Source organism: Nipponia nippon, unplaced genomic scaffold (genome assembly GCF_047370975.1).
Source record: "Nipponia nippon isolate SJK-2023a ecotype South Korea unplaced genomic scaffold, ASM4737097v1 scaffold_4, whole genome shotgun sequence".
Lineage (NCBI taxonomy): Eukaryota > Metazoa > Chordata > Aves > Pelecaniformes > Threskiornithidae > Nipponia > Nipponia nippon.
In genome coordinates, this window is record NW_028262358.1 from 30,310,218 (window position 1) to 30,598,575 (window position 288,358).

The 288,358-nt window shown below is 42.2% G+C and overlaps 5 protein-coding genes and 1 long non-coding RNA gene across 20 annotated transcripts in view; 3 read left to right on the forward strand and 3 right to left on the reverse strand.

The window, feature by feature from the left end:
• Window positions 1–12,596: 12,596 nt before the first annotated feature.
• Window positions 12,597–94,615, forward strand: EPAS1 (endothelial PAS domain protein 1). 4 transcript variants are annotated; one of them, XM_087777248.1, is made up of 16 exons: window positions 12,597–12,943; window positions 57,133–57,323; window positions 68,289–68,440; window positions 69,439–69,523; window positions 70,028–70,146; window positions 70,253–70,455; window positions 79,323–79,429; window positions 84,532–84,679; window positions 85,443–85,651; window positions 85,976–86,163; window positions 87,119–87,229; window positions 88,935–89,419; window positions 90,531–90,654; window positions 90,744–90,861; window positions 91,395–91,568; window positions 92,316–94,615. In XM_087777248.1, exons 1-16 carry the CDS (start codon window positions 12,918–12,920, stop codon window positions 92,465–92,467), a joined length of 2,592 nt encoding a protein of 863 aa, XP_087633374.1. In that variant the 5' UTR covers window positions 12,597–12,917; the 3' UTR covers window positions 92,468–94,615. The 4 variants fall into 4 exon arrangements, with proteins under 4 accessions (XP_087633374.1, XP_087633372.1, XP_087633370.1 ...); XM_087777246.1 differs by lacking the exon at window positions 12,597–12,943 and adding an exon at window positions 30,741–30,915; XM_087777244.1 differs by lacking the exon at window positions 12,597–12,943 and adding an exon at window positions 30,946–31,344.
• LOC148053240 (uncharacterized) lies at window positions 37,742–132,849 on the reverse strand. Its single transcript, XR_015708930.1, has 3 exons — window positions 132,752–132,849; window positions 94,797–94,948; window positions 37,742–47,717 (listed from the first exon to the last, which is right to left on the reverse strand). It is a non-coding gene; the product is annotated as an uncharacterized LOC148053240 (long non-coding RNA).
• Window positions 132,850–136,439: 3,590 nt separating this feature from the next.
• On the reverse strand, window positions 136,440–140,095 carry TMEM247 (transmembrane protein 247). Its single transcript, XM_087773554.1, has 4 exons — window positions 139,977–140,095; window positions 139,015–139,248; window positions 138,186–138,500; window positions 136,440–136,637 (listed from the first exon to the last, which is right to left on the reverse strand). Exons 1-4 carry the CDS (start codon window positions 140,064–140,066, stop codon window positions 136,440–136,442), a joined length of 837 nt encoding a protein of 278 aa, XP_087629680.1. The 5' UTR covers window positions 140,067–140,095.
• A 56,555-nt stretch (window positions 140,096–196,650) lies between these two features.
• RHOQ (ras homolog family member Q) lies at window positions 196,651–224,180 on the forward strand. Its single transcript, XM_087776074.1, has 5 exons — window positions 196,651–196,905; window positions 197,058–197,116; window positions 213,919–214,083; window positions 216,754–216,849; window positions 217,587–224,180. Exons 1-5 carry the CDS (start codon window positions 196,764–196,766, stop codon window positions 217,740–217,742), a joined length of 618 nt encoding a protein of 205 aa, XP_087632200.1. The 5' UTR covers window positions 196,651–196,763; the 3' UTR covers window positions 217,743–224,180.
• Window positions 217,924–237,801, reverse strand: PIGF (phosphatidylinositol glycan anchor biosynthesis class F). 2 transcript variants are annotated; one of them, XM_087776072.1, is made up of 6 exons: window positions 237,743–237,801; window positions 237,014–237,264; window positions 235,259–235,350; window positions 234,291–234,407; window positions 228,830–228,938; window positions 217,924–218,304 (listed from the first exon to the last, which is right to left on the reverse strand). In XM_087776072.1, the coding sequence occupies exons 2-6, from the start codon at window positions 237,239–237,241 to the stop codon at window positions 218,191–218,193; spliced, it is 660 nt and encodes a 219-aa protein (XP_087632198.1). In that variant the 5' UTR covers window positions 237,242–237,264; window positions 237,743–237,801; the 3' UTR covers window positions 217,924–218,190. The 2 variants fall into 2 exon arrangements, with proteins under 2 accessions (XP_087632198.1, XP_087632199.1); XM_087776073.1 differs by lacking the exon at window positions 237,743–237,801 and adding an exon at window positions 237,618–237,687.
• Window positions 237,802–237,814: 13 nt separating this feature from the next.
• Window positions 237,815–288,358, forward strand: part of CRIPT (CXXC repeat containing interactor of PDZ3 domain) — a 57,739-nt gene continuing 7,195 nt past the window's right edge. Inside the window, exons 1-8 of one of the 11 annotated variants that reach the window (XR_015708534.1) lie at window positions 237,815–237,905; window positions 238,153–238,218; window positions 238,618–238,672; window positions 239,311–239,414; window positions 260,040–260,167; window positions 261,015–261,111; window positions 274,331–276,583; window positions 278,465–288,358. The exon at window positions 278,465–288,358 is cut by the window's right edge and continues 7,195 nt beyond it. Coding sequence is in view for 6 of the 11 variants with exons in the window: in XM_087776075.1 (XP_087632201.1) it covers window positions 237,890–237,905; window positions 238,153–238,218; window positions 238,618–238,672; window positions 239,311–239,414; window positions 260,040–260,167; window positions 261,015–261,111; window positions 274,331–274,398 (534 nt within the window). In the remaining 5 variants the exon portion in view is untranslated. Of the gene's footprint in view, window positions 237,906–238,152; window positions 238,219–238,617; window positions 238,673–239,310; window positions 239,415–242,246; window positions 243,005–257,559; window positions 257,689–259,026; window positions 259,558–260,039; window positions 261,112–261,908; window positions 262,426–274,330 lie in introns of those variants that run through there. The other 10 variants (XR_015708535.1, XM_087776075.1, XM_087776076.1 and 7 more) reach the window with 10 other exon arrangements.

Genomic DNA, 288,358 nt, shown 5'->3' on the forward strand with positions numbered 1-288,358 from the left:
GCAGTCAAGTATCCTAGTAATGTGCATTTTTCTTGCTGAATTTGTTTTTTTCCCACTTCTCCAGGTTTACTGAAACTATCTTTCCTTTCTAGTGCTATCATCCAACATACACCCACAAACCCCTCTATCTCCAGTGGATGACTGCCAAAAATAAAAGGATGCATCAATGTATTCTATGGCTTGCCAGACAGCACTGATGAATTTGAGAGCTATGACAATCATTGCTTCCTATCTAGAAGGCCTGCAATTGTGTTCCAGACTAAAGCTAATTTGGTTGGGCAAGATTTGTTCTTGATAGATCCAAAGTAACTGCTGTTACTCTCTTTGTTTCCTTCCACAGAAAATTAGTTTAATTTATTTACCATATAATTTTTCTGGGATTTAAGTTAAGTCTGGAAATCTTGACATCTCCTCTTTTTTCTCACATACATACACCCCCCCACACACCCCGCCACCCCTTTTTTTTAGAGGTAACCACCAAGTTTGCCTCTTCCAGTTCTCTGGCACAGCAACCATTGCCTGTTAGCTCTCAAAGATTACCATTTAAGGTTCTGAGTTTACTTTCGGACAATCTTTAAGTATTCTATGACAAACATAAGGTGAGAGTGTTTAACTTAAGTATTTCTCTTACTGATTCTGTCTCCAATCTACAGGATACGTAATCCCTGTCACTGTTGTCACCGTACCAGCAGCCTACTCACTGCTGGCTTTTGGCAAATGCTGATGCAAAGATGGTGTTAAATGCTTTGGCCTCCTTGGCATCTGATCCATTGACTGATTCATAATTTGAGTCATCACTCATGTTTTTCTTAATTCTAGTGAGACTTTTTTTAAGAAAGTGTTGCTAGGTGCTCAGAAAGCTACGGCAGGTAGCTGCAGTAAGGAAGCTGCCTGCGTGAGCAAAACTAAGAACTGATGAAGATCAGGCTATTGATGACAGAGAACTTGCAAGAAAGGGAAATGAAAATGGTAGGGGCATTGGTACAGCTATGAATGGTAGAGCCTATGCTGAAAGGGATTTAAAAACATGAATTAATAAAATGTTATTAGTTCACTTAAATGTAAAAACAGAATAATAATAATGCTAAAAGGCTGAGCGTTTATATTTGTGTACTGTATTTGAGAGAAGTCCAGTGACATAGAAATCACAGGATGAGATCAGAAGTGTTTCAGTATCGCTCATAACAAAGGAAGATACTAATTAGGAGTTTCTTGACTTGCATATTGACAGGCTGAAATGACTTGCATCTGAGAGTTTTAAAAGAGCTGGCTGAACGGGTCTCTGGGATACTGATTTCTTCCCCAAATAGCTATTTGAAACCACAGAAAAGATCAAGACATTTGACCCAAAACTTAACATTGTAGCAGCGTTTTTAGAAAGCTGAATTATAGTCATATTCTGGGGAAGATAATGGAACAACTAATATGAAACCTGGTAAAGAATGAACAGAGGAACTTAGGGCCACACAACAGTGCTGTAGTGTAAAATACACCCCACTAAACAAAACCTTTCTAGAAGGTTTGCTTCCAGAAATCAGGAGTGTTTAAGTAATGTGTTTTGCTTCCTGTAAAACATTTCAATTGACGTCATACACAGTTTAAATTAGAAACTAGAATGACTCAGTTTAGTGGAAGATACCGAGTGTTAAAACTATGTGACCGACAGGTCTTAAAATGTAACTGCGATAGGGACAGTGTTTCTAGAAAGGTTTGTGGAAAAGCTTAGTTCTTCGCCCAACTCTGATTACTTCTACCGGCGCCCTTGGAGTAAGCGAAGACTAGCCAACAAACGTTTGCAGCCTGTGCAAAGACTGAGGAAGCACGAGGCAATGCAGACTCACAGCACCTGAGGGAAAGTGATGGAGATGCTGAGTAAGCCTGACGCTGCCAAGCTGAGGCTCGCTATGCAGTTACGCAGCCTGTGTGTGCTCCGAAAACGGAGGCTATGTTTGCAAGGTGCAAACCTGGAGCGCAGTGACTCTGACAGCAGTTTAATGATCTTTGGCTGGACATCAGTATCTAGTATGTTGGTAACTCTAAAGACTAACGTGATGCTTGAATTTATGAACTGAAGAATTTCAGGGAGTATCAACATAACTTAGGCTTGCTCTGTATTTTACACAGGAGATGCTTTTATGGTGCTTTCCAGTTAGTCCAATATAGAAATTGCAGGCGATCCATCTGGGAATAATTAGAAGAGCAGAAAACTGCTTGTAGAGGGACACAGGGAGAGAAAACCTGCCTCGAGTCAAGCAGAAGGGTGGGAGCTGACTAGACTGCAGATCACGAATAACTCCCAGGCAAAAGGGAATGAAGTTCAAAAAACTTCTTATTGATTTTGAAAGACATATAACATTTATAGATAGTAGAAGCCAGGCCATTTCACACTTAGTGGAGGTTTTCAACTGCAAAAATAAAACATGAGAGCACTTACCAAGAGTTGTGATGGATTCTTGCCAAGAATTATCTAAAAGATACTAGAAAACTTCTCTGTGATATGCTGTTTTATTGGCTTATATCTATGAATTTATGACAACTGTATGTAGTAAGTCTTTTTAAATGGAGCATTTTGAGTGAAAGTGAACTGCTGGTTTGAGAAAAGGATGACAAGTGACATGGGGGGAGAGGCTGTGAAGGGGGAGTCTGGTATAGGTCTGTGGGAGAAGATGGAAGGAGGGAGGAGAGAGGGTAAGGATTTAAAGGACAGTAAGGAGCTGGCATTTCATCAGCAGACTCCTGGAGGACAAAAGCTAGTTAGAAAACAACACTGATAGTGTCAGATGGCAGACAAAAACATGGGAGCCTTTCTGTTTCACTGAGGGGAGGGAGTCCTGTGGCAATGCCTAGAGAGCTCTTTGCTTCCTCCCAGCTTGGGTACAACCTCAAACTGCTGAAAATCCCACTTGCTTCTCTGTTACTCCAGAAGGGGCATGTCAGAGACTCCCCAAAATGGCAGAACTAACTCTTTTGAAAGATACTTTTATGGATGTCTTCTAAAACATGAAGATTAAAACTAACTCAGCTTTCATAGGGCAAAAAAAGAGAAATTCCAAGAGAAAAATAAACCAAAACCCATTTACAAGGCATGGAATATTTTGGTCGGTTGAAACAGAACTTCGTGGTTCTCTTTTCTTTTTCCCCATCTTCTTCCTCTTTGTGGCTGAAGCTTCCGTATCGCAAAAGGGGTATTTCACATACCATTTTCTGTTTGAAGCCTAGTAGGAACTAACAGCCTGTGCTGTTTATGGACCAAAAATCTCAGCTAGAAAGTGAAAGTTATCCCACAGAAGCACGGGACGACAACACATGCTAGCCTCTGAGCTCGGTACTTTGATTCTGGTACTCGCCCGTAACGCTACGTGCTTCATGCCAGGAGTTGAGCAGCAAAACTTCCACCCTCAGTACTTTCATCTCAATACTTCATAATCTGTGTCTGTTATTTATTAAAGAAATTTATGAGTTTTGACATAAATTGCTTATTAATCTCTCAGGAGATTAATTCTCTCATTTGTTTGCCAGGTTTCCTGGAAAAGAATTGAAAATTGCTTTGCAGAATAGGTAGTTCAGGGTTGTCTTTTTGTTTTCAGTATTTTAGATTGCGTGGCAGGGATGTTGGGTATTTTCTGGTAAAAATCAGTTTAAGGAAATATTTACTGTGAACTAGCTTTTAATTTGAATATAAACTTCTGTTTAAGTTGCATGCATTCAGACTGCAAAAATTACTGTTTCTATCAAAAAGCATCTATTCACAAGCATCTTCTCTTCTGGAACATTTTTAGGAGACAAAACTACAGAGCATAAACAGAGAAATGAAAACTAAATAAAATACGTAAACAAAAATATTTAGGTACAAAGTAAAAGCCATGTTAATAATGTGAACACTGAGTTAATTCAGCTTGTTGGAGAACTCTGCTGAAGTCATTTATGTGCCTGTAACTATGGAAATACGCCAGCAGCCTGTGTTAAGCCAAATCATGAGTATCCAGTCAATGAAGGACTCAAAACCTTAAGTTCTTTACTGTGTTCAGGACAAGTCGTGGTTTATTTAAGTAGAACACTGACTCCCAGTTGTTATCTTGCCTTTGGACATTGCTACAAATTATGAATGTCCTTTTATTTTTCTGACAACGTGACACGCACAGATTTTCCAATGTTTTTCTGAGGCTCAGATGCGTTATGGGACACAGCTCGAAAGACTTTTAATAAAGCATACATCTGGATAACCAGATGAAGCTCCATGCAATCAATGTTTGGAAATGTGTAGGTTTCGGGAAAAGCTTTGATATCCAAGGTGGTTTTGAGCTGAATTGTTGTGATAACAACAATGGGTGCTCTGGTTTCAAAATCCTACTGCTTTTATTGAAAACTGGTGTCAGTGGGGACTTAGGAAAATCCCACCAGTGATCACTTAGCATAATGAAAACAACCTATGCTGATGGTGGGAAATGTCTCAAACTGACTCATGTAGGTGCCTTTAATATTAATTGGGAGGGGGCAGGAGGCAGGTTTCAGTTTCATAATTTGCATGGATGTTCTGTAGGACTCTGGCAGCAAAACTTCCACCTGCATCTGAAAACTTGAGCGCGGTGTTCATGCTTGCTCGTTTGCTTCTGACGCAAGGCATGTCTGAGACTCTGCTATACTTGTCTCCGAGTTGGTGACACAATTCAGTGAGAAAACCTGCTGAGCCTGTCAGGCTGGCCGAGATTTTGGGCCGTACTGGCCTAACATGCTCCGCTATTTGAAAAATGTAATTGGAGGTTTTAGCTGCGTTCCTGAAGCCTCTCTGTCTGAAAACAGTTTTTAACATTGCACTTACTTGTCTATAGGACATATCATATAAGTCAACAACTCCCATAGCCTGAGCAAACGTTTTTGTTGCAACTGCTCTGAAGCAGAGGAAAGGCGTAGAGCTATAATAAACTTGCTGGAGATGGAGTTTCAGGGGTTTTAGCACTTTTTGAACTTAAGGCTGTTGAAAGATAATGTGAGTCTTTGGAGCAGTTCCTTTGTCACTGGTAAAGAAAGAAGAAAAAACATATATAATAGTGTTTCAGATTCCATATTACTGAATGGGATTTTCAGATATTGAATTTTGATTGTAGTTGTCTGTAGCAATGTAAATGAAGAGTAGCTTGGAATCGGGGACTATGTAAGGGTATTTATGTAGTCCCCAGCTTTGGCTTTGTGGAAATATAAGTACCTACCCTTGTTAGTAGTGCTGCTGCTTAATATTGAGTATGCAAAAACTTGATGATGATCTCTTATTTGAATGTATGTGTTGTGACCAAACTTAATGCTAGATTAAATTATCTTGGGTTCATCATTAATGCTAATTTGCAGCAAGTTGTAATGGTCCTTCTTGTTTTAATTCTTATGAGTACTGAAACCCAAGGGTTAAGGGTTTGGAGAATGTTAAAGCATTCCCTTACCAAAGGAACTTGCAATGAAATTAAATCTGTTTCTCCACAGAAATAAATGACTTGGGATATAATAGTTGCAGTTTTCTCCTATTGTTACTTTTTTCTTTCTCGGTGAAATGGCACATGTTGTCATAAATTATATATTACAGTGTAATGAAGAGAAATGTCCCTTAGTATGCACAGCCAGGTTCATTATTGATAACAGGTGCCTCAGGCAAAGTGTGCAGCACATAGACGTGGAAGAAAAACACATAGCACAGAGATGGCTTTGGGGAAAAGAGGGGGTGACTATCCAACTCCTTGTCTGGATGTGAATCACTTGTACTGTTACCAATATCTCGTGTTATCTCTACTTAAGAGCCTATAAATATTTCCAGGAGCAGATCTATTCAAGAAACAAATGTCAGGCCCCGTGCCAAATGGATCGTGGAGTGGTTCCCCAAAATAGAATAAGTTTCAGGGCGAAGCGGGAAAAGGTGAATTTTACCAGCGCTCTAAATAGCCAGGTTGCTGTAATCATGAGGTTGTTGAGGAGGGAACTTGTGAGCAGCTGGGTTGTCTGGCCAGTGGGGGTGTGCTGGGTAGGTGGAGGCTGCCCCAGATGTCTGAGACCTGAGTTAGGCTCTTGCTCCAGGTAATGCTGTCATGGAAGTTATGTTTTCATTGTTGTCTTAGAGGGAGTTAAGGGAGACTGGGTTACGGTTATCCACTGTGAGTATCTATGACTGCCTCAGATCAGTCTAAGGTTTCAGAGCACCCAGGATACACTTGGGAGTTGTACAGCAGTACCTTTGGGCTGGGATTTCAGTTACCAAGAACCTCACCCACTGAAAACTAGCCTTCCTTTAGGACAAAAGAAAAAGACCTAGAAGTCCAAGAGCTGCTGCAATACTGTGTGATTCTTCCAAAGTGCATGTGATGTGATGCAGTGATAAGGAATTTATCTTTTTATGACAGTTTTCTGCTCCCAGAAAAGGTCATTTTTGGTAGGGATTTGGCATTTAGTATTGCAGTGCCTGAAGAATTTAGGATTTTTTTGCAGTTTTACAATAATTTGTCGCCTTCTTTAGGTGACAAGTGTCCACAGGGTTAATAGGTTCAGTGGCTTTGTTACACATCAATAATTTAAGAATGACTGTTTTAAAACAAACACTTTTCCAGATCTTCATTAAAGTAAATTAGTCTTTGGTGAATAAAAACAAAGCCCAAATCTATTTGCCTGGATTAGGGTTAAATCAGCATTTAGTGCTGGGATTAAGAAGAGAGCTCATTGCTTCAGTTTCATTCTAACCTGAGTTTTCATTGGGATTACGTTAGAGGGAAATTCACTGCTATACAGAAAGTCAGTATAGGCTTGAGCATCACCCGTGTGCCATGCAAACCCTCTAGAAGTAACCGCCAGAGATTAAAACATTTAAGAGCTGCGTTGCCTTTGGTATTAAGGTTCCTAAAATTAAAAAAAAAAAAAAAAAAAAATCTCTTGGCTCTTTTTAAAACTCAAAGTTCTGCAGTGTGTATGTTACACTGTCTCTAAATAAATATTTGTTGAGTGACTGAATGTTAACTACCAGGCATTGGTATCAGCTTCAGTATTGCAAAAATCTTCAATCGCAGCTTCCCATCTCTCTGGACATTCATCTGGCACATGGTGCTTTTGCTCTCATTTATATTGCTCCTCTTCCTTCTCTTTGATGATAACTGTTTCTTGGGGACAGGAGGTAATGAGTATTAAAAACATCGCTACAAAATTTGGGTTTTAAAATCCACCCAGCAGAACGATTTCCCTTCCTATCTCCTAAATGTTACTGTTGTTTTTGCTGGCTTTGAGTAAAACACGCCTCTGGTGATCTCACGCCCATGTTTCCTTCTCAGAGCTACTGTCAGGGAGCAGGAAAAGGCTGCAGACCTCTTCTGCCCGACGCTAGCGCTGACAGCTAGTGTGGGTAATAGGGAGGGAGGGGGAAGTAAATAGGTTAAAATAGAATAGGAGGTAATAATTAATATTATATCTGTATGGTGCCTACCTTCCAGAAACATTGCAAAAGAATTTCTGGAGATTAAGTGAAGGCCATATCTGCTTCATACTTCATTTTCATTAAATTGAACTATGATTGCATTATATACCAAAAAGCATACAGTAACAGACTATATTCCTAGATTAAGCTCGCTCCTCTTCGCTATTTTTTTTTTTTTTTAAATATACTGGAGTCTCACGTGTGCCCCAAGTCTTTAAGCTTCCGAGTGGTTGCCCTGGCTGCCTGGCCGTTGTTTGCATTCTAGATGATGAATCAGGGTCCTGCTTAGCAAATGTGTTCAGCCTTTACTCTCCACAGGCCAATAAAAAAAAAAAGGGAAACATAGTATTTCTAAATAATAAGCTATTGAAGGTCAAGGGAAAAACCCAAAACAAAAGCCTTCTTCATTTAACAAGCTGGATTCCATATGTTTTCTCCTTGGTTTCTTGGTTGAGATTTCCCAAAATTTCAAAATTATTAGTCACAGTGACGGGAGTGTTTCTGTGTACTTATTCATCATGGGTTTTCTTTCTAAACTGATTCTATTGCAACACATTGCTATGTTAATTAGACCTTCTTTGTTTTACCACCTTTCCTTGGGATAGGCCTTAAGACATCCTCAATATGTCATTTTGAAAAAGGCTAAAAGATAAGCTCAGTAATTTTAAGCCTTTTAATATTTACAGGTACATTCCCAACATTTTGGCCATCATGTCTTTTTTTTCATGGGAGCGTGATGGCTGAAACGTCTGGAATGTGTCTGTAAGTAATCAATGCCTCAAAACGCCAGAGCTTATCTGTGTGCCTTGCTTGAAGGTGTGCACTCGGAATTTGGAAGCTCTCAAAGACATCTCGATATTATTCCCTCAAAATTACATTTTAAACTGGCTGGTCCAGTATTGCCTATCGAGTGTGTATTGCTTTGTGCCTAGCGTAACAGGGGGAGTTCTGTTATAAGTTGTTCTTAATATCTGTTCTTGTACAAGAGCAACATTCGTGTCTTCATATATGTTCTTGTATAAGAATTCTCTCTCTAGCATGAAACTGTAGCAAAAGGCAAGGAAATCCTAAAGACTCCACAGGTGTGCTAGCTGAGGGGCTGTTGCCTACCCTGGCAAGTGGTTGGTGCCACTGCAGAGAAAGGGCACAGCTACTGATTTTGCAGAAGGTACATCTATACTAAGACCCAGGTGCACACCTGTAATTATGAAAGAAGGTGTGAGTGAGTGTAAGTGACTGGTTGCACAAGGAACAGTATTTTTTTTTTTTTTTTTTCCCCCACCATGGTTCGGGCTTTTTTTTTTTTTTTTTTTTATATATATATCTCCATCTGAGTAGTCCCCACTTTCTCCCATGGACCTTTTGTGTTTTATCCTTTTGTGTTTATAAATATAACTTTTTCCCTGCTAACAAATTAACCTGAAGTTTGATATTTTTCTGTCTCATTTGCTCTCGCATGTAATAGATGTTCTGTGACTGTAACTCATTCTGGTATGAGTAAGTGAAGAATCCTGTCCCTTTCCTTCAAAGGATCAGCTGTGTTGCAATAACAGGGCTCTCCTTTCTCCCCTTTCCCATAATGTCATTATTTGTTATTACAAGCATCAGCTTTTTGCTGTCATACTTTCTCGCGGTATTGAGGAGCCAGAAAAAGAAAGAAAACTAACAGGGATTATTAACGAATCCGAAACGCTTCATCCTCTCAACAATCTGTTTTTAATAGCTGTTTTTAATTTTAATAATAATGCCTCTGCTGCAAGGGATGGAGTATCCATGTATTCTTCTGACTGCTTTGGAGCAGTAATTGCTGAACAATGTTGAACTTCTGTATATTTTACCAATACTCTTCAGTCAGTACAGGCGCCAGTAGCACGCATACATAAAACAGGGTACTAGAACTGCTTTCACTTCACTCATGATAGCTATGCGCATTCAGACTGGTGCAAGGGCTGCTTTGGATGGTTGATTACATACATATGCATATCCTGAGAAAACACAATGTGGCATAACTGGTCCTAAATCAGTGGTGTGTTTCAGAATAAATGGCAGTAATCAGGAGCTTGCCTGCATCTTGTTTGGGTGATGGGGTGTTCCTGCCCCAGAACACCAGAAGGGCGAACTGAGCACCAGAGGCCCAATCACTGCCATATGCAGATTTTCTAATTTCTCAGTTTAGTTTAAACTTGAGAGTGGGTCATGAAAATTGCTCACACAGCACCATTTTATTTTTGTAAGCGTTCTTTTTGTTTTTTCCCTAGAGGCTAGTCCAAACGCAGTTGACATAGACTGGTCCCCTGTAGACTTGAAGGGCCCTTCAAGAACAAGCAACTGCTATCCCAGCGGATGTTAATGAGTCATTTCAAATACCTCATCTGAAGGTTGCTTTTAGGAAACTAAAAACTTTCTGTTCCTACAATATCTCTAGAATAATTCACATAGGATCAATGTGGATGACGTCATACAGTTTCCAGAATAGAGCGGACAACATAACCACTTATGTTTTCTCTGACCACCAAGAGTAATGAAGCCCCAACTCTTATGTTGATTCTGCTGGAAACTTTCATGTTGGGGGGGAGGGAGGGACAGAAGCTAACCCCTGCTACGGTCAGCTTATGAAGTTTTCTGAGTACTTTTTCCCCTTCCATGAGCTTTTCTCTGAGTTACACCTACTAAGCTAAGTGCAAAATATAGCAAAATCGAGATAAAATGTAAGGAGTAATATAGGAATATGAAACAGAAAGAGCTCTTACAATGGTGGTAGTAATGGGACAAACTGTTGCTTTCTTCAGGTTTTTCTTGGCTTTCCTGGCAGATGTCGTCATCTGCAGATTAAATATTCCACCTCTGTAGAGTAAATGCATTCACGGTGTGGCTCTTATTGAAGCTTCTGAGTAGTCTAAGACCAGAGAAAGTCTACCTTAGGGTGGATACTCCTCTTAAATAAATATTGACTGATCATAAAGGAGATGAAAGCAGTAATGAGGTGCATTTGAGAATAAAATGGTGTGATTCTCTCTACTGTTCTCCAGTAAGGAGAAAACTTTTTGCGTCCCTGTAGGTGCCGGGGGGGTCCCTTATGGTTGCAGGATGGGTCGAGTAAAATGACAGTGCTATTAAATAGATACTTGATCTTTCCCTCCCTGAAGAGTCATGGGGAAGAGAGGGAATTAACATCTAAAGTAAGCTCCAGAAGACAGACCACTTGTTTTCCTCGTGGTCAAGATGGGGAGCTCAGTTGCCAGAAATAATAGTACAGACAGCTTCAGGAACTGAAGTTGTGAGGGAGCTGTAAGAATCACTTGGTCTTGCTTCACCTTCCTGACGCAGCAGCAAGATTCTGGTCTTGCTGGGCTGGGCATTGATCAGCGTTGAAGCCCACCAGTCTGTCTCCAGTCTCCACAGAGGAGGACAGGCTGTGGTTCTTCAGTGGCGCTTAGATGGGAATTCTCCTGTTGTCAAAGCACCTTCAGGCCTCGCTGGTCAAGAGAGCAAGAGATTTAGACTGTTAATCAACTACACTATATCCATGTAGGCAGAGCCAACAAGAGTTAGGCCAATGGGCTCGACCTGAAATATTTGAAACTTACTGAGTGGCTTAGATTTAGCTGGTTCGAATGCTTTTCTTGTCTGATTTTTGAAGGCAAGTTGTTTATCCAAGTGAAGTGCTTGAAGATACAGCAAGGAGCATTGACATCAGCAGAGATCAATGAAGGATGAAGAGGTCTATTTAATCTAGGAAATGAGTGACTTGGCTCTTTGATCCTATTGCATTCTCTTATTCCCAGAAGGTTAAATTTAGTCCTGCATACACAAATTCTATTTGACTAAGTTTACTTAGGTTTTAAATATTTGTGGGTTTCTTTTGTTTAGGTTCTCTTGTACAACAAGAAAAAACCCCCAACTGTTACCACATAATTAGGCTGTTGCTGTGTAAGCATGTGTAGCTCTTTTCAGACTTTAGAGCAGAATATGCAAATTCAAACCCAAATGCATTTCTTTAAACATTCAAATTGTATAAAAGAAAAAAAACCAAACCCTCTGACCCAGCGTACACAAACCAGCCTACAACATGGCATAGGGAAATTCCTTAAATTTGAATAACCAAGAAATAAATCTAGTTTGGCTCATTTTGCCTGCAGTACTTCCATTTTCCAGAAGTCCGGGAAACCTGGTGCAGTTTTAATGCAAAGGTTTGAGATGTAAAAATGTAAGGTAAGCCTTAGAAAACATAAGACTGCGGTTTCTACTGTGAGGAAAGACTATCTCGGAAAAATTCTCGTAATGCCTTGTCTAGCAAGGTTCGTTGCTTTGGTGTTGCATCGATCTTGACTGCAGCAAACCATAGCAGGTGCTAGCATGAGACGAGCTTTGGCTGCGGCAAGAAGCGCCATACTTCATGGTGTGTCAACAGCCAGGACTTTTAAAAAGTGCATAGGTTGAAATGCGCAGTATGACATAGAAAATAAAACTGAAAAACCAGGGCGAGGAAGGAGGTCCCCTGGGGGAGTCAGAAGTGCGGTCCCCCCGCTCCTCTGCGCATCCCCGCACCCCGATGGATGGCGGCCGCCCTCCCTCCCCTCTGTGCGTGATCGGTACCGAGAGAAGAGGGGGATAGCTCCAATGCGCGGTCCCAAAGCTAGCACGGTCCTTGCTATGAGTGCCAGGCGCGGGACGCGTGCTTACTGTCGTTTTTTAATTTTTAATTTAGTTTTTTAAACACCCCCCCCACCCCCCCGCCGCCTCGGGCTGCGCGGGGCGCCCAAGGGGCGAAGGCAGGGCTCTCCCCCCGGTTTCCAAGCGGGGACCGACGGCGGCGTCGCTCCGGGGCCGCCAGGGCCGGCGCTGCTCCGCGGCCGCGGGGCAGGTGCCGCGCCGCCCCCCGCCCCGGAGACCGCACCGGCGAGGCGCGCTCGGAGATACCGGGGAAAAAACGCCTTACGGGGGGGGGGGGGGGGGGGGGAAAGAAAAAAGAAAGAAGTTAAACAACTGGAAAAAAAAAATAGTAAAGCGGTGCCGGTGGGGGGGCCGCCCCCGCTGACCCCCCGGCGGGCAGGCCGGGGCCGGGGGCGGGGAGGCCGGGGCGCGGCGGCGGCGCCCCGCCGGCCCCCATTGGCGGGCGCGGCGGCGGCGGCGGGGCCGGGCCGGGCCGGGCCGGGTCCGGGGCGGAGGGGCCGGCCCTGCCCCCGCGGCCGGCGGCGGCCCAAGGTTTAAAGTGAGAACTTTCTGCGGGCGGCGCCGAGCCGCACAGCCCGCCGCCGCGCCGCTCCTGCCCCGCGCCGCCGCCTCCCCCGGGCGGGCCGTACAATCCTCGGCAGTGTCCTGAGACTGTACGCCCGCCTCGGGGGCGACCCGGCCCAACCGGACTCCCGACCGCCGCCCGCCCGCCAGTCCGCCGCCGCCCGCGGAGCCCCCGCGTCCCGCGGGCAGGTGCTGAGCCCGTCCGGCCCGAGAGGCGGCGCAGGAGCCGGCAGCCGCCGCGATGACAGCTGACAAGGAGAAGAAAAGGTGAGGGGGCCGCGGGCGAGGCTCCGGGCTGCTTGGGCCGCTTCGTCCTCCTCCGGCTCTCCCCTTCGCCCGCGGCGGGACTCGCTTCCCAGCGCCGCGCCTCCTGTGCGAGGGCTCCGGAGCCTTTGCGGGGACCAGCGGCGGCTGCGGCGGGAGTTATTTCGCCCAGCCCAGGCTGGGGCTGGCGGGGGAGCAGCGCCGGGCTCCCCCGGGGCAGCCCGCGCCCCTCCGCCCGGGGAAGAGCGGCGCCCGTCCCGTCCCGGCCGCCGCCGCGCCGAGCCGGGGAGCGCCTGCCCGGGGGAGCTGCCCCCGCCGGGCGGCACCGCGGCCAGCAGCGCCCTGGGAGCCGCCGCCGTCGCCGCTGCGGGAGCGGCCTCTGCCCCGGCCGACACGGAGCGAAGGCGGGCCCCGGCCCCGGCCGTGCCCGGCGGGCTGCGGGCGGGCGGGCAGGTGCACCTGGCGGGCACGGCCGCTGCGCCCCCGGCCAGCCTGGCGGGGCCGGTCCGCCGCTCTTGCGGGGTGGCTGCGGTGGACGTTGTGGCGGGGCTTGTTCGCTTCGTATCAGTTAGGACCTCGTTATTAGGACATTATTTTTCAGTGGGGGGACGGGGATTTTAAAGGTAGCACCCTTAGCAAAACACGTTTCATAGTTAAAATCGCGTGGATGTAATTGACAGGCTATGCAAACCCTTACTACTTGTATGAAACTAATACGTTTCGACACATCCTCGCTGCAGCCCGAGAAGCTGGCTGGGTTACGCGGGGGACTTGCATCTCGTCGTGCGGTTCGCAGAGTTCCTCAAGTGTCAGCAAGTTTTCCTAGAGGGCTGGGAGCTCGAGGAGCGCTTGGCCAGCTGCTGCTGCTTGAAGAGGATGTAAAGCTGGGCATTTCCATACGGCCATCACGAACCTTCCCAAGGGAATAAAAGTAACTTGGTAGTTTTTTGTAGTTGCGTCAAAGAGTATATTTTTCTGTTGGTTCTTGAGGTTGAACATCAAAACAAAACTCACGATCCCTAACGCAGAAGCTACAGGTGGAGATTGAGAAAAAAAGTGTCTAGTCGTGGCACCAAGCCTATAAGCAATTCCTGTGGATGAGTGAGGGCGCCGACATGGTGAAGGCTAAGCAAGTGAATAAAGGTCCACGAAGTCTCCGAGCAGGGTGTTTATTCAGTCCGTTTTACACAGTAGGCAGTCGCAAGGCTGTCTGTTACTGGCTCAGGTTGCTCTTCTGGCTGTGGATTGTGTTCGTAAACGATGTGATTTACAGACTAAGAATTTTATCGTGTTATTTGTCATGTGTGCTTCCCAGTTGATGATGCACTGAACTTTAAACTCTGTTTTTTTGGTTTGAATAATAGCTCCTTTTTTATTGAGTCACCCTAAGATAGCGTAATAGGGGAAGTATTGTAGTATAAACCATACATTTTCTATGTAGCTAGCCTCAGTTTATCAAACACTAATGTACTAAGGTTAAACAATTGCCTCAAGTGTATTTGTTCTGTTTGTTCAATCTTCCGTGCAGGGTATAAAACATGGTTACATTTTGTGTCCTCTTGTGTTGAACAAGAGAGTAAAAAATTATAAAAATGTGTTATAGTCATTTCTAGGAATGAGAAGAATGAAATAGTATGCGTATTGAAAATACACCGCATTCATTCTATCACCTCTTTTTAATGAGGCGCTCTTAATCTCTTCGGTTTTAACCTCTCATTTTCAAACACAGTGAGGGATTGAGCGCTGTCTAATCTTGCAGGACAGCACGCTGAAGTGCTTTGTGGAAATACTCTTCAGATACAACATAGAAGCTTCACAGGACTAGAGTCTGAACGCTAATGCCGACTCTGTCGCTGATTTTATGTAAACCTTGTGACACTCCATGACAATTTTCTGTCTCTCTCAGAAGTAGGCTAATTGTTATCTGGCTCGTGGGATTGTTTACCCTGTAAATCAATGTTTGTGGAAGAACTGGGAGAGTGTCAGACAAGGGATTCAAGATCGCTTGCTTCTGCCTCCTTGTCTGTGTGCATATGCACATCCCTACTAGGGACATATCCTATGTAGCCTATTGAAGCAAGATTTTTTTTTTATTATTTAAAATTTTTCTAATACTATTATAGAATGGATTTATTGCCTTGAGCTCAATGGTTGTTGTATTATTTGCTTGATCTCTATTCAGATATGCAACTAAGAACTCTAACCTGACTTGCTAATAGCATTTATAAATCAATTTCAGGGAGAAAAGGTGGTGGGGGTAATCTGGTTTCCCAGATTTGCAGGCAGCTCTGGAACATATGTTTAGAGGAGCAGTTCTCTTACTGTTAAACAGATGCTCTGTGGACGATAATCTTTGATTCTTTTAATGGTCCATTTAAGTTGAAGAGTATCCTCAGGTTCTCATTTGAAGCTCTGTCTGTCAATAGAAAAGAGCAGTTGCTTCCTTTGGAACAAATGTTCTAACACTTTGAATAGGCTGATGTCCCACATTTAAAGTGAGTCCAAAATAGTGAGTTGAGATTAATATGATTATTATTTTAACTTAATTAAAAAAATAATAATTATCTATACAGTCTTAAATACAATGTTTCCTAGAATGCTAGTAATTAGAAACTGGGAAAAGGAGGAGTAAAAGGGTAAAAGACATTTTAGCAAAATAATAAAAGCTAAGGAAAAAATACCTGTGATCATTGTGCAGTACAATGACAATTAGTAGATAGGACCCAGTTTAATTAGGGTAGTCTTGTAGAATATCTTGGTGTGGTTTTTAATTATGCAGTCATCATGGGTTTTTGAATTATTTGAGGGACATAGTTACTCTGTTAGGGCTGGATGGATGGTGTGTTAAGTGGACAGTTCTGGATGGACAACAGCGCATGTTTGAGAAAAGTTTGAAACCAGGCTCAGGACAAATCAGGTACCACTGAGCAGGATGCACCATTTGGCTGCACCTTTTCAGTTGTGTTGTTTGGAGATTTTTGTCTTTGTTTTCTGGTAGTATGAAAAAAACCCCAATTTTGCAGCTCAGGGAGATTCTGCACTAGTGGTCCCCGTGTAATTATACAGTACTGTTTTGTCACCCTGAGGACGTAATGCTACATAAATCTGTTTAACTTCTTCTGGTCCAGATAGTAAACAGATGGGATTCTTCCCAGTTATTGACTAGGTAACTGACTGCTTTCAATTACCCTTTCACTTTGGCTTTATTAGATGTTGAGCCCCTCTAATGGGACACTTTGTGCCTCCGTTTTCAGTGACCTTTACTTCAGGAGAGTGATTGTGCCAAGCTGAGGTCACTCTTGGCCGCTCCTCTCCTCCTCAGGATGAGGAAACGGTCCTGATGGCACCGGGCTCCAGAGCTCAGGTAGTCTCTCGCCCTTAATGGAAGTAATTTGGATGCCAGGAAATGTGAGCGTTTGGATGTGCCAAGGTGTTAAACTGCAGATTGCAGGAAACCTATGGTCTCAGTTTTGTTCTGCCCGGTGTGCTTTCTGTTTTATGGTATGTCACTGTTGTCAGGTATACTACCTCTTGCCTCTTATTCTGTGACAGTGGTGAATTAGATGATCTTGTCCATCCGCTTGCCAGCGTAGGTTGTTCCTTACATTCTTGTAAACCTCACTTTATGTACTTCAGCTGATGGAGCTTTGAATGCTTTCCTTCACAGACTATTGCACAGGTTACTTGACTTCATAAAAAAAATTGTTCGAGTTTTGTTATTGCTCAACATCTCCCCACATATTTAATTTACTTCTGCTTGCTTCTATGTTAACATCTGCCCTTAGAATTTTTCTTATTGGGAGTTATCAAAAGGAAATGTAATCTCCTGAATTCACGACGAACAATCTGTTGAACTTGCCTGTTCAGCACATGTTTATGGTATGTTAACATTAAGAAATGTGGACTTGCGTTTCAGCACCAGAAATGCAAGTGCTTCATAGCTTGCAAGTCTTACTGCATGACTCGGGCCAGTTCTACTCATCATACTTTGATTTCGCCCTCTCTGGTTTCTGCATTCACTACCCTTGCTGTATTTCCACAGATGTGGAAAAGGCTTTTCTACCGGAGGGTGGCCCAAGGGCACATGGATGAGGAACGACAGGCTGCGCACGTGCCTCCATGTCTCTCTGCCTGCAATGGCATGTAGCAGAGCTTGGGCTGAGCTCTGGCTTGGCGTCCTGGCCTACTTGGAAAAGCTTGACTTCTGCTCCCCGACTGCTGTGGCTTCACCTCTATAGAGCCGACGCGTTTGAGCTTAATGAGGGCTGAATGGCTTTCACTGTGGGAGCGGAGTGCAATGCCAGTGCTTCCCGGTGTGCGCCACCCTCCCAAGGCTATCTGGGCTTCTGAGGATTTGTGTTTTGCAGGAATGCCACAAGGGCTGGCTCTGCTCCTGTTTAGCAGTTGGCCCAAGAACAAGTTAAAAATCTAACATCCCTTAGTATAACGTACCTTTTTTGTCATGTCCTTTTCACTTCATCTTCTGATGTCGGCCGTCTTCTGTCCTGTTTGGATCATTGGGAATATCTTGCATATTGGAGGTACTCTGCTAATAGAAGTTTTGGGATTATGCTTCTAATTTAGGAGACCCATCATGAGTATCAAAAATGGATCTCTCTGCTATTCTATAATGTTTTTTTTTATTATGGGGGATTCATAAACATTAAGTATTTTTGTTTTCAGGTTCCAAGTGGGAGCTGCTGTTAGGTGTAGTGGGGGCAGAACTCTGCAAGTGTTGAACTTTTTGCTATTATTTTCAAATGGGTAACCTTTTTAAAACTGAGAGTTAGAATAAACGTTAGAGTAGGGAAATGAACAATACATAGGCAGGTCATATTTAGAAATAATTTGGATAGATGGAATGATTTTATTCCCCTAAAGCTATTTGTGAAGTGCTATTCTGTTAATTACTCCAATATTCATAGTGCCATGTATGTCTTAGTAGTTATAAATAATTTTACTCCTAGTAGCTGGCACAAGGTTGACAGAACCCTTTTCTTAAATTAGGCAAAAGTGCAAGTATGATTATTTTGCAGCTGGCAATTTTTTTTCTCCTTTATCAGTCTTGTGCTCCATTTGCTTAAAAAGCAATATAATAAAGTAGTTATCTGCTGAGGATAAAATCTTGACTGCTTATCTAAGAAAAAAATAATAGCTTTCTTGAATTTACAAGGCTACTTTTCATGGATATTCTTTCTGAAGTATGTAAAATGGGAAACTATTTTACTGTGCATTTGGAAAGTAGATTAATGAAGTACAGTAGGCCAATTGGCTGATAAATAATTAATGTTCCAAAGTAACTCTCATTTAATTATGCTTTTTACTTCTTGAGCTCAAATCTAATTATGGTTTTGGTTCTTTTCTCTGTGACTTTATTTGGGTCTAGAAAATTTAGCTGAAACAAAATCTACCATAATAAATCCTGATTAAATGCGCGTATTTAGGTCTTAAAACAGTTGGACTTGTAATTTAATTTACTTGACTGTTATTACAAAGAGTTTGGAGTAGGATAACGTATCCGTTATGCTTCTCTGTCCATTGCATTACATGACACAGCAAATATTCAATATTCCATTCTATAGAAACTCATCAAATGTTTTGCCAGACAAGAAGCAAAGTTGCTTTAGTTGAATTTTTATGTGTGATCTTCAGTCAAAGAAGTGTCCTGGTCTTTACCCTTCCTCTGTGCGCAAATATGTGGAATCAGCAGTTTTCTTTGGTTAGGGGAATGCTTAGGGTGTTGCCTCCAAAAAGATTGTCTGAAAAATTCAGAAACCTTATAAACGCTTTGTGTTAGCCTGTGGGTGTGCGATTAATACTGGCTTATTGCAGCTTTATGAACAAGTTCTGTGCATCTGGGCAGGAGGAAAAAACGCTTTTCTTGTTTTGTTTCTGCTCTTAAGTGGGACAAAAACAGGATAATACAGCTCCTGACTGTTTTTAATTCCTAATGCAAATGTGTTGAAAACCATCCCCCTTCTTCATTCTGCTGCGTATGTATTTATATAGTGATCTGCTTTCAAGCAAAGAGACTTCCAGTAGCGCATGTTTTAATCTCAAATATTTGTGGAGTATCTGTAGCACCAAACAGACTGTTTTCCAAAAAGATCTCAACAACTTATTGGTGTTTCTAAGAAGATACGGGAGAAGTAAACGCGTCTCTCAAAATGTGTCTTGCCCATGCCTTACCCCCACTTCTTGAAGCCCATCCCTAAATCCCAGCTGTGACCTACATGAATGAAAACCCCAGGCCAGAACGTGGACAGGCTGTAAAGCAGGATTGTGATGGAGAGAACAACCGGGCTGTGGCCGTTTATGGGATTTGGCTGGGATTTGTTTGTTTGTTTTTTTACTATATCTTCAGTAAGCTTAAGAGTTATTGCCCCGCTGTGATCTTAAGATAACTCACAGCAATTAATGTGTCTCCTCAGCTAGTTCTCCCAGCTAGGTGTAGTGGTGATTAGGTCACCATTTGCTTTATAGACGCAGTGCTCATCATGCACCAAGATGAAGGTGAGGTTAACGGAATGATGATTCCCCCGTGAATATCTGCTTCAGTCCTTCAGATCCGTAAAATGAAGGATGTATTTATGAAATAGGTGGTGGGCAGATGGTGCTGTTTCTTACTGATCTGAGCTGATGCCAAACCTTCCTTAAGTTTCTTTGAACTGAAAGCAAGACTTTCTGCTGGGAGCTCTCGCGCTGGTGTGGCCGTTAGCTCTTTCCTGCTGCGGGGAGGGTTGCACCGATGACCAATATATCCTGTGAGATGCCGTTTCTCACCTTCCATGCTGCCATGCCCACGACCAGTGTAATGTTTTAGCTGTCTTGCTTTTGGCCTGGAGGCTATCCCTGGAAGCCAGAGCCATAGCAGTGGGGGGTGTGGGGTGATGGTGCACTGGCCTTGGGTCCTGTGCTCTAGTGGGTTGCCCTACTCTTTTTTTTCTACAGAAAAGCCACGGGTGCCAAGTCCTACAGTGCAGTCTGTTGTCTCCCTCAACTTTTTTCCAAAAATCACTCGTTCCCTGTTGCTTTCACCTCCTTCTCTGCAGCTCCGGCAGAACAGAAAGCTGGAGCACTGCAGCATGCCTTTGGATTTGGATATGAATTGCTGCCTACGTTCAACTACTTTCACAAATAACATTTTGGAGCTAGAAGAGTGTGAGCAGTCTGACCCTCTCTTTTTGTTTCAGGAAATTGTGATATCTAAGGAGAGGCTAAAATTAGAAGGCATATGGGGAGGGTTGTGTGTTTTGTTTTGTTTTGTTTTAAAACTGAGCAACTCTCCTAATGGATGAATCATGTGGGTGTAACTTATGGCACTTGATAGCAAGCAGTCTGTCTGAAGGTATATGTGTAATAAGATTACCAGGATCATTTAGAAACTATTTTGAACTACTGAAACGTGAACTTAATCTACTGTAAATATTTGTTACTCATTATCTAATATATCAAAATACATTTGGTTAGAGTTAGGCAAATGAAGGTAAGATACAAGGTGCAAGTTTTTAGCTGTGGGTTACTGAGCATTCGAAGAGCTGCGGATGCAGTTGGTGGAGCGAATATTTTCTGTAAAAATAAATATTTTCTTGCAAAATAATTTTCCAGTGCACAGGGGAAACAAGAGCTAGTGTTAGACTAAAATGAAGGGATGGGAATGAGAAATTGTCAAAACATTTGGAGAGTGCAGAAACGTTTTAGATTTGGCTTCATTTTAAGAAACTTTCTGAATTCCTATGTTACACTACTTTGTTAATCTAAAATTGGATGTTTTAAATCTCATTTGAATGAGACTTAAGTAATCTCTAGCTTCTTTTTAATGTAAAGATTTTTTTTTTTCTTTTCTGGTGTTTGACTCAATTGGGTTTTTTTCCCAGATCTTCTCTGTTGTACTGAAAGCCACAAGACGAATACATGAATCTGGTTTGGTGGCTTGACCTGAAGCAAGTTCCCATCTTCCTTTCAGGAAGATTCTCCTTAAGTTTATCTGCTAAACCAAAATATTAGGTATTCCTTTTACACTACTCATGAGGCCCTCATCACTTGAGGCCTTGAACTCAAACCAGTGCCAGTCTTTCAAAAACTGCAATTGCTTAAACAAGTTACCAGGTCTGATGAAAATATTTAGTTGTCTTTGGATTGGGTTAGGCAGGAAATGTGACTCGGCAATGACAAAGGTCTTCTCTAGCTTCGGTTACGTGAACAGCTTTTTAAAGACAGTAGTATAATTGAAAATGTAGCAATAAAGGTCCTCCCCGCCCCCTGGCCCACATTACTGGCTCCTGATATGACACACGAGAAAATAAAAATGTGCGCGAGATGAAAAACAGCATGTTGCAGAATTTCTAACTTGGTTGTTCTCAAAAGACTGATAATTTCAGAGTCACGTTCTTGAAAACCTGCCTGCGTACCGTGAGAGATAGAAATGTTTGCCTTTCCCAGGAAAGCTATTGCTTTAAGTAACAGATATAATAATATCTTGAAATATAGTGATCCCAGGTGATATCTACCTTTGGCCTAGTACATGGGTTTTCTTTAGGTAGTCAGCTTCTGAGTCGCTTAGTATATATTGTTTAATACACAGAAGGTGATTTGCTGAATGACTTCAGTTTAAGAAGCCAATACAATGGCCTGAATAAGTTGCATGAAATCTAGAAAATGTACCCTATTGCTCTTCTTTTCTTAAAAGGGAAAGCTGTTGCTAATTTATAGTGTCAGAGGCCTTATGAACTTTTAAAAATCTTAGCACCGGGAAAAATCCATTAAGAGCTGAAAATTTTGGTGCAAGTCGTCTAATAGTGTTCAAAAGTTACTGTATAGTATTCTTCCTTTAAGATATATTCGTGTGCTTGTAAGATGAATATTTGCTTAGGTAATAAGCTGAAGGAAGTATGAAGTGGGATGGTTATTAGGCATTTTTTACAAAGGTAGTGGAAATACTAAAGAACATTCCTTGTATTTTGTTTCAGTCATTAGCATATCTAAGGTCTTTACTGCCTTAAAAAGGTACTTAAACTCTTGGTATCACAGTTGTTGTTCGCACTTGCATTTGTATGATAAACTACAAAGCAACCCTATTCAGTCATTGTGTTTGGGACATTCTCCTGGCTGGTGTTGGTCTTGGAGCCCTGTCCATTCATTCACAATTGTATCACCCTCTCTGCCAGTAAATTCTTGGTGTTATTGGGTACTTGCTGTCACAATACTTCAAAGATCTTTGTGACATTCACAAACACTAAAAAAACCCCACACCTCTCTGTATTTCTACATTTGGAAATGGGGAATGTTGCTAGGAATGTGCCAAACTTCTAGCTGTCATGAAATTTGTGTCCAAAACTTGTTGCAAATACCAGAATATCTTCTGAGATTTTATGTGTTGTTGTGCCTGATTAGATTTTTGTATGCCACTATGATGAAATGTCAGCTGATGGCAATGACGGTATCTTCAGACTCTTATGGAGAGTATTGGCTTAAAGCTCATATGAAGCTTGCTCAGAACAAAAATGTTTTTTGAATGATCCATGGAATGGCAGCATCATACGTACATGTGTGAGAAGAAATTCAACATTAAGTGGCTTTATCATGCTGTGACTCCTTAGGCAGTATTTCTCTGGAATACAAACCCAGTGACCAATTATAGCTATACTCCACTCCAGGATTTTTACTGAGGACTCAGGTGCCTCCAGTGTGTTTTATAACCTGTAAGAGAAGATTGGAAATTGGTGGAAATGCTTCTGGTATTTTTCCTGTAGAGCTTTTGCCAGGTGATTCTTCTGGGAAGGCTGCATTTGCCCAGTTCTCTGAAGGGGAAAGCCTTTTGGAAGGGGTGAGCCTTTGGGAACGGCTTCTGCATGTTGCCCTCACCAGCAGGGAAGAACTGTCTTTGGAGGAGCAGCAGGCTTTGCTTACCGTTGGCTTTATCTGTCCTTGGGTTTTCCCATCCCTCCTTAAAGGGAACTTTCGTTGCAAAGGAAATCCATGACAGATGTAGCTCTTGGTTTACTTCTTCCATTGTATCCCCATATTGACCTGGGCAACGGTTTCCCGTTGTCCTTTAAGCTGACTTATGTACATCAGGCAATGCAGAGTTGGGATTTGCTAACTTTTGCACGAGGTAGGTGACCTTCACTTGCAGAGGAGGGAACCAGTACCGCATCTAGCCAAGATGATGATGCCCGGTCTTAACAAAATAGCATTACTTACATTTTTAAGAAAAGGTAGACATTTGGGGAGGTTGACCCCCTTTGTCGCTTAATGCAGCACTTTTACATGTGCGATTTGGAGGAAGAGTTCTCATTTGACTAATGGAATGTAGCTTGGTTCAGCTGCGGGTGGGCTGTTTATGTGTGACAGCTGTAAGATTTTCAGCTAGTGTTAATAACTCCAGTTCTTGGTTTTTCCCCTGAAAATGATTTGAAGGATGTGTTTATTGCCATTACTAATCAGAGGGACGTTTTTATGGGAACATCGTTTCCGTGCTCAAGTTGTCTTAATGCTGCTACTGGCTTTTACCTAACAGCAAAGCCATATTTATATTACCAGTGATTCACAAAAGGGGACTATCCTGTTCGCTTAGGCATGTGCTGGCTTGAAAATGAAATAGAAGCAAGTGCGGGTATCTTGAGGGAAACTTAATGCTGGTGTTTCGAAACACCCATTATTTCCCATTTAAGAAAAACAAACCCCCCAACCCTACTTTTGTTTGTTAACCGCATGGCTGGCCTGAACAAAGCCTCTTGGCATGGGGACCTGGGCCAAAGTGCAGCGAAGCTGAATAAAGCCATTTCTTGGATTCTGTCTCTTGAGCTTGTTTGCTGCTCTTGGTAGAGCTGGCTGTGAAAGCTGCGTCTGGTTGCTGACCTGGCTGCTGAACAGCAGCTTCAGCAAGCGGTTCTGGCCTCTGCAGCTGCGTCTCCCGTCGCTTTTCCCCTCCACACCCTCTCCGAAGGCCCTGTTCGCCCGGCCCCGGCTCTTTGTCCTGCTGGGGACTGGGGGCGTTGGGTTGGTAATGTAGCCTGGACAGGGTGGCTGATCTCCGTCATTATCCTCACTCCCCGGTCTGGAAAACTGGGATGGTAGTATATCCTTCCTTCCACCCTTTGTGTGTCTTATTTATTTAGACTGTAAACTTTTTAAAGTAGGGACTTTCTATTTCTGTGCCTAACACAATGCTGTAGCGATGTTGGCAAGAAGCTTGTGTGATAAACCCAGCTTGAAAATGCTTAAACAGGGGGGTATCAAATGGAAGGAGCTTGGTTATCTCTTGCTCTTCTTAGATTGCCTGGTTAATTGCTTTCTTTGCTGCACCACTCCATATTATCACTCGATATGGAGGTTACACCCACATGCTGACGGGTGACCTACGCCTTCCTTTGCTTCACCTTCGAATTTGGTCCTCCTGTCTTATAAGATCCATGTGCAATTTGGATGCCCCAAGCAATTGAGGAGATGGTGTCGTGGTGGCTGGGGATTGCAATGCCCTGAAAGTGTCTGGGAGATGATAAACCCCCGTATTCTTTCAGATTTCATCACAAAGCAGGCAAGTGAGCAACCTGTGGGGCAACAAGAACGAAAAGGAGGGTTTCACCATCACACCAAAACCATTCTTTTCTGGAGATGGGGAGTTCAGTAGGGATTCAGCCGGCAGTCATTTGCTCTCAGTTTCTTTGAACTGAGAGCTGTAAGAAAGGAAAGCAGTGCTGAATTACAGGGTTAATCTGACGTGGGTTTAGAGGTTAGTGTACGCAAGCTCCTTCACACAGACCGCATAGACTGAAGCCTGTGGATCTTCATTTACGTTAAGGCTTCTCTTGCGTACGGGCGGCAGGGCAGGCCTGAAGAGGGAGCAGGCACGTTCTTCAGTGTAAAGAAAAGACATTGAGAAAAGCCTAATATTTTATACTGGCTTTTAGTGGCAGCTTTGCATACTGTATACGCAGGCCCTGAAGAAGATAATGCAAGAAGCTGTGTTATCTGCACAGCACCGCTCTTTTCCCTTTGCCTGCCAAATCTTAGGACAAAATCCTCCACCCCCCAAACCTGAACGCCACCATAAAGATGGTGTAACTAAATTGCATCTGCTCTAAAGGCAAGCATGAAGCAATGAACCACAGTGACCAGCACTATTGCTTTCTGACTTTTTTTTTTTTTTTCATTTATTTTAAAGGAGGCAGATGACAGCAAATGGTGCTTATTCAAAGAGTAGTGACTTGTTAGTGCTCTTCTAGCCTGGGGAATAAAATGAGCAGGGAGCAAAGTCTGCATTGCGGGTCACAGGTGCAGTGATGGCTAATGTGGAGCAGAGGTCCACCTAAAGACAGAGCTGAAAGAGGAAGGGTTTCTGCAGCCTGACCTGGCTTTAAGAACAAATCATCCCAACATGAAGTCATTATAGAGAGTTCTTTCGAAGGGAGTTGATGTGATGAATACAGTGCAAGCATAAAATGATTTTATGTTGTATTGCATTTTGAGTAGGTTACAGCTGTGGAATGAGCCTACCGAGTCATTTGTACATTGAGCTGGGTGCTCCTGTTGGTCGGGTTTCTTAGTTTCTCTTTGTACCTTTCTTAACAGATTGAGTGCTCTGGCTTTTGTACCAAAATAACTCCAGCTCCAAAATCTTTGAAGTCTGACAATATGTCTAGAGCTTTTATCAAAATGGGGTTCATTTCCTGCCTGAGACCTCTGGGTGATGCTTTGCGAAAATACCTTTGAGGAAAATACGATATGAACTGTGTGTAGTGTGAACCTTTATCCCTCTTAAAAGGGAATTTCATTATCGTTCCACTTGGGTTCTACTTCTGTTAGCTGGTGGATTAAGCAAATGAAATGGTCAAACACTCAGTAAGGTATGAGGAAAGCAGAGCGAGCGTCAGTTCTTATACTGTTATTTGTGTAGGAAGTCAGTTCTGATTTACAAAGTTGTAAGAAGGAAATATTTGCAGGGCAAATCTATTTCAGTACACCATGTTTTTGAAAGTATTTAATTTGCTCACATACCAGGAGTTGTTGTAGGACATAGAGTGAAGCTGTGGAATATGAAATTACTGTACTGAAGGAAAATAAAGAGAAGGCCTCAACCTAGAGATATACTAGCTATTGAGAGTCAAAACATCTCCCCCTCCACCCTGGGGAAAGTAAATGCTTTATTGCTGGTGGTGGTATGTATATTATAGTTTGTTGTAGCTGACTGTGAATTGCATACGGGAAGTTCAGAGAAGGAGTTTGGCTGGGTGAGCTACTGGGAAATGCAGTCATCAAAAGAAATTTTAATAGATTTACTTTTAATAAATGAGACAGTGATTAGAACTATCCTCTTCTAGCTTGTTTTCTTAAAGAATCAAGTCTTACACTGTTACAGTGTGTCTCTGTCTCCATTCCTGACAGAGCTGTAAAGATCTCAAGGGTATTAAATTCCTGGGAATAGGTGTTCAGAAACAGCGTTGTAATCACTTCAGGGAAAGGCCGCAGCACAAGCGCATTCCCCAGTAGAGACCAGAGGTGTCCTATGGCTGAAGAAGTCGCAGGTCCCCCCTCAGGGGCAGTAACGCCAGCCAGCTTCATGCTTGCAGCTCCCTGTGCCACAGATACCAGGGTCCAACAGGAGTCTGCAGAGCCTGGAGAAACACGGTTTTGCTAGTGCCCTTGTTTGCACAACAGCTTGGTGCTTTTGTAGCATGGTTCACTAGTTAACCCTTGTGGTGTTTTAAAAAACTCACTGTGAGATATTTGCCTTGCTATCTGGTAGATATAGATACAGATAAAATGTTTTTCCTTCCTCTGGACATTTCCGAGTGTTTCAGCGTGCTTAGACCTTACTGGTTTTGGATGCAGAAACTGCTGCGCAACTATGATTAATACTAACACTTGATACTGTGAGATGTTTTAGACTGGCCGCATTAAAACCACCAGTGTATGCGTGACTCAGGCCCCGAGAAGTGCAGCTGGACTTCTTTCTGCTGGACAGAAGTTGCTGTCTTCAACTGGAGAAACTACTGCACTTCTGGAGAGCTATAACCCTGGATCCGGCTGTAGAAAAGTCTGTTTCGGTTGGAGCGGTCCAACTGTGTGTGCGTTTGGTGTTGATTGTCAGGTTGATGATTAATTTGGGGCATTGTTATACCATCAGTAACAACGAAGGTGGTGCCACCACTAACATTTTCACTTCCCTGTGTTGCTGCGGTGCTCGTTTAATTATTTTTGCAAAAGTGGTAGGTTATGGGAACTTTTTCATGTGCGAACCGTGGGGAAGATGGGAATCTCTTGTTAAGAGTTGCGTATGTTTGTCGTTCCCATAAGCGATGGTAATGATGACAACTTTTAAAATCGGTTCACTGGCATTGGCAATCGGTATCTACTGGAGATCTATTATACTTCTCAGAATCACTTCCCCCCGTGGAGGCAGTACTACTGTTTGGTTTTTGTTTGTATTATGTATTTGCTGGAAGGAGAGCGCTATTGTGTGTTTTTTGAGGGCGATTACAAACACGAAATAGATTCTCTTGAGAATGCTTTGTCTACACTCATCACAATTGGTAATTGTTTTGTGTTGTGTAAGACATTGCATGCTGCGCTTTTTATTTGGCAGTGTGTGTGTGTGAACCTGAAAATGGATTCCCACCTCCAACCTTTTGTCATGGATGTTTTAAAGGTGAATCCTAGAACAAAGCATAAAAATTGTCTGAACTTATGTGTTGCTAGATGATGAACGTTTGCCAGGTTAAGGACAATTTCGTCAGCCATTTTGGAAACAAAGTTTGCTGCATTTTAATGGATGTCTTCTCCAAGTAGGACCTGGATGAGGTAGTTCTCAAAAATGCAAAAAAACCCAATTACTTTTCTGCATGGAAGTGGATTAAAATAGTATAGTTGTGTGCGAGGTGAGTGTCATCTTTTTGTGCCAAGTCCACTTGCAGTGGTCATTCCAAAATGCCAAGGGAAAAGGAATCCATAACCCTCACATATCCTATTAGCAGAGTGCCTGGAGGTAGAGGTGGGCAAGATGTGTGGAAAAAATGAGGCTTCTGCCAAACATTTTCTTTGTAGGTCACTTATTGTAGTTGAAATTACAGGGAGCGTAAGAACAAGCGGTCTATTAGCAAAGCCATGAAAACAAACCATTTGCCACTTCTAACAAATGTTGGACAAAAATATGCTCCAAATTTAAAAATAAGTGAAGACTTGGCGAAAAATAAGACCCGGGTTTATCTGCATTTCATCAGGTACATGGCGTCCTGGAACGTAGCCCACTGGCAAAAACATGGGGAGTGTTATCCTTTGCAGCACTGGGAATGTTCTCTGCTGAATTTGGCGCCAATGACCGAGCTTTGCTTGTTAGCTGAAGTTCACACAGACTCCTTGCCAGGCCTGCCCAGAATGCTGTCTCCTCTGACTTCCTGTGGTCTTGCATAATATTTCCTTGCTTCTTGTATAACTGCGGCTTGATCTGGTCACTGCCCAGTTTATACGGTTGACTTTTTAAAAGGCCAGTCCTGCAAACGTGCGGCCAAGCCATGTCAGTGGCAGGAGGCGTCCCGGCAGTGACGCTGATGGAAGCGCCCTTCCACAGGGAAGCCGCCGGCGGCGGGGGCGTATGGCGACGCTGACACGTCTGAAGGCAATAGAGTTGACTGCCGCAGCCTCGTGACGAGATAAGCGCGAGGCACGACTTCGGATTGACTGCGCCTTTGAAATATGCACTGCTGTTACTCTAATTTCTGTAACAAATAATAGGCAGTAATTAAGGGGGGGGAGGCAGCACCACGAGCGGTATGTGAATGAATGAGCATGTTTTCAGAGCACTCTGAAATTGCCGTTATTGCTAGTAGTCACTCAGTTAACTAAGTCCTTACATTTGCCTTGAAAATGTGCTCCAGGTATCCTGAGCATTAATTTTAAGACAAGGATAGAAAGTCAAGCTATTTAAGAAAATATTCTTTTCGTTCTGCTGATTTTTAATGCTTCCACACAAGTTGATTCTGCAATTGTCTGCTGTTAAAATATGTATTAATTTAGCATTATTGTTGAAGCAAATGTATTTATTAATGTTTACTATTTATTCCTCTGGATTATTTGTATATATGTTTTGGAAGTTAATTTCGTAGCAGTTTGTGCCATGTAACTCTGCATTGATACTGATTATCTTTTAAATATTTGTGTTTGCGCAGGTATTTATACATATAACACTGCATGTAATTACAGAGCTTTGTCAGTAACTCATTTTCAGAAAGACGCTCATCTAACGTGACGCTTTCTAGGACCCCCTTTCTACATGCAGTTTTCGAATTGTTACTCATGTTCTTTGGCAACGCCGTTCATGGCATGGTTTTGAAAAGCTGAAGAGCAAAGATTGCAAAATAGTCGCTTCAGTGTGTTTGTAAACTTACTCAATAGACTTTACCGATTTGTGTGTTATAGTTCTCAGATCTTTTATGATCTTCCGGTTAAATGCTATCTGCTGTGAAGAAAGAGAAGAATCATTTCAAAGGAAAGCATTAGAATTGACTTAGTCATCACGATTATGCGAGATTTTGTTTAAATCATCGCATACTGTCATCTCTTCCGTGAATCCAGGTTATCCAGTTGTCATAGTAACTGTGACATCGAAAAGGTCATGCTGCCTACACATGACTTCTTGCAACACTGTCTATTAATCTGATCAAATTAATGGAAAACACACTTTTACTGGTTAATGTGTGTTATGAGGCAGCCTTTCTGGTCATTTAAAAGTGGTTTATTACCTTGTATTCCTAGGATCAACATTTAATGACTACAGTCTAGTTAATAGAACGCTTGGAGAATTGTCAAAGTAATATAGTGGCGATACTACTGACATCTAGCAGACCATTTTATAGTGTTATGAATACCAACGCTTCTGGGGGGGCGTGTATTAAATATACTGCATTTTTGGCAGATGGATGCAAAGCCAGAGTTCCCAGTATGGCTTGACCATACAGCTCTAGCAGCAAGGATGCCGAATAAACCAGGTTCACCTCAAAATGTTTTTGCCAGTGATGGAGAAGCCACTTTATGTGCCAGTACCAAGCTTGCTTCTCACTGTTGGCTTTGGAGTCCTGGATAAGCTATACAAGTATGAATTGCATGGTAGAAGTAGACTGATGCTGGGTTGGCCCTAGGATTAAGGAAGAAGAGCAAGAATTACAAAAAGTGTTCGGTTGAGCATGGCTTAGCCAGCTAGAGAACACAGTTCATGGTCAGTGAAGAGGGATTTCCCCTCTAAATGGAAACAGTTAGAGAGAAATTTTAGGACCTGACAGCCTGTTTCTTTTAAAAAATATTTGCCCCTCCTGTAAATCATCTGAGCAGTTTTAAAAGATTTCAGAAAAAAATATTTTGGCTTATAAAGTCAGAGAGTTGAAAATTTGTTCAGCATGTAGAATAAAGAGGTTTAGAACCCCTTGGTCAAAATAGATCAGCTCAACCACAGTAAAGAATTGCAAGCCTCAATTTCTAAGTGAGCCGTAGCGCGTGTATCAGCAACGCTAGAGAGGCACACGTGCTCTCTGAATCCAAACGTTAGGCGAGTGTCGGAGAGGTCCAGTCAGATGGTCATATTCTCCCTGCTTTTCTTCTTTTCTTTGATGATTTAGAAATGTGCAAATGGGCACTGCAAAAGATTTAAGGGTTTAATCCACAGCTGCACAGGCAGACACATACCCACTGCATTCAGTGGGAGTTTTGTCTGAATAAACAGCTCAGGATTGTGCACTTGTATACATGTCTAAATATGGATCTCGGTCAAGTAAACAAGCAGGTAGCTGTACGCAGTAATCTACTTTCGAAGCTGGGGAACACCCTGTGTTGCTTGTGTGGCTGAGTACACGGCCACGTCTCAAGCTTCATGCGAGCTTGTGCTAAGGACGCTGATCGCCAGTCCACATGTGTCTCACCACAGGAGGGGAGCAACAGATATCTCCGAGGGGTATAGCAGCCTCCGTCACTCGGCTTTTGGTGTGGTGAGATACCGCTCTCCTTTGAAGGACGTGTTAGGGCAGATACACGCTTTCAAAATGCCTGTGCTCACAGATAAAGGCAGAAGGGAGCAGCTTGCCTAACGCTGGGTGTTTTCAGCCCTACGTCCTTGCCCCTTTCTGAAGCTGAAGATCTTGCTCAGTGTTTCTCAGGCTGAACTTTTACAGGAGCAAGAATAAACTTCTTGTCTGCAGAAGAGACTGTGTAAAGACTAACTGGAAACACCAGAATGGGGTTATGCTTATGGTGCCAAAGAGCATTAGAGCGTTTTTCGCGAACTGCATTCTGCAGCTGGCAAAGTGGGCGACATCTGTAAACCTCTTCACAGGTGTTGTGCAGAGGGGAATGGGACGTACTTCTGACTTCATTTACATACTCCTCATGTGGGTATCACAGTTGAGAAAGAGTTGCTGGTATTTATTTTATTTTATTTTCTTCTTATCATTTTAATTTTTGTAATGAGCTTGCCCAGGGGCTGTAGTCTGTCAGCAGGGAAAGCCAAACTTGTGATGTTGCTGCAAAACACACCACGTCTCATGCAATATTGTGACTTGTATGCAGTAACTGGGGAGCTGTGCGCATGAGGGAATGCTGTAGGTGTGTAATGACAGTTTTATTGTGTACAATAAAATCCGGTCTTGCTAAGTACTGAGGACCTCAGGAGTTTTGGAACAGCTTCTCTTACTGTCTGAAGAAGTAGCACAGTATACTTAGCCTCTTAGAGGATAGATCTTAATAACAACAATTAGTGCATTTGTGTGTTTAAGTATGCTTAAAAAGCTTAAATGGATGTGGTTTGAAAAAGTGAAATGAAAGAACTGTAAAATTAACATTAAAACTCAGCCTATGCTATGGTGAGGAAGTGTAGCCTTAGCCATACTACGAAAAATAGAGATCTGAAAAGCTCTCTGGTTCCCAGATCTGCCAGATCAAGCAGAAGTGAATAGTAAATGTTACTGTCGCTTATGGCGCATTGGGTTTTGTTTGCATTTTTAAAAGCATTAGGGGATTATGCGGGGGGGGGGAATAAAGTTATGAAAACGCACCTTTTTGAAATGTCAACAAAAACGTCTCAAAGAACAATGACGTACACAGTTTTCACACTTCAGTTTCTCTAAACAGCAAAAAAAAAAAAAAAAAAAAAGATTTCTGTTTCCTTTAATAAGTAAGGACAGGAGCATTTTTGAAACAAAGGCAAAGAAAAAGCTTAATGCAATGGGAGCTTTAACAGAGGAGAAGAGGTACACTTTTCTTTTGCTGGTACTAGTGCTGCCGCAGGCTTGGTGAGGTTGGCTTTGGGATGGTGGTGGTGTATGCAGCACCAATGCTGCCTGGGGGCCGGGAAGGGATGAGGGGGCTCTGCCCTTCCTGCGAAGCCCTGCTCACCAGCACAGATTTCTCCTGATGAGGCTGCTGTGGGTTGCCTGCTACATGGGAGGGCTGGCAGGACAGGACCATGAGCTGTGAAGGAAGCTGATGAGCAGTTTCAGCTCTGAGTGTCATGCTGGCCTACCACAGCATGTAGTTTCCAAGAGTTTTGCTGAGGCTTGGGTATATGCTAGGCTTCAGTCATCAAAAGCAACTCAAGAGGTTTCACTGAGCTGACCTTCTTGGGGACAGTACTCAGGTGAAGGTCTGTGGACAAGCATGTGGAAGCTGGCAGAACATTTTGGGAAAGCATTGCTCTGCTTTCTATGTCCTTCTCTAGGTGTCTGCTGATCAAAATGGGCTCATGGGAAGATGCTTTTTAGAGCACAAGTCTTATGAGGAGCGGCTGAGGGAACTGGGGTTGTTTAGCCTGGAGAAGAGGAGGCTGAGGGGAGACCTTATTGCTCTCTACAACTACCTGAAAGGAGGCTGTAGCGAGGTGGGGGTCGGCCTCTTCTCCCTAGTAACAAGCGATAGGATGAGAGGAAATGGCCTCAAGCTGCGCCAGGGGAGGTTTAGGTTAGACATTAGGAAAAACGACTTCACCAAAAGGGTGGTCAAGCATTGGAACAGGCTGCCCAGGGAAGTGGTTGAGTCTCCATCCCTGGAGGTATTTAAAGGACGGATAGATGTGGTGCTCGAGGACATGGTATAGTGATAGACTTGGCAGTGATAGGTTCACAGTTGGACTCGATCTTAAGGGTCTTTTCCAACCTTAATGATTCTATGATTCTATGCTGGGCTCCATCAACCTCTCCCCCGACCTGCCAGGGCTGTTCCCGTGTATTCCTCTGTAGACAAGGATACCCCAAGAGGGTAGAAAGAGTTGAAGAAGTAAGGGCACAAATTACCTTAAGAGGCAAACCAGCTTTACTTTCACTCTATCCGAATTGTCAGCAAAACCCCCTCCTGCTGATTTTGGTGGCCATACGTGCTTTTTGAGCAGACAGTCTTATCATTGTATATCTAACATTAATATGTGTGTAAATCAACTTTCAGTCTGATGGTTAATAAAGGCTCTTATGAAATAAGTATTTTTGTTGCTTCTGCTTTGCTTGTTTTGCAGGAAAATAACCATTTCCTACTAGCAACCGTAATTATTCCAAGAGTTATTCTGCCTTTTCTCCAAATGACATTTATTTTTTTCCACAGCAAAGCACATTTTACATACCCTTAGCACAACTCTAGCCTTTGCCTAACACTGGGGGATTACAGAGATAAGATACTAGCCATGGCTAGCATCATCTCCTGATAAACTGGAGCATCATTAGGGTGCAGAGTTACAGCCTTGGGAGGCAAAGAAAACAGCATTTAGGGCTCTTTGAGATTCTTGTTTTAGGGATTGAATAAGAATCATGAACAAACAGATTTTTGCAAGGATTATGGGGACCCTGTTGTTAACTTTTGCAATAATTATTGAACTCCTTTCTTGATGCTTAAAAATTGGTGCTCTCATTTGTTTGTTACTGCTCAATCAACGGAGTGAAATACTCTGTAACAAATTGCAGCATGGGGAAATAGTAACATAGTCTATTTAAAGCCACATTTGAATACTGGAAACAGGTAAAATGAAAGGTGAAGGTTAATGATTTAATAACAAGGTCCCCAGGACCATGCCTTATGTATGGAAGGCAGTAGTTTGCATTTGCTTCCTGTAAGGTGACTTTACTGAGGAACTGAGGGCATTTAGCATATGCCAATGCCCAGACTCTTCTATGCATCTGTTATTATTTGGAAAGTGTAAAGTCTGTGATGGAGACTTGCAGGGTGTTGCAGGAGAAGGAGCGAGGCACTGACAGACGGGAGAGCGCTGGCGTAGGCAGGGAGTGTCGAGGAGAAGAGATGGTGATGTGCGCTCCAAAAAGCCGGGGGTGCACCAGGGTAGCTAATGCGGGGAAATAGGCTCTCTTAAAGAGAGGGATGTTTATGTGCTAGATAGAATTGCATATAGAGCAAATAGCCTTAAATATATTTTGTGGTTACCACTACTTATATACAAAGCAAAACCATAATTACAATGCTGTTCTTGTTTTTGAAACATCATCGTGTGCCAAACAAGTTCTGGATATTTGTAGGGCACGGTAATGTCAAAGATCGCCCGAGTGTGAAAAGGATAGGTTTACAGGTACCAACTATATTCACAAAACCAGCTGAAGCTAAATTCTCATTCACATCATATTGTGAAGACTTTAACCTTCAAGTGTTTGACGGTGGCTTCTGCAGCACCTGTGTGCCCACAGCAAATGTCACAGGGGGTGGAGACGGGGCAGCTGGTGGAGCCGAGAGACTTGCGTCCTTGGGTCCTTCGACTCTTCCCTGATCCTGGTCGGGCTGTGCAGTACGTGCAACAGCATCATTAATGTCCCTTTGTTCTTCCCTAATGCTGTATGAACAGCTTGAGGCAGAAAAATCTCCTTAAATTGCGTTTGCTGATGATGACAATGTGTCATGAAACTCAGTAGTTTTTCTTTGCCTTTTTGATTGTGCTGGTAGCTCCTTCTGGAACAATCTCCAGTATGTTGGATCTTTTAATTTTTTGAAGTGTTTCAAACAGTTCAAGGAAAAGCGTTTTTTATTTTATTGGTCGATTGGAGACAGTTTTAGAAGAACGAGTCCTAACTGCAGTTGGAATGACAATTTCCTAGACGGTTCAGCACACTCATTCAACAGCCCTCCCTCTCCTACCAATGTCCCTGCTGTTGTTTTAAGATAAATTGTAGACATGGCATAGCATACAGGTCAGATGCCTGGCGTAAGAGCCAAAGGCTTCAGCTTTGGCAGAGTGGCCAAGCTCCCACCGACTGTACGTCCCCAGGATTCCCCCAGGTTAGCCGTCGGGCATCGAACTTGCTCCTCCAGTCCAGCTTGCAGAGCTCACGATCTCAAATTACTCAAATTATTCATTGGGCCTCTGCTCAAAACAAACAAAAAAAAATATAAGCACCCCCAAGTCCCTTTGTAACGCTTAATAATAGATCAGTAATAATTTTAATACATTAGAAAAAAATACACTATTTATGACAAAATGTCTATATGTTCGCAGTAAAGGATTTGTTTTGTCATCCTTTCACAGCATGTTTTAAAGAGTGTAAAAAGCACTAACTTTTGCAGGCACGAGTAAAGAAACTCATTGAAAATGTGGAGATTTCGTGCTTTTGCCTGCCCTGCTTATGCCCTGTTCAATGCTAATGGGACTGTATGGGATGTAAATGGCCACAGCACTTTTGCTGTTATATGTAAACTAAATTTGGGGAACTTTTAGTGTTTGTTATGCACAGTGAACCTCTGGGAAAGCTTCAACCTTTAACCTCCGTAGTGGGTTATGACAGGGAAGAATCGTAAGAGCTTGATTTAGACCCATCTGTGGAAAGCTGGTTAAAAATATTCAACTACCATGTTCTTTCTCCTCCCCCCCCCCAGTAAAGGTCCTCTTAAAATACATTCTCTGTGACTTCATTTTTATCATTACTTTGGAAGCCCTGTAACCAAGAGTGCTTGTAAGGAAATGATTAAATTGTATTCATGTTTGTGCTTTGAAATTGCCTTGGTGGTGGTCCAAGAAGTATTTTCTTGCTCTTCCAAATTTCCATGTGCTTTAATATTAATCTATTTTCATCAGTGTGACCTGCCCCAGCCATAAAATTTCTTTGTAATTGGTCGTGTAATGATTGCTAAAGGGACATAAAAACTAAACTCAATTTATCTCAGGCTTTTAAAAAACTTACTCTAAGGAAAAAAAAAAGTTTTTATTAGAAAATGAAATGGTATTTGACAGTATCAGTGGGTAATTTGTCACGAAACTGAATAGTCATTACCAATATTATGGTAGCAGAACTCTTTAATTTTGCTTTTACAAAGTAGGATATTCTTTTTTTGAAATACTTTTGTCACTAGCTTTTAATTTTGCATTATGTGTTAATAAATGTTTATGTTTGGGTTGTGGTGGCAATGTCAGACTGAACAACCAGTAATGACATTATTTGTTGCCTTTGAGAAAGTATCCTTTTATGTGGTCTGTATATCACAAATTAAAACTATCCCAAATATCTAGAATCAAAGAATCTTTTTTTTTTTTTTTTTATGATAGCACAGGCAGTCTTCGAAGCAAGCCAGAACATCTGGCTGTCAGTTCAGACTTTGAAATTCTGTTTTGCTAACACGCCTTTTCTGTTAAGAAAAGGTGAAAGGATATTTCATGCAAGAACAGCAGAAGTGGCTTTATTACTTAGGAGAATGGCTATTACTAAGGACTATTAGTTGCATTTTTAGAGCGGTTGATGATATTTTCTTGTTTTCTTCCAAAATTGTTTGTAAACAAAGCCACTATACTGTCGCTTAAATGGAAAGGCAACCGTTTGCCTAAAACAGCTGTGTAGTTACATTAGCGTCTATAAATAAGTTTATTATTTTAGATGAAAGTTATAAAGCAATCTGTTTACCTCTGTCGAAGTAAGTAGAATAGCTGAAAACATGCCTAAAAAAGGATGAAGAGTAGCATTGGAACAACATAACATCCTTCAAGGGTTCTTTATGCATGTTTAATATTTTAATCAAACACAACTTCTCTGTGGTTTTGTGGTCTTAAGAAAACTGGAAGGAAGGAAAGTGCTATTTCACTCTTCAGCTGACTGAAATGTAGCAATTTCCTCATTTAAAATATTGATTCTTCCCAACTGCTTTGAGATGTTTTTGGAGGCAGGTAGTACTGAATGGGGAAAAAATATGAAAGTACGAAAATTTCCATTAACTGTGTGGAGAGAATAAAAGCATTAGCGTTCACTCTGTTCTCCTTTAGAAACACATATTGGTTAGATACAGAGGTTTCAGTACCACGTATGCTGAAAATGTGGTCTAAGAGCTTTAATTTACCTTCGTCTGTCAGTGTTAATGGACAGAGCAAGTGCTGGAGCTGCTGTAAAACAAATCTGTTTTCTTTTTGTCTGCTGTGCCAGATAATGAAATAAAAGCTAAATTATCACTGATAAAAGTAATTTGCAGAAAAGCAATGATAAAAATATAACAGCAGAGCTTGCCATTAGCTATTTAAATGGATAATGCTTGCTAGCGCTCGTAACCTACTTCTGCCCTCTGGTTTTTATTGTCTTCTCCCCCTTCCCATGCTAGCAAGGGCCTTCTCAGTAGAGGCTTAGAGCAGTAAAACTATGGGTATGCTAAATCCTGGCAGGGGTAACTTTCTGAGGGATAACTACTATTTTTTTCCGTTCTTTTTCTATACTACAGTATTGCCAAGATAAAGCATGTACACAGTTTGAAGAGCTGTTATCAGTATAATTTTATCCATCCCAACTTGAGGAATGTATTTGCTAATGATGGAAATGGAGAAGACGGTTTATCTCATTGCAGCACTGGTAACTCTTGCAAACTTATCATGAATTATACAATATTTACTGTGAAAGCCTCAGTTCTTGGAGTCGTGTTTAGGTGAAATTCATACTTTCCTTTCCTTTCTGTCTATCTTTCTGTATGTCTGCATCTTTTTATTTTCTTTTTTTTTTTTAATTTAATTTTTTACCTCTAAGATCCAGAAGTTTGAAGTCATGTCCGAGTTGTTCACAAAAACTCAGAAATGGGAAGGCAAATGTACAGACTTCTGAGCCCTGTGTGTTTGTGTGTGTGTGCATGATTCTAATGTGCATATGTATAAATGTACACACACATGCAAAAACACTTAAATTTTATAATTTCCTCGTGTTGTGGTTTAACCCCAGCCGGCAACTAAGCCCCACGCAGCCGCTCGCTCACTCCCCCCCGGTGGGATGGGGGAGAGAATCAGAAGAGTAAAAGTGAGAAAACTCGTGGGTTGAGATAAAGACAGTTTAATAGGTAAAGCAAAAGCCATGCGCACAAGGAAAGCAAAACAAGGAATTCATTCACTCCTTCCCATCGGCAGGCGGGTGTTCAGCCATCTCCAGGAAAGCAGGGCTCCATCACGCGTAACAGTTACTTGGGAAGACAAACGCCATCAATCTGAACGTACCCCCAGTTTATATGCTGAGCATGACGTCATATGGTGTGGAATATCCCTTTGGTCAGTTGGGGTCAGCTGTCCCAGCCGTGTCCCCTCCCGGCTTCCTGGGCACCTCCAGCCTTCTCAGTCGGCACAGCATGAGAAGCTGAAAAGTCCTTGAATTAATGTAAGCACTACTCACCAACAACTAAAACATCAGTGTGTTATCAACATTATTCTCATAGTAAATCCAAAACGCAACACTATACCAGCTACTAGGAAAAAAATTAACTCTATCCCAGCTGAAACCAGGACACCTTGTAAAACAGCCTTATCTCTCTTGAAATTGAGTCATCATTTTTTAAATGCTTGGAATTCAGATTACTTTTATGACGGGAAGCCAGTGTCCAGAGTAAAACATTAGCCGTAGGGTAGTTGAAGGATGATTGGTTTCTTGTAAGAGCTGAACATGCTCATTGGTACATTTGTAGTTCGTAAAAGCATTTCTTTAAAGACATTCAGTTGTGAATGACTAAATAGGGCACAACTGCTAAACTCTAGCTGCAGTACCTAGAAGTATTCTATGTTTGCAGCCTGGACGCTGCTGTGCAGCGCTTGCCAATTTGCAAATGTCAAGGACGGTTACCCTCTCACATTCCTAAATGGTTTGCCTCTGACCATCCCTCAGGAAACCTGCCCTTTCTCCAGCTCTCCTTCTCCAGCTATTGCTGCCAATTGCTGTTTTGCTGTGCGGCTGCAATGGCTGTAATCCTTGGGAAGGCCAGGCCACGTTGGTCCAGGCGATCTGGGAAGGCACATGAACTCCCTCTCCTTGCCCCCAAAAATAAGACAAGGGCACCTTGAAAGCTGGGGAAACTCTTTCCATGTGTGTGGCTCTGCAGAGTATCAGCTAGAGCACATAGTCTTGCTGCTGCTGGTCAGACAATTTCGTACAGGCACAGCCTTGTAAGAGGTGCAAAGCTGCTATTGTTTTAATATTTTCTTGTGCATGAATATCTTTATTTTTCCTGGGTAATGTAGGAGAAAATATCACACGTATGAACTTTCTAAAGTACTTTTATCTGACAAAAACCTTTGGGTTAATCTTGTAAGTGATATGGGTCTGTATTGTCCTGAAGTGCTTTACTATTTATTGTGGCTGAACACGGTTGTTCTAAAAATATAATGTTATAATACTTTGAGCTTTGCTTCTGTATTATGTCCCTTCTGTGTGTCATGCTTTATTCCCTCTGCAGCTTCAAAGTGTTTAGGAAAAAGAAGTGTGCTATTGAAAATGTGTTTATAGCAGAACAGATAATTAAGTTCTTCTTTTGCAGTACTGTTCAAATAGGTGAAAGTTGCCTTCAAAGATGCATTTAGTGGCATAACAATTAAATGTCAATATAATGGAATAATAACAATGCCATAATGGAAGAAAACCTAAATTTTCGTTTACTGGTATAAAACCAAATTTATGGCGATAACCTGAAGCCCCGGTGGCAGAGGTCTGCTGGCCAGTGTACAGTAGCAGCTGTGCTCTGGCTGTTAGCAGGCAGGCAGGATGTGATGCACAGGCCGATTCAGTTCATGGCGTGTTAAGCACAACTTCAATGAAGTTCAACTTTGATGAGTAACATCAAAGCTGTGTCACCATAGCTGGGTAGCAAAGCAGTCTGATGCGTTGGCCCTGTGTTTATGTACTGGTTAACAAAAACATCAGAAAACAAAATGGAGTGGCAAAACTGATGCTCATTTAGAGGTAAAGGCCAGAGTGTGAACTCTAATGTACAAGTAGAAATAGGGATAGCTCTGCTGTTTGTCGTATCTACATACATATTTGTGATCTCGTAGGTATGAATGGATGTTGGACAAAACAATTTCACTGCCAAAAATGGTCCCCTATTCCCTGATGACGCAATGAAATAGAGGGGTAGACCACAAAACTACTGAAAACAGCAGCATGAAACATTGAGAGCTTTAGGAAAATGGTGTCTCTGCTAAAAACTGGGTGTAAAATACAAATGGAGATGCAAACTACTGCAGAATTAAATCCTGCGGATGGCTGGTCTTAGACTAGGCTCTTGTACTTTCCATCTGTCTTCAGGGAGAAGGTTGCAAATGCTCAGCACCTCCTGGCCTGCAATGTGATAGTTGGAGGTAGAAGCACACTAGAAAATTAGCCATTTTAGGTAGTTTAGGTGAGCAGTCAGACCAGAGATAACGCACGTAAGATCTGAGCTGTTTCGACAGACAGACATGAAAAGAAGTTTATTCAGGCCAGAAGTGGAAGAGACAGTGCAAAAGGCTTTTCAGTAAATGAAATTGTTGCTGCTTGAAGGGAGAGATGTCCTCATCGGGAGAACGTGTACCTTTCTGAGAAGGGCTAGGGGTGGTCTTGAATGTGCAAGTGCTAGCATGGGGCTCACTGAGCAAATAGCCATGGGAGCTTGGCATGGGTGAGGACGGTGCAAGTTGGTGGGCAGCAGCATGGGGAAAAATATTTGAGCGAACAGAAAAGAGATCCTGATGTAAGATTTCTTCTAGATTTTTTTTCAGGACCGAGTTGTATCTGTACAGTTGTAGTCATATATGTTTATATGAAGATACTGCTTAATAGCAGTATAAAGTTTATTTCTATACTTTCTATAAAGTTTTTATGCAGTAACTTTACAGTATCCTTGTGGGGATGAGAAGTGACTCCTTTAAGACCACTTCTGATCTACTAAGTCTTGATACATCAGGCTAATGAGGCTACTGAGCAGGCCAGAGCCTTTTGTTCTTAGAAGTGTTATTCATGGAGTTAAACAGAAATAATCTTGGTCATTCTACTGTTCTCAAAGCTTGGTTAATTCAGATGATCAGTGCTTGCATAACTGGGACTTAACAGAGTCCAGATGTTCCTGTATTTCAGCCACACTTCCACCTTCTACCCTGTGTGAAGCAAGACACTTAGGGTGAAAAGTTCTCCACTTCTCTCTTTATCTAATTCTAGGTCTGCACTTGGAAACATTTTCCATGCTCTCGAAGTCTTTCTGCACCCATGGGATTTTTTTTTGGTTGTCTGCTTTCCCTTTCCTCTCCCTAAATCTGCTGACGGCACTCCCAAATCTTTCCCCCGTTTTCTGAATTGTGTTATCTACTTCCTCCAGAGATGGTTTGATAAAAATCTGGTTTCCAGTTCTCTCAATGCTTTGGGCCTCTGTGTGGTAGAGAATATCATTTAATGAAGCTCTGTTAGTGGCATTTCTTGCTTTCCTTAAAGTGGCATCCATTTCAAATGGTCCTCAAAATTTTTTTTTTTCTATAATGAAGTACATTTGATTGAGAGATTGGAAATTCTATATCATAAACTAGCTAGACATTCATTCATTCTTGGCCTATGAAATTATGTGAAATTTTCATTGCTTTTTGTAATAGACTTGTAGAAAGAGTTACTTTTTCCATGCAGACCCCTTGTTTTGTTTAAACTTCCCCCAAACCTGTTGTTTCTACCTACTTTCTTTTTTAAAATCTTTATCCTCCTCTCTTGGCAGCCAAGCAACAGAGCTCATATAGAGATTTGGATGTCCCTTCCCATGCCAAAAAGTGACTCCCTACTAGTAGCTGGTCTGGTGTAAGGGGTGTGACGTGTCCCAGCAGAATCTGAGAGCGAAGTATTTCCTGTTTATTGGCATTGACACAAGACAAGAAAACATAAAATAAAACTTATTTTGAGGAGCTGTGTTCTGATCTCCCCTCCATGCAAGTCAGGATAACTCCATTTAAGTTAATGTAGTGAGAATTGGTCCAGGGGCAGGCATGATGTGATCCCCCAGAGGGGTACTTGTGGAGATGAGACTTTGCCTTTAGTAGTTGCAGGCTAGTCCTTCATCCTGCGCTCCGTTGTGTCCCCACTGTGTCCTCTTCCTTTGTACCACAAGTACCACTGTTCCGATGGAGTTTCAGATGTGTTTTGCTGTCCTTCGTGTGCTTGGGTTCTCTGTCTGTGTGTGGAGGTGAGTGTTAATACTGGATCCCTGCTCTGAGTTGGAGTCTGATGGGGCAGGCATGGGACAAACCGCTCCCCACGTCAAAGATGTTTTTCCCAGTCATTTTGTTGCTGTTTTGATTTTAATGCTGAAATGAGGGATTGAGGAGTTTAACATTTCAAGATGATCCTTTAAGTAGCTGCAGCTCCCCAAAACATTGGAAAGACATGTTTTGAGACTGGCCGTGCAAAGCTGTTTTGAGTCAACCCTAAATCAGAGGGTATAGGCTCCATGGCATTCAGTCCTTCCCCTGTAAAGACTGGGGAGAGGTCCCACAGCAACAGGCTTTGCAGCCGCCGCCTGTAGCCACCCTTTGGTTTTTAGTTGTCCAGAGCAGCTCGTCTATAGAAATGTTCATGCCAGGCAAAGTTGTGTGATGGTGAGTACTAGTGAACAGTGTAATGCTGAAAAGCACCTAAGTAACGATTTGCTGTGGCTGGTACATACGTAATGCGGAAGGAGAAATAGCATTCACCAGAGTAGACACAAATGCTGTATTTTCTGGGAACTGGGCCAGGGGTGTGAGGGTGTTTGTGTGGGGTTTTTTTTTCTCCCCAAACCCCATAGCTTATCTTGCTTGTTTCTCTGTCTTTTCTCTCCCCTCTGGCCAGACTCCAGTTTGTAATTCTGCATTCTTTCCTACTCAGCCTGAAGTTTTCTCATGTTAAATGTTTGTTTTGAATTTGCACCTTGTTTCTGCACAGAACATATCAGTGATGCAAGACCTGCTGGTTAGGAGATTTTTCAGCATATAGAACAGAGGCTGAAAGTCAAGTGGTATTGGGTTGGCACACCTATGCACCCAAAATATCTTCAGACCTGTAAAAATAGGCAGTAGGAAATTAATTCGTACGGAGGGAAAATAAAATCTGTGCAAATATTTTGACGGTGAAGGTGACTGACCAGTAGAGCAATTTACTTAATGTTACAGTGGGTTGGTTCTCCATCCCTGAAAGTTGCTTAAATTGACCAGATTGTTCTTTTAAAGAAATGCTCAGATTCAAACTGTATTAATTCAAGCGAAGCCTGCAACCTCTGATCTACAGGTTAGACAAGTTGTTGGCATTCTTCTTCCTTTCTGGGCTGATGAGGTTTGACGCTGTCATTCATCCTTCTCCCAGAGCTGTTAGTAAGCCAGAGCTTCAAGGAAACATGTCTTCCTTCAGGATTTTAATAAAACATGCTATAATCATAGTGAATAAAATCCCTGCATCTGCAGAGGCGTAGGCCTACACCTACCTCCACTCGGATTTGCAGCTTAATTGAAAATATAGTAGATCAGCGGACTTTCCTATTTCTTGTCACACTGTGGGTCAGTTTTACTCGCTGCGCTTTCAGAAGGGTTTTTTCCAGCTTTTGTTGGTTAAAGCTAAACAATCTCTTCTCAGCTGTGGTAAACATTTATTGGTAGATAATAAAGTTTTATTTAGTATCATTGACGAAAATCGCCTATTTGATTCTTAGTCAATGATCTGAGATAGTGGACCTCTTTAAGTGGAGAAAATGCGGCTGAAATGTTGACCCGTGTGGGTTTGTTCTGCTAATGACTATTGTTCTTTTAGAGTCCTTGGAGATTTTTTCCCAATGTTTTCAAGTTTTCTTTGAAAGACTAGTGGGAGGGTCAACAGAAATTGGTGGAAGTCCATTACATGTATGAGGAAATGATAATAAGATTGAGGAGGAAAAGTTGATATTGGTGATTGTTGCATACAATCATGAATACGATTTTTTTTTTTAATTGGGAATAAAGTGACTAGGATGTACATAAAGTGTATTCCTCTAAGGCTTGTTATTTTATAAATGTGCCATTGACTAAAAACTATGTTAAATTAAGTTTAAATCACATTTGTACAATTTAGATTGACTCCATTAGGTGTGCTATGCCTTGCTCTTTAATTATTACTGTTGTTTTCCATATGCGTTGCATTATAAAGGTTTCTTAATCTTAAATGTATTTCACAGTAGCATATGGCTGTTTGAGTAAAAGAGTTAAATATTTATTCATGTTCTGTATTCTGTATGAAAGGACTCTCTTTTTTTTTTTTTCCTCCTGTCTATGAAGGGATAAAAGTCTGTTTAGAACTACTGTTGACCATAGCAGCATGTTTTGTACAAATGTAGCTAACTATACTGGCATACAAATACAATTCAAAAGAATACGTTAACACAAGAAGCAGTGTTACCTTTTGGACTCAGCTCCTATCAACACGGGTACATGGTGCGCTTTCTGCGCTGGCCTCGTCCCTCTTCTGCACTGGTGTTTGGGGTAGGGTTGTGGTACGACTGTTTCTCAGTGTACCTCATATTTAGCCTCTGTACCATCGCAGTTGTCTTCTAATTACAAAATTGTCAGTTTTGGCAGTGAGTGCAGCTTCTTTTTCTTTTTTTCCTTCTTTTTTTCCTTTTCTTTCTGCTTCTTCTGAGAAAGCAGTAATCTTTGGAACAATCGTTCAGTTCAGTTGATTAAGTTACTTAATTTAGCAAAGGACAAGAAGCATAAAAATTGCATTTTCCAAGAACCACTGTAAGGAGGTACAGGGTATGTTTACGAAACAGTGCTGGTCGTTATTGAGACTCTCAGCTCAAAATGGATGAGAGCACCCTCGCCCCTGCCTTGGGAAGTACCATCTGTTTTGTGTAACTCTTGTGACCCCTTATGCATGTACTGATAGAGTTGCATGCATTTCAGCATGCGTATCTTGGGCTTTCTTATTAGAAATTTGGCTGCTATACCGTTAGAATCAAAATAATGAAACATTGAGGTACCACACCCCAACAGATGCAAAGTTCTGATAGATGTCCAAGACCTGCCTGGTTGTAACGTGTCTCTTGTTAAGAGAATGCAAGGGAGCTTAATAGTAAGCTGACACTTGTGAATTGTATTGAATTAAACAACAACAAAAAAAATCTAGCTTCTTTTCTGGAAGAACTGAGTTTTACCTGCCTACTTTTGTCATAAATGGAATTTATTACTGTTCTTGGGCTCCTACCTCCTGCCCTCTCAGGGTGGTGGGACTATGATGGAGATGACGATCAGGCCCAATATAGGCATATGTGCCTTGTTTGCTTAACTTTAAGGAGAATAAAAGCTCCAGGAGGAATAATGGCAGAATACTGATGTGTTAATTCATAGTTCTGAAGTAAAAAAGAGAAAATACAGAGAAATGTGGCCATGTGAATTTGCCTTTGTATACATACTGAATGCTTTCCAGTTTTGCTGCTTCCCATTTATCATCATCTTTTATTCTTGTCTAGAGTAACCGTCCTTTGATTGTAGATACATAGAAGTTTAAGGAGTTAGTAGGCAGTAGTAGAAAAGGAAACAAAGCAAGAAATGCCAAAACAGAAAGACTGCATCCAGTTATTCACTTTGTATTACAACACAGACTGCCCTTATATCAGTTCCCTTTGAAAGTTTGTGTTTAGTGAGTAATTATTCAGGGCGATGCGTCAGAAGAGCTAGCGGCCATTTTCCGACAGAACCAAGCCTTAATTTTTAAAATACTTGAAATACTGCAGTTGAGTGTGGAGAGGCCACAGTTGTTTCCTCCTCCAGTACCGGAGTTTCGACGTCCCTCTGGCTTCTGCCGCAGCGGTGGGCGCCGAGAGGCAGGTCAGCAGTGAGAGGGCTCCTCAGGGCTTTGCCAGCAGCCGCAGGAGTCTTTGCCAGGAGCTGAAGGTGTGTGGGGCCGGGTGGACAGAGAAGGCACTGGTTGCCCCCGAGTTACATCACTCCAGCCTCTGATTTTAGCTGTAAATTTAGAGCAATTGCCTAACTTTGCTAAAGTGACTGCTGGTTTTCTGGCCAGGTAGCTGAAGTAGCCTGACCCTTTGGCTCAATCCTTTTCCCTCGTAGTAAGAGGAGAATACAATTTACCCCAGCTCAAGCTAATAATCTTCAATTTTTATCAACTTGAACTAGTGACAGCCTTGAATACTAATGAGAGATCAAAATCACAGCATGTAAAGGTATCACTATTCCAGTTTACCTGATGACTTAATTAAGAGGAGGCGGACAATTACAGAGCTACTGTATAAAATAACAGCCCCCCTGAAAAGAAAGCAGGAACTAAGAATGAGCTGTGTCCCAGGATGTTTGTGCAGGCAGAACTCACACCCCACAGGGCAAAAAATACGGCCTGGCTCTCAGGATCTGCGCTTGATCGTTGTTGCAGGAAGCGGAGGAAACTGTGTTACATGGAATGATCAAAATTCAGAGCGTCTGTATTGTTATTCTCAAGAATTATTATTCCCTGCTTGCCAAAGAAATGGCTGTTTAATCTGTCTTTCTGGACATCAATCTTCTTACTGTGAATGGCTACAAATCGCCAAGAGGCAGAGAGGGAGAAAACATTAACTTCCATCATAATTGAGCACACATTAAAATGATTAAGGTCCAAAGAGTAAAGAAGGGCTAGCATTATTTCATAAAGATTTTATTGCAAGAGCTGTTTTCTTAACTTTATTGTTAGAAGATTTGACACTTTGGAAGAACAAGGCACGGCTTATTAACAGGCAATGGCGCAAAGTAATTTTAATGGTCGTTTTGAGCGTTCTCTAAAGGAGAGAAAACCTTTTCCCTTCGAGCTGGTGTGTGCCGCCACTGCAGTCTTTAGGGCATCCCACGCAGGCCCTGTGCTTGAAACAAAGTGACCGAAGTTCCTTTGTAGATGCTCTGCTGTCTTCATATACTGAACTTGGGAGTAAGGGTGCTGTAGAGGGCATCATCACAGAGCAGCCCAAAGCCTTAGGAGAAGAAGGAGCTCTTCTTGTGTTCCCAGGGCTGGGGGGTTCACCTGCTCGATTTTTGCTCTGTTGGTAACCTTGCTGACTGGGATAGAAACAAGCATGTGTCAGAGCGTGGCCTCCATACCTTCAAAGATTGGCCTCCAGTCTTCGACTGTCTGCTGATTTCAGAGACCCATTTCATTATGGATTGGCTTTATTGCTCCTTTTCTGTCTTGCAGCTGGTTTATCTTAAATATTTTATTAGTTCTAGTTACTGTTTTAATTGGCAGAATTAGCAAAAAAAAAAAAAATCACAGCTGAAATGCATTGTGGAGGGCCGTTCACTTATATAGCAATTTTTTAAATTGTGGCAATATATTTACTTTATCATCCCTATAAATGTTCGCTATCGTTTATTTACTAGCCAATACAGTTTTAAATTTTGATTACTTTACTCTGGAAATAAAGATGTCTCATTGAGTCAGCTTACATAGAGAGCCTGGAGATGCATAAGAGAAGAAAGGTGGTGGTGGAGGAGGTTTCAGTGGATGCTTGCAGACCTCTTACGTGGCTCATTTGGTGAAGATTTCTGCATCTTTCTGGCTTGCTGATCTCTTTTCAGGGGTTGAAGAACCTACAACACATTGAAGGGTGGGCTGTTTATTTTCCCTGTGTTGTTTTTATGTACCGAAATATTGTAGTGAAAATAGTTGGGTGGGGTGTAATGAACGCTTTCAAAGACCTTCCTTTGAAAGAGGCTTTTTTCCAGCCCTTGGTGGTCACCACCCATTTTCCTGTGCTGTGCGTGCCTCTCTCATTGTTCCTACCCACAAAGGCTCCTTGTGTGAACCTGTCAGCAAATGTGCCAGTGAGACGAGATAAAATGTCATGGGATATCGGTCCGAGCCTGCCGAAGCACCGGGGTTTTCACCCACAACCGTCGGTGGGTATTGCCCCAAGGTGTAACACAGCGTTAGATCCTAAAACTCGGGATTTGTCAACAATTTTTGGTGTGACTCTCTCAACCGTTTACGGTTGAGCGGGTTTGAGGCTGAAGCGTAGGTTTGCATACCACTGATAGTAAAGTCGTGTGATGGCAATGTTTGTCCCTTAGGCTTGAAATAAAGCTTAATTGAAAAATTGTCCTTGTTTACCTGCAGTTGCACCATTTTGATAAATGATGCTGGTTGTGGTTTGGTATGGGCTGGGATGTGGTCAGTGCCCCATCTGAAAAATGAGGCTGGTTGTGAGTTTAACTTCTGGGGCCCCCCCCGGCCTGTGAATTGCACTTTGTTCACCTTTAGCTTTAACCCGCTGGTGAAGAGATAAAGCACATCCCTTGGTATGTGTTTTTAGAGTAGGTAAATAGTTGGGTTATCTGAAAACAGATCTTAGCAATACCTGCTGAGCTTCTGAGCAACACTATGTATGGACCTCTAGATTAGCTGTCAAAAATTGACTGATTACTACAAGTAATGCCACAAGATAAGGATCTGTAATCTCTCAAACACAAATCACTGATAGAGATCTTGGGTTGTGCATTGTCATAACCTTATCCCTGCTGCTGCGGTGCGATTCCAGCTCTAGCTGTGCTGTGGGGACTCTCGAATGTGTAAGTGGAAACTAGAAAAAAGCAGAGTGGTACATTTATCACCCCCCAAAAATTTGCTGATTTGAAAGAAAGTTCAGTTTTGGCCAACACTGAAACAGTCCTTTCTGTAGCATTGTTTAGTGGGTTTGGTGGTGGGCTTTTTTAGTCTGAAGGTTATCTCTGAAACTTGCCATATCTTGGCTGGTATCAAAGAACTGATTGCCACAAGGAAGGAATCCATGATCCCATATCTTGATGGAGCAGAGCAGTGCAAAACCAGTCTCGGGAAGGAAGACTGAGTTTAGATGACTTTGTGCTCCCCTGACTGCGATTTGACCATGTGTTGGGCTGCTTATTTCTCTCCAAATTTCCTTATTATTTTGGAAGATGGAGGAGGTGTTTCACTGATCTGTTTTAAGTTTGGGCTGCAGCAGCTTTACAAGGCTGATCCAGAGCTGTCCTGACCCTTTCTGTGACCGGCACTGGGGCTTGCTGAGCACGCAGAGACTTGGAGCAGGAAACTGCTCTGCCTGAAAACTTAAGCCACAAGAAAAGTCTCTCTGCCATCTACCCCTAATGTAGGGAGTGGGTTGAAAAGGCAGAAAGATAATGCCTCTATCTGATGATCAAACAGCAGCCTGCCGTCTTCTCTGCATGGCGTGGGCCTCGCGCGGTTCCCAGGAACAACGCGTTCGGCATGTCCTCTGAGGTACCAGGCTCATGCTGGCATGGCGACTGCAGAACGGGCTGCACTCGCAGCATCGTAAAATAATCCAGGACCAGATTACTGGCTGCTGAAATCCTAATACTTATCTTTCTAGTTTAAGGTACTCGTAAAACTAGAGGAAAAAATGGTAGAACATAAATCCTGTAGACGTTGTTTTGCTTACTGTGATTAAATTTATCAGACTCTGGTGACATATTGTGAACCCAAATGCTTTAAAAATATCTAAGTGCTCCTGCAGCCTCAGTAAGGTTTTCAACATTGAACTCCCAAAGTGCTATTTAGTTGTTGTGACAACTGCAGTCTTCACAATGATACTTTAAATTGCAGGTGCAAAGTGTTTTTCTTTCAGTAGCTGCATTTAATGCAGCTAGTGGTATAAAAAGATGCTAGTGGTGTAAGCATTTTAGAACTGTATAGGTGTAATCTTTTTTTGTCCCGGAACCACCTTTTTTTCAGAAATAAATGCCAGGAATGTTCATGAAAATAAATAAAATACAAATCCAGTACAGCTTAATTATTAAGCCTAAAGGTACGATCAGGACTTCAGACATTGGAGAAGTTACAGTCTTACATGTGGTTTTAAAGTTTATATGGAATTCATCCTGTCTAAAGAGTTGATGTGTTCCTCATTCAAGAAAACATTCCTGGCTGTGTTACTGTCAGCTGTGGTGGTCCTAGGGTGACATGGACTTAGTGAATCATAAATATGCTCAAAGACACCAAAAGTTTGGTATTCACTCGTCTCTTGATACTCTAATCGTACTAGCCAAGTCCCCTGTCGGTTTGCCAAGCATCCTTTGAAAAGGCCTAATGAGAATGGAAATGAGTTCCTCGCCCTTAACACAAACTCTTCCCTCGTCTGTCCCTGAGACACTCGTATTTCTCATTCTCCTGACCCTCATCTAGCCTTTGGTTTTAAACTTGGAGGAAGGAATTGCATCACATATTGATATGGCAGTAGGTGCCAAGCTTTACTGAACTAGCAGTGATTTGTTATTAGTGGGTATGTACAGAAACACAAGAAATCCCTCAGTCAAACCAAGGAGTCAGTGGTGAGTTACTGTAAGTTAGGGCAGCTTTAAAGGAAGGGTGGAAGGTATTTCGTTTCCTTGTTTTTGTAATAGCCCTTTCTGTTGTAGCTTTTCTTGTTACCTTCGAACTCTCATTTCCTCTATTAATGAATTCCCCATTTTGGCGTCATTTGTAATTGTTTTGTCTGTGTACGGGATGCTATATCCCAATGTGCAGCAACGCTGCTTTAGCACTTGCCCGCCATCAGCACTCCACATATCTTCAAGCCTTTTTTTTTTTTTTCTCCGTCCAAGAATAACTCTGCATCCTTCCCCTTCCTATGGCTCTTGCTGGTGTGCTGAACCTGGGCATCTGGTGTCTTCTCAGCCTGTAGAAATAATTATTTTCACTGGAAAGAGGTATAAGGAGGGATCTTACGGCACCGTGTATGGGTTTCATTCACAGCTTTCATAGTTTGGCCCGAGCTCCTGGTGAACGAGTAAATTGCTGTTTGTAGCACTTTTTATTTACTGATGGTCACTTTTATTACTTTAATGGAAGGGGCTTTCAAAAGCACAGCATGCCATCTAGAATAAATTGCTCGTCAGGTAGAATGGTTACAAATACTTTTTAAAGGAATTTTAAGGCTAAGTAAGCATGAGGGCTGGCTGCTTGGTGTCTGTGCAAGCCCACCTCTGGGGCCGTCAAGCAGTGTGGTTCGGAGCTAGCTATGGAGCGCCTCACAGTCAGCGAAACTCCTCTTTAGATATTACCCTGCTTCAAATCATCTAGGGATTTGCTGAGCAGAAGGTAAAGCAAAATATAAACACACAGAAAAAAACAGATTTGCTAGTTGAAATAAATCTTTTTTGTTATCAAAAACAGTACTGCCTGTAAAAATATTTTTACTGAGTTTTTACTGGTTTGAATTGGAAATTTTTTTTTATGCTAAGCATCTGATCTTTTTTTTTTATTTATCTGTGCTGTAAAATATTTTCTTATCTTTGCACCCTTAGAATGTATTTTTCTTGTTCTGCCAGCTAGCATTTGAAGCTTTAACTCCAAACCATTCGAAATTGAGCATTTACTACAGAAATTTCATGTGACAGCTTAATTAACTGTGGATTCTTGACCTTTAAAGTGCTGGAGGTAGAAACATTTAATAAGCAGCCATTGGATATAAAGTAATATGCCTGTTGTTTTACTAGCTTGCATACATGGCAGTTTGAAGCAAAGTCCAAGGGTCACCGAAATCATGAAGTAATCTCGAGCGAGTCAGTCTGAACTACGTATTTCAAAGCGTTGTACGAATGCGTCATGCAGTATGTATGTACGAGTGAAGGCTACCAGGTTACATATAAGATATTTTTATGCAAGGTGCGGATTACAATTTCTCTAAAAGCTTCTGTGATCTGGACCTGCAAGGTGGGAGTGTAATTCACTGCAATTATCGTGCTGCCTAGTCTTAAACAAGCAAGCGTGTGTGTACACAACCAAAGTATCAACCCACATGGACTTGTTGTAAGCAGCGAAACCCTGAGCAGAAGATTGCTATCTTGGCAAGTCCCCTCCATCAGCTTAAAGGAGGCCACCGATGTCCTTGACAGAAGGGAGGACCGCTGAAGCTGACCACCCGGCACCATCTTCAGCTGAGTGGGTACCAAAGGGCTTTGAGGGGGTAACTATGTGTGGGAAGGACCAGGGAGATGTATGGGTGGAGGTGGTGGGCAGGGATTACTGGTGGAGATGAACTACTAGCAGGATTGAGACTCCAGAGAAGGGAGTATGGTCACAGCCAATGGAAACAGTACCGAAACGTCAGGTCGGTCCCTCTCTGCTGAGCCGAGGAGGGTTGTGTGGGTGCCTAACCCTACTTCAGACCAGGGAGTGACGCCGTATGCCTGCACGTAAGCTCCCGTGCAGGGGGTGGTCTGTTTGCCCCCCAGTGTTTGTGGGGCTGATCCCTGCTGTGTCTGGGTCGCAGGTACTTTCTGCAGTTGTCCGGGCAGGGCAGTGGCAGCAGCGCGGACCCCAGCCCGGGCTGGCTGCCCCAGCATTTCTCGTGGCTGTCGGAGTCCGGAGCTATTGCAGCAGTGAGCGCTGGGAACACAGTCCCTAAGCCGACATGGTAGTTTTGCAAGGTTATTTAGGCCGGAGTGGTTGTGTGGGGCTTCAGGTTTTGCTAATAACTTGCCGTGCCTGGAGTTTCCAGTCCTGCAGCAACAGAGGAAACCCAGATTATGATCTTCACCCCAAGCGAGCAAGACCTTCGTCTGCAGACATTCCCGCCGATTTCAGTGAAGCGGTGTCGCAAGGAGACTGTTGGAGATGAGCAAGGGGATAGGAATCTGGCTCCTGGGATCCATGCAGGGCATTCCTACACCCCTTTGGATGCTTCCAGCGGGTGGGATTGCGTGCCCTGTTCCCGTGCGTGGGTGTACCCCTGGGACCGGTTTCTTGTTTGGGTTATTGTGAGAAGTGCGGAGAGCTTTTACTCCTGAAAATTTGTGAGCTTCACCTGAAAGGGCAAGTTGTTTGTCATCTTTGCTCACATGCGCTGGCCCAGAAGTTCTATTTTCAGAGCGCAAACTAAACATGGCTAGGAGGGAGTGGGAAATCAGGTAAACAGCCGTCCTGGGGGTACAGTGCCATACTTGTGTTCTGTGGCGGGGAGCTGCCTGCGCTGCATTAACTCTTCCATTCCCTACATCTTGCTGCGTGTAAGCGCTGTAGCCCCGGAGCATCATCCGGCAGCCCGGGGGGAGTCCTTGCTGGGAAGCGGCGCCTTTGTTTTCCTTCTCCTCGAGCCTCCCGGCCACCCTCGGCGTAGCCAAGTCCTGAGTGGAGTCCCCAGGCCCATTCCTGAGCTCGCTCACCCTGTTTCCAGCGGAGATTTGAGCTTTTCCATTCCTTTCTTGTCATTTTATCGGGAATGGTCAGGCTGCGATTGCAATGTGCGTGTGTGGCCAAGCAGGGCCTTATCCTCCCAGATGCCGGGACTCCTGAAGGAACGAGCATTGGGGAGCTCCCAGGAGGCTTCCCTGCAGCACCTCCAGGACTTGCACCAGCGTACGGGTGGACTGATCTGTGGTGGCTTTCTCCTCTCTCTCCCTCTGCATTTTTAAAAATCTGACACAGGTTTGGGTGAGTGAGGTTTCTGCTTCTGCTTGCGTCACTTTCCCCAAGCAGTGACGCACATGTGTGCTCTTTTTTTGCCACGTGAGTGAGTGGTTTATGTGCTGGGAGGGAATGATTCATAAATTAGCTGGAGTCTGGGCCTTTTCTCTATTGCCCTAATGATGTGTGAAGAGGATTCGGTGTCAGCCTTTCTTCCTGGCCTTCAAACAGGCAGGTTGTTGAGCAGTTACATTTTCACTCTCCAGCTGTGGGTAGACCAGCCTCGCCCCGGGTAAAATGCTAATCCCATGCATAAAATGGGGGTAACTGCAGAGAGAGTTAATGGCCTGCCGCCTGCAAGCGAAAACACTGAAAATACTGCTTTTTGCGGGATTCTGTCACTCGACTGCAATTTTTGGAGGCTTTTGCAACCAGGACGAGTAAGCACAGACCGACCGTCTTTGCCACGGGTGTCCCTGGGAGGGACAGCCAGCAAGCGCAGAGGTCTGCTGGGGGGGAAGGTGTGGGGGGCAAGCGGCGTGCGGGTGTTTTGGGCCTCTGTGGGCCTGTGCCGGGCTGGCTACAATCACAACGCGACGGGCGGGTGTGCTGAGCGAGGGAAGAAGGGGAGGAAAATGGAGGTGCAGGAAGCCATGGGGGGAAATGCTTAACAAGCAAATTGTTTATTTAAAATGATAATGGGTGAGCAAGAAGGTCTTTTGAAAGCAACCAGGCAGGCTGATTCCTCCCCATGTTTTCTGATGTGAGAAAGCTCTCATGCGGTGTGTAATGAACGATGATGTCTCTCTGCAGAGAAACCAAGCACGACAGTCAGCAGTGTTGAGGGAAAGCATCTGCTGCACAGAGAAAAAAAAAAACTCATTCTCTGCTCATAGCATTAGTTATTAGAAACCTTGAGCAACCTATGGTTAATGAAACCAGCTTGTCTCATTAGCCACACTTCAAAATTATATTTACAGAGGTTAGCAAAACTAAATATTTTTCTTTGTGGCCGGAGTGGTGTCATGAGAGACCCTGTCTTATACAAACCATTTTTACTGCACAAATTGCGACACAGCTTTGGCCTTGGTTCCCAAAGTTTCATATTTAAACGAGGAGGGATTGGATCTTGTTTTGCCCAAGTTGGTTCTAATGTGAAAATTGTGGGCTCTAGATTTAGAGCAGAGCTCGAACATTTATGGTTCAAGTTAAATTTTCTAAGCTGCAATTGGAAATGCTTGCAAATATTGCCATGTAGGTTTTGTTTCTGTTTTCTCTTTTATTTCATTGGTAGAATTAGAAACTGAGACTATTTATTCCCAGTCTGGCAACTTTATAGGCACAGTGTAGGCACATTTTTCTTTAGAGAGCAAGCCGTACCTCTGAAAGAAGCATCGGTGTAAGCAGTTCGTATGGCTCTCCTGTTCCCAGCACCTGCCCCAGGAGGACACAGGGCGTTTTCTGTTTTACCTTCTTGGACAGCTGTACGAAGGCACTTTTTTTTACATGGATGTAGTGTGACTCTTACTTGGCAAGGATAAAAGTAAGGAGTTAGTGTCACCTTGTGAATACCTGATCCTTTAGATTCAAACTTGGGCGGGTTGGTATTGGTTCCAGCGATGCCCCTGAAGTCATTATCAAAGGTGGATCCTGCCGTTATGTACTGAAACGTGTGTAGGTCTCATCCCGTTCATACCTCCTGTAACAGAGGCCATGTTACAAAATACTCACCTCAGGCAAAATAATTGTGAAAGAGGTTTGCCGAGGGCTGATCGTGGATCTTGAGAAGATACTGTAAGCATTTATGAGGCCCCTTGCCCTGTTAGCACACCCAACGGTGAGCACCTATCTGATCCCTAAGCGTATGCCCAGCTTCACATGTTTTGCAGCACGAGGGCCCTGCTGATGTGTTGTGAGCACACTTCTGCTTTGGATGATGATGCTGAATGCCCAGCCTTGCCTGGGCCGCAGCAAACCCCTTACTGTAACTATACTCCTAGTATTTAACACACACCCTGGCTATTTTTCCTTCTTTCTGATTTACAAAGCCACCTGTGGTTTTCATGCTAGAAGCTTTTGCAGGCCGTCTAACTCTTCTAGAAATGGTTGTCTTCTTTAGAATATGTTACTATGTATTAATACTCTTTCTATTTTATGCAGTTTTATATGAGACCAACCATGATTGGAACAGTTTCTAGGATTAAGTGATGCAATTAATATTGTTCCTCATCATCTTCACACAAGAGAATATATTGAAATACCCTGTTTGATAGGATTTTGTTGTTGTTGTTGTTGATCCATTTTTAGTTTATAGGCTCATTATTTTATACTGACATTGGAAAAAGCAGGTTATAAGATGCTTCATTTTTAGGCAGCCTTGCAAATGGAGAGCTGCTGCTGGTGATTCTAGAAATGAATGTGCAGCCACAACAGCAAAAACGGTGGGGCTGATCTCCACGCCCTGTTCTGTGCACATCCAAGCTGTGCTCTTTGCACTGGTAGAGTATTACAGGCGTCTGCCTGAAAAGAAATATATTCTGTGTTGGCGTGACTAAGGTGCAAAACCTCAACTCGTGCAAGTGAAGGAAACTTGTAGTATCAGCAGAGCTACATGGGGTTGAAAAAGCTGATGGTTTTGAATGGATTCAGGTTCTTCATGTTCTGAAATAAGAATCGTACTACTTTATAAAAGAACCTTGGAGTCAGTGAAGTTTCCTCTTAAACTATCCTATCCCAGCTCCATTATAAACATAGCCCTTGTGTTCTCGCATGTTAAATTTAGCTTTATGTCCCTCGGTGGCTTAATTTTGCATACTTGCTTCATAAAATGTCTTCCCCTTTGTTATTTCCTGCTTTTCTGTTCTCTGTGGAGTTCGAAGGAGGCTGGCTCTATCGGTCGTGTTATTTTACTCAAGAAGGAATCTGTTTTCATAGACAATGGAGAAGCGGTGATTTAACTAGAATAGCTTCTACGAAGGAGGGGTTTCTTCTATGCAACAGTATTTTCTTTCCTATTTTGTATCCTTCATGGTCAAACAAAGGTGGTTTTCCAGAGTAGTGTCAGGTTAAGAGCTGAGACAGTTGCATACACAAACACAATTTGATACCCTATTATTACTTTTATTTTAATGTAGGGAACAGCCATTGCAAGTCATTATATCTTACGACACAGCCACATGCACTGTAATTGTTCCAGCTTTAAAATGGATTGTCACCTCATCCCAGAGTAATTTTCAAGTAAATTAATTTAGATTGAAGAAACTAAATTTTTATTTTTAACGTTTCCTGAATCTCAGGAATAATAGTTTGCTATTTCATTTTGAATCTCTCACCTAAGGCAGATCTTGATCCTGTTACACTCAGTGGGGATTCAGGGGGTCCAAAGGCTGACTTCTGCAGAATCGGAGCCCTTTCCAGTTGTGACAGTCCTCTCCTAATTCCCATTTTAAAAGGAGCAAATAGGTATTAATGTCTGGTCAATTGATTTAAACCAGTTGACAGAATGGATTCGTTGCTGAGAAGATGTACTCTTGTAAATGCCTCTCTCAAGTGGTGAACTGCATTTCAAGAAATGCATTTTCCTTTCTCTCCTTTACCTACCAGGAGCAGTTCAGAACGGAGGAAGGAGAAGTCAAGAGATGCAGCGAGATGCAGGAGAAGCAAAGAAACCGAAGTTTTCTATGAACTGGCACATGAGCTGCCCCTGCCCCACAACATCAGTTCCCACCTGGACAAGGCATCCATAATGCGCCTGGCAATCAGTTTCCTACGCACTCACAAGCTTCTGTCTTCAGGTAAGATCTGGCTAAAAGAAGCTGTCAGTGCTAGTTGATGGCAGCTTGGTAAGATTGTGCATGGTCTTCTCTGAGTGCTGGGTCCTAAAGTGAGAACAGGACACAACTGCTTGTGTTGTGAGAATACAGCTAGCTTTAAAGATCGGTTGGTGGGTTTTTTTCATCAGAATGACGTATATTTTAATTGGGATAGAAAAATCTGAGTGATATGAGTCAAGTAAGGTCTTCATTACCAAAATAACAACTGGTGCAGTTTTGCCTCTCTAAAAAACTGCTCTCAAAACTCCTCAATGTGGTTTATTAAGCTCAGCTACAAGATTTTCAACTTTTAACAGTTTAAGATGTATGTTTGAATTCTGATTAAGCTTCCATACTGAAACAAGTACATTTTGATTTGGCATGGCAAGCATGTTTGTGCCAGTGCATTCAAAAGGCAGCTGGGAAGTTTTGAAGGTCCAATACTTTGTTTGAAAGGACTAATTGTGCTATACGCTGGTAATGAGTAGTAGGTGGATTGTTTATTGTTTATGACACAGTAGACTAGGGTAGCTAAAGCAAATAACTTTTAAATACGCAACATGAATGGATTCAATGTAACCAGAATCTTGCTCGTGTTGGACTAGTAGGAAATGTGAACCAGCATCATTTTCATAGCCTGTGAAAGCCGATAAAATTAACAATGTTTTTATTTTGCACCTATATTTGAATAATCACTTTGATGGAAATCTGTTGTGTGAGTAGCCTGGGTCATCAATGAAAACAACTGATGTTTCTGGGGGAACTTTCACATGGTGACCTATAAGTGTCCAGAATACGTTAACAAAACAATGCCTGCGTTGTTTGTGAAAGGTAAACCCATAATTTCATCTTTTCCTTCGTTAATGGCAACACTCCCAATAAGGTCATGATTGCACTTCCTTTCTTTAGAGGAGTTGATTCATACCATAACAATTCCTTTAATAAATGTTATTAGGAAGTATCTCATTTTGTGGAAGAGTATGCTGTTGGTTTGTTGTTGGTTAGTCTGAAAAATATGACAAATTCAATTCTGCTTCTGTGAGCTTTGTAATTTTTGTAGCTTTTTTGGGTTCTGCTAAGACTATTGTATAAAATATGGGTATTTTCATCTTAACTTATAGAATGTGGTTTTAACATTTACTTCTGTGAAAAGAAAAGTTTATTTGCTGAACGGTGTTTGCAAATCATCTCTGTTTTCGTCATGTAATTAATACTTGAAGAAGTTGCATAAATAAGTAACTGTTCTTAAACATGCCTTACACCAAGCCAATTTGTTAGTAACTTTCTCATAAAAACACAGCTTCAGCTTTTCAAATATTTATATGACATGAAGTAAAGATTGGCACAGTGTAGGAAAGCAAACTTCTGAAGGGCTGTAACAGATAATATAAATAATGCGTGTGTCTGCGAAACTTGACATGAAATAGTTTGATGCTGTCATCATCAGAAAAATACATTTGCTTACCTGGAAACTGCTATGGTTAAAGTGAAATTTTCAAATACATGTACATTTTGTGGTGAGGAAAAAAATCTACAGATAGAACATTTAGTGCTTCTGTAGTGTGAAGGCTTAGGCTCATATAATTTGATAGTGATGACAGCTCAATGTACGTATGTAACATTCATACATACACATACATATATGATTTTTCTGTGACAGTGTTTGAAAAACAATGTGATTCATGTAGCTGATCTACATGTTCTTGAAGTACCACCAGGACCCAGCAGTTAGAAAGGAATCTGGAAATGAAATGTTACAGTAGTGACAGGCTGTGATTTAATATTTCAGGATTTCTCTCTGTTAGTTATTTGCTTAGCCTTAAATCTGATGCACTTCCCCAGGCTAAATATTGACTTGGAGTAAGTCCTCTCATTAAAATTTGTGGTGTTAGTCAAAGGCAGATTTGTCCATCGCTGCATCAGACACTGGAGATGTAGATAAAGGTTTAAAATCTTTAGCGCTTCTATTCTGAGGGATTGAACTTAAGGTACTTTAAAGGGACTGATTTTCTGGAAGAGCTGGGTATTATTTTCTGACAGTAAGAATACACTGAAATGAAAGAACTCAAGCCAGAAAACCACTGTTTGCTTGTAAAAGCCTCATCTGCTACTTATATTCTTCTGAGTATAGCTAACACTTAAATTAGCCAAGCTAAACAGGAAGGCTGCAAATTTAAGCCCTGAATATTTGAAAGATAAAATTTACCAGGCATTGGAATAAAGTGGCATCAGAGAGAGAACTTTCATTATCCTTATCAGAATAATGACTTCAGAGTATTATTTCTTCCTTGTGCAATTGCCCAAGAGTTGACGCTTGCTGAGACTCCCGAGATTCACAAATGTAGAGTACTGCTCTGGCCAAAGTAAATCTCTGTCAGGTTGAGAACTGTTTCTTGCTCTCAGGAGACAAGGCTGTAAAATTGAATATAAGCGTTTCTGGCAGGTGAGCTTTGTTTGAAAAAATACTGCATTTCAGGACTGATTAACACTATTGCTATACAATAGCTGCTTAATACAGTTAATATTAGACAGGTGCTGTTTTTCTGATCTGTTCCTGTAAATCAGAATTTAAGTCTTTGATGGTGGGCTTCTAAATAATGTCAGTCTTTATAAGGAGACTGGCTTTCACTGGAAGGCCATCTGATTTATTTCAAAGCCATAGGTTTTCAGTAGAGCTTTTGGCTCTCGGATGAGGAAGTTTGCTGCTCATCGTGTTTTGACGAGAGTGTGGAGTAAATGGCCACTGGGCTCCTGCGATGCCTCTCCGCGCCCTGTTCTCACTTTTGCTCTAAACCATTTCTGAGCCCCAAGCAAAGCTGCCCCTGTTTCACACACATGTTTAGCAGACTGGAATTTGTCCATAAATTCTGAGTTGCATTCAAGGAGCCTGATTTGACTGACGGGGAGCATGGGGGTTACTGTGTTGTCTCTGACAGGTGAACTGGGAAATGGGGAGGTAGAGAACTGCAGTGTGCATGAGAAGCAAACTCCTGCTCCAGCCCGCTGACCCCCCCTTCGCTTTATGTTTGTCTTCATGGAAATAGTTTTGATTATTTGGGCTAGACACTTAGTGTAAACTGGAGTTAAGTGGGAGTATTTGTTCTGTCATTAATTAGGACATTAGAATAACATTTACTGCATTTTTATATATATACAATGACACTAAAATAAGCTTGCAGTGCAGCTTGGAAAATGCTTCAAAAGGTAGTAAAGAAAAAAGTACCGCTTGGTTCGCATTTTTGTTATTTATTATTTATTCTATCAAAAACTGCTCGAACACCGGATTTTATTTTATATTACTGTTTGTGGGCATGATTCTCAAACGCGAACACATCTCTTCGTTTTGTGGCAATTTTGCTGGGAGCGGAGAGAGCAAGGGCCTTCCCAGGACTGCATCCTCGTCTTTCTGCAAGCTGATGCTCCAGATGGGATTTCAGAGATGACTGTAGGCAACTTGCCAGCCTCAGTCCACTGGCATTGAGTGTCTCATGTCCCTTCCTATTATCCCTGACTTGGAATAGAGCTTTTCACTTGTGCAACTCGGGCTGTTTTACTAGCTGTGTCTGCATAATGATTATTTATCTGTCGGGAAGCCAAGACCTAGGGAAATCTATGCCCACATTCTTCCAGCAGGTGAATGGCAGAGCCCACGAATCTGAGCCCTCATTGAGAGCTCTCCTGCTACGTGCCTCCGAAAATCCCGGCTTGCGGATTGCAGGGTGCACGTCTCCTGCAGGCGTTGCGGGGCCCAAGCTTGGCCCTTGTATCCTATCATAATAGGAAATAGCTGGTTGTATATCTCAGAGTTCAAAAGGGTAAAAAATACCAGGTTTTGCTTTATAAAAGTTGCTGCTTTACTTAGTAACATGTTTCCCTTTGATTTTCACAGTAGGCAATTCTGTGTGGGAATGTTGGAGAGGAAGCCTTTAACATTTAGAAATGCAGGCTGTTCGTCTGACGGCCTGATTGAGATTAGTATCACAGGAAGCAAACTGAAACAATAGCTTTATGATACTGTTTCCATGTTGTGCGCAGAACAGTACACGGTATAATTGGAGTGCTAAGTAGAAATATCATTTAATCATGAGCGTCTTAAATATTTTTCAAGATGTCTCCTAATTCTATTGGCATAATACATTTTTGCCATCATCACATTCAAATGTTTGGGATAAATTTAGAAGCAATGTTTGTTCATTTCAAGTAAAGGTTTTGATCCCATAAAGCTGTAGCTGAAAATAGACTGTTTGATGGTTATCAGTAGTGGAGCTTTTGGATTTGGGATCTTAAGTCCTTTAGTATAGTCAGAAAAATTGATAGCAGTACTTGTCCCCTGTTATTCTCTAGAATAGCTAGTGAATTAGCTGAATGCTTTCTGGGGGGGTTAATAGATGGTAAAAGAGAAATTTTTGCTAAAGAACGGCTGTCTTGGTTAACAGCTGACATGATGATAATTGCTAAGGCTGCCTCAGACAGTCTCTTTTTGTCTGAATATGAGGAAGAAAATCCACTTTAGGAAGCCTGTACGGGCAGTATTGGCATGCGATGCCAATGATTTTGAGTGTTTATTTGGCCCATGCTGATGCTAAAGGCGTTAGAGGAACCAGAACTCTTTGATACCAGTGAGTTGCTGTGTGTCAGGGCTGGAGACTTTTTAGTCAGGCTAATCAGGCAAACACAATTTTATCAGCTTTCTTTAATCCCGTCCCAATTGTGTGGCCACCCGGGTGTCTTTTCTGTGCAGAGATCCAGCAAAGGAAACTGATGGGAGTTGCTCCTGTGCAGGCAGTAGAGCAGCAGAAATGGGGAGGGAACAGGGAAGCAGACGGGAAGTTGTTTGGGAGAAGGGAGGCCACGAGGAAGCCAGTGTGAAGTTGTTTCAAGGGAGGGAGACAACAGAGCCGGAAAGCCAGCAGGGAGCAGAAGGGAAAAAATAGCTTTTCTCCAGGCTTTTAAGGGAGAGGACAAACTGCAGGGAGAAATGATGTGGGCATTGTTTTTGAATGTCTGGACAAGCTGCATCTAATCTCAGACCATTGTGGCATAAAACAGTGCTTTAAAAATAGCTTATCTACTTGTTTGCTTTTATTAAATCGGAAAAATACTTTTGTGCCAACCGTGCTGCTAGGAAGGAGAGTGGAGCCGGGTGCCGAGTGCTTCAGCTGCTTGAAGTGGCATCCCTTTTCTGGGAAGGTGCATCAGAAGGTGCGCAGGAGGCCTGGTCTGATGGGGTGCTGCACCCCAACCATTCAACACCGATGGCTGCAGGACTCGGAGCAGCTTCCTGGGAGCAGCATCTGAATGATTTGGCTAGATAGAAACTCTGCAATCAAAACAACACTGACATAAGTGCTTTCTTTATCAGTTGCTTGTGCACTGGGAGATAAGAGCCCTTCAGGAAGCTTCAAGTTTGAGAGTAGCTTTTTCTTCATGTATCTAAATTGAAAGCTTTTATTGAACACATTGAAAATATTCCCTTGAACAGGATATACTGCTCTGTCAAGACAGAACAAAAAGAAAAAGGGGGGGGGGGGGGGGGAATCAGTTGCTTTCCTTTGATGCAAAACAAGAATCCAGGAAGAGGCAAGTCTGTCTCAAAGCTGCTCTCTCCTATGCAGGATGGAGCTGCTGTTAGATCTTCCCTAACTTCTGCCTACCGGCGTCAGGCCGTTTTTACAACCCTCCTCAGGAGTGGCAGCTATAGCCTGGTGTCTGTTATGCACAATAGCCAAGCAACTTTCTGGTACTTGTAGGATCCAGGATCAGAAACAAAGCCATGCAAATTCTGTGGAGGTGGTGATGTGACCTCCAGTAAAAATCCTTTTCATCACTTTCTACCTCTGAACTGACCAAAAAAGGTCCCTTTGAGTCAGATCAAAGGTGTTGAAAGGAGTATAGGCTGTTTGCTAGGAGGTTGTTTATACCTGAGCAGTTATTTCTTGTAAGGAGAGCCTGATTTTTGAGCCTTCAGACTCATTCCAAGAGGTTGGACTGAAGGAAATGAGCAAGCATCTACGGAAAAAGTGTTCTTAAACTTGGGAACAGTGCACATCCTGACAGTGGGAATTAATCAAAGCTTGTTTACAAGAGCTATTTTTAGCATAAAAGGTTATCATAAACACTGCAATAAGCATTTGCCATTACAGTTCAAAGTTTCTTGTTGATGAATAAATTCTACGTCGGTGGTTAGAAAAGTTTTCAAAATGGAGCTGATTAAAAAATATTTGTCAAAATTTGATGAAGATTGAGACATGGACTGAAAAATACTGTATCGAAATTTGATGCAGACCAAGAAATACTGCCTTGGGGCAATATGAACAGTGGATGACCCATCAAACTGGGACACGGGAGACAGTTGCTCTGTTCCTGGTTCTGCTGTAGCTCTGACAGTCGCCCCAGGGAGGCCACTGCACTTCTCTGTGTCTCTCTGATGTGTTTCAAGATCTCTCAGTCTCAGCCAGACAGGGATTCTCCCTCCTTTATAGGCTTCCCCGTGCTACATGAGCGCAATCTTGGCTGGGATCCATAAATGTAACCATAATATGAACAGTAATATTACAGTACTTCATTCTGCTGAATGTGCTATTAATTTATAGTTAAACTGGCATATTTGCAGTCCAGCCTCCCTGCTATACTGTCATGGTGCCTGAACTGAGTTACTCCCATTAGTAGAGATGGAAAAAGTTGCAGGAAAAAATAAGAAACGCATCCTTATTTCAAAATTTAGTTAGCAGCTATTTTGAAAAGCAATGCTGATGACAAAACCTCTACCTAAAAATCAAGGTAAACTGAGTCCATGGTTATCTTTCTTTAAGACCTGGAGAATTCTGGCAAGTAAAGTGACTTCAGACCTACTGGAAACCAAGTTCTGCCCCCACCTCCTCCTGCTAACCTCCTGCTTTCATTTGGTCCCAGCTTTCTCAAATGTTTTCCATCTGAAGCTGAAATTTCTTAGGCTAAAGTGAAAGACAATAGGGATTTCTGGGAGCAGCTTTCAGTAGCGATGGATTCATTTGTTTTTCTTCTGCAAAACAGATTCTTTCTAAAGCAAACCGGATTTTTGCTAGTGGCAATAACTGAATTGCTTCTGATATATCAGTCTCCTAATGTGTGTATGTCCTCTGTGTATTAGTAACTAGTGATTTTCGCAGGAGAAAGGGAACAAGCTATAATGCTGTAACTGCAGCGATATGAGGTACTGTTATTTATTATTTATATTACTAGAAGTATAGTAAGTTACCTGATGCAGGGCATACTAGGGCCACCAGTGATGCCCAGTATGTTTCTTTGCTGCAGACTAAGGATCTTCAGGGAGCTAATATGCTTCAGGGGTTTAGCCCAGATGACACTTTCTGGGACTGTGTGTTTGCAACCACCACGAAGTACCTGGACGCAGTAGAAGACGTGAGTGTCCTTGGTGCCTCCCCCAGTGCCTAAGCTTCCCTGGGCAGGCTGCCAGGGGATGCTCATGGGGGACAAGCAAGGAGTAGATGGGCAGCGGCAGCACAGTGGCTCCTGGTGCTACTTGTCACCTACCTTTAGGTGCCTGATAGTGCCTACGGTTTCCTTGATACAGCTGCTCCGTCTTTGAAACGAGAGCATGCCCTATTAAGTACTACAAGAAATAAGCGTATCTGCCAGCTCCCCTTGCCTGCTGCGGCTGGGGCTGCTACGGGGGAAGGAGGGGATGCAGTGGGGCTGACTGAGTTACCAGGGGAGCTGGAGGGTGTCTGCAAAACACCTTGGTCGTGCTTTTGGGTTATGTGAGAGGGGGTGCACAGCGGCGCAAACTCTCTTCCCTCCCTCCTCCCAGTCTACATCACAGATGCCTCCAGCTGGACGAAGGTAATTTTAATAAAAAAAAGCTGAACTCTGATAGCACAAAACCCTATAACCGTGTGCTTTCAAGCTGACTATATCTTTAAGTGCCGTGCTCAGCTAGGATGTTAAGGGTTTGAACCTGCAGCCCTGATGTGAGTGATCCTATGTCCTCTGTGTGTGTTTGTATAAGTAATATAATTTATATACATGGAAAAGCAAACTTAATCATCTGATAATACAAGTAAAGTGTTTGTCTTTCACTGTTGGAGGCATTTAAGAATACAAATGCTTTGAATAGCCTTCCTGCCTTTGAATGGTCATGTTTTGTTAATGCAAACTTAATGAGCTGGGAAAAAAAATGGAAAGGAGGGTCTGGGGTTAGAGCTGAAAAGTCATTTTTTTTCTCTGAACCCACACTTGGCTGATTGTCTTGGGCTATAGCCATGATCCCTGCTGAATAAACCATTTGTTTGCTTCCGGAAAAGTAAAAAAAGACCCTTGACATTCTTTACACAGCAGAAACAAGCTTGGGAGCAGATGGTCACTTACCTTTTTTTTTTTTTTTTTTCCCTTCCCTAAATGTCATTATGGTCAAAGTGCATACTATTCAAATATATTATTGTGTATTTTCTGTATTTTAAATGCTAGCCCTGATGTAATTTCCTGAAGTCAGTTGCTTTGTGCTGAGGAACTGGCCCCTGCGTGTGTAGTTAGAATTGCAGTGCAGGGATGCAAAATGATAAATCCCCAGCCTGTGCTGGCCATCCCCAAAGAGTGTCTTCTCTTTCCTGCTACCAAACGATCACGTTGAGAAGCAAAGGGTGATAAACTAAGTGCTCCCAATGGATTTGGGGCTGAGTCTGTTCATTCCTGTGTGTGCAGGATGGGTAATGGGCTGCTGCCAGGGAGGGATGTTGAGGAGCAGGAGGAGGATGCAGAAGCCGCAGCCAGCATCATTTTTGTCACCACTCATCTGTTCCAAACAGTGGCTCAGTGGGCTCTGCATTGCAAATGCTCATCCCTCTGCATTTGCTCGCTGTCCATCCTTAGGCACTAGCGGATGCAGTTGCAGGAGGTATATAGATTGGACTGGTCCTTTAATCATAACTCATTAACGCTTCAAAGTTAAAGCTGCATTAGTTTGACTCAGCCTCTTCCCTATCCAAAAAAATCCCAACCTCAAACCACTTCTAATAATGTTTTACAAAGCAATACCCCATTCCTGCTTCTAGACTTCTTCCAAAATGAGTGTTTCAACAAGAAACATGAGGGGAAATGATGAGTGTGCTGTTTCAGCGAGGAAAAGAATGAAAATTGAAATACTTTTCTCAAGTGCTAATAGAATGTGTACTAGAGAACAGAAACTGTATGCTGAAATTGCAACATTAAACTAACAAAGAAGAGCAGCTTCTCCAAGAAACTCATTTAAGAGTCTCACTGTTCTTGCAAATAAGGTTGATGCAATTATGGCTGGAGCCTCTGGCCTGCAGAATCGGTGGTGGGCCCAGCCTGGAGCACTCTTGTGCCACCAGGGAGGGGCACAGAGCGGCTCTCCCCAGCTCCTCTCAGATCATCCTTGCTGCCTTGGGCTGTGGAGAGCCTTTGATCTAGATGGGACTTACCCATGGCTTTGTGTCTTCGGCAGTGTATGGTTGGACTTGATTATTCTTTACTCTGAGACAATAAGGGGTTTTTTGTTTGTTTGTTTGCTTTTTTTCCCCCCAAATTCGGAGCCTTACCACTATGCATATTTGCAATGACTGATCGCAAATGTGCAGGCTAACTGACAAAACTATAAAGATAAGCTCACCACAGCACGTCTGAGGTACACAGACCAGATGCTATATCTGTAAATAGTTTTGTAAAAAAAAAAAGAAAAATCTCAGCAGTTTCATGTAAAACATGTCAAGAAATTAATGGACCAGCTCCTACACAGAAATTTTTCGATACTAGTCATCTACAAATCATCTCCTGCAGGCTTCTTATTCATGGAACTGAAGCATGCTTAAAAGTGTAGAAGGGAAGGCAAGAGTGCTGAGTGGACGCTTGGGTGACTGGCTTTAGGAGGAGCAGTGCCTCCCTTTCCCTGCCTCCCGGCCTGCGGCTTTGCCCACTTACTGCCTCCCATTGCAGGAGATGAGCAACGTGGATCACACACGATGAGGGCTTTGCAGTGCCATCAGTTGTCTCTACAGTACAGCCAAAAAGCAACAGGAAAACGAGTAACCAAAAAAAAATGCTTTAATAAATATTCTAGCATGGCCTTAGATTTCAGCACAACAGTGGCACGTCTCCAAAATTGGCTAAGATGCACTGGGTTCATGAATCTGCACAGGCGAACGTAAGGGATGTGAGTGGCGTCTGAGGCTCTCCCTCTTGTGTGGCTGGAGGAGCGTTAAGTGGGTGACGAAGCTTCTCAGAGTTTGGTGGAGTGGCACGTAGGGAGTTTTGACGTCTGCAGATGAAAAAGCCGGTATTGGTGGGATGGATCTGTGTTTTTCCCAGGAATACTGAGGTTTATGGGATGAAAGAGAGATTCCCCCAAAAGGGCTTCAAGGAAGTGTTTTTCCTACTTTTTCTCAAGGTCGTGTTACCAGACCTCTCCATACTGAGTGGAGAGGTCTATTTAGGCATGCTTCATAGGAAAAGTATTTGAACTTCTTAGAAAACTTGGCCTGATGGAAATATGTTTTTTCTCAGACGTTTGTTATGAATGCACAAATTTACTTACTTTCTGTAAAATTTGCCCTATGCTTTGTGCCTGTTAGGGGATACAAAGGTTGCACGTGGCCAAAAGAGTGTGCACAAAGAAGATGCGCTTCAGTGTCTGGGTATGTAGGTGTTACGTACTGAAAATGCATCTTGCAGAAACGTGCTAGAGGTGAATAGAGGGTCTGTTGCATTTGCCAAAAAGTTTAGAAAAATATCTTTCTAGTGATAAGGACATCCCTTTCATATGCTGTGCAGACAACTTTCTTCTCAAGGAAGGTCCCACCGAAAGGGGTTTGTGGAAAGGAAATTCTAACAGCAGAAGAATATTTTGTTGCCTTGTAACTGGATGTGCTTGTGTTGAAAAAGGCTGGCTAAGGTGCTGAAGACTTTAGATGCTTTTTTTTCTTTTTTTCTCAGTATGTGCTGACAACGAGAATGAACTAGAGGCAGACCAGCAGATGGACAACTTGTACCTGAAAGCTTTGGAGGGATTTATTGCCGTGGTGACACAGGATGGAGACATGATCTTTTTGTCAGAGAATGTCAACAAATACATGGGTCTCACCCAGGTAATTTGTTCCCTAACACTTTCCTGTCTTTGTAATACAATTCCTAGAAACGAGTCCTATGCCTAAATGCAGAAAAACAGCGGCATGTCACTCCAAAAGACTGGAAATAAAATTTCTTATTTCTCGGGCAGGTACCCTGAACACCTGACAACAGGGTGGTGTTTTTACCTTCTCCTTGTCAAAGTTGTAGTGTCTTTGGTGACTGCAAACTTGCCGCCTTAGATATTACCGTGGAGAGGAGAATGGGCATTTATTCAACTTGTGCCTTAGACTATAGGACAGAGGGCAGAGAGGGGAGAGCGCCGCTCTTTTGGGTCCCCCCTTCTCTGGTTTGTTGGTTGGGGTATTTTCTCCTTCTGTATTGAAAATAACTGGTGGTGCTGACTACAACTACACCGTGTAAATCCAAAGACAGGGAATTGTTCGGGGGAGAAAATGAGAAGTTACGCATAGGGTAAACAAAGGCAGGGTCACAGGATTTGTGTCTGTGAGTATCGCTGGATCTCCACAAACAGAGCAGATGGTTTAGGGAGGCTAGAAAAATGGGCGCATCTTTTGTGGTGGGAAGGCTGTTCTCCCGGTTCCCACTCTGTGTCCTTTCACACCTGGACTGGGATGTTGTTAAAGACACCCGAAATCTTCAGAGGATTGCGGTTGGATATATGTGCTCTTTAGTGCACCCTCGTGAGTCACCAGTTTGATGTGGTTGTGGAGTCAAGGTAAACAGGTTAAATACAGGACACAGCACAAATCATTGATAAAGGAGACTGAGTTAAACCTACTCTGACCCACTGCACACCACTGATTAGACCACAGTCAAAACTGGCGTCTTTGATTCCTCTTAATTCCTCTCTGAAAAATCCTGGAAATGAGCCCGAAGCTGCTGTTGGTGCACTTAGTTCTAGTGACCAGTTTCATCTGAATAGGTGGTATTTAAAAACAAATGAATACTATTAGTTGCTTTTATTTGGCTAAATATACTTATTACTTCTGCACAGGTGGAATTAACTGGACACAGCATTTTTGACTTCACTCATCCATGTGATCACGAAGAAATTCGAGAGAATCTGAGTCTGAAAAATGGTAATAATGAAAATAGAAAAGAGCCACTGTTTGCTTTTTAAATAACCGAATGAAGTAATTAGCTGGCAGTAGAGATCTGTTAGTCATGGTAAAGGGAATTTTCATTCCTAGAGTAATCATTAACTGTTATTCAATACTTTGCAGATTTATTTTGTTTTGCCAAATATTGCTTATATATGATAGCACTAGGAACTGTTTGTTTAGTGTTTTCCTTTCATCAAGTTAAGACAGGCATAATGTTTTCACTTGTAACGCTTTGCAAAGATTTATGTGCTGCAAGCTAAAACATAAGTTTAAACGCACAAAGTCCTATTTAAGTTCCACTTAAAGTTTTAGGTCTGAGCTCTACAAACTGCTCTTCAATGGTCCATGCGTCTTTGATGGTTTCTGCAGATAAATTATCTGAGAATTAGTCTGTTATTTCTGTTGAATCCTTCATGCTTGTAAGTAGAAGAAATCAAGAAGCAAAACTGAGAAAACTCATTTGCCATTTTCCTTATACAGGTCCAGGCTTTGGAAAGAAAAGCAAAGAGATGTCAACTGAGCGTGACTTCTTCATGAGGATGAAATGCACCGTTACCAACAGAGGCAGAACCGTTAACCTGAAGTCCGCCACCTGGAAGGTACCATATTTGAGCCATAATAAGTGTTTTTGATTTTAAAAGACATGCTGGTGTGTAGATAAAGTACATTCTAAGTTTGTTTCTCATTCAAAAATCATTATTTCAGGTTTTGCATTGCACTGGACAAGTTAAAGTGTATAACACTTGCCCTCCTCACACTCTGTGTGGGTATAAAGAACCTCTTCTCACCTGCCTTATAATAATGTGTGAGCCTATTCAGCATCCTTCAAACATCGATATCCCCCTGGACAGCAAGACCTTCCTGAGTCGTCATAGCATGGACATGAAATTTACCTACTGTGATGACAGGTAAACTCCACTGATTTTTCCTTTCCCTGGGTGTTTCTACCTTCTTGAGCAAAACAAGCAGTCCTTCTAAATGTCCTCCTGCGTGGACCTGGTAAGCAAGGACTAGAAGAAAGTACCGTCTGTTACCAAGACAGATTATTCAGTGGCTCACTTAATCCATTTCAAATCTCAGTTTAGGCAAAATGGTACTCTTGTATTTCCTCCTCCTGCTCAGTGAGGAATTCAAGTTCACTGGCAGAAGATGAGGCAACTTAGAGCCGTAAGCATTAGCTTCTTGGGTTTTAACACGCTGAAGAGTACGCAGGATTTCTGTTCTCGTTTTTTAGAGAAGGTCTCAAATGACATGCCTTACAGCCCTTAGTCAAGGACTGTCTTATGGTTGGTTTGGCCCAGGATGCTATTATCGGTTAGCTGGAAAGTACTTTATGCTCTAGATTAACTAAGAATTGCTAAGGCATCCAGAGCATCTGCAGCTCTGAAATGGGGTTACAGCCTCTTGCTCAATGAAAAGCAAACAACCTTTGCTGGTTATCTATATGCTCCTTTTAGTGGCGAAATGAAGGGGAGGGGAAGGTCTTGGGTCAAGCAAGGGGCCTGTGTCTTCTACTCCCCACATTTGCCTCTTGAGTAGAAAAATGGAGATCCCCCTCGTCTCTGCCTGTGTGATTTCCCCTGGGATCTGTATGGCATTTCATACCATCTACCTCTTCTCCCTATCTACATATTGTGGTAACCATCTTCCCTGTGTGTGAGTGAGCCAGAGATCCCTTCCCATGGAGTGTCCTCCTGTTCCCTGTTTCCCCAGAAAGTCCTGTCTTTACTGCTGTGGGTTTGGTGTTCGTTTTGGGGCTTCTTAAGTTTGCATCATCCCTGAATTTAATATGAAGTTTTCTGTCTAATGAAACTGGTCTCGTGACATTCAGAGATGCTAGCAACCGCTGAGGTCTGTAGGGTTATCAGTGGGATTATACGTATGCTCGCATTTTATGCAAAAACTCACAGGATTGAGATCTTGGTTATTTTTTTCATCCTTCAGAGGTTTTTTAGAACTTGTTCTAAGCAAGATTATTATTTTAAACAATGTGATGAAGCAACCATATAAACTAGCAGTGTTAGCAGCTGTGGATGAAAGCAAGATTACAAGTGTGAAACTTGTGACTGACCTTCTTCTGACCTCTCTGAGAATTTAGCAGCAAGTGTGCTGTAACTAGAAATGTCCACTGGTGTAACCGCAATAAAACAGACTTCTTTTTTTTTTTTTTTTTTTTTGCTTCCCCTCCTTGTTAATACTTTCAGGATGAGAATACTGAGATACCTTGCTCCTAGCGGGGCAAAAGCAACGATATGGTGGTGGCTTATTATTAAAAGCAATGTACCTCTGAATTGGCAGGCTAGAGGAGAGTGACAGAGGATCTTGCTGTATTGCAGCATTCACATGTCTCTGGCAGACTTGATGCATAAGCAATTATAAATGAGAATGAGAGGGACTGATACTATCCTATTAAAGATACACTTGCTTATTTTAAAAAGAATGAAATATTATGCCGTGTCTTAAATAGTGGGAGTTGATTTACAAGGAGGACTTTTCACATGGCAGTGAAATACAACAGCTTCCTCTGGAGGATTTAACTTGCAAGGAATTTCAGAGATTTCTCTTGGAAACCAGGCAACAAAACAGCATGTCTTTTACTAGATAGTGTTGGTTGGGTGTTTCATTCATGTTTTATTGAGATTATGATGAAGCTGTAAAAAGCCAGCCAGGCCAGAGAAGGAGGAGACCTCACACACCTTTCGGGTTCTTCCCAGCAGATCCTCCTGGCTTGCGCTTCCCTCCCAGCGGGATGTTGATTTCTCTCCAACAGGCGACACATCACTAGACACATAAAAATGCATAACACTCAGCTGTTCTTATCAAATTCGGTGGTGCTAGACAAATTGTATTGAAGGAGCAGCTTATGCCAGGAATGTAAATCCAGGCTGAGGAGCGGAGGAAGAAAAGCAGCATGGGCCAGTCAGATGCCTAAACCCTTTTCAACCTGCTCTGGCCGTTCTGCAGTGGAGCAGCAGGGCTGACACAGCTCATTTCTCTGTGAGAGATTGTGTCTTTCCAGTTCAGGGCTGATACCACCGAGGGCAGCGTGCCTCCTCTAGCAGGCTTCTGCAGCCATCTGAGTATCCCCTTTGCAGTTCATCTGGTGTGGACAGGTCTGCTTCCAGGGAGCATTAAGTTTTTATTTTGGAAGCATTCAGCTAGAGAAACTCCAGGATTTCTGAGGAAGTACCTTAATGAATGGCAGCCGTGCTGGACCTTTATAATGGAAGCACCCACCTTCAGCGTGAAGCTCAAGTGGGTACAAGAAAGAGCTGCCATTGTACATAACGCTGAAATTTACCCTTGCGGAAAATGAGGATCGCATCTGTCATCTCCTTAGGAAAGCTTGTAGCCTCTGTCTGTGACAAAGCAATACGCAAAATGTAGGCTGGCTACCTTTCAACGCTTTGTAACAAAAACTAGTTGGCTGACATGAAGTGCCTTGATTCTTTTGGCTTTTCCTTGGAGGGTACATGACAGATGCGATATGAAGCAGACAAGATTGGCCCTCCTTCATTTAGTGAGACACTAGCCCATATATTTTGCCTTCCAAAAATAATTTATATATGTGGGTCTATGGTTTGCCAATGGTTAGGTGGGATATATTTGTATTAAAACAGCTTTTGCAAGGTGATGAGCCTGTAAAGAAAGGTTTGTGAGATATAAATATTAAAAATCAGTTGTTCTGTTAAATGCCTGCTTCAGCCATTCCTGAAGAGCCAATTAAAAATGTTCCCTTGCTCCACTTGGCTAAGTGGTTTACAAGGAAGGATTATTTTAGCTGTAATAGGGAAATGCTGATCAGTGGTACAATTCAATAATCCAAGGGAGGATTTAGTTCAGCTGCACAATGCTTTTGTATCGGGGAAGATCTCCAGTGAGGGTGTTCTAGTCAGAAAAAAAGGCCAGTCTTTATACAAAGGTAATTTTGTTACCGTGGCGGCATAGCTGATGCTCAGCGTATCTTCCCAGGCAGGGCCACAGGGGCTATGTGTACATAGAAATAGCAGCAATATGCTTCTGTGGCAAAAAGAAGTCCACAAAACAAAAGTGAAAACTGTATCTGAATTTGACAGAAAACCCCGAAACTACTTCAGGTGCCCCAGCACGTGCAGTCTCAGCCTTTTTGTTTTATGCATAACAACAGAAAACCATACACTGTGTTTTGGAGGGGACCAGTGTTTTGAAAGCAGGGAGGGTAACGTGGCATTGTAGGTGGTACTGGCTTTTCACCTTCATCCCTGCGACCTCTCCGGGGTGCAGGGGAGGGGGAGGCGCTCTTGGCCCGTAACTGCTGTGGGCAGCACACGTCAGAGGAGAGAAGGGTAAGGAAACAAATCTCTTCTGCACGGGGCGAGATGTGCAGGCGGCAGCTCTGGAGGCTGCGTCGCAAACCAGTTCGCTGGCACCGGCACACTGAAAAGCATATGTTCTCCATTTCTTTGAAGGCATGGCTTGCTTTTGGGAATTATATGTTCCTGGTTACAAGAAACCCACTTAGTTATAGTCTTTTTTACTTTTTCTTGATTGGAACATTTTAATGGAAGAGTTCAAGAAGAAAAAGGAGCGATGGAGGATGTGTGACGATTCAGAATAGGACGGTGCAGGAAGATGCAATGCCAATAGTGTTTGGTCCCAGTTAGGGTTCTCCTAATACGAGTGTACATGTGGGATCCAGGCTGTGGCTGACTGAGAGGAAACTGAGGTGTATTGTGCTTCCAGTTATGTTCCTGTAAAACCAAAATGTGCAGGCACAGGACCTCGTATGAGGGTTTAAGTCAGTTTGCCATTTGACCTATATTTGGGGAGTATTTTTACATTAGGTGAGAATGCAAATAAGCACTTGAAAGGACCTCCAGTCCTTCCATCTGTGCTCAGGGGGAAAATGCATTATGGAGACCAGCGAAGTGATGATATCTGAAGCCGAAGGCCCGCATTTGGCAAAACTGACTTTTGGTATATGCCATATTTAAGAAAAAAACATGACCAACTTCTTTTGTTAATAACGAAACTTTGCTTTAGGTAGACCAAATGAGTAGGACAGACAGAGTCCTGGTGAAGTTTTTAATGTACCCATCTAGGGTTTTTTTGCCTAGCAGGGCAGATACACCTGACCAGGCCAGCCTTCCCTCTAAAGGAGTGGGCAGGGGTCCCAGGACTTTGTATTTTATTTTTTTCTTTGGCCTGGGTTAGAGTAGAAGAAGCCATGAATATTTTCAAGAGGAAATGTGGGTACTCGGCAGGACTGCCACGCTGCCCTGCCGCCTGCTCTAACAGGCTGGCAGAGTGCTTTACCCCAGGTACAGTGGCTGTGTTGGGCTTTATTTTTTTTTCTTTCTTTTTTTTTTTTTTTAACTCATTCTGCTTTAAGTATAACTTTGTTTATTTGTTTGTTCCCGTCAAGACCAATTTAACTTCAATAACTTGGTAACAGTTTGAATACAGAAAGACTTTGTTAAGAGATCCACACCCTCACACACATGGCCCAACAAATATACACCCAGCTCTTTTTTTATGAGCAGTAAACATTACAGCAGTCTTTCACAAAGAGCCTGACTTCTCAGTCTTGATGGTTCTTACGATACTATTTTAACTCAAGAAATAGTATACAATAAAAAGCTTTGTGCTCCTATAAAGAGACAGAAAAGCACAATTTTAAGGGAAAGAAAAAAAAAAACCAAACACTTGAAATAGCTCATCTCTTAGGAGATGCAGCCTGTGAAGCAGTGAGCTTTGTTTGCTTTGCCATGTCTCAAAAAGATAAAGTAGGGCAAAGTTGTACAAATCTAGAAATAGGATTCAGATCACTTGTTTCTCCATTGTGTGCCCTAAGCACAAAACTTTGCCTTTAAGAAATGGGTATATTAAGAGAAACTGAAGTAGTGCTCAAAAAGCACTACTTGAAGTAGTGGGAGTTGGGACAGATCTGCTACTGCGGAGGGCTACTGCCCACCTCTTTACTGTGTTTTCTGAGTTTTTGACCTCAATGCATCATGGTGACAAGTTTAGCTCAGAAAACCGAAGTGCCAGTCTGGCAAAATTAAGATTCCCCCAAAGGTATTAGTGTTTTCAGAAACAAGCGGTTAATGGGAGAATAAACAGCCTCTCAGCCCACCTGTCGTCTTCAACAAAAATTATTGTTAGCCTTCTAATAAGCACCAATTTAGCTTTTACAAATGCAAAGGAAACAAAGCCTACTATGGCAGGAATGCCATCCAAAACCACCATACGGTTTGTTTTCCAATTTTGTCATTCCACAGCTTGCACAAAGAGCAATTTTCTGTCTGGTGTCTAAGCAAAAGTAGAAGGCTTGTGTTCTAGGTTCAGGTTTTGTAAATGGCCCTTTGGTCCCCTGGGGCATACACATTTCTGTGACTCCTTTAGTTACGTGCTCCTCCTCCTCATAGCTCCGTAGGATGCTTTTTCCTTTGCGCTTAGTCCTCTGTGTACTCACTTGGCATTTCGTATTGCTAAGAGGCTCCTGTGGAAAGCACGTGGAGTTTGGAGGGTGCACCTCACCGGCGAACCTCAAAGCGATGCTCAAGTGAGGTCAGCGCAGAGACCTTTGCTGAAGCACTCGCTGCCTTCTGGCCCAGGTGCCGTTCGGGCTGTGAGCTGCGGCCAGCCTTCTTCCACGAACGGCTCGGGGAGTCACGGGACGGGTGCGATGGAGACGGGGGTAGCTCCCTGCCTCGGCCCTGGTGTGTAATGCGGCATGGAACTGGCTAATCTGATTTCCAGCCCTGCGCTGCCTGCAGCCCATGAGGTTTTTTTTTTAAGCTTTTCCAGAGTCAGCAGCACCAGAGGGGGAATAAAGGAGGGTGTGATCTGCCAGTTCATGCACCAAAAACAATACTGCTAACAATTCTTGGAGAGAGGCCGTTTGTTGTAAAATAGCGGTATTTAAAAATGTGTCTAGGAAATGTGTCAGGCAGTTTTAGGGTGTTTTGGAATGGGAGAAAGAAACATTCTATAATTTTTTAAAAAATCGTTTCACTCCCAGGGGGTGTTTAAAGAGAAATGTAATGCATATGAATAGTGGTAACAGATTAACAGATCAGTTAACAAGGGCATAGAGGCTGTTTAGCCATTTATTTTTTTAAAGTAACTATTTAAAAACAATTACTCTTGATTAGTGTTTCACTGTTACCAGGCATGGGTTTAGAATTTGGCCAATGTTGTGGAGTTTGTGGGTAATTCTTTGATACCTTATTTTTATCTTCCTGTATGCTTTTTAGTGGGTTGTAGTAAAAAGGTATCGACCCACCACTTGCTAACTTTCATCCAAGATTACATTAGATCTAATTAAATTTGATGCTGTCACAGCAGGATCACACCACAAGTCGTTCTCTGCCATGGAATGAGAAGAAGAGTAATTTTATAGTGAGGATGCTCGTTATGAACTGATCAGTGAGGAGCAATTTGAGAGGGGAACTACAGGATTGGAATAGACAATTTGGCGTAGAGATTGCAATTCCTATATGATAAGAGTTAAGAGTCCCTCAGCCTGCTGTAAGGCGTATGTTTTGCTTGCTATCTCAGTTCCACTGTTGACACCCGTGAAGGCTGTAACGTGGTTTTGGATTTGCATTGGTGCTGCTGGGTACGTGATGCTTCTTTTTTTCCCATTATCTTTATTTCCTTTTCCTTTTTCCCGCTCAACCCCCACTCGGCTCTCAGCTCCCAACGACTGGATTAAGAGTAAAACCTCAACTTCCTGAATTTTAAAAGGCTTCCCCTTGTGATGAGCTCCAAACTAACCGGGATGGTTTTATAATGCTATGCCATTATATAACCAAAGGCCATAGTTTCTGTTTTTAAAGACTGTATATTTACACTGGTCCTGGCAAAAGCCTCTGGCCACTTACACCAATGTGTCCCAGCTGACTGCGTGAAGGCGAGCAGCAGCTGTATTTTGGGAGCCTTACTTTTATGAGGGCTCCTTCTGTATTTGTTGTTTTTTCCTGATGGTTCAGCTCTGATGACCGGCTCATTATGAGAACTTCTGCTTTTGTTAGAAAAAGCAATTGTGGTTTCAGAGAAAAGTTACAGATTTGACTGGGGTGCAGTTTAGAAGCTCAGAAGCTTGTCAGTGAAGAGAGTCAAAAAAGCAACTCTTTTGGAAACCTGATTCAAGAATTTCCCCTTTGTCGGTCTAACTGTAAGTGTAAATAAAACTGTAAACATAAACAGAAGAGTAAGTCTTTGGGGGGAACCCAGTAAAAGCAGCTACAGTCTTTGCTCAACTAAATCATTATAAACCCAGGTTCATGCCGTGGAAATCAGGACAGAGAGTAGTTTTCAGAGTGACAAACCCAACATGTCTCAGGGGTATGAGCTATGCAGTTCTGTGGAGGCGAGGGAAAAGCTGACTCAATGCCTTGGCGTTCAAACCATACACAAAATAGCTCCATCTTATGTGTCTTCCTTGCTGGAGGGGGATCTGGGAGATGAATGCCATGCTCTTGCTCTGTTTGTTTTACAGTATTTACATGTCTGTCTTGTAAAGACATGCTTGTGTCTGGAGGGCTGGGCCAAGGCTGTCCTTCCAGGGAGTACACGAACCGGAGGATGTCTCTCTTAAAAGGAGCAATGCCACTAATCAAATGTGGTGGTGGCAGATAAAGCCTTTCCGAGGGAGTTGGCCACGAGGCATAGAACTTGGGCACTACCACTGACGGCAGCGACCTGCTGCAAGATGCGACCATTCCTTGCAAACCTCCTGGCTTTTCAAGGTTTACGACAGCTTAGCAGTCCGTTTGTAGTTGTTTCTGCTACTGCTCTGTGCTACGTTATAGGTTGTCATTGCAGTTTAAAAGCTAGGAAAAGGCATCCAAGAGTGTTGTTGACTTGGAAAACAGTAAGGTTTCCTTCTTTTCCCAGAAGATATATCATCTTTGCTTTTGAATTATTTTTTTTTTAGTAACTGTGTTGTTTCCTGTAAAGTTGTGTGTGATGGTATTTCAAATTGAATTTAGGAAAAAAGAACCCTTTTCCTCCACCTCCTCATTAGAGAAAATCATCTGCACAGTTTGATGACCTATTTTCATTTATTCAGAAACTTGTGAGAAATCCTGCCAGGCCTGAGTACTCAGAAAGGCTCTGAAAAAAAGTCTAGTTTTTGAGATCATAGCTTTCTTTGTGTAAAATCCTACTTAGTTTGTGGATTAGTCACCCAAGTAACTTAATCCACATGCCAAAGTTCTCATATAATTAAGAAGCACTAAGTAGAAGAGCTGATTTTTTTCTTTTAACTGCCCTTAATTCCTCACCTTGCATTTTTATTTTATTAAATGCAATACCCAAAGTAGTGATTTAACCCTTTTATGTATGTGTTTTAAATGTACACATACTTTTAAACCTGATGGTGCCAACCACTACCCCCCTCACATACATTTGATTTTGAATGATGGTAGTTGGGAGTTTGTGCATGGAGCGGACAGCTTGAGAACTTTGTCAGCAGTGGTTTTCCAGATGAGACCTTCTAGAAGAAATACTGTGCAATAGGCCTGGGAAAATTTGCAACACACATAAAGACATCCCTAGGAATTTTTATTCCAGTAGTAGTAAAAGGTCGTTTATTCTGCACATGGAAATATTTCAGAACATGATCAGAAGTCCTCTACAGTTCCTAAGGTGTTCGGAAGTTCAGAATTTCTCATATTGTGGTTTTAAGTCTGTTAGTCTAAGGACTAGAGCTGATAGCTGCCCTGCACATGTAAGCCTAAGGCTAAGGCCACCTGAATTTTAAATATTTGTTTTTTTCTTAACCAAGAATAACAGAGTTGATCGGATACCATCCAGAAGAGCTGCTGGGCCGTTCGGCGTATGAGTTCTACCATGCCTTGGACTCAGAGAGCATGACCAAGAGTCACCAGAACTGTAAGTCACATTCTCATTTTTCTTCATAGTGTGCACATAAAGTACAGCTTGGGGGTACCTCAATAAGTAGTTGAAAATACAAATGCACCTTGTGCGCAGATATTCTCCGAGAACGGTGTTTACGCTTTGCAAGAAAGCTTACGGGTTACCGTGCTGGTCTAGCTAAAACCTGCTGCTGATCTTTCCAGAGGGTCTTTTTGCCATAATTAAAACTAAACTTGGATGGTAGAGAGGAGAATTGCTGTCTCTCTAAGGGATAATACAAGGATCAGCTGAAAATTTGAAAAGCTGAGTTAGGCAGTGCTAGCCTGGTGAGAATTGCCTTTACTGGTGGTGTTATCCTTCTGGTGTGCCGTTGGGCTCAGCAGGAAGAGCAGCTGTAAAGGGTAATAGGGAGGGCTTATTGCAGTGTATCTGTTAATGTCTTTCTTCTGCTACCAAATAACAACTGTCTTCCCCACCCAAAACAGATGTGCGAGGAGACTTTCTAAAAGAGATATTCATTATACAAATAATATAGACTGCCAGGAACAGCTTCTTCTTGTTATTCTTATGCCTATGTGAACTGCCAGTTTTAGCTGTTTTTAATGTAAAGTACCCGAATCATTCTGGAAGCAGAGATCAGAGCCAAGACGTGCTCCCTCCCTCCAGCAGGCCACACAGTTATGCTTCCTCTCTCTCACACATAAGGTGTCTTAAAATTATTGGATTTAAATCTTCAGTCTCTGTCCTTAGAGTTGGCTCTATGGCTGGAGACAGCACTGATGTTTTGTACTCACGTGCAAACGACGTTTCCCACCTCTGGCTGTTAGAGCCACTGAGCTAGTGCCTGGGAGAGTTCTCAGCAACGAACCACGCAAACTGCTGCTGCTGCTCTTTTTATTAAAAACAAAGCAAAGCTGCTAGACTGGAGTCCACAAGCTAAAAAAAAACCCCACCTTTCAGTTACTATGATCAAGGTCTCTGTCCTCAGGAAAAAAGCCCGTGACTTAGGTCATGTCTGTAGGGAATTGCCCACCAAATAGACTTACAGAAAGTATTTCTGTGCTTCCCAGAGAAAAGTAGCAGCAAAGAAAAACTGTCTGACCTTAAGGGAAGAAGGGAATATGTGTTAGCTCCAATGGCAAGGATTCAGGACAGCTTTGAGTTGAAATGTTACTTGAAAGAATGTTTGGCAGTGATCAAAGTTGTGTGCTGTAAAACAGAGTTTGTATGAATCATCCTGTTTTCAGAGCTGCTTTAAAAAAAAAAAAAAAAATCACACCATACTTACAGAGAGTTGTCTGGGAATGTATTTGTTGCAATTGTTTCTTAGGTAATGTGTGTTCCTGCTTTTAGCAATGAAAAGGAATTAGTGATCTAGGATGTGTCCATACGCTATGCTGGGCTACCGAGAGTCATCCTGAGAAATCAGTGGGTATGCTGCCCTGTTGCTTTTGAATCGTCGAGTTGCATTTCTAAGAATGGGACAACGCCAGGGAGGGAATGAAATGAGAGCTGGCAACCTCTTTGGTAACAGGAGAGAGCAAGTGAGCCCTTGTTGGTTTTCCCTATCTAATTAATTAAATGGGACCAATGATTTGGGACTTGTTCACATAAAGATTTCTGGAGAGTTTCTAGTAACCCTCTTGACTAGGCATTGATTGAGGCTGCTCCTCACTCCAGCAATTTGGGTCAGCTTATGTAAAGCACAGTTTATGTCTAGGTGCCATTTGTGCCTACTGAGAAGGGCCATGTCCTACAAACTTTTGCTGTTGGGCACAGGGACTCATCGAGAAGCAGAATGAAGGCCAGGGAGAGTCTAGAGGGGTGAGTTATACCAGCAAGAGTGCTCGAGGCACTGTGTGCTGCACAGGTTATAAATATTTAGGACCAAACTGTTCCATAGTGTTTCTGATAGCACAGCATCACCATGGATGATCTTTACTGTTGGAAACACAAGACCAAACTCTGTGCTGTGATAAACGCTGTTGCCCACAACAGAACCATCACTTTACATTGCCAGCAAATTTGACCCTTTTAGTTTTTCTAAGATAAATACTTCCCATGTCTTCGGGGACAGTCGGGCTTCTTACCAACTCGGAGGACAACCACAAACGCAAAGTGACAGCAAGCTGTGACTTGAGAAAACACGCATAAGCCCTCCAAATAGGAAATCCCTAGATTTCATAATGTGTGCCATTGAGATGTTGTCCAATGCACAGGGTAACCAAGCAGGTGTATAGCTTATACAGAACTTACTAATTCTTCCTAGCACGTAGCTATACAGAACTTATTAGTTCTTTCTGGCCATTGTCATTTATACATAGAAATATCCACCTCAAAGTTCATGTTCAGCACACTCGTATTTATTAAACAATAATTTTTATTAGAAATATGCTATGTATAGAGTATATATTCATGCAATAATACAGTCATCAATTCTGACAGTGCCAACCATTTAGTGTTGAAAAAATGCATAGGAAATAGAGGAAGGAGACTAAAGTTTGAAGAGAGAGAGGGAGAGAAACCTCAAATGAGTCTCTTGGATAGAAGCAGAACTCCTTCCCTTTCCTTCCTTCTGATTTAGTGATAAATCACGCTTACTGCAGTTCTACTGTACTGCAGGGTTGTGTTTTTTTTTTTCTTGAGGTGAAATAACAACTTCACATTTAAGCAAGCCACAATAGTGTTTGTGTTCTTGGCTGGAAGTGTAGTGCATATAGAGTACGAAAGTCTTAATTAGTCACCATCAAATGGCAGATTAGAGTGCATTTGGCAGACTTTAGCATATCCAGTTTTTCACGTTATGCAAGCAAGATGAAAATCCCTGTCTTGTTACATAAATCTACACCAAAGATTGACTGTAGAGCTGTATTTTCCAATTTAGCAATTAATAATCTATAATCACTTCATTCAGAGTCTAGTCTTGTTGCCATTAAAGCCAATTGGAATTTTGCTGTTGACTTCAGCGGGGAGCTGAATGTCACCATCTGGGACCTGCCACTTGGTAGTACGTAGCAGAAGTTTGACAAGCCTTCCAAGTGCATTGCATGTCTCAAGTGTCTCTCAGCAATTAAAAAACAAATTTTGTATTCAATTAAATTCATCCCTGCCTTCCCCCTTTCTCCACCCAAAGATAAAGAATATAATTGGAGCCTATTTCACTGAGATGTTACTAGTTCTGTAAAGATACAGGTAATGTATACTTAAAAAAAAAAAAAAAAAAAAAGAGAGAGAAGTGAGAAGTTCACTCTGAATGAATGCAGAACCTTAAATGTAGCGTTGATAACAAAGTCAGTAGTTAACAAAGTCAGTAGTTACGAGTGTATTAGTAATTTATGAGATTACCCCACGGAGGGATTCTGCTGTACTTTATTATATCAGAACATGACATGCTTTGAATAATAATAATAAAAAAGATTAAAGCAGTAAAAAGCTTCTTTGTAATGTAACAGGCGCCTACACTGTGACTCTTATTGATGAGCTGATGATTAGGAAGCAGTGTAATTATGTTTCACAAGCAGAGCAGAACAGTCCGGTCACTAAAACACTTTGAAATGAAAGCCTTTTGATTTTGTTCCACCAGAAGTATTTAATCAATAAAAGTAATGTTCTACTTTGTCTAAATAAATTAAATGAAGGATGATTAAATACTCCTAGGAAGAAAACAAACAAACTTCAGAGATAGAAGGATAAACACAGCAACAATTATCTGCAAAACAGTCGTTGAGTTTCACAGGCCTGGATTTGTACATTTGCATGGTGGCGACGTAGGGGAGACTGACAATAAATAGCTTCTGTTAATGGCCACATTCACAGGGAATTTTTCTGTACAAAGACTGCAGAATCAAGTTTCCAGCCTTACTGAGTCAAATTGCATTATTTTTAGGGCATTAGTTTGATGGCATAATGTCTTCAGGCATAAAAGCTGTTTAAAAGGAAAGATTGCCAATGTGGTCAAAGGTTTAGTTGAGCCAATTCCCGCTCTTGCTACTCAGTGTGACTATGTCTGCTTACAAATACAAACTCTTATTAGTACGAGTACTGCTTGCATACTCCAGCCCTAATTTTATTGCCATTGATCGATAATATTTTTCCTCAACTGACAACTGTGAATTGCATGGTAATATTCATTGCTTTTAGGAAAGGATGTACAACAGACAGGACATCATAAAACTTTACATCTCAGAAGTCCAAAGCTCCACGTTGAAAACTCATTCTCTTCAAATACTACAAAATATTGGGGGGTGGGGACTTCACCCCAAACATCTAGATGAAGCTTTAAACCTAAGTTGTTCTGTTGTCAGTTTATTGCTTGAGAAACACAGGCCAGTTGAAAAAAAAAAAAAAAACCCAACATTTTGAGTTAAATAAACATTATTTGATTTGTCACATGGGTCTTGGTTCCTTCTAGGCTGCTAATTTCAAGCTATTGCAGAGGAACAACACAGTTCAAGCAGACAGAAATACAGTAGTTCAGCTTTACTTTTTCTCCTAGGCAAAACAGTCCCATTTACTGTTCTTAATTCTGATACTTTTTTAAGAGTGATAGTACTTCTTCAGCCTCTTAATGTGGTAGTGACGCCTTTGCTTTGTTTGTGATGTTGGTATCTCCAGCTCCTAACGCTAAGGTATAAAAAGAGATAGGTATAGATTTAAACCATGAGACTTTTTAAATTTTTTGTGAGTAGAGCTTTTAAATCATCTGACTCTGGGGCTTATCCATCACCTAAATAAATTCACTTTTTTACAGATCAACTTGGGATCCTAAACTGAGGCACTTGTAGAACAGGGACTTTCAAGAAACATGCAGTCAGTAGGCATTATTTTGGGGAGCAATTAGGATCTTACATTAAATGCAAAAAAAATACCACACTCTGATCTGAATATCAGACCATCTAAAGAGCTCAAATGCCAGGCGTCCTGAGATCTCAGATTAACAGCCCATTTTATATTTAAAATGGCCAAATTTCCCCAAAGTCAAGCATCCTTGCTAACAAATGTCGTAGTGTAGTTTTGCATAATGAAAACTCAGAAGCAGGTTTGTTTAAAACAAGTGTTACATCTTGTGCGTTCTTGTCCTGCTGCATTATTTATATCTCCCTGCCCCCTTTTCTCAGTGTGTACAAAAGGTCAAGTAGTGACGGGCCAGTACCGTATGCTTGCCAAGCACGGTGGATACGTATGGCTGGAGACTCAAGGAACGGTGATTTACAATACGCGCAACCTACAGCCTCAGTGTATCGTCTGTGTCAACTATGTGCTGAGGTAAGTTGTGCAGGACAGAAAAGCCATGTATGGATTCGTGTCCTGGAAGAAATGCAATAGTCGAAGGAACTTTTGAAGGATCTACTTATTCAGTGTTGTTATTCTGAAATCAGTTTAGTCATGTTTGTTCAGTCTTGTTTACTGGCGTTAGACATCGATGAAAAATGTGGCATGCCCGTTCCCATACACACTGTTGAAATACACCACAGCCTTTCTCTTCTGCAGAGTGGCTGCTCTGCTGATATAACAGAGCATAAAGCCTGCACTGAAGATTTTATTGTGTAACACAACTGCTGATATGTTTTGTTTTTCTAATGCTGTGACAGAGAGATAAAATTAAGTAGTAATTGTATCTTATGTTGCTAGGAGAAGCTGTTTTCTGCCTCAAAAAACAGGACCAATCAGGAGCTTTGCCTCTGTCTGGCAAAACTCAAGTATTTTTGGTCCTAGATGGGGCCAAAATAGGAAATACTTATTTGAGTGATAGTCTGGGTCATTATAGCCTCCACTACATCCCTTCAAAAAGCAGAGCAACAAAGCCCCGAGTATTCCCACAGAAGTCCTGACCACACTCTGCGTCATCTGAGATGGTGGTGCTCAGCAACGCTGGAACTCTGCCTCGCCTGTCGAGAGCCTGGCATGCGACTGAGAGAGGCCAAAACGCTTGTACGGGCCCCAGCTTTAGAAAGCTTGTACTGCCTACGTTACCCACATCTTTTTTTTATTTTAGAGTGCAAAATACCTAAAACTATTTTCTTGTTAGTGAAATTGAGAAGAACGATGTTGTGTTCTCCATGGACCAAACGGAATCACTCTTCAAGCCTCACCTGCTGACGATGAGCACCGCCTACGAGAGTGGCATCCCCAGCACGGAGAAGAGCGACTTCTTGTTTACTAAGTTAAAGGAGGAACCAGAGGAACTTGCTCAGCTGGCACCAACACCCGGCGATGCCATTATTTCCCTGGATTTTGGTTAGTGTTTGTATAAGTATTTTTTGTGCAACAAAGAACCACATATGAGCCTACATTTAGAAACTTAACAGACAAGGTCTATTTGCTGTGTGTACAAATCAGGAGTAACGGCTATAAGAGCCCACATGCTCACACCAGTGGAAAATTTCTGTGAATGAGAGCAGAATCAGGCTTTCTTGCTGACTAAACACCATGCATTAAGTCTATGCCAACTTACTGTCATGGCAACTAGGAGCAGTGTTTACTTTCAATGAATAGCTGCCGTTATATCATAACACAGCACAACCTAAAAGCGTCCATTAATATTGTTAAAACTCCATGCAGGGACACAGAAGTTTGAGGAAGCCCCTGCCTTCACCAGTGCTGTTTTGCCACCAAACAAAGCGTGGCCAGTGGAAGTGAAAAGCCACGCTGCTCAAGGCGAAACACTGACGATACCATCCTTTACAATGCCTCAGATTGCACCTGGCAGCAGTACTCCAAGTGCAAGCAGCAACAGTAGCTGTTCCACGGTAAGAAGAGCTTTAAAAAAATTGCATGTTATGTTTTGTATATAAGTCCCATCAATATATGTAGATGATGTTTTCATGTTGGCAGTCCTGTCTCATTGCCTATTGACAAGGCCCAGTGTATCTATAGCCTTCTTGTACTGTGTATATCTTAAGCATCAATAGCAAAAACATCAAATGGGAACTATATCCTGCCTTTACATTGCAATCCTCATTTTCTCCCAGCTGTCCCTCAGTAATTACTATAACCTGTAAAACAACTAGGAGAAGAACATGCTACCACCTTTCATGGAGTTAACCTTAAATAAAAAGCCAGTGTAAAATGGGGTGGTCACTAGCAACATTGCCCCAGACCCATATGGCCTCCTGCTTGTTAACTAGAAGCTATAGTCTCTAGTCCAGAAACTTTACCCAACTCTGGCTTTTGAGAGCAGCTCCACAGAGTTCCTTGCTGAAAGAATGAATGTGCCTCCAGAGCATTGCCCCCAAGAGCTGGAGCCACTTTTAGCCAGCCTTTACTAGAGTAAAAGTAAAGTAAAACTTTAAAAGTAAAGTAAAACTTTACTTTACATGCCCAATTTTAATAAAGACATTGAGCTGTAGTGCTAAGCGTCACTTAGCACAAGTGTGACAAGTCTTGACACAAGTGTTTAACAGTGTTGCTCTCATGTTGCTGGTCTGAGTTGCCAAAAAACATTTAAACTAAGATGACAACTAGGTTCCTGTCTTGGGTGCCTTCGTTAATCAATATAGCGCTCAAATTTTGTAGTGACAAATAATCTTGTGTTGGAGAAAAGTGTGTGATAGAAGCGGACAGTTTTGGGTTCTGAGGATGCTATGTATACAGCCTGGTATCATGGGAAAGATCTGTTACTGAATAGCACAGTATAAACTGCATGATGCTAAGCCAATACTGTGGTTGTCTTGCTGCTTATAGCAAATTGTTATTTCTGTGCAGCCAAGCAGCCCAGGAGATTATTACAGTTCTGTGGATGAAGATCTTAAGATCGAGGTGATTGAAAAACTCTTTGCCATGGACACAGAATCAAAAAGTCAGTGCAACTCCCAGGTAAGGAACTAGTATCTCTTCCAAAAGCTGTAAGAATCAGTCCCCTGCTAGCAGGTGGTACAGATGCATGCTGTATGTGCAGATATAGTAACATACATGCAGAGTGCATTTGCACATGTATACCAAAACTTTGATGCACAACACTGACCAAAATATACACTTTCAAAAGCTGGGGTGTAAATTTCTAACTCTCTGAAGCAAGTGCCTTAGGCTGTCACTGTGGTGGTGCTGCTAAGAAGAAAGCAGCAGCAGAGAGCTTGCAGAATTTGGAAGCTTCTGTAGATGGGATAAGGAATTTAAGCAGCAGCATTTTTTTTTTAAATCTGGCCTAATAACTAGTGAGTAAATATCCTTTCTAGAACAAAATATAAATAAACTAATTCTTGCAAAACCTCAAAATGGGAAAGAAATGCCCCTCATAGTACATCCCTCCTTTAACTACAAAATGAAAACTGTCATTTTGGATATATTCCTCTTGTCTTACCTCTTGGAGTCTTTCAGAGAGATGTGACAATTACTTGCACATAAAGTAACATAAAGTATCAGTTTCCTGCATTCTAATCAGGGTGTAAGTGTAGAAATTGCCTCTATAAAAAAAATCTCTTAATCCTCCACTATTATAACATTACATCAAGTGAATAAAAGGTGTAGGCCTGATTCAGCCCACCTAACATAATTGAAATGCCTTTGTTAAGAGCTTATGTTTCTTTATAGTTAAGAGAAAGGAACAGGCATTGCTGGCTGGCAGCTCAGACCTTACACTCATCTCCTCCTGTTATTCCTATGGAAAGTTTGGGGTGATTTGGGCCCAAGTGAGGTGCCTCAATTTGCCAGTGCAATTTGCAGACTTGCTAAGATACAGGTAGGCTGTAGTCCGTATCCTGAAGAAATTTCATCTAAGTTTGGACATAGAAATAGCAATGAAAGCAACAGGAAGAGTGGACAGATAGGAGGAAAATGTGGATCAGGATCAAACTCCATGCAAGACTTGACATGTGCAAACTTTGGTTTTGTCAGACTCAGCATCTGCTTTCACAGGCGTGTCCTACCACATCAGCAGGTTTGTCTGGTGGGAAAAATGAGTGTTAGAAAAGTGCCCCTGTCATGAGCTGACTGGTGGGCCAACATTCATTTCCCTCTCTGTTCAGCTCTGGTCAAATGCCAAGACAAGTGCATTTAAATATGACTAGTTTTCCAAGGAAAAAAAAAAATACAGATTTAAGTGCAATAGTGTCCGTCCAGCTACATTTTTTAGAACTTTTGCATTTTTAGACACTTTTTTTTTCATGTAGCTGGATTATGAGAAAGCTGTGTTTTCTGTTTTAGCACGAAAAGCCTGAGGTTGAACTACATGCCACATGCTGTAGAGTCTCGGCAGACAAGTTATTCAAAGCTTAATGAAACACAAGATCTAGTTCAGATCACAGTGACGTTTGCAGGCTGCTTGCAAGCTGCTTTAGCAAATACTGCTTATCTGGAAGGTTTTTTTCTTCAGTTTGTTGTCTTACTTTGCGGCTGCTGACATAACGAACGTGTATACTAGTCATAGAAATAAGACATCTTTAAATAGGAGCTGGCCAGTTTCATGTAGGTAAATTTGGCATCAGTGATTTTTCAGCTTCCCATCTACTAGTATTTCATATCACACTGCCACAACTATTATTAACTTTTAGTTTCTTTATCAACTTAATTTATTTTTGTGCAGACTGACTTCAATGAACTGGACCTTGAAACCTTGGCTCCTTACATTCCTATGGATGGAGAAGATTTCCAGCTCAGCCCAATCTGCCAAGAAGAACGTCCCCTCTCGGAAAGTGCACAAAATACCCAGCAGAGTCTAAGTAGCATGAGTGCCATCTTCCAACCCCTTGCTTCTGCTTCGCAGAGTCAGTTCCTCCCAGAGAAATATTGCCCACAACTATCAAATAAAAACATTAACCCTGGTCACGGGTCTCTGTCGTCGGTGTTCTTCAACAATATGAGCAGGTCATCACTGCCACCGTATCATGACCAAGCCAGCACTCCCCTGTCTTCGATGGGAGGAAGACCGAACACCCAGTGGCCACCTGATCCCCCATTAGAATATGTTCCTGCTAAATGGAGATGCATGGACAAATACTCAGGATCCCTATCGAGTTCCCCTTCAGGGCCACCAGTACATTCTCCCAGCATGCCCATATATAAAAAAAGGTAAGAGTTTCTGGGGTATAACTATGTATTTTACTCAGAAAAGATTTTGGGGAATAAGGGGGGTGTCATAATATTGAAAAATTCTTTTTTCTCGGTTCAGCTGGAAGAGTTGTTTTGCTGGGCATCAGACTGCACTTTTGGGGAAATCAGTGTGGTGCTCTCTGAGCAGCAGTCAGTCTAGGGGAATCAGAAGTGGGCTAATTTTTTGCTGCCCATAAGGATGCATGAATGCATTTCCTGCTGGTTGGGTAAAGATTACCCAAGTAATTCTGCAAAGCCTGCTTGACTTTATGCAGTTATACAAAAATTCTGGAAAGGCTTACTGGTCCAGTATACTTTCTTATTTTGCACATATTTTTTGCACAACAGAAAATAGGGGAGAGGGAGGAATGACATTTATTGTTGGCATACATAAATATTACAACTAAGATTTGAAATTACAGAGGTTTTTTTCTACAGCCCTTCTTTGCCTCGATCGCTTTCTTACACATGTGAACAGTATGGGATGAGATGTAGATCAGAGGCTACAGTCCTAGAAATTTCCTGTCATTGCTAGAAGTTTCTCTGCAGCTCTTGGGTAGCATGCAGAGTGTGGGTCTTCAGTGGTGGTCATGCTAAAACATTCAGGAAGTACATAAAATAGCAATGGTCATTTTAAACCATGAAGCTGTGCAGTTTACCTGCAGTTTGCTTTCTGGGATTTCTTGTTGTTGGCAGAAATACCAGTGTCTGAATATGCATCTGGAAAGAGAGGGTTTGTCCCCAGACAGCAACCTGTGTGTATTTAGTATGCAAAGCAAGGGGACAGGTGTGGCTCTCAAAATCCTATCCTTAAAAATCACATTACTTTCTTTTCCACAGCATTTTTATGTCTGCCTGGAGAGTCCTAGGGGCTGTTTATGCCAGTCTTGATCCCAAAAGTCTAAAGTTTCCAAAGCTTGTGGGATGACTAACAAAAGGAAATAATAACATTTGATGTTTGAGGTCTGTCCACTGTCACGTGTCAAAAAACACCTTAAATGTCTTTAAATGAAAGAAGAATCTGTATAAATCAAGAAGATGGTTTAGATTTGCCTCCCTGCCCACTCACCCAGAGATCTTTTCTCAACAGGCCCCTGGATGCTTTTGGGCAACGAGGCATAGATATAAACCCAGCAAGAATTGCTCTGTCTAACAGTTTGAAACTGAAGCGACAACTGGATTATGAAGCACAAGCGTTGCAACAACTGAGTGGGGTAAGCCTAAGAAATGCATCCCCTTCATAACTTTGGACTCATCACGGTCATTGGTGTAATTATTTGTTTTGCTTTTCTTCGTGTTCTAGGGGGATCCATCTGTCATTAACCCATCTCACCTAATGTGGAAGAGAATGAAGTTTCTCAAAGGGGAAAATTGTTCCTTGATTACAGAAAAGAAGTCTCTCAGCACAAGTGTTCTTACTGGTAAGAGAAAAAAAGTGGTTTTGCAATGTTAAGTATTGAAACACAATTTTAAGACAGGTTGAATAGAAACAAAAACTCCTTCAGAAGGAAATGTAAATAAGCTCTCTAAATATTACACTCAGCTAAAATTAAAGATCAGATTGTATCACTGAGAGCTGAAGAATTTAAGGTACATTTGATAACTACCAGGTAGATGGTTTCATGTATGTTCACACCCTTGCTTCGGAGGTAACAGAGATCAGCTTAATGGAGATGAGTTTACCTCATGCTGATCCAAGGTGTGGACATCTCAGAGCTAGAACTGATATTTTCTCCCTACAACATTGTGTTTCCTTACACAAGCATATCATGGGTGTGATACTACTACTGGAGCTAGTGCTGTTTCTTGACTTCTTCTGTGACAAGATGTAGGTATGCCTACGCCGTGTGACCCTCATGCCGAGTATGACTTCACTTTGAATTGGTATTATCTACTATAATTACTACACTGGCTTAATTTAACTTTTTTTTTTTTTTCCTACTGTGTGAATCAGATGAATTTGTCTGTAACGCGAGAGGTCTGAGCCAACCAATGCAGCAACAGCAGCAGCAGCAACAACCCACCTGTGGCAGTCCTGGTGAGAATTTGAAAGCAGGAGCGTTTCCCCCTCCGTTTTACAGTTCCCATTATCAGGACTATACTGTCCAGCCAACGCATAAAGCGTCAGGTAAGAGCTGTCAAATACAGAAATTGCAAAGTGTTGGTATTTAGTTCCAGTACTGATTCCATGAAAGGAAACACTTAAAAAAATACGGAGGAGGATGATAAGCCAAGAACCAAATATGTATTGCTTCACAGAATGAAAAATTAGTTCTGTTGTTTAGTGTGAAACTTTAATGTTTACATTTGTAATGTATGAGGAAAAATTATTTTTGCCCTTCATTTCAATTGAACTTAATACATTTTTACCTTGGAGGTCCAGTCGTCCTCCATCCATAGTCTGGTCTTGTGATGGAATTGATCAAATTGTACTAAACAACTTTACTGCAGCATTGATATGGGAGGTTTGAAGGTTAGAGTTTTAACACGTGCCTTCTTAAAGTTAAAATAAGTAAGTAAAGGGGACATATGTATGTCCCTTTTAATATATAAGGGGAGCAAGTGTCAATTTAGAAACTGTGTTATTTACTACAGCTTTCCTCATCTGCACCAGTATCATTTTTCTCAGAACAATCTAAATTGAGGGTGGAGGTGAAAAACTGCACCTGTCCATGTGACACTCTTGCAACAGTTTAAGGCAGAGCAATACATAGGTTTGCTCTGAAACCTGTAACTGCTGGTGGTTTGCAGCATATTGCCATAAACACAACATGAAATTGTAACTGGTGTAAACAGAAGAGGGAGGAGAGGAAAGAAGTCCTCCCTCTGTCTCTCCGGTCTCGGCACCATGACTTACTTCACTAATCTCTTCCAGGTATGACCAGTCGTCTGCTGGGGCCCTCCTTTGAACCCTACTTGTTGCCCGAGTTGACGAGATATGACTGTGAGGTGAACGTCCCTGTATTGGGCAGCTCGACGCTTCTGCAGGGCAGTGAACTGCTCAGAGCACTGGACCAGGCAACCTGAGCGATCTCGCAATATTCCGTGGCCTAAACTGTTCAAAACAGCTTCAGTTTTTAAATATATTTTTGCAAGTAGACAATTTCTAATACCAATACACTTTTACAGGATTTTACTTAGATATTGAACCTGTCCATGTTACCAAATAGTGGCCTTTTGAAGTTACTCACTTTATTATTCATATTAAAGAAATACATCTACTGTATTTTCTCTATTGCAATTAAAGTGTTGTTTAGAGAGTTTGATTACCCTCCCCCTTATCGCGTTACTTGTAATTTATACTCTGAAATTTTCTTCAAATTTCATGCTAATAAAAAGCTGTGGTATAAATGCCTCATCATGTGATACTTTGGCTGCAGTACTGCAAAGATTTATTTTTATTGCCAAAGATGAATGAAACAAATTTGATCTCCAACCGCAGTTTTTTGTTGATCTGCCAAATTGAAATCCTTTGAGTCTTTCTGTTTTCCAGCATTTATTGTATTGTAACTTTCATAACTTCTGGAAAAGCATACTAAGGAAAAACCCCAGCCTTCCGCCTCCCCTGCAATTTTTTTATACACTTTGTTGAAAAAAAATGTGAATGGTGAACTGCAATGTTTGTGGGTATCTGTGAAAGTTGCACGTTGTAAGCTTTTTTTCCTCAGAAGCAAGCCACATTCTCAGCTGCCTTAACCTGGCTTAGCTCTACAGCCAAGGTAGTCCTACAGATTTACCCCAGTGGAGGATTTAGACCTGCGTTTTCATTTGTGTTGAGGTTTCTTGTTTTGTTCTTCATTGTTCCCTTTATTTTTTACACACAAAACAGATTTTTTTTTTTTTTTTTTAAATTTCTCTCTGGGTCAGTTGTTAATCATCTCTTGGTACTTTTGCTATATCTAGGACGCAACAACTTTAAGAGCTGTTTCTGCTAGAACTAGTAGTATTTGTTATGGTGTTGCTGATATTTCAAGAATCTGACCAGCAGCCAGTACTAACACCTCTGATTAATATTACCCTTTTTCATTTTACATGCTAGCTAGCAGTATAATTGCAAGGTTGAATCTTAAAACTAAAAGTTACCGTAGTATTTCCCAGCCTATTAGGCTAACTCAGTTAGAAGCAGACAAAATGAATTAAGGATTGTGTAGTGAGATGAATAGCTGGCAGGCAGGTCTCTGTCATTTTTACTTGCCTTACATTAATCAGTAGCCAAAATGTCATTAAAAGGCAGCCAGACATTTTCAGAGCTCCTTTCCAACTATCGTTAGTTGTCATGCACATATTTTAAAAAAATAAGGCTTTGAATGCTTTCAAAGGCAAAGGGATTTGGAAGTTTAAATTACAACATAGTTAAACAGCAAAAATATTGAAGTAATAAAAGGCAGGTGAGAAGTTCTGGCTTTAAAATGCATACAGACCTAAGATATATGTTGGGATATATCATCTTGTTTCCTCCACTGGTATAAATCATCATAGCTTCATTGAAGAAAATGGAACAATGGCAATGTACAAAAGGTAAAAATCTGGCCCAAAACTTAAAACAAAGATATATTCTTTTGAGACTTCTGATTCCGCTGAGGCCTGGTTTATAAAATTGCTTTGTATCATGCACTGACACTTGCAGAGAGGGAGCCTTGGGTTCATTGAGCACTTCAGAGTTCGCTGCGTTGAGCGAGTCTTAACCACACATACTTAGAAAAGCTGAAGATCTTTTGTTATTGGTACATAATGTAAAAAAAATATGATAGTCCCTATTGTAGGCAATCTTCCAAGAGTTTATTACCAAAAATAATCTACTCCTAAAGTGAAGTTATTACTGTGTGGAAAAAATATATTGTAAGCATCAAAATCTCATGAAAATTGGCGAGCCAGATTTGACAAATTTGCAGTGGCAAGGACTTAAAGGCTTCAAGGATTAAAGACACTTGAATACTGCTCTTCTGTTTCTTATTTGTGTAGTTTCGGCATTAAAAATGTTATACCCTAACAGTTTACTAAAACACTCTGAAAAAATATTCCATGTCTTAATATTAATCATTCTTTTTATCATAATTATTTCATAATCTATATTGCTGAATTCTTATTGACAATATTATAACTGTATGGGAACTTTAACTTGATAAGGAAATGTATTTTGACACTGATACCTTATTAAAGTATACTGATCCTAAATTCTTTGTGACTCATTTGCTATGAATTTGTTATTTGTTGTATCATTGTAAAACAAAAGTATTTATTAAATTATTTATAGAAAATAAAGGTTTGCATTGATCTTTGAAGAATGAAAGAGCAAAGAAAAGTTACGCATATTTGAGAGCTGGGAACCCGCCTGCCAAAGGTCCGTACCACCAACCTTTTTGTAGAGTTTATCCAGCTTTTCTCAAATGGAGGACTAATGCCCTGCAGACCGCCCTTCTGAAACACGTCCTATGGTTCACACTGCTGCTTCCATTTCAAAAGTGTATTTCTGTCTGAGGAGCTGCGGGTGCCTCTTGTAATGCTACCCTTTAAAAAAAAAAAAAAAAAAAAGGGGAAGATAATTAAGTAAGTTAACAAAATGACATTTTAGAGGCTGACTTGCCACAGCTCCCCACTTCAAGTTTTAGTGGCGGTAACATAAGCCATCATATTCTGGCAGTCCCAACAAGCCCATGAATGATGGGCTTTCCCCCATCCTCGCCTCTGCTTCACCCACCCAGTCCTTTATGCCAATGCTGCTGTTAAACACGCCAATCCTTTTCCTTATAGAGATTGCCAGTTCGCCTGGGTAATAACACCAACTGCGCTGTAGGAGGACAGACGCATTAAGAAATTAATTTCCAGACATGCACTTAAATTCAGACTGGACTGTGTGGCAGCTGTTGGTGCTTGACCCTTCTGATGACTGCCTTTGAAACATGCAGTGCCCACACAGACAGCGCTGAGCTTCTCAAACAACGGCGAATCTTCTGAATAAGAGGGCTATCATCGCCTCCTTTTCTAGATAGGATGCTCAGCAGGCACAGAAAGTAACTCCTTGCTTCTAAATCTGTTGTAATTAACAATAATCACACAACAGCTAGCAGTGAGGAGCGAATGGTGGTGTGCCTGCTACCCTCCCTTTTAAAGCATCCCAGTGATCTTCAGGGCACTTAGACAAAGACTAACTCAGCATGTCAGACCCTTATCCAACTGAGGGTTACAATAAGCCAAACTCTTAAGTAGAGATTAACCTGTTTGTTAGATCAATTTCTATCTTTCAAAGGTTGTAATCACTAACTGCTACTGTAAAATAGTGCTGTCAGGCACTATTATTTTGGGTAGTATCCCACTCTCCTTAAGCTTAAGGAACATAGGAGTACTGCCTTCAGCTTCCCTCCCCCCCTTCTTTATACTGCAGCTAAACACTTCTCATGTTAGTGCCTTTTAGTGGTTTTTCCCTTATGCGTATGAATGTCCTGGATAGCTAAGCTCTGACATTGCAATTTATGTACCCAAAAGAAGCAAATCCTGGCCAGAAACATAATACCTAGATTGCACAACAGCTGAGCTTTGTGCTGCTAAACAGGGGTTTATTACGGCCTTTTAAATACGTAGATTTTTTCCCCCCAGTAGGCCAGCAGAAGTGCTTAAAATTAAGTATACGTCATCTTTCACTGCCTAAAAGTACCGGTTCTTGGCATCAGATCTTGCATCTCCAACAGCATAGACAGAACTGATCACAACTATGTTGTTCAACACTCACTATGTTCTCCCGAAAAATCAGACAGTTTTGCCAAATGCTCGTGGCTGGGGCTGGTCTCAGTCTCCAGATGATTTTCAGGTCTATCTATTTAAAATGATCAAGCCAATGTTTTTCCTAGACCATAGATTTCATGCAGGTAAGATTCATGCTGTTTATCGACTAAATGGCTACAACAAAATACCACAGGGAATTCTCAACATCCTGGTAGGTGTACATATATATATATATATGTATATATTATGATCACTAATAACACTGCAAAAAAATGTCCAAACCCCATTCCCACTCTAGCTGCTGGGCGTGACAGATCACAGTCCTTGCCCTGACATGAAAGCAGATTTAACGCTCCAAGTCACAGGAGGCTAGCGCATCCCCCTGAGAGCTGCGGCACCACCACCAATTCATTTCAAACATTTTCCTCAGCTATTAGATGGCTGTTTCCATTTGCTACTCAAGCAAGCGATGGTGGGGTATGGATGAAAAAGGTTCTGCTGGCTCACAGAGAGTATCTATCTATCTATCTATCTATCGCTTCCATCATCCCCTTGACACTGTACTTTTTGAGCAAAATCCTAACAAATTTCAGACGTACATATAGTTTCTCCTGCAGTTTTGGAAATGAGAGGAGAGTTGAGCAATTTCCCCAGATGGCTGAACTCTCTTCTGTAAAGCCAGAACAATTTCCCAGCGATGAGAGGAGCAGTATGGTTTTGCTCTTTTAGTGCTATTAGCACCATAGAGCTAACACTAGTGGGAAGAGAATCCGTATTTGTGGTTCCCCAAACCTTCTCCCCATACAAGTAATTTTGTGTTCACGACAAAAGTTAAGCCTGAGATAGAGAGAGGTGCATACACTTGTTAGAGTGCTTCCAGACACTGCTACGTGCTTGACAGACACCAACGAGCTCGCTTCGGGTGTGATCTCCGAGTCCAGCTGTATCCCCTGGTATTTTCAGCCCTGGGCAATCCTTATGCACTCACTCCAGAGTTTGGCCATTCAGAACTTGGAGAACTCTGGGGTGCCCCGGAGGAGAGTGATCCACAGAGATCTCTCTGTCAGGTTATAACCCCTAAGTCGGGAAAATCAAAGGTTAATGCTCCCACAGGCAAACTAAAACCCACTCGCATGTCTGCCAGAGAGAGCCACAGCACCACTTCAGCACAGTTTTCCAGAATAAAGCGCTTTCTAAAGACATCAACAGGGACACATTTTCCCAGTTACAACTGTTTATGCAACTGAGTTTTATTTTAGATTCTCTAGTGAAAAAACAGCAGCTTGAAAGTCTTACAATTGCTAAAAACCCAAACCAAAGCCCACAGCTCCCTGGCATTATTTTGTAGCGGAAGTTGCATGAACTTCTAAGTGGCAAACCACAAAAGTTGCATCATACGATTAGCCTTATGATCAATACAAATATATGTAATTTTAATTCAGCCCCCTCCTCCACACAGCAGCACCACAACAGTATTACATGGGATCAAACGAAGCATAAAATGGATGTCGTCACCGTCCATTTTTAGACACGTTGCATGGCATCTATTGGCTTTTTTCCTGGAAGAGCAGGCAATACTAATTGTGCCTATCGCCTTACTGCTAACACAGATAGTGCTGTCCTTAACCGTAACCCCCAAAACACACTGGAGTTAACAGAAAGCAAACCAATGGAAGTTTAAAACAGGTTACTCTCCATTATTTTAACTTCAGCTGCAAACCTCAAGATGAGCTTTCCTGTGCCTTGCTCAACTACAGAAATGCTTGTATTTCTTAGCGTATTTACACCTTTTAACACAGCTTGCCCTTCACAACTTCAATTTGTTTAAACTTTAGTCAGTTTTTGGAGTGCACAGTATCATCTCTTTTAGGGCCAGCCTGATCACGGCAGAAATCTCAAAGATAAAGGAGACAGCGACACTAAATACTTTAATTTTTGGTCAACCTTGCTCTCCCCTCTCAAAAATGCTCTTTGCAGAGGAGATTCTGTTTAACGATAGGCAATAACTTGAACAACCATGTACTGGTTTTGCTCTTATCTACCACCCCTTTCTGCCTTCCCCAGATCCACAGCAAGCAAAGTGTGCAAAGCAACCCGAGCACTCTGAAAAGTGGACAAAAACCTGGCTTCTGCAACCATCAATTATATCTTAATATACTGAGTAAACACTTCAACTTGTGCTTTCATTTTTAGAGTGACTTCTCCAACCTCCCCCCTTACATGTTCTCCCTCCCCCCATGCAAAACCAAGAAGAAAGCATCTTTAGAAAAAATGAAAGTCTAAAAAATAAAATACTCGTCTGGGTAAAAGCAGAGGAACCAGGAACCAATGAAATATCTGGAACTCATTTAAGTTCATTTGAAAGACAGGGAGCATTCAAGTCAACAGTGCTCTCATTCTTCTTTCTGCAACACAGTCCCTGCTGGGCAGGGTTTGTTTGCACTGAGGTTTTGTATTAGAAACACACACACACACACTTAGCTAAATATGATTTTGTTTATCCAGGATTTCTTCTGTCCTGTTCAGTGCATAAATTCCACAAACCTGTGCTGAAAATAACAAACAGGGGGGAAAGTGCCTGTGCCCAGTGTTCAAGAACCAACAGGTGAACAGCAGACTGTCATGCTGGGCATACACAAAAGACATGTCCTGAAACCTGCTCAAAGCAAGTCCTCTTCAAAACCTACCAGAGAACGCTTTCCCTGGTGGGTACGTTTAGAGTGGATCCCAAACGGGCCACCCCTGAGAGGAGGAAATGCTCCCGCTGTCTCCTGCCGAGCCATTCCCCAGGACGCTTCCAAGAAAACAGAAGCGATCCTCCTTCCTCCCCTTCCCTTTTCCCCACATGGCGCCTCCTTTCCATGGAAATCTCTCCAAGAGTATTTTGAGTCTTATGGCCAAAATCATGTCCTGACTCATGCCAAGGAAATAAGTCTCGCATATCTGCAAAGCCTACGCTACAAACTGGTTGCTGAGGGATGGCCATTTCCAAGCCCCTGAAAACTGGGTCTTTTGCAGCCTACAGCAGGAGCTCGTGCTGTCCATAGGGCACTCCTTACCGTGACACGGGAGTGCCCAGCGTGCTGCAGGACACGCTGCAGCCATGCCCAGCAGGTACCGAGTCACGGGCCAGAAGTGCAGCAGCTGAACAAACCGTTCATGTGTTGTCCCCAACATAGGTCACCTATACAAAACCCATTTACTTAGGTTTAACGTAGATAATGCACAATCCACTTACACATGGAGCAAGAGGGTAAATCAGCCTGGCAACGTGTTACTTCCATGGTTCATGGGAATACTTCGTGGCTGTGCATTACAGAGCAACATCACACATGACTAAAGCTGCTTAATAGGAAATTGCCCCAGGAAGCTTTCCAAAAACCATACTTCCCTCTTTCACACTAGACCCCCAAGCTTCACTGCCCAAAGGGCAACAGCACAGCGCACCCGCTATGCTACACAGCTAACGTCCTACCCTGCTCTTCCCAGCCAGCCAAACCGTGATGGCAGCAGCTTGCTAGGACCAAAAGCAGCATTGCAGGGTCCCCCCAGCACACCTGTGCTCAGCAGCCCTCGCTCACAACAGCTAATTTCACAGCAATCTGGTACTTCCCCAATTTGCTGCACCCCACAGCCGTACCCTCCTTTTTCTAATTACCCATATGCCAAATTCTTCTCTTGAGTGAATATCTCCATCTCACTTTTTCACAACATCCAACAGCATTTAGAAATCCTTTTTCCAGATGCTCTTATTGGAAATGCAGACCACACAATTGCAAAAGGAGTTCTGGGATCTTATCTGTACCACTGTGACTCATCTTTGAAAGCAGCATTGCAGCAGCACTGAAATGTACATTCAAATTATTTGTTCTTTGTTTTTTTAAAGTGAGCTCGAGAAGGAAAAGGACATGGACAGTCACACTGTCACGTGCAGCACACTGCCATTCGACAGGCCTAGTTTTGACAGTACGAGACGTACGTCGAACTAAAAAAAGACAGGGACTTGTGGGACTAAGCTCTGTTAAGAAAACCAGGCATTCAAACCCAAAATTTAAAGATAGTATTTGTAGCTGTACAGCTAACGCTAGATACAGGAGACTGGGTTGCACCTGTACCACACAGTGCCAGTAACTGAGCTAATGCTGAAAGAGTAAACTCGCTCTCCTTCAGGACCTCCAGTCAGGATCCAGCCAAAGAGGTATTTCTGCAATACCCAAGGAAACAGGACAGAGTGCGTTTGAAGGCAGAAGTCAGCAGGATACAAAGAGGCCCTTTTGAAAATAATGCCAACTATTCTTTCCATTTTTAAAATGGTGACAAGTAGACTGCCATCCATTTCTACCCAATCATAACGTGTTCCTGTCCAACATTTCTTTCTACTGATAATTTGTTACATCTTCAGATTTTTCTGCTCTATTTAAAAAATAAATAAATCACCTGACTGACTTATTTGGGTTTTTTAGCTTAGTGTCTCCCCTTAGCAGCTATAGAAATGTAATTTACAGGCTCTAAAAAATGAGCTACTTTGAAAACTTAACTTTTTAAACAGCTCAGAGAAGATGGCTGTCATCCTTTCATTTGCAAGCAGCAGTTTGTGTAGATTTTGGTACAATTGATTCGTGTCTATGTCATGTTTCATTTTCATGCTTCAATTTACAAGCCCACTAATCAGACTAATGAGGTTGAATGTGAAGAAATCTCTTTGTTTCAAGCTGAACAGCCTCTGATACCACAGTTATAATGGTCTGTCTTTGCTTATTCAATTCCTGTTCGCAAGTAATAGCAAAAAAATGGCATTAGAGAATTTTTCTGCTAAACCTTAAAAGCAGAAAGCCATCTTATTACAACATCCCCTGTAATTTACAGGAGCTTGGGCTGTATATTGATGTAAGGGAGTCACAGTGCCTTTCATTTTGTGAACATGCTTAAATGAAAATAAAATCTTGTTAACTGCTTTGGTAGGGTCACAAATGCGTTCCATAAGTTTCAAAACAATGGTTTAAGATGGTCCAGCGAGCAACTGGCTGCAGGGAGTTTGTGCTGTGCTGACCACGCTCCTGCACGAAGGAGCCGATTCCCTCCCGCGCCCGTGTACGACATGTCTAGGACCTGGGTAGGGACTGGCACCTTCCTGGTTCATCAGCCCATCTAAACCATGAGCTACATGTATATAGATAGTCCACGGCAGGAGACAAGCTAGAAGCGGAGATGGAAATTCCCACTCGGAGATTCATTACAGAGCCGTCCCAGGCTGCAATACAAACCCGCCAGTGCTCCTCGGAGCTTTTTGTCATGAGTCAATAGGAGTACAGAGGGGCGCACAAAGGGACTTACAAGGGAATACACGCAATTACAATTACGGGATGGTGACACAAAAGGCGACACTGTCAACCCCCACACAACTCCAATAATCTTGAAGTCGTAATCTCAAAACATTCCTGGCTTGAATTTGCTCATTCTTGAGTATTTTTTTTGTTTAATACCACATACAAATCTCCACCCCACCCTTGCTTTGGAAAGCAAAGTAGTAGCCAGTATATAAAAATAATCAGAGAAAGGCTTGTTTCTGATCCTGTAAACATCTAAGCAGCTGCCTAGACCACCTGCTGAACAAGTGACAAGTACACTGCAGGTTTAGGAGGCCACAGGGCACTCCACCTTTACCATCAAGGTTACTATGGGTGTCACTAGACCTGCTCAGTGTGAATACGTAAGGTTCAACTGTGGTTCAGAGTTGTCTGAAAGACGCTGGATATACCTGTAAAAGGACATGGAGATGGGGAGGGGGCAAGGTTATCTTTTTAGATTGTAGCAGGATAATACCACAAGGAGCACAGTGCCACGGCTTAAATCCAGGAGAAGGATGGCTCCCATTCAAAGCATAATGCATCTATAGACAAAGTCTAGGCAACCCATTTCCTCCTAAACCCATAAGCCAAACATGAAAAATACACTCCTGCTACAATACATCCCAGGCTACAACAGAAACTTCAAGTCCTTCACACGTTACCTATAACATCCTGATCTGAGAGTCAGTGGGACTTCAGAGGAATAGAGGTACCAAGTCACTAAACCTCCTGTCCCCAACCAGTTCATGGAAATAAAGAGTGAAGATTTATCATGCCACAGCAGAGGCCAACATGACCTCCATACGGGCTCTGCCTGGTTAACCTTCAGCATTTTCCTAGGGGAAAGGAGGAGCATCACCAGTGGGAAGAGAGAAGGTGGCTGTTTACCTCCTGCCCTTTCTCACTCCTTGAGCAAAGCCACCCACAGCCTAGCAGCACCCTCCGTATCAGGTGGAGCCTGGCCTGTCAGCAGAGACAGATGTGGGAGGACTAGGGCAGAGCACACAGAAGGTCACAGGACCAGCCTGATAGCTACCACCACAGCACGTGTGCATGACTATTAGCCAGTGTCTACATCCACCCACAGAATGTGGACATTTGAAAGGGCTTTTGTTTTTCTTCTTCATGGGAGACAAACCTGAGCCACTCATCAGCAGTACCATGGCAGGTAAATAACCGAGAGCTGATGGATCTGAAGAGTTCTGTGCAGAAAAAGCATTTTAGCTTTCAACTATCTCAAGTGATCCTCTGATGTTTAATTAGGAATAATTAAAGAACAAACAAAAAGCCTGAATCCTTTCATGAATACTTCATAGGTATATGCTAGTTATTTCAAACAGGAGCTTGGTTCCAGGGTGGCAGACTCCCTTCGCACAGGAGCTGAGGAAAAGCAAACCAATCCGTTAAGGAAATAGAGCAAAAAGGCGTCAGATTTCTTCCAAAACAGAGATATTTTTGACAACAAACTGGTTAGTAAGCTTAAACAAGATGACTGACTAATGACAGACAGCGATCCCCCACAATCAGCCTCAAGACACAGGTGTTACTAAAAATCAACATGTAGCTTTACCGAAGTCTTTAAACACTATACTGCCTCCCAGACATGGGAAAAGAATAAAACTGCCTGAGCAGCTTGGGTTTGGCATAGAAAAAGAGAGCTAATTAAGGAATTGGGTTATTCCCAAACCGTGCTGTTTAAGAAGCCCCATTATACCTGCTGCACAATAGATGGGATCCATTTTCTTTCAGCAACGCTTATGTCAGATGTTAATTCAAGACTGTATCACATTGAACAAATACTCCCCTAAGACAAACTACCTTCTGCCGAGAAGAGGTAAGTCATGTTGCTGGGAGCACTGCAAGGGGAAGCTCATGAACTAGAGCGTGTGGGTGAAAAGTAGGTGACGTGGCAACGCACGTTCAAGCAAGTTCAAAGGTGGAAGGTGGAATATCGTTTAGAGTCATCAGAGATAGGGAGGAGCAATGGAAAAGGATGATGGTGCTCCTCAAAGCAGGGAGCATGGCCTTTACCATCCTACTACAGCTCCCGACTTCTGTCTCGTTTTTGGCGCAATCTGTGTTTCGCCCCTCCGGAGGCGCGTGCCCCCACCTGAAGATTACCCCCTCTGTGCTGTCGGCTGCAGCTCCCGCGCTCGGCAGAGCCAGGGGTAGCCACCACCTCGCGAGCATCCCCTAGGCACGCTCCTCCTCCTGTGGTGGGCACAGGGGGAGGACGGGACGGAGTCCCACGGCTTTCGCGCAGCTGTAAGGGCAGCAAGCCACACGTGACTGGTAAATCGGCAGACACGTCGCCTCTCCAGCAGATGTGGAAAAAGCTTGTGGAGGCCTTCCTGTGTGAGGGTGCAGCTGGTACGGGGGCTGCCCTCGCCTCCTGCCCCCGCCACACCAGCTGCACGGCCCAGCTGGACACTCCTCCGGCGAGGGGGGACTGGCACACGCTGGCACGGAAGGGAGGGAGGGCACAGCAGAGAGGGCCAAAAAGCAGCACGGAGAGAGCAGAGCAATGAACAACAGCACCCCCGCCACAACACTACACCTCTTCTTTGAAAGCCTGTGCCCCAGGAAGCCATGGAGACTCGCCTTGCCCCTCTGCGGCCACAAGAGCCTTCCGGGTGCACCAAAGGGCACCAGGGCAAGAGGCAGGAGCATCAGTTTCAGCAGGAGAACTAAGAAATGGAGACCATGCCAGCCAACCCGCAACAGCAGTTTTTGCCTCATTTTAGCACCAGAAGTCTGCAGACCTTCTAAGGGAGCTCAGGAGGGTCCTGAAGGTTAGTCTGGAGGCTACATTTGGAAACTGAGAGGGCGTGGTGCATGGGGGGCAGCAGGTTCCCGACTGCTGACCACAGGAAGGAAGGAGGCTCTGCAACCACACAGGGAGGAACCGAAGGTGTGGAAGGAGGATGGGTAGGACCCCTTTCTCTTCCTTGCCTCACTAGTCCATTTAGATTTGAAGCCCTTTGGTGCAGGGATTTTCTCTCCCTGCTGGTTTTCAAAGTACCTCAGAGGATGGAACCTTGAAACCGTTTGTGGTTTTACAGAAATTTCCATAGATATAAATAACACGAAGCAAGAAAGAGGAATTTTAGTCACGGGATGACAATGTAGAGGAGGTATTTAAATCAGCCTCTACCTCTAAGCACTTACCACTCACCAGTAATGCTTTCACACTACTGCCATGCACTTCTTTTTGGCTTGGCAATGTATCACATATGAATCCTCTAGGCAATTTTTGGTCACCTCTTCATGCCCAGCCCATCTTCCCTTGCATCAACAAAAACAGCATTTCACACAAAATAACCAATAGGCCCGCTGACTGGAACACTTCCCAACTTGAGACAAAGCATCACAGCCTCATGACAACCCTTTTCCCCTGCATTCCCGAGGGCAGGGCGTAGCGCCCTCCCTGTTTGACAGGGCAACACTTTCCGTCTTCAGCATTTGTGTCACTGTAGCTAAGCAATCACTAACAGCTAAGCTCCCAAATTCTAATCATAAATAGCGGCAGGGGTGAGTCCATGAGCGTCAGTTAATACATATTAATTTAAACCACACAAACTACAGCCTGACACACTGACCACCCTGGACACAATGAGATCCAGGGCAGCAATCAGACCCCCCCTCATAGCAAGCTAACAGACCTGCCCCTGTGAAGTTAAAATGCTGAATTTCATCTAAAGCTCTAGTCTTGCAGATGTTCCTTCACCATCTCCCAGCCCAGCTGCTATTCTTGGAGTTCTTAAATACGCTGGAGGAACCCCCATATCTTTCTGAAGGAAGTTCAGCTGCACAAAGTGAGCAAAGACAAACAAAACTAAGTAACAGTGCCTCAATTCCATTTCAAAACTAACAACCATACGTTGCTTGGACAAGCAAAACCATTTGCAGAACAAATGATAGTTTACAGCCCACCAGCAGGAAAGATCACATTATTGTTAGGGTTATTTTTCATGCTTAACCCTTCCCATCTTATTTGCTCTTCTCTTCCATGTCCTCAGATAGTGCAGTCTGATCTCAGCACGGAGACTTTCTGAATTCAACAGAAACATGTGAAAGAGTGGGAACCTATTTCACTGATCTAAACGTAGGACGGGGACCTTAAAACTGTCCTGAATTGTAAGGGGCTCAGTTGTTAACAGCCTTAGGAAAGCAAGAAATAAGAGACACTGTACTACTCTAGAATTTTGAGCTACAGCTGTTTAATAAATTTTTCAAGTTTATTCCACAAATTTTTCAAAATTTTCTGCAGAGAAATTGTCAAGAAATGCTACAGAGTATCATGAACGGCATGCACTTAGAAATATAAGAAAAATAAACACTGAAACTCCCAAAGTACCATCTCTCCCGTCAATTGCTTTAGTTCTAAGAGGATGGGTTTAAAGGCAGAATACTTATGCAGCAGGAAATACATAGGGCCATACACTTTAATAGTTATAACTGGGGGGAGGCAGGTCCCCCTCCCCATATTTCAGGCAAGATTTTGGACCTGATGAAGGGTTTACACATCCCTTAGACGTGTAGCGCTTAACACAAATATGTTATGAAACGGAACAATATAGTTTAACAACAACAATAAAAAAAAGAACATCGCAATATTATCTCATTTATTCTTGGAGCTTTTTGTTACATGTTCTCACCCATCCACCCTTCATACTTATTTCAGGGAAATGCACAGCAATAATTTGTGTATATTTTACTCTACAATCTTTCCGCAATATAAAAACATTTTTTCTTGAGGTGTTCTTATTAGTTCCTAACGGAAACATTAACATCAGCAGATCTGATCACAAACAAAGTCTCCCCAATGGTTAGACAATGTTTATGCTTATTAAAAAAAAAACAACATAACAGACTAAGCCCTCTGGGATGAGTAAGCAGAAAAAAACCATCTAGACCAGTGCAAATATCATGCCATATGTTTCTTCATTAAAACAACGGTGCAACACTCAGTCGAAAAGCTGAACTTTCTTTATGCTTCTCCAGTAAGTAACGGGTAAAAGGACCTTATTTTTTTTTCTAACCGCTTGCCCTTTAGGAATATTCTTTTGAAGGACAGCAAACCATGGGCAAGAGAACCCTATTATCCCCCTAGAATCCCTGAAACAGTTTAGCCCTGATAAGAAGTTTTTCATGTCTCTTCCCAGATGCCTGCATATTTTCTCATGATCATTTACCTAAGAAAAGTGAAGCAATGAAGCACACAAACGTCTGTTTATGTAAGCTCATTCATGTGCAAACATGTGCATGAATACCAAAGACTGGGACTTGGGATCTCATTCGAAGGTACTTTGAGTCAAAATGTCACGACTTAGTGCCAACAAGATCTTAAAACCAGAGGTTCTGGGGTGCTGGAATTCAAAACTCCCATGGTGCAAAATTGGTCTTGGTCATGATGACACACAGTCAGGTCAACACTGGGCTTCTGAAGGCAGATGCCTGGTATCAAGTGTTTTGCATATATAAATGCTGACAATTCAGTTAAGTAAATCTCAGACATACATAAAGCTAAATTATACTGAATTTAATTACAGATACATCCTACAGTATGTAAAGCTTGTCCACTTTCAGTTTTATATTTGGAAAGAACATAAATACATATTTTCTTCTTCCCTGTGCTACTGAGTTTTCCTACAGATGTCACTGAAAAGATGCATTTCATGGACAGAGTAAATTGTTCACCCTTCTCAGGGATGACAAAACACAAATGGACTCTGGTCTAGAGAATGAATTATCTGTGCAAATGTACGATAAAGACAATACGGCCTGCTTGAGCATACTTACAGATGGAAAACCACCCCATTCACAACATTTTCGAGCATGGTATAAAATGCAAAGAAAACAAAAACTCATTACATTTTCCTACCCATGAAGACAAGTTTTTAAAATTGGCTTCTGAATCCGTTAGAGAACAGAGGACTAAAGCTCCTTCAAAACATTTCCCTGCATGGTCCACTTATCTACAGGAAACTCATAAAATCCTCATTGTGATAGCAAGCGATCATCATTGCAACTGCTCCACAATCGCTGAGATACCTTCGGGGCTGTTTATGAAGGGGAGTCAGGAAGGGGAGTCAGAGGAATTACACAAGTACATGAGGGTTCAAGAAATGTTAGACCCAAGATTATCATGCATTTTCCCTCCACTGTGGCACTGGTAAACTACCTGTGACCTTCCAGTGTAACCTTGCATTTCCTCACAAAACTTGCTGGCAAAGAAATCCCAAGTGCCTGAATTTTGAATACCTATGATGGAAGAAAAGCCTCTAGGTCATATTCCCACAATCCAGAGCTAGACTATTTGAAACAGATCCAGATGCCACTCCTAATGGCCCTTTTTGATGAGCAGAAATCACTGGCTAATAATGCCCAGGAGGTATTTTTCTACCCTCTGCAGAGTTGTCATCATTTTCAAGATTCTCCATTCTCAACTACTGATGTACATTTCTATCATCATGGCATATTGTTACATCTTATATTCAATGTAATTTCCCTCAATTTTAAGCCCTCTTTCCCTAGAAAGATGCCAAGAATCACTCTATCATACCATGAAACAACTAACTTTGCCAACAGGTCGATAGCAGCTGCTCCTGAACATCTGGCTTAACCTGCTGCCAGGAGCATAATTATCAGTTATAATGCTCAGCTGCCTGAGATGTTGGCAAAAGTCACAGTTTCTGGTATGCTCCTTTTTTTTATCCATATAAAGGACAGCAATTATCAGAGATAAACTAGAGACCAGAAAAATCCCTCCCTTCTAGACCCAAATGGTAAGAGCCGTCTTCTCAAGATATGACTTTATATGCATTTTGGGCACAGTAATCATAAAAAAAACCAAACTCAAACTTTAGTCATTGAATGCTAGTCTTTCTCCTGGTTCACTCTATTGGCAATGACAACAGGTAGATTATTATGCAGGGCTACTCAGAGCCACCACTGATCTGCCCTGAGGGAGGGCCTGCCTTCAATCTTGGTGGTACGTACAAAGGCCTGATAAGACACACACAGTCATAATGAAAGAAGATGAAAGATCTTTGGACTAGCTAATGTATTGATAATTTTGCCTGTCTAGTTTCATGTTCTCATCCATTGCATACCATATCAGGACTGATATTCCTCCTGAAATCAGAATCAGGGTTTCTTCTGTCTGGAGTATGAGAGTGTGAACTGTTGCCAGAGTAACATTTTATATGGTTTAGATCACCTCCTCAGCTGAAAGTAACTTTATAACAGAGAAAGAAGCTGAAAAGGGAAGGGGGTAAGTGAACTTCTAATATTGCTAAGAAACTCCTGGACAGGCAATAACCTGCATTACAGAGTTTAACATTTATTGGCAAATAAGCAAGCTGGAAATTATTTCCCTCTTTCACATGGCTTCCTGCCCATTAAGCAGGTTTCCATCCAAGTTCTTTACATCTTTTCTGAACATGAACTCTTCTTTGTTAAAAGTGATCCTATCACCCAGGCTCAAGTGGTCAATCACAGTTCATGGCCCAGCTAGAACTTAAACTGGCCACTGCCATTAAAGATAACAAAAAATGTTTTTACAAATATATCAGCGACAAAAGGAGGGCCAGGGAGAATCTCCATCCTTTGTTGGATACGGAGGGAAACATTGCCACGACGGATGAGGAGAAGGCTGAGGTACTTAACGCCTTCTTTGCCTCAGTCTTTAATAGTCAGACTGGTCATCCTCGGGGCTTTCAGGCCCCTGAGCTGGGAGATGGAGATAGGATGCAGAATGAAGCCCCAGTTGTCAAAGAGGTGGCAGGCACCGACCTGCTCCTCCACCTGAATGCTCACAAGTCCATGGGGCCAGACGGGATCCACCCGAGGATACCGAGGGAGCTGGCAGAGGAGCTTGCCAAGCCACTCTCCATCATTTATCAGCAGTCCTGGTCAACCGAGGAGGTCCCAGGTGACTAGAAGTTAGCAAATGTGACGCCCCTCTACAAGAAGGGTCGGAAGGAGGATCCGGGAAACTACAGGCCTGTCAGCCTGACCTCGGTGCCGGGAAGGGTCACGGAGCAGATCATCTTGAGTGCCATTACATGGCACATGTGGGACAAACAGGGGATCAGGCTCAGCCAGCATGGGTTTATGAAAGGGAGGTCCTGCTTCACTAACCTGGTCTCCTTCTATGACAAGGTGACCCACTTAGTGGATGAGGGGAAGGCTATGGATGTTGTCTACTTGGACTTTAGTAAGGCCTTTGACGCTGTCTCCCACAGCATTCTCCTGGAGAAGCTGGCTGCTCAAGGCTTGGATAAGTGCACTCTGCGCTGGCTTAAAAACTGGCTGGATGGCCGAGCCCAGAGAGTGGTGGTGAATGCCGTCAAATCCAGTTGGCAGCCAATCACAAGTGGCGTTCCCCAGGGCTCAGTGCTGGGGCCGGTCCCGTTCAATACTTTCATTGATGATCTGGATGAGGGGATTGAGTGCACCCTCAGTAAGTTTGAAGATGATACCAAGCTGGGTGGAAGTGTCATCTGCTGGAGGGTAGGAAGGCCCTATGGAGGGACCTGGACAGGATGGATCGATGGGCCAGGGCCAACTGTATGAGATTCAACAAGGCTAAGTGCTGGGTCCTGCACTTGGGTCACAACAACCCCATGCAATGCTACAGGCTTGGGGAGGAGTGGCTGGAGAGCTGCCTGGCAGAAAAGGACCTGGGGTGTTGGCTGACAGCTGCCTGAACATGAGCCAGCAGTGTGCTCAGGCGGCCAAGAAGGCCAATGGCATCCTGGCTTGTATCAGAAATAGCATGGCCAGCAGGACTAGGGAAATGATCATCCCCCTGTACTCATCACGGGTGAGGCTGTAGCTCGAGTACTGTGTTCAGTTTTGGGCCCCTCACTACAAGAAGGACATCGAGGTGCTGGAGCGTGTCCAGAGAAGGGCAACGAAGTTGGTGAAGGGTCTAGAGAACAAGTCTTATGAGGAGCAGCTGAGGGAGCTGGGGTTGTTTAGTCTGGAGAAGAGAAGGCCGAGGGGAGACCTTATTGCTCTCTACAACTACCTGAAAGGAGGTTGTAGCGAGGTGGGGGTGAGTCTCTTCTCCTTAGTAACAAGCAATAGGACGAGAGGAAATGGCCTCAGGCTGCACCAGGGCAAGTTTAGGTTGGATATTAGGAAAAACTTCTTCACCGAAAGGGTAGTCAGGCCCAGGGAAGTGGTTGAGCCTCCATCCCTGGAGGTATTTAAAAGATGGGTAGACATGGTGCTTGAGGACATGGTTTAGTGGTGGACTTCACAGTGATAGGTTAACAGTTGGACTCTATGATCTTAAGGGTCTTTTCCAACCTTAACAATTCTACGATTCTATGAAAGGCATACCTGTCTTGTATGGAATTCACGGGTACCTTGTCTCCATAAACTGTCTTTGTTTTTATTCATTAGGTCATCTACACAACCTTGTTATTGGGGAACAAAAGGATGTAAAAGCATCACCAGAGCTATTCCTTTACCTCCTTCCCACCTCCCCAAATCAACTCTCTCCTATGCATCCTGTGAAAAATAAGCTCTAATACAGTGGTGAGACCTACTAGCCCAATTTTAAAACTATATTCTTTCCTATCAAGTAGGAACATTAACCTTCCTCTTTAAAATTTAGGGGGTTTTGCAAGGTTGAAGTATTCACCTCCTGCATTTTTGGCTCTGTTCAAGATTTTTCAGGCTTGAATTCACAGAATGTAACCATGGCTTGCTAGGAATGGGGAGAGATCATGCCCAGGAGTGATCACGTTCATTCCTATGCCCACAGCGGATTCTCATATCTTACAAGGTATTTCAACACTATAAACCACTTGAATTAGTCTAACTATTCTTCTTCTGTTTACTGATCCTAGACTGTCTTCATATGAGATGTCTTTCTGCATGTATAAGTGTCGCCAAACCATTGTGGATACTTGGTTAGTAATCATATCTGCTTTGCCATAAGTATGGAACAATTGAGCAAAGAATTATTCAGTTCTGGTCAGAGAAGCATTCAAGCAATTTTTAATTATATTTAATTCACAGCTAAAATGTAAGTTTAAATATGAAATGTAGTAATGGAGACTTCTGCTTGTGAGACTGAACTTTATCCCTTACACCAGCATGAAGCACCAATGTAGCTCAGAGAGGAAATTACACAGGCTCTTGTTGCCTTAGTTTCTCTGGGAGGAAAGTGAAAATAAGCATTGGTCATTACTGAATACCACAAAGTATTTAGAGACTAAAATGCTCTATGTAATATTCCTCATTATAAAGTGTACAAATGTTCTTCCATCTTTGATATTCACAGTGAGTGTTTAAAGGCCACGAACTTGAACACATTGTTAAATTCTTCTCCTGAACACAGCTGTCAGGGTGGAATGAGAAACATACTTCTCAAGCTGTTTTTATTGTGCATATCTACAGGACATAGGTGAATACCTGTGTGACTTGCTATTGCTTGAAACACAAAAGAAGCGTGGATGCGAAAACACACCCAGATTCCAGTTTACAAGCAACTCCTGCAACTTCTTTCTGAGTCAGGTATTTCAGAGTGCTCTGTCTCTTTAACTATTCAGTGTTTTTTTTATTATTTCCAAACGTATAGCCCATCTCATGGAAGTTCAATATTTCAGACAAGAAATGAAAAAAAGATTTTTCCAGAAGGTAAATATTTTACTGGGTAATGCCAACAAAATAGCAGCTCAACAGGACCAAGGACATCAGATACTGATCTTGTAAATCTATGGCTTTCAATTCTGCCTCTAATTGTGGAATAGCATGGATTCAGCAGAGCACAAAGGTATTTTCTTGTGTCAACAGAACCATAGCAATGTTCAAATACTTTTTGTACTTTGGCTTTAGTATCTTATGATACATCTGTTGCTTTTAGTAGTCATGTCTCAATCCTGATTCACATTCAGTGAACCAGGTGAACTTGATTCATGCCTATGCATACAGTCACAGTCAGGCTCTTTGGCTACCTCATACACCTACGAGATCACCTGTCCCAGGCCTCTTGGCTCACATATGTTGCTTAACCAAGCTGTATTGTGCACCTTGTAACAAAATACATTATCAGCCCTGTCACCATTTATATTGACTTTTCTATATTAGCACCGTGCCTGTTAGGAAGAGTAACAGGGACCTCAGCTCAGGGCAATTCAGACTTCCTGCACTGCATTCAGGCAGGCAAGAGCAGGAAGGGTGTGCTGGTTTTTAGCCTCCAATCTACCTCCAGGGTGCTGCAGTCAACGCAGACAGAGAGCTGTGTACAAATCTCCAAATGCTGCCTTTTGTTTGCATTGCAGAGGACAGAACCACAGCTGCATCTGTCCCTTCTCCACCCTCCAAGGGCTTCCTTTTCTCAAGAACAAAGACTAATACCACTGGTGGGGATGACCCAAGCTGGGAGTAAAAGGAGAAGTACAGAAGCTGTATTTTCAGAAAATGCTGTTCAGTGCTCAGTTACTTGGTGAGAAGGGCAGGAATGACAGATTGAGTGATACTAGGGGATGAGAGTAGAAAAGAGAACGTGGCAAGTGAAAAGGAGTGCTGGGGTCTGCTACATCACTGAGGTGTGCTCCAATCCCACATGAAAAATACAATCTCTTTTCTTTTAGTCAGTTGAGTCCTGGATTTCTATTATGCTTGCTGGCAACCTGCATACAAACTCCTGAAGTTTGTACTAGGTACGGCATTTGACAGACCTCTGTACTGGAGAGATGGGAATAGACTATCAAAGGCATCGACAGGCTATACAAGTGCTTCCAGGAACACACAGCACAGACACTAGCTCAGCAATAACAGCTCTGCACAGACTTCCTGCAAATCCTCATAAGATGGACACATATTTAGAAACTAAAGACTCCAGTTCAGTCCTCTGCAATTGATGTACGCATGCTCTTCAATTTCTGTATTTTACATCAACAGGTCTTTTGGTAAAGCTGCGTTGAGACAGGTGCAGTGCAATTACCACAGATTAGTGTTTTCTGGTACGGCCAACCTCAAAGCCTCCCTCAAGCTGTTCAAAAGGACTTTGTATCTCTAGGATGTAAGTAAGGGCTCTGCTACCCATACACCCAAAAGAGTTCCAGAAGAGGTGCGCAACATTCAGACTCCATCCCATACATATTTCTGTAGTGGACAAAGCAGTATGCCTCTTTGGGCAAAGTTTAATAGTATGCCAGTCCTCCCCCTCCTCATGCTAATATTGCCCTAGAAGGGTCACTCAACCTGCTCCACATTTGAGTCAGGATGTGAGCAGTGGGGACAACCATGACATTTAGAATGGAGCACGAGGCTCAGGTAGCAAAATACCATTGATAAAACTGTTGAGAAGGCTGTTGCCTCACTTACGCAAGGAAGAGCATGAGGCTATGCAAGATGAGCAACAGTAATGTCTACCTCCTCTCCAAATTCTCTCCCGAAGGAAGCTGTTTTAAAGCTGATATAAGAACAAAAGACAATGTTGAAATGCAGACAAATTAAGTCTTTTCGCTCCCTCCAAGACTTGACACTAACCGGAGAAGGTGGCTTCCTCCTCTCCGGGGAACAGGTTTGATGTTGCTGCATCTGTTGTGGCTTTATTCAATACTGGGCTGAGCAGCAGAGAACTGTGCAGCTTTTTGCAATGCAAATACCTTTTTTCCACCTCTCATTTGCCTGGATTGGCCCTCTTTCCAGCCTATGATATAGTATTCTGATAACTCTGTTTCCACCCTTACTCTCCTCTAAGAAAAACAACATCTGCCATCACTGATGTAAATATGACACAAAATACCATTTCTTTTTGCCTTTACTAAAATGTAGAGCCCATACCCTCCAGAATACTTTCTCCAATCAAATATGGTAATGGACTTGTGACATGAGAGACCACAGCAGAACAAGTTGTCATTGTATTAAGTCACCCTTCTGCCCCCTTCTCTCGAGTTTCTCCTACAGTTATACAATTAAAATGTACGTAACCAGGAGCTGACAGATCTGGGTGGGTGCTTTGCAACTTCAAGCAAAGACCACACATAGGGTACGGAGAATCCAGAGAAGCAAACACGTTACTCTAGTCTCCAGGGAATATTCAGAAGATACCTACCTTAGACATGTTTTCCACCTTAGATAAATAACACAAGTATCATATTACAAAAGTGCTTAAATATACTGAAATCTTAAAAATAATCAGGTAAGCAAACTAAGTTTATACAAATCAGAATGTTTAAATAACACAAGGAAGGAACAGTTAAGAGAATAAAAATGATTACTTACTAACAGAGTAATACAAAACTTTACACTTGTGGCAGCAGTTGTATAATAAAGGGTTATCCTACACACAGAGGAGTTCCTAAGACGTCAGTGGGTGACAAGCCAGGTAGGAAGAACCACAGCCTACTTGACTACAAGGCAGGAGTTTCTCATATCACCCTTAGCTTTTAAGATAGCTTGCCAGCCAAGGAAGATGCGCTCTAAAGCCAGAGAGTCTAAGCAACGTGTCGAAGGCTCAGGAGAAAGTTGTGGCAGAGCAAACTGAATTCAATCCCTTAATCACTAGATCGTCACTCCTTACCAACATTGTTAGACACTTGCAATTTAAAAATCCTTATATGACAGTTTAAAGGAGAAAGCCAGTTAGCGTATGAACAGAGGTTAGGCGGCTACTGCAGCCTTACTGTGCTTGGGTTTTTACACCAAGCGAAATGGTTTATAATGAAAGATTGCAAGAGCTTTGTTGCATGTCTCTGCAACATTACAGAACTGCTGTTCACAGGTTCCTACCTTGCAAGTAAGAAGCATCAGATAGGAGCATCAAAATCTACAGATTTGGCACTTAAGTCTAGCTTTCATATTTTCTAACTAACTTTACCTCACCGCCAACTTTCCACTGTAATACGGAAAGGAGTAGGACAGTTACAATCCTAAGGGAAACACCCAGCAACTTCTGTCTGCTATACAGTTTCAAAGGCGTGGACAGTAGCACAAGCTGACTAACTAAGCGAGACGTTTGAACCGCAGATGGAGGTTTAGGCACCAAGATCCAAGGGTGCACTGCAGGCCAGTTTAGTCGTTAGCAGGCAGAGGCCAGACAGGGATGAAGTCACCTCACCATGCCAGAAGGCATCTTGGAAAATAAAAATCTTGCTTTTCATGTCACCTTGCCCTGCTGGGGACAAGGGAAGATGAGCACAGTAAGAAGCCTTCTAACCAGATGACTCACTTATCTTTTTCCATTGGCAGGACGGCATCGTGTATCTCTTGTTTGCTGCTGAAAAACTGGCCCTACTGCACAAGCACAGTGGACCTAACTTCTGAGAATCACTGGCTTTGCTGTAGATAAGCAGATGTGCTTCTTGCCCTGGAAAGGACAGACCTTAGAGAAGGCTGCTTGGGATTTTTCCCTAAACCTCTTTAAGAAGTAGATTTCAAACAGAAATATCACTATGCTTAGTCCCAGTTGTGGTGACATGCTCCATAAACATGTTTTGATGATTCAAAATTAGGTACTGTGGCAAGATGGCACTAATCAACTTTTGGGTAATTTGTGTCATCTAGAAGTCATGACTGGAGGGGAGAGGAAAAAAAAAAAAAAAAAAAAAAAGAAAAAGGTAAAAGTCAAATGGTACCCTGCACATTGAACCTTCAACCAGCAAGCACATCAATATCAGGGGTGTGAAATGCTTTGGATCACAGATAAGGATGAATCGCCAGGTTTCCCCTGCCTACAGAAATCTGTGATGCAGAAAGCCAACAGACTTCAGTCAGCTGCTAAAGAGCTTTGAGATGGGCCATATAGACACTTACATGCTCAGACTATAGACCTAATAGAATAGGTAGTATAGAAGAGGGCCCCTTCTTATTAAAGTTGAAATCTACTCCAAAGATATTTTTTTTTGTGTGCTCTCTCCTTACACTGAGGAAGAAAAGTCCTAGCCCTAAAAAAACAAACCCAAATGTTGCCTTGCATAAGACCTCTAGAGCCAAAGGCAATCTAAGCAATAACTTAGACAATAACTTAAGATTTTTCACCATTTGTTTTCAGGAGCTTTATTTTAGCACTTTGTAGAAAGTATTTGGAAGCTGTGACCTGAAACCTGAAAGAGCACAGAAGTTCATAATGAATGCTGACATCTGCTTAACCTCACACCTCTATTTCTGTTCCTACTACAGCTATGACTGTCACTGATTTTAATCAGTGTCACAACCTTTCATACTAACTCTAGACCATAGAAAACTTCAACTTCCAGCTGTAAGCACAGGCAGTAGCAGGAAAAACTGAGGGGAAAATGAAAAAGATATAGCAAAAAAAATTACTTTCTGTAAAGTTATTTAATTATCAGCATGACCTGTCTTTAACCCAAACACTATGGTTAATAGGTTTCCTGTAGCTGTCATGTGATTAGACAGCTCTTGCACCTGTTAGCATATTTAGGCATATATTTTTGTGTTAACGGCCAGTGTCTCTTTCTAAATAAGCCACGACTACATTTTAAATTGCTTAAGTCAACTTCCTCAAGCAACCACAAAGTGAGAGGTTCTCGTGGGAAAAAAAAAGAAAATCAAAAAGCACTAGGCATCGGTTTTCAGTTCAGAAAACCTCAATTAAACCTACAAATTATTTTATCAGAAGAAGGGAGAAGAAATTAGAAACTACCTGATCAAAATACAGAATAATAAACATAGACTAGAATAATAGGGTCACAAGTGGAAAAATATCTTTGTTTTATCTTCGCTTTGAAGTGCTGTTGCTTTACCCAGATTATCATAGATAAGAAGTTCTCCAAGGGTAACCATTGTAGTATTAGTCTACAACTGCTCAGAACGACTAATTCCCATTTGGGGAGAGGACAGAAGGCTTCTGGCACAGGGCACCTCACAGAGTAGCTCTAACTGCTCTCTTACACGTTTCCACCTGGAAAATAATCTCAGTAAAAAAATACAAGGGATTTTTTTTTTTAAGAAACAACAGAGCGGTTCACCTTAGTCTTTCTTTTGCTTGTGCCTCAAAGCATTATCATTAATGCAGTTTTCTCCTTCCAGATTACGTTTCAGGGCCAAATTTTGTGACCCTAACTTACGCTACTCCCCATGTAACCCATTTTGACCTGATCCTCATCTCCACTCATCCCTTTTTCAGAGCTCCTTGAAGAGGCAGACTCCCTGCCCACACAGCACACCCGACTCCTTTCCCACCGAAGGCATAGGGGGATGACTGTGTCTGAGGTGGGTTTCACTTAAAGACTCCTTCTGTTATCAGTCATGTAAAGGTCTATTGACTGCAGTTAGGCTTTGTACGTACTGATGCACACATGTGTGCGAAGTGCCATCACGCAAGGTCCTTCCCGGTTACCAGTCAGTCACTGTGACAGTGAGAAAGCGCGTTTGAGACCACTGGTACAGTGATATGGAAACAGCTTTATTTAAGTGTCTTTTACCAGCATCATTCATGGTCTCGTATACGGGAACGAATGGGAAAGACACTCCAATATAAAATACCACAACACTGGCAGTACCAGTTCAACTGTATTTGTGGATTGCATAAAACACGGTTCTCCAGAATAGTTAAGGCTGTGCAGTTTTTTTTAACATGGACAAGACCCAAGATACTGTCTGATTATCTGATTCTGGCTTGCAGTCAGCTAATCCCTTTGTATTTCCACACCGAGCTCCGACCAGCCACAGCCCTGCACTCAGCCTGCTCAAATTGGAGCAAGTGCTTCTTCATAAAAGGCCGCTCTGTGCTAAACATGCAACCACCGCCCAGCATCGCACGGAAAAGAAAGACTCACGAGTTGTGCCTTTCTTCCAGCTTGCTTTTGTAATTTGCAAAAGAAGTAATTTCTGCAAAAGCTGAGGGTGGAGAGCAGGCTTGTTTTCAGTTCTGACATTCACCCAGGCTGACAAGAAGGTTGGTAGCTTGTGGAAGAATTTAGTGACTAGAGAATACAGGAGTAGCAGAGAGAACAGGGAACCTGCTACCTTTCACCTTGCTACAGAGAACAGCCTGACAAATAACTAGCAGGATAAGCAACCTAGTCTGCCACAAGGAGAAAACCAGAAGTTTGTTACCAACATCATCATCATCAGATAAAGCCCTTCAATTTTTGTGCAGAAATTGTGTTAACCTTCATAAATGCCTCCTATCTCATCTTCTCATGAAGCCATTCACTTCCGTATATCATTATTGCCTCTATAACATGCTAGTGACAACCAAGATGTGGTTATGTTGCCTCAGGGTTTATTGCTTGATTTCTGTTTTTGAAGTTGCTGTATCTGCTCTGCGTACTAATTATGGTTTTGTACTTACGGTTTGAAAAAATATGTTTAAAAAAAATAGCAAGCAAGAGATGAATTGCTAATGTGGAAAAGTAGCTATGTTGTTTTGCCTTAGGTTTCACTATACGGTTTTGAACGAGGATGATGCATGCGTTTCTCAGGCGTCAAGCATATTGGGTGGCCACGAATTAGCCAGCTACAGGTTTGGGTTTTCCTGCTTACTCACATTTTCCCTGGCCATTTATGAAGTTAGAAAGAAAACCTCGGGAGTGTTACGCGATAAAAAAATTCATCTGCACACGCCAAGATGAGCACAGAGAGATAGTGGCAGGAGAGGAAGCCCAAATAATACCCTGCCCTAGCTCTCCCCAAGCCCATCACAGGAGCCATCAGCCCACCACAGCCCGATCTCCACAAGCCCAGAGAAGCACAGAGGTGCAAGGCCAGGCAGGACCCCAAATTAAGGACTCGGAAGAAGGGAACACCCTGCTTGGGCCCCTCCCAGGGCTGTCCCAGCAGGGCCTCAGCTCCAGTGTCCAGGCACAAAACCCACCAAGATGGGTCAATACTAGAGCACCTTTTGGATGGAGAGGGGTTGCTGCCTGAGGGTATAGGACACATTATAGGATGTGGGTGAAGAGCATTTTGGGATTGCACAAGACTTACTATGGGATGTTTAGGGAATGCACCAGAGGTGGGAAAAGGGAAGGATTTAGGTGATTTTGGGATGAACAAGTGTGGGGAAAATAGAGATGTAAGGGGATATAGAAGGTTGGTCACATGTAACCAGGTGGCTGTTTGGTACACTTGTCTGGCTGCACCCTGCCCTGTCTTCTTATTTAATTCATTTCTAACTCTTTTTCTCGGTGAGGGACTTTTTTTTTTTTTGTGTACACAGACAGAGGTAGGAGGGCACGTATGTCCCTGGAGTGAGTGCAGGGGTGTGCATGTAAGCGTGCAAGTCCTGGCAAAGAGCAAGCTGAACTATCCAGTGAGGATGTGAACGGGCCTGGAAGCCAGGGGTATCTTTAGGGGCAAGAACACAGGGGAGTTGGCTATTGGAGACCAGGGCCAAAATATATACATATTATATAATAAAAATATTTCCCTCCACCCCTCACTAGAGGACCTCTGTCCTGCTCAGCCAGAGAGAGGAGCAGGATGCTGCCTTTGCTACTGTGTGGGAATGCATCACCAGCCTCGCTGCTGGTGGGACCTTGGGATGCAGCAGCCTCACCTGTCTCAGGCCACTGGTAATGTATTTTTCCCAACAAAGTACTCTTTCTGAATTATTACTTGCATATAAATTGTTGTTACTACTCCATGCCACAAGTATGTTTCATAATGTAATCTAATCATCAAGAGAGACCTATATGCAACAAATTATTGTTTCGGCACCCTATCTTCTCAAGTCCATTCTGACCTTTTAAAAAAAATGTGGTGGCTACTATATTAGTAATTCTCTGGAACTTAGATCAAGGCAATTTAATTAGGGAAAAAGTAACTTATCAGTCATGACAGAAAGAACCATTTATTTTTCACAGGAATGAGCAGATGTGTGCGCTGTTCACAGGCAAATCCCTCACCAGGACCATGATGGACCTCCCCATCTCTTAATTCATCCACCATGAGATGTTAAGGGCCATAGCCCTTCAGAGATGAGGAGAAGTAGACATTCAACACTGAACAGTCAGAGAAAAAAAGCTCTGCCTGAAGGGTGTGCAGGCTATATAAACAGGAAAGGAAACACAGGCAGGGAGAGGCAGAGTGCCTTTCCCCAGGTCATACGGCAGGTCCTTGACAAAGCCAGAAATAGAGCTCTGGCTTCCTGAGCCCCTCCATCCCGCAGCACACCTGGTCTCACACGTGGCTAGGCTGCAGACGTTGCTCTCATGTAGAGACACCCCTTCAGACATCAGTGCATCTGGAGAACAGAGCAGCAGCAACCTCACAGGAGCGGCATCTTTACTCTTTTCAGGAACTGAAGTTTCAGCAGAAAGAATTCGGCCAGGAACTATTACACAGCAATGATGGTATTTTAATATTCTTCACTCCAAATCAGTTGTCTGTCCTTTTCTGGATAGCATTTAAGGGATTTGTTTTGCACTATAAACTCATAGTTTCTCCTCCCATGTAAGAGGCTATTTTTATCACCGGGCAACATCACCGCAGAGTCTAGTTATACAGCTGCTAAGAAAAACTCCCATTTTAAAGACTAATAAAACAAAAAACATAGCACAAGAAGAACTCACTCTACTAGACAAACATCAAACCAAATATATAGCACTACTTTATCCCCTTGCCTCTGAACAGTGGAGGCATTTCACCCTGGAAGTGATTCTTAGTTAAGCAACTGATTAGAAGTACAGAAATATTAATTCTCTACATATTCAGCATGATGACAACTGCAGTGTCTGAAATGAATGCTGGGGTCCCAAGCCTGTTGACTCACAAGCAAAATTCATCATCAGATCTGAATTTGCTCTCCTGTGCCCTTTTCTACCAGATGCAGGACAGCACTTGGGTTTGTTAAGTAACTCACAAAATCGGAGTCACAGGCGGTGGGGTCTCATTCAAAAGCAGCATCTGCGTCATTCCCACCCAGCAGCATACATACTCAGTGCTCTACTTTATACCCCCAGGCCTGCTCGGCTGTGTTAATGCAATAATAAGTAGGTGGTTTGGTTTCAGTTTTCTTATTTTTACTATAGCAGAAGGATTTGGAGGAGGGTTTGAATTGTAACCTAAGGAAATTATATATACAGTTTGTTCTTAAGCCTCTGGGCTTCTTCCTCTTCCAGAAGGAGCACACTTCAGCTAAACAAAATGCCCCCTCCCTCTCTCCCAGGTTTGAGCTAATTACACATTATTCAGCAGTCACATGTTGTTACCTCTCTTTGCAGTAATAACAATCATTCACGTACCAAAAAGCATAACATTTGTGAGCGCACGCTGCCTTGGTACATACAGTCATACAACACCACCACACCAGTGTCACTAGGAGTGTGTCCTGCCTCATGCAATCCTGTGCCACTCTGCTTCTGCCCCTGCCTCCACCCCTGCTCATTCCCACCCACAGCTGAAGTGAATCCACCTGTAAAGCCTCCAAGCCAGGGAGAAAGGAGGCCTGTGCTCCTGCCTGCTTCCCATAGCATTTCAGCCCCTTTGTCCTCAAGGTTTAGTTGCCAAAGTTGCAGCTTTCACAAGGCACGTAGCAGAAGTGGCACAGCCCCATCTACCATCTCCGAAGGAGAACAGGGCCAGGGGAGAGGACAGCAAAGCACAACTCGGTGCCCAGCCGCAGCCTTGCATCAGGCGAGGGAGCATGGCACCAGGCGTGTTCGGCAGGCTGCTGCCCAGGGAGGAGGGTGAAGGCTCCTCTCACCCCATCTCTGCTCCTGCCCCTCCTGCAGGAGGCGGCTCCCTGCACACCACAAGGTAATGCATTAGAAAAAGTCCCTATTTCAAGATTCATTACTATTATTTGGCAAAAATCTTGCCATTCTCCTCAAACACCAGGCTATGCTGGGGCTGAAGAATGAAGGGCCGAATATTTCGACAATGCACATACAGCCTGGAGTAAACTAGAGTGAATTAATAACGCTACACCTGGGCAGTTATTGCACACGCTGCCTATTACCAGGAGGCTGTGAGCCAAGTGCCATTAACCTCCAAGGCAGATCGTTATTAGACCATAACACCCAACCTGTCATGTCTCATTGTTTCATTAACACGGTTCTGGAAAGCCTCTAATAAAGTCAGGGAAACTGTTGCCTCAGAATTAGCAGAGATTACAAGATTTTCCACGTGGATACTGAAGAGAAGAAAAGGAAGTTTATTAGGATAATTTTAAGGGCATTAGAGATAACTGTGATAATTTTGCTTCTGATCTAAAGCCCACTGAAGGCAGTAAACAGGCTCCTACTCTTTTCTTCTGAAACAGTGATTTTATTATTATAAATATGATTCTCCCCCACTCATTTATTAAATTAAATTAGAAGTTGCCCAGCCCAGAAGAAACCTGTAATGCATGTACCAAAATATTTGCATGGCTGACAAGCTCTGTCTTTGAATCTTCATGAAAGGCATATAATTGTGTTTAATGCAATTTATTTGTCATTAAAGAAATAAGCTTTGATCCAAACATCTTTGCAACAGAGATCCAAAGAAACTAAAACTCCAGGTCTATTTTAAAGCAATGTGCATTTAACATTCATTCCTTTCCTTATCTGATTAGGAAATTTATTCCCTAGTAGATTATAGAAATATAACAAAGAAAAAGTTACATATATGTAACTTTATTAATGCCTCATAACTTGTGGCTGGGCTAGTTTGTTGTTGAATTTATTTTAATTTTTTAAGAAAGGACATTTTCATCTAATTTAGATCAAAAATCTTTGGGACAAAGATTATCAACTACACCACCACCCTGGAAAGCTTAGATAGCACCTAACCAAGTAGGCTTCCAGTGTGTCTCGAATGCCAGCTGACAAAAATAAAGAGAAATTTAACTGGGAAAGAAAGAAAAGGAGAGTTTTTAAAAACTTTAATAGAATCTGTCGTGAATGATTTTAATGACAGTGGCAGCTTGTCTGCATTTAAGTAACTCTCTGCAATGTATGCATGGCCAACAGGGACATTGTACTTCTGTCCACAAGGGAGGAACCAGCTAGCTGGGGTTTTGTTGGTTTTTTTTGTTGTTGTTTGTTTTTTTGTTATTGTTGTTTGTGTTGGGTTTTTTTTTCCTTTTTGGTTTAATCAAGACATAAGCAAAACAAATGCTCCAGAATGTGATCAGTTAAAAAAAAAAAGGGGGAAGAAAGCAAGAGAGAACAAAACCAAAGAATGAACCTCTCTAATAGAAAAAATTGTGTTTTTTCCTCTGCCAAATGCCTCCAGGAAACTTTCTGTGGGAGTTGGGACATTCATCTCCCAGAATCTGGCCTCTAGTGAGGAATTGCAGTGTGCCAAGCCAAGAAGAGGGGGGAGGGTAAAAAAAGGGAAGCAAATTCTACACCTATTGTGAAATAATCTGGATCATCTAATTTCCTATTACATATGTGAAATTTTTCTTTAAAAGGAGGAAAGTTTCCTAGAAGTCATGATTGCTTAAAAAGAAAATTTTTTACAGACTGTACTAATTTGACTTTCAAACTGGTTCTTATCCACATGAAAATTAGTTATTATGGCATTTAAAAAAAAATCACAACACCTATAGCAGATGGGACCATCTTTCGGCCACATCAGTCTCTGCAGCCTAGGTTAGCCTGTTTCCGACACTGGCAAATACCAGATGCTTGGGGAAAAATGTAAGACTAGCACAAGCATGTGGTAACACCTCACCAGATTACTCTGCTGGGGTCAACACTATTCACAGGTCCCCTGTGAGGCTCCTTAAACCCAGAACTCTCGAACCCATGTGAAGTTCTAGCACCTCTAGCCTCTGCTCAACAGCTTAGATGATGTTACAAAGCCCCTTGCTTTAAACCCCAAACCCACTAAAATTTTTCACATCCCTCAGATATCACATAATAAGCAGCAGCAAACAGCTAATTCCTTTTCACCTTCTCCTTCCCCGTGGCATCAAAAGACTTTTGTCCATCCTTTCTCAGTGGCTTCTTTCCAAGAAAGTAAGTCCCAAGCCTACCTGCTGCCGTACAGAAGCTGTTCTGTGCCTTTGACAATTACTGCTGCTCTAATCTGAAGCTTCTCTAGCTCTAATCTACCTTCTCTGATGTGAAGCTGCCCTTAGCCCTTTTCTGCGCTGTTGGCTTTTGACTACTTATCCCATTGTGTGAAGCCTCGACACAGGCAACAGTGGAACCAAAGGCCCTTCCAAAAATCAGTAGCGAGGCAAGCATCTGGATTTTGCAGTCATCAGTTCCTCAGGGACTGGCAGACAAATGCATTCTTTAAAAAAAAAAAAAAGAAACAAAACAAAAAACCCCAAATCCTACACACACACCAAACAAAATCCAGGTTTTCATTCTAAGTCAATTTTTGAGTGAAAGTAAGTCAGATTTGTTAACCAATGAATATTTTTTTGAAACAAGACGACAGTCCTAGAACAGACTCACTGATATAAACAGCTCAGTTAAATGAAATTTCTAATGGTACCATGCTAGTTTGAATTATTATTCATATGAAGATCCTTTTATTCCAACCAGGCTGACATGGAAATTGTCATGTTGTAAAGACAAAGCTACTTTAGAGTGCCTGCACAGTAGAAACAGCTCAGTCCCAGTGAATTTGTCTCTAGAATACCCTTGATAATTTAGCCCTACCTCAAAAACAGCCTAAAGTATAATTGTCAGTCTCCTAAGTGCAAAAGACCCATTCCAGAAAGTCTGTTTTTCCATTTGTTTTTAAGCAACAACTAGCACATGCCTTTGAGAGTGTCCCAAGAGGTAAACTTGGGTTTCTGTCCCCAAATGGAAGAACAAAATTAGCTGCTTCTTCAGACATTTTCCACTCCTTTCCTTAGATTCATTGAGCTCTCCAGGGAGAGGACTACAGAAGCAGATGAGGAAATCACGTGTATAAGGATGTGATGGGGGTGGAAACATCAGGGTATGAACTGCATTCCCTCTCATCCTGTGAGGACCGCTGGCCAGATCTTGCAGGAGGATCCGTGGCTTGTTGCTGCAGTCAGACCCAACAGTGGCCAAGGATAACTGTACCCGTGGAGCTGTAGAGTCCAGGCAGGGAAGTAAAATACAGCTCTGCCAGAACAACATCAGTAACCAGAGAGTGCCAGCGCCGCAGGATCTGAATTACGACACAGGGACAGCTTTGAGTCCTTCCGATCTGAACCCAAGCCCACTGAACACTGAAGAAGTCAGAAAGCTTTGCTTATCACTGCAGAATACAGGTCTGGGTCTTGGGCATGGTCTTTAGGGAGCGACGTTTTAAAAAACTGTGGAAGCCCAGCCACAGATGCAGACATGAAGCATTCATAGCATGCATTCTAATAATTTCTGTTTATACAGCTTAGGGAAAAAAAACCTAACTAAAACTAATTCCTTTTGGTGTGGGAATCTGCTCTGGTTTAACTCAAAGGTCATTTTTAAGTCTGTGTGCATTTACAGTGCTAGACAAATATTTGTTAAATATACAGGCTGCTGGTCTCGTTTGAAAGATAAAGGTTATGGGGGAGGAGGGGAAGGAAAAACACCCCAACCAATGCAGAACGCAAAACTGAACGAACCTTAAAGAGCAGCATCCATCTGCCAGAGCGTGACACGTTTCTGCTAGCAGAGACTGCCACCTTTTGGGGAACGGCTTCAGAGGCCGAGCAGAAAAGAGGATGCTCCACCTTTCCCATAAATTTCCAGTCTTGGAGCTATATTTGCCTGTATGCCAAGAGCATCAAATGGTTTTAATTTCTCAGCTAACTTCCAGTATAGGAAAAAAAAGAATATTTACAATAGGATCCCTGAACTCTGCTAGTTTTTTTCCCCTCCATTTCTTAAAAAGCAAGGTATATTTTTACAGTCTGTTCATCTCATCTTCTGCTATTTTTGAATCTGTTAGCCAATTTCTAACAAATTTTATACAGAGGAAATCTCTCCAGTACCATCATCTCAACTCAATTCCTGAGAATTAGCAGCTGAGAAGATGAGCTACGTTCAAATTCATGCCTCATTTGAGGAGAATGAAGGAAGAACTTAGCTATGAAATCCCTCTCCTGACCTGCCTTTTTCTGTTTTTATAAAAAATGGTCTTTGCACTGACACTGGATCTCTCTCAGTTCCTCTCTTAGACAGGGAACCCTGCAGTTTCAAGTCACAGCAGAAAACTTCTGTACTGCCCCTGGGGTCAGTGATGCCGGGGTTACATTTCACAGGAGCCTGCCTGTCACCGGCCAACTAAACTACCTGCCAACCCTGCAAGATGCTCTGTTCTATCACCATAAAGGAGACTGCGAGGACATTGCCCTTCAGAAGGTCAAAAGCACCTACATGTTGCCCTTGTACTGCAAAAGGGAATAAGGCAAAAGACTGTCATTCAGTGTGTCTCCCAGAGCAATCTTTCCCAGCAGTCTTCCACTCCACCCAGCTGCTGTCCCTACTAGGCTGGTACCTCCTTGTCCCCATCTGCATTTATGTGAAACTGGATCTTGATGTGGAGGAACAGTGGAGACCGAGATGTTAATAACCCCGAAGAGAGTTACTGGGGCTGTGAATGAAAAATGACACAAAGGGAGGAGCAATGAATGTCACGCAAGAGGTTCAGTGCTGGAAGGGCAAGAGTAAAAAAGTTATTTGGGCAGTATGAGAAATTTTGCTTGCAGGGGCCATGCCTCCTTCTTCCTTCGTCCTCAGCTTATTTGAAAAGCAGGAGCAGCAGCATGTCAAGCTGCAGAGGGCATTGGAGAAAGAAGGACTTTGACACAGCCATATCACAGTCAGCACCTCAGCAGGGCAAATGCTAAAAGACACCCTGGTCTTCCTGCGCTGCCGATTTTCCTCTCCAGAAAGAAAGGGGAGATGAGAATAAGTTTAGTCTCATACCTTACATGAAAAATGCTGAGACCTCACTGGTTAGAAGCCACAACTCTAGGATCTGAAAACATCAGAACACCACCAGATATCTCTATATAAATCACTTCAGGCTGTCCTAGTCTTTAAGATGCAGTGAGATGTGTTAAACGCTACAGATAAGCAACTAACTAGTTATTTCCATTTTCTGTGCTGAAATACCATGGCAGCTACAAGTAACTGAAGCTCACATATAAATTCAAAACCCAAGCCAAATCTTACAGCAGCTATTCTAGATTGGATCCAATCAGAACAGCACTTGTTACAATTCTGATGGCAGCCAGGGGTCAGGGCAACAGCTGATCTGAAGTGATTTATTCCACCTTAGCTTAAGGTCTAAGAGCATCCTTCCTTAAGATGCTTTAGAACTCCTGCTATTAGAGTGGCTACATATTCAGCACCTCTGAATTAAGGTTTCAGGCCAAAATAATTTTCCACCTCCTACAGGCTCCGGAAAGAACATGATCCCACCACCACAGGAGAACATTCTCAAACATCAGCTTGTGCAAAGAGAACAAAAGTTGAGCATTTTCTAGTCTTAATAGACAGAGGGATTGTTTACTGCACAGGAAGAACACAGAAGATAACTTATTTCACTCTTGAAAAGCTAGTCTTGTTAGAGACAGTAATTCAGAATACCCTTTTTTTTAGTTGGACATCTTTGAAGGATGCTACAACTTTGGTGAGCCAACAAGAGTTAAACAATTAATTTCCTTGTTCTCCTGGGAAAAGAAAAAGCATTTGCTCCATTGGAATTGCTGTAGCAGAACTGACAACAGATACCAATTCAGTGAGCCGAAGAACGCTGTTGGGAATACGTGGCAGCTAAAGGTTTGTCTGAATCCTTGTCCAGCCCAGACACTGACAGAAGATTGTGCTGGGGTGACCCTAAGTTTCCAGTATTCCTTTAAGAAGTGACAAATACACGACCCCAGTCAAGCCAAAAAGTAATTTAGCCCTTTGCAGTTCTCAACCCAATGGTAGGTATGCTCACTCCGAGAAGATGTCCCTGAAAAGTTAAGTAAAAACAATTTAAGCTGTCACGGTCTCACTAAGCTGCCTACAGCGCTGTTCTGGACTGCGCTCTTCTCCAAGCCTTAGTGTCTTCCATCTGTTGGCTTACTCTCAACGTCAAGGGCATATATGCCTTGGCCAGGAATATGGATCAGGGCAAGAATCTCTCCTCTGGCCTCAGGATATCCCATGAAATGAGGCAAAAAAAATCAGGCTCCATGGGAGCATTCTGATAAAATAAAACAGATAAGCTCCTACGCCAGCAGAAATTTTAAAATATGTTTTCTCCTTAAAACAAACAATAAGCTACTCACCAAAATCTATCAAGACAGAGTTTAACAGCAAGATTGGAGAGTGTTCCATGAACCAATGACACCAAGTCTGTGTCACCTTAAATCACATGGGAGAAATTTTTTTTCCCCAACTTTGACAGATGAATAAACTAAACATTTTCTGTTCTAGGCACCAGAATGAGGCTGGATAAATGGGTCTACCAGCCTAACTTACCAGTCTAGCTAAATCTAAACAAACTTTTCAGCATTACTTTAGCCAAAGACAACTTTTAGTCCATCTACCTTCTTGTTGCCCTGGTCAGATTACTAAAAAGATGTTACTTGAAACATTTAAGTAATATACAATTCAAAAATCATATATGATCAGCTAGGAGATTTAGGACACTGCATATTAACACAGGGCAAGATTTCTTATGGCATTGAGGTACTTATGTTGAGATCCTTCCAAAAATCCAGCGAGGTTTCATCATCTACCTCCCTTTGGTGCCTTGGAACTCTACCCTTGCTACATTTAACCAAATGTTTTGAAAGGTTGTTTTATCTCTAATCTTCCATCAACCTCCCTTGTTTCTAAAGGGGGGAGAAAAAAATTCACCTAGACAAAAGTTGTCTGCCCTGGAGTGAATATAGCAGCAAGTGTCTTGAATTATTTTGAAACTTGCTAGCATTTCCTCCAAAATGACAACCAACATTAAAAAAAAAAAGTAAAAGCAAGAGTCAATTACAAAGGAAGGATGCAAGAATGACTTTAGTTGGAAACCCCTCTGCGCCCAGTGCAGCAATTGATAATGTCCAAAAGAGGGCAGTCTTAGACTAGGGATGATTCACAGAGGCCTGAGTGTTACACCGGTTTTCTGCCCCATTTGACCATATGTATCTAAGACACATGTTTAAATAGCACCGTCCATCAAAAAAACCCTGAATACATGTCAAAACTTACAAGTTAGCTTCCTGCAAGCTTCAAAGGGGAAGGAAATATTATTTCCCTTTTACAAAAGGATATAACATAAGAAACAGCATTCTGCACATGGATCTAGTCCAACAAAAAAGTATAGTTAAGCACAAGCTAATCTTTAAATACACCATCAGTTCTACAGCAGTCAACACCACTTCTCCTTGCTTCCGAGTTCACCAGCAGTAAGATCAAGGTGAGGGGCAATCACACAGATTCTGCAAGACCAAATACTAGCAGAGCAAAAATAATAATTAAAAAATTTGCAATTCATATAGCATTTTCCCTCAAAGACAAAGGTTCTTCTGGGCTTTTTTTAAAAAAAACAAACAAACAAAAACCCCACAAACTATCAGCCAGCTAGACTATGCTAGTCCTACTGTCTGCTTTTCCTTCTGAGCAGAGGCTTTACTACCTAAAGAATTAGGGATAGAAAACTATACCGGACCAGAGTCTTCTCTACCTTTCTTCACATCCTTCATGAAGGCTGTTTGGAAAAGTCAGCCCCAAAACATAGTCCAGTACCTTCTTTCTTGCCAGTGAGCAGACTGGCTTCTAGAAAGACACAAAACTTTCCTCTAATTCCCACTGCTTCCAACCCCTCCATACTTTAGACCCATCATTTTGATACTGGTACTTCTAGCCTAAGCACCAGCTGATTGATGGTGGTTCCCGGCCCCTGGAGAGACACCGCATTTCAGGTGGTTACCCACAGCACTCAGAGGACAACCTGGTTGGAAATAACCCAAGCCATTTATCTCTACGTTCACCAATGCTGAAGGCAGAGCCACCAGCTGATGTGTAGGAAGCGGCACCCAGAGCTCTGGGGACCAGGGGCAGCAGTGCTTGTATCGGAGTCAGACAGAGCAGCAGTGCACTGGGGACAGATGCAGGCTGCCCTTGAGGAGCACTGGAGACATGCCTACCAAACTAGGGGTGGAGGAACAGCTGTGCGCATGGTACTACTTCAAATCATCTAAGTAACAAGATCCTGATTCATATACATGAATGTCCTGCCAAGGCCCTTAGTCCAGCTGCACACCATCACACTCAACACCTGTGAGATTCATCAGCTTTTGCCTTACAGGTAGCAAAGCCCACAGACATGTTCACCCCAGTCAGAGAAACCAGAGCCCGGTGAATTCCGTTCCTTCAACCAGAATCACCCTTGGCATCTTAGAGATGCACCTCATCCTTTTTCTCCATCTGTCTCTCCCAAGAATTCACACGAAGCCATCTTTGTTCATGCTAGGGACCAACTTCATTAAAGTCCAATTTCATTGATCTCACTAAGCTGGTGAAAAAGGACACACACTATTTTTTTTTCCTCCAATAAGAGTACCCCACATGGATATCAGGAGTTCCACAACAGCAATGAGACTTTTGGGAGCAGAACACAACAAAAAGAATGTGGGGGGAGAGATTTCTTAAAGGAAATTAGAGTTCTTTACTGTGACTTTAAGGCTGCAGAAGAAAGCAAACAAGGACTTTTTTTTTTTTTTTGCTTCCCTCACTGAAGTACTCAAAAATCCCCCAAACAAACAAACACTCCACCAGCTTTTGCTGTCAACAGAAGAACACCATGGGAAACACCAAACAACTCGGATTAAAGTTGCTGCCCAGTGTACCTACCTGGAAAATTTTGCGGCTGTAATGAGACTTTTACAGCTGTAGTATCCCAGCAGCATCTACAGTGGTAATACTCTTGAGTACTTTTGCAAGCCAGAACAGCTAACCCAGCTACCACTGAGGTTAACAGAATGATTTTCACTGGTTTCAGTGAAAGTTGGACCAGGCTGTAGCAGAGAGGCTATCTACAGGCTAAGGTCCTTGGATGAAAGCTTTTAAAAATTCTCTTCACAACAATAAAGCAACAACGTATCTCAAGAGAGCACTAAGAAGCCAAATGACCATCTCAGTAACACCCATCCAAGGCTAGGTATTTCAAGTAGTTTGAAAGATGAGCCCATGAAATGCTAAGCAACTACAGCTCCCAAGCTCCAAACAAGACGAAAGGCATCTCAAGAGCGCAGAGTTAATTAACCTAACCACAGCACTACAAACATTTATTTTTTTTTAAAAAGAAAAGCCGCGAACACAACAGTTTATGCAGACACAGTGCACCTCCGCAGAGAGGTAAAGCGTCTTGCTTTTAAGCATGCAAGATATGCTAAAGCTAGCCCTTATACAACCAAAGCACAGACAAAAGGGTAATTCAAGAACACTACTGTAATTTAGGCCAAATGGTTTGGGTCTTTGGAAATAAAATAGAAGATGATAGAGAGCACTGGGATTTAGGGTGTGAGGCTCCTCTAAGGAGACTGAGCCCACACCTGGCTGTGATCAGTGGCATCCCAGGTGCAAGCACTTACCCAGTCAGGCCTCACCTCCCACCACCCAGCGGAAGGACGAGCCACTTGCATACACAAACACACTCTTTTTATACCCTAGCTTTCTATATTAGGGAGTCATTCCCATAACTGTAATGCAACTGGGAGCCCATCTCATTCCACGAGACCTACAAAACAGTTTATAAAGCTGAAGGCAGCAGGCAGGACCTAAAACATTTTTCTCCAGCAGGGTTTATGTTAATCTAAAAAGGGGTATCAGAAGACCTGAAAGTCTCTTCCCCCCACTTCTCCCAAGCCCTGAGTACATACAGTATACATAGAGGTTGGCTGCTTGTGACTGCAAACAAGTGTAGTACCGGCCTCTAAGCCAGTCCCTAAAAGACTTGGAGCAAAAGCATCCAATCTAGAGCAACAGCAACCCCTTATACTACTAGCAGAGCTGCATCTAACTCTTTGCCACAGACAAATTTCTCTATAAAACTAGGGGGGCAGGAGCCCCACCACCTGCCTTTACTGGCACCCTCTTCCCTGACCCGTGCCTGCCAGGCTCAGGGTGGCAGGGAGCACATCTGAGCACGCAGGTACTGCTGAGCGCCCCAGGACACCACTGCAGTCCAGCAAAGGCACTTTCTTTTTCTCTTCCTATCCCACCTCACCCCTCATTATTTGCAAATTGCAGTTATGTTTCACAAATTATTACAGGTTTCTCATCTGAGCAACACTTCTTCTGGGATTGCATAGCTGAAAACGAAGTAAAATGAACTTCACCCTCTTCAGAGCATGAGAGGGCACGCACAGCACCCCCTCCCCTCATACAGAAGGGCTCGTATCACTCACCCCTGCCTCGTACCGAAGCTCTCCAAGGTCTCTTCGTCCCGCGCTCCCAGGGACGGCCAGGGATTTCCCTTCGGCTGTTGCTCCCGGTGCTCTCAACCTGCCCCTAAGAGCAGCCTGCCCTGCCCTGCCCTGCCCTGCCCCGCGGCGGCGGCCGGGGCGGGGCGGGGCGGGGCGGGGCGGGGCGGGGCGGGGCTGCCGCGGCGCGGGGCTCCGCCGGCGCGGGGCTGCCGGGGCAGCCGGGGCTCGCTGCCGCCGGGGCTCGCTGCCGCCGGGGCTCGCTGCCGCCGGGGCAGGGGGGCTCGCTGGCAAACCAGGGCGGCTGGCGAATCGGAGGCAGGTTGAAGCAGGGCGTGCTGTCCGGCTTCCCTGCCCGGCTTCCAGCAACGCCCAACAGGCGCACGGCGCCTCCAGCTTCTCGGTTGTGCCCGGTTTGAGTTTTGCTCAGCCGGCGCGGTGAAAGCGAGCCATCTCCCTGATGCTTTCCGCTGGGGCTCGGTTGGCCTGCTGAGCTTCGCAGGGTTGGGACTGAAAATAGCGGACGATCTTCTGGCAAGATCTTCCGGCAAGATCTTCCTTTCTGCTGCGCTGCCCTTTTCCTCGTCCCCTCTTCTTAGCCTTCCACTGCAGAAAAAAAAAAAAAAAAAAAAAAAAAAAAAAAAAGAGGAAGGTTTGGATCAGATTTGTTAAGCCTGTATATAGGTAGGAGCTCATTTGGGGCTCAAAATGTAAATCTGAGGTCTGAAGTTACCAATTAACTGAAAAGAGCCCGTGCAAACTTTTTGCAACAAAGCTGACCTTGCAGCCGTCTAAAAAAGCCCAGCTTCAAGTTTAGAAAAATTTCTGGCCAGAGGGCCCTAGAATGAAGTTGCTAAATACAAAACAAGTTTCGGTTGTCTCGTGGGTTGGTGCCTTCCTTTCGCTTCCAAGTTTGCCCTTTGGTGCAGCCAGCCTCCTCAGGGAAGAATAATGAATAAATGCTGTGAAATGTAGTCTTCGCTAGTAGGTGAAGTAACGTTTTGTCAAGATCAGTAATGCCCAACTCAGGTACTGATAAATCACAAGTTAGCTGCCAAAACCATGGGAATGATGACATTATTATTTTTAATTGTTAATTTGAGGCTCTTCGTAGTGGCTTCTGAAACTTTAGAACAGCTTTGTACTACAACCCTGAGCTCTTTTTACTCGCTGGGGTTCTCTTGAAATAACACTGCCTACTTTTAGGCTTAAAATAGCTGAAACCACCAAGTTTCCTGTGGTTTCACATGAAACCAAACACTTTGTGGTGAGTGTGCCTACTGTTGTAAAATAAGGGTGTAGGGCACAGCCAGGCAACTCAAAGGGTGCATTTGTCAGCCCAGTGCAGGGCAAGAGCTGATCAAAGCTCAGAAGGCCCTGAAGCAGTTCAGGAGGAGCTTGGATGTTTCTGTTCTTTTCTGTATTGCTACTTCTCAGGACTTTATCAATGGATTCATGGTATTTCAATGATTTTTCGAGCTGCAGCTCCCAGAAGCTAGGCAGCTATACAGAAATGGGCACTCAAAAAATCTAGCTCTCATCTCTGTGGGAATAAGTTTAAAAGTATAGCATGGGTACACGCAATGGCTTGGAGAGCACCTATCGGGAAAGGCTAACCTATTTTTCTCCTTGATTTTACAATCTGGGGATATGTGTGTGTTTGGAATATGTGTGTATGGTGAGGCAGCTGTCTTTAGACTATTTAGTATCACCTTCTGTGTGCAATAAATAACATGCAAGAGAGTACCAACTCCTTCTGCCCCTCCCCAACAGTTAGCATTAAACGAGTATTAAAAATCGTGCTTCTGTGCAGACTCTCTATTCTGGAACTTCCAGTGGTCTCACATCTCTGACTAATTCTAGCTGTCATTTGAATTAACAATATCAAATGCAGATTGAGATCATCTCTCCTGTTGATTGAAACGCACGAGTTACCAACAATGAAGAGAAGTATTCGAAGTCGCTTGTGCTATTGCAAACCGTATTTATACACAGGTTATCTACAGCAAGCGTTTTCAGATTCAGCAGAAAACAAAGGACAGGCCTCTCTCAGCTGTCTGTCTGGGTGACGTTCTTATGATTTCAGTGAGGGAAAAACACAGGTTTGAAAGCAGCTTATTTACAGGTCTTACTCTCAGGCAATTTACAAAAATAAAGTCAAACCACTGCCTTCCACAGAAATCCTTAAGTGGGTGAGGGGGCCTGGGATTTCAGTGAGAGCTAATGGTCACTTTTGCTGGAAAAAGAGAAATTGTAGCTGGGATAAAGCTTTTATTCACTTACTTGCTTATTTTTGATCGGTCTAGTTCTCTAAATCTGCATATGTAGGTCATACCTATAGCAAGCGACCTCACTTTGCCTGGTTAAATTTCCTTTCAGGAAGATTGCATCATTGTTCATTTCAATCTTCTGCAGATTTTTCTGTATATGTAAAGTGGGCCCTTCTTGTAACCTTCCACAGCTTCAGAAACGCAGAGGCTGTGGAAATGCGAGAAGAGCCTGCACTCTGCACTCGTTCTGCGCTGTCAGGAAACTACCCAGTCATCACACCCGCATCTGAGATACTCTTTTCTCTGCTGCCTTGATTCGGACAGCCTCGTATGTAGCATTGGTTTTGTAAACATGCTGCCCCTAGCGCGCCCAAAGAATACCGTCTTGACTGAGGTCAAACTTATCGTGGATACATGATAACCTGAGTTAGGCTACACCCATTTCACCCTGATCTGAATGGTTTTTTGCATATCCAGCCTGATTATCAAATACTATTTAGGTTGTTTTCCTGTTAAGAACACAGTGCAAAGAGAATGCAGACTGAGATAAGACATTTAAATAAAACAGAGTAAGGCATGTGCATGGGGATATGTGGGTGAATTATGCTCTGATTCTAACAACGCTAGAAGGTTGATAAGATTGTACTTACTCTAACCTGACATACCATACGGTAGATGACTCTCCACCTTTTCTCTGCTGGAAATATCCTCTACTGCATGACTGAAATAGTATTAAAAAGGTCTGGCGCATTCTCGCTAGACAAAATGCCTTTTTATTGGGGCTACATTTGATATCTTTCCTTAATAGTGTGGGTACTTCAGAAATCACGATACCTTAATTATAAAGAACGTATGTGCTCGCCAGTGCTTGCCGGTCTACTGCTGACAGAAACTGTGTGTGGCACAGCACAGAGGGGAATGCTTCTATCCCAGAGGTAGAGACAGCCTGAATCCGAAGTGAGGTGTCTGCCCAGTGCATGGTAGTGAACACAGAATATTAAATTATGCTGAGCACCTCCCTCCATGCTAATGAACCCACCTCCGAAACCTCTCTGTGATAATTTATTATAAGTAAGCCCAAGTCACCGTGTTAATCCAACGAGGTGAGATAAAACAGAAAGAACACATTCCAAAATAATTTCTTACTGCATATAACTTTATTTGTAGAGATGAATGCCTCTGAATGATGCAAAACACATTGGTGAGACAGCATGATGTCAAATGATGTCATTCAGTCACAATTTTCTTGAGGAAATCGGTTAGTTTTCCATAATTAGGCTACTGTGCATAAAACAATAGCTGAAATCCTGCGTGTACGTTTGGTGTAGTCAGGAGAAGACAATAAAAAGCAGTGAAAACAGGGACAAAAAGTGTACAATATGCTGCCTTTTTTAAGAACATTTTTACTTATTTTTGTAATCCTGGAAAATCTTTTTGAGAATGAAAAAGAGCACAATAGCAAAACAGAACAGGTAATGGGTTTGGAAGAAGTAGAAGGCCAGCTCCTTTACTGTATAAATAACATGAATAACGATGAAGCAGTATAGGAACAAGGCATACTGGTTTGCGGGCTGGAGTAGGTCTTGGAGTCCTTGGCTAAACTGTGGAAAAAGGAAAAGATGCACATTATGTCGCACGACTACACTCCACTCACACCCAGTCCATGTGCTTCTCTGAGCACACCTGGCCCTCTGGCACACTTAGTTCATAACAAGTTGCTGTGAGATAAGCCAGCATGTGAACTGAGAGCAAATCAGCTACGCTGTGTTAAGTGACAGGTGTCACATTCCCACCCATATCCATAACATGACCTAGGTTTCCTCTCTCTGAAATGAAGGTAAGCGACCTCATATTTACTGCAAGAATGAGCGTGCAGGTACACAAAGCAGTTCGCGTGAATTAAGGGCATACCCATGGTAAGGCTTTTGTGTACCCATCTCTGCCTCTGTGGTACAAACTGTTGCCTTTGTTTTTTCACCACATGGTCATTTTCATACGTTTACACATGCTCATGGGCAAGTTTTCGGGTCTTAATTTAATAAAAGAATTCAGTAATTAATTTCCTTAGACCAGATGCATGTCAGTCATTTAGCCAAATATATATTGGACCTGATACTTCATTTGTTTTTCTCTGATATAACTTCATTGATTTAGTTGGAACTGCATTTATTTCACATAATTGTGAGATCCTACCCAGGCCTATGGATTAGCTATATGGAAAAAACAATAGTACATGCATATGGAAAACTTCAGGGCTTCTGTGGTGCTTAGCTGAGTGCCATTATTGTGCATGATCTGAGCTCCTATGTACAACCACAACACAAATGCTACAAATACTGTGTAAAATACATCCTTCTATTCTGTCCTGATTTAGAGCACAGAATGTGCAAGAGAAGACAAACATGCAAGTACATCTAAACCATTGATGATTTAGATGCAGATACTCTGCTTACTCTCTAACTCAGTTCAATGACAAATTGCATTAAACTGGAGCAGAGTCAGGCCCACAGCCAGCCAATGTGATCAGGAAGAGCCCAAACAACCAAGATTTGCAGCTGTCCCATTTGCTAAACTCTGCCAAATGCAATGGTCTCTTCTGGGCTGTTAACAGCATATGCCTGAACATACAATAGCTTCAGCTACTTCTGTAAAAAACAGGCTTACGAAATCTGAATAATTGTCTAGAAAATTTGCATTTCTTTGGTAGATTCTGTCATCCACTCATTTATTCATGCATTTATTATCTGAATCGTTAACTGATCAATTTCCAAGCCAGGAAATCGATCCCACTGTAGAAGCAGGAAACTGATCAAAGTGGCATTCAGAGCAATTCCTCTGATGTTCGGGGGGAGAAATAAGGAAAAAAAAAGTTCTTGGATCCTTACATCATAAACTTAATTTCTGAGTTAACTGTTCTTTAATATATTTCATAGCAATGAATGTTACCATAGTTCATATTGTAGGGAGTAGAACAACTCCATTCTCCTTAAGTATGTGTACAAGCTGTAAAGATCACCTAGTCGAGTCTAACTTTAAAAGTCACAGTACTACTCAACACACAAAAGAATAAAACCTTACAAATTGCTTAACATAGAATATGAATCTTTCAGCCTCTATTGTGTTCAACTCTCTTTTGTTTCCCTACTTACCGATCTTTTTACTGCTTGTTGATGAATCTGCTCTATTCTCTCTTCATGAAGCCTTTGGTTTTCATTATCCTCATGTTCATATTTCAGTTTAGCCAGCACAAAATACCACCTCATCCTCTCAAGCTCAATATCAGCTGCTGTGACCTGCTTGCCACAGAGCTGTTCCAGATCCTCTGCATCGGTGGATGCTTCTGACTGCAAAGCCCTGGTTCCTCCCTTCATGTCCAAATGTGCCATATGACACTTAGTATCCATGCTCTCTGTTTTACCATCTGAGATGAAAGATGATGTTTTCATGTCTCTGATGGCTCCCTGCTATAAATTGGAGAGAGGGAGGATAAATTCGTATTTAAGCTGACAGATGAAAATTGAATGTGTTAATCTGAAACCTGAATATTTGTTCAAGCGATTATTCACACATTTGTATAATGACTCACTAGTTCTCTAATGTCCGTTGTTTCCCTTTAAAAAGTTCGTTCCTAGTGTTGGAAATCTTCCCTTGAATGTTGCCTTACAAAATATGAAATATCCACCATATGAAAATGTTCTGATTTGAAAATGTAAAGAAAATTCTAAAAATACTTAATTAGGGCCTGCTTGATCTAAACCAAACCCTATGGCTCTTTTGACCAAATGGAAGGATTTCACATCTTGTTAATTTGATGTTAACCCATGAAAATGGGGAGCCATCGAGGTTCTTTACCTCTGAGATGTAACTCAAATGTCTCATGATCCTCACTTTCCTTTGCACACTCAGTTTCCTGGCTGATCTACATGTCTCACGATGCATTGTAGTTTTACATCTGGAAGAATTGTGTCTTCCACATACCATCTTTTCATGCTGCTGCTTCTTGTTATCATTATTCTGGGGTTCCTGTACAGGAAGTTGAATATCTTTCTGGTTTTCCTCAAGCTCTTCCATAGTTGTTTGGAATGAATAGTCTGATCCCTCTAGATTGCTGAGTTCTTCCAAATCTCCTTTTATTTCCTGGTCTTTAGCAAACAGAGTTTCTGTCTCAACGTGGGAGACCTCCACTGGTGTTAAAGCATCTCCAGGGATGTTCTGGAACAGAATGGGGATATCTATGTGCTGACAATGAAGCAGGTGACCCATATGTAAGAAAAGGAGTGACTCTGAGAATAATGTAGGCACATACACATAGGGCATACTGGAGCCTATACGAAAGTGGCTAGGGGCTTAACTCTCATTTACATTCCATCATGTTCCTTGCCTAGATATGAATAAAAAAAACCCCACTGGATATAGGTCTGTAGGTAGATCTTCTGAAGACTTCATTTGTAGGCTTTTTAAGATGAGAATTCATCAGCAATTCCATTTACAGTAACCCGTGGAGCTGGCTAGAGGCCCCCAGGAAGTAAGAATAGTATATCACACTTCTTTAAAATACAACATAATCAATATCTTTCTGTAGCTCAAAGAAGGATGGCTTTTCTTTCATGGAAATAAAACTTGACTGAAAATCTGCCTTGGGCTGGGGAGTTTCTTACTGCCTCCAGCATAGTGAGATCACAACTTGTAGGGTACATCTAGTCATTAGCTAGTTGTCAATACTATCCTTTTAACTGACTGGAGCTATGTAGACATTTCAGCATGTGAACTAAGAGTTCAACCTCTTGTTTCTGGGCTCATAGTTCGCATTTTGTAGAAGTGATATAAGGCATAGATTTCACATCTGAGAAAAGGTTTAGGCAAGTAAGACAATTAATTTGTTTGTTATTGAGTTTGAGGAAGAGGAGCAGAAGAGGAAGAAAGTAAAGCAAGCTGATTACCATGGGTAACTGATGTCCAAAGACAGGCAGGTAGCAGGCTAAACATAAGGCAACAGTCTCCTCTTCACAGGATTTCCATACAGCAAACATGAAAGCAGCTGTCCCAGTTCAAAGGCCAGGACACAACGACTGCAGAGATTCTGCCCCTGGCTGACTTCCTAACTGCCCTGTTGCCACAACAAACTGATGCTTGTTGCTGGCAAGGTCACATTCTGTCACATTCCGTCACATTCCTTGCTCGACCGCTGGGGCGGTATCCAGGCTCTCCAAGGGGACAGAGCTTACCTCCTCCTCTGCGACAGACCATCCTACTTGGTCACTGTTTTCTCCCTTGTCAATACACCTATACGTTGCAGTGAAACTTTCTGCCAGAATTTGCGAACTCCCAGAATGTCCCTGTGCCCAAGCCAATTAGCTCCTTCTGGGAGGCAGGTTTATTGGATCAGATAAAGCACCATGATAATAGCTATCCCATTTCGGTGTTCCTGGATAGTTTCTCTTCAAGGTGTTGCACTGAACCTCATGGATGTCATCAGCCCAGGAATCTCTGCACTGTCCTCTATTCCCTACCGTAGATATGCCAGCATTTCAGTTTCCCATCTATAAACTGGAATCCCTTGCAGGGACTGGTCGCAAGCTCACAGTGACTTTGTGTGACAGTAAAGGATGTCTATGTAGAAAGGTAATGTGAGCCCTTTAAGAATCTTAAAGAAACCTTTCTTCTCCTCTGTTATTCAGGAGTAGGAAGACAAAGTTCTTCTACTGTTACTAGTCTGTATAAAGCACCTTTCAGAAAAGGATCTATCAATTACAGGTTATATCATGTAAATAAACGCAGGGACCTCAACTCCTTTTTGCCCTGTTCCATATATCAAATACAATAGTGCTAAGTCAGCATATTTGCTCGGTAGAGGATGTGTGGAGGGCTGGATGACAGATCCAGTGAACATAAGAAAGACTAATGAAGTTACCAAGACCACTTCCTGTTGCATCATTTATCAAGTGTTTTGTCAGTTTACAGCTGGATTTTCAAATCCCAAGGCACACTGAAGACAGAATGATACATAGGGCTCTGGAATTCCATCATTAGTTTTGAGTGAAAATATTAGAGAGTTTTTAATTGCTTATGGTGCCGATGACCCAATTACCTAGCTAAACATAAGTCCCAGTTATTGAATAATCAGAAAAAGAGCAAGAAGGGATGTAGGATATTTGTGCATGCATGTGTATTTGCATATTTACCTTATGCTTTCCAAAGGTAATGTGTATTTTCTAAGACTACACTGAAATGGACCTGTGGCAATTTTTGTGCTTTTATTGCAGCTAAATTTCCTGAATTGCTTGTGGACAATGCAGATATCATAATGCCTTAAATGCTTACTAACGATGTATTTGTTCAGACAGTCTCAAGACAACCTCATAAATGTATATCCCCATAAATCTTAAAGAATTATAAAAAGCATTTTCATCTATGCGCAGGGATCAAACATTGCAGTGCTGTTAGGAAATCAATTGGGTTTTGCTGAATGACTTACTTGCCAAGTGGTAGGCATGATACTGTTTGGTAGGCATGAAATACACAGTAAACCTCCTACAGTAAAGAGGTACTTGCAAAATCATTCATTCTCCATGTACCAAACACCTTTCAATCTTTTGCAGCCAGACTCACTATAAGGTACTTCAGAGAGTTGTGAAGTTCTCAGCATCTCACATGTTCTTGTCCTTGATTTATTGTATCAAAATATTTGCCTTCACATTCAAACCAGAGAGGAAGCTAATGTTATTTCTTGTCGCACCCAAAGAAGTGGAGGCTGCTCCTTCCATTTTCAAATGATGATCTCTTTTGCTCTGTTTTGCTTTCCTCTTATCTCTCCAAACTTGCTGTCACTTTGCCAGCAGAGGTGAAATTAACGCATAGCAGGAAGGTATGCTGTTGCCATCATTTGTGCTGCAGTTATTGCCATATATTGCAAAATTTTACTTTAATTTTCTTCTTGATATGATTTTTCCATAGTTGCAAGGACACAGTAGGGTATAAAACAGTTGTGGTAACTGTATGTATTTAGAGAGTGAGGAACGTTCATGCCTGAGAAGGAAGTCTTTCTTCACAATGTATTTCAGTATCTGAAGATAATTTCTCTATAAAGCCTAGTGCATCTCATATGGGCATCTATGTTGGGGGCCAAATTTAGAGCAGAATGTTAGTAATAAGGGATTGTGAACAGGTGCAAGGAATTCCAAAGGAATTCCGAAGGTGGGTTTTTTTGGTACTCAGGCACTGCAAGTTCCTACATAATATTTAATAAATGGGAAGGTCAGCAAATGGAGTTGTATATAGACACTTACCAGCTGTTTCAGTTCCCTAAGGTTAGATGACCTTCCAATACACTGGATCACAGTGCTGCTGTTTGGAAAAATGGGAGAGGGCTGGCAAAATAGTTCCTTAGACTGCAGCTTTTAGGCTGTCAAAGTAGTCAGGTAGTCTTCCTTAGATGCCTCTTAGGAAATAAATGAGTATTTGCTTTGTGGCACAGACACTATTGCTATAGATTTTTATGCACTTGGGTTAATTTGTGAATTAACAATATGGTAAGAGGAGTTATCTCCTCTTCACATATGGGGAATTGAATCACTGGCTAAAACAAGTGACATACCCACGCCTGATCTTTATTCTTATGCCTTATCTGTGCAACCATCCTTCTTTGCTCATATTTTCTCCTTCCAAATAGTGCAGAAGTAGACAAGATAAAATTCTTCTTAGAAAGGAAACAAGTACCACATTTCTCCTACATATATTGCCTTTTGAAAACAGACATAGTTATAAAGTTACTGATACACAGAGGCATTCGTACCAGAAAGAACAGCATGCATAGGAAAATCCTGAGTAGATACAACAACTAACACATGCACAATCATTCTCATGTTGTGATCATGCTGGAGGTCTTGTGCATGCACTGGACAGCCAATCTGTGTATAGTGGCAACATCACTAGGACTTCCAGGATGCCAAACATTTAGAAATTCCAGACAAATGGCCAAATTCCTCTTTTTCTGGTTGGACAAAACTTACATGCAAGAAAAAAGTACATGTTTCAGCGACATTAAAACACACATAACCCTCATCAAATATAATGGCCAAAAAAATGATCACCAACATTCCCAAGCTCTGTAAAGGCTAAGCTGCCTCCTCTACGTGTTTTTTGATCAATTCCAATGAACCACTTTAAATTATCCTAGCTAACTGTGCTTCGCTGTTCCTTTTAGTGAATTTAATTTTGATGACCACTCAGAATATACGTTTGAATTTCCTGAAGATAAGCACAAAACACATGGCCTGTACATACTGGATAACAAAGACAAAACTACTTAAGCTGTACTGAGATAAAGTGGTCTAATTTTACCGTAAAACTAATTCTTTTGCTTCTTCTACAGCTTGCCTAATAAACTCAGGATCTGTTCCTGTGTCAGCACTGAGATACTTCATTTTCATGGGCCGATTTATCATGGTTTCTTTTCTTTGTGCACCAAGAAAAGAGCTCTTCCATTTTGTTAAAACAGTGCAAAACTATTTGCCTGTAAGATTTAATTACCATATACAAACATACATGCATACATACATATTTACACACATGATTATTTTAAGATATTTGTTTGTCATGAAGGACAGAACAGGAAATACAAATATTTCTGTGACCCATTAGGGCAAACTGATTTTCTGAGTGATGGTTTATTTGAAGGATATGGGTGTTATAGTAATTTATGATGACATGAATACCCTCCAGGAATCAGATTATCATTTAGAATAGTTTAGCAAACCTCATTTTCTTCCATGGCATTTTGCTATTTTTCATCATCTGAGAATTTGGCCTAGAATATTTCACAACAATTCTGAGGCACTACAGATAAAGTTGTGTTCTTTTACCTGACAAATAATACTGAGACCCCTAAATCCAGGTAACTTCTTACATCAGTATTTCATGGAACACCGACAGATCTGCCTACATTTTGGAGCTTCCTTAATTTCAGACTTTAGTCTGCACTCATTAAAATTCTAACTATACTCCAACAAAGATGATTTCTTGAAGCCTGGGTCCAACCCCACTTGCTCTGGTGAAAAAGCGCAGCCTGGCTTCTCCCAAGGCAGGTATTAGAACAACGCTGTCAAGCTGTCCAAGCTTGAAAGATAGCTGAAAGATGAGAGTAGAAGGCTGTGCATGTTGTGTCTGACTTCTCTGAGTAAGCAGAGAAAGCCAACAAGTACCAACAATCAGCACAAAAGCACCACTAGTTTGATTTTCCTGAAATTGTATACTAATTTTGCACAGCTGTAATTGACATCACAAGATTCGAGACAGCACAGTATTGCTGTCATGGTATTTAAACGCAGCTTGTAGTCAGAAATAATTATATGGGACTTCAACAATACCCAGAGATTCAAAAGGAGGTGGTGGTTCAGTTTTGGTATAGGACCTTTAAGAACCCCGAATGCATTTAAAATGGGAAAAGGCTTTTTTGAACACCTGACAGGAACTTCTGCAGTTATTCCAGGTACTAGAAATAAGTTCTGAATAAACATAGAAACATTTGCAAAACCTGAGCTACTTTTGCTGCTGGTTTCACTGCAGTCAGCATATCAATCACTGAAGAATTAATGAAATTTTTGCTTCCAAATGAATTGCTCTACCTTCTAACCCCCTTGGTTAGGTTCTGGATCATTGATGGAGTCCAAGCCAAGGAAAGGCCAGTCCTGAAAGATGAATGCAGTCTTCCTATTGGCTTTGGGCCATCACCATAGAAGATGATTTCTTCCATTGCTTATGCCTACATGACTTTCACAACTGCCTGCAAATCTGTTGGAATATAGGATACCTTCAGAGAATGACAATCAACTGACAAAATGTCATTTCTTCCTATGTAGATGTTGGTTGGGTGGTGTCTTACGTTCAAGGTAGTTCTACTTTCCTCTTTATAACCACAGTTTACTGCATTCATTGCAGGGATAGGAGCACTTTCAATAGCTGGAAAATCTTATTCTTTTGAATATTCAGGATATCTGTGTTCAGATGAGACAATTCACTAAAATTAGAGCGTACCATATCTCTGCTTAGAAAACGTAGCATATACACTGACAAAGGAAGGAGATGGAACATAGGTATTTGAGAACCCATCTCCAGTCTTCTGAGAACAGAGAGGTACCACGCATGCTGTTAGCAATCGGACCTGTGCTCAAGCCTGAAACGCCATCACAGAGCTGACACCATGATTTATTTGGATACCTGCTCTTATTCTCCTCCTACCCTGGGAACCAGCTCACGATGACAGCTGTACTTAGAAGTACCCCCACACTAATACCACTCACATTAAATGTCAGCCTCGTTACTCAGCCTGCTCCATCTCATCCTATGTGGTCAGAACTGTCTCAGTATGACATTAGCATTTGAAATATGTTTCTCAGTTATCAGCAATCCTCCTCCAAAAAAAAGATAGTTATTACTTCAAAGAGAAAAAATCAGTTCTCAAGCATTAAGACTACATTTCTGTGTTTTTTTTTTTTTTTTAAATACACATCTGACATTTCTATAAACATTTTGGGATGGTGTTTTCCCCTTTATGACTAACTTTACTGAACATTAATAATATTTCTGTCTTGATATAAATATGTAGATGAGTCCCTTCTCCCAGAACATTACCATATAAACCAAGGTCAGATGATTCAGTTAAAAGCCAAAGTTGTTCCTGGCACAGCTCTACTTCTGTAAATGGAGCACATTACTTATTTACACTAGCTGACTTTTCTTTTTTTTTTTTTTCTCGAAAAGGAAGTACAATTACAGTAAGAGCAATGGAAGCACAACAGTGCTTCTTAGTCTGGTGGGTGGAAGTTGATAATTCAGAACACACATATAAAGAGCAATTTGGGAGATGACGCTTGGTGTTTTAGAGAAGCAAGGCAAAAAAGAAGGCATGAAAATCCTTACAGGACAAAGATGCAAAAGAAGAAACAAGTCAAATACATGGACTGAATAAAGAAAGGAACCTAACAAATAGCTTTAAATGGCAATTGCTCCCAAAAAACAAAGCAAATTAATATCACCAAGACTGAACTCCCTCATGGAGAAGCTCTAGGAACAAAGAACAATAGATGACTCAGAGAGGAGCAAAAGAGCAAAGAAATATTAACTGAACATAGACACTCTCGATGTGAAAGGCAGTCTCTGTCTTCAATCTGCATTTGTGTGTATTGCATGGGAGGAAGCCAACATTGCACCATCCCAGGGCACGCATCCCCTTGGCAGAGTGTAACCCTGCTAACACCATGTCTCTCAGCTCCCTTCACATTCTCCCAGCAAGTTAGACAAGTTCTAGAGAACATTTCCCTTTTTTGGCAATTTGCACTTACTGAAAAAGTAAACAAGCAACACAAGAATATCCATCCAGCCTTCCCAGCTGGCTCCAGGTCTTCATACTTAATATAACTCCTGCTGAGGTTTTCTACCAGCACCATCTTCATCATCCAGGCTATCTGCCTCCTGTTCCCTGAAGGCAAATACTTACAGATTCTCTGTCAGCTAAAATCTCTAGAGAAACTGCCTAAGCACACCCTTTTTCCTAGAAGCAGCTCCCAGAGTTTCCCCTTCGACACTCCTCTGAGGCACCTAACAGCTGTTCTCCTAATGTTAACTGGGAGGTCTCCAGCTGGTAAGGACTTGGCCCTGTTCTCCAGCGTCTCTGCTGCTGCTCCAAGCAGCCATCTCTTCAAATGGCAACATCATGCAATAGCAGGAAGGGGAAGAGGGGAAGGTCATATCATAGCCTATACAGCACAACTCAGGAACGATGCTGACCATCGTACCACAGTCAAGCCTCCTTTACCCCCCAGTTTTGAAGACAATGCTATAAGGAACAACAGGCTTATATAATGAAGAAGAAAAATGCTCTATCACCCTAAAGTGACCTGCTGTAGTTGTCATTCTTGCTGCCAGATAAACTACTGTGGCAACATAATAACGGCAAAGAAAACATATCATTCTGACATAAGGCTTGGCAAACCATTCTGGAGTGAATCCAGGAATGGCCAATGGGTTTGAACAGCCAGATGTAACAGCATGAAGAGATGGGGCTATACAGACAAAGACATAACAAACTTCAGGGAAGTGTCTATCACCGATACAGTTACAATATTCATAGTATTGGGCAACGGAGCACACACAACACTGAATAGTCTCATGCTCTGTGTCTCCAGCTAAATAGCAATTAGACTGCTCTGGAGTAGATATATAACTGGACAGGAACAGCCTATAGGAGACTTTTCTCCGTTACTGAGCTTTCTGCAAAAGCACTCTACATTCAAAAGGGTAGGTCTGGGGTTCTCTGTGTGCATGTGTGGATAGTATGCCTAATTATAGCCTATATTGTCTAGGTGGCAACATAATACATTATCAGTATCCAGAACCAGGCAACAGCATCACTAGATGTGGGAAGTTTATAAACTTACTCTTAGACACAATTTACCCTCCCACACCCCACCCCCAGTGGAGAAGCTAAAGGAGCAGTATCTCATCTAGAGCATGAAAAGGAAATGGAAACCCAGAAAAACCAGTCTTGGTGAGAGAGCAGAGAACATCTGCAGCAGCACTGGGCTGCATAGCCGCCAGCTCACTAGGTGAACAGGATATTTGGTGTTTGCAGACAGGTTGAACATGAGTCAGCAATGCGCCTTAATGGGGGATGAGCGTCAACGGCGTAGCATTGGCAAAAGTGTAGACAGCAGGTCAAGAGAAGTGCTTATTCTCTCTGTTCAACGCTTTTGAGATGACACCTGGAGACTGCACCCTATCTGAGCTCCCCAGTACACAAAAGACACTGTCAAACTGAAGGAAGTCCAGCAGAGGTATCCTAAGATGACTAGGGGACTGCAATACATGAATGAGAGACCTGGGTTTGTTCAGCCTACAGAAGAAAAGTCTATGGGGAGGATCTACCTGCTGTATTAACTACCTCATGGGCAGTAGTAAAAAAGACTGAGCCGGATCCTTCTCAGAGGCACACAGGGAAAGGCTGAGAGGCAATGAGCACCGGTCACAACCAGGGAAACTGATCAGATACTAGCAAAACTTCTTCATAGTGAGAATGGTCCGGCACTGGAGCTGTTGCCTAGAGAGGCCAAATGACCCTTGTGAACATGGGCTCAGAGTCACTTTCAGGTGGGAAGAGCAATTTCCAGCTCCTTGTGTGGGGAAGCATTTAACTGAGCTGAGATTTAACCATCACCCTATGAAGGGAGTTACCTTCAGCCCACCAACTGATAACAGCTTGTTTCTGTGTGTGCCAGTGGCTCCACGCTGACTGGTTGCTTCACTTGCAGTGCTTGCTGCAGGGATGCAGTCTGTGCTGGGAGCTGCACTTCTGGCTCAGGACGTGGGAGGATGTGGGTTGCTGATGTGTGAATGAGAGGGAGAGAGAGCTGTGAGATTTGAGGGTGCTGCAGGTTCGCATACCGAGCTGAGATGCCAATTTGTAGGAGTGAAGAAATACAGTAGGAGGCTATAAAAGAGGGCTGTCTTTTTCTGGGTATGTGCATTTTCTCTCATGGAAGGAGTCAAACATACCAGAAACTCAGTGTCTCATAAGTCAGATTTGCAAATCTCATGTTTTTCAATCACCTACCGTGAAGAAAGGGGAAGAAGAAAGTATATGTATGTTACTGTGAAAATCAGAGAACCCAAAGACTATTTTGTAAATATTAGAAAACTGTCTTTATCAGTAGTACTGTGGCCATCAATAATATGCACTTCCTTTTACATAAATCATGGTATTCTGCAGAAATCAACTAACTGGGAATGAGATTAAATCTATTCCATCCCTAATGGCTCTTGATTTCAGTGCCAGTTTGGTGATAAATACCAGTGCAAATCATAGACATATGATGTGTTAGCATTATACTTGAGTTTTCAGAAAGTAGAGATGAGGTTAAGGGTTTCAAATCAATACATACCAGAACAAGGAGATATAATAGCTATTAGTATATGACCAGCAGGTTCTATGCTGGCAGTTGTACCAGGAGATAAAAAAGAAAATAAAAGGGAAGAGATTTTGAAGCAGAGTCACGGCTGTTCCACACTCAATATCTGAAAGAAGTTGAAATAGAAAAGAAGTGATGCTCAGAAGGAAATACCTATCAAAGAGAAAGGAACCTGTGCCAGCTCTTAAGAATGGATGATGGGTTCTCTATTAGCTCAGATAAGCTTCTTGCTATGAACAGTGTCAGAGGCCTTTCAGTCTTTATCTGTATAGTCTGATATTTTCCAAAAAGGGGAAAAAGCAATGTGACTAGGTCATTGGATTTATCTGTAGGTAACCCATTAGGATAATGTATGGAAAAATATATTTTAAATGAACATTTCCCAAAGCTGACTAGAGAGCTTTCACTGCCAAACAATCTGGAAAACCTGGAACATCTTTGAAGCATGAAGATCGCAGAAGATTATATACAGCTGGCAAGGATGTGGTGGGATTCAGAAACAAAAAAAAAAGATAACCAAATGTACAAGGTGTTTGGGGAGGAAATGGAGGAGGTATGTCAATAATCAGCCCACAATCAGTAAGCAAGGATGGGAAAAGGAAGGTTGGGCAGGACACAGAAGGAAGTATCATACCCGGCTCACTTGTTAAATGCTTCTACATTTTGCTCGTGTCTCCTTCCTTCAGAAAGTACTCTTCAGAAATCCTCTTAGCCTGTTTTAAATTAGATCGGGGAATATGCCAACAGTGCAAATGTATTCACAGACACTGCCAAACCACCCCTTCTTGGGAAGCTCAAGTAGATGAGGTAGGTTATTAAAGTATGATGAGTTCTGCCCTGAAGAAGGAAGGTTAAAAGTTCAGAAGGAAAAGAAATTAAAACTGAAAAATTATACTCAGACTGCTGAGAGTAATTCACTGGATAGATGACTTCAGTGTTTTTACCTACCTCCTGAGGACAGTTAGCTCACCAATGTGATCACCTGACATGGACTGTTCAAGGCCTTATACCATCAGGTCCTCAGTTCCTCATTCCCCATTGCTTGACAGAGCATCCAAACTCTAACTCCTGTTGGCATGAGCCTATTACGTATTTTGTCTATTATGCGCAAAATAGAGCCATAAGAGCTGCCTCCCTTTTTGACAATCCTAGTATCTACTAGTCCAGCAATTAGACTGCTCACTTGGAGAGATGTGAAGATCTTAATTCATATCTCCATTCCAAATCAGATGAGGGATTCAAAGAAACTCAAATTCTACATTTCAGTTTTCTGAAAAATATCACAGCTTAAAGACCTCATCTCCAGCAAATGTGAACCCTACGGGGAGAGTGAAAAGCTACCTCTGAATCATAGAATCATAGAATCGTTAAGGTTGGAAAGGACCTCTGAGATCAAGAAACACAAGACAAAGTCTATTCCTCCCCTTAGCATTTCCAGATGGCTATCTTGAAGTGTCAGGATACTGATCAGCATCTTTTAAATTCCAGTGAGTTACTGTTGAATGCTATAGTTCCTAAGTCCCTCTCTGGGTTTTTTCCTTCATATATCCGCCTCAAAAATTTAGGGGACAGGTTTCTAAAAGTATCAGGGCACATCTCCATGATCACGTGAAGGTTTAGTCAGTGTAATTTTTGAAGAGCAAATAACCAGCTTAGGTGTTTGGCACTCATTAGCTAAAAAAATAGAGATGCCAGAGTCATTAACTGGATGTTTGCATCAGTACAGCTAAAGATGACAAAAAACATGGATCCTGTAGAGGTAATAGGCAAGAATAAGAAGAAATACTATTAACTCAGTGTTTAACAGATGAAGATCTGACACAAAGCTCTCAGAATTCAGTTGATTTTTGCGGGTTCTTAGGGTTGGCCTTAGGTTGTCCACGTGGAAGAGAAAGTCTGTGGAGGTCTGGACAATGAAACCAGAACTGAGTCTATTCTGGTTTTTAGCCACATGATCATCTAATGAGATCCATGACTGAGCTGACACTTAGTTCAATTTTAAAAAGTTAAAAAAGACCCAAACAATACCACTGCTGTATTTAGCAGTGGTAATTTACTGTCAGTCAAAAATGTAACACATGGTGGAGAGGCAAATAAGATATATTTTTAAATCTTTTGAGAATGATTCAGTTACAGTAGGTCATTCCCCCCACAAAAAGCTACATTATTCTTTCTCCATAGTGAATTCTGTAGAAACTTATTTGAAATGCTTTCATGCAATTTATCAGATTCTCTGCTGCCCTTTTTTTTCAGGTAGTGAAGGTTATTGGGCACTTTCTTGCTCTTCCAATACAGTATTGCATGACTTTCACATATATACACTTTGAGAAATTTCATCTAGGCTTTCTCTTATCATTGCTCATGACATTTTCATACGAATAGTTCTTAGCGCCATTGTTAAAAATGGGAGATGTCTGCAGTCCCTTGGGTTTTTTTGTATTTGTCATACAAAGTCAATTGAAACCACCTCTTTCCAATTGAAATTTTTCTTGCCTGGACTCAATGAAGCATTTAGATATTCTAAAAAGCATTGCCAATGTTTTTTGAATACTGAGGTATTTTTCCACAAAGACACACTACTTTGAAGAGGAGTCAGCAGGTCAAAGCCTGATCCAGTGACCACTGAAGTAAAGAGAAAGGTTTCCACCAAAAGCAGTGTATTTTGGCAGAGATTCGCTTAAGTAATTGTCCTAATTTTGTCCATATTACACGAACTCTGTCCTACTAGTTCAGCTGATGTCTATGAGGATGTCATCAGTTCTGGTAAGATTTCACATTCTCGTTCTGGCATAGCTCTAATGTAGGTGATAGATCAATGGGACATTCCCTGGAAACACTGTTTTCCCTCTGAGTCCTGAAAACAGAGTCTTTGTCTGGCTTGGGACAGCAGTCACCTACACTGAGCATCTAGCACCTGCTGTGTACAGTGTGCAAACCAAATGTCATGCAAACTGAGTGGGTAGCAGCAAGCCCACAAGATTGTTTCTGTCTGCTGTTCTGGACACATCCCACACACAGGCTTTTCTAGTACCTGCTTCTTATGATAAACTGACAGTATAAATGATCTCTTCCTTTTAATCTCATTTGATTCCATTAACACTGGCCTACAGCCTTCACCTATGTACAAAAGGGTTGGCCTGTTTTGCCCTGCAATGGTTCCTTGGGCTTTTCTTTCATTCTCAAATATGCCAGATGCTGTAATTTATACTTCCTCAGGTTTCTTCCTCAACAGTGATTACTTCAGTGCACGCATGGCAAGCTCTGCATTTAGAGATTTCAGTGATGCAATGTCACAGGAGATGCACTTCCAGAAACGTTAAGGGAATGTTCCAAAAATGTCTTCCACTGTGCAATCCTCCAAACGACTCCACTGTCATTGGGACCTAACCAGCTTTACAGACTTTACGGAAGGCCTTTCAGTACCCTGCCTTTTGCTAGCGCACATTAATTACGCAGAAACCTAAGTTCTGGTGTTTTTATCTTTGCATACCCCAGCTACATGGAATAGATATCTTCTGTATCCTGTGAGTCTTGCTGATACTGGTAATGTTAATGTTTTAGAATGGGCCATGCTTCCTTACATGCTATCTCAGTTTATTTGTGCTGTACTATGGTACTTCTGCATCCATTAAAAGAATTCCACATACTTTGTCACTGTTTGATAAAAATATGACAGTATCACCATCGCTGAGATTCTATCCCTTGAACCGTTCTCCAGTTATACACACTCTGGATCTTGTGTTTTTCTGCATACTCGTGAATTGTATTTGTGAAACAGTGAAAACCATTTTCCACTTCATATTTTCCATCTTTTCTCATGTGCATGACACTCCTGTTGCCGTGCATGAGGCAACTCACATCTACTGTAAGCCTTCTGCCTCTGTGCCCTTACATGATTTTCACCTTATAATGATGGATATGGCTGGCACCTACCAGTTGTTTCCTTATCCCTTTCTTCATGGTGAGTCTGATTGCTGGTTATATTCACATTTCTATTATAGGTACATTGTGATGGTGCTACTGAGTACTTTCATCTGCTCTTCTGAAATGGTTTTGACACTATTTTTGTTCCTCTTCTAATAGTGTTTTTTTTATTTCTTTTGGACATCTGCAAAGTTATCCAACAACAATCACATCTGTCAAAGTCCAAGCTTTTATAGCTTTTCCTGTGGAAAGCAACAGGCTTTCAGTAGTTTAAGCACCCGCATCAGTTCTTTCTATCTGCTTCTGTGCGCTTACCAGTGTAGACTCATGCTCTTCCAAGATTTCTTTTTGCCCAACATCTAGTACAAAAGAAAATTGCCTGCCCATCAGATATTTTCCTGCCTCGGTTCCTGTGAAGATCAGTTCTCATAATTACTTCCTCTTTGTTCAGTTCTCAAAGTCTCTTTCACTTCATATTCTGCAAAAGGGAGCACAGCCCATCTTTTCTTTTTTTGACGTTATCTGTTTTCTTGATTAAAACTGTTCATAAGAAATGGAGACTCTAGGGTGGTGCAAAATAACCAGATATTTCAAAAGTACATTTGTGCTTAGCTGTTCAGTTCACAGGGAGGAGAGAAACGACATGAAGTAATCAATACCTCAGAAACACTTTGTGAAACTCACTTAAAAACATTCACCATGTATCTAACCATGACAACGCTTCAGTATTTGCTGCAGGTCTATTATTTTAATCTGACTAAGACTCAAACTTCTTCCCGTTTTCCCTTCTCTCTCCTTCTCCTCTCATCAGGGATGACAGCATCATCTTCCTACTCACTAAGCATAAGCAGGGCACCATCTTTCCTTATCCCCCCTCCCAGATTGCCTTATAACTTGGCTCTATTTAAATCTTATCACTCCTTCCTCCACAGCTTTGCAAAGACCATCATGTTTTGCCTGAGAGACTGCCAAAGTGTTTGTCGATGGGCTGATTAATCTTGTTGCTTGACTACTGTCACCTCCCCTTTTCCAGCTCTGTTGCCTCCAGTCCTTTTGCCACTCACGTCCATGCCAAACACTACTGCTATTTTCTACTTTGCCTTTTGCTTATGTCTCCAGCTCCACCTTGCTTTCTTTTTACCATCTTACTACTTTAAACATAAGCTTCTTTCTTAAGGCTTTAAAGACTGCTACAAGGTAACATCACTATGATAATTAGATCTCCTTTGATACAAAAATGACAACGCCAGTTCATGTTATTCTGCTACCAAACACCTCTGTAAATAACCTTCCTGATCCCTCATGATTGATATGTGACATGATATGAAAACACCTATCAGAACCCAGGAAAACTTCACCACTGCATTCTTCAACTTCCTTCTTAAGTCTTTTATTCCCCAGGTCTTCCAGTTAATTATGAGTATTTTGGAGGGTGAACTAAGACCACTCTGTAGCATGCAGAATCACATGGTCGAAACTGCACCTCCTCCACCACAGAAGCCATGAAACAGGAGGCAGACAGGAGCGAAAACAGAAAAGATGGCTTAGTAATCACGGCTTTAAACCAGGTCTTAGGTAAACTGTGTCCTGACCTGGCTTGACTCTAGACCGCTTATATTGGGGAAACTCAACGTCATCCGGTTTTCCAGGCTGGAGAGACAAAGGTGTCTGCAACCCCGTGGGGACAACCCTGGTGCAGCGGGCGGGCGGCGAGGGCAGCACAACGGCCAGTGAGTCAGCGCGGCCGCTCCCTGCACCTGGCGCTGGGCTTGGACGCGGGGCGCTGAGCTGACCTCAGACAGGCTTCACCGAGTCCTCTGCAGGGAGAATGAGAGGCTTGAGAGACAGAGACTACTATTTATGGGCCCAGCATTAGTTTCTCTGATTTGGTATCTAACTTCTCAATGGTAAGAGTAATACTGTCTAGTTTCATGTTTACTCACTCTTTTTTATGCAGACTTTGAGCTACAACAGTAGCACCAGTGACAGGGAGAGTTTACCTTTTCTGTTTGATCTTTTTTTAATGAAAGCTCTTGTCCAGGTTTCCTGCACTTACTTGCTAAATAAACAGATCTTCAGACAACATCCATCAGCTTACCTCAACTGACATCACTTTGAAAGGGCAGAGAATTATGCAAGTTTACACACAATGATGAAAGTACCCAACAGTTCTTTCTTCAAAATGTATAAAGTAAAGCAGCTCTAACTAGATACCTCCAGTTACAGTCAGTATGAAATTGATCTCTTCTGAAAACAATGAGAAAGACTTTAAAGGTTTAGTCACGAGGATACAAGGCCTGGAAGACCAAAGGTGGTCCAAAGCAGAAGAGTCCATGTGATATAACAGGACTCAGAAGTGAGATAAGCTTCAGAAAACTAGGTGGGAGAGAAAACAGTCTAGTTTTCTCTAGCTTTTTTTCTGCTTATAAGCACAAGTGACCTTCAATTTGAGAAAAGGAAGGTAAGCATGCCATAGTCATCCTGTGTCCAGACATTTGCACCATCACTCAGAGCTCAGTCCCACATTGCTGGTTTAGCATTTGGCACAGATGACAGGGGAAGACATTTCAAGGGAGGGAAGGGACAAGAGCCTCTTAAACTGATAATTAAATTTGTGAAAATGATAGTCAATAAACTGGTTAACATTGACAAGCTCTACACCACACAGATTAGAGGTGCTAAAATATTCAGAAAAATGCAAAACACACAACATAAGAATGTAAAATACATGGTAACTCCAGTTAAAAAATGCTATAGCATTAATAAGCTAAAATTTTCTTATATTGAGAGGGTAGACATATTAATGACTCTGGTTTCTGTATGGCTGGTTCCTGCTGTACCAGGATTGTAAAGGGAAGGCCTGGGGTTAAATCTGCACCCTGCATAACACCATTCACTAGATTCGTACTGATGACAAATTTCACTTTTATCTCATTCTCAGTTTCATTCACTGTGATCCCTCGGCCTTTTCCACCCTGATGTCAGGAATCTGGGTCTTCAGTTTAGTTATCCTTATCTTATCCTTATCAGTAAAAGAATGCATAAAAGACAAAGCAGCAGAGAACCAGCAGAAGCTCCTCTGTCACTCCTCAGCATGGCTTCCTCCCGACAAGCAGTGACTCCCTTTTCCCTCTAGCCCAGCAGAGCTGGAGGAAGCTTCCTCTTATGCATCACAATCTTCATCTGTGAGATTTGACTAAAGGAAGCAAGTCCCTTTTCCCTTCCTCACCCGAAACTGCCACTCTTCCCGGATGCCTGCTGGCTCATCAGTGCTCTCCAACAGGCAGCTTCCCTACACAAAAATCTTCTGTGTTTTCCTTTCCAGCTAACTTGCTGTGCGATACATTGAAGATACTGCCATACCCTCTGCAAGGAGGAGAGGCCCACAGCCCATTCTCTCCTACACTCCCTCTGGACTGTTTACATACAGCCACTCATCTTTCCAGAATTCCTTGCTGTAACTGCCTGCCTGAAGTGTACATCCCCCAAATTTCTTTCGATGGAGGGGAATATAAGCAAGGCACAGCTGAGGTCAGAACCTATATTTCAGAGGTCACATTTTTTTCTGAGGCAAGGGAATACTCATTCAGTCAGATCAAAAATAGCCTGTGACTGAATAAGTTCTGAAGAAACTGAAGAGGAGATTAGAGGACCAAATCCCAGGCAAGGGAAAACAAGCAGTTGTGATGGTTAATAGACACAAGGACAGCTCATAGGAAAAGAATAATGAGACATGGAGCATGATGTAAAAGAAACAGGCCAGATGGCAGTACAGCTGTGGAGAAACTCAGCTAGCTCTGAAATGAGTCTTCAGTTATTCAGACTGCTGACTGGTCCAAGCCACTGACTGCAAAAAAAGCTCTGGCTGTCTCAAGAAAGTGGCAGTTTGTTAACAATTACCCAGTTGAGAGCAAAGTGGAGCAGGTGATGCTAAGAAATCTACTACGGCACGTCTGATGAAGAGCCGTACAAGAATGTCCACGGCCTCTCTTTCTTCCAATAGCACAGATTTAGAGATACTTTAGAAAGTAGAGCTATAACTTAAACGTTAAGTAACAGAACCACTAATAACTTTACTCTGTACAGGGTCATCCAGTTGCCATCAGTTCCAGGAAGTCTTTTGAGGTCATGCAATACCTCCATAGATGACTCAGTACGAAAATAGGAAAATGAATCCATAAAGTAGCATTGTGAAATAGTTTGAATATGTAGTAGTATGGAATTTCTGTGGTATCATACATTTCATGAACGCTTGTAGTCTACCAGTGACAAAGACTACAAAGGAAAAACTTAACGCTAGTCTAATTCAGTTCTCATGTGAATCAGAATAATTCTTCAGAGACACCAGAATCTTAGATTCCTAGCTCTCATGCTAGATTTTAAAGCAGCTACTAGCTACCTAATGTACAGCATGATGCTGTTCTTACAATAGTTAAATGGAACAGCATTTCAGTCTTGCAGCAGTGTGCTGAATGGAAGTCCCAGAAGTCTCTTTTGGGTGAGTGGGCTATTAACGAAGAACCAGTCTCCAAAGGAGTAAAAAATGAGTAGCAGCAATGACCTCAAGTGACTTCACCTGCAAGTTCCTAGAAACTGTATATTATTTGACTCGTCCTCTGGGATTTAAAGAAAAATTCTGCAGCTGATATAAAAATGTCTGGAATACTGCTGTTCCTGCCTACACTACTAGAGCAGAAAATAGCTTCAAACATAAGAAAGGCAGAATTCAGTGCCAGAATATTCAGGTATTCAGAGAAATTTTTGTGTACACCATCAAACACTAGCTGAATGATTTGCCTAACTAAGCAATGCCATCAGTCTGCAATTCATTGGCACCCTCCCACGCAGTTCTAGTGGTTTTCAGTGGGTCACGACAAGTGTCAGTGCCAAGTGCTTGTCCTTGAAATATTAATGGCTGGATCAGGCTGCAATTCAGATGGGAGGTCAACTGTCCACCACTGTATGAGCAGTGCTGTCAAAGGCAGAAAGAATATATTGGATTTCCCCACCTGATTAAATCCTCCTCTATATATCACCTATTTCTGCTGTTTTTCCTACAGCCTGCTGAAACATTACAGGACACCTATGTGCCCCAAGACCAGATTGCTTTTTGTTTGTTTTTGTTCTGTTTCATCATCATGCTCCTTATCTACATAGGAAAGGAACTGCTGTTCTTTTTCATTGAGAAGCATCAGCTGTTTGTTATTATACTGATTCTATTATATCGAATTAAAAATCTCTGGAATTATTTGCTTGCTATTAGTTCTTCCTCTCCCGTACCAGCCTTCACTGAAAATCCTGACCGTAATCCACCATGTTCAGAAGTAAGGATGAAAGGCACCTTACAAGAAGGATTAGCCATGTAATATAAGCCATTGGTGTTTTTTTCAGGTACTTCACTTTTGGAGAACTCATCCTGTCCTCCTGATGACCTATCAGCCCTGTAAATTATTTCACTGATAATGAACTGTTTCCTTTATAAAAAAATAATTTAACTAATTGGGTATGGTATAAGAACGGATGAAGCAAATATGTACTACAACATTTTGTCAGCTTTTTGGGAGCTAACAAACTGTCTTTGGCAACGCTATGTGCCACGCCATCCTAAATACCCCAGGCAAGAGGATCTGACTTTTCCATAGGAGGTTATTCTAGAATATAACAGCTATTGCCAGGAACATCTGACATTGTAATTTCTCTCTCCATACTTCCATGCTTTCTTTTCCAGGTATTAGTCTTAAAGTAAACCACCACCAAGGAAGGAAAAGGCCGTTACTTTTAACAAATAATGGCACAATCTTGTGCTGTGCTCACTTTAGACAGCACTGACCAGTTCTAGATTAAAAAGATTTCTGTCAGACTCCTTGATTCTAGATGATTGCTAAGCAGAAAAAAAAAAAAAATCACTAAGCAAAACAAGCAGAGAAAGAAAAATTAACAGAAGATCAGGGGAGCAAAGAATAGATAAGGGAAGATAATACTAGGAAAGATCTCTTTAAAGGAAAACTGAAGTTCCCAGGTAAAGTTCCCCTAATGCACTGCTGGGATCAACAGAGCATGCTGAGAGGTTATTCTGGGAGCGGAACCAGTTCACTGAGATACTCTTCATTATTTTTATACTGATTGGAGGCAACTGAAGGGTATAGAAGGGATTACATGGCACAGCTGCCTACAATAGCTGAGAACAAAACGAAGGAAGTCAGTTCTAGTCTTGTCTTTCTAATTCAGCCTGCACTAGACAAAAGCCCCACTGTGAGCCTAGAAACCGTTTAGAAAGAGAATATCCATACCGCTCTCCAGTCACAAATCATCCTGCTCATTTTTAGAAGTTCTCTATGAGCTTCCGCTTGGCACCACTGTAAACCTATTTAGACTATGCAACCTTAGACTTCAGCTCAAAATGAGCAAGCAAAAAGAAGAGATATATATCAAAACCTCAGTCCCCACTCCCAAACTCAATTTGGGAAATAGAACCAGCCATAAATCCTGAAAATGTTCTTGACTGGTTCTTTTTTATTAAACTTTATCACCCATGCAAGTCTGGGTTATCAGCTAGACGCACTAATAAAGAGGAAGAACTCTTACAGCAGCTAGAATGTGAATTAGGAACGTTATGCTTGATTTAGAGTTTGATGCAGAAGAAACAGATTTTACATCTGCATTACTGGCTGGATGCTTTTGCTTTGCAGCTAGGTTGGCATTCTTCACTTCAGGAAGAAGAAAGTTACTGCCATGCTGCAGTTCCAGTCCACTAATTTGCTACTGCAAGGTGAAACCTAGATACCCACTGTTCAAGCGTATCATCCCTTTGCACCTTCAACTGTCTCTGTCACTCCCCTTGGGAGAGTCTTTGTGGCTTCTAAGAACTCTGCAATCTCTCCTTCCACCCCTTCCATGACTTTCTGGTCCATCCAGCTGTTCACTGCCTACTGAAATCTCTCTCTCCTGGGGATAAGTGAGGATAAAGAGAAATATTTCATAACCTGCAGATCTCTTAAAATTCTAGAAGAAAGAGGAATGGTAGGCATGGTTCCCTTGACAGACTCTGGTCTCCCCACACAGGTTGTTTGGTTTTTTTTTAAAAACAAAACAAAACCAAACCCAAACAGATTATTTGCTTTATTGAGAGAATAATCCTGATTTCAACAGAAGGCCATAAAGAAGATTCCTAATTGTGTTGAAGATCTGGGTCCTGAAAGGATTTCTTACCAGGCATAAGAAGTAACTCTAGCTGATCTAGAGGATTGTGGATGGCAGTGGAAGAGCTCTGCCATTAGTTAAAGAGTGAAGAAATATGCTGCCAGTTGTTGCTACGGCCTGTGGCCTTATCTCCATCTGAGTCCTTTTTATGAACGTATTGTCACACAGACTTCTCATGGAACAATGCCACTGATGAGGGTTTGTCTTACCATCTCACTAAAAAAATCATGTTCTTACACAGAAACTGTGATCAGAGCTATCCTGTGGAAAGTTTCATACATGCATATGCTTCTCAGTGTAGACAATAACCACATTATTATCTACAATTATAAACAGCTACCATTATTTTTGCAGTCCAGTCCTATGACTTCTCACAAAGTTGCAGATGAAACACAACTTATGGTGGAATAAAGGATAGGCATCTTGTACTCAGCAGCATGCAGCAGCAAGGATTCTTAGCTATTTTCAGGACTGCAGACTTTTGGGGACACAGTAGAGTAAAGACACTGACAAAAGCCTAAACGTTTTGCCATAACAGAAAGCCAAATTTGTTTCTGGACAAACACCTGCCTGTTACAAAGAAATACCTTGGCTATTAGAAGAGTGTCTTGTATTGTGAGATGTACAGAGACTACTTCCTTTCTCTTCGCAGGGTAAAAGATTTGAGAGGACCTCACCATACTTAAACCAAAAGATTTCTGCAAGGACCTTGGCAAGAACAGGACCAGAGGCAAGAACAACATTAACTGTTTGAAAGCTAAAGTCAGAACATGTGAAAAACATGCAGAAAAAACTATTTAGTCTCTCCAAACAGGTCTTCCTGGAGTCCCTTAACATCATGCCCTAAAGCATTGGTGAACTGTGACAGTTTTATAATTGTTTTCGAATACAGAACATCGTCCAGCCATTTAGACTGAGCTCTGCGATGACTATTTGCGCAGTATCAAGCCGTTAAAGGCTAAACTTAGATGCGGCAATAAACAGCAGTTGTGGGACCAGGGTTAGGCACAGGTCATTCTGTGCCTTCCTATATTCTTCAAATCTTGGGGGCAGAAAGAATCCAGTCTGGGCTCTGGCGTGATTCAGAGCAGCCAGATCTGCTTAAAATTAGACCCTGCTTCACTGAGCCAGTGGCCTTTGTGTAACTGTCTCTTGTCCTACTTCCTTACTCTGAGGGACATCACCTTTGTGGGTGAATAAGAGTTGATAATCTCCCCTCAATAAAGCACTTTTTTTTTACGGAACCCTGTTAATTATCCAACTTTTATAGCTGCAGAGTGATGGCAGCTGAAGCAAACCCCAGAGTCAGGTCCTACACACGTTATTAAGGATTCCTTTCAGGACAGGAAACCAGCTTGCTATTCCTCCATTGTTAATTCGCTTTCCTGGGTGATGAAATGAGCTAAATGGCAGGTGCTGGCATGTGTAGTGGAAGTGTGTGTAGTAACAGGAAAAGCGGATGAAAGCTGCTACAATAAAGGAGAGAAGAAATTAAAAGAAGGAGCAGCGCCATGTGGACAGGAAAGAATTAAGCAGCAGATTTAGGGTGACAGGCATGATGACGCTATAAGAAAAGAGGAAACGACATGCTGTTCAGCATACGTTAAGTTATGCATAAGCATAAAATAAGGATTGCAACAGCCTTCATTAGAATGCCTATGAGGTGAAGCAATCCCTGTGGGATATAAGGATAACAAAAGCAGGAAAAATAACTGGCAATCATTTAAAAATACTTTTCACCATTTCAAGCCAAATGATTTCATATTTTCCAGATGCCACTTTTTTGAGAGCTTACTTGGTACAAGGAGAGACAGGTGTCTATGTATAAAACCCGTGTAATGGCTAGGTACTATATGCATCTGATACAAAACCCATTTGGGAACCTGCTTTTTATGTTAGGCTGTATTAGAAGCGGGCTTTACTCTGCTCAAAAGGCCTCCCGGCGCTGAGTGGAGTACAGGACCTGCTGGGCCAAAACCAGCTGTTCTGATGTGAAAATTCTGTGCGCTTCCTAAGGACACCGGTAACAGCTGGCGGAGTCCTTTCGGCCACGACTCCGGTTTCCCGGTGGAATGTGAAGACGCGTTTCTCCTCCTCGCGGGGGCCGGGGGGTGGGCGGCCAGAGCAGCCAGGCCCCGCGCTGGGGGGCAGAGCCGGGGCCCCTCGCCGGTGCAGGCACCCCGCCGAAAGCAGCGGGGGCAGGCGGAAGGCGGGGGCAGCGGAACGCGAGCGAGGGGCAGCCAGCGGCACACAGAGCCCGACTGAACCGCGCCCGCAGCCGGGCCGGCCGCCCCGACGCGCCGCCGGCGGCGGGGGGGGGGGAGCGGGCGCCGCCAGGAGGCCCGGCCCGGCCCGGCCGACGTGACCCGCGCGGCGCCGCGGGCGGCCCCGCTACGTGCGGCCGCGGCCGCCGCTTCCTGGGGCCGCCGCCCCGCCCCCCGGCCTACGTGAGCGCCGGCAGCCGCCCGGGCCGCGCCGCCGCGGGGCAGCTGTTGGGCGGCCGCGGGGGCCCGGCCGCAAGGCGCCCCGCTCCCCGCCCGCGGCCTTCGCCTCGCGTCCCGGGGCTGGCGGGAGGGAGCCAGGGGAGGAGGGGGGCAGCGGCGCCGGCCGCGGGCGGCGGCGGCGGCGGTCTGGGGCCGGGCCGGGTGCGCGGCAGCGGCCCTGGCGCAAGCGGCCGGACCCCGCCGCCGAAATCTGCTCGAGATGGGGAGGTGGGCTGTGCTCTCCGTAGGCACGAGATGGGCATCGCCCAGGAGGAAACGGTGGCCGGCGGAGACCGAGAGAATAGAAATGGGATGAGCCCGAGTCCACGCGTTTAGGGGTGAATAGTCACAGTTTATGCTGTACACTGGGGCATCGTCAGTTTGGAAGCGACCGAGAAGGAAGGACCCAGGCTATGAGCTGCCGCTCTGGTGCAGCTGTGGAAGAAGGAGATGCGGTCCTAGGTATTTCCAGTGTGAAATGCCACAGTGGAAGTGCGTTCAGGAGGCCATAGCTGAGATGCTGCATGCCGGTCTCCGTGGGTCATGCGGTTCTGGTCACTCACATTCAAATACAGGTGAACTGCTGAGAAGACTTACAGGGGAGATGAAGAGAATGGACAGCCTGTAAACCTTTGCAAAACAAAGACGGAGAGCAGATACGATCACTTTGCATAAATACCTTGGGTGACTTAAGACTGAGAAGGGACAAGAACTACGTGGGTTTGCGCAAAAGCAGTCAAGGTGTAAATGGGTCGCAAATATGTTTCGATTGGAAATCAGGAGATTTTTTTTTTTCCTGTAGAGAATGATAGCCTGCAACAGCCTTTCTATGGAAGTAGGAGGGGGAAGAATACTGAATACTTAGCTAGCTAGAGCTCTATCAGTTCATGACATAAATTATATATACGTATTGCAGTATCAGGGGAACTGGACTTCAGCACGATGTCCTTTCCAATCTTCCTTTCTTAAATGGGACGGGAGTGTCTAGATACCACAGTGATAAATCATGCAAATAAGTAAGTACATAAATAGTAATGACATTTCTAACGTACTTATCCAGGGATCTCCAGCAGCTATGCAAATGTGAATGCCAGACACATATCTATCACTCCGGAAAAAGCTAGGCAGGTATATTAGCTTCACGTCGAGCTGGGAAGATGGAAGTATAGAGAGGCTGAGTATCTGGCATGAGTCTGTTCCAAAGGTTTTCTTTTCAGTGACTGCAAAGCTCCGCTGGGCTGAACTAGCAGCACACAGAAGCCCTGGGGTGCAAACGCCCATGTAGAAGGCTTTGCTAGAGCAAGTAAGAGGTCTATACCTGCCTGCTCTAAGAACCGTCCGCTGCTTAAGACTGGATGAGGGCCCAGTCAAAGTTTCTTGCGAGTAGCCTATGTCGTGCTGTAATACAATATTCTTTATATCCTGGGGATAACAGAAAATAATTAGAAGCAGCTATGTCAATTAGAGCAGCCTTGAAGTGGCTCTGTATTTCACCTGAGGACATCACAATAATGGAAGAGGTCTCCCCCTGAGTGAAAGAGCGGTGTGACTGAAAAACAGGCCATGTCAATAAGTGGCAGAACTGAAAGAAAACCACAGTAACCCTAAATTCTCTTCTAACCACAGTGAATGCAAGTGTTCATTTACATCCAACCAGCAGCAAAAATAAAAAAGCCTATTACTTTGCATTAGCCCTCATTCACTGGCCTGTACTTCCCAGGTATTGGTCCATGCTCTCAGCACAAGCCTGTAAATATAGGCAGTCTAGTGAAAAAGCAGACACTTTCCTTCGCTAAACTTGGCCCAGAAAAAAAACCTGGCAAAACTCAGTGACAGGCTTTTTCCTTTTATCAAAGGAAAAGCGTTGGTCTACCTGTGTCAGCACATAACCTCCTAACAAAGGTCAGCTCTCAGAATGCTCATCTGCAGTACGGAAAAAGATGAAGTCTGTTGCTGCTCTCACGCGATCCTTTCTGTTGCACACCCCAACCCTGTGGTCTCAGGCAAAGCTAAGACACTTACAAATCTTCTCACCTAGAAACCATCACTCTCCCACTATATCTGAGTTCTGCGTTGAAAACATTTGTATACAGCAAATAATACATCTGTCTATAATGGGTTCTCTGTTGTCTTCACTTCTCCCCTGCAGGTTATTTTTCTGTTCCTTAAATACCCAGCTTCTTCCCTTAAGCACTAGAAGAGCCCAGCAGAGCCCTAGCACCTTAATTTTCAAGCACTTGCGATACCTGCAGCACTCAGTGGTAAGCTGAACCAGACCTCTCCTATGATGCTGTGTAAACCTTGGGAGTTTATCCCAGTTCTTTCATTGACTTGCTACAGGGTTTGTACAAGTGAGTTCCTTTGTGTCAGCTTTCCCCACTGGAAAAATAATGGTTCAGTTTAGTCTCATGATGTATGAGTGCCTCTTGAGTCACAAAAGGCTGTCAATCTACCAGAGAGAAAAGAATTCCCATGGAATGGCAGCTGTTTACATGCAGTTTTGTTACAGGTGAGTTATTGGACAGCTTCATCTCCTAATTTTTGATACTATCTATTTATGTTTCTACAAACAAATCTCCACATTTCAATCCTGTACCTGGGAAATTAAATGGAAGAAATGAAAAAAAATGGCTTTAAGCAACCTGTTTTCTACAGCAGACATCAACATGGCTTTTCTTTGTTATCATTTTTCCTTTCTGTGAGGCATTCATCATGTTGATACGGAACATATGGCACAAAAAAAAATCTGGGCTGGACTGTGTACCATTGATGTTGAGTCATTTACACCATTGCTAGCAACCAAGTGAAATGGTTGTGTAAACCTCCTCTTTGGACCTTTACAAATGATGCCAGATGCAAAGCACTGGACCATCGCATATTGTGTACTTTCTCACATATTCTAGGCTTCACATTTTGGCACATACAGTGTAATTTCCACATATTGCTAGGCAGTAGTCATGTTTGTATTTTGGCCTGCATCAAACAATTCCGTAAGCTCATGTGAGGCCAAAGCTTGTCTTAAATAACTAAGAATGACAGGTAGGAAATAAATTTATTTGGAATTTATGAATGCTGGATAAGGTTATAAAATTGCTGTATCATGAAAAGGTTAAGGTTATAGTGAATCAGCAATCTGCTACCACAGCTGGTGTCATATAACTCCTTGAAAAGGAAAAAAAATCTGAGTGAGTCACTGACATTAATAGTTTTCCACTTAAATAGGACTGTCTTGGAAGAAATGTATGGCTGCCCTTGCACCCAGTGGTCTGTAAGAGCTGGGGGTGTGTCATGGAAAAATCCCAGCAAAAAAGAAGGAACAAAGAGCAGGAAGTGGCTTTTGAAAACACGGATGTTAAGAGTTCAGGGGACTCAAAGGAGCACACTTGGACTGAGGGAAGTCTTTTGACCATTGTATTGGGAGAAGGAAAGTTCTGGGAGAATGAGGCAGGGTTTGGAGCGTACACAGACGGTCTGTGGCAGACTCCCTCTTGGGAGGGAAAGGGGCAGGAGAGAAAAATACAAAGCTACACAGATTCTCCATGTCACAAAGGAAGTAGGAGTGTGAAAAAGATGGGGCGCAGGAATATGGCTCTTAGGGAGAGATGCAAGAACTCTGAACGTCTGCAGTGAAATTTTTTCACAGAAACGAAAAGGCACATGTCTCCCTTATGAGTAGAATTGGGGTTTTACCCCAAAAATCTGAAAAGTTTTGGTTTGCTGTTGTTGTAATTTCAGGAGCTTGCTTCCTTCTGCCTTCCAGTTTCCTGTATGTTCAGTCTCACTGTATTAGGATGACTGTTCTAAATTACCCGGTCTTGGCCAACAGCCCCACTTGCAAAGTACTCTCCAAGCAGTGTAACATTAGGGATAAGCTATAGTCATCACAACGTGTCTGTGAATAACCACCTACTCTGGCTGCGTTTCCCTACAGAAAGCAGAATAAGTGCTGGGCTGTGATCAGAACCCAGACGGCGAGGTACAATGGTAATAGGGAAAGGAGCTTCTTCACATCAGTCTCTTTCAGCTGGTGATTTCCTGCTGTGATGAGCGTGCACTGAAGCAAAACAGAGGACAGTTTAGGAGACTGTTTCTTCAGTGTTGCCATGGGGCTGGAATGACCATAGCTACACCCTTTAGCAGTGGCAGCTTCAGTTTTATCTGCACCTTGTGAAGAAAACTGAGCCCCAGTGCAGACAGTACCAGTGACTGGGGAATGCAACTTTGCTTGCAGAGAGCGAGCAGACTGGGCAGATGGCCCTGCTCTGGCTCTCCTGGGCAAGCCTCAGCCCCAGTGAAGACTCTCCAAGAATCATCTCGGGTTTTCAGTGTCAACACACTGGGGACTGGCAGGCAGCTCAGTGCCCTGTTCTCTGACTAGTGGCAACAGGAAGGAAGGAGAGGCGCTACCTGAAGGAGTGGTTAGCTGCTCAGTTTTTATGGACTGGCAGGACTGTATCCTCCGTCAGTGGTCAGAGGGATCAAGCAGCTCAAAGCTTTAGGGGAAAGATGGTATCAGAGACTTATACAAATGTCTTGGGCAGGGGAACCCAAAACAACAAAAACAACAAAAATGTGGTGCAGCTGCGCTTGGTTTTTCATTATCTCCAGACTGGGCATTAGATTTTAAGAGAAACCATGGGAACTGAGCCACCAAATAAATTGCTCATAAACGTAAATTAAAGTGCATTTCATCACAGGTGCAAATTGTGCTTTTTAACTGTTCAGAGAGTACAGTTTAGGTTGTATTGATCTCCAAGCATTTCTTGTGTAAAAGCAATAAGGTCCCTAGGTGTCTGAATAAATAAGGCGTATTCGCCAATAACAACAGACAGAAACATTGAAGCCACAGGTTCTAAATGATCACATAATGTTTTCAGACATGTGAGGGCCGTGTTAAACCATGATTTAAAATAGGCAATAGCTGATTTTGAAGGACCCTCTCTCGGTGACATTAGTCAGTCCTGAGCCATTGACTTACTCAGACTCTCTATCTAAACAGGGAGAAGCTTAGGTGCTTTCTCTTTTCAGCTATGAAATGTAAACATTTTTATGAAGGCAGAAATTGTGGTTAACCCACTACATGCTTGAAGATACCTTAAAGGTCTCATGACTTAGCTGAAAATAGCTGACAGGAAGCACAGGAAAACAGGAGCTCAGCAGCAGACATTAAATACCTATCCCTATACGAAAGGTATGTTTCTCTATACAGCTTATACAGCCATGCAGTCTCAGAAGACAAAGCCAAGTAATGCCTGTTCACAAATCAGCAGAAAGCCCGTAGTCTGGTAACAGGGACCATCTGAGAGATGAGAAAACAGCCTGATTTAGAGGAGGGACAAGTCGTGTCTTCCATCTCTTAGGTAAGTGTCCTAATCCATAGGCAATAGGTGATTCTAGGATGGGAGCTTCTCCTTCTGGAGCCAATTCTATTTTGAATCAAAAAGTAAATATAGCATTGAGAAAGGCAGCAAGAGTCTGGCCTTACCGCTAGCTGATGAGAGTGGTCTTCAAGGATGTCTGAGACTCATGTTTGAACCTCTGGCCTTCTGGACTCAGGACTTAATCTCAAACAAGGCTCTCTTATAAGCCAGGTGAGTACTTTAGCTACCATGCTAACCAGATCCATCTGGAACATACTTCTATCCCGTTAACATTGCAATGGGGAACTCGGTTCATCTGCGCCTGCATCATCTTTAATGGTCTTTTTTGCCTCTGACCTAGTTACGGGACCAACCTGCAAAGGACACAGATGTAAGGAGGACTCAGCAGCTGATGTCCTTGTCCTCTGCATCATTGCAAGGAGTCCTGGCCAGACTGCCTGAATACATGTGTTTTGGTGCCTGTGTGCTGGACAGACTGCTTGAACACTTGCACACTCACCCCCCGTGCCTGACTGCCCAGCAGGTTGCTTGGATGCACATATCCTGATGCTTGTGTGTGGCTATGAGAGCACATATGTGAATGAATGACACCTGGTTTGTTTCAGGTTTTGATTTTATAATAAATCACCTTCTCCTCCTATAGGGTCTGGCACTGAGATTTGCTAGACTGTTAATACAGTGTTGCAAAATTTCCTACACTGAGTATTCCTGAAAATTTAGACCATATGGTCTAAATATGGCTTTATGGTCTTAAGTGACCTCCAGAATTTAATTTTTGTCTGTTTGTTTGAGTTCACAAAGTGATTTATATTTAAATAGTTTAAAAGGGAAAGTTAGATCATTAGTTTCATTTACAGCCACTGGTTTAGACAACTGTTAAGCAATCCCCATGGGTGATGCCGAGTGCTATAGCTATCCAATCGGATAATAAGAATGAACGCAAATTGAGTCATTGAGCCTATGTGGTTTTAATAAAGCAGAGAAAGATCTGTGGACACCAAGATGCTGCAGAATACAGTTTGCTGAGCGAATAGAGAGACTTGTTGACTATAAAACAAAACTGAGGAGTGTTGTGTGCATCATTGTGCCTTAAATTAGTGAAAGAGACTCTCTTACTCAAACATGGATCATCAGTGTGGGTTTTCCACTGTGGACATTGGAGTGAGTGTTGAAGGCAATGCCTACCAAGTGAAAACAAGATTTGTGATTTTTATTAGCATTGCACAGGAGATCTATATATTAGCAGGAAAACAAAGAGCCTGATCTCACTCTTGGATAAAAAGGGATAAAGTTTTATATATATACACACACACACGCATACAAACCTATATGTGTGTGTGTATATATATATACACACCCATATGTATAGGCATCAACGAGTATGGCTTTTACTCATTAGAGTTATGAAGATGCCAGTAAGCGTAATCATGACTCAGCACATACCTCTCAGTCTGTGTTTGAAAGGATATTAGCAGGGCAATGAATAACTGATGAATTTGAACAATTTACAGTCTATGGTCTTTTTAATACTTCATAAAATATGGTTGGTTATTACACTATAGCCTTTTTCTGACCTTAAAATGAGGTTTAAAAAGAGAACTGACATACATCATCTCAACCTTTCTATTTACACCCTGTCATAACTGCTGGATGTCAGATTTGTTAAAGTGGGTAGCACATAGGCCTCAGAACTACAATACTTGAGCTTGCATTTTGCTTATTCCACTGGCTCCTTAACTTGTTCACGGAAAAGTCATCTAAGCCAAAGTTTCAAAATCATCAGCCTAATACCAGTATTGCACTGTCATTAGTGCTCAGATACTCCTTTGTGACCTTTGATCCAAAATCACAAGCTCAAATTCAGCTTTGCCTAGGCAGAGCTCTGATGCTCACAGAGAGCTCATTCTTGTGCTGGGGGAGAGCTTGGTGGCATTATTCAATGGCATGCTCTCATATCAGAGAGCGTACGTATAAGGCAGAGAACATGTATCAGGATAAAGATCAGAAAATCTAAAATTAGCCTTCACCATTAAAGTAATTATTTTGCTGAGACCGTTTTATCAGACGCCACTGTTAATGGCACCCCTACCTGGATGGCAAGACAGAACACCTTCCCAGGGGAAACACATACTCTTCCAGGCAACTGCAAAAGTCTGGGGGCTAATCTGTACCTCAGATGCTGCTGTCCTGCTTCACTGCTCTTACACCAGACCAAAATGACTCAGCACCCCCCTGTTGCTTTAGAACAGCAAACCCAAACCTGGCATGGAGTCCAGAGGTGGTATTTTTTTCTGCAGTTGCCTCACAGCAGCAGCCAATGGTGAAGACTGGCTGCAGTGTAAGAAAGCTAACAGGCAGGGCTCTGGGGCTTCACTCCTTTAAAGTACCACGGGCTCCTTCTATAAACCCTCATCAAGTAATTTAAATGCAGTGTCCAAATCTGTTCATTTCTAAAACAGGTCCTGATTCAAAGCTCATTTATCTCAAAATACAGTAAAATATCAGTATGTTTTGTATTCACTACAATTTTTTCAAACAAAAGATAAAGTCACTTTAACTATAGACTTCATGCATGTGCATATGTGTGTGAAATGTGTATATGGACTAAAAAATTTGAGCTCTTATATGCAAAATTTAAAAGAAAATGTTCTTTCAGCAACGTTTTTTCACTTTTATCATCACTTTCTGGCTTTCAGGAAACCTTTTTTTCCTATTTCCATTCCAAAAAGAAACTTCCATTAGTAAATATATGAAAAAAGAAAATGCAAAAGAATTGGCATATTTCAACCAGCTCATCTAAGAACACTGCAGATTTTACTTGGGTATTTCCTGCCTTGAAATCTGTTCTGGCGTCATCAGGCAGAGATAAGTAATCTGCCGAGAGCAGGCTCTGCTCCAAGGGCCCCTCTGGGCTAGGAAGAACTGGTTTAGGAACTCCACATTAGCTTTCTCCCAGCTCAAGTATAGAGGGAAGATCAGGAGCACAGCTGGTAGGTGCTAAGCCCAGGGTAGCCTCTGCTTCACAGGACCTTAAGAGGCACAGTGCAAATTACACTAGCCCTGGAGAGGCTCTGGCTCACAGTAAGCGTTGTTGCGGCCCCTGCAGGACTCCAGAGTATGAATCCAAACGTAACTTCAGATAATTTTGCTTCCCTGCCCACAGTCATTCCCCTCCTGCCTGAAGTGCAGGAACTGAGTAACTGAGCATAAGATCCGTTATGTCCCTCTTCATCAATAGGCTATAAAAGCCGCATTTCTTTAATTTTTTTTTTCACTGTGAAAGCTGGATATACAAATCAAAACCAGTACTGCTGGCTTTTAAAGATTTTATTGTAAATCACAGCCACTAGTCATGTGATTACATGATTACACAATAAACTCTTTTCAAGTTTCCAGCTCTCATAATTATGAAAACTCCAGAACAAGACTTGAAGCCCAGAATCCAGAAGACAATTTAAAGAGTGCTAAGGCTCTTATTTGCTTAAAAAGAAAATTCTTATGAGTTTTAAGCCAATCATGACTTTGAAATCTGAGTCATGATTTCTGAATATTTGGGTTTAGCAAAGGTGGGGAAAGTACTGATTTTGTAGCACTAAAAATGCAGTGGGTGCAGACCTGAATACAGTTTTGGTGCATACACTGTTCTTTGAGAAGCATCCTGCATACAGGAGGGGAAGAAGAAACAAGTATTAGTGCAATGGTTTTTATGGCAGCTGCCCTTTTTTTAACTGGATTTTGTGGAACACGTAACAATAGCAGTTCTCACTGCAAATGTTGCAACTGTCTCAGGGAGGCACTAAGTCTGAAATGCTATCTTTGTATGAGTTTGTCAAAGTCAATTCTTTTCTTTCATTTTAATATTCTTTATGGCTCAGGGTTTTTTTTGTCTCCCTTCTTCTGTCCTACTACTTCTGCAGCACTGCAGAGCCTCAGGATCATAACAGAGAGGGGATCACTTCTGTATGAAATAAGGTGGTTCAATAAATCTTGAGTCATAGTTGACCAAAAATATCCAGTTTCCCTTCTGTGGGTATGTTCACAAACTGTACTCTCAGCACATAACTTCTAAAACTTATGTTCTTTACTTCAGCTTGCTTCAAACTGCAGGGTAAGGGACATCTCTTGACATCTCAGAAATGCTCATTGGGCTGTGGTTTTTGACAAAGATGAAACTGGAGACATTCCATAAATGCTGCCAAACAGACTGTTGCTACCAAAGATACACATTGGGGTTAAAGCCATTGTTTTCTTTCTAGCTCTTTGTTGTACTTTGAAACACAGGTTTGGTTCTTTTCTTAGTAATAACTGTTTGATCAGACAGGCTTAAACAGTGACAATGCTGGATTGGAGGACCGGATAGTTTGGGACAATTTCAGCAGATGCTAAAGAGGCAAATGGTCAAATACTGCAGTGAAGACATATACTTTTGGAGGGAAGAGAACGAAGCCTGAAAGGGTGAGTGCTCCATCTGCTTTCACAGTTCTCTGTGACCATCATAAAAATGCTGTGCTGCAGAGACCATTTACACATGGAATATCTGGTGTTGATAATTTTTTTTAATTTTTTTTTTTGCCAGGCAACTGGATCAAATAATCAGTTAATAATAAGCAGAAGTAAATCTCACATGAATATCTAACCAGAAATTCCTGAGGGCTAGAAGTATAGTCTTAGAGATCAGTCGCTTCCCAGGTTTACGGCTTTCCACCTTATGTATAGATAGTCACTGTATATATCATCAGCTAATATGTCCCAAGAAATAGACACACTCTTGGAATTGACACAGTAACAAACTGTCTTTGATTTTCCCATATTTTTTTTTCTGGCATGTACCTTTCAAATGTAGAGTTACCTGCTACAATTTGCAAGGACAGAAATTTGGCTACTTACTTTGCTGCTCTCAATTGCTGCCAGCCACTAATGTAAGAATTAGATGAGGACAAACACCTTCTAGTAAAAAACCTCTCCTTTCTGACAAGAATGGCATTTTCTCCCAACATGCTTTGTTTTGGATCCTTTTAAACGTTTCCAGTATTCCAAAAACAAAAATCCTTGAACTGCAAACAGAACAAATGAAAGTTTCCAAAAGAACCTGTGGAAAAAATGTGCATTTGTCTTTTCAAGAAAGTATTTCCACCTCAGTCTAAGAATAATTGCAACAGCTTTTGAAACTCCAGAATCACCTCCTTCCTCTAATGACAAAGCATGGAGCAGGTAATATGTGGGACACGATCCCTCACATAGTTAATATTTCTTTGTCAGTGACTAAAGAATACAGGGCTGAAGCCTCCTGTGATGCCTAAAAAAAGGAGCTGATAATTACTTTGAGCACTGCCTGACTGAGGAACTCCTGGTCCTTGACAAAGAGCACTTACACAATCCTCTTGGTACCACCTCGGTTCTTTGTGGACCTAGTCCTTGACCTTTGGTCATCCCTTCAGCAGCTTCAGCTCTGTTCTCTTCCTCACTGGTTTACTCCAGTGAGGTTCATATGTGAGACCTATAAAGCATGGACTCCATGCAATGAATGCATCTGCCAGCACCAGTTTTGGGTGCTGAGCCTTGGCAGCCACAAGCAACTTCAAGTCACAGTGTAGTGGTTCTGTCTCTGTTTAGCCCTCACCCTGTTGGCCTATATAGCATAGAAGGCAAAGCTTAGTTTGGTCATTTACACTCAACCAGAGCAGCAGCATCTTATACAGTACCTCTGCACTTTCAGGGACACTAGGAGATACAAGTCGGTGGTTTATTTATGCAATACAATGTGCATAGTACATACAGGAAGCGACCTTGCTGCAGTTGTCACTACAGGAGCATCGTTCTGATGCATTACCATCATATATATATATTTATAAACCAGAAACAAAGATGCTTTATCATTTACTGATATTTGTCTTTGGTCAAGCTTGACAACTGTATTAGGATCAGGGCCTAGGAATCTGTGTGTTTCCCTGTCAGGGAGAAAATCTGCTTACATACAAGCGAAGCCATCTGCCTTTTGTGAAATTCAAGTGCAAACTCCAGTTTGTAGTTTGTATAGTTGAAGTTAGGCAAGTTGCTACACAGCCTTGATATGTCGCTCTCTGATATTTACCTTGCTCATCATGTTCTTTCAAGTCAGAATGGGGAACAGTGCAAACACTGCAGCAAAAGGAAATAATGTGAGGAAAACTGTCTGGGTTTTTGAAGGAACCCACTGCAGTATTAGGGAAACACTGGGAGGATAATGACTTTTCTGTCCTTTAGTGTGATTAAGCACATAAACACTCTGGGTTTAAGGGCACATTGGTAACTCAGATGTTCTGGTATTTGAAGCTGTAGGATATATGTCAGTTTAAATCCCAATAGCCAGGGATTAGTATCAAGGCTTATTTTAATGCAGAAGCCACACAGGATTAAAGGAAATACTTGCATTTCTTCTCATACAGAGAGGGTGAAAATAACTCCTGGAGAGCTCAGGATGTATGCATCATTTAAGTCCTGTTCTGATGCTGCTAAGTAGAGCATTGTGATGTCTCTCTGCATAAAGGTGACCTTAACCCTGCGGGAGTACCCCAAGGTGTTTATCTGGCCCCTGTGAACACATGTAAGAGGACTGAAAGTGTTTCCTAAGGGCAGATTTTATAGCACCAGCAAGAACCTGATTAAATTCTCCAAGGGTTTTTGGCAAAACCCTCAATCCAAATATTTTATTTAAATATTTCTTGAACTCTGGTACTGTGTTTCATAAAAGGTATTTGTATTATTTAAATGTCTTCCATGTGACTATTTATAAATCTTGCTTCTAATCTAACCCTTTTAAATAGGTTCTCTCTATTTTAAATTAAACCTCTACATTGGGATTATACACTTTATTGCTGATTTATATCCTAAATCACTGGCTTTCTACAGTTCTCCAGAATATGACCCAGACTGCAGGAGACTGGCATGCTGGAGTTTTTGCTGGAGCCTGCACACCAGCAGATGTACAGCAGTCTTCACTGGACACATGCAGGTTAAACTCCCAGTAAGGTCAATAGCACTGTTCCCCTGTTGTTATTAGTGAAACAAAATCTCTGTCTCAGAGAGTTTGAATTCAGCTATATCAATTGTGATCCTCTAGTCTGACTTCTTCCAAAGGGCTGACCAAATAAAGTAACCCAGGAATTCCTATTTGAAGCCCATAGCTCTCCTTTGAAAAGTAGTCAAACTTCTCGGCAGGCATCCTCTCTTGACATAGAGACTATGAACAACAGGGAATTCAGTACACCCAATACCCAACTATCCTTCACTGTTAAAAACGTGCAGCTACAGCCTGAACTGCAGCAAGACTTTCAGATACCCATAACAGGCTAGATCTCTCACTTCTAATTTTTTTGGAGTCTTCCTCCCCGCCTTAACGTGGGGTTTATTGCCAGTCTATTGCCTACAGAAAGGCAGGGTCCTCTTATTTTTTTTAGACCTTAGGGAAATTTTATTTTGACCAGCAATCATGACACTGAATAAAGGCACAGAATCTAGGGGCTCTGGATGGCTGTGTCTTCTGGGACTCTATGGGAGCAGAAAGAGTACATTCATGGCTATGAATGGCAATGCTTGGCATACAAGCTACCTTTCCAGTAACCACTGCCCTCTAATTCTGTGGGTCCAGAAGACCCAGGATCTGTAGGGAAACAAGCAGGAAGGAAGACACCACACATCCAATCCCCAGCCTTTTGTATCAGCACAGAAGACAGTCACAGACTAGTTCCTAACAGAGACAAGAAAGCAGGATCAGTGCATTGCTATGGGTCCGAGGGACAGATAAATGCCACACCTAAATATTCATTGAGGAGTTTTTGATTTAGCTAAAAATATGGCATCACACTGCTTTAGTTCAACCAGTGCAGCTGTGTATGTATGTGCGTACTCTGTACCAGGGGGAAACTTCACCAGGATAAGCAAGGTTTAAAGGGACACAGTTAAACTGGTGCAACATCATCCGTCTAATGGAACTGATACATTTCCTCTGTGTAATGAACTGGTTTTGAGACCCCGCTGCATTGTCTGCATCATCGTTTACACCTACGAGAAAAGGGTACCGTGCCAAATTAGCAGAGGGAATACTTCTTATCAGATCAAAAGTTCCCAAGGTGACTCTACAGTATCAAGGCTAATCTACTAATGTCTTAATGCCTTTCCTGGTAGGTTTCTTATTTTTAAAGCAATCGAGGAAATGGCAGGGACTATAGGTCAGTATGATTGATCTCCATAAGCCTCTGAGTATGGGGGCAATTGCTTATTTGACATGTTTCTGTTTCCATCCAGGTTTCTTAGCTAAGCAAATTCCTCTGTGCAAATAGTCTCATCAAATGACACGGGGCCAAATACTGTCCAGCCTGTACTCTGTATGCAAGGTGCCAGCAGTTCTAGGACACTGTTTCTGTGGATCCCAGTGAAATGAAGTCCTGTCCAAGAGTCCACATGACTACTACCATCTGACTAAGCACAGTGAAGGTCCTTGCTGCTTCCTCCAGCACTGGAGTGACTCTGGGAGGCTGCGGTACTCTGGTGTCCTGCCTACCAGAGCAGTTGACTCCTACCCAGCTCAGTAAGCTACAGCCCTCAAAGGCTGTCAGCCTGAAAGAGAGAGAGCGAGCACTCAAAGGACGCAGTATTTCACAGATTCACCCCCGAAACATGGCAGGGCTCAGGTTCCAGCTGTTACACACACATAATGTGCAGGCTCTGCAATTGCTCTGCCGTTCACCGTTACAGGAAGTGTCAAGCTATGGAAAACAGAAAGCAGGAGGGGGTGAAAATGGATTTAAGGTCTATTTCATTCCTTCTGCCAGATCCCCTGCCAAACATACTATGCCAGAAAGGTTTAATTCCTATTGTTTACTCCTTCAAGATCTCCCATCTGTGGCACAGGCTGCATGGAGGAGTATATGCTCCTCAGACAGCTAGCTAGCTGTGAATAAGCAGATATCGTATCTATCTAGGAACTCCCCTTCCCGAGTAGCCCCAATGGCCTGTCCACAATGGAGTGCAAATTTTTGCCTTGCTGTCTCTCTTTATCCTCAGGAACAGGGAGTCCAGCACACCTGTATGTTTTGAGGTAAACAGAGGCCACAATGCCACTCACAGACACGTGAGAGGAGCTAGGATCTGTCACAGTCCAATTGGTTGTCAACTATATTCTGATACCTAAGGGAAACATTATCCCTTGCTTTGTAAGAATAAGCTTATTTGCTCAAGCTTTTTATATGAGGGATGACTCTAATGCTGTCTGCTTTAGTTATTCTGCAAGGCAGGAAATCTGCAGTCTCTCACTGAAATTATAGCAAGCCCCATATTTGCTGTGTATATGTTATGTAAGAGTTACTATTCTGGGCTGTGCTAAATTTAAAAGAGAAATCTATCAGGGACTCCCACTAGCAAGTTGGGCATTGAAATGTTCAGGAGGATCTCCTGCTTTGATTAGGCAGATTGTGAGCAGAAAAGCAGCGTTTAGAAGCTTAATTTAATTCCCAGTTCAAGTCAAAAGAGAAAAATTGTCAAGCCCTAGACAAATTGTCAATGATACTGTCATTTAATCCACTCCCAGAATGAAATTTCAGTTACAGCAACACATAACGTTTATAAGCGGGCATATCCTGAGGCCCTTCACCAATAAATTAAGTTCCTCACCTAGACCGGCTGGGGGGGGTCTGGTGTGTAAGTGATATAAAACCATGGATGGTCTACGCTCAAGCCATGTAGGCTTACTGGAAACTTGTAAAAAAAAAGCTTTCTTCACTCCTGAATGATCATGGCTTAGGTGGGGCTCACGCAGAGACCCTGTACTGCTTTACCTCCTAAAAGTGATTTTTAACTACTTTTAAGTGGTTAAAAGTGTCAAGTGAATGCAAGAGAATGTATGTTAGATTGTTTGATGTTTTCACCCTAACAGCATTTTACTAAATAACAACAATAATTTGATAACTACTTAATTTACCAGTACTAAGAAAATTAAGGAAAAAAAAATGAGCTAAACACTAAGAGCTAGATTTTCAAATGTTTACAGGCACCTAAATGTACAGCATAGACCTGTAGAAACCTAGATGTTTTGATCAATGTTTGTAACACTATGAATACAGACTGTCTCTGAAAACATTTCATTCAATGATATAGGACAGTGGATTGCAAAAAGGCCTAAATAACCCTTTTTAGAAAGCTTTAGCGAGAAGGCGGATAAAGTGAGACTCCCCAAGGGATGGCGCTGTGACAAACAAACAGGTCAATACCTGAAACTGTGACTGATCCCACTTTGCTATCTGCCCTACTCCAGGCCGATCTCTTTCAATTCAAATCCAGCTCCAAAGGCTATGTGAGCCCTCCAAAGGTGCGGGAGCTTTCCCTCCAGTGTTACCTGGGCTGCTTGGTGCCTGCTGTCTGTCGAGCCTGGCAGAGGGGGAGGCCCACTCAAAACAGGGGGTAAATCAGCTTTCTCCACCAGCCTCAGGGTGGCACCACCAGCCACTACCACCATTTGAGGAATGATGGTGCTAGTCAACAGATTATTTTTCCCAAACACTTGCTTGCAATTCAGCGTTTTACCAGAAAACGCATTATCGCAGGCCAGGCTCTAGGTGAAAAAAGGTGCCTGAGGATTTTAAATCTTGGTGAAATGCTGGGAGCTGTATTTTCGGCCATGTGCACTTAGAAGGACTTAGGTGTAGGTTCACCCTGAAGAGGAATAATGTGTATTTATCACCACGATATTTTACCTGTTCAGCAACACGTGTGTTGTAGTGTGAGAAGCAGTCCTTTGCTGCTGATGTGGTTTCCACTGGGAACATGCCTTCCGATACGCTGGGAAGGAGCTGGGGCTCATCGAGACACCCGAAAATCCCCACACTGGGGTGGCGGCTCTCCACCCTGCTGCGGCTCTCCACCCGGGCACACGCCCAGCACAGGGAGGCATCGCAGGGGTGCTGCTGAAGCTGTTTGCTGTGCCCAGAAGCAGGCGGCCCTACAACACTTTGAAATGGTTTTATTTCCCTCCATAACAAGAATGGCAACGGCTTCAGCACCCGGCCGCCTCTGCAGGGGCTGGCGGGGCCGCCTCCCTCCCGCCGGTCTCCTGGCACCGGCCCTCAGGGACCACAAGATGGCGCCGTGCCGCGCACGCGGTCCCCAACATGGCCGCTGCGCCAGAGGCGCATAGCGGGCGGTGGGAGCTGGGCTAACCCCTGCGATATTGCTGAGCATGCTCATTTTTCTACGGGCAGGCTTCTCCTCTGCCTCGGAAAAGCCTCCTGACTGAACGTGCTGGCTGAAAGCATCCCAGAGCCTCGGATGTGAAAGCCTAGGCCTTTGGCAGGGGTGGGCCAGGACAGGCAGTGCCGTGGCCATGGTGAGGGCTACGTGGGCCCCGCTGCAGGGGCAGCTCCCTGCACGCTCCCCACACGTTTAGTGGCTGCAGCTGCATTTCAGGTCCCTAGGAAAAACTTGAGGCCAAACGCGGCCTCCTACCCACCCTTGTGCCTGGTGCCTTTCCAGCAGCACCTGTCAGTCGTGTACCTGACACAGAAAAAGGCAAGGAACGAGCTGGTCTTCTGCCGTAGAAGCTCAGGAAGGGGAAAAGGACCAAGCAAACGAAACCAAAATACTCCAGTGATCTCCTGCAGCTCTGCAGAGCCTGAACCCCTGGAGGTAGTCTCAAGTGCCATGGAGGAGAGGCACTGTGCTTGCTGGGGTGCAGGCTCAGTCACCCAAGCACGCACCAAAGGACTAGAAGACCCTTGCTTATGGTCAAGCAATACTACCTAACACACACACACACACAGCTCTTCGTGTCCCCAAATTCTCAGTTTTCATTTTCTTTCATTTAAGAAACTGAATAATCATCGGAAGGTCTTCAGCAAAGTCATGTAACAGCTCAGCAACAAAGCAGGGCACAAGCAGCAGCCCACCGAGCTGCTGGCTCTTTTGGGAACACTCACGCTTCAGCTGGGATAATCAACACAATGGTTACCACATCTAGTCAGAGCTGTTCAAGCAAAAGCCTTCCTGGAGCTGAAACCTAAACATGACTGAAACCCTGTTTATTAAAAGCAGAGAAATACCATCCTGTTCTGGTATGCTGTCAACGTCAATGAGGCTAACTGGGATCTTACCACTCCAACACATTACCACTGCAATTGGTGGATTAGAATAACCATGCCACATTTCAATCCAAAGAGAAGATAAGCAACGTCAGGGAAAAGAAAAGAAGGTTTAGAGAAGAGTAGTTGTACAGAAAATTCTTATTTTTTATCTTTTGAACAACACTGAAGCTGTATTGAAAAGTTTCAGGTCTGTAGCCTACAAATAGTTGCAAATTACAGATGTATTAGTGAGAAAACTCTAAAAAATACAAAAATCTCTGTACTTTTAGAACACTTTCCACTGGGATAACTCAGCAAGTAATTGCTATTGTCATTTCATGCAAGGTATAACTTGCCATGGGCGTCAATGCTAAAGCTGGGATTTTAATTTAGAACTTTTAACTCACAGCCAGCATGAGCTTTGGTCCCTGTGTAACAGTGCTGTGATAGAAAATTATCCCCATGGGTTTGCACCTTTGGAAATTTCCAAGGTGGGGTTCCCCTTCTGAAGTGGTGTTCAGCTATTGAGAGAGCACCATCCCATGTCTTCCTCCCAGAACCCTGCTGGGACTTGCATAATCTAAAATCTAAGCAAAAAGGAGTGGACAGGCTTAGGAGGACACTCAGTACCCCTGGAAAATCTCCTGAACATTAAATACTGTTCCAGGCTGATCCATCCTCCTGTGAAATCACCCTGCCAGAGCATCTGGAGTGGCTGCTGGGGCAGTGGCAGGGCAGAGACGATCTCCTCATTGCCGCAGCATCCTCCCACAGATCCCTGGAGGACATCTGAGCTTGCAGCCGCCCCATTGTCTGCAGGGCAGTCCTGGGAACGGATCATGGAGGCATTTCTTCCCTCTGCCGCCCGCCCTGCAGATTTTTCCTTGGGAGGGGATGATCTAAGCCCATGTGACTTGGGATTCAATATTTTTACCCTAATAGCAACCATAGCGTGCTTCCCAAGTGGAAAAAAAAGAGTTTTGCTTCACTGCCACTGTTGAGCAGCTGCTTAATAGCCCGTACAAAGTATATCTCTGTGTCCAAATTCAGGCTTCTCCTTTAAGTAACTTGCAAACTCGCCTTCTGTAAATGCCTTCTGCTTATTTAAGTGCCAGCGCTGCCCTCATCACTGGGGGAGGAGGGGAGAAAGCCGAAATATGAGGTCATGTTCTAGTCACGTGACTGCTGCAGCATCTGTCAACTGTGATACAATTACTAAGCCATAACTGTGCATTTATGACATTCAAACCTGCTCAGCAAAGCCTCTTCTCCGCCTCTGGTGCCTTTGCCCTTTCTGTACTTAGGGATCATCTTAAAAGTTGTCTAAGCAAACCCGTACCATGAATCACAAAGAAGATATTTTGGCGGTCATCTGTTATACCGAATATTGCAATGTACCACGAAAATTGCATTCTAATTAAATCCTTTCCCTGTAAATAGCTTCAGGGCAGTCTCTTGGGTGGGACTGTTTGGAGCGGCAAATTTAACCTCTGTGTTTCAGGAGAGCTCTGAGCCTGCTAGGCTGAGCAGGAGTGGACAGAGTCTCCTGCCTGGAGGAGCTCGGATTTGAGACTCTTTTTCCAAACTATCTGACTGCATGATTCTCACCTCAGCTGCAGTGTGGCTGCATAGGATATGCGATCACTGAATAAAGGGTTGTTTTTTTTTTTTTTTCAGTGACTGTTTTATGCCTAGAAGAACAGCCAGATCTGTTGTGGGTTAAGTCAGGAGGTGCAGCAGCACACCAGTGTTTTCTCCCTCTTTGGAGCCTGCCTTCTGTATTGCAGACTCAGAAGCTTTGCAAGCACAGTGTGGACAGGTTCCCATTGTTTACAAGTTTCCATTTTTATTTGGTGAGCCATGGCACAGAAGAACGGCTACTGATTGTATACTAGGTAAACCCCCAATTATTAGAACCATACGTACATTTCATTGCATAGGGTCCAGCAATATCCTATTGGTTGCAAGTAGTAAATTCACCAGAACTGTACAAGTCCTTATAGATGAGCCCCTGTATGACAGAGATTAATCACTATACAAAACATATTAGTCAAATGCAGAATTTGTAGGAAAAATATAAGAACATTCATGCCATACCAAAGTTCATCTGGCTCAACATCTTATCATCAACAGGGGTCAAGGTCGATGCTCAGGGAATGTTTCTCTCTGAAGAGTGTTTCTTCTCTTAGAACATTGTGGCACCTTTTGGCAAAGTTGAACAGTTTCCTGAGTCAGAGGTTGCATTTGAATCATCATATTTAATAGCCAAGGATGGAATCATCCTCCACAAATCTTTCCAATCTTTTTAAAGTCCATTTATCTGTTTTTGCTGCCACAACAACTGATGACTATGAGTCCCACAACAGTATTAAGCACCATGTTAAAGCAATTGTTTTCTGTTTGTTTAAAACCTGCTGCCAGGTAATTTCCTTACATTTCAGTTCACATCAGTTCTCTTTTACCTCATATATTAAGCACCATAAAACTATTAGTCACATTTGATGAGTTATAAGCTGATGCATATACATGACTCTCTCCCCACTCAGCAGAGTCAGAGAGAAAAGTAAGCAAGCTATTGAGCTGGTGGGAAGAAGGACTAAGATCTTTGCTGGCAGCATTTGGGCTGTCTCTGACGCTGGTACTGGTGATGTGGGAGATGAGCTGTACTCTGTAGCTATCCCACAATACCAGTCACATACCTGCAAAGGACAGAAGAAATCGGTAAAGGGGGAATGACAGAAGAAATCGGTAAAGGACGAATGCAGAATCTCTAAGGCTCTTCTAGCTGTTGATTGGAAAGGGTGAACAAGGAGAAAAAAAAGATCACCAACAATTCCCTCTCAAAGCTCTGAGTCCCTTCTGCTTCTGGAGGCCCATTGGAGAGAAACTAAAGACACTGAGCTCTAAGCTCCTTCCCATATTGTCTAGCTTGAAGGAGGATGCTTACCCAGGTGGCAGTGAGCTGAGGGTTATGGCAGGCTAAAGATCATAGCAGATGATCATACTAAAGTGTCCAGAGAATGTGTTGGCCAATAATAGTTCACGATCAAAATTGCAGTCACTGGAAAATTTGTCATCCCTTTTACAGAGCCTAAAAAATTGTCAGAGGCTAATTGATTAAGAAAATATATAAGGGAGAGGTTTCTGTGAATGCTGACAAGGGAGAAGTTGAACGGGCCTTGAATACAATTTGCTAGCAAAATCCTTAGTGACTAACAGCTCTGATAAAAGTATCGATAGCAGCAAGAATGAGACCATCCTTTACCTAGCCAAATTTGAATCAGATAAAGCAGCATCCAATGCTTTAGTGTTTCAATTAGAACGTGTGGTATGAATGCAATGTTTGCAGCTAACAGGGGACAGGAATTATATCACATCCCTTGGCAGAAAAATGAAATTGTATGTCTGCAGGCATTTGGTATACAAGAGAATTCAAGAAAAAAAGAACAGCAGAAAACAAGGAAGGATTTCATATTCACTCCTAGGTATAGCTGTCTACTAGGTGGCGTGTAAAATGTAGCGTGGAAGCTGAAGTCATCCCCGCAGTATTTAATGAATTAAGAAGTGGTGTGAGGCCCATCTTCTCACTTCGGACTGTAAGTGCAATTCAGGCTGCAGGCTGTGAGTTCTGACTGCGTCAGGTGTAACAGCTTAGTACGCACTCTTCTGTCCTCTGCTTTTCTCCTTGTTCCCTCTGACTCTTCTCTTGCATTCTGCATCCCTGCAGCAGCTGGGTTTTTCTTAGACTGAAATCTCCTTGAAGAAGGGAACATCTTACTATAGGCCATAATACGATAGAGCCTCCAACTGCAGCAAAGTCTTCAGGAGTTGTATTACTATGAATGCCTTCGTTTGTATATGTCTTCTTTTGCATTTGATAAATAAGCTGTGCAATGAGAGACATTTCCAGATGCAAGAAATTCTCTGAGAGCTTCCTTAATAGAAAAAGCATTTGATGCTTGAAAAAGCATAGTAACAAGTTGGCACTGCATCTAAGCCTTTTATAACAGTTTAATTCACACCCTCTCTCCAAATGTAAATTAATCCAGATTGGGAAATGTTGGAAATCTGAAGCAATGTATGTAATTTGGTACTAGTCTAGGGGTGGGGAAGGAAGAATAGAAGAAAATATCCTGCTCAAACCCTTATATTAGCATTAAGCCAATTTTTTAAAGCCTTCTAGTCTTGAGGCTAATAGTGCTGCTAACCCCAACAATCAGAAACTGAGAGTCAGACCCCAAACTTCCATCCCCAGACCTGCTGAAAATTCCTGTAGTGTTTGAAACTTTACAGTTCACCTTTCCACCTTTTCTTCACAATCAGGAAGGCAAAATTTTAATGAAACCAAACTAAGTTAGGGCTTATGAAATTATGACTCCAGAGCACGGGTTTTGAGGAAAAATAAACCTCTCTAGGTTCTTAATAAAAACGGTATGGTGGAAAAATATGATTCTTGCAGAAAAGAGCTTGCTGTGCACGTATAGGAAAAATGCACACATACAGACTGAGTCGTGTTTGGAAATGCTTTGTTCCATTGGCGCAGATATTCTGTAAAACAGTTGATTTTTTTTTTTTTAAACAAAATTTTCCCCTCTAATGACGGCTTTTTAAAAACCAGGCCACTTCCCATTAAAATGTTGCTAGGCATACCCTAGCAGAGCACAAAGGCTGGCATCCTGCAGTCAGTCAGTCAGACAGGTGGCAGGGCACTTGCATAAAAGCTGCCATTAGCATAAGCACTCCTCTTCTGGTTCTGCTAGTGCTTGTTGCACTTAACTCTTTTCCGTCCTCTTTTGAAAGGATGGGTGGATCAGGCCCCTAACCTGGGAGCTGTCTGGGGAGTGAGTCCCTGTTTGTACAGGTGATGCAAATGAGATTGAAGGTGTTTTGGTTACTGCAGATTACGATTTGAGAAATGCATGATGTAGCAAACAGGACTGATTCACCACGGCTACAAAAGAAGTAAATTAATGAAGACAGCAATAATTTTGCAGTCCTTGTGTCAATGCAGCACCACTGCCTGCAGGCACACAAAAGCGACTTCCATGTAACTATGCTACATCCAGCTCTACTGCCAGGAAAGGACTTGAGGTTTTTAACTCGGTCGAAGTTGCCTATGATTTTGGAGTACTCTGTAAGGTTGTTCATAATTATGCAGTGTTACTATCTTAGGGGGAAGGTGGCCTATATTACTTTCCTCTGATGTCTTTACTGTATGCACTGTTATTTCCGCAAATGCTTACGTTTCTGTCTGCCTCTTTGGGTTTCTCATAGTCAGTAAGATACTAGAGATCCACACACAGGAAGCAGCAACTTCTTTATCTTTTCCAGCTAGAGGACAACACAAAGAGTGCAGTTCCCTCTCTGAAAACACGAAGTAGATTTTTCTACTGGCTTTTCAGATAACCTGAAGCAGGATGACCAGTAAGGAAACTGGGATTTGTCTGAAGTCAATAGACAAATCTAGAACAACTCATCAAGCTTGAAATTAAAAAGATCTACAACCATTACTCCCAGGATTTTGGCAGTCATTCTAGTGAATGAATGATCATGTTACTTATTTCTGGGAGAGGAAGGGGGCACAAACTGGAACATGCGAGAAGATGTCCAGTTTCATTGAAGAATTTGTGAATTCAAAAACAAGCCCATTTTGACTTGGGAAGAAACAGCTCTCAGAAAATATTTTGCCTGGTTCCAATCACACATAATCACTGGTTGCCACAGAAATCTTCCTCAGGGGGAGTGTTGGAGTTGTCTGTGGCTGAAATCCTTTTGTTCCTCTCTTGCCCTGCTCAACAGCACAAAGGCCATGTAAAATTTATTTCTAAAGCAAGATCAGCTTTGTTTGGATTCGTCCACTGACCAAATTGAGACATCACAGAAGCTGATGCAACTGGGCTGACTCATGCCACCACTGAATTTTTTTTCAAAGTCTGTTACTATAAGGTAAAGTCTACACCAGTTTTATCTCCTTGAGCCGAGCATCAACTGTTGCTTTCTGATGGTTTAATGGGTGGAAGGAGCAGTGAATTTGGTAGCAGTGCACTCATGCATATTTATGAATACATAAACTGCTGAGGGGTTTTGTCATTCCTAAGTTGGCGTGATAATACCAGTTTTCCAATGGAAAACATTTCTTCATGTTATTCTTTAAAAATATCATTTTAAATGCTTGAATTGATCTTTAAAACATTTTTTCTTTGCCCTCGTCACCACAGCTTTTTCCAGCCATCCTGGGAGGAGGTTTTTCAGGTTATGGAAAGGGAAGGTCAAAAAGGTTGCAGCCACCTTTAAGAGACAGCTGTGGTATATAGTTTACATCACGAGATGGAGGGGGCGAGAGGTGTTCATCCCCTGTTTCCACTGACACCACTGATCCTTCACCCCTATTGTCCTGTCAACATTACTGACATGCCCTGGCATTTCCACCCCATTTTAGAGATGTAGAACTGAAAAATTAAGTGATGAGTTCATGGCTGATTTTTGACAGACCGTGGACTAAAGTTTTAGATTACCTGTAGTCCTAGGTCAAAACTTCAGCTTCACTCTATCTTTCATCCATATGCAGCTGGGATCAGAGTTTTGAAAGGTGGTCATGTACCACACAAAGAGCCCACTCGGGTACTTCTGAAAATCCAGCTGTAAAATGTGACAGTGAGATCCACTGAGTATTTTGGGATAACTATCTTTTTTTTTTTCTTTTTTTTTTTTTTTCCCCACAGAGATAAGAGCTGAGCTCTGTTGAAAACTGGTGCAGTGTTTGCAGCTTCAGACAGTTATACATACATTTTTAAAAGGTAGTTTCTCTCTCTATACCTGCTAAAGAAGCCTGCTTATCCTTAGCTCAGTGTTTTCTGACTGCCATTAAAACAGAACCCATGAAAGCAATAAAGAAAACAGCAAAACGGTGGCGAACCCCACCACCGGTATAAAAGAGCCAGTCAGCAGGAAAATGCTCAAAACCAAACCACCACCCCCCACACAGCAAAAAAAAAAACCAGCCTACATTCCCTCGTGCATCTGGTCCTTACTAGAAACTTCAGGACTCCAGTAGCTTCAGATTTTTTTTTCTCATCCCGAATCATGGGCCAGCACATTGCAAAGATGCTCTCTGTGAAGCCAAATTTTGAGGATCAAGGAAAGAGTGAATTTCAGATCCTTAAAGCATCTTTCCTTCTTACTGACTGACAAAACCCCTTAATTAATGCAGAGTTAGGATTTCCTGGCAGTAGCTGGAGCCCTTATAAAATACCAGCTTCAGCAAAATTCAGACTTTTGGAGGCCAGGAAATACAGAGTTTAAGTCAACATTCAGGCAACCTTTATTTTTCCCTCCTGGGAGCTGGCAGTGGGAATAGGGAACTGGCAGTATTTGCCGAGTTGAGCATTGCTGTGTCAAGTGGTAGCAGACTTGGTAAACTGTGACAGTAGGAAAGACGGGACACAATACCTCTCAGATGGGGCTGCAGCCCCATCACTTCTGTGGGCGGGATCAAAAGACCAACATATATATATGTACCCCGAGACAGCTGCATGCCTCTTTTCATGACTGAGTTCTGTACATTGAATCAGCACTGGGAGGCAGAGATGTTTTAACCACTGGCACCCGGGCAAAGTAAAGTAGGGAAAATATTCTGTGGGCTTAATAATATATATGTGACCAAATATTGTTATCTGGTGAGTAGCAGGAAAAATCAAATTTAATTATTATGGAATTGTTTCTAGGAAATTGGATCAGCATACATGTAAAGGAAGTGTCATGGCAAATACAGCCCCCTTTTCCAAAGAGAAGGTGTGCCTGGGCTATAGGAGCTACATATGATGTTCTCTGAAAGACGCTCACTGCAAAGGTGAAATATTTCTATTACAGATATATTGAGACGTTGCTATAAAGGCTGGAGCTAATATTGCTTCATTATCCTCTGTATTTCCTGGTTTCTCAGAGGTTTGAATTATGCTGAGCTCGACTTTATGGAAGCAAGTAAGCAATCTTAACCATACGTTAGCAAATCTTTTCAGCAAAGTAATGTTTTTAATAGGGACATATTTTTTGTAGATCTTAGAGGTTCTTTAGGTGCTTGTAGCTGCTATTGCAACAACAGCACTACTGAAATGAAGTAAAGGGAACCCTGTGACTCTGAAGCCCTGTTCTCTCCATCGTTACATGGAACAGGGTTGTCACCACTCACTGAAATATTTGGGGGATGAAGATATCGACAGTGTGATGAGAGAATCCTTAGAAATTATGGTTCCATGTTGATTACAATAAACACCTAAGATGAGAATGATGGGTCTCTCCTCTTCTCCCTCTCCTCCACTTCCTATCAGGATATACATAACCCTGCCTGAGAAAATTTCCAGCATGCTCTTCTCTTCCAGCCCTATTAAGCCGTTAGGATTTTAGAAGCTATTAGCACTTAAAGAGTTTCTCTTGCTCTCTGATACTCTGCTGCTGCAGGCATGCTTCATAGCGAGCCGCTTACAGCCCCATGCTCCCCTGCATACGCTAGGTTCCCCAAGTCTGGATTTCTATCCTCAGGTCTCTTTTTGAATCCTCTCCAGCGTTCTCCACGTGCCAAATTACATGACAAGTTCTTGAAGAGGACAGCCAAGGAAGGACTTATCCTTTCCCTCCTAGTGCAAGGTGGGTTCAGGTCCTAGAGCAGGACTGAGTGGGGGCGACTGCAGGGTTCCCCGCCTTCCCATTCACTTCTCCCGTTCTCTGCCATCCACCCCCATTTCCCAGTATCCCACCCATCACCATTCTTTACCTCCACAGGACACTAGACTTTACAAAGCACTTCACTAGGAAGCTGATAACTGGCATGGGTTAAAATATGGCTACATTTTTCTGTGTGAAACATCCTCAAATCAAGAAAGATGTTTGTTTCAGCATTTGGCTTTAAAATTGAATCTTACTGGTGCACAGATGATTAACTAGTTTTGGGGCGGGCTTCTGTCTTTCAAGCAGATCAAGAATCAGCTTCAAGGAAGCTAGTGAAAGAAGTCCAGACTTCATGAAAATTCAAACCCAAATCCAGACTTCATCAAAGGTTGGGGAAAATCCAGAGGTCAGCTTTAGGCACAGATTCATTTGTAATAAGTGGAATTAAAAGAGGTATTTTTTCATGTATATATGTTTAGAGCTGGAGGATGTGTTGGCTGGTTAGCTGTTTTTTGCACAGAGGGAAATATCACTAGATTTACCAGAATTAATTGATAATAAATACTGGTGAGAACCAAAGGAAATAATTTGCATTGGAATTAGTACAGCTTAGTAAAAATGAGATTCGGAACACATAGGCCTTGCAATGATGACATCTATCCTAGCAAATTAAACAAAGCCAGGGTATATTCTTGAATGCTAAGACTGAGTTGTCAGCACTGCGACATCCCTAGAACATTCTTGGGGGTAGTTTTGGGTGGAGCAACACCAGGACTCTCCCAGGGAACTCACCAACGCCACACAGAAGCCAGCTTTGACAAGGCACCGTTCCCAGCAGAGCACGAGACATCAGTGTTGTGGACGTGGCCAGGTTGTGCCTGCTGGTCCCAGGGCCATGGCACAGGCTCAGGCTCAATTTAGTTTAGTTGAAGGGTTACAGCTTGTGGCCTTTCTGGCTCCTCACAGATTGTTTTCATTTAGCTAAAATGAGAGATTGCTAAAGCTTTAATTTTGCCTTCCAAGAGCCACACCTGGGATAATCACAGGCACGAGCAGCAAACTGACACAACGCGGCAGTGATCCCGGTGCCCTCTGGAAGTCGAGTGTGCAGCCCAGTACAAAACAGGAAACCGGTTACCTCACGGATTCATCGTGCGGTGCCCTTAACTGCCAGTCAGGCCAGTAGAACTGGAGGATGATTTGTAATGTACAAAACGATGCTCAATTTTAACTTTGCAGAACTGGATGTTTCAGGGGATTAGTTTTGTTCCAAAATACATGGTCTCAGGAAAGAGTCAGTATTCCCTATGCAAATCCTGCCCTGTTCCTGTAACAAGAATACCTCTTCTGGTCCCTGGTACTGAGCCAAGGTGGAAGATCTTATTTCATTCTCCTTTTTAGTACACAGTGGTACATAATAGCCATGCCAGACTATACAGTCTTCAGCAGTGGAATGAGTCAGAGGTGTATATTTCTTAGCAACCATGAAAGGGATGTTCTGATACTATGGCGATGTATGGAGCCATATAGGTAGCATCAACAGAGGATGCTAAGTGCTTAGAGGAAGTGATTGCTTGCTTAGTCCTCTCTTCTGTGCCTGGGAATGGTGGTGACTCTAGCTGTACAAAAAGCCCCACCGTGATACAGATTTGATTTCCAACAAAATGTCTGGTGAACTGCAAGTAATTGTCTCCAAGTTGGCCTGAGGAAGAGAATTGCTTCTTTTTGACACTTAGCCCAGTGCTAAATAGCTGAGTAGTGATTTATTCTGTCCAGGCTCCTTCACTGAATAGGTAATTGCACCAAAAGAGCTCCAGCATAATTTATTTTATAGTTTAATACTATATCTGGAAATCGCAGATTTTTCAAGAAACCTGTAGGAGGTAGGTGCTCTAATCTCACCACATTTCCAAGGGATTTATTCTCTCTGGTGCTTTAAATCCTTGTGCAGAAAACTGCAATTTATGTTGGCCTGAATAAAACACAAGCTTAATTTTAGGCATGGGCCTGGGTCTGTGGACTTCTCATATTTGAAATAAAGTACCCTCTCAGAGGTTAAATGAATCAGACACTTTTGTTCTTTTCCTGGTTGGCTCTTTCTTTTTTCTTTTTTTTAAATATCTCTTCTACCCCTACTTTCCTATCCGTCATTTTCTCATTCTTCCATCTCCCTCCATTTCCTGCAGCATCCTTCACTCTGCTTTGGCTTTCCCTCTCTTTTTTCCTTTCTTCCTTTCTCCCTAAGGAATCTTCTTTTCCAAGTGTAGTAAAGTAGTGTTATATTTAATTTCTTCCTTAATTTCCTAAGAGGGCCTGGTAAATAGCATGCTAATGAATTTGGCAGCAAACACTAATTTGGTAGATATTACAGGGGTCAGCATGGCATAAATAACCCTAGAGAAATCAAGATACAAACAGAAAAAAAAATGAAATAAGATGTTTAGAAACATATATAGGGAAATCCAGCCCAATTCACAGCTGTTTCTTAGGACAGAGAAACCTGGGAAGCTGGGCATGTACCCATGGTTTGTATCAGCTTGATCCTGTCAATTTTAATCCTGACTTCAGTCACTCACTCTCCTTTTTGTGTGTTGTGTGCTGGTTGAATTTCTTCAGGGATTGCACCATAAACTCTGCAGAAGAGAAGCTGGTTTCCACTCTATATTTGAGCAGTTCCTATTCAAATCAAACACTCACCTTAATTACGGACACAAGACTATCGTGATACAGTAGAGTAATTACTAATAATAGTGTGGCAACACAGCATTGCTGCAAAATTGGATGTATTCTTGGAATGTATATCTAAGAATCGCAGCTCAGAAGTGGACAGCACTTGTTGGGTGCTTGTACTTGGACGACAGTGTTGAAATCTGGGCACTTTGTTACTGAAAACACTGACAAAGGAAGAGATTTCAAGGGAAAAAAAGATACTATGAGTTAGAAGGGAACATGCTATCCTACCATAGTTTAGCATGCCATGAGCATGAGGGAGTGCATAAGCTGTGCAGCGGATGTGAATTCAGTTTTATGAACGTTTTTGAGATTTGTCTTTGTCCTAATTAGGAATGCCACCTGAAAATTTTGAAATCCCTTAAAAAAAACTTCTAGAAGAAAAATAACGATGATTGAAAGGTTTAATGATGTCATCTTTTCATTTGTGTTTCACTATATTCTAAGACTATGCTAACTTAAATTGAAACCATAGTGATTTAGAAATGAAAATGTTTTGCTCTAAAAATGTAAAAACTGGATGCTTTGAAGCTGCCAGAACATTTCTCTGCCTTTCTTAAAACATTTTCATGGAATTCACATGATTTTAAAAAGTATTCACCTCAAAGGGGCTGCCTTTTCAGAGAAAACGGTTCCACTGATGTATTTTCTTTGACCGTCTTTAAAGCTCCTGCCCTACAATTATTAAGAAAAAGCCCATAAAGTAGTGATTGTGACACTTCGCAGTGGCTAGTGCCAAATTTGTTTTTAAAACATTGTATTTCATTCTCAGCAATGGGCTCTAGTTTTGGTCCTGGTGCCACTCTTTTGCTGCTGGCAAGCCATGTATAACGTCAGCTAAAGGCTCCCATCTCAGTTACATCCATGCAAAAAGGAAGGGTATTATTTAGGGTGGTTAATAAAGTATCGCAAGGTGGAATAGCATAACAGAATAAGAGAAGACAATTCAAGAGACCTACACGGGGGCTTTCCATGGAGTGGACCACACTAGGTTGCTCCCTGAGGAGAACGAGTGATGTTTCCCCTGCTTGCGACGTTCAGCCCCATTCTGAGAAGAGGACCATTACAGGTACAGTAAAGAGCCAGTGTGCTCTAGCAATCAGATAACTACAGCAGATGACCTGAATTGTGTCATCCTGTTTTATTCTGATTTTATATACTTCATGCCTTTGCTTGGAGACATCACCGTGTTCATGAAACATATTACGAGGGAAGCAAGCACACCGTCGGGACCCTTGAAAGCGAGAGGAAATTAGTACCAGTGCTCTTGTAAATGGTTAGTAAAAAAATTTGGGATAGAGTAGAGACTGACATTCAGAAGGAATTGGATCTGCAGCTATTGGATTGCCTATCCATTTTTGGCACATTAGAAATATGTGATTTGTTTCCTCTATATGGGATACAGAAACATTCTCTGCATTACACAATCTTGGGTAGGGAAGCAGAACTGTAATGATCAGATTCATAAACTGTAAAAATGGCGTGCTCACCATTTATGACAACAATAAATCATTCTGACTGAAAGCCAGGCTTGCGTTACGTCCATTCCGGTGTTACCTTCTGCTGCTTAGGGACAGCTCTGCTCGAAAATGAGAGATTGATTGGTCTGAAAGACGATATGCTGCAAACAGGGCATTCAGATGACATTGCCCTTTTCACTGACTTTCCTAAAGACTTAGCATTCCTTGTAAGTCTAGAAGTTTTTTAGACAATCATAAACCATGGCTCCAATCTTGCACAGACAGGGATGCCTAAAAAAATTAATCCTCTGATTGACTTTTGTGGGACTAATTTGAGTGTTTTTCACACATCACTTTGAGCTTTGGCTGGGCTTGGCATTTTTGGGGGTGTTTCCTCAAATATTGGCTACGCCCGTGAAGTCATTTCACCCAACCTGGGAACATCCACCTCTGCAGTGAGATGCATGGCCGCTCTCTAGCGGTGCACATCAGTCCGGTGACAAGTGAGGCTTATCTGGCAGGGTGAACAAGAGGATTTGGACAGAGGAACGCTGGAGTGTACTCACAACACAGAGTGGCAGCACAATTGATGAAAAGAACCGTGTTGTGTAAATGTTGAGGTTAAATTTAGAGACATGCGAATAATTGAGATGGACGGATTGATCTTTTCAAAATGTGTTGAGTTTAGACGATTAACAACACTTATTCCCTGGTTCCATAGACCAAACAGGTCTTTTGCTGCTTACTAAGGCCTGGCTCCATCACTTTCTCTCCTATTTTTCCTGCTGCTGGTAATTCACATGAAGGACTTTGTGATTCTACTTCACGGTCCCACTCCATGTTCTCACTTGCAGAAGTCTGTATACTCCCAGAAATTGCTTCCACGAAATGTTTACCTTCTGTCATCCAGCTGCCTGGTCATCTAGGGGGTTTCACTAGACTTGCGACCTCTTAGGCTTCCCATCGTTTATTAGACCCTCTCCTCTACGCGCTTCCCTCTGTTACTGACCTGAATTATTCGGAACAAGTCTTATTTCTAAAGGTAATCGAGCTGTGTTTCTTCCTCCTGGTGAGTGCTCAGCCTCCTATGTATAGAGAGGTCTTACAGAAGTCCTACAAAGCAAAATTTTAATTCCTAAAATGAAAAAGAATTGACTGTTTAGCACTCGTATGTGATGCTGAAGTAACTGTTCAGTGTATAAGCTAGAACTAGTCACAAAGTGTCCTTAGAAATTATTTTTTGGTGAAAAATTAGATTCCTCTGAAGTGTTTTTCATTTCCTAACAACTTTATAATAAACTATGAGAAATAAAAATACATTTTAAACATCTCTAAGATAGTAAATGTTTCCTTTAAATATTCAATTAAACTACTTTATGAAAGAAGTTAGGGAAAAACTATTAGATTTAGGGCCTTTAATAAAGATATTTAAAATGACATTTGTCACAGGTAGGTAATTATTTTAACACATTTTTTATATTTGTACTGCTGAAAAATGGAAGTGTATTACACAGACCGGGTTGTGAATCTCTCTGAAAGCGGGATGTGATTCCTGGTAAGGTATGTGTTGTGCCAAGGTAGAGCTGAGTTGAATTCTTCCACGGAGCCCCACCGGTTGTCACGAGCAGAAGCTCTAACACATTCCTAGGGAGCCACTGAAATTCAGAGAAGTTTAAGAGAAGAAATCGATTTCCAGGAGCTCTCGGTGACTATATTCTCCTTATTGTTGCACCTTCCTTATGGCACTGCTGTGGGTGCTTGCTGGAAAGCAACATCTGCAAAGGGTGAAAACCAAGCACAAGAAATATACCGTGGATGAAACCACCTGAGCATGTGCAGTCCTACGCCCCTGTGGGTGATCCATGGAGCCGTATCGGCTGCGGGGCTCGTCTGAGGTTTTATGAGGTCCCACTCTTGCAGCTACGCTACTCCCCAGGGCTGTGCAACCAGCCAGGCTGGTGAGGAGAGCGTTTCAGTTTACCCGTTCCGTATCTTCATTTTCTCTAAATATTTAGTGCAGACTAATTGGCCGTCCATTGTCTGAGAGAGATGGGGGACTGGAGGAGAATCATTTGGCTGAGATTGTGCAAGCTCAGAATGATGATTACAGCATTTGAGAAGCAACGCTAGCAATTAAGCGAGCAGCAGACTGGAGGAAGCATACTTCCCGTTGATTCTGCAGGCGGTGGCCTGGGGTGCTGTTGCCCAGGGATGCAGGTGTTGGGCGCTCCTGAACATTTACATTGGCAAGTACAGCAAAAGGGAAGTGGACGTCGCCTGGGCCACTGAGTATTTGCACGCTTTCCGCTCCCTCGTGGGTACCTGGGAACCCGTAGCCTCAGGTAGCAGGAGTCAGATCACTGCAAAGAAGTTTTCCTGGACCTAGTCCCAAAACCCATCCCGAAATAGCTGCTTGTGCAGGACATATCTGCTCATTAGGCAAAGCTGCTCTCCGGGAGACCTGTGCGCCGAGTCCTGCACTGGCTGCCAGCTGACTTCCCGGTAAATCCAGCTTTCTTTTATAGCTCGCATTTTCCAAAGGGCTGAGAAAATACCTCCTGGCGAACACTGGGGCAGCCTCTCTCTGCTCGTGGGTTTGGGTTGACACTCTGGATGAATCGGGAAGAGATCGCAGCAGAGCAGTCTTGGATGTCCTGCTTTCCCCCTCCGTGGTCTGAAGGCATGAAAGTTTGACTGACTAAGCTGAAAAACTTGCAAAGTAATAACTTTTCTAGTTTGTCCTGATTTGGAAACGTGTTTTATTGCATATTCCGATGAGCTTTGTGCAACACAGGATTTGCATTTATTTTCTCCCTCAAGCATGTCAGATCAAATAGAAACACAAACCATACGACACGGAGGTCTCCTCGCGGTTTGCGCTGTTGTGTGCCATCTTTTGTCGTAGTTGGACAGGGCTTGTAGCATAAATCAGCAAAAAAATACAGGCTAGAAAAGGCAATTGGTTTCTGCCTGACTCGTAAGTGTATTTCACACCATTTGAAAATGTTAAGTTGGAAACAGCTTGCTAGGGTGAAAACCGGGTGTTGCTGAATGGTGGGATGTTTGCCATTGACATGAGTGGGAGCGTGATTCCACTCGTTTTTCATGCAGTATCTACTCGCTTCAGCTCGCGCCCTCCGGTCCTCCAGCCTTTCAGGTGGGTGCTCACGACTGTTTAAACCACACGGGTTAATGTTCTTAAACACGCGCCCACTCCTGAATTTCAGCCCCGAGGACAATAAACTCGGCGCAGAAAGACACCCTTCCTCGTCCCCTTGATTATTTTCACGCTCGCCGTCTCAGCTGCGGGCTAACGCCGGAGGGTGCCACCCGAGGGTGCCACCCAAGTTGCCTTTGCACCCGCGGGGCGATGGCGGGGGGACGCGGGGGGCGGCACGGGAGAACGGAGGAGCCCCCGGGGCTTCCGCGGGGCAGGAGCTGCCCGCAGCGCCCCGGCAGCGGGCGGAGGGTGCCCGCGCCCCGGGCGGCCCTGCGGGCAGCGGGGCCGGGGCCCGCAGCCGCTCCCGCACGCCGGCTCCCGCCCCGCACCGCGGCGGCCGCCAGCCCACGCGTGGGGCGCCCCTCCCCGCCCCGCGGGGGGCCGCTCCCCGCCTCCGCCCGGCCCCGCGCCCGGGCGGGCGCTTCCCCTGCGCGGCGCGGCCGCGGCCGGGGGAAGGCGGCTCCCGCCGGGCCCAGCGCGGCGGCGGATGGCGGGGGGCCGCGCCCGGCGGGGGCCGGCGGGGGCGCCCGCTGAGCGGCGGCGGCGGCGGCGGCGATGCCGGGGGGCCCGGCGCGGCGGGGCGCGCCCGCGGGGCCATGAGGGCGGGCTCCGGCCATGGCCCATGGCAGCGCGGCGGTCATGCTGAAGTGCGTGGTGGTGGGGGACGGCGCCGTGGGCAAGACGTGCCTGCTGATGAGCTACGCCAACGACGCCTTCCCCGAGGAGTACGTGCCCACCGTCTTCGACCACTACGCAGGTGAGCGGGCGGGGGCCCGGCCGCCGGCGCCGGCAGCCGCCCGCCCTCCCCGGCCTTGCCCTGCCGCGGGGCGGGGGGGGGGGGGGGGCACGGCGGCTCGGCCGGGCCGGGGTTCGCCCCCCTTCACCCGCTGTGTTTCTCCCCCCTCGCAGTCAGCGTTACCGTCGGGGGCAAGCAGTACCTGCTGGGGCTGTACGACACCGCCGGCCAGGTGAGTGCCGAGCGCTGCCCGCGGCCCCCCGGCCCCGGCCCCGGCGCTGAAGTTATTTGCCGGGCTGCGGTCCGGGCTGGGTGACTCAGAGGCGGGTTGGCGGCGGGGAGGGGGGGGGCACAGACGATTGATAAAAACCGGCTTGAAAAGAAAAGCATCGTTGCAGCTCTTATCCCCGCGGGCGGAGCCGGGCGGTATTTCCAGCGGTGCGGGGCCGGCTGCGGGGGAGCTGGGGCCGGGGCGGCGGGGGGCGGCTGCCCGGCCCTTCCCGGGCTCGGCCGTGCCGGCGCTTGCGGCGCTCCGGGCCGGGCAGGGCCGCGGCTCAGCCCCCCGCGGCGCCGACCCTGCCGCCGGCCTCGGGGCGGGGAGCCGGGCCCCCCGAGCGGCGGGGGAGCTTGCTGCCTCGGGGCGGGTGGGGACCCGGGCTGCCGCAGCGTGCCTTGTTTGCGCTTGACAGCTCTTGAATAGCTGAAAGGAGTTGTTCAACTTAAAGGTGGGAAATAATGAAACGTAATTCTCAGCCCCTGCCTTTCAGATAGCCTGGGTTTCTTCTGCTGTCTCAGACAATTCAAGTGATTCATCTGGTTAGGATTATTGCAGCCTATGACAGCAGGTATCTTAAGTAACTTCAGTGATGGAGAAAATGCTTGATGATCAGGGGGTCACCGGTGTAGTAGTGGCTACTAAAGGGCTCCGTTATTCAAGTCACTTCTCGGTCAGCTTAGCTTGCACGGCACCAGCCGCGGGCCGGGCACGGTCTCCCGGGCTAAAGTAACCCCGGCTCTCTGGAGGTGCCTTGTAGAAATAACAAGAAAATAGTTTGTGAAGGGCCTGACCCCGGGAGGTGCGGGCGTCTCCCAGGGAGGTGCGGAGCATATACGGAAATGCTGCGTGGGGTTTTGTAAAGTTGTGTATTCCTTGTATTAAAACTTCTTCTTGCCGTGCGAGCATGTGTTTTGGTCTCACATGACCTCAGACATGCTTCCTTGTTGTAAAGAGCAACTAGTAAGATAATCTCACGGGACTCGCACAGGCTGAAGCCATATTTTTTAACCATGTTATTCCTCTACTTAATTGAACAACTGCTGCCTGAATTCGCGTATCTTTTTAGATCTGCATACAGCCTTGAATAAGGGAAGCAGCATTTAACTGGTCTTTTATATCTTTGTTAGGCCTGAAATCAGTAATAAAATTAATTCCATGAGAATTGTAGGAAACAGCCCCATTTCCAGAAAGCTGATAGCCGAGGGGTGAGACTCTTCCCAAAAAGACTGACTTCATGATTGTCATCTCACTGACGTAAACACAAACTAGTCAAATTTATGCCAGCTAAGTGCATTTCTTATTACTGTCATAGTCCTGTTTTGCAGTAGTAATTGGTTCAAAACACAGCTTGTAATATATTGCCTAAGCAGGTTGCAAAATGAGGATCTAATGCTCAGGCAAATAAAGCATTTGGTTAATATGCAACTATTTTTCTCTTTTTTTATAATGAGCATTGGAAAATGTGAAAGCGACCCTAGCACTACTGTACACATGCATAGCTTATTTGTGGCTGCCGTCTCAAACTGCTTGTGCTGGCTTGTTGCTGTTAACGGGAGTATGTGTTTTTAGCTTTGTGTAAGCTTAACTAAGGTGGTTTTGTGGTATCCCACTCTGCCTGAATGCGCTGAGTACAAAACCGAGTGATCTTCGGCCTCCTCAAAAGCTAGCAGGGTAAACTGGCCAGCTTGCAGCAAACAGCAAGCGAAGGTATTCCTGTTATACTAAGAAAAACTTTTCCGTGTGAAATTGTATATCCAGAAATATAAAAAGTTGAGGTAAGCCTTTTTTTTTTTTTTCAAATTCTGAGCAGCTGAAATCTTAAGTTTGAATTACAGAGCAGTTTCTGGTGTACCCAGGACCAGATCTTGCTGGCCTAATTCAGAGGAGCCTCAGTTCAGGTAGGGTGTTTTAATGAGGCTACCTTTACAAATATATCTGCTCGTGGCAAAACTTCCCTTTTAGTCAGAGCTGCGGTGCTAATAAAGTCTTTACTATTATCCCCATCCCACTTCAGCATGTTTGGGGAACTGGTGGACACGTGGGGCTGCCCACGGGAGCCCCATCCCAACATCCAGCACAGCTAAGGAGGGGAGCCTGTGTGAAGGTGCCAGTCCAGCAATTTCATTCTTTCAGCTGCTTTGTCGGAGAGCGTGGTGACAAGCCCGTCTTCCCAGAGCGATGCGATAACAGAAAGCTTACTTTAAAGCTTAAATATATATAGTAAAGAGCAGAAAAGACATGAGTTGATGGTGCCTTCTCTGTGTTGAGGAAACAGCATGCTGCATCTGGTACATGCCTGCTGCTTGCACAGGCTTCTGTACGGCTCGGGTTCTTTGCTGCTCAAAGTTGGGATTTCTGTGCCAGCGTACATCAGTGCTTTTATTTCTAATTCTGCCACCCCCAAACAGTTTTACTGTAAAATACTGGCCCAATAGTATCATTTTATCAAAACTTGGCAGCGCGTGATCACTGTGGTATCTAAGCAGTTCACAGTCTTCAGCGTGTTTATACTCCCAGCTCTGGACAGAGTACATAGGTACAATCTACAGATCTCATTTTGGGGGGCAGAGGAGTGAGAGGGTAAATGGAGGTTCAGACAGTGCCCTAGTCCCAATCCATGTAGGAAGCCCATAGCAGAGCAAGGGTTAAAGACCTTTTGATTTCTAGCTGGCGCACAGCAGGCTCACCGCCCTGAAATACTGACTTATCAGCCTGTGGGTGTCTTTAACTCGCGTGGTTATGTATTTAGCAACTTGTGACAGACTTCTGTTTGGCAGGGGAGTTACAAGCTTTTGAGTTCATGGCATCCAGTACTCGTTTCTAGCTCGCTTCTTCACAGCACACACAGGATCACATGTAGTAACTATACTGATGACATAATGCCTGATATCTTTGCGAGTTTAAAGTAGGTTGAGAATATATCTATTCAAATCCCATTTTTTTCCAGGTTATATGTAGCAGGGAAAAATGCCACTAGCGGTTCACGAGCTTCAGTGTATATGCAGACAGACCTTCCCCCCTTTGGGTGTGCGTGAGTTCAGGCAGGCTTTTCTCTGGCTGCAAATACTGAGGCCCTGGTTCAGCAGAAAATAGCCAGTACAGCTGCTGGGCAGCGGAGGCTGTCGGAGCCTGTTGGGGTTTGCAGCTGTGGAGGCAGGCTCCCGCGCCAGGGAGGCGGGTGGGAATTCGGTGCCGGTGGTGTCCCAGAGGACATTCCTCCAGCAATTCCTCCCAGCCGCCCAGCTGGCGGCTCCTTTTAGCCTTGCTGCTGCCCATAGCCACGCACTGAGACTGGGTGGGCTTGGGGTGGGTCCTGGTTTCCCCAGGAAGAGAACTGTGGTACCTACCTACATGGCCTGGAGCTGGGAGCATCAATGCACTGAAGTTTAAACATGAGGTGCTTGTGATACTGATGCTTGGATGCCTTTGGCTTTGCAGTAGCCTGTCTGGCTCTGGGAGACAAACTGCATGTCAGTACTGCTCTTCACTGAGCAGGGGTACGTGGCAAATTCAGCCTGGGAAGGGTCCTGTGGCTTCATCAGGGGTCTGTTAACTTCACCGTGTTGGAGTGCTTTTGAACTAGTGACAAGTGATTATCATTTTGAGCTTCCATAATACCAAAAATAATACTGCCAACTCTCATGATATGAAAACTTTTGGAGAAATGTCTGTAAGCGCTAGCAAAGAGGTGTGCTGCATGTCCCCTTGCCACCTCCCAAATGGTCAGGATAAGTGGGAGGACACACAGGAGTTACCTCTTGGGGATTTCCCTCCATATTGAAGGCTGCTGCTTAAAATGGCAGTTGGGGTCCATCTTCCTCTCAGTCCCTTTTGCTGTGGGGTTTTCATTCATGGTGTCCCTTTCCTCCAGTATGTGCTGACCACAGACGGGTGGAAGCCTTGCTCTGCTCCTGTGTCTTTGCTGTGAAGGAATGCCAGGACCTGGAGGGAGGATGGGGGGGATGCAGGAGCAGAGCCTGTGCTGCTCCTGCTGCCCCAGGAGGAGAGATGCTGAGGCATAGCCTGGCTGTCTGGTGCAGGCTTGGCACCACGCCAGCATCTGGGCAGTGCAGAGCCGGGTACAGAAGGAGCAGAGTGAATCTTACTGTGGTGCAGTGCCTAATAATAACATTTATATCCCTCAGCATCACTTACTGTTGTGATACTAGCGTGGCCTAGTTGGACAAAGCTGAGGTAAACTGTGTTCCTTGGCTTTCCACTTTTATTTCTCTGCCTTAAGGGCCCTAATACCTGTAGGACAAGCTGTAGGTCTGATATAGTAAAGCTCTCGGTGCCTTCTCAACTGTCACCAAAACAGTAGCCACAAAACATGCTAAGCACTAGAGCAGAACAAGCCACTTCTTGGTTCCTTTCAGCTCAGATACCGATGGCTACTCTGGTTGCAGCTGCAGCCATCTTAATTCAGATACACTGAGTTTTTGGTTGTAACGGAGGCCCTGATGTTAAAAGCAATTTTATATTAGAAGTTGTTCAGGCTGCTGAGGTGCATAAAGCTAACTCAAATATTAGCAAGATCAGTGCCTGCATTAAGGCCTGGTGTTAAAACAAATGGTTATAACTGTGAACGTGCCTGTGGGAAAGAGAGGGGTGGAGGTGTGGTTATTAAAATGGAAGGTCACCAAACTTGTGGTGGCTGCGATAAATAAAACAAGAAATAGCAGTAATCTTTGTACTCCTTGCTGGCTCCTTGTCTCGGCTTTGGTAGGTAGCCCTGGCCTAGCAGGTACCACTTCAGTATCCGACTGAAAGGAGAGGCAGCTGCTGATCATTTTGGCCGGTCTGTTGTGAAATAGAAATGTCCCTCCTCAGAGCGCCTTACTCCTTCTGAGTTGCACGTACCACGCAGCCGTAGCGCCAAATGCAAGCCTGGAACATGCAAGCACGGTCTCACGCAATGCAAAGCCTGCCACCCTTTACCATAGAGTTGTAAACACCGAAACCTGTAACGTGATTTTGGCAAATCTAAAAATGAAATGTTAGCAATTAACATCGTGTCCCCTTTCTGTCCCCTCGTGAGCCTCCCTCCTCCCACATGCATTTCCCCTTGCTCCCTTTACGTTGTCCCAGCTGAGCTGGCAGCTGGCGCTGGGAAGCTGGGAGCTCGGGAGCTCGGTCGCCGCCGGCCTGCCAGCATGCTGGCCTATGAATAGCTCAGCCTCTGCTGAAGCTGCTCTGTGCTTCAGGATATTGCCAGCCACGTAGATTTAACGACTCTGCAGCAACAACTGGGTGTATGCAGGTGAAACAAGAATGTGCCGAGATTCTCCCTTCGAAATTTAAGTTTTTCAATGCAGAAGAAGGAGGTGAAATGCCTGAGTTTATAATCTCTATGTCGAGAGTTCTCTAGACAAGTGTTTAAGCAAAGACAGGCTTTCCCTTTAAAAGGAAGGGGACTCATACCTTCAGATTCACTTTTAAAAATGGCCTTCCAACAATAATAATCCCAGTGCAAAGCTTACGTTCAAACGCCTCCTCGTGAGCTGTGACTCACACTTTGAAAACGTCGTAGCTTTCCTAGAAAGATAGGTAAGTATTGTTATCGCCAGATGGGGAGTCTCAGGATGGGAGATGCTGCTCTGAGTGCCCAAAAGCATCCACTAAATATATGTTGGAAACTCAAGACAGTTATGTTTCATTTTCAGAGTGTCAAAAGCCCCATAGCCGTTTTGAATAGCAGCACTGAGTTATGTTAAAATCAGATGTAAGGGATGTGTTTGAAAATCCAGAACGTCTTTGCCAAATTAGCAGTAAATTAATTGTAGACCAAAGTAAAGAACCCAAAGCAAACCAAGTTTGAGAGGTTCTCTGAAACTTCCATTTTTGATATGTTAAAAGCACATTTTTATGAAGACTACTGATCTAGACTCTTGCTAAACACTGATTATGTGGTCAAGTAAAAATCCCCTTTTCCTGGGTTAAGAGTCAGTAGATATCCTTTAGTTTGTGACAGAGTTCTCTCTGAATTTTACTCATTTATCATTTCTTCGAAGTACGGTGACATCTTTCAATGCCATCCAAACATCACCAGCTAAAAAGGCAACACTGAATACAAGCAATAATTATTGCTCTTCCAGCACAATGTTACTGCATATCCTCCTACTTCCTGACTTCGTTTTGAGATGGGGTGTGCACCTGCACTCACTCTTTTGAGTATCATCTACTCTACAGCTGTGCTGCGGGAGGCAAGAGGGAGGGAGTGGGACAACTGGGTGAGGTGGCATGAGCCAGCAGAGTTTTTCTGATCGAGAACATAGGAGGCCCTGGGAATTTTCAGTAGGTCCACAGTCAGACTTCTTGATTGAAATCTGTTGCCTTTGCAAAGACCTCTTTATATTTTGGTAAATCTGAAAAGTATAAAAAACACACTGCTTTTCATTTGTAGCCTAACTTCTGATTCATCCTCCAAACTACATCTTAAAGCAAACTAAATGTAATTCAGACTAGAGTACTGCCTCTGTAGCGCAGACCTGCAGTGCGAAAGGACTTAGAGTGTGCGTTAGGGTCCGATCCAAAGCTCTGTGTTAGCAGGCACCCTATTGCTGATTTCAGTAAGCTTTGTTCCAGTGCCTTCATTGAGAACACATGGACAAAGTGGACATAACTTACTTCAGCAATACCAAGGTTTTGTCAGTCCCAGCCATTCAAAATGATGAGTCAGCTATTCCTATCCACAGACACCACTACCTAAAAAACCTAGGGAATCTAAATGGTTTGAGACTTTTTCTTTTGCCCTTTGCTGGATGCGGGTTTTCTTTAAGCCTTTGGGCTTCATGGATTCAAGTTTTCTCTGTATCTGTGGGGGAATAGAAATTTATCTTTCATTTAAAGGTGAAAAGGATGTGATTTTTCTTTATGTGATCATGAGACTTGAGGAACCCGGGCTTTAAGAAATAATATAAAGCACACTGATTCCAAATCCTGCAGTTTTATGGGGAATTATAAAAAACAACTTTACTAAAATGGATGCTGTGGGACAGAGCTTCAGGACTTCTTGTTAAACCTCCAAATTAGCAGTTACATTTCTAACAAAACTGCCTTTCCTCTAATTAGAAAAAATGCAAAATGAGGGTAGAGAGGAGGGGAATTGTATCTTTTTACCGCTCTGTTCTGTGGTTTTATAAGCAGTCTGTTGTTTTGGACTGGTGACTGGATGGTTTGTGTTAAGAAAAATGTGTTTGAACCCTACCTGACACTTTCAGCAGTTCTGAGGAGGTTGTGTCACTTGACGTGTTAGCGGCTACCGTCCTTGGTCTGTTTTAATCCTGCTCTGTGCTGCATCCATGTCGTGGCACGTGCGCAGTAATTCTTTGCGATGGCTGGCACTCGCTGGTGTGTGTATAAAAATGCAAGTGGCAGCATCATTCTCCAGAGCAAAGGAACATCTATCAGCATCCTAGGTGAGCTTATTGCTTCAGGTGAATAAAACACAGACTGAAAGTGCCTCAGGCAGCTTGCGCTCTAAATTAGATGTAGCCGTGAATGCTAAAAGATCATCTGTAGGACTTAATGCTAGTTCCTTTGTTGGTCTGCTTTCCAGTTGGGGTGCAGTGGCAGAGTCAATAAGGGATGGATGCCAGGCTGCATCTTTAGTTCCGACCAACAGACAGCCCAGCCACGGGCAGTGAGATGGCGTACATCTTCCTCACTTAAGAAAGAAAAACCATAGGCAGTTTTTCAGCTGCCTTAACATCTGCTGCAGTGAAATCGTTGAGTGTTTTACCCCATTCTTCAATGGAAGCTGTTAGCCCTGACAAATCAGGACTTGACATAAAACAAGGTACAGAAGAGTCTTAGGAACTCCTTTAATTCCAGAAACTCTTTCACCGTGATGTGTTTATTCAATGTCCACATCATGGCGCTGGTAGTCCGGCACTTCGTCTTCTGAGAAGTTGCGTGATGGGAATTAATCGTGAGGAGTCAGTGTGAAGGCTTAGTCTTCTATCTTACAAAGCTGTTGCTCAACACTGGAGTGAAGAACGTGCTTTCGGGGTTTATTTGTAAAAAGTGAAAGGGAATGGGACACCCAACTGATCAGTCTTTCTTGTCTGGGCAGGATTTATATAGTTAGTAAATGAAAAGACATGTCTGGTATGATATGGATAGCTATATTAAACCATCTCTATTCCATAGTCTGTTTTCCCTGTGAGAACAGATTTATTAATCATCATATTCTTCTGTAAAAACAAAGTGAAAGAACCCATCTTTCCAAAGAGCAGGTTCTGCAGAGGATCCGACCAGATCCCCTGTGCCAGGGTGAATTTTATTTTTTTCCTTTGATTGCCCATATCTGAAAGAATGGAAAATCCTGATTGTTCATGGCTGCAGTCACCAAAACGGGGATGAATTCCTTTCCTGGAGAAAGTGGAAATCGTGTGTGGGAGGAGCACTGTTCCTAAGGTCACTGACGGTGAGAAAGGAACTGGTACAGGAACGCACCGCAGCCTTGTGATTCCTCATGGGAAAGGAGTGAAAGGGCTTGTCCGTGGCAGTTACTCTGCCACTTCTTAGGAGCTCCATAGTGGATAAGCAACTGGTATAAGGTGTTTAAGTGAAGCCGTGCTTGCTGATACTGCTTGCAGTCAGTTGAATCCATGTTCTGTTGTTACAGATGCTAAAATAATAAGTCTTATAAAGAAAATTCAGGGACTTCCACTTCTAGAAAACCACGAAGAAGCCAGCAAGTTGAAGTTCCTGAGGTGATGGAGAGGAGAGAGGGATTATTCTGTTGAGACTGTCTAGGAAAACAGTTTAGCATCACCACATGGCCAGATGGAGGATTTGGACAGTATTTAATCCCACATTAAGACTGGGATCAATTCTGATCACTTAAAGGCAATTTTATTTATAATTAAAGGAATATTCTGTCCTTCTTGTCTCTAATGCTCTAAAATCCATCTTACTAGGCTCCATGTTCCAGCTAGTTATTTCTCTCTATACAGAAAAGCTTTTCAGACATGTAAGCAACTGCACGGTCCTCAAATATGCCAGAAGGAAAGTTTTGTCAAAAAAAAAATCGTAATTCACAAACCCTGGGCTTTTTCAATGTATAATTCATGCCTCCTTTGAATAGCGCTTCTCACAGGAATTTAGAGATGGATTTAGATCAGCTTACTTCATTTTTAGAATACAATGGAAGAGCACTTACCCTGCATTCTTGCAGTCTTTTCTATAAATTAAAAATAGATGCTGGGCCCAAATCGGCAGCTTTTTGCACTCCCTTGGAAACCTGTGCGAACAAGCCACAGCAGGACAATTCTGCTGTTTCTAGGAATGCAAGCTGTATCCCCAGAAGCCTGTGAAGAGACAGAGGGTCTGTAGTGCACTTTTCCCTTGCAGCCAGGGAATAATCGCCACATTTTGTTTTGCATGTTCAGAAGCTAGTGGCTAAAGATGTAGGCGACTGAAAAATCAAACACAGTGATCAGCGTATGTGGTGGGTTCACCCTGGCTGGATGCCAGGTGCCCACCAAGCTGCTCTATCACTTCCCCTCCTCAGCTGGACGGGGCAGAGAAAATATAATGAAAGGCTCATAAGTCGAAATAAAGGCAGGGAGAGATCATTCACCAATTACCATCACAGGCAAAACAGACTCCACTTGGGGAAAATTAGTTTAATTTATTACCAATCAAGTCAGAGTACAATATTAAGAACTAAAACCAAATCTTCTTCCCAGGCTCAACTTTGCTCCCTCCCCTCCACCTCCTCCCCTCCAGCAGCGCAGGGGGATGGGGAATGGGGCTTGTGGTCAGTTCATCACACGTTGTCTCTGCCGCTCCTTCCTCCTCAGGGCGAGGGCTCCTCACACTCTTCCCCTGCTCCAGCATGGGTCCCTCCCACAGGAGACAGTCCTCCATGAACTTCTCCATCGTGAGTCCTTCCCACAGGCTGCAGTTCTTCATGAACTGCTCCAGCGTGGGTCCCTTCCACGGGGTGCAGTCCTTCAGGAGCAGACTGGTCCAGTGTGGGTCCCCCATGGGGTCACAAGTCCTGCCAGCACACCTGCTCCAGCGCAGGCTCCTCTCTCCATGGGGCCATAGGTCCTGCCAGGAGCCTGCTCCAGCGCGCGCTTCCCACGGGGCCACAGCCTCCTTCGGGCATCCACCTGCTCTGGCATGGGGTCCTCCACGGGCTGCAGGTGGATGTCTGCTCCACTGTGGACCTCCATGGGCTGCAGGGGAACACCCTGCCTCACTGTGGTCATCACCATGGGCTGCAGGGGAGTCCCACCTCCCCTCCCTCCTTCTTCACTGACCTTGGTGTCTGCAGACTTGTTCCTCTCACATACTCTCACTCCTCTCTTCCGGCTGCAATTGCACAGAGTTGGGGTTTTTTTTCCCTTCTTAAATATGTTATCACAGAGGCACTACCACCATTGCTGATGGGCTCAGCCGTGTCCAGTGGCGGGTCTGTCTTGGAGCCGGCTGGCATTGGCTCTATCGGACACTGGGGAAGCTTCTAGCAGCTTCTCACAGAAGCCACGCCTGGAGCCCTCCCACTACCAAAACCTTGCCATGGAAACCCAGTACAGCGTAACAGGGCTTGGGCTGCAGAATTGGACAAGCAGATGTTTTATGGCAATGCTGTGTCAGTCCAAATTGCAGCTTGCCAAATGGTCCTGCATTAGTGGTGCCTTGCGAGTGGCAATGCCAGGAAGCCAGCGTCCTGGGGACGCTCCACCCTGCTTCCTTGCAGAGGGTTACAGCGTTCTACAGCCCAGACTGAAAAAAACCAGAGAATTTTGTTAGCCAGGGAAGCAATTTGTGCTTGGCATGGGGCGGTACAGGCCACTTCCCTCTCTCTCCTCCCCCACCCAAGCATCTCGTAGAATCAGAAACCACAGGGTGGTTCAGCGGGGCCAAGTCTGTTTCCTGGTGTGCTTCTGGAGCAGGCAGTTGCTCTCGGAGGCTTTGCCTGGTGCTTATGGCAAAGCTGCAGATCGGCCTTTAATGCCAAATAATCTGGGGGAGACGGCAGGATGTCTCCACTGGGGTAACTGTGAGCTGTTACCGAGCCCCTGGGGCGTATGTTAGATTCAACAGTCGTTATGGTTCGCTTGTTATGTTTTCCGAAATACTACAGGGGGCCTTCTGAAACGGAAATTTATTTTCAGGGAGGAAAACTATGAAAAATGCAGTCTTGAAGGATAGCTTTGAAATGTACTTCAAAAATTAAAGCATGGCAATTCATACTGAGAGAGGACTTTCGACTTGTTACCAAGTCCTGCTATGAAATCGGTTAAAACTTGGACTTTCAGCTGGGATTTTGCTCCGCAGAAACCAGCTAGTTACATATGCGTGCCTCACTGAGACCCTCTGAGCAGCAGCAGCGATTACCCTTCACTGCACGAAGGTTGGATTCCTCTAGCAGCTCTGCCTGATGTCTATTTTTGGCTGCCCCTCTAAAAACAGATGGTTGGGAGTGAGAACCTCCTCTTACGATTGCTGTTGTAAGCTGTGAAAGCAACAGATGGTTGCTAACACAGAGATCACAAACGTAGAGTTGTTGAGCTCCAGTTTTTCTTCCCGTGGTGCAAGCTTTATTTTGTTCCCTCCCATCCACTTTATACCTTCTCAGAATAGAACAGAGATAGGCTTATCCTTTTGTTTATAAGAGTATGTCAGTATGATATCACTGGAGCTGTATCATCAAAATTTTGTTCCTAAGCTGCAAAACACATAAAATCATTAACTACTTTGGTTCCATCACAGTACAAAACACCGGGCCTGGATTAAAAGATAAGCATGACGCACCTTGCTCAGGGTCCCTGCCACAATGTTAATGACATACCAGAATCTGATTTCTTCTATTTGCTTGAAGATGCTAGCCCTCACATTTGCAATGAAAAAAAATCAAACAAACGGATCTAGGTTAACATCTTCTTTGCTACCTGTAACAGCAGATCTGAGAGGTGTGAATTTCCCCAAAGGTCTTGGTCAAGGTGTGGGAAGGTATTGACTACAAAGGTGACTCCTCTAATTGCCTTTCATCTCTCCAAATTGGCTAGAGAGACCCCAGTACCATTCCAGAGGAGAAAGAGGCCCGTGGTCTCACATTACTGAGAGAGGGGTAAGGACCTCTGTCCCCATCACTTTAGCTTGGGCAGGGAGGAGTGTGACACCATGAAACAGGGGAGCTACAGGGGCTCCAGTACTGTGGGATCTCAGTATGCCTGCACCTCTTACTTCAGTTTTCTAATAAATACAAGGAAATAATGCTTTTTGTGAGTCAAGACGGTTGTCCAGAAATTAGACTTCACTCTGTCTTAGTTTATTGTTTTAAAAATATCCCACGCAACATAGGGTGTGTACATCAAAGGCTTTTGGAGTCCTTTGCAAAGACTAATGCATTATTAAGCTAGCAAACCCCTACGGATGGGAAGATGCAAGTAGAGAGAGGATAATAATTTGCTCAGGGCTACATGTTGTGTCAGTGGCAGAGTCAGGAATACTGTTTGTGTGTTTTTCACTATGTCTCGCAGCTGATGTCCGTGGAATTGGGCAAAGGTATTAGTTCAAAATCAATTGTACGACTTGAAATAACGGCACTGCGTTCTGCTTTTAGTCTGCGCAAACCCTTGAAATGAAGAAGAATATAATGCTGCAGAATTGCAATAGCATTCTTCAGTCTGCATACAAAAAGTTCCTCAAGACCTGCTTTTGAGCAGGTACATGTCAGGAAAAGAAATAGCTAAATTTTGGACATGTTAAAACAAATCCACCTGAACATCCAAAATACAGTGAAAATCAGTGATTCAGCATTCAAGTACAAGGCAGCAGAAAATCTCAGAGAAGCACATTATTAGGTACTGTAACACAGAAGAAGAGACCTAAAGGAGAGATTTTAAGGAGCTAAGATAAAGGCAGTGCTAGACTTACCTGCAGAATATCAAAACTAGGGTGAAAAGAAAATTTAGAAGTATGAATTTCCATTCTCCACTCTTAAAAACAAAAAAACCAAAACAAAAACCCCAAACAGTCCTTCCCAGTTTGTAGTTGAGAAGCCAAGTCAAGTCATTAGTTCCTCCATCTCATCTCCTTTCCCATGCCTGTTCTGTATCAGCAACTGTCTTGGGTTAGCGCAGAGATACTAGGTAAATGATGGATGGTCCTACTGCAATGTCGTATCTTTTATAGGGATCACAGCTCCATATAATGTTAATTAAGCCAACATACTTGCGTCCAATTTGTTTAAAGTTATTACAACTCTCATATTTTCAGCATGTTTTTCTGTCTGCATTCATCTGCTTCAGCAAACAGCAAACAATTTTGTTTTAAAGTCCAGAGTATGTTGGAGAATGAGCCATTTCACTATTATAGCCTGGAGTTTTTGAGACTTGTACTGCATATTTCGATCCTTAGTGGCTTTCTTGCCCATCTTGTTCATGTTCTTAAAATATTCCAGTTAAATTCTTTATATATTTTTAATGTCTAAATATACATGCAGTGCCTCCCCCGATTAGATTGGAAGTCTAATTGCTGTACAGTGTGGTGTGTACATGCACTCAAATTGGAATTTATGTTGACTGGCTGGTATAATTAGATTTTGCCATTGCATTTAATTTTAGAATAAACCACATTTATTTCCCTTACACTAGATTCAGTCAGATTGAAGCAGTCAGATTTTTCCAGGCTTGTCTAATATTCAGTCTAAATTCATTTGGTATTTCACATTCTTCTACCAAGTGCAGCAGTTATTTAGGCCCAATAAATCAGAGAAAGTTTTCAGGTTTGATTGATTGCTGTTTCTGAGGGGCTGTTGGGGAGCAGAAGTCGTCTTTAAGCACAGATGGCCTACTAGATGCTGGTAACATTTAAGCCAGGGTCTCTCTTAGGAGGACCCAGGACCAGTCTAATCATGTGGTGGGAGGCTTTATTAGAATTACCGGCCATTATTAGTATCAATACGAACCTAATTTTCATAGCCCAGACAAGGTTTAAAGGAGAGCCTGACAGCACTGACTTGTTTCAAGCAGCAGGATTGGTGAGTACAGCCAAATTCTCTCTTAATTTAAGTAAGCGTAAATGCAGTGAAGTCACTGTAGTGAATACCACGTACATCTTTGGCCGTGGCACATGATGTATCCAATCACACTGTACTTGCCTTCAGTTTAACTTCTTAATTACACAGGATGGACCCAAAGCTTGCCCCATGCAGATGGGACAGGGTATAAATCAAAAGGCATATAAATAGATGAGGGGCAGGAAAGGAGTTCAGCAACGCACACGCCTTAAAAAGCGGTAACGTTGCTCACTCCCAGATGACTGCTAATGAATACGTGGGAAGTAAGGTGCAGTACCACGATGTGGCTAAATGTACAAGGATTTGTATCCAATGGGATTTAAAAAGATAAACTAAATATGAAAGCTTTGAAGTAAACTATGCAAATGTAACTTGGCTTAGAGATCAGAAAATGATTAGTATTTGCTATGAATAAATGGTCTGTCTGTAATTTGAAATGGATTAACTAAAGAGATATTTTAAGGTCAATGGACTAACAGTAATTTCTGGTGACAGTGAAATGTTTTCTCCATTCCAGCATTTAATGCAGACAGTATTCTAGTTACTGTAACCCAGATGTGAGATTTTTAGAAAATGTCGAGTGTAGTGAAGGCAGCTCTTTGGTGGTGGGAACAAATTATGACTTTAAACTACTTCCCCCCCCCCCCCCCCCCCAAAGCTATTCAGTAATATCCCACATATGAATTTGAGAGCAGCTGACGGATCTGCCTGCATGTTCTTGCATGCAGATTTTGTACTCCAGGGACCAGTGTAATTTGCAGTTGGGAAGCTTCTTTTAGGATTTGGATCTCCACCCCAGAAAACAGTGGCAACCCTGAGCAGGATCTAACTATATTCAGTAGTAGAAGTGAAACGTAAAATACGTGGTTTAAAAAAGAAATGAATGTTGAATAGTTTCAAGTTGCTGTTGTGATGTTCTTAAAGCTATTTCTGCTTTCTCTAATGAACGGCCACAGATGTGGAAAAGACACGGTTACTGTTTTTTTCTTTTGAATGAGGATAGGAGCCTGACACTAGTAGGGAAACAACTGATCTTCGAAACGGCCTGTCAAATGTTGTAGTTTCACAGTAGTGTCAGTTACTGTGGTTGTGAAATTGGGAGCCCATGTTTACAGCTAAGCATGCTGTAGCTTATTGACAAAACTGTAGAGTATACAAGACTGGCAGTAGACGGTATAATCAGAATGGCACATGAGAGTACTGATTACAAATAAGAATATTGTGTAAATAGACAGTGAAGAGTACTGGCCAATGGTTACCTCCTTGCTAGTGCATAATCTCCTCCAGTGCTTGTCTTTTCTCCATTTCATGATGAGGATGGCAGCCATAGCTGTTGACTTCCAAATGAAAAGATGGGACTAGAAGAAACTGTTCTGAGGAAATTTTCACAGGTTTTCTGAAATTCTAGTGACACCATCTTTAAAACTTAACAATTGATCAATGAAGGGCTTTTTTGAGGGTGCAACTATAGGTGAGTAATTTGGTAATGTGACTGTTGCCAAGGAAACAAAGATTTAATTTTCTGGCTCGTTTCAAACATGGAGTTGAATTACATTTCTGTCTCTACATTTAATGAACAAATCGTTCCAATATTTGTGAGATTGAATTAAGATGGGGAGCTTACATGGGGAAGAGGGAGGCTGCTGCGGCAGCCATAATAAACTGGTGTTTATTGTGGAAGAGAAGGCATAAAACCAGCATTCTTCACTGTCTCCACAATGCCTGGGCTCAGTCTTAAGTTATCTATGTTAAAAAAAAAAAAAAAAAAAGCGTAAGGTAGGAATGGTAAGGCATTGGTTCACTGCCATAGACCAAAGGAAGCCTTGCAGAGAAAAGTTGGCGCATGTTCCCTCCTGCTCTTAGTTAAAAGATACGGTAAAATCCACTTGCTCTTGCTAGCCAGAACTCTGTTTTACAATAGGGATAATGCTCCTAGGTACTTCTGTTGCCACGGTATTGTATGTCCTGGCAGTAGGACTGGTGGCTTTAAATGCTGTGGCTCTAAATGACCCAAATAATAATCTTTTCACACTAACTGCACCCCAAAAAGGGCATTAATGTTCCCTTGATAGTGGTGCTCATCCTTAAGTTCTGTTCCTTCCCACTCTTTGCTGGGCTTGCTTACAGAAAGCAGAGTCTGGACAAAAGAGGTCCCTTCTGGTCCTTACTTCGTCTGCCCTGATCACTAGCAACAGGACAGTAAGGTTTCTAAGAGACAGAAAGAAAATTCTGAGGAGGGCCTTAGATACCACCTTTACATACGATCCAAAAGAGAACATTCAAGTGCATTAAATAGCCTTAACCTAGCCTAGCTTTGTATAACCTGGATGGCTCTATAGCAATCACATCTGCTTATTTCTCTTTGGTTAAACAAATGCTAACCTTTGATCTGCAAGTATGTTTGAACCATAAGCCTTTTTTTTTCTTTAAGTGAAAACTTTTTAAAGGGTTATCTTCCACATCTTGTCATACAGAAGTAAGTTTCTGTCAGTATTAACACACTTTTCAAAATATTTACGTTCACATATAGTTACCCTCATAGGCAGATTTTGCTCTAACAGCCACACTAACTAACCTGGGATAGTTGTAAACATTCAGAAAGTTTGCCTCAACAAAATTCCTGAAATATGAATACAGTTTCTGAATATAACTGTTAAAATTAACAAAATACAAGCAACGATTTAATATTGCAGATAACAGAATTTTTCTTTCTCAGGAAGACTATGATCGTCTGAGACCTTTATCTTATCCTATGACCGATGTCTTCCTTATCTGCTTCTCAGTGGTAAACCCTGCTTCATTTCAAAATGTGAAGGAAGAGTGGGTACCGGAGTTGAAGGAATATGCACCTAATGTTCCCTTTTTACTAGTAGGAACACAGGTATATCTGGTTCTGTTCTACTTTATTTAAACAATTCAGCTCATTGTATGGTGCCTTTTCTTTGGGCTGGAAGTGGCAGAAAAAACGAGGTCTGTGCTGTCCTCTAATGAGCTACCTCCATTTTGTTAAAATATATGCATTGTAAGCAGGGTGGCAAGATTGGCTGCATCTCTCCATGTGACTTTCTATAAAGTCATGGGACTTAGGGAATAAAATTGTCTGTTCATACCCATGTTACTGGAAGTACATGGGTCTACAGCTACTGGTCATATGTAATATTTGCTGAAGCAAAGGAGCAAGGGGAGAAGTGAGACAGAGGAGGCCTGCATGGATGAACAAGGAGCTCCTGGACAAACTCAGACACCAAAAGGAAGCCTACAGAGGGTGGACGCAAGGACAGGTAGCCTGGGAGGAATACAGAGAAATTGTCCAAGCAGCCAGGTTAGGAAAGCTAAAGCCCTGATAGAATTAAATCTGGCCAGGGACATCAAGGGCAACAAGAAAAGCTTCTATAGGTACGCTGATGATAAAAGGAAGACTACGGAAAATGTGGGCCCTCTCCAGAAGGAAATGGGAGACCCAGTTACGTGGGATAAGGAGAAGGCTGAGGTACTCAACGACTTTTTGCCTCAGGCTTCACCGGCAAGTGCTCAAGCCACACCATCCACATCGCAGAAGGCAAAGGCAGGAACTGGGAGAATGAAGAACCACCCACTGTAGGAGAAGATCAGGTTCGAGACCATCTGACGAACCTGAAAGTGCACAAGTCCATGGGACCTGATGAGATGCATCTGTGGGTCCTGAGGGAACTGGCAGATGAAGTTGCTAAGCCACTATCCATCATATTTGAGAAGTTGTGGCAGTCCAGTGAAGTTCCCACTGACTGGAAAAGGGGAAACATAACCCCCATTTTTAAAAAGGGAAAAAAGGAAGACCTGGGGAGCTACAGGCCAGTCAGTCTCACCTCTGTGCCTGGCAAGATCATGGAGGAGATCCTCCTGGAAACTATGCTAAGGCACATGGAAAATAAGGAGGTGATTGGTGACAGCCAACATGGCTTCACTAAGGGCAAATTGTGCCTGACAGATTTGGTGGCGTTCTACAACGGGGTTACAGCATTGGTGGATAAGGGAGGAGCAGTGACGTCATCTACCTGGACTTGTGCAAAGCATTTGACACTGTCCCACACAACATCCTTGTCTCTAAATTGGAGAGACATGGATTCGACGGATGGACCGCTCAGTGGATAAGGAATTGGCCGGATGCTCGCACTCAAAAGAGTTGTGATCAACGGCTCGATGTCCAAGTAGAGACTAGGGACAAGTGGTGTTCCTCAGGGGTCGGTATTGGGACTGGTGCTATTTAACATCTTTGTCGGTGACATGGACAGTGGCATTGAGTGCACCCTCAGCCAGTTTTCCAATGATACTAAGCTGTGTGGTGTGGTTGACACGCTGGAGGGAAGAGATGCCATCCAGAGGGATCTTGACAGTCTTGAGAGGTGGGCCCGTGTGAACCTCATGAAGTTCAACAAGGCCAAGTGCAAGATCCTGCACATGGGTCGGGGCAATCCCAAGCACAAATACAGGCTGAACAGAGAATGGATTGAGAGCAGCCCTGAGGAGAAGGACTTGGGGGTGTTGGTTGATGAGAAGCTCAACGTGACCTGGCAACGTGTGTTTGCAGCCCAGAAAGCCAACCGTATCCTGGGCTGCATCAAAAGAAGCGTGGCGAGCAGGTTGAGGGAGGTGATTCTCCCCCTCTACTCCGCTCTCGTGAGGCCCCACCTGGAGTGCTGCGTCCAGCTCTGGGGCCTCCAACATAAGAAGGACATGGACCTGTTGGAGCGAGTCCAGAGGAGGGCCAGGAAGATGATCAGAGGGATGGAACACGTCTCCAGTGAAGACAGGCTGAGAGAGTTGGGGTTGCTCAGCCTGGAGAAGGCTCCAGGGAGACGTTATAGCAGCCTTCCAGTACCTGAAGGGGGCCTACAAGAAAGCTGGAGAGGGACTTTTTACAGGGGAGCATAGTGATAGGACAAGGGGTAATGGCTTTACGCTGAAACTAGATTTGATGTAAGGAAGAAGTTCTTTACTATGAGAGTGGGAAGGCACTGGTACAGGTTGCCCAGAGAAGTTGTGGGTGTCCCATCCCTGGAAGTATTCAAGGCCAGGTTGGATAGGGCTTTGAGCAGCCTGGTCTAGTGGAAGGTGTCCCTGTCCATGGCAGGGGGCTTGGAACTAGATGATCTTTAAGGTCCCTTCCAACCCAAACCAATCTATGATTCTATGAATTTCCTCTTGCTTCTTGTGGGCAGTGGATTGGGCTTCAATTACAAAGTGACCCACATGCTGGTATTATGTTTGGGTTAATCTTTCTGCCACTGCTGGATATACATTCTGGTATTCTGAGATGATCACATCTAATTGAAGAGCTGAATTACAGAATAAACATTTGTTCCTTCTGGATTAAAGGTAGTAGTTCACAGCTTAAATTTCCAGGGCTTTTGGATCAGGAAGGGTCCACGATCTGAATCATGACACGACTCCATTTTTATACATGTAATACTTCATTGAATAAATAATTCTGCTTTAAAAAGAGGATATCATATAGCCTGCTGACTTTTGTTTAGAAAATGTATTCCAACATGACTGCAATCTTTCTTGCTAGATTGATCTTCGTGATGACCCAAAAACTCTGGCAAGACTGAATGATATGAAAGAGAAGCCCATATCTGTGGAGCAAGGACAGAAGTTAGCGAAAGAGGTAAACTCGATACTCCTAAATGAAACCAAGTAGCAAAGAAGCAAAAAACCCTATTTCCAATTGAGTTTTTCTTCCTTTACCACTTTGCCCATTTCTTTTACCAGTCAACGTATGAAACCTTATGACTGGTTACCAGTTAACAACATTTACTTACATTGCTGAATACAGCTAACAAGCAGACCTGCGTAATAGCACTTCCCTGTTAATAATAGTTCTAACTTTCTGTGTAGACACTTGTAAAAACTACATAAGCATTAGTCAGAGAGAATTAAAGTCAGAGAGTGGTTGAGGTTGAAAGGGACCTCTCCTGCTCAAGCAAAATGTTGGAGGCATCTTTAAGAAATTACTTGAGAATGCTATACTACCATTTTAACACACTGCGTGGATAATGCTTATCAGGACACTTATTTAGAGAGTCTTATTTTTGAAACATAAATTGGTCATGTAATTCTGTAATTCTTTTTTGCTGTTTAATTATCAAAAATATCTTAGGACCCCACTGCCAATCCAAAGAGCTTATTTAATATGCTTCCTTTAGAAACCAAACCAACTTAAATACACTACAGATCTTTGGCCAAAAGACAAATCTTTTCTCCTACAGGGGGATGCACATGCATATAACTTTTCTAGATCACAGCCAAACATTGTTATGTCACTGTAGAAAAAAAAAATGCAGAAGTACACAGAACTGAACAGCTGAAATATATTGCTATTGAATTAACTTATTTTCTTGACAGATAGGAGCCTACTGCTATGTGGAGTGTTCAGCTTTAACACAGAAAGGACTGAAGACCGTTTTTGATGAAGCTATTATAGCCATTCTAACTCCAAAGAAACACACAGTGAAGAAGAGAATAGGCTCAAGATGCATAAACTGCTGTTTGATCACGTGAGATACATTTGACAATGGCCAGGCTTACTGTGAAATTCTACTGAATTTAAATACAATGCATTAAGTACACAGCGAACTTGTTACGTGTTTGAAAGCTAAAACTACGATTCTGCCTTCTACAACCGGTGAAATCCAGAGGAATAAAATCAAACTCAATGAACTTGTAATAAGAAGCCACCACATCTGTTACAAATATTTTATTCAGACTGGAAGGTACAATCTCTCAGGGTTACATAGTCTAGAGGAAGCAAAAACTGCACCATGCTGAAATGGCGTCTGTGTGATTTTATTGAGTGGAGATGCTTGGCCTGAAATACTCTAAATTAATTTGGATAGTCTTCTGCTTTGGCTATACATCTCTCTCTCTCTCTCTCTTAAAAAAAACCCCAACTTTTGCACAGTCTGTACGGAATCTGCACAAAGAAATACCTTGTCTCTCTTTGCTCCAGTTATCTGCTTTTGTATGTAAGCTGCTTCCGGTTCCAGTGTATCCACAGAGGTGCAATAACCAGCCCAGCCCCATAGCCAAAGGTAGCGCCGAGGGAACAGGAAATGGGCCATACCTGGGGGGAGAACACAAGGTAAAAGCAGACAATGAGGAAAACAACGTTTGTGGTTTTTTGTACTTCCTGAGCACAAATTCTCAGTGTAGTCTAGGTACTGAAAGACAGTGTGGTCTTATTCTACTTTAAAGCTTGATGTGCTTTCCTAAAAATGCCAAAAGTGTAACAATCATCTTCATGAACACTAAATGCTTTTGTACAGTTTTTAATTAATATGCATTAAAATGTAACCAGGCTTCTGGCTATTGCAGACTTCGGTTCAATATTCCCAAAACTATGTGAAAAAAACTTACAGGTATTTACATCCCCTGAAGTGTTCAGCTAACCTAACTTCATGTTCTGCTGCGCACATTCGGAAACCTACAGATTTCTTGATGATTTCTCCTTCCAATCTCTCATGGCGCTCTAAAACTTTTAGAGGTGTGTATAAATGAACTAATATTCAAATAAGGCCAGAGACTGAGATGGATAGAGGGTTTTTCTTTTTTTCTTTTTTTTTTTTTTTTTTTGTCTTGAAAAGTAGGCAAAGGGATGAATTTCCCTCTGGGCAGCCGTAGGAAGGGAACATAAATTTGGAAACTGACTGAACATCTTGCACCCAGTTCAGCAAACATGTAGTAAACCAGTTATGTTAAAGATAGCTTTAATTATAAGCTCTATTTCCTAGTAAAATAACAGGGAACTGACTCAATACAGCTGACTCACTTTCACAAACCATCTAGTACTGAGGCAAAGAAGTAATGGGATTCTCCCCCTGCCCCCCCCCCCCCCTTTTTTTTTAAATTGATATTGATTTGCAGGGAAGAGTGGCCAAAACAAAACTTAACCAGTCTGTCCTCAGGTGAAGCTTGTATTACCAGTCAACTACATATTGCATTTGATGAAAGTCTCAACTAAGTTGGTGATTAAAAATATTTATTGTAGAATAAACCAAATTCCCATCCCTCTTCAAAATTCTCCTTTGCATATTTTTTTTGCAAGGACAATTTCGCACTTCCTGCTGTACAGTGCTTGTTCCTGAAGCAAGTACAGACTGCACTCTCCTATTTTTTTAATTCTTAAATTAAGGGGGATATTTCCACCTTCTACAGTACTTGAGACTGGGAAATGCACTAGACATTAAAGAAAATATCCACATCTCGGTGTCCAGCCTTCTTTTCTACTTCATTATGACTTGCAATTCATGAATATAAAATGAACTTACTCTTAATGGTACTGGTTCCTCCTTTCATTCATTTTCCTAGCTCTGATTCTTCTCTTTACTTCATTATCACTTGGAAAAAGATATTTATTCACATCCTTTGATCATGGGAATTTTAACTAGGAATAAGAGTAACGTATTTTGTTCTCTGCTGTTTCATCTTCACAGTCTCCTCAGCTGTTTCATCTTCACATTCCTTAGCATTTGCAGTTTTATATATTATTTGGAGGTCTTAAGGAGTGTAGCAAAGATGACTATAAACAAGGTGCCTTAGGTACTCTTTACTGACCTTGTTTCATTCTTCCATTTCCGGACATTCTGCCTCTGCTACTTGTTTTTGTTGCTGAATATTTTGGCTGTTGCCTCTCAAACCAAAGACTTGCTTGTTTTCATTCATTTAACAGTGGTATTGTAGATCTTCTATAAAAAGCCTTGAGATGCTTTGGCATGGTAAGATATTATGTATATTTAAAACTCACATGAGTTTGTGGCCTTGGCTAAACTTACGCTTCAGGTGGATCTTTTCAACTTTTAAATAAAATGTAATTAAGTTATTTCTAGCATTTCGCATATTCCACATGTCTAAAGGACAAAATAATAAAAAAGTCCCTGCAACCCCAGCTGCTCACTCAGTAACATTCAGTTGGAACAGGAGTTGTACTTTCTTATCCACTGATGAAGTCAAATACCACTCTAATATCCACAAAACTATGGACAGAGGCTTCATCACTCAGCAGTCTTTTTGCATCAAATTCTCTGAGCAGTCAATGATCCTTCATTAAATATTACCTACATTAGGTGAATCTGTAGTTGCCTATTTGCTTTTCAGAAGTATAGGTGGATGTTGGACCCTGAATTTTTCATATTCCCTTAACTAGAGTCAATATCCCTGATGACCTATTGATGCTGTATCTTTTGGTATTTTGTGTATAGTTGGTATGATTAAAAGGATCTCTGATGATTGTTGTGGCTTCTTTTACCTGACTAAACTGCAACTTGGAACATGGTTTTTCAATAGTTATGCAACTTTTAATATTAATTATGCCTCTGTCTGTCTTTCAAAACATTAAATTTTTGCTTTGGTTTTTAAAAATCAGTGTTACCTTACAGAAGTTTCAGGCTATCTCACTTAACACATGAAGTCTCTGACCTCTGAAATCCAACCCTCACCAATGGCAGCTGACAAAGATAGGGGGGCAAAGGAAAGAAACCATAAAACACTCCATCTCACTGTCTGTGAATGAGACAGAAAAGAAACACCGCCTCATCCCTTCCAGTGGCATAGAACAGAAGGTTACTAGGCCAGGTACTCATGCTTATTACGCTGGTCAGATGGCTCAAAGTAGTTCTGAAGGCAGTCTGACTGGCCTTTTGAAAACTCTCTAAGCACAGGAGTTAAAAGCCTGGACTTAAGAGCATTGCTGTCCTTATGCTATTTTCTCTAACCCTCAAGGCAGGGCAAAAAAACCCTAACAAACAGGTAATGATACTAGTTCTGCACCCTTTATTCTTGAGTGCTGGCCTTTAGGCTACACAGAGCCAGATGCACCCATGGGTCTATCTAAAGCAGCAAGTTATCAAAGACAGATTAAGATGTGGCTCTTAAGCACATCAAGCTGCACTAAAATAACAGCCCTTGCATATGCTTCTTGTCCATCTATGAAAGTGGGTTGCTTTATTTTGCATTAGCTGCTGGCCTCGTTTTTCTAAGACCCAATCAGTTTCTGCTGAACCTTTTAAAATGAATTTGACTCGCTTGCTTGGTCTGCTTTTGCCCTGTCTTTCATATTATCTCTTAAACTTGGTTTAGCGTCCCATATGGTATGAACTGCCTTTAAGTGATAAAAATCTAAGCAGCTAATATCCGTCTGCCTGTTCTAAGAGATTCCATTCCGCTTGTTTAAAGCATGCAACTTGTAATAGGGTGTATTACACCTCTCATCCCCTGAGAACTATTCAGCTCAGTTTCTCCTACTTTATGCTCCCTTCCGCCGCGAGGAAGCTGATGTATCCTACCCCAGTACTGATGTCATGTCTAGGCCGGGTCAGCAACAGGGGAATAAGATGTTAGGCAACATCACCTAACTGCACTTTTTTTTGAGGGGGAAGAAGGTTGATCTGGAGAGAAAAGTGTGGGGAGCGCAGGAGGCAGGACAGAACATTCTTCAGGAAACTGTCACGAAACGCCTTGTCTGTCCCAGCAGCTGGGAAGCATCAGCTACTATCCTCACAGCCTAATACAAGAAGAGTCAGTTTACATCTCAAATGCATGTGGGAAAAGTGCAGTTTTAACAACCTGTATATGATTACTAGGAATCTGAACAGCAGCTTGGCAAAAACAAATCTCCGCCTACATGCTTAACAAGGACAAAAATTGCATTTTAAGGGACAGAGCATGAGCCAGTGGTTAATGCAAAACGATCCTGACTTCTGCTATTTGTTTAAATTTTATTTTTGCCTTTTCTTTTCGTCTGGCAGCAGTGATAGGACTTAACAGAGATTTCTTTAGGCTAGCTAAATAGACACGGCAGAACTGCAAGGTTTCTAGTATACATTAGAACTCATTTTAAGAATAAGGACTCACAATAGGAATTGCCAACCTCTCAGGACACAAATGAGCTAGTTTTCTCAGTGCTCTTTAGAACACCTATGAACTGATGCGAGAACGCTTAGCATATTGCATGGAAAGCAGAGCATGTTGCAGGATCCCAGCAGGATATCTAGCTCTGCTGTACTATGCATGTAGATAGTTAAACCAGAATTCTGACTGCATGACAGATTTGTCATCTAAGTCTGTAACTTGCATCCCATGCAATGGGAATTACATAGATGTTGATAAGGACATAAAGGCCAGATTCTTATAGGCCAGAACAGCAACACCCTAATAAAGTTCTCAAAGATATTATAAAGTAAGCAGCTGACTGCTGGAACTTCAGTTATACAAATGCAAATACAGTGGGGCAATCTACTGTAATTTCTTTTTTAAGTAAACTGGTCCCATTCTTTAGAGAAGTGCTTTTCTCATATTCCTAAACTTGATTTTTTTGTATGCTTACTATTTCAAATGATCCATTTCTGACTGTCAATTAGAAAGCTATGTAATAATTTTTGTTTCATTTTAAAACTGAATAAATGAGCACAATTACTTTCTCTCCCTGTTTCTAACATGCCTTAAATTCCTGATTGTTTAGTCTGTACTGTCGTAAAAATTTCAGTACATGCCTTTAATCTATTTTGCTTGCATGCATATGTTAACTAAAAGTGTCTTACCACATTGTACAGAATGCGTGTGTTGACAGGCACATACCGAGGAGAAGAAAAGCGTGAGGCTTTTTTCAGGCTGGCATTTGTAACTAGTAGTTGGTTTTGTGGATTTGTGTTCTAAAGTTATAGCAAGCATAACTGCCTTTGATCTCACCATTGAGGTTTACATTAAGAAAACATATTAAATAAACAATGATAACAACACTAAAGTGGAACAAGCTTCTACCTCTGTTTAAAAAACCTCCAACACTGGATATTATCCCTTCTACTCACGTAAAGCAACTTCTTTTACAACAAAACTTTCACAGTAGGTAGTATGGACAAAAGCAAATACGAGAAAGAAACTTTGAGCTGTGTTAAGAATAAAGTAGTGTGAAAGTTTATAGTCCTGTTTCAGCTTACTCGAGTAACCACCAAGAACTGTACCCAAGATTCTCCAGATTATTTTTCAGGTTACAAATGTCTGAGAGGTATCTAGGCTAATATTTACGGTCATATTGGCTAAATTACATGGCAGTCAATCAATCCATTTGAGTTACATCAGCACTACCTATTGTTTGCTGTATCCAGTATAAAGTTGGAATGCCCACTGGGCGTCAGAGGGCTAGAGGAACTAGAGATGGATGTACAAGTCTTTAAACCTTTTGAACATCATCTAGAATAGCCTTATTTAAATGACCATAATTATGTGTTGCCAATTATTTTTAAAATCATTTAAGAATTAGATAGTGATCTCAAAACATTGGCAAAATTATTCTTACCAGTCCAACACTTGTAATAAACTGAAACATGTCTTGCAGAGTAAGTCTTGAAAAGCTTGGGGTGCTTTTTGTGTGGTTTTTTGTTTTTTGGGTTTTTTTTTAATACAGAAATGTAACTACTGTAGGGACTAACTTGCATTCCTGTAAGGCAACTATCTTTACCTTTGTCTGAGACAAGCTTAATTCTGCAGACCTATAGCCAGGAACAACCATAGAGTAGGCCTCCCTGACCAACTGTTTTGCATAGTTACAAAATAACATTTTTCTGAAAACTAGCGGAGGGGCAATAGGCATGGCCAAATTATGTTAAAAAGTTACTTTAAGAACAACAACAGAAAAATGAAAAACAATGAATCATCAGGATACCAACTGCCTTTCAGCAATATATTTTATACTTCTAACAGAAATGCTTTACATATTTTTCATTTCCATTCTGAAACATTATTCAGATAATTAATGTCATTTTATTTCCAAAACCATATTCTGTTCCTATTAAGTAACATTTACTTAGCATAAAAGTTGTTGTATGCTAAAAAAATGCATTTTACATTATTATCTTTAAGTGTAGACAGGCCCACTAATCTGAATATCCCCTGTATGCAATATTTTTCAAACATAAACATGGAAAATAAAGTGAAGATTTTCTGAGACATCTGTATTTATCTCGGTTTTGTTGCATGTCACAAGAGGTATCCGTAAAGAGCTTCTAGTAAAAGATATACAAGATATAATGACATCTGATTTTCTGGTCAGGTAAGATACAGGTAATGGTACTACAAACTTCTCAGCTTCCACTAATATATCTCAACCATGATGTAAAGGGATGACTACCATATGATTTTTCAGTTCTTCTATTAAGATTGCAGGAAAAGATGCTAGTCCCAATACAGACTGGGAAACAGTTTAGCAAAAAAATGAACCTAATGTTGCCCTCAATTGCTTTTTCTTTTAAGGCCACAAAGCAGCAACAAAGTGACATCAGAAGAAGTGCCACATGTATTCAGTGTGGCAATTCAGACAACAGGTGCCTTACAGAAAAGTGCAGGCAGCTTTATTCAATACCCTACTGGAATTCCAGCATCCTCAGCACTCACTCTTTCTTTCCTTCAACCTCTTTTTTTTGCTTTAGGTGAGGGACTATGGGCCATTTTCGTTTGAAGCCATTTCTATGAACAAAACTGACTTCACAGAAGTGGCTTAGATACTCCACACTCTGAACTGGACTACAGTCTATTTAAAAGTAGACTGTAGACACTCTGAAATTGTCCACGGTTTAAAGTGTAGACACTAGTTTTGATAGAGTGCTAAATGCTGATCCAAGTGGCAAAATACACCAATTCAAGACACAATACTTAACTTTTTGTGTAAACCTCAGGTTATATTAGGTTGTTCTAACAGAGCTAAATCAATAGCAATAGCATTTTTCATTCCAAACTCATAGTGCATTTCTGTACCTGTCGGATGTCAGATGTTTTTGCCAACTTTTGACATTTCAGGGCTACAAACAGAGCACAAGGGCAGCAGCAGCAACCTTTTGGTTTGCTTTATCACGTGGTATTTCTCAACTATTGTTGACCCATCCAATTCTTGCAGTACCAATTGCGCCTTGTCTACAACACTCCTTAAATAATGAATTGTCTGAAGATAAAGGTACAAATGCAGCTGTGTTTCCATAACACATTGTTACACCACAAACACTAACCATAAGCAATAGAAACATCAGGACCAGATTTTGCAACAAGCAGGCTTAAAGGCCTTAACACTGCTCTCTAAAATGATAATACCACTTCAGTCTTGCCCATATAATAACATTTAAACCACATTTTCTATTCTAGAGCAGAACCACTTCCACTACAGATTTAAAAAAAAATAAAATTGTTTACAACAAAAAGTCTAAAATACGAAAAGGAAAACAATCGCTAATGAAACCTGTTCTTATCTCAAAAGCTGGTCTTGCGTCCAAAGACTAAGCTAGTCCATTTGAGTCCCTTTTTGGATCCTAGCAGGGTAAATCCAAAATCGTAATCCTCAAGCTCTCTGCTTTTAGGCTAATAGGAGAAACAGCTGATGTCAAAAGCATGACAGCTTAATACTTTATTCATGCAGAGGCCTAAAAGTAATTTGTTTTTGACCAGGCTCTGATTACTTTTAAGCCTACATTAAGATCTACATGATTTTTTTTCAGACCTTGCTTGGGACTTAATCTGTAGGTGTTCCCGTAAGCATACCAGCTGGATTAGGTTCTATACAAAACACTGACAGCCCATGTCTTTTGGTGTTTTTTTGTTTGTTTGTTTTGTTTTTTAATAAAGAACCTCTTCCTGCAACTGCATTACGTACAGGTGTTTTTATGTTCAATAAGTCAGTGGTTAGATCAGTCACTCAGGAGATAGGCAATCTGCACTGAAGATTTTCTTCCCAAAGTAAGCAGATCTGCAACAACAGCAGAATCCTTTATGAGGGCCATTCTTCTTTCCCCTGCCTTAGGCTGAAGACAACACAGGAAGCACCTCTCCTCTTTCATTGCTACAGTGAAAGAACCTACTATGATTTTTTGCAATCACCTGACATCAGGTAGCGAAACGGAATACTGTTGCAAAAAGGGTTTTTGTTGCTAGTGCCCAGTGAACTTCTGAAGAACAACAGAAATGTCTCTTGGTTCTGAAGATTTCTGAGACAGCAATGCAGAGCTACTACGTGCAACTCAATACCTGTGTTGTTGAATCCATACTACTCAGCGGGGATAGAAAGACAGAAGACTCACGTCAACTGTGGCATGAAGTTCAGTGTTTCCAGAGAACCCGATTCATATATACCTCAGCTTGGCTGAACTGGGAAGCAGTGTTTCCTGGGCAATTATTGAAAATGCCTGGCCAGGACACTCCACACCCCACCCCCACCCCTTCTTCTGTGCCTTGGGTACCATATTTAAGAGATCACCTTCACAAAAATATTAAATTATCAATAGGTGATGGAAAACTTCTGAGGGTTGTGAGCAGGATCTCTAACAAGCTACTTCAAAGAGGTTCATTTCTATCTTGAAGATTTGTTACCATTTTGGTGCTTCACTGCATTGCTTTGCTGAGATAGTTTGACTTTAAAAACTACATTGCATTTTAACAAGAACTTCTTTCATTTCCCCTTATATAGCAGACTTAAAAAATCAGCACTTAAAACTGCCATTTTCAAAGACCATTGAAGTGGCAGCCCGCAGGACTGATAAGCAAACTTCTCTACAGCTGCTCTTGAATTGCTCACATGATGATGAAAGTAATGATCAAGCAGTTCAGACCCAAAATGGAAAGCAAGATTTCTTCCCCCACCCCACTATTTTAAACCCTACAAGGTAAAAGGTGGAGAAGTGGGGATGGGGAAAAATGAGGGGAAACTTAAGGGAAAGAACACAGCAGCAAATGCTCTGGATCCAGGCACAGGAAAACTGCTTTGATGCAGGAACTGATAGTCAGAAACTCTCCCCTGCCAACTTTGGTATCAGGAGTATGTCAGAAATGAGGGTGGAGATGGTGAAGGAAAAGGGAAATGCAGACATACGGTTTCTGCTGCTGCCTGAATTCTCTGGGGAGCGTTCATGCCCAGAAACAGCTAGTGACAAGTTATGGTATCTGAAGTTTCTGCAGATGCTTTGCTGTTCTAAGGAGTCAGATAATATCTTTTTAGATGTCCAAGTATAGCTTATAGAGCTTAACCTTTGTCAGTCATGTTTGGCTTCTATTGACTTGGAAGAGTTTTCAAACAGAAAAAGCTGCCAGACCATTACCAAACTTGTGTCTCCTACTATAGGAAGATGGGGGAATGGGCAAATAAAGTAAAAAAAATTAACTGTACTTAAAGTATCTGTCTTAATCTATTAGTGTCTTTGTTTTGTTAATCAGAGCCTACTGGCTTAATTATTAAGTTTTCCTTATATCATTAGTGCATAAAAGGTGAAATTTTTATACACAGCATGTTCGCAAAGTCTGAGATTTTGGGAATAAAATAACAGCTGCCAGATGTAACATGCCATTTTAAAGTCCTAGCTGAGCAATAAAAAAAAGTGCTTGCCTCTCATTGGAACAAAAAAGTGAATAAGACTTCACAAGAAGATATGAGATTTCATTTCAATGAATCCCTTGATTTTTGGGTTACATTCATGTCCATCAGCAATTAACTAGTGCCAACACATACCTATGTCAGATTGATGGTGAAACGTCTTGCAAGAGTAAAACCAAGTGTTTTTACGGAAGAAAAGCAGATTTTTTTTTTTTTTTTTTTACTTACAGTAGTAACCTACTCTATTATTTTTTAAATAGAAATTTTAATACCTCATTGCACTGTTGTAAAGAAAGGCTGGTGGCATAAAAGAAGGCTGTTAGCTACTTATGGAAGACAAATTTCCATTGCAGCTGTAAGTCACAATGTCTCTACAATATCAGAGAGAAAAGTGTGTTGCCTGTTGTACCAATTTCTGAAAGAAATCTTTGAAACCATCTGCTTAAGAACAGGCCTGGTAGATACTATTCAGCTGAGAGTGTATGAGTTTAGTAACCCGAGGAAAGAAAATAGGCACTCAGGACATTTACGAAAAAGTGTTACTAGTGTCATCATTTTATGGCAATTGCAGACTTCGGTTATGTTTAATGGAATCATTTCTCCATGCCAAAAAAAATATTAAGAAAATAGCACAGACATTTGAATTTATAAAGACAGAGTCTGCAATGCCAGCTTCAGATTTTGTATTGTGCAACTACAAAGCTAATGCTTGCCTTCCTTTGAAAATAGAAGGTAAGTTTTTAGTACAGTGCTTTGGCCACACCATTTCCACAAATCAATCCAAATCCATTTAAAATGCATTCTGTTAAGTGCTTTTATGGAAGATAGAAGGGAACTAAAACACTAGGAAAGCATCTTTCCTTCCCTACCCATAAACAATAAAAGCTACCAGACTGAAGGCAGACAAACTTGGAGCCATCTTCATCATTTCATATTTCTCCTCCTGCTTGTCCAGCTTCTTCTTATCAAAATACTTACAGCTCTATTTCATGATAAAATTTGCATGCAACAGACACTCATACATCTATAAGAAAGAACCTATTAAAAATGGAGGTAAAAATTTTGCATTTTAGACCCTTACACTTAAGGACAGATGCTTCCAATGACTTTTTAAATGTTTGGCATAACCCTGTAGGAACAGCTTATGAATAAGTCCAATATACCTGTACAGTTCCAAAGCAATTTTGGGTAGTGTGCATATCCAGAAAACTAATATTTTTATATTTATGATAAAGGTGTACATACTAACCTGCCAAGGCCGATCCCAATCAAGAGGAATAGGAAATGCTCCAAACCAAGCTCCAAGTATACTGCACATGGTAGTAATCTGTAGACTGCTTTCCCAGATGCACATAGCTCTGTAAAAACAGTGTGTTACAAGACTTCAAGAGCAGCAGAAGCTACAATGTCAGAATGTTAGATCTGATTTCTCCCAAGATTTCTGAGACTACAAACAGATATAAAAATCCACATATTTGATAAATAGCATACAGGTTTCTCCTAAAAGATACAAACTATATGTAAAATGTAAGTTGCATATTTTAGCTATAATCACAATCTTTCTATACCACACATTCAAGAGCTTTTTTCCCCTTGAGATGTTTACTGCAAAAACTAATTTATATTACCTGGAAATACTCCTATTGAGCTTGAAACACTGCTTGACTGAACAAATGAAAATATCACAACGACACTGCATTGCAGGGGGAAGCAGACATGAAAGGGTGGCACGGGATTGTATAGAAAAGCACAAGCACAGTCATAAAGTACTCTATGGTGCAGACATGTTGTTATTATTTGATGACTATGACAATTTGAAATTTAAAATAGAAGTCTACTATGTGAATATTCCAAAGCAAATTTCCATCAGCTGAAAAGAAACATCGCAAATAAAAGTAACCTGCACGTTGCAGCCCTTCAGCAACATTGCGTCGAAGTTCAAGTACAGGGGCTGCAGGATAAATTAATTGCATGCTGAAGAACTCTTGCATTGCCAATCATGGGACCCGTCATATCATAAGAGATGTTAATGACTTCAGTTCTCAGTTTATAGCCTTCTACCACTACTGACTTCAAAGTTTTGGAAAAGTTGGGTTTCTGTTTAATAGATAAGCACTTATTGTCCATCACCAGTCTACCAAGTGATTGCTTTGCTTTTCTCGAGCCATGAACATTTGAGTGCTTGGTACCAATTAAGAAACAAGAACAGCAGAAGTTGAGAACACAGTAGGGCACAGCTCTGAGGCAGAACTGGGCTGAAATCCCTGCTCCAAATCAGTAAGGTAAGGGATCTGAATCTGAAGTTTGCTACCTCTCAGATTATAAACACAAACCTAGCTTTAGCTAATAGAAGAAAAAAGATGTGCATGTTTATGGCCAGAAGACTAGATGGATAGTAAACTCTGAACTCCACATGTGCTGTTTAGGTTGCATGATGTGAAAGCTTTAACCCTACACCTTGTTTTGAAGAGTCTAAAATTTCTGACTTTACTTCTGAGTACACCTAACTCACTGCTGCATTCGCTATTGACCAAATGGCTCACAAGTGTAAAGCAAACGTTTTTCATTGTTTGCAAAATAAAGGGCATACAGACTATAATATTTACTGTGCAGCGTTGACATTTTGAGCAAACTGTTTCTTCTACAATAACCCCACCCCTTTAATTTACAACACTGCATTTCAATTCACAATCCTACCCGCTTGAGATTTTTTTTTTAAAGGGAAAGATCCTGATTTAACTATAAAACTGTTTAGGAGTCTGCACATAGAAAATTCTTGTAAATTATTTTCAGAAACTGAATAACTGAGCGGAGAGCTGTTAGGCAGCATGGGGAAGAGAACATTCACTACAGCCTTAAAGCAGTGAAAGAGCCAGCAGAATATATACCGAGGACTGACTGAGGTACATTTATACCCCACAAGACATGTGAACTGGTAAATCTGCACACATGCTGCTGCACCATATGGAGATGTCAGACTGAGTCCAAAAGCAAAACAACAGAATTAGCAAGGCACAGTGCCCAAATGAAGAATAGCCATTGGTAGCTTGGCAACCGTTGGAGCTGCTAATTCAACCACTCTGCAGCATGGACACTGGCTGCTCAAACACAGCCTGACTTATGCTCCAACATTATCCTGAAGGAAAGATGCTTTGATTATTCTCTTTTCTTCGTCAAATGTCGCCTATCGGGATTTTTGCAGGTATTCTTTAACCCATTAACCCATCACATAAACCCCTCATTTGCACGAGGCTAACAATTGCAGCAACATTTATAAACTTTGAGTTTTACAGGTTTCTTTATTTTTTAACTATGAATAAACTACAACTAAGATCACTCTGCAGGCAAAACTAGCAATATTTAAGATAATAAATTATCACTAGTGGCACAAAGGCCTTTTAAAACCTGAAGTAATTATTTAACCCCTTTAAATAATACATTAAGTGCTATTTTAAATAAGGTTTGAATTAAGAGGTTAGCTAAGATAAAAGAATTTATTAAGACAGGTCCTGGATAGACAAGATCTGGAATTTTGGGCTGTGGCAGGACTGAAATACTGAGCGGCACTGAGTATTTGATGATGCCTACCTTTACAAAGGACATTTCCAAGTCCGTAAGAGTATGCAGTTCACAAACAAGTGATAAAATAGGTGAAATGAAAACTGGAAGGAGCCCTAAAGTTAGGGCTTTACACTATTTTTTGGCAAGCTCCAAATAAAATCTATTTCCTACCCAAGTGACATCTTATAATTGCTATTATACCAGAAATTTCAACACAATTACTCAGACTAGTGATTTGAAATAAACAGTCTCCAAAAGGAGCAATAAAAATCAGCAATTGAAAGCTGATTTCTTAAAGGCTTTTATGCAGGCGGCTGTTTCAGCCAACAACTACTGAAAAGCCGTTTAAAGAATAGTCACCTGCTTCCATTAGTGCTGATAACCCTTTCTGTAGCTGTTATTTCCCTCTATCTGCTTACAGCAGCACATGATAGCATGTGATCAGTGTTATGACATTGGTCACAACACTAGACATCAGAATACAGAGTCCAGAGATAGCTGGCATGGGCTGACCCCTTCCCAAACATGGAATTAGTGAAAACAGCCTACTTAGAATTGAAATTTTTACGATGGAGAATACACAAACTTATTTTTCTCACACATTCTATATGTACATAGACTACAAATACGCATGTAAGAACATTTCTTAAAGTAATTAAAAAAAAAAGGTCTATTTAGTCCATCAAATCGACATTTCCAATTCAAAAGTGTACTCAGTTTGAAAACATGGAGCACATGCAATTTTCTGTCTGAGCTACAACTGTGTTTCATGCAATTGTTTCATGTATATAAAAAACCCACAAAAAAACCAACCAAACAACACCTCCCCTCCACCCCAACAACAACCCAAACTTTATAATACAAACAATAAATCTGCAGTGTCACAGATTACATGTTCTCATGAGACGGCACATATAATCCACTTCCTAGAGGCATGGGCACTTAAAAGACTGATCTTGTAGTAACCTTATTAGAAGTGATTTTACTAGCAGTGACTGCACTTCCAAGTGCTAAAAGTAGAAACAGAGAAAGCTAAGCATCTCTGCAGAAAAAATAAGCACTTTGCAAGATTATCCCCAAAATATTTAAGTTGGACTGACTCAGTTGTACCATAGCTATTATGCAGTAGATTACATACAAGTTACTTGAATGTAACTTTACGAATAGTCCTATGACAAGGCATTACGTGCATCAGTATCTTCACACTACACCACTTAAAACATAGCAGAAAGCTATCCAGAGCAATAACTAGGTAATTAATATCCGTTACTTATTTACACTTGATCTATCAAGATAAACTTTCTTTTTCTAGATGTCTTTTTCTGTTTTTCTGCAAAGACAATAGCACAAGCACATTTTGATCTTAGAAATATTACACAGGCAAATAAGAGTAACAAAAATAAATACAAGTGGTTACTTAAGTCTAAATTGTATTCAGATATTTTTAAAACACATTCCTTTTTCATACTAAGCTATATGCTCAGACTTTCCAGCTTTCTGTTCCAGTGCAATTCAATTCGCTAAACTCTTCTTTCGAGGCAAACAGCTGTGTTGATATTACCTAACCATCCTTTTCCTCCATTCAACCAGTCCCACCTCATTCCACATGATTAAGTTAGAGACAACCTTTCAATACATCATGTCTACACTCAGCTCACGTCTAAATGCAAGATGTTCCAATTCATTCATGAGGTTAAATGAAAAAACATAGGATTATTTTTAAACGAGCAGCTTGCTACAATCCATAAAAAAATTTGTTACAATATTTCTTTGTAGTCTATTTTCCTTCAAAGGCTAGTCTAAATAAACATCATTATTAAATAGACTTTTTATTCAGGTAACATCACATGGCTCACTAGTAAGGAGTACGTACAAGCTGTCACAGCAAAAATGTCAAAACAAGACTACTTTGTTTCCTATGCAATAATTGTGCTGAAATAACATTAAGATCTAGACTAGGAAAGAAAGAAATTGACAGGCATTCAAAATCTAACCTGGCACAAAGACAGACTGTTGTCAAACATCTGTTACTTCAATTCAACTATTATTTCCAGTTGCAAAACCTCCAAAGATGACTAAGTGAATCAGCAATGATTTGTTTTGGCTAAACAACTCCATGCTTTTATGAAAGTCTATTCAACCTTCCCACTGAAAATAAAAAAAACAAGCAAAACTGACTTGAATAAGGATTCAGTAAGCTGACAACTGCAATAAACCAAAAGTCAATACCTGAAACAACTATAAAAAGTCTACTTTTGTCCCCCTCTACAGAAGTTTCAACCAAAAGTAACTCCACAGGTCAGCAGCATTATACAACTTTTCACTTTCTTTTGAGATGAGACTTCACCCTTATGAACTAGGAAAAGGGAACAAATGCTAACATCTTATTATTAAATCTCAAGCATGTGTGGGACTTCTTTATGTTTCAGCATCCCAGTCTTTCAAAAATCCTGTTATTTAGTCAGTGAAAAAAGGCAGACGAGATAGAATACTTCTGAAAAATATCTTTGATACATGCTAATGCCATGGCTGTCACTGAGATGAAAATGAGGTAAAAAGGCCTGTTTTACTTTAAACATACTCCTGAAAAAAATTAATGCTTTAAAACTCTGACACTGAAAACAGCTTTCTTCAAAATTTGAAAAAGAGCAAAAAAGATTACATGCTTATGACCACAGTAAATTATATGTCATTTTCATCATTATATTCAAGTTAAAAATACTGTTAAAATAGTGTTTGCTTTGGCTTGTTATTCCCACTTTAAAAGCTGTATTTACTATTGGATCTTGTGCAAGATTATCCCTGTACAGCTCAGTCTCAGGTCTCCTCTTTATTTGGCAACCATCATACTGGACTGCACAATGGCTTTACACCAGTTTGAAACTTTACTTCCTTCAAACACATATAAAGTGAGGTTTAGTGCCTGGACACCAAAAATAAGAAGCCAGTTTTCTGAATCAATGTCTTCAAAATAAATAATTATTTTCTTTGTCAGAAAAGATTTCATAAGCCTGTAATTACACATATGAAAAACACCCATAATTCAGGAAGTTTTCCTTTCTTCACAAAAAATTCCACGATATATTGTTTACATCAATTCTGTCCACTTTTATTCAGAGTAAAATCAGAAACTTTAGGATAGAACTTACCCATTTTTACTAAATACCCGTATCCATGCTTGTATGTTTGGTCCCAGTATACACAAGCATTGTAAAGTAGTAAAGGTAGACAGTAGAACTGCAAACAAAAATGTCTCAGTCACTGACCTACAAAGAAGGAATATAACAAAATTAAGTGAGGTAGTTACTAATTTTATAAGAGTTCCAAGATTTAGTAAAAAAAACCCCTCTAAGTCAACTTGTGAAAGCATGCATGCTTTCTTAAACCGCATATAAAAGAATGAAGTATTTTCTTCTCACTCTGTAGAATAGTAAAGAAAGAGGGAAAGAATTCCAGTATTTGTTTGTTATCTCAACAAAGACTGAAATGCAGTGATTATTTTAAATGTCTGATACCTGTAACATTTTAAAAAACACAGGTGTACCTCATATAGAACACTACTTCTGAATTGAAGTACACTTGGGTATTTACTTCATTATTCCATTTATTTTTCTAGTTTGATGTTGTGGAAGCAACCATGAAACCAAACTGCATGACGCCATTGTTAGTCAGTAACTTACTATCTCTCTCAGAAATCAGGCTGCTTCATGCCTCTTTTTTTTTTCCCCCCTTTTTAATCATTCCTAAAAATTAAAACACTAATATCAAAAGGATGAAAGATATGCTAGGTACATGTTTTAGAATCTTATGGAGAAAATGACTAAATGAAACTTGGAAAAAGTATTTGTACCCATATGTTTAACACTAATATTAAAGTAAAAGGACTTGTTTGTAACTGTTGTGAACAACACATCTCCAAATACACAGAAACTGTAAAAAACAGCTTCTAAAAAACCCAAAAACCCCCAAAACCCAAACCAGCCACCCTTCTTCCCCCAGCCAGGAGCTTATCCTTTAACTTCCAATGTACCAGGAAATATACAAGTACTTATACCAATATCTGCAAGGAGAACTGCCCCTTAAAATGTTTAGGGAAAGACAGGGTCTTCTGACTTACTCTATGAGAGGTGCTCCATAAAGAACAATAATCGCATGAAATAGTATGCAAGACATGAAAAAGTACATACAGCATTTTAGAAATCTGGATATCTAAAAAAAAGCAATAAAGTATCAGAATAATGTTTCAAAAGAAAAGAGAACATAAGTAACATACATAGTCTATACCTTATCAAAAGCATTGCACTCTACCTATTTCTTTAATTTCCGCTACAGCACAGTATGATGATAGCACGGCATATTTCAAAACAGTTTTCCCTATGTTTAATACTTTAAATAATTGATTAAAAATTATCACACTCCATCTAAATTTTTTTCATGCACCCTAGTATAATAAGGCAAACATACAAAAGATATAACTGGAAATGACAAGAGAACAGAGAAAATTTTATTGGATATTTTTACATTTCTGTTTTACATCTGAGCATTATATCCATTCATTAAAAGGCATCTTTCACAGAAAGTGAAAAAAATATTTAAAAGCAAGAAAATATGTAACATGGAAAAAAAAAAAAAAAGAGAGACATTCAGAATCAAATGTAATACTTAAAATTACATGAAATAAAAACCACTACATTTTGAACTTGGCATCTTAAATCCTAAACCCATTTCAGAAATGTCCATGACTTTCTATAAATCTGCAAAACATAATTTTCTATGAATTTAAACAACAGTTTCTGGGTACTCACTATATCATAAAGAAACATAGCCATTTGATAAACAGTTCTGGTTAGGTTTGTTCTGATCAGGTCACCGATGGAAACCCATAATTTCACTTGAACATTTTTTTTTAATGTTTATTCCTTATGCTAGGCTGGGATGAAATCTCAGCTAGAACACGAAGCCTGCTTCATTTTTAAATCACAGATGGGTAAAATACTTGTTTTCCATAATGACTTTGTGTATTTCACATCCCCCTCAAGTCAGCAAAACTAGACAGAAGCTTTGCATACAAAGATACCGCTTTCGAGGATGTTTGCTTAAACGTTTAAGAATCACCACATCAGAGCACTGAATCATGTCTGACTCAGCAAGTTGGGAGTGCAAGATTATCCACCTGACTTCAAAATGCTGGTGTATTCCCCCACTCCTGAACAAGTTGTGTGCTGCTCCAAAATCGCTCTGTTCAAACCTGTTCCATTGGGATTCATACCTTTAATGCTCACATTACAAACTGTAACTACTAAAATTTCTCCCAAATTTAGATTCTTCTCTATGCAAATTTCACCATTCAAGGAAATGTAGCCATTTTAATACTTTTCCACGTCATTTTTTAAAATTTACTGACTTTGGTTAAATTGCAATGAGCTAGTCTCTCTTTTGTGTCTCAAATTCTAAAAACTGTTTATTTTCCTTTAAAGTTATTAGAAACTTATAACTACACATGAGAGAAGTGTTTCTTCGTAACGCTGAAGGTCAGACCTGGACTATGAAATGAGTTCTGCGCCCATTCAATTTTGCTGATTTTTGCCACCATGCAAATTGTTGGAAGATCAACGGCTGGGACTACAAACAGCAATATGTTGACAAGAAAGAGGAAAGGCACAGAATCGCTCACCTGAACAGGTTATTTACAGGTAGAGAAAGTTTAACGTCACAAAAATATTGGAGAAGTTTCAAAAGGTGCTACACTCAGTTCATTCATGAAAAACAAGAATTCACCACCAAAAATTGTCCTTTCTTTCTGATTATTTCAGTGAAAGAATTTGCTTCCGCTCCGTATTGTCTGGTAGCGATTTAAGAGTAACAATCTTACCTTGTGAGCAAACGAACTTCTCTTAGGAGACAGATTTGGTTTAAGGACTAAGTGCAAGATTATACTAAGGGTACTAACGCAAACAGAACAAATACACAGCCACGCGAGGTGTGTTCCCAAAACGCTGAATCCGTCCCAGAAGAAAGCCGGAACAACCGCTGTCAGAATAACTGAAAAAACACAGAGGAGGTTGGCAGCCAAGAGCCTCCTTACTTCTGCTTCTTTCATCGTGGTCCCTATCAACCGGCCACCTGCAAGACAGCACGTCGCACCCCGTTACTGACACACAGCAGCAGCAGCACAGGATTGGTTTTTTCCTAGTCGCAATACGCAAGGCAGAGCCCTGGGCTTAGTTTGGGGGTGACAGCGATGATTTTGGGGCAGAAGAACGTCGTTCGTTTAAAAATCAACCCCAAGCCCAGGGACGCAGCAGCAGCAGCAGCGCGCTAAAAGCTGGGCGAGCCGAGCGCTCGCACCGAGCCGGCAGCCTGCCCCCGCGCCGGCGACCCCTCACGCCACCGAGCGCCCTGCCTGACAGCGGGAACCGCCTCAGCCCCTTCCGCGCCCGGGCTTCCCCAGCCGCCCGGGCCGGGCTGCTCCTCACCGCTCCCTCTGCAGCCGGGAGACAGCGGCGGGGCGGCCGCCGGGCAGGCCTCGCCCGGCAGCAGCCGTCCTGGGCCGGGGGGGGGGGGGGGGAAGGAGGGGGTGAGGCGCCAGCCCGCCTCTTACCGCAGCGTCCCCGCCGCTGCCGCCGCGGTGCGCGCGCTGGGCCGCCCGCCAACGGAAACCGGCGGCGACCGCGCGTCAGTTCCGGGGTGGGCCCGGAAGTGGCTCGTTGTTGTTGTAGTGGTGGTGGTGGTGGTGGTGGGGGCCGCCATGGTGTGCGAGAAGTGTGAGTGAGGGCGGCCCGGGGGAGCCCTCCCCTCCCCTCCTCTCACCTCGGGGGTCCCGGGCGTCCCCTGACCTGAGCAGCAGCAGCAGCAGCAGCTGCGGGTCCCGGGCTGTATAGGGCGGGCTGTGGGTGGCGGTTCCGGGAACGTCCGTCTGTGAGCTGTCATTCTGCCGCAGGCAGCGCTTGTTGCGAGTATGAGGGCGGCGGCGTTTTAATTTTTTTTCCTTTGCCGTGTTTCCTTACGTAGGTGAGAAGAAACTCGGCACGGTTATCACTCCCGATACGTGGAAAGATGGTGCAAGAAACACTACAGGTAATCTTGGGGTGGTTTGACGCTTGTTTTTCAGGTATCTTAAAGCCGGTTGGGCAGCTGAGCTATCTTATGGTCTTAAGGCTAAAATTTGAAATATCGCGTTAATTTTTAACTCCTGTAGTTTCCCTCCCATGCTAATTTAATGCATTGGGAATTTATTGACCCTGAGCTCTTCAGTATTGAACTTGTCTGGGGTTTTTTTCCTCATTGTATGGAATGACAATACGCAAACAGAGCACAATACGAAGTACACCGTTGCCCTGTGCTTTACTGCTGTGCTATACGTTTTGTCTCTCTTTGTGACTTTATTTGCACATGTATAAAAGCTGTAAACTAAGCTTTTTAAAGCATGCTTGGAACTGGGAAATTTACTGGTTTATGGTTTCATTCTTTTTGTAGAAAGTGGTGGCCGCAAGTTAAATGAAAACAAGGCATTGACCTCAAAGAAGGCAAGGTTAGTATTTAATACTGATTTTGGCTAAAAAAGTCAGTTTGCTGTAACTGAGGGCTGTTTCCTGCATATCAAAAATTGTCCAAAATACACTTTAAAAAAAAATAATTGTGGGGATTATGACATTCGCTTAGTTGCTAAAAGTATATCTGTACGTATTTCATGGGTGCTTTCTGCTGAATCAAAGAGCCTGGGCAACTATTTTTCTGCAGTTCTCACCGAAATTGCTAGGGTTTGATGCTCTTGTTAGGAGAGGAGCCAGGAAGGCTTATTTTGCCGGTACAATCTGTTGAGCGTTTTCTTAATGTCTGGGAGATGTTCTGTTATGCAAGGGGGCAAGACACTGTTGTAAGGTGTTTAAGTTCAAAACGGTCTAGTATCTTAAGAAAAAGACGCGTTTTTAGTTCTTCTTGTGTTAAGTTTTTGTCCATAATACAAGAAATCTCTCTTAATGGGGAAAGTGGGATTTTTTCTGTAGACTTTGTTCAGCCTATTACAAATAACCCTTATATGTCCCTTTTCTAAATTATAGTTTTTGCTGGAGTTTCTGTCTGTGCCCTCTGGCTTAGAGTTTTTATGATGAGGCAGAGGAAATAGTTCATTTCAAGTTGTATAAATAAAATACTTTTCCTTTTTCTCAGGTTTGATCCATATGGAAAGAACAAATTTGCAATATGTCGGATTTGTAAGAGTTCTGTCCATCAGCCAGGGTCTCACTATTGTCAAGGATGTGCCTATAAAAAAGGTGAGTTTCACTGAGCACCAAATTACCGCAGTTTGGTTTGAAATTAGAGAGCAAGTGGAACTCTTGAGTTTGTTTCGCCTTACGAAGAGAAGGCTAAGATGAGATTTAATTGCTATCTTCAACTACTGATAGGAGGGCATAGAGGAGATGGAGTCAGACTCTTCTGAGGCACACAGGAATAGAATAAGAGACAACGTACATAGGCTAGAATGTGGAAAATTCTAATTACGTACAAGGAAAGCAATTTTCACTGTGAGGGTGGTCAAATATTGTAATAACAGGGACCCACGCAGGTTGTGAAATCACTGCAGGAGGTATTCAGAGCTTGACTTGAAAAGACCTGAGCCAGCCTCATCTGAGTTGGCCATGTTTTGAGTGGGATAGGGGCAGGACTAGAGACTGCTGGAGATCCTTTCCAACTTAAGTCATTCTATGATTCTGCTTCTTTTAGAATGTTTCTGGTACCTAAAGCAGTAGAATTGGAAGAATAACTGTAAGCTTAATCTTGGCAATTGCATAGAAAACTGTCATCTAGCAAGTTTGATATTTCTTAGTTTAAAAAAAAAATAGATTTTGTAAAACTCAATTGCTTGTTGCAGTCCCTTTTCTGCTCCCTTCTCTCTCCTCCCCTTTTTACTAAATAGTGGTCTCAAAAAACCAAAACCGCCTACAAAACAAACACACCCCCCCCCAAACCAAAAACCTAACACCCCAGACCTATCTACCCCCCAAAAAAAACCCACAAAACAACCAAAAATCCAGCTTCTGATCTTGGTAAAGCAATAGGCTAGCTTAATAAAAGCCGGGGAATAAAAGGCAAAGAGAAGCAAATAAAATAAGCTGTAAAAGCATTTAAGAAAGTGTCTCTGAAGGCAAATCATGCTCACGGTTGTCTTTGTGCCTGTGTGTATTCTTATGCATTCAGTGGCTTAACATAAGCGATTGAAAGGTTCATTTCTGTAAAAGGAGTCTCTGGTCCAGTTGTGAACACACTTGATGCATTATAAGTCAAGCTTGGCTTAAGGTGAAACTGAAAAATGATAAAGAAAATATAATTGTCATCCCTAGAAAGCAAGATATTGCACTGTGCAGTACATAATATATGAAATCTTTCCGTACTTATGAGTTACGTGTGAATGACTGTACTGAAATTCTGCTTATACCTGCAAGCTTTCTATCTGCTATGTTCATAAGTCATCTTCAGTATTGTTAAAAACTGTTCAAAAATTCCCAAGGGGGGAAAAAAAAAAAATCAATGTCAAGCAAATTTGATGGAGAGCCTTAAGGACATAAAACTTTTACTAGTCTTGTGATTTTGCGTAGGTAAGCAAAAGGGCTCAAACTTGTAATTCCTGGAGGGGAAAAAAAGCAACATGAACTCAGTTACATTACTAATACCGAGGAGTCCACACAGCATACAGACATGGGGTGAACCAATTGTTAGATATAGAGCTACAGCTAACCAGTAGTAAGTTTTGTTTATGAAATTACTTTAATTGTTCTATTAATGTGTACTGTGTCACTGAGTCAGTGGTTTAGCAGCCTGCTGTAGGAGGGTTGCCTTTTCTCGTTGCTAGATGCTCACCAGATGGCTGCCTGAATCCCATATGGTAGAATCTTGTTCTCTTTCTTAAACTTATGGCTGGTTTGGGTGGGCTTCAGGATTTCATCTTTGCCTGCTTGGGTATCCTACCAGGTTGAATCTGTTTTCTTCATAAAATTCAGAACTCTAAGTGCTTTAGGTTCTAGTTCTGACCATCAAAGACGTGGTTGTGGCATGTTTCCTGAAGCAAAAGCAGTCATATGGCTTAGACCTTCAACTGTTGCATATCTGTGAAATTGAGAGGCAATCTAAAGTTAATTACTCCTCAATTTAGACCTGAAGTGAATGCCCTGTGGGCTGGATTTTGCTCTCCAGTGTAAATCCTGTGGCGTGTTCCCTGCTGTTCTCTTTCCTAATGGACTTTTAGATACGTGTCCAGTCACATGATGTCAATATACGAAAACACGTGATTTGGAGAGAGTTAACAGGAATAGCTGCCACTTGACATTTTTTGTCTGCTGATGAATGGTCTTGTAAAATGAGATGTGACCCTACCAGACAAAAGATTTAGCACATTTCTGCTTTAGAAGAAGAGGGAGACATGGAGACAACCTGCCCCTCTGCCCCTGCCGAACTTGTGTACTTTTTGCTGTTCTGATCTTCTGACTTGCCACTCTTTGGTCAAAGTCCTCCGGGACATCAGTGGTCATCTTCAGCTCTCAAGTATTCTTGGTGTCCATTGTTTCTCACTTCTGCTACTCTATAAATAGCTTAATTCTATGAAATCGTATTCTTCTCAACTTTTTCAATTGTCTGAAGCTTCCCACCTCTTAATCTTCCATTTAGCAGTCAGTTTGTTGGTGACTATATTTTCTTAGCATAGCTACTTTCTGTCTGTCTCAGGCCTTGGTTTGGCTACAGGACTTAAAAAGTTTAATAATACACCATTTTTACCTGTTTGCCAGATGGGAGCCTTTCCTGGCTCTCTTCCAGTATTCCAGCAAATTACAGAGGCTTTGGGCAGTGTTGTGAATCGTAATGCTCTCGAAATAGAGCTTATTTTTTTAAGTGGCAGTATTACACATATGCTGCAAATACTAATTTGTATTAGAAGTCATTATTACTTCTGAATTTGCAATATCTGGTGAGAAAATGCACAGATAGATTGTCAATGAGAGCTCATTTAAACAATTTTTTTAAAATGATCTTTACAAAAACATAGCAACTATGTTTTTGAAGAAAAACTTAATGATTTAAAAGTAATTTACACACCTTTTGTGTGCTTATAGGCATCTGCTCAATGTGTGGCAAGAAGGTCTTGGATACGAAGAACTACAAGCAAACTTCTGTCTAATTGTATTGACTAGTCTTTTTATGAACTTTAACTTCTGTGTCTTTGTACAGTAACTTTTCTCTAAAATCATTTGTGAATATTACTTTGTGGAAGATAATACAGTTACTTGGAACGAGATGAGAGGTAAAGACAGCCTGATTGTTTGCCTAGAAATGTACATAATATTTGATTTGTATTGTTTTAGCACTAATGTTCAATGATATTTAAAGGTAATGGTTTGCAGCAACTGATACAGTTCAGGGTGAATGAGAAGATCCTAGTGGATAAGTTGAAACTATGTTACCATCATAACACAGATCTTTGAGATGAACGCTTTTATTCTTTTGCCGTATCTTGAGTCTTCAGCTTGTCTGACAGTAATGTTTTATAGATGTATAGAATATGAGCTTGTATCACCTCATTAGTGTGTTCATTTAGTTCTATGCCTGTAGGTATTTATAATTACTCTCACTCCAAACTATTATGTCCTCCCCTCTAAGTATTGCTCTTCAGATTTTAATGCAATTGTCCTGTTGAATTTTGTTTCTGCCTACAGCAGGGTTGGTTAAACTACTGAAACCTAGTGTGTTACTCTGACAGTTCTTACTTTGGCAGTAAGACTGATTAGCTATTCCCTTGTTAGTCTCTAAGGAGGCTTTACATATGGCATCTGGTGGCCCAAGGCAATAAAATAATGAGCATGAATTTCTAATGCCAGGTCTCAGTCTCATCATTTCCTAAGTTAGTCTGGCTTTTAAATACTTGATTTGAAACGTGAATTCTATGATGTAATTGCTTATATACATGTCAAATTTGAAAGATCAAAACAGGCTGCCTTCTCTTCAGCATGGGTTTGATATAAGACTTGAAGTGAGCCTCTCTGAACATGAGAGGCTGAGTGTGGCTTTGCATTTCTTTTGTCCTTTGGTTAGTTTCTACATAAGAAAGCAATTTCTGTTATGGAGACTAATAAGTGTTCACTGTGCATGCATTTTAAGGGAAAAGAATGGTACTCAATTCATGGTGGGGTTTTAACTAGACCTATTTAAGTGTTTACTCCTCCCAGCAATCTCCTCTTGGCAATCTCTTATGCTTTTGCAACTTTCTTTCAACTGTAACAGAAAAACTATCAATGGGAATTTCCGTATGAATAGATACTCTGGTTTAGGTTTCCTTTTGTTCTCCTATCTATTACTGAGACAACTGCATGACTAATGGAGACCGAAAAATCCCTGTTCTTTCTATGCATTAATGGGAGAAAATAAAGAATACTGGGGATATAGTTATTCTTTTTGCTCTTAGCTCCTGCCATGCTGTGGTTGTGCTGTAAGTAGCCGTCTAACGGGGGTTGCCTGACATTTCCTGTCACCCTTAACTATCCGTTATTGAGCATTTGCCACCAAAGTTTCTTGTTCCAAATGTGTTGACATCCTGCAGTTGCTAAAATGGTAATTCTTTTCAGCATTTTATATTTACTAAGAAGCTTTGTCAGGATAGTGGAATGAGCTCGGTCACCCCGAAGAAGAGAGGAATGCTGCTGCTTTTCATTTAAAAGCTTCACCTACCTTAACAATTGAATAGAAGTATGTGGATTAGCTGGCTGGTGATAGCTCGCAGCCTGCAAAGTTATTTCCACATGGTGGTGGCCGCTTGTTTACAACCACATCAAGGAATTCTAATATTAGTGTACATCTCTGTGGCACATCCTTTGTATGGATGAAGAGAAAATGTCTATAATTGGCTTCAAGTTTTGCAGCAAGTGCTTGTCAGCAGAATGTGTGGCGATTTCAAGTGTCAGATTCTCCGATATTCTCTGAACTCTTCACCCTTTATGGGTGTGTTCTATAAGATTGATTGATTTTTGCTATTTTGTGAATAAAACTTCTTGTCTTGTCTTCCTAAAACAGTATCTCTATTTCAAAAGCATGACTTTGCAATTCTTGAGTACATGGTATGAATTGAATGTTTATTGCACTCTGTAAATATTGGCACTGAATGAACTCTTACCTCATTTTGTAACTGATTTAAGAACAACAGGGATTTAAATAATATGATCCTTTGTTCATAATTATTTTGTGAATAGAGCTTTTATGCACCTGCATGCTATTACTGGACAGCTGCTTTTGCATGTTAGAATGTATTTTTGTTGGAGGACAGGTTTTGTTTTGTTCTTTTTTTTTTTAATAGTGGATAACAACAGTGGTTTGCTGTTCTAGTGGTTTGTACATGCTTGGGATCTTCCATCTGTAGCTCTCAAACCTTCTTAGCCTTGTGAGAGGTTCAGTTCCCGAGATCTGTAAAATTTGCTGATGTAACAGTCGACTTTCAGAAAAGCCCATTTTCCAAGCATTTTTTTGGAGACCCATTGCTTTAAATTTAGGTCACAAGCCCTCTCCTGCACTTCTGAGATGCACCACAGTTCAAGGCGATCTTGGCAAAGAAGCACTTAAAGTTAGCTTTTAAACATATACACCTTCAGTATAATTGAATTGTCATATAAAAGCATTTTGGTTGATATTAAAAATGTCTTGTTAGCATGGGATGCCTTTCCTGAGACATTATGCAGTGAAAAACAAAAGAAAATCTGTAATGGAAAGTTGCCATTTTTGTTTAATGTACTGAGAAGAACACATTAATGTTGCCAGATGATCAGACTGTCCTCTAAATCACAGGTTACATAAGAGATTTGTGCTGCCAAATTTAGTAGGATTAGAATTTTCCTCAGTACTGCTGAATTCCTATACTGTCCTTGCTGTTTCTGCATGTTCATTGGCCAGAGCTATTGTTGAGCTAAGTATAAGCAACATTTTGATGCAGATTATTGAGAGAAAAGAACAGATTAGCTATAAAAATGTTACTGTGCCTGTAGCTGCCAGTCAGATGAAAATTGAACAGGAACAGTTGAAGGGTCCTCGTGTTCTCACATTCTTCCCCATGTTCGTTTTTTTGTTTGTTTGTTTTTTTAACCCTGTTCTTTCTGCTGCAGAAGCTGGAGAAAGGACCATCCAGCATAGTCATTTGGCAATACCATTCCAAGGCATTAGGATTATTTTAATTGTTTACTTGTAGAAATGTGGCAAGTTTTTTTTCCCCCTCTTAGGTTTATTCTATTCATTCATTATCAGAAGGATCGCAAGAAAGACTGTCTTATATATAGGGATGTCACTGACCACTTTGCATTCAGTTGTTCTTGAGAATGGCCCAGACTTGCACCAAAATCTCTTATTTAGCAACATAAGAGATGTACAGGTTTCAGATGGTAAGTCTGTTGCACCTACATGCTTGTTCTGGTATCATTCCTATCGTCAGCCCATCTCTCCGCAGTGCCTCAGATTGCACAAATATTCCAGTTCTGTACTAGCTGGGCATCTCTCTACGCAGAGGTGCTTAGGCAAGGACCCTCTGCCAATCTCACCGTCATAAATTCTGGGCAAGAATGACTGGTGCCTTTGTATTATCAGTGGACATATAAGGTATGTGCAAAAATTAAAAAACAATAGAATGAATTCAGCAGCTGCTTGAATAGTGCAATGAACCATGTTGCTGTATTTTCCTAATGCAAAGCTCTAAGTTTCCCAGACACAGAAAGAATCCCCAGCGTGAGAGATTCATTATTCATTGAAAGGCAGTAAGCCAGGAGCAGGCAGGAGCTGTGGCTCTTTACATCTGGTATGGCAAAACTTAGTTTGTGGTAGAGCCTCTACACTGAGAATAAGATTCTGGGGCTAATAAAGTCTTTAAAACCGCCCTCAGACAAGTCATTGTCTTCCCTGGATTGAAACTGGGTTTCCTGATCTCCTGTAAGTATATATGGCCTAAAGATGGGCCCCTTTTGGTCATTTGCTTTGCATGCTGGAGAATCCGAGAGTGGTTTTTGGGATGTTGCTGCCCAGTCACTGACTTAGCAGTTCCTTAATAGAACTACCTGCTCAGTGAGCGCTGGTTCAGCATGGGATCATGCAGGTATCTCTTTTGCTGACAGTATCTTACCAGATCACTGGTTTAAAAAAAAAAAAAAAAAAATGTGGCAGGGTGCGAAACAGAATATTGGCAACAGGAAAACTCGCCCTGAATATGATGAGAGAATGAACACATTGCCGCATCACAGCTGAGGTTTGCTATTAAGCAAAAATATTTTTGTTCTCCCAATCAGCAGAACTGGTTGGACAATCTGATAAGGCATGATGACAGCCCTTACAAATAACAGAGCCAAATGTTTCTTTTAGTGAGGATTATAAATGTTCCTCATGCGAAGACCAGTTGGTTTTGAACCGCTTGGGCTTTTATGGAAGAAATTATCATCTGAAATTCATCAGAAACTGATTTTTCATCAGCTTTTATGGGTGGGGGCCATAGTTCACTTAGCAGAACTTGCATGAGGTATACGCATGTTCATCATGTCTGGCTATCACCTGGAGAAAGCATGAGTTCTCCATTGACAAGGAGTGCTTACTTCACCCACTTAAGGGCAACAGGAACAGATGTGTTGAAGAGACCTGGAAGAATTTGTTTGAAATCTTGCCAAGAAACTGAAGGAAGAGCTGAGTGGAGTATTCTCCATGTGGGTATTTCTGGTAAAGATTACTTTCTTACATGGTTCATGAAGATGCTTCTGACACTTTTTTTTTTTTTTTTTTTGCCTTGCTGTCATTCAATTGTAATAAACAGCAAGTAGGTTTTTCAGGCACCACTGAATTGATGGCCAGATTAAGCAGACGTTTCCAGATTGGCTTTCTAGTAGAAAACCTCTAGAAATGACTTCTCCTTCCTTTCTGTCTCTCTGTTTGCACTGAAAGATGCAGACTGAACTTAGCAATGTTAGTGATTCATTAAGCGTAAGCACTTCCAGCAAATGCACTTACTATATGCTCGTCTGCTCTGCCAAGTGGTATTGGGAAAACAAATGTTGAGGTTTCTTTTTTCTGCCTCATCATGGTTATGATGATTAAATATCAGTATTATTAACTGTTTCAGGCCACAAGCAAACACACAGAACTCACAGTTGCCATTTTCTACTGGCTAATGGGTCTCACCACAGGCATCTTAAATATATCATTATCAGTCCGGTCTACAGGCAATCATTCCTTGCTGGTAATTTTCTGTTACTCCTTTTGCTGCCATAGAAGGTAAAGATTTTAAGTTTATACAGCTCCCATATTGTGTCATAGACATTTACTGTTCTGGTATGTTTACTACTGTTCAGTAACACATCAGTGCAACTGAGACTATGTGTGACAAAAGGCATGGCTCTTAGGGAGCTGGCATCTAGCCCAGTCCAATTGTCATCTTTTATTGATTGAAATATTTAAATGCTAATTGGATTAAGCAAAGAATTTACTCTGCCATCTTAAATCTCTGTCTTTCTATGGAAGGCTTTTGAAAAAGTGATGACATGACATTTCAGTGATGAATAGCTTCCTTTTATGGCTTCCAAAATCATTGTTTCCTGAAGGATGGGAAGTAAGCAAAAGTGATATAAGGGAAGAGTTATACTACTGATTTTCAGATTTGTTTGTTTGTTTTGTTTTGTTTTCAGGTAGTCCCTACTCATTAGGGTTTCACAGAAATCTTTAAAAGATCAGGCATATTTTGTGTATGCAGTGGTGTTAGCCTGAATTTGAAGAGAGCCTGAAGCAGTGACTGAGAGATTAGTTGCTCTAATCTTAAAATAGATCCTTGTATGGATAATGTTCTCATCAGAAGGTATAAAATCTAAATTCAGAAACTCACCAAACTGGCACCTGTCCCAGCCTAGGTTAGGAATAGTGGAGAGGTAAGTAGATCAATATGGATTTACATAGATTCAATAGGGCTACAGTGAAGAGGAAGAAGGGAGCATCGTGCACTCACTCCGTGTGGCATCCTGCAGGGCTGTTGTGGAGGCTCTGGGCAGAGAGGCTCCGTGTGCCTATCCTGGCAGTAGCTAAGAAAAAAAGTATCTGCTGGCGAGGGCAGCAGAATTCAGGCTTTAGGAGTCAAAGTGTTCAAATTTAATGTCTGTCACAGATTCTAAAAGATTACAAATACTGAACTGTGTAAGTGAATCTGTGAAGCTTCTAGGAAAACTGTAGAGAACAGAGAAAGCAATTGATTTCTTAAGATTCTGCTGATAATACTCGCCCCCATTGCTTTGTTTTGTCCAGATTTCCTATTATAATTACCTCTCTGCACCTGGCTAACATACAAGCATACGTTATTGCTGAACTTTGAGTAAATGCAGCATTGATAGTTGCACTGAGGAAAAAATAGACAACCAGGTATTATGGTACATGAAGAAAAAAACCCCAGTTTTTAAAGACTGTCACATACATTCATTATAAAAGAGAAAACTTTTAAAATTATTTACCTTAGCTAAATTAAAAATAAATGATCATGCAAATATTAAGGATATAAACTAGCTTGCAATCTCCATGCCTTTTTATTCTATAAAAGATGTCTGAAGATTGGGGTTTTTTTCAGAAACAGCTGGTTGCCAGGGACAATTTTTTTAAAGGTTAAGTTTATTTAAGCAAATAATTAAAAGTTTCAAATCCTTTCTAATATAAGACTATATATGGCAAGGTCACGAAGATTGTTTGGAGGTGAATATATAGGTTAGCTAGGTTTTGACAAGTGCGCCTGTCACATGCTAGCAGTTTTATAAAGACTGCTCTACTGTAAAGTGCCATATGCTCTGGCTTTATTCCTGCCTTTATATTCATAATGAAAAATCAATGCTTAGACTGAGGGAGGAAATTGTAGTACTAGCAACAGTAAAAGTGTGTGGAGCACAAGCGCGCGCTTCTGTCATTGAGCACTCGGTAAGCGTTAGTTTTCCCTCACAATGCCACGTGAGGTAGGTAAATCAGAACCATTCAGCTGATTTGTCCAAGGCTGCTGAGAAAGTTGGTGTCAGGCTGGGGTTAGAACTCGCTTAAAAAAACTGTGGCATATGTAGATTGCTAAGAGATGACTTGTCTCTCTGTGTCTTTTGTGTGTGTAATACTTTCCGTACCTGTATGACTAGGGCAGACTGAGACAAGAGTTTGACACAAGAACTCCTTTAATGAAGGAATTAGTTAATTTGGAAAACAAATAGAACATGTTTTTCATATGGGATTTTTTTCCCCTCGAGGTCCGTTCAAACAGTTTTCCCTAACATTTTATGTGTGTGTGTAAATAAGTTTCACCACCAGTACTTAATACTTTGGGCTATACAGCTGTTTTATCTGTGTAAACACTTTCTCTGTATAATTATTCAGCTTTCAGCATTGATTAAAGTTAGGCAGGAAATGTGATATTTATTGAACATTTCATACATAAAACTATCTATCAGTTTAACTTGTTCTTATTTGGATGCGTATGGGTTATGATATATTATCCTAATTCTGCCAAAGATTAAGGCATATCCAGGTTGTTGTAGGATAATGTTTTCTCAAGAAGATGGATCAACAGGTTTACAGTGCTTTGAGGAACACACAACTATATCTCAAAGTACACGTGCATGTGAAAAATGTTACATTTTTAAAATTGGTAAAACTAAGAATGCTGAAGAAAGAGCAGGTATTAAAATAAATCAATAATCTGATAGGAAAAACCCCAAACCTCTATAGAAGATAAACTTTTTATTCAAATTCAGGTTGTCAGATTTTGCCACTCTTCTTGATGTAGAATAGTATCTTTTTCTCCACGTATTGCTCCTAGATTGGTTCAGATGTGCAAATATTTAAAGGTAGTTAGGGACCTAATTCCTATTGAACTGGTTTCATTGATAATGGGTGCTCACATCAAGCTGTGTAATTAGGTACTGCACAGTATGAATAAGGTACAAAATGTGGCATATTAGTGATGGTATATAAAAATGTCACTTGTTCTATCTGATTTACTGTTACTGCAGGTTTATTTCCAATAAAGCTTAAATAAAAATCCAGCTTGCCACTAGCAGGTAAATAGCAATACAATAGGAGCTGATGTTTTCCCTATGCATAAGGATCTGGAAAGACTGTTTGATCCCAGAGATCTTAAGAAACAGCATCATGTTACCTTGTTGGTTCTGTGTTCCCTTCAAAAATGGCAAACAGGACTTCTGAGCTGGAATTTCCAACTAGTGATAAATAAATCACCTTCACAGGAGCAATGAGGCAACCTGTTAACTGATGATTGAGCATTTTCCATCTATCGAAACAGGCTGATAGTGCAGTACTGACTTACTATAATATATACATTGCATGGTATATCATTGCACGATACATTATATCATTCAACCCTTTTCCAATCTGTCCTGGGAAATTGCTTTAGTTTCAGGAAAAGGATTAAAAATATTTTTTAAGGCTAAACAAATACAGCTTTGTCCTCTTCTTTGAATCCTGCAGAAGGCCCCATAACATTTCTATGTATTTGAGAGTCCTAATTTCAGGATGTAGAAGCATTTGTGCAGAGGAAAGGGGCAGTTCTGGAGGAGAATGGCTCTCCGAAGCCATTTATCCATACTTCATTGTAGTCCACTTAACCAAATTTCTGCTAGTGACTTTTAGGAACGGGCATATAATTGCCTCGCTGTTTTTCTAGTGGGCTATGACTTCCAAAGGGCAGCTTACCAGGCAGCAGTTTCTGAAGCACTGTGGCATGCTTGTCTTGCCATGCCAGCTGAGAATTCTAGCTTGCACCCGAATTCTGCCAGCCAGAAAGGATAGAGGACAGTGTAGAAGCAGATTACATCAATCTTATCTTCTGGCTATTCATACGGGGAATGCTGGCTGGGGAGAATAGGGTTTTTTTTTGATCAAAGCATCTTTTGGAAAGTAACCCATAGAATCCTTTGAAATGGGACAGAATCCTCAGGAGCAAGGATTAGGGGTCCAGATCCTCAAAGGTGTGTGAGTCTTACTGAAATCTGGGTAATGCCTGAGTGTCTTCGGGAATATGAAGTTAAGTTTGTCTTCTGTAGGCTTTGTTAGTGGTTGGGATCAGTTGTTTTGGTTTTGAGTTCTTGTGTGGGGATGAGTAGGTCATTTTAGATTCGGGTAGTAAAATGTTACAGTGGCATTATGCTGCGAACAGTGAGAAAACACCTTGTCTGGTTTTTGTTGGGTAGCTATGAATTAAATACTTTTATACTTTAGCAAGAATTTTAGAAGACTGCAAGGTGGTAACGAGAAGTGAGAACAAAGCTGTGAAATAGCTGTTTCTCTTGTACAGATTCTCCAAACGTAACACAAACATACCACATATGGTAATCAGTGTCTGGCAATTGTTTTTACTGTTAGTGCCGTCAAACTGTGATTCAGAATCTGTTTCCATTTAATTCTTGATCAGCATGAGAAAATTCTTCCTTGGATTTTGGATCTTCTTGCAAGACTGCCAGAATGATGCTGGTGACTGTCCTGCTGTTTGTAAACACTGAGCAATACCATGCATATGTGTCCACAAAGTGATTTGTTAAATGTTCAACTTCAGTTTAATATTTTAAAATATGATAAGTCTGGATAAAAGTTTACAGAAGTATCATTCTTAACTTTCGAGAACAACTCTGAAATGAACTGCTGTTTTTCCAGAGTCAATAGTTAAATAAGCTTCAGTTAATCAGAAAACCCATGTATCACCCACTGTGTATTCCTCTTTCCTATAAGAATGATCTGACTTTTATCTCCAGAACGAAGTTCATGGTCAAAGTCTGACTGAGGACATGTTCCTCTTCATCTTGGGAATTCGATATATAACAACCTTTAAGCATTAAGACCTTAACACAGCTTAGGTAGCTTCTCACTCAGATTGTTGCTTTTTGAGGATCTCATCCTTCAGCCCCCAACAACACGTAGGCTTTTGTGCAGGAAAGCTGCCGTGCCCATCTCAAGGCTGAAGATCCCATTGCACGTGAGTTGGCCTAACAATGAAGCACTGAAATACCGATGTCTCTTTTGTGGAGCTAGCTGCAAATGACTTCACCAAGGTCATGGTATCTGGGTCATTAGCAAAATCAGCTTTGGGAGCTGGCTCAAATCTCCCCTAAAATCTCCCAAAAGGGAGATGACAGTGATACACTGGGACTGTGTAGCTGTTCCTGACTTTTTAATAGCAGGCACTATGATTAAACACCAGGAATTATTTTACTGCTACAAATGTGGGCACCCCAGCAGGTTTCAGAGCTTCAGTGACTGTAAGAGGAATCTGTTTTTTAAGCTGCTCTTAAACTAGAGGAAGAAAAGTAGGATATTGCAAACCGTGCTGTTGCTGCCAGTACTTGTGAAGTAACATTGAGATGGTCCTACTGCACTCCAGGTACATGCCATCAAATTCTAACATCAAGTAACTAAGTGAGCTCTTGTGCTAGAAGCATTTCTTTGATGCTTTGGAAAGCTAGTGAATATAGTGCTAATGAGGAGTACTGGGCTGGCAGCTCTAAAGCTCTGAGTATTTAAAAAGGTGTTATCCTGACTATTAGTGAATATAAATGATTGTACACCACCATATGTAATCTGATTAAAAATTAGACATCCAGGCCTACTTACAATATCTTACATACTAGTTCCTATTACTGTATTCTTCTTTGTAGAATTCTCTCTCAAAAAAACTTTTTTTTTTTTTTTTTTTTAATCCACAGCTGCTATTGCAGTTTAGATTATGTGACTGTTATGGCAGTTCTAGGGTGCATTTAAAGAAGGCATTAGGGACTCCCAGTCCTATTAGCATAAGGGAGCGAAGTACATGCCTCACATTCTGCGGTTCACCTATGGTTGAACCCATTTGCTCCTCCCCTCCAGCCCAGACTTTGTCAGGCCAGAGTTACACCAGCACCCACTTATTTTAATCCATGTAGTTTATAAATGTAGTTACAATCTTCTAAGGTTAGCATATGAAAACTTCTGCTTTTTCTGTGAGACGTCTGTCAGCCAAATCAAAGAGATCATATTTTACCAGTGTGATCTATTTCCAGTGTATTATCAGCCTTGCTATCACAATTATAAAGCAACCTCCAGTATCACAGTGCGTTCGTTGCAGTTCAGAGTACAGTAGGAATATAGTAGGGTCACTGGCAAACATTCTTATTGGTTTTGGCTCTTCGGTATGTGGACCATTTTTTCAAATGTAGGGAGTATGCTTTTTATTTGATAGCCTGAGCCCCTTCAACAGAATGGAGAGCTCCTCACTTGTGAGAAATCTTTTTTTCTATCCAGAAAGAGGCACTGGTCTGAAAGTTACAGGTATCCCTGATTTGCTTACAAAACTAATCTGGCAAACCTAGCAGATGACCAGCAGGCCCATCAGCAGCTGCCAGTAAAATATGTATGCTTGGTGGTTAGATCTTAACTAAATAGACCACAGAATCTACCCTTCATACAGACCTTAGCTTACTGCCAAGTCCCTCCCCACTGAGAAGTCTGGGCAATAGGAAAATATTTGCAGCATGCCCATGACGCTATTTCAGTTCAGGGTGAGGTGCCAACTCCTCAATTAAGTAGCTCTCACAGAGAACAGCCTCCTGCCAATCTCTTTCTGCTTGTAGATGATGGCGAGTGTTTTGCATGCAAGCTTTCAAGAAGTCTGACTGGGAAATGCTGTCAAAAAAGATAGCACATCCGTGGCATGAAACAGTCCTGCCATGAAAAAGCTGCAAGTAACTATATAAACTATAATAAAATCATATTATGTAAACTCTAATTTCCTACTTAAAAAATATTGAGATCACTGTCATAATCTTTGTTACTGGTACAAGCAAACCACAGACAATCTATCATTGGCACTGTTCCTGTTGTCTGTAAAAGACCCTTGCCTCCTATGAGAAGGGGAATATTCCCAGAACTTGGAATGGAGATGGAGTTTCACCTGTGTACCTTGCAGCTGCTCCCTGGAGGTCTTTCCACTTCAGGCTGGGAGACACTGCAGAGCTATCTGCCAGTTTTGTCTTGGCTCAAAGGAGGCACAGCACTATCACAGTATTAAGACTTCAGTCCTAGCTGTGAATCTGTTCCTTTGAGTGGTTCGCCACCATGCAGTCTCTGTTCTGAAAATGAGACTTGCCTCTTGCACCTTAACTATAGTGTTCCACAGATTTGGTTGTCTATATACATCCAGTTATCTTGCAAGCTTGCGTAGTGCAACCGTTTTCTTCATAAGTATCTGGTGCATACCTGCAAAAAGAATGTAAGTGCTGAACGACTAGTAGGAGTGACCCTAGAAGCAAAGGTGAAGTCTAAAGAAAGTAAGGACTGAAGAAGGTTTCTGTGCCCAGTCTACGGAGCTGCCCATGGTTACAGCAGTATAGGTGCAAATCAGAAACTGTAAACACTTGAGTTCTTAAGCTGTGGTCTTCAAGCCTGCATGTCTTCCTATTAATACCAATAGGAAATTCAGTGCTACATCTGAAATTCTGAAAAGGTCGTCAATAAGTCAGACACACAAAGCATGGTAGTTGTAAACAGTGAATGTGTAGAGGTGTTTTACAGCCGAGATGCTAAGAAGCTGAGAAACTCAGTTTCCTCCAGTTTCAGAATAAAATTACCTTTAACATTGTGAAGGATGGAATGCCCAGGAACAATCATTTAGTTCATGAAGATAAGGTGACATTTAAAATGGAAATTTTGTTTTGACAAGCCTTTTTATTCCTATAGCTAGGAATTTAACCTGATTTTATTCAGCTAATAAAACACTACTTTAATATTCTGAATGGTTGTATTATATTTTAATTCCAATTTGCACCTAAACGTAGCTTAACACTAATGAGGATTCAAAAAGAAATCAGCTCTACGAAATATCAGCTACCTTCTTCTGGCATCATAAAATACAAACATTAGAAATCTGAATAAATATATGTCATGTTAAATAAGTGCTTGTGTATGTAGAGAATGTGTCTTACTGATTAGCAAAAAGAAGACCCAATTTAATGTAGAGGCTACATTCTGCTCCAAATGAACACTGGATTACTAATCAATGAGAATCCAACTTTTTTCGGGAAGTATTTAAAACATGGGAGTGGAAAATGATAAGCTATTCAAGTCAGTAATTTCCATTTGTGAAATTAAATCATAATTAAAACAGTGATTCAAATTTTTAATCAATCTACTTTGAGGCACTGCTTATGCATGTCTGGATCACAAATAGGATTTTTGGTAAGGAGGAAAGCAGGCAGGTATATTTTTGCACATTCCAAATGAATCAAGCTGCCAAGAATTCGCACGGAGTAAGTATTGGGGCCATAAACAGGGAAAGCTTTAGCTAAGCAGCATGTGCATAGACAAAGTGTATGGCTGAAGGAAAAAAAAAAAGGAAGTTCTACTGGAGAGAAAAAAATCATCTGGTTTGTTTAAATGTCATTCTAGCAAATAAATGCAGCGGGAGTTTCAGTTGTGGAAGGATCTCAAGATTAAGCCAGTGAATGTAAAATTTGGATTAAGTTTGTCTGACTTTGGGTAGAGATACTTCCTTGGTGTAGCTTGCATAGTGTTTACATGAGCAATGCTCCTGCTATAATCATTCACTTCAGTGGGAATTATGAATGCCTAAAGGAGTGCAGCAGCTTTACCCCTTACTGGGCTATCAGCTTTCAACTATCTAGCCACAGAAATAAACGTAACTATCACTTTTGGTGGATATCTAGAGTGACCAGCTCTGGACTGCTTTATGCCACAGGTACAACTACTTTCACATTCCATGCTCCTCAAAGTACCTTCTCAAGAAGCTACTGTTTTGCATATCCCTTTAAGGATGAGTATTTGCTATTCTGGTTTACCTGCTGGTCATTAAGAACTCACAGCATTTTTTCCTCCTTTATTCTCTTTACTATTATCTCCCATTTTATTTCCTTTTATTCAAGACAACATCCAAGACTCTGAGAACCAGATCTTTTCCATAAAACAGCTGGAGAATAACTAACTTACAAAAGAAGGGCAGTAAGTGGTGCTTATAAAGGGAGAACCTGTCAATATCCTTGATGGTCATCGTCTCATTATGACCTTCATCAAGACAGCATCACTAAGTGTACTTAAAAGGACAGAGATGAGCTTTTACTGGAAAGGAAATATCTGACTTTAGATCAGAAAACTCTGCTCTCTCTAGAGAGGAAATTCTGCTCTAAAGGGATTTACAGTTGTAACGCAACAAATGAGCCGTACAGCCCAAAGAACCAAAGAGAGATTTGCCAAATGGGAAATGCAGGTGTACATTCCAACACTTGAATATGGCTTTAATGAAGACACCTGCAGTTAACCTATGGGGGCACTCTGAAGACTCAGTAGTTCTAAGAGGAAGGGGGAGGATTGCATCCAGACCTGCCCTTTCCTTTTTCCATCCATTCAAGAAAGTGAGGATTCTGGGTTCAAATCTGTCACTCGGGTTCATTTCCAGTCTTGAACTGTTCACCTGGATCTGAATGTTGCTGAGATTTCACTGAGTTTGAGTTCTGACCAATTTCCGTCCCGGCACAATGTGATAAATTTCTAGGATTAAGCTTGATTTGTTTAACTGTTTGTTTTACTGATTGCAAATCAAGGCATAGTGACATGCCCTTCTAAATGTGAAGTCTTACAATACTCGTGAGGTCATTTTTCAATGTTTTGACAAATGACATGGGTTTGTTACACAGAAAAAAATTCAAATAAACTCTGAAAAATCAAACTAGATCCCAAGTTTACAAGTAGAGAGTGTGCTGAGGTGAGGGGATGAGAAAATAGGTCTCCCATGCACAAGGCAGCAGTGGAGGAACCTCTTCCCAAACATATGAATTACAATGAGAGCAAAATGAAGTTGACACACAGAAGCCATGATCCCTGAATGAAATGAGAGTCACAGCAAAAGCACTGGATAAATCATTATTTTCAGTTTCACAACTAAAAGGCTGCAGCCCAGAAAGCAGTGATAAAAAAGAATAAGCATTTATTTGAGAGGAAGGAAATTTTCCAGTATTAGAGAAACTGAGCAGAAGAAGATGCAATTTATTGAAGGAGATTTTTTGAGTAAAGCAGTTTTCACATTTTCCATAATGTACTTTTCTTTTGTATGTACTTCCCTGCAGCTTATCTCCCATTTTTTTCATTCAAATCCTTGCCTTAATTCATTGCTGCAGTACTGCCTAAAAAATGCCTTTACCAATTAGTAACAGTGTTACAGTATTATCATAGCCTTAAACTGGCCAAAGAACTGAGCAGCTTGCCGCGGGAAAAACAGAGGTAAATGCCAGATGACCTTAGCTAAAGAAAGGGAAAGCAGAGTCAGACCAAGTACAAAGGATGAGCTCTGCAAATCTCTCTTCATCTCTCATCACACACTAAAGGTTCATTTTTTTAAACTGCTCCTAGATATTTTTTTGGTCTCAAGAGCACTGGCCGTGAGTACTTTCTGACCTATGTATGACCTGGTTCAGTGAACACTTTGGCACCAGCATCGCTTTAACCATGTTAACCCCGGCAAATTCCATGTGAACAGAGGTAATACATACATGTAAATACTTTCAAGATTTTGTTTTTGTTTTTAGTATCAAATTATCATACATAATTGAAGGGGAAGCATCTTAAAAGGTGGCTCTGGAATAGATTCTCAGAATATGGAGGATAAACAAAATTGTGTACGTTGGTGTTTGTTCTTATTTTAATTTCATTAATGACAAATATGTTTGTAACTACTTGCTGATTTTTCTGTTTGCATGAAGTTAGTAAAGTTGGTCTTTAAATACTGACTCATAAAGGACCCCTACTAAAAGGCTTATCCTTGACTTACTTTCAACAAAAGAAATAATAGGAGGACTTTCTAACCTACTGCTATGTGAATATCCAGAATTAAAAAAAAAACAATAGCAATGGTAGAACTAATGTGTGCAATGGATTTCCAAAGGAAAATGAAGATTTTAAAGCATACAAATGTAATCTGTGGGAGTAAAGTTCAGATTATTTATCATCCTTGTTATTAAAAATGGAGAAAAGGAAATAAAAACCCTGGGCAGTTTTGGAAGCAGGACCTTTTAAAAAAGAAACTTCTTTTTTTCCATTAAAAAGATTCTTTATGCACCTGGCGTGGCAGACCCATGAGTTAAAATAGGCCATTACAGCAAAAGGATATCTCATTCAGTAAAAATGATTTCTCAAGAAGTAGGAATACAGTGCTGTTCAGAAAAGAGAAAACGAGCCAACCCCTGGCTGCATCCTTTGTATCAGGAATGGCTCGTTTTTGTGGCCTTGGGAGGCATGTGCTAAGATCTTACAGCTCAGACCGGTAGGGCGTATTTCACGTACTGCAGGAGACAATGGGCGGAGAAGGTCCTGAAGAGGTTCATCGCTAGAAAATGACAGTTACTGCCCAGGGGCCCTCCTGCCCCATCACGGCATGGGGATATAACTGGTCTGAACATCCTGCTGAGCCTTAGAGCGTCCCCAGGATGATGGCACCAGCAGTCCCAGATAGCTAACTCCTTTTTGCATCTGACATTAAAACTGATGCAAGAGGAGGCTCTGAGAGCCCTCTTCCGCAGCCCTGCTAGAAGAGGACATCCTTAAGTTTAGGATCTTCTGACAGTGAAAAGGGCCTCTGTTTACAGCAACTTGACTAGCAAGGGAGCAGGCAGAAAAGAATCCTATTACAACAACTTTCTCCTCGTTGACTGGTATTGCAATTTATCTCTTTTGGGGAAAGGCTGTCTTTACACAACTCTCAAAACTTTTCATCAGAAGGTGCAGACCTTACTGAGTGAAATCTGGCTCTATTTATTTGCAGCAATTTGAGCCAAGAAAATCCAAACACCCTTGATCTCAACATATAATTTCCCATTACAGATAACACTTTCTTCCAATACTGTCTAGGATGGAGAAATTAGGAAGAAGGAGATCTATGGGAGGAATATTCAATCACCAGTGGGAGAGCAAAAAGCAGTGGAGGTAAGAGTAGTGTGGTACCAGCCAGATGGGCTTGCCTGCAGCTGAGAAAGGGCCATGCTGCCCCATAGATGCCTTTGCCTGAAGCACAGCTTGCCATTCCTGGGGCATGCCTGCCTCCCCCAGTCATCCCCCAGCCTGCAAGTGAGATTACAGGAGCTGTCAGCCCAGTATAACCCAGCACGAGCTGGTATGGCATGACCTGTCACAACTGGGTATGTCCTGGTATGGGACATGCCAGCACAGCATGGCGTGGCACAGTCCGGTATGGCGTGAGCTGGCCCAGCACAGCATGGCTCAGTGTGGCACGGCACAGCCACCTGCTCTTTAGCTCAGCTGCACGCTGCCTGGCACCCACAGACCCCGTGCTTCCCTGGTCCAGTCCTGGCCCAGCTCCCCCTCCCTGCGTCCCACATCCAACTGAAGCTGCCTTTGAGCGATGCTAAACAGCCTGTTTTCCTGAGTCTTGATTCATGTCTCTTGCTACTCCAGCCATCCAGGCTTTCCCGAATGACACATTTGCACTTTAACCCATGCTATTATGAAATCAGTCTTGTACTGTGTTTGGAAGGTGTTCATTACAAAGAAAATTGTAAAGCTAGCAGAACTGGTGTGGGGCTCCCGGTACCAGTGTGAACTGTGCACGCAGCAGTAAGCACAAGGCAGGCTTGCGCCACTTGGTATGCAGAGGGAACCTGTGAGGCTCTGTACTGGCCAAATCAGAACAAGGTAAAATCTGTTTGTATTGAGACAACATCTTTATGTACAGCAGTGGCCGTTCTGGATCAAATAGTAGATAACCTGCGATTGCTGTCTGATTTTGCCATTCACCTGAAGTATGACATTATTGATTTTCCTTTTATTCCATCAGTTAGCTGAAATTAATCTCTGAACCGTTGTCATTCATCTCATAGGTACTTACAAGGTCTGGAAAAGACAAATGATATGCATTCAGCTCCAAAGAGAAGTCAGAAATGATAGACTCACCAGCCTGACTTCATGCCCTGGAGAGTTTTGGCATAAAACACTGAAGAATGAATATGTGAGAGCCGAGATAAGGCGCTGATAAGTGTCCGCCCACTACCTCCCCCCCCTCAATCTGTCATTAGATGAACAAGTCTAATTTTGTTCTTTAAGAGGATAACTAGCCTAGCAAGGAAGGGAGAAATTGTAGATGTATATATAGAAAATAACCACCTATGTAGCAGTACAGCAGAAAAGTATGTGGGAACAAAAGTATTTTACAAACTACAGATGAGTCAACTAAACAGTATCATTCTGGGATGAATGAACGGGGCTGTCATATTTTAAACAAGGGAAGTAATTATTCTACTCTACTTGATCCTTTTAAAGACTCAGTTGGAAAACTTTGTCCTGATGGCAGATTTTAGAAAACACAGCTTAAAGCAAAGCTTAAGGAATTAGTTTGTTCACTTAAAAAAGAGAAGGTTACGGGTAGAGATTTTAACAATTTTCCAATCCATGAATGGATGTTATGAAAATGTAGTGCTCAGCTGTTCCTTATCCTTACAACAGTACCATATTTCATATTTTAAACATGTATCTTCCTTGCTGCAAATTAAGCTGATTTATTTTCATCATTTGATTATATAAAGTGCTAGAATAGGTTGTATAGGGATGCTGTATAATTGCCTTCATTGCGACTTTTCAAGAAAATGGACAAATACCTTTGTGGTTGGTCTAAACACACTTTAGCTGGCTTTAATGCATGGTGTTGGACTATACTATCTCCTGAAGTCCTTTCTGGCTCTGCAGGCTTATGTTTCAATAATTCTGTTCTAGTACATCTTTTAGACAGAAAGCTCTTTGAGGCAGGGTATGTCACCATTGTGTTTGTGCAGTGTCTGAAACAACAATGTCCTATATAGTACATCTGTCTGCATAATTATCTAGAGAGCAGTCAAGAATTAATGCTGCAGATGACAAAAGCTACTGTCATGACAAGTAATCACTGGAAAAGACAAGGTAAATACACCTAGGATGGTTATCTAAATAAGATATGTATTTATGTTTATTTGTTTATATTTTCTGGTATGGATGTATACAGATACAGATCTTCTCTATGTTATAGTATCTTAATCTGTATACCTTTTTTTGGTTTTGGCATGTGATGCTTTATCATCATTTAGCTAAAATAATGCTATTAACCATGTTTTTGCAAAGGTGTAGCTTTACTTGGTTAGCATGCTATGGAAAACAAAATTGTTCTAATTCTCCCAAAGTTTCCCTACCACCTTTGATCCACCCACATACGATTAAATCTGGGTACAGAAAATTTTCCTGTCTCATGAAACTTACAAAACAAGAACAGTGTTATTCCACAGCGTGGAACTTCCACCAGCTTTCACAGTTCTCCATAAAAAGCAAACCCAAAACCCTAACCAACTAACCAGGAGCACCCTTAGCCCTACAGGACGGTCCTCCTACAGGAGGACCCCTTCCCAACACCCAAACAGCTTCCTGCTTACTGCACTCACAGGGGGTGAAGGGTACTTGGGTAGGGATGCCTGGTTTACTTTCATCAGATCGGCACATTGAAGCTCCCTGTACTGTATTTTAAAAGAGCCTGGTTGGCGCCTCAATCTGGGCTTCACCTTATGCATAAGAATGTAAGAAAGTGCTTCATGGAATCATAGAATATCCTGAGTTGGAAGGGACCCACAAGGATCATCGAGTCCAACTCCTGTCCCTGCATAGGACAACCCCCAACATCATACCAGATGTCTGAGGGCATTGTCCAATTGCTTCTTGAATGTTGTCAGGCTTGGTGCCGTGACTGCCTCCCGGGGGAGCTTGTGAGCAGAGCAGTTGGAAAGACAGCTGGGGAGAACTTACCAGGCCACAAGGAGAAGAGCAATCCATCAAGACCTCATGTCTAGCTGTTAAAGTAAGCATGGCCTACTAGGCTTGCTAACCTGGGCATTTTGGCCTTATGAATCTGGATTACCAGGTACTGGTTTGTTCAGAAAAGTTTTCTTGCTTACCTATTACTATTTCTGCTAAATCCCCATTTTAGTGCAGGCTTAGGTCACAGAGTTAGGCAGAGGCGTTGGGTGTTTCCAAACTCAGAAATGAAAGGAGTTGCAACAGTCACATGAAGAGCTATGTTCATTGGATACTTGCAGAGGCTGTATAAAGTCCTGGGCCTACACAAAAAACTGTTGACACAAACCCTGCCACTCTGACAGGCATGTGAAGCCTGGAGGCTGAACATGGAGAAGCCTCATTCAAGAGGCAGAAGCTCCTCTGAGAGGCAAATCTCCACCTCCAAGCAGAAACCCAGGTAAGACCAGAGCCTGTGCTCAGCATTGCAAACTGGCCAGTCAATTGGAGAGGAAATTTTGCCTGTTTAGAAAGGTGGGATGCATCTGAGTAAATCTAGATGTCAACACCTAAATGTCAAAATGCAGATGTCAACAGGGGTATACACGTGAGCTATCTAACCTAGTCTCCCTATACATTCACTAGACTGCTGCATTACTGTTTTTTTCCCTTTTCCTTTGTGGTGATTGTGGTGTGTTGACCTTTGCTGGACGCCAGGTGCCCACCAAAGCTGCTCTATCACTTCCCCTCCTCAGCTGGACAAGGGAGAGAAAATAGAAGCAAAAGGCTCATGGGTTGAGATAAGGATAGGAAGATTATTCACCAATTACCGTCATGGGCAAAACAGACTCAACTCAGGGAAATTAATTTAATTTATTGCCAATCAAATCAGAGTAGGGTAATAAGAACTAAAACCAAATCTTAAAACACCTTCCTTCCACCCCTCCTTTCTTCCCGGGCTCAACTTTACTCCCAAATTCTCTACCTCTTCCCCCGAGCAGTGCAGGGGGACGGGGAATAGGGGTTGTGGTCAGTTCATCACACATTGTCACTGTGGCTCCTTCTGCCTCACACTCTTCCCCTGCTCCAGCATGGGGTCCATCCCACGGGAGACAGTCCTCCACGAACTTCTCCAATGTGGTTCCTTCCCACAGGCTGCAGTCCTCCATGAACTGCTCCAGTGTGAGTCCCTTCCATGGTGTGCAGTCCTTCAGGAGCAGACTGGTCCAGTGTGGGTCCCCCATGGGGTCACAAGTCCTGCCAGCAAACCTGCTCCAGTGCAGGCTCCTCTCTCCATGGGGCCATAGGTCCTGCCAGGAGCCTGCTCCAGCGCGCGCTTCCCACGGGGCCACAGCCTCCTTCGGGCATCCACCTGTTCTGGCATGGGGTCCTCCACAGGCTGCAGGTGGATATCTGCTCCACCGTGGACCTCCATGGGCTGCAGGGGGACAGCCTGCCTCACCATGGTCTTCACCATGGGCTGCAGGGGAACCTCTGCTCCAACGCCTGAAGCACCTACTCCCCCTCGTTCTTCACTGGCCTGGGTGTCTGCAGAGTTGTTCCTCTCATATATTCTCATTCCTGTCTTCTGGCTGCTGTTGCACAGCAGTTCTTTCCCCCTTCTTAAAAATTTTATCACAGAGGTGCTACCACTGTCACTGATGGGCTCAGCCTTGGCCAGCAGTGGGTCCATCTCGGAGCCGTCTGGCATTGGCTCTATCGGACATGGGGGGAAGCTTCTGGCAGCTTCTCACAGAAGCCACCCCTGTAGTTCCCCCCCCCCCCCCCCCCAAATCCTTGCCATGCAAACCCAATACAGTGATTCATCACACATCACCTGGAAGTTCGATGTCCAGTCTGAGCTAATCACCTTGTGTTCTCCTTACCATCTGTGGAGACAAATACCTATTTCCAGGCTGTGATTCATCCCATCTGAGATGTGCATCTTGCACATCTTCCCCTGGCATGGCTTCTGCAGGCTGGAAACACGCAGTGTGAGTGTCCCCCTGTAACTGGCTCGGGAGGTGGCTTTGTGCACGGCCAGTGGCTGAAACTCAGACATCCACTGCAGGCTGAAATGAGGATCTAGGGGTTTCAGTGGAAGATTCAAACTGAACTTTTAGGCCCTCTGTGAATTTAGCTCATGTTCCCTTCTCATTCTCTGCCTGGCTTGAGAAATAAAACCGGATGCCTTTTAGACTGTAGATGGTAGGGAGAGATGTACAGAGAATGAAAGTAGGTCATGAATGGATATTTAGCTAGTACTGCCATACTTCGTGCATGTATCAATTGTCAGCCCATGAAATCAGCTGGCAGTGGGCTGTAGGAGTGGATTTCTAATATGTTGACTGTTACCTCTTCTGAACTTCAGAGCGGAAAATATTAATGAAAATCCCCTAATCACAAAACAGGCTAGGTGCCATAAACAAAAGTTCCTTTTCCTACTAGCATTGTATCAAGGTTTTTCAGCAAAGATGAACATAAATATTGTATTATGACTTGCAGACTTAGGTGTTAATCAGACAGATAAAGAATAATAAGTTACACACAAGAAGTTCCTTGAAATTTCATCTGTGGTCCCCTGATTTGGTGGGAGAGTCTGCATGCCCTTTATGGATCAGGATGCACTGGAAATTCACAGGTGTTACCACAAATGCATTCCTGTGAAAACAGCAAGCAGTTTTCTTACGAATAGCAGAGTACCATAAGATAACGAGGTATGCAGAGCTAATAAAGTACTTAGTTTATGAGCAGTATATTATGTGGTTGCTCTTGCAATAGTTCCTGTGCTGAAGAAATTTGGGTACAGCGGATGAGCAGCAGATCATATACAGAATTAGATGGGGCTGTCAGTAATCACTTTTGTACCCGTAACAGAGCCTTGGAATTTCAGATAGCTATTCATATATGCATAAGCATTTGCATAAATAAATGTTTGCCAAAGCTATATTATATTCTGTATATGACACAAGTTTCCCTCTAGAAAATGCATCCCTGATGCATTCTTAGATATTTTTGCAGAAGGTCTTCTAACATCTCTTCCAGTTTGATTTTATACCAGGATCAAGGCAGGCTATAATGTTGTAGTTTAAACAGCATTTTTTAAGCCATTAGCTTATTAGCTAATGATAATATTAGCTCATGGTAAAATTAATTTTGCTGACATGCTACATGACTTTTCCCCTTTTTAAATTTTGACTTTCTGGACAGCCTCTGGCATGATGGGAGTGCTGACTCTGTTGAGAGTCTTTGGGAAATGTCATGGTACAGAGAATAATTATCCAGCACAGTGAGACAGAGGCATTAACAATATTAAGCATTTCAAAGTGAATCAGACCTCCAAACTATGAAGCTGATCTAAAAATCATAGCATTTTACCACAAGTCATTTTGGGAGGAGGGACCTGGCCTTCTTATTTTTGAGCTCTTAGGATTTATGGTTTCCCACCTTTCTCTGTAGTCTTAAAAGCAGTTAACTTACTTTTTTCCTTTTGTTCTTTTTCTTTTTTAAGATGAAAGCTGAGAGTTTCACAGAACTCTGGAAACTTAAACCAGTGGATTGTATTTCATGAAATTCATGCAATTGTGAACAGCACTGGGATCCTACCTTCTCTCCAACTCAGTAAAGACCCAGAAAGGGCAAAACCATCTGTTTTTTACATTAGGTTTTCACTTTCTGGAATAAATCCTGGAATAATGTAGCTCTGATATTCAGCTCTGGCTCAGCTTCCACCACCGTAAATGAAACAACTTCTGCTGACTTCAATGGGAGCTGGGGCAGACCCTCATGAGCAATGCTTTTTTTTCACATCTCTGCATTCAGAAAACAGTTCAGGACTTTGTGAGAGTTCCTAGCCCACTTTAAATATGGGGAACCTAATGGAAGAAAAGAATTTTAATGTCAGATCAAACCAGGCACACGAAAGTGTCTCAATCAACTTCCTTTTAGGTCAATAGGAACTTTCCATTGACTTCATTAGGCATTGAATCAAGCCAGATAAATAAAATCCTAGCCATAAATCTAAAATCTGAATGGAATCTAAACAAAACTGATAGTCTCGAGAGAGGTCGTAGGTAATAAGCTTCATATATTGCCAAGCCAAAATTTAGAGGGCATGTGCACAGCCATACAAAAAATTTAGGCAAAGTGCATTGAATTGTGTGTGTGGGGAATTGCTTTGTTGCTGAAAGCATAGGAGAGTAGATTTAAATACAGCAGCAAATCAAACTTAAATTATGAAACATATTTTTAGGCTATATAATGTGTAAAAAATGCTAGATGCATCTTTTGACCAGGTTATTGCTGCAAGAAATATTTTTCCAAAAGTCCTATGGAAGTACTATCTGCAGCTCTGGCTGCAGTCTGTGTCAGCACATTCAATCAAAAATGACTCAAAGCAGGACTTGTGTAATGTCAGTAATAGATGTGTCAAATCAAGGCCTGCAAATACTCTACACAAATGACATTTATTAAGACTGGATGCTGTTAATGACACTGCATAGGACTGCATTTGGCAAGCAGACAGATAAAATGCAGTAATTGTGCACTGGCAGTTTGTCTGCTTTGTCCTGCTGTTACTGAGGTATGCCCACAGCTTTCCCCATTTCAGTCCTGACATGCTTTTGTGTTTCTGGTGTCCTTACTTTTGAACAGAGTTACTGGTGATGATTACAGTAATATCATATGGTTCCAGTGCAGATGAGTTCTGAGTGACCCTAGCCCACAAAAAAAAGCAAATGGAAACTGCTGCCACCACAAGCTGAGATGCTCCTCTGTGTGGGGATAGATGCCACCTTTGCTACTGTTATTTTGTCAAAATGTCTAAGTACCAATAAAATGTCTACATGTGACCAGAGAAGATGGAAATGGCATCACTAATTCTGGGGGATTCTTTATAGAAGCAATGAATAATGTTTCAATTCTGAGTCTCTGACTTTTCTCACATTTCACTTTCTTCAAAGCTTTGTTTTGGACCAGGCTGTTTCTGCTAATCCTTCCTTGCTCTGTGGAAGAGCTGGGAGTTTCAGTTAGTATTGTAAATGTTTATTTGGGTCTACAAGTGTTAATGAAGGCTTTGCAATGACTCATGAGAGCTCAGACCGTGATTCATCTAACCTCTACTGAAAATTCTTTCCAGAGCCAGGTCTCCCAGACTGAGAATGCTTTGTCCTGTGCTCTCATGCGCTGTATGCCAGGCTTTGAGATCTGATTCATTTCCCCAGCAGAATCTTGAGCCTTTTAGCTTGAATGGCTTTCAAAATGATAAAATGCAATTTAGCTTTTAGTCTTAAAGTAGTTCTTCATGCAGTATTGCTATCACTTCAGTGTATTCCTACTTATTTCTTCCTGCAATTTATCCTCCAGATTACTATTCCCCTTTCTTTCTTGCCTAGCCGTGTCTTACACTCTGAATATAATGTTCTCCATGACTCATATTCCAGGCAAAATGCCATTCATCCTAACAGAGTGAAACAGAGTATATTTTCCTCCTATTAATTTACCCAAATCTGTTTTTTGTTCAGATCTTTTCTGTACTTTCAATGAATCTTATTTGTTCCTAACATCTTCTATCTGAGGATCTCATCACACTGCAGTTTAACAGATTAGACCTTATAACTTCACTATGAAGCATGTAAATACTAAGACTTGTTAGGTTTTTCCTAATGAAAAATTCAGATATGGGTAACTTATAAAATTTGTTAATGGTTATAAACTGGTAAATGAGCTGTGATCTGATTCAATATCTCATTATTCCTTAGCCTGAGCTTAACTCCTACTTACTTGGTACATAAACAGATTTTCCTAGGTGACTGTGTGTGTAAAACTCACACTTTTGGAGGTGAAAATTCTGGCATGATCTGTATCACAGAACAAGTTTAGTTTTAAGTTGGGAAAGAAAGTTAGGAAACACAGTTCTGACACCCATGGACATGTTAATGCTCTATAATAGTTCTGTATTGTATGTTGAAAATACTGATGTGGTCTGGATCACAACATGGCTTTATTTTTTTAAGCTGCTTGCCAAGTCTAGAGAATGAGCATCCTCTTTACAGGCTGCTCATAGATGCACCCACCAGTTCATGCCTTTTGAGCCTGAACATCGAACTGTGAGCAGTAGCTGTTTATCTCAGCCATTCTGCACCTGGGTTGGGGCAATCCCCGGTATCAGTACAGGCTGGGGGATGAAGGGATTGAGAGCAGCCCTGAGGAGAAGGAGTTGGGGGTACTGACAGATGAAAAGCTGGACATGAGCTGGCAATGTGCTCTCACAGCCCAGAAAGCCAGCCATATCCTGGGCTGCATCAAAAGAAGCGTGGCCAGCAGGTCAAGGGAGGTGATTCTGCCCCTCTACTCTGCTCTGGTGAGACCCCACCTGGAGTACTGCATCCAGCTCTGGAGTACTGCATCCAGCTCTGGAGTCCTCAGCACAGGAAGGACATGGACCTGTTGGAGCGTCCAGAGGAGGGCCATGAAGATGATCAGAGGGATGGAACACCTCTCCTATGAAGAAAGGCTGAGAGAGTTGGGGTTGTTCAGTCTGGAGAAGAGAAGACTCCGGGGAGACCTTATTGCAGCCTTTCAATACTTAAAGGGGGCTTATAAGAAAGATGGGAACAAACTTTTTAGCAGGGCCATTAGCGACAGGACAAGGGGGAATGGTTTTAAACTAAAAGAGGGTAGATTCAGACTAGATATAAGGAAGAAATTTTTTACGAGGAGGGTGGTGAAACACTGGAACAGGTTGCCCAGAGAGGTGGTAGATGCCCCATCCTTGGAAACATTCAAGGCCAGGCTGGATGGGGCTCTGAGCAACCTGGTCTAGTTGAAGATGTCCCTGCCAATTGCAGGGGGGATAGGCTAGATGACCTTTAAAGGTCCCTTCCATCACAAAGCGTTCTATGATTCTATGATTCCTAATAGCTTTTGGAGAATTATGATGGATCTATTTCCAACCTTATATTGGGAGTGATGTGGTTGACTTGTGCATTATGTCCTATTCAGGCATATCTAGTGGGTATGTTGTTATTTTTCCTTTTCTCTTGTCTCCAGTAAAAAAGGGTTAAATTAAAACCATGTATTTGATGTTTTGCTTGCTAGGGTGGAAGTTTTGCTTATTGAGCATTCCAGCAGTATCATTTAGCTTGCAGATTCCTGGCTTTGGGCTTGAGTTGATGCTGTGTACATTGTTTTGTAAGGACAACTAGAAATTGAAGTTAACCTTTTGAAGCTAATCAGTCTTTGCAGATGATCTACAATTACAATGTTAGGAAATGAGACTCTGTCTGCAAAGGAGTGCTTAAGGCAGGACTGCTCAACGTCTGGCAACAAGGCCGCATTTGGCCCACAAATGCAGTACTACTCTCCAGCTTGCGCTCATCCCCAGATCACGTGAATTGTAGTCATGTGTCAGCAGTGCTTGCCTATGTACTCAGGACTTCTCTGGATTTCGGACAATGGTGTCACAGCAATTAGCTGCTCAGACAGACATGACTTGAACCTTGAGGTGGCTGATTTTCAGAACTGCGTTTTTAACAAAAGTCCTTATTTCCATTAGATCCCTAATGAATGGGTAATAGGTTCATCTTGTCACTGGCCCTCTCTTTCTTTAAGAATATTTAACCTAACTTTGCAAAATGTAACTGTGTCAAAATGAGATTGAAAATGACCCCATCCTAGGAACCTGATGTACCCATGTACTGTAAGAGTGACACAGTGCACCCAGTGGGCATGTAAAGTAATGCTAATCTGCAGAGGAACTGCCCAGGAAGTTATGGACTTATGTTTGTTTCATAAGCAAAGCAGAGCAAAGCAAAGCAAATTCCTGAAATATTTCACTACAAAATGTTTTCCAATTTTTAATGGCAATTGTGAGTCTTCTCTAAACCTTCTCAGTATCTCCAAACATCATCATCAGTTAGGCACAGGTATACTGTTGTTTTCCCTTTAGTATGTTTGTCTGTGCTATGCACCCTCCCACCACAGCTTCTGTACACAAGTTTGTTGAGGCAGCATAGTTCTGTACAAGCAAGAGGTACAAGCAACAGAGATGCGGTGCCTTCTGTTTGCTCAGTCTGCTTTAGGGTGGGCTATATCACATCATTTCTGTTGCCTATGAACTGGGCCTCACTCTGTAAGCCTGTAAGCCTACTGGTAAGAGATACCTGTAGTCTTGCAGACCAGTTATCTAAAAGTAACTTGATTTATTTATACACACGATGCACAAAAGACACAGAGACATGGCACTGTGTAGGCATCACAGCCCAGTTTCCGGGGAACCATTTTACATCAAGAGTGGATCCAAGGATCCTTCTTAAAGACTTGGGTCAGAAGGATTTAAGAAATGGTACTTACTTATCCACTAAGAAAATAGACTCTGTCCAGCTACATTGACATCTATGAGAGGTTCCTTATGATAATCATTCTGATTGCAGGGCCAGGATCTAGCATCTGTACTGACAAATAACTACATGGACTGAGCCCTTCCCCCAAGACTCAGATAATTGCACCCTCTTGCATATCCTTGGCAGGCAGAAATTCCTCTTCCCACAGAACTCCAACTGTGTACAAACAGGAAAATCTGGACTGGGAAAAGAGAACAGTGTCAATAACTTGAAACAATAGAGTATCAGAATAAAAATGCTAATGAGGTGTCAAATGTTCCTTCTCTTTCTGTCCTTTCTTGCTAGTAATTTAATAACAGTCTTCCTACAAACTGTCAATATCATTATCTCACAGATAATAGTCTCATACAAACTGCCTCAGTAAAGTATGATACTGGGTTGCAGAATGGCTACAGATTTTTTCCCCAAATATTGCTGTAAAGCAGTACACAGCGGATATTATGCATTTCTGATTTAAAGTTGTGGTAATTTGTTTCTCATTCCCTAGAGTTTGGTCATATAATGAGGCCAGTAAGACTACCAGGTGAGGAAATATGGAATTCTCTATTCAAGAAATCACTAAATCTAGAAAAAGTAAAAGATTTTTATCATCTTTGTTATTATGTAGGCATGGATACAGTTTGCAGCTGTTTGCATTTTTTCATCTTGCAATCAGTGTCCATAGTTAAGTTATAAAAACGGCCAATTAGTTTTTTTATATCTAGCAAGAACAACCAATTTTTTAATTAGAAACACCTTTTTGTGAAGTTTGGCTTCATATGCTAGAGCTTAAGCCAACCTGTAAGTGTGAGGTACCAGGCTAAGACCAAGGGTAGGACTCTGACTATCTGCTTGCCACAGAGCTTTTATAGGTTTCTTCGAAGCACTTTGTATCAGTCATTGTCAGAGAAACGGTTTTGAACTAGATGAATCTGGACCTGCCCATGCTGGTAACATCCCTGTATTGAAACTTCATTTCTGAATTGCTGTCCTCTCTGTAGACTCCAGCACTAAATTACCTGTGAGTTTACTTGGGTTACTATCATCTTGTACAGATTTTTTTTCTGTCAATTCCTAGGTAATGAGACATTTTAACAGTAGATTTTGAACTAAGTCACATAACTACACAGAGACCAAACTATGCCAGTACTGCCATTAAATGGAACATTTTTGTTTCTTTTAGTCAGCTTTTCTTTATGTGTGGACCCTTGGCACCATCTAGTGTTTGAAAACGTAGACCAGCTCTAGACCACTGAGCACAGAATGTCACTACAAAGAGGTTTCGGCCGTAATAAAAGCTAGTGGTGCTCTGAACCATCCCCTAATTAATTTCACACAATTACGTTTTTCCAGTTACAAAATACAAATATACCATACTAGGATATGGAAAAGACTTTCCATGCTCGTAATTTCCAATCCCTTGTCTCCCCCATGATGTTACACTGGAACTAATAGATCAGTTCAGTGTCAGAAGTGGACATCTGTGTGTCCACTAGTGGCAAATGTACAGTACTTTTCATGGAAATAAGTATGGTGTTAGATAAATCTTCAAGCAAAGCTTAGATGGAGAAAATTATTTTCTGTTCCTGTTCCAGACTAGTGGCAGCTTCTGACCCAAGCATAACAGCAGCCCTCTGCATCCCAAATTTAGCTGCTGATTATGCCTCTTTCTAGAGAATGATGTTGACCTTCCAGTTCTTGCATGAAGTTCTGCAGAAACAGAACCAAAATTACATATATATGTACTCTATAATTACATGTGCTACTCTGCAAAAATCTGCCAGCAAAGCTTTTCTGTCAACAGTTTGCATTTCATGAGTTTGCTACCAAAACATTTGTTTTAATAAGATCAGTAAAGTGTGTATAGTTTTAGCATAGAATTCTATGGCTTCTAACAAAGCTGAGACAGCATAGTCTCTGATTTCTGGTACCTCGGGACCATTACTTGCAGCAGCTGAGTGAAAAGGTCTGTGTGAAATGTACAGTGTGGTTAGCCATGTGTGAAAGGGAAAAATTGCTGTGATAGCAAATTACGCTTCCTTCTACGTGCTATGAGAAATGTGGTCAGGCAAAAAAAATGACATCCCTTTGTCAGTTTTTGCCAGGCCAAATGAAAGCCAGGGAGAGGAGATATAATTTTGAACTGATAGCTTTGTCTTGTTCTTGTGACTGCATGAATGTGACCCAGCTGCTGGTTATTGAGGTATTGCCAGGAATGGCTGGGAAAAGACAATCTGCTATAGATAACTAGAGCTCGAGGCAGAGGATGTGTGGAAGACAGAGAACAGAGAGGATATTCATCATTTAAACCCAACTTTATGGATTCTCATACATACACTGAATTTGGCTATGCATGGAAGAGATTATGAGTGCTTTCCTGGAAAAGTAATCAGCTGGACTAGAGACCCTGGCCCATCATTAAGGAAGTAATTGTGATTGCCTTTCCATGGCTGTTGAAGAATTGGACACCTGGCCTAAGGCTGGCCTGGTCGCTCCCTCGCTGGTCAAGGGAGAGAGGCAGCATGTTCAGGAGGTGATTCATGCCTTGTGTCTAAGACATTTATTTTGGAACGGGGTGAATCCAGAGGTCAGAAGGTAGTTCTTCCTTTCCCAGACTGCAGAGGAGACCAAAAGGGGCTTAGACATGACACCAGTTTTAGATCAGTTAGGTGGGATGAATCCTCTACTAAGTTGGAGGTAGAAGCAAGGCGAGAAGAAACCTGAAGAAAAGCACACCATTAGTGGTGTGAACTCCCTTCTCTGTTCTGTATTCAGCATACTGAGGGTAAAGGTAATAGGTGTGACAGTCTTGAGACCCGTGCCCTGCAAGTATATAAACTGACCTGCATGTGCTTGACATCTCTGTTCCCCACTGCTCTCTGCCCGTGGACTCCATTTACATTTGTTTCAGTCCAATTTTGTTGTATTAAACGATCTGATGAATGCAATAATCTACTCATAAAACCAGTGGCAGGATCGAGCCTTTCTCTGGGACTGATTGCACCCAGGTCTCTGTGCAGACTAATTGACAGCGCTTTACTTGAGCTGTGTCTAGTCTGATTGTGGCTGGTGGATACAGGCCCTGAGGCTCTCTTTCCCCACAGCTGTCACAACACAACGTGATCTACCCTCCTCTGTCCCTCAGGGTCAGCTCAAGACCCTTACGCAGGGCTCGCCGCAGTCCTTTCCGCAGAGAAGAACCCAGGGTTCCACGGGTCACACGCTGAGCGTGAGTCAGTTACGTGGCAGGATTGCAAAACAGACAAATGATGTTCTGGGAAGTGTTAATAATAGGGCCATACGTAAGCCAAAGAAGATAATTTTGGGGGTCCATTTGGCACTGGATTTTTCTTCAACAGCTGGAATAGAGAGTCCCATTTGGGGCACTGCGTTTTTAAAAGACTGAAAAACCAGAGAGAGCTGAGAGAAAAACTATGGAGATGACAGGCAGTTCAGAAATCATGAGCTCTGAGAAAGGACAGAAGGAAGTTAGGCTGAAAAAAAAGAGGAAACTGAGGGAAGGGGAAATATAGCAATCTGCTGAGTATGTTTTCAGTTGTCATGAAGTTGATTCATCTGTTGGCTATGTCCAGTGCAGGTACAAAGTTAAGAAGTAATTACCTTAATTTGTAACAAGAGAGATTTGGACTAGCAATTAGAAAAAATTTCTAGTTAGAAGGGCAATGTAGTAGCCTGAGGGGATGCTGCTTGCAGTCATTGTGGAATCACCTTCATTGGAAGCTGTTAAAAAATAAGCATCTGTCAGGAATAGCTTGATATACGTCATTCTGTGCTGGTGCTGGGGAATGGAGTAAATTATAGAGGAAATCCCTTCCAGCTATAGATCTCCAAGTCTTGTTAATGCTGTCAAAATTCAGGAAAACCTGTATTTACTTTGCTCAGATGGAGTGACAGATATATATGACCTTTCCCATCAATTTAACGATATGCCTACCTTTTTTTTTTTTTTTTTTCCCTAGAGCTTGCATTCCTTCACTGCCTCTGGATGTGCAAATTGCAGTGGAGGCAGGAACCCCCTTGTGCCTGACTACCAGCCTGTGAGTACCTGTCTTGGACAAGGCCTGTGCTGCCTTCCTCCATGCATTTCTCACTTCCATTCTTGATCACTGCACTCATTCTCATCAGAACAAAGGTAATCTGAGCTAATTCAGAAGTGTGCACCTGTACTCTGTATTTTATCATACACAAATAATGGCATGGCACAGGGGTTAATCAATGTAATGCCTTATCTCAGTAAAGAGCCAGTAAAAACTAAATGCAGTGAACCTATTTAAATGTTTGTATCACATATTTTTAAAGTACAGACCAATACAGAATGTCAGGTCCTGTGAAAGATACATTCCTCACTGAATTGTGCCATGTAGGGACCATAGGGGCAGGAGTTTACACTTTATTGTAAAGTGCTTAAGAAGTCCTCCAGCTGCCCAGATATCTGAAAGACAATAATTAGCTTTTTCTGTCTGATGCAGAAACAGAAGAGGGGGGGGGAAAGTTATTAATGGTGACTATCCTTTGGTAAGAGGAAGATGCAATGGAGCCTTAAGAATGAACCATTTCGTATGCTCCCATGTATTTGCTTACAGAGCTCCTGCTAGAGAGACCATGCCTCCAACACAGAATATAGATACCAGAATCCAGTATTAAAAGGGATCTTGTACCTCACTTCCTAAGGTGTTTATAATTGTCAGTCATCCTGCAGACTTTACAGCTGATACTAAAAAGAGAACAGTTTATTGCCGTATTGTGTCTTGAAGGTCATATGTGCCTATACTCTTTAAATAATGACCTTGTCAGATAAGAGCTGAGCAAAGGAGGATAATGTAGTACTTAAGTGTGTAGTTCTTCCAGTCCTGCTGTATGGTATTTTAAATAGTAAGCTGTGATATTTAATAAACCAAATAAACAGGCTTCCAAATTGGCAGGAGAGATAAATAGTGGAAGAGCTAGAAGTACATCTGGTAGGATACTTTCTTCTCTTTCTGTCATCTGCAAGGAATGTTCCCAAGACAATAAACTCAGAATTCAGTTGGGAAAATGGTAATTGTTTTCCACTCCTGTTGTCAGGAAACTGAAGTCAGAGCAAAGTACTTAACTCCTGTTATCACAATGACAGATGTCTGTAGCATTCCCCCCACTCCTCATATCCCCCAAATTGTTTGGTAAGTGTTTGCATTCAGTGAATTTAGCACTTTAGGATAGGTACGTGGACTGTACAGGCAACCTGAATGTTCATGAGTGAAAAAAATTAATACAGAAGTATTACAAAGGGTTGATCGTAGCTGCATGTTACCTTCTACGCACTTTATTTCAAGTTGCCCACTCAACAAGATTATAGCTGGCAAAAATGACTTAGGACCGAGAGCGATGTATTCAAAGTTCAGAAGTAACTTTCCAGATTTAATAGGTCAGATTCTGGCCAATTCCATCAATCATTTCAAGGAAGAAGAGACTCCTTCCTGAGCACCCACTGCTGAACCACTGAGGTACTGGATTGTTTTCCAGTTCCTTGGGATAAGAGCTACTCAGGATGGAAATGGAAAGCTACTCCTTGGTTTCTCCAAGGATGAAACTTTTGTCCTGCTAAGTCAAAAAGAGTTTTGCTATTGTTTTGAATAAAGACAGGTATTCTTCTCAGCAGGGAGTGACATGGGTAGGAGGCAGTGTTTCCCCCGGCAGTGCCAGAGGAGGGACAGAGCCTGCCTTGCTGGGGAGCAGAGACTACAAGGACTTCTCCTCCATCCTGGATCTGGATGGAGGCTCTCGTAACTCTTAGCTTGGTCTCAAAGGCAAGATGTGCAGAGGCTGCAGGTCATCCTGCACATAACCTTCTCAGTCCTTTCACCCTAAGTATTAGGTTTAAGGAAGATCTTTAAGAAGTTCCAGCTGCTTCTCCAGCGTTAAAGGGGTTCCTCTATGGTGGATTTACTTCAGCTGTTATCCTATAACATCCTGCCATGGTATCCATACTGGGAAAAGAAGCCTTCTTTGGAGGCATGTGGTAGCTTGCTGCAGGAGCCTGCCAAAGACTGGCTGAGCAGCTGCTTCTCTTTCATCTTCATGACCATACTAAGCAGCAGGCCCACTGGCATGGGACATCACAGGGAAGAAATGAGAATTTCTTCTAAGGACTTACTACTGCTGCTTCGCTGCTTGTGTCTCCTAAGGAATCCTGTTCAGCTACATACCACTTCTGGTGTCTGCTCAGCGGTATGGTATGTAAGTTACCTCAGTCTCTGGCTCCTCTTTGTGCCTTCTATCATCTTTGCAAGATTTCATGAATGATTAATGGGAAAAATGTAAAGGACAGAGAGGCAACTGATCATCACTGGCTCCTGAACATGGCACAGTCCGTGTACAAAATCAACAACTCTTCTAATTTGATTTGATGCAAGCAATCATTTGAGGCTACCAAGTAAGCAAATGACAGCTGTGCCGAATACCAGTGTTTTTTCCCTCAGCAACGTCCTGGATGTTTCCTTTCTGCCTCGCTTAGGGCTACAGCTCAATCAACTGTTCTGGCCATTTTGGCCATCACCATACTGGCTGCTGGCAAGGCAACCTAATTTGCTGGAGTTGTCAGCAGTAGTGCCACTACTGTGACTAGCCTAGGAGTTGATCTATGACACGCAGCCACTTGGGCTCTGCAGGTTCGCAGGCAACTCAGTTCACACAATAACTCTGGCATAGCCTTGACTTGCCAAAGCTACTGCACATGCAGCAGTCAATTGCAAGAGTGGCTGTTTTTTGCATCTTTTTGTGGTTTTTGTTGTTGGGGGTTTTTTTGGTTGTTTTTTTTGTTGTTTTTTTTTTTTTAAACTGGCCAGCTAGCAAGCCTATCTTGGTTCTCTGCTGCATGGACTAGAAAAAATGGACACAGAGAGGCACCAATTAGCCAAAGGCATGGTCAGTTCTTTTGCAACCTCTTCTGTGCTTTCCATCAAGGCTTATGTGTCCTGTGTGGCATAGGGCATCCACTGTGCTGGGTGGGTTTTGTCACACTTGACAAATCCTGTCTTGGGAACATCTGAATTTGGTACCCCCTTGTACTTGTTCTAGCACCTCCCCCCTAGGGTCCCAATCTGTCCTGGTTTCTTTTCCCCAGCCTGGGTGGACTGAGAACCTTCCACCTCAGCTGGCCTTGGGGGAGTAAAAAGCAAAGAATTAGTCAGGACAGCATGCCTTGTAAGGTAATCAAACATTCTTTAAACTATGGTACACACTATGACAACCCTTGTCCTAGAAGAAGATGTAACTCTTGAGAAAAAAAAAAAATCTGGCTTATATATACAAGCCAAAAAATGTTACCCAGAACTGACCCTCAGGATAGGAACTGAAAGAACAGATGTACTGCTATGCAGTATTTAGAAACGCTCTGATGGTCATTGTGATGGGCTGTGGACTCCCAAATGAAACGAGAGCAGAGGAACCAGGGTTTTTCTTTCTCTCTGCCTTCCAGAAGAGGCATTAGACTTGCCTGGATACGCTGTCGTCTTAAGTCTGGTTGCACTGAGTGGACATGCCTGGAACGGTAGTATCAGGGAAGGCTGAGGGAGTAGCTAGACTGATGCATGTGGCATGCACACTTCTGGTATGCAATTTCATGAGTTCTGGATAAAACCCCACTTTTCAGTGCAAAGCAAGTCAGTTGGGCTGTGTCAGACCTGAGTCTGAGTGTGTAGTGGCTTCTGGACAGTTTGCGGACAAACAGCAACTTTGACCTTGAAAGTGGGTTTGAGAGCAAGCTTCAAAGCCATGGATGTATCCAGGAAGAGCTAATTCTGCAGCCTTCACTTCCCTGGAAACTTACTCTGTGAGTCACTTAACTGACTTTCACATCCTTATTCACTGATTCACACAGCAATGTACAGAGGAAAGATGACAGAAGTAGCAAGTCTGGGGTTTATTTACTTGTGCCTCAAGTCACACACGCTACATCAAACTAGCGGGGTTCTCCTCTAACTTGGATTTTGAATCTGCAATGAAATTTTGTACATAAATAAGGTATTGAATGGCTTCCTTATGACCAGGCTTGTCTTTTTTTTTAACACGTGTATGCATTTTTTCTCTCTCAAAAAGCTCCTTCTCTCCTGCAGGGAAAGAAGTAAACAAGCCTGGAGAGAGAAGGACCTGTGCAAAATTGCAGGATCTACTGAAGGAACAGAGGGGGAGCAGGAGGAGTGAGGGGACAACAGGTCATGCAGGGCAGGACGATAGGGAAGAGATTTGGAGACAGGCAGAATTGTTTACTTCGGAAGTATGCAGACTTCTGCAAACTCAGAGCTTTGTTTTGGTCCCTTTTCAATCTGTATGAAAGACTGACTTTGCTGGAATCTATGGAATAAATTTCAAGGAGGTGAGAGCTAGGCCTCCAGTCTCCTTTTTCTCTGGGGCCTTCCTAGTTTATACAGAGCTTTGCTCTAGATCCTTAGCTCTCCAAGGTGGAATTTGCTGTATATGATCATAAAGAGCGCAAATGCACCTGCTCATGCGGGTGCATGCAAAAACTGCCTCAGTGGTCACTGTCACTGTGTGACCAAGAGCCTTCAGTTTATTGTGCGGACAGGCAAGGAGAGGAGGGATGGAGCACACGCTGAATCAGCGCGTTGCACAAACAGATTGAACAATACATGGGAGGCGAGCTTTGGGCATGTGCAACAACGGCACACTTGAAATGTTGCCACTAAGTCATTGTCAAGGATCTGTGCATCTAAAAAGAACTATTAAATTTATATGTTAGTTAAGCAGACATCGTTAGTTCAAATAATTTTTTGGATTTTTTTTAAAATGAAAGGGAAATGATTAAGAGCAGACAAGGTAAACAATTATCTAAACAATGAGCTTTATTGCAAAAATATACAGTGGGCTGAGAGACAAGTTCATACGATGCCATTCTAAATCCTAATAATCATGTTAGAACACTGAAAAGCTGACTGGCATTTAACTGTAATGGAGCTGTAACACTAAGACAAATTTATCTGAAGAAATATTAAAAGTGCCAGGATAATTAATGTACTTATAATGCTCTCTACTCTCTTGCAAAGCCCACTATTCTTCCCTGCTGATTTTTCCTCTAAAGCAAAATAAATGTTAGCAATAATAGTGACTCATATCACCTTACAAAGCTGTAAAATCATATATCATAAGAAATGGGAATTCTTTGCCAATGAAAATAGAAAAAGATTTTCACATTCTCAAATGTCTTAGCTTTTGGCATTTGGAGTAAAACCAACTCTTTCTGAAAAATAAAGCATTATTTTATGGAAAACTTATGCTCCTTAAGAGCCTAGAAGCTATAAAAAGAGGCTTTCTTGAAATCATTGCAATTTTTAAAAACAATAATGCAACTGATATGTTTTCTAAGACAAATTTAATTAGTTTTAGTAAATATCTCACAAAAAGAGTAAATCTTTCTAGCAAGCCAACATATCATACCAGATCTGCAATTGTTTTTCAGTGTCTCTCTATTGTAGCATATTGATGAGATCAGTCAATAAGAGTTGAAGAAAATTTCAGAGGTAGAAAAATGTGTTGCGACAGAATGAATGACACATGGAAATCCTGCAGCCACAGTGTCAGTGCCATTACAGTACTGTGTCACTACTACTTTGTCAGGAGCAAAAAGCAATTACTACAGAAAAATAATAAATCTTTTCAGATTTCCTAAATGTAGCAATAGGGGTGTCAGATGTGTTCGAATTACAGATGAATTCTATGGAAAACCTTTACCTTAAAAAAAGTGGAATGCAAAGTTTGTGAATCTTGGGAAATAATAATTTGAAGGCCATTTAGGCCTCTCTAACTCTGCTTCCTGTGCATGTGAACATATTTACTGTTCCTCATGTGCAAGAGGACTCCCCAAGAACACGGGCTCTTTCTCTATGCCTCTTCATCTCTTCATTTATTCATAAGCCCTGCAGCCAGAAAGAGTCATCTCAGATCATCTTGTCTTACTCCGACATAATAGAGGCAGTTGGATTTCACAAATCAAGCCCACCAATTCCAGTAGAAGGATACCCAGCCTGGCTTTTGAAATGGCAAATGCCAAGGGGTCCACAAGCTAGCCTTCTCCAATTTCCCTGCAGCCCTCGAGGTAAGCCCAAGACCTCTGCCCCCCCCACCAAAAGAAGGGAGTTTACCTGTGTGGAGTGACTGACTTGCATGGAAAGTAGGAAGGATTCCCTCAGAGTCCCTCTTGCTGAAGGAAAGCTCCATTTATCGGAGCAGAACTTCCTTAAGTTACATGCAGAAGCCCAGAATGAAATCTACAGTGTTGGATAAGGGTAGACTATTGAAAACTCAAGGAGAGTGAAAACTCTTTTTCAAACTTTTCTATTTTGACAATATTTACTGCAGATCACAGAAGTCACATCAGCAAACTGAGTATTTTTTTCTGCCAGGGACTCTCTCAAATCACACAGCAGTGCTAAATGAATAGGAAAGAAAAATAATAATTTCTGAGTCCTTTTCTTGGCTCACTTCCTCCTAGAACACATTTCAGTCATATTACATAAAGCCCCCTGAGCAGAGTATGAATCTGCCAAATTTTAGGCCCAAGGAAGGGGAAAAATGTTAAGAGAGATCTTCAGATAATCCCTCAGATCAGAGAGCTGTATTGCTGCACCAGTAGGTATCAGCCTGCTGCAATAGCACCATAATTCTACACTGTGTGAAAGGATGGCCAAGAAAGTCAGAGAGATTTCAAATGCATTCAAGTTTGAAAGGAAAGTGAAAAGTCAGTTGTCTTCATTCATAATGTAATGAATCTCTGCAGTGCTTTGTTAAACGCCCTTAATTACCAATATAAGTTCAGAGCATGCTGAAAAAAGATATGACCATCTTTGTAACCATTCTGAAAATATAGTTCAAACACTAAAAGGAATGAGCATCTTCCTGACAGTGAGAGAACTGCACTGCTGGCTACACATTAAAACAGAAATTTTGGTCTCATTTGAACTGAGATACCTCAACCACAACTCCAGAGCAGTCAGCAGAGATCTCTGGATTTACTCCTGCGAAAAAGATGACAGAGCCTGGTCCTGAATGAGTTTATTGCTTTCTGCTCTGCATGCGTAGAAATCATGAAGAGAAGAAGGATTTAGCTGATTTTAATCAAGCACTTTGGTGACGAGGCAAGTCTGTTCTAACACACTTCTTACATTTGTAGGGATAAAAGGGAAAAGAATAATAGAATAAAACCAATCTTACAGAAAGACGAGTAAAGTTATATAGAAGTCCGCATTATTGCTATTAAGTAAAAATAATTTTTAGAATTACTGAGACATGAAACTACATAATCGGGGGGGGGGGGATGTCATTCCACTACCAAGAAGGAGCTATAGAGATTTGGGAACAGAACTCAACAGCTGTGAAAGTTCATATCTAAACTCGCTATCTTGATAGTGTCCATCACAAGTACACTGCAAGCATTAGGAGGACAAAAAAGAAGTTCATTATAAGCATTATTCCTGCTTGTTGAAAAAACTGTGAAATCTCTGCTGTGACACAACTTCTAGCATTTGGTGCCTTTAAATCAGAATGAAAAGCTAATGCAATCCACCCAGAAACTCAAGCTAACAATCTTCCAGCAACTCACCACCAAAACTAAAAAAAAAAAATAAAAATGAGAAGGCAGATTTAAACTGAAACACTGACAAAACTAAATGAGTTCCCAGTAATATGAAAAAAGAGAGCCAAAGTGATATTCCAGATGGAGATTATTTGGAGTTACAGCAGTGAACTGTGTAAAGCTAAAGGAATGGTAATAAAGAATGAAAATGAATCTTACTATTAAATGGAGGGGATAGGAAACAGTGCCACTGAGAGATGGCTGTGTTAGTCAGCAAGGCAAAATGGGATACTCTTTGCAAGAGATGACTGGCTCCAGAGCTGACAATCCTGCAACATGTCCGTTCTTTTCAAAGCAAAACCAGCAACTCTTATTAAATATTAGATCATTCGTAGTGAGTTATGAAAGCCGACTCGCCCATGCACTATTACTTGACTACAGGGAACAGAGAATGGGTAAAATAACTCCCTCCATCCTTCCCTTGCTCCATAGGCTGGCCAGCAGAGCTGCTTTGCAGTACTGACTCTGGGAGCCTCCCGCTGTCGTAGTGAAAGCTGACAGAGGACCCCGTGCCTCAGGGAGATGGGTGCTGCAGCAGCTTTGCACTGGAGCCCTAGGTCCCTGCAGCTTAGTGACAGTATCCAGTGAGCATTCACCAATTTCCTCTTGACTCTTAAAGGTGATGGGATAAGGGATAAAGAAGATATCTGGGGTGACAGAGTTTGAAAGGAGCTCCCTGGTGCCATCAAAACTAGCCATAGTCAAGGTCTCAGGCACTTAGCAGACTTTCTGAACTTCTGTGCCCCAGCTGGCCAGACAGTGCAGGTTGGGCAGCCTCCCTCCCACTGGGGGAGCCGCAGCAGCAGCTGGGAAGAGGATCCCAGGCACTAATCTGCCATGCTCTAGGGCATCAAGGCATCTGAATCTTTCTTAAGGCTGGAGGAGTTCATTATAAATGTATTTTATTTCAATGTGATGTTAGGCTACAGATGACATTCGCACTTACAGACTTCTGCACAGCTCAGTTTCCAGTTTGCTTTCACCTCTTTTTATCAGAGACCACCTCCACCCCACACTGCTCCAGCTGGATCCTCCACTGCACTCGCAGACAGCCTGTGGCCATATTAAATATTTAACCTGGGGAGTGGCAAAATCTTTTCCCCACTAAGGACTGAAAGCCTTCTGAACACCTTTAACAGGTCACAATTTGACACATCTTAATATTATCCAATAGTAACCAGAAAAATAAATAAACTATGTGTTGGCAAGCAGCCTCAAATAAAATCAAAAGTCACATTGAAGCTCAACTATTTCCCTCTCCCTTGTTGTTCCTTTCTCTCTCCCTCAACAATTTAAAATCTTATTCCTCCTCAAAGCAGCCATTTAAGGCTGAGATTGGGGAGTAACAGCCACAGCCTTCAAACACCTTCCTTTCTCCCATCATCTAAAGAGATGCACAGCAGCAGCTGGCAAGGGCTTTGTCCTCCTGGACACAACCATGCCTTTAACTCCAAAATGTGGATGTCTGCTATTTCTGCACCAGCCTCCATTTGTCTGGGCCATTGCTGTTGTTTGCTGCTTCTGCTTTAGTTTATTTACCCACTCTTCACTCTGCCTGCCCATCCTGGTTTTCTCTCTCACCCTCCTCTCTCCAGCCTCACTTGCCACATTCCTACACAGTTGCTCCTTCCCTTCTTCACCTCCTTAAACCTCAGTGCCTCCCTGCATCCTCCTCTAACATCCAACACCGGTATCTTCTGTAACAGTATGTTTTGACCTCTCACTTCATGCACGTGCGCACACACCCATTATGTGACTCTTACATAGAAAAAGACATGCTTAATACAGAAGTCAACGGTGCGTTATCTTCATTCATCAGGTTGAGAGGAGAGAGATGATTTATTCACACAGGTACCTGCTCTTCGGAAAGGACTTGCATCGCATCGGAGCAGTGGTTGGTTCCCTACTCTGTTGCTTGATATCATGTTCAGTAGCATCCCAGAAGGAAGGGACAGTTTGGACCGGTTCTGTCCCGAGGGTAAAAGCAGCAAAGAGGAAAAAAAAAAAAAAAAAAAAAACCACGCAAAAGAAAGCAGACAAGACCAAAGTCCTTCTGACAGAAATCAGGCCAGCTCAAAAGTTTAGCAGTAGGAACAGTATGACAGAGGAGAACTTTATGTGCCAAATATCACATCATATGTGGTAAAAATGTGAAGCCAGATGTTATTGAATCTTCAGAAGTCACATGTGTTGACATCCTCTGTACAACTCCTAGGGGAAGGAAATGTTTATATTTAAAGTCTTCTGTTTCTATACTGTTTCTTAAGTTATATTTATTGCTTGACAGTGAAAAATTGATCTACACCTGTTATATCTAAATCTCTTAATCAGTTTGAAGTATACCAGAGTGGAACATCTATTTGACATTTAAAAGAATGAGACAGTTGTGTACTGCCCTTAGCTGTGACACTGTCAATCAGCTCATTTTTATATTTAATACGTTGTGCTCACAAAATGTGTGAAATGTTTTCTAGATACAATGGGAATGTAATCCTGACCTTTTAAAGAGTAAAATCTAGATAGTTCACTCGCACATTTGGTATATTTTACTGCTAAGACATATTTAGCATAGTCCTAAAACTGAGATTCTTATGAGAGCTAATGTAGAGTGGAAAGTAAAATTCAGTAAGAATGTCCCTAAATTAAACTGTATCAGTCTTTCCCACAGTTCCTGTGATATGTTCCAAACGGGTGGCAGTCAGATGGTAATTATAAATCATTGCTTTCAGTTCTCTAACTTGAGCGCTATCCAAGATAGACAGTGAACACCTCTGAAATAGCTTATACAGTCACCTCGAAGACTTCAGGAAGACATTAGCTTTACTGTCATTCTGTAGGACTTAGATGGCAAAATCTGAAAAGTGTCTTCTCTCATCAGGTTTTTTCTCTCCTTTGCAATTTGAGAAGGCATTGGGCAACAGCAGAGAGTCTGGAATTATCTTCTGCAGACTCAGGAAGATGGCACTATACTGTGTCATTCTCAAGTCACATTTGAATTTTTTTTTCAGGAGCAGCACTAGAAACTTTTTTAAAAAATGAAAGTTATTGGCATTCACGGGGGGACATCCGTACTCCTGCTGAGTGGATTTGAGACACTTTTTGTTGGATCAAGTTCTTCTATCTGTCACTAGCTCACAGAGATCTATTAATATTGTTCGAAGGATCATGTATTGCACTCTTGGTCTGTGAAAAGTATTGACTAGGTAGGCTTCCTACTTGCAGGTTCCTCTTGCACGGTTTACAGGATCCTGTGAAATGTTCCAGCAAATTCAGGCTGGATTAATACTAGAACAGCTACAGAATGTGTTGGATACACAAAAACTGAAGAGTGGGCAGTAAGGGCCCTTTCAAAATGAAGGTTAAGAACACATAAATGTATTTCAAACAAAAGTCAGAAATGTGGTGAAATTTGTGCAGATGCTTAACATTTTACTTTGTGAGTAGCTCCATTTAAATCAATGAGGCTCTTCACAGCATGTAAAACTTGACACATACACAAGCCTTTGCAGGATGAGGGCCAAAATTTTTTTTGAAGAGTGTGACTTGCTTGGAGACATTCCAGAGGAAAAAAACATGTGGGGCTTTCTATAAAATTGTTGGCACCATTCTTCTTATTAAACAGACATGAATTCACTCAAACAAGATAAGGTCTAGACATTTCTATCAAGTATGTGGAAGTTTGTGCCTGTTCCTAAGTTTAAAAAAATAGCAATAATGCTCCTAGACTTGTACACTGGATTAAATTCTTGATATATATTTATTCAGAGTTTTATAATATTACCTCTCTTACCTATTTTACTATCTTACCTATAGTTTTGCTACCAGGCAAAATTTGCTCTGTTAGCTAATAAACTGCTATAACTTTCAAGCAGACCGCACTGAAAACAGTTTCTTTTATTTACTTTATGACCTTAGATGTGGCAAAAAGTAAATCTTCCTATCTTACCTCAAGCTAATTCAACACTAAGTATATAAGACAAGAATTTATGGTTCAATTTGCAGCTTGCGTATTGAAGAGCAATATATTCATTTCAGGAACAGAGTCTAATTTTAGATCGGTATTGAAGGTGCGATGAAAATGCGAATGCTGGGAGTGTCAGTAGGACTTTTCAAGAGCAAGCCCAGTATAGTTCTTGAACTACAATGACTGTGAGATGAAAGATATCATAGAATAGACTTTACTGGTCTACGTGGAACCTGTTATATACCTGAAATTATTCACCCCCAGTTGTTATCACGGGCATAGCCTCAAACTACTTCAGATAAATTCTTCGACATTATAGCCCTTCAAGAAAACAGAAATAGTCATTTGGCCCACTGGGTGCTGGACTGCTTGGTGATAGATGCTGGCAGCACTTTAAATAAGCGGCCAAGGGAGACATGTGGAACATCTGGCAACAGCAGCTACTTTTAATCACACAGGCCACAGGTCACATTGTACCACAGCACACAAAATCAGTGTCACATTTAGCAAAGCATGTTTACTTGACCACAAGGTGTCTTGAGGTCAGATTTAAAAGCTTCTGCAAACATAGACAGGAACCCACCAGGATTTTAACAAGCCCCTAAGTGCTTATTTCCCATTGGTTTCTCACTAGGACCATCTTTGTAGTAATACTTTAAAAAGAATTGAAAAATATGGCATTAGGTGTCTCAAGGCACACTGCCTTGCTTCAGGCTGAAGAAAGCCAAAAGCTGCCAGTTGGGTAACTGGTTTCCAACTACAGTTACTTTTAGGGCAGCTGTTCCATGTCTATACCAAAATCCTCTAGGCCTCCTAGTCTGGGAACGCAGGAGACCTGGGTGAGTCAACAGGGATAACTGCTACATGAACCAGGTACATTTTAGTTAACAGAATTGCATAGATAGTCTTGGAAGTCTTTTTCATCTCCTGAAGTGTGGTAATCCCTGTGCATTTTTCAACAGCGATAGCACCCCATATATACAGGGAAAAGAATAGTTTGTTCACCATTTGGGCTGGGCTTGGTGCTTCAAAATCATCTTTGCAAGCAAGGATACCTCCCCTCTCCTCGCTGGTGCTCTCCAGCCCCACACCCAGACTGGCCATGCTGGAAGGCATCAGGCCCCTTCTCTAGGCATGCTTTCCCGAGCAACTTCTGCATTTCTATTTTTAAAAGTTGCACATTTTGAAGATATGGGAACACATGCTCTGTACAAGATACTCTCCAGTTCCTTCCCCATTCCATAGTCACGCTGCTCAGAGCCAATTTTAACGCATAGCACTGTTGGAAGGTCTGTTACAGAAATGTATATAATCTATATGATGACTTGCCTGAGAAAAAATGGGGGGGATGGGATGAGGAATGTTCCCAAGGAAATGAATTGCATTTTCAAGATTTCAGAGTGTTTAGAGCTAGAAGTAATGAATCCAGAGCAATGTCCTTGGAAATGCCATACAGTGAAGGCAAGCATCAGCAGAGTAGCACTAGATGGCACTACAGTAATTTTCACTCAGAAAGCATAGGCCAAGCCCAGGGAAAGATGGACTCAGGTCCAGCTGTCAATGGGCAGCTCAGATTTACCATCTAAATGTTACCTGGGTGGCCTGTGGAGATTCTGAGGAATAGAAGACATAGCAGTCTTTTCAAGGATTATAATATACAGCCTTGAGTAGTTTGGTAAGAGATATAAGATATATGATGAAGAGGAGTGTGGAGGACTACCTGAATGCTTTCATTTCACAAAGTGAGACCACGAGGCACCTGAAAACCTGTTATGTTCTGTTGAACCCAAGGTAAGGATATCCAGATTCAGTACATCTAAAACCATCTCGCTCAAGAGCACACCAAAAATGTTACGTGTCATCTAGGCAACTGGATAGTTCAATGTCTGTCTGCAGATATAAACTGGCTCTTTATAACTACAGCATTTTGTGCCTAAAAATGAAAATTTGACTTAGTGGGCCACAACCAGCTAGATTTTGGGACTAGTCTCATAGCTTGCATTTCCGATCATGCAGAGTTACATGCTGACTACTGCCAATTTCTTTTAATGTTTCCCACAGGTGGTAGCTAGCATCAAAGCTTGATACATATCTTGTTCCTAATAACAGACAATATAACTTGTTATCTCTAACAAGTACTGCAATAAGCTGATTTGAGAGCCTGCTTTTAGAACTTTCCAGAAGCATAGTCTTTTATAGGAACAACTGAGTGATTCTGTAGCTTATATTATCAAATACTTAGAGGAGAAAATAGAGCCTGTTGAAAAAATCATACTCATTCTTGTAAGTTGAAGCGATTTAAACTAAATTCAGGCAGTTGTTGCAATTTAAAGGACATGGTCTATCTCAGATTTGAATTCTAAAACACTGTAGAACCAAATTTATAAATCTTGTAAA

Bases quoted from the DNA above. Each gene is read 5' to 3' on its own strand.
- EPAS1 (XM_087777244.1), top strand. From the start codon at position 31,169: ATGCTTATGGTGCCAAAGAGCATTAGAGCGTTTTTCGCGAACTGCATT. The intron at 85,652-85,975 runs GTTAGTGTTTGT...AACTCCATGCAG, and splicing joins CATTATTTCCCTGGATTTTG to GGACACAGAAGTTTGAGGAA. The intron at 90,862-91,394 runs GTAAGAGAAAAA...TGTGTGAATCAG, and splicing joins CAGCACAAGTGTTCTTACTG to ATGAATTTGTCTGTAACGCG.
- TMEM247 (XM_087773554.1), bottom strand. From the start codon at position 140,066: ATGTTTGCTGTATGGAAATCCTGTGAAGAGGAGACTGTTGCCTTATGT. The intron at 139,249-139,976 runs GTAATCAGCTTG...ATTCTGTTCCAG, and splicing joins TTGGACATCAGTTACCCATG to AACATCCCTGGAGATGCTTT. The intron at 138,501-139,014 runs GTATGTGGAAGA...TCCAATTTATAG, and splicing joins AGCAGCAGCATGAAAAGATG to CAGGGAGCCATCAGAGACAT.
- RHOQ (XM_087776074.1), top strand. From the start codon at position 196,764: ATGGCCCATGGCAGCGCGGCGGTCATGCTGAAGTGCGTGGTGGTGGGG. The intron at 196,906-197,057 runs GTGAGCGGGCGG...CCCCCCTCGCAG, and splicing joins CGTCTTCGACCACTACGCAG to TCAGCGTTACCGTCGGGGGC. The intron at 216,850-217,586 runs GTAAACTCGATA...TTTTCTTGACAG, and splicing joins GACAGAAGTTAGCGAAAGAG to ATAGGAGCCTACTGCTATGT.
- PIGF (XM_087776072.1), bottom strand. From the start codon at position 237,241: ATGAAAGAAGCAGAAGTAAGGAGGCTCTTGGCTGCCAACCTCCTCTGT. The intron at 228,939-234,290 runs GTAAGTTCTATC...CTGTTTTTACAG, and splicing joins CGGGTATTTAGTAAAAATGG to AGCTATGTGCATCTGGGAAA. The intron at 218,305-228,829 runs GTTAGTATGTAC...TTCTCCCCCCAG, and splicing joins ATTGGGATCGGCCTTGGCAG to GTATGGCCCATTTCCTGTTC.